At 43.0% G+C, this 288,358-nt stretch overlaps 1 protein-coding gene, 2 non-coding genes and 1 pseudogene across 3 annotated transcripts; 3 read left to right on the top strand and 1 right to left on the bottom strand.

Moving 5' to 3' along the window:
• The first annotated feature begins 20,879 nt into the window (after nt 1-20,879).
• On the top strand, nt 20,880-20,997 carry LOC126250139 (5S ribosomal RNA; annotated as a pseudogene).
• A 12,508-nt stretch (nt 20,998-33,505) lies between these two features.
• LOC126250454 (U6 spliceosomal RNA) lies at nt 33,506-33,612 on the bottom strand. Its single transcript, XR_007545690.1, has one exon. It is a non-coding gene; the product is annotated as a U6 spliceosomal RNA (small nuclear RNA).
• Nucleotides 33,613-122,537: 88,925 nt separating this feature from the next.
• On the top strand, nt 122,538-250,971 carry LOC126249396 (glutamate receptor ionotropic, NMDA 3A-like). Its single transcript, XM_049951048.1, has 6 exons — nt 122,538-122,623; nt 149,356-149,503; nt 158,895-159,039; nt 166,898-167,046; nt 221,950-222,069; nt 250,897-250,971. Exons 1-6 carry the CDS (start codon nt 122,538-122,540, stop codon nt 250,969-250,971), a joined length of 723 nt encoding a protein of 240 aa, XP_049807005.1.
• Nucleotides 243,610-243,684, top strand: Trnas-cga (transfer RNA serine (anticodon CGA)). Its single transcript has one exon. It is a non-coding gene; the product is annotated as a tRNA-Ser (tRNA).
• Nucleotides 250,972-288,358: the final 37,387 nt, after the last annotated feature.

The following is a 288,358-nucleotide window of genomic DNA, read 5'->3' as shown; positions in this document are numbered from 1 at the left end:
GTAACAACTACATCTTGACGCTGCTGCATATTGAGTGGTTCTCACGCTGTAGGAAGACGATAAAGTAAAAAGGTTAACTTTGTAAATAAATACTAGTAAGTCATAAAAATCAAATTGCGTTACTTACTTTACAAATTACGCACAGATAGAATTTGAAGTTTGTACTATTATGAGACGCAGTCAAGGCTTTCAGCCCGAATCCAACGTAGCCTAACAACTTTGAGAAATGGAAACACCCTAACATAATATTATAAATGACAAAATGTTCGTTTAAGTACGATTTCTTCAGAACACAAGTTGATCGTGACCTACGGTAGAACTAATAACGGTGGTGGAAAATAATTCATAATAACAGTCGATCATGTTGTCTCTTATTAATTTATGTGAGATTATGAAAACCGATGTTGTGAGAATTTCCTCATTATAATGATGAAATTTGAAATACCATCGATGTTAATGAGATTAATTAAAATGTTTATATATGCTACTTTCTGTCACATAAAGAATGATACGAGATACTGAAAACTTGATGGCGTACACTGGACTGAGACAAGGAGACGCCATTTCACCTATTTTATTTAACCTAGTCTTCGAGAAGATTGATGGAGAATTTACTGAAACTAACCCGCAAGGTATCCAACTGCAGGAGGTGAACGTTACTAGAACTGCTTACGAAGATGATGTAGCATTAATAACTAAAAGGGCTACTTTTTTTCCTAACATACGATAGGTCGCGAAATTGAAAACACATTGCAAATCCGGTGAAGCTTTGCGCAGATGAGTCGCGCAATGTCTCCAGTATGCCTGTCTATCGCATCACGCAATACTTTTCAGTTCTGAGAGCACAGTGAGCACATAAATATCCCTAGAAAATAGTGTCTCCCGCCAAGTGTGAAGTCCTTCTGAGGAGTTTCGACCGATTTCATGCAGCGCACATAACTTAACAGGGATACGTTTCCTTTTTCATGACATGACAAGTCCACCGGCAACTAAGACGCTCCTGCTGCGTTTTAGATAGGAAGTGTTTTATCATCCACCATACAGCCCTGACTTGACTCCAACTGATTTTCATCTCTTCGCTGATATGAGCCACTGGCTGTGAGGACAGCATTTTGGCCCAGAGAACAAGCTGCAGATCGGCGTAGGGAATCCGCAGAAATCACAGGCGCTTGCCTTCTGTGACAAGGGTATTGAAAAGTTGGTACCACACTACAATAAATGTGAATGTTGGAGTTTCGACTATTTAGAGAAGTAGCTGAAACCTGTAGACAAATGTTGCAAATAAACAATTTTTGACTTTCACTGTTTTTTCAAAAATGTTCAAATGTGTGTGAAATCTTCTGAGACTTAACTGCTAAGGTCATCAATCCCTAAGCTTGCACACTACTTAACCTAAATTATCCTAAGGACAAACACACACACACACCCATGCCCGAGGGAGGACTCGAATCTCCGCCGGGACCAGCCGCACAGTCCATGACTGCAGCGCCCAAGACCGCTCGGCTAATCCCGCGCGGCCACTGTTTTTTTTTTTTTTTTCCATTTCGCGACCGATCGGAAGTGGGAATAAAAATAGCACTCGTTGTTTCAAAACAGAATAAATCAGAATGATGCAAAAAGACAGAATTCCTGGTCATAAGAAAGAAAATTAGTAGTGATGCCCCTTTGGCTGTAGATGGATTCTCTTTCAAGACTGGTGACCGCGACATGTACAACAATAAAACCGATATACAGGGACGTCCTGAAAAGTAACGCCATCGACTCTTAAAGATTTTTAAATAAAATAAACGTTATTGACTTTCTACAACTTTATCCCTCATGTCTACGTATTTGCAGACCTCTTGCGCTAGAGCTCCGTACTGGTAGCGTGTAACATGGCGCCGTGTAATGTAACCACGCCGATGCATGAGAAACAGTGTGCTGTAATAGAGTTTCTAACTGCAGAAAACTTGGTTCACACATTGAGCACCCTCTCCTTCATCATGACAATGCCAGATCACTCACGAGAGCAGCGACCTCTGCAACGATCCGACGCCTTGGGTTCCCTATCGTCGATCATCCTCTATACAGTGCTGGCGTGGCCCTATCCGATTTTCATCTGTTTCCAAAACATAAATAACACGTTCGAGGGCATCACTTTGATAGCGATGAAGTGATGCAAACAGAGTTAAGGTTGTGGCTCTGTCAACAAAGTCAAACATCCTACAGTGACGGTATCAATGAATTGGTCTCTTGTTGGGAGAAATTTGTTCTTCACCAGCGTGACTATATTGAGAAGTAAATATGTAGACATGAAGAATTAAGGTGCAGACTGTTAATAACATCTGCTTTATTTAAACAGTTTTTAGAGTTTCCACGTAAAAAATTTGGAAGCGTTGCTTCTCAGCATGCCCTCCTAGAAGTCCGTGTAGTTACAGGGAGTAATATACAATTTAGTGTCATCAAAAATCTAGAGAAAAGATTACTTAGTACTAACTTCAAAATATGTTTGTCTCCATGGACTGTTATACCGGTAATATTATACGGAGATGAAACGTTAATATGTAGGTCGTGCGGTAGCGTTCTCGCTTCCCACGCCCGGGTTCCCGGGTTCGATTCCCGGCGGGGTCAGGGATTTTCTCTGCCTCGTGATGGCTGGGTGTTGTGTGCTGTCCTTAGGTTAGTTAGGTTTAAGTAGTTCTAAGTTCTAGGGGACTGATGACCATAGATGTTAAGTCCCATAGTGCTCAGAGCCATTTGAACCATTTGTAGGAAGAAACATGAACAAAAACTGTTATTATTCGTTATAAAAATACTCAGGAATATTTTTGGGCCCGTATATGATGAAAAAGCATGGAATTGAAGATAATGGAAAGTGAAGAATTAAGAGAACTGCACAAACATCGTAACATTATCGAAGCTTTAAAGAACAGAAGGTTGGACTGAGCAGGCAGTATAGCAAGAAAGATGGAGAATAGACTACCTGGAATAGCATTCTCCAAAACAATAGATAGAACGAAAGGAAGAAGGAGGGCCAGAATTAGGTGGCGAGATAACATCCGAGAGGACACAGCGAAGATGAATATCAACACCAAATGAAAAAACAGTGCTGCCGGCCGGAGTGGCCGAGCGGTTCTAGGCGCTTCAGTCTGGAACCGCGCGACCGCTACGGTCGCAGGTTCGAATCCTGCCTCGGGCATAGATGTGTGTGATGTCCTTAGGTTAGTTAGGTTTAGGTAGTTCTAAGTTCTAGGGGACTGATGACCTTAGCAGTTAAGTCCCATAGTTCTCAGAGCCATTTGAACCATTTTTTGAAACAGTGCCTTCGACAGAGGGAAAACGAAGAGGATCGTAGAGCAGCCCCTTGTCAGATGTAAAGTAAAAGCAAAGTAAAAATTGGCGTGAAATCAAATTCTGAGTAACTATTCTATTGTTATTACAGTAAATCAACAGGGTATGTGACAATATAATCACAGATTGCTTTCTTTCCGTACATTAATATCTTGGTTGCAAAATGTAAAGTTTTGGCATCATTTAGAATTAATGTACAATTCGTTTATGTGTACTTAACATTTCTTTTGTTCACACCGTTGACAGTAAAAACTCACGCCCAGTACTGCCCAGTATTTGTGAAAACGACTTGATAGGGAATCACGTATCTTAGGTTTAAAGATACTGTCTGGCAACCCTCCTGTACTTATACATTCATAAATATCATCGAAGCTCACACCCGTGTGACCGAATATAAACTTGAACCAAGCAGAATATACGGATTTACCATTATTTCTCGTTTGATCAAAGAACACTACAAACCTCACGCTGCGTTTTATATGTATCACCACGTTCACCGACGCCAGGTTGTTAACGCAGTGTGTTTCCTCAATTCTGTGTCATGTAGCTAATTCATGGTTACTTGTTAGCTGTTGCACGCTTGTCCCACTCCCTGTCTAATTTCAGGATTACCCAATGCGACTACTCAAATCTGTATGTAATGAAATTACATTCTGACATAAGTGGTTTCCACACTACTATTTGTAAACAACTGAATACCTCTAGGTAACAATCGATGAAGGTACGTCCATTACAGCAGCATGTTTGTAAGATTCATGTTATGGAGCAATAGAGAAAGGATGGGTTGTGCAATGCTAAGTGACCAGCAGTATTTTGCGTGAATATAATGTGATGGTAAATTCCCATTACTCATTTCACGTGCTTGCACTTTGGATCTAGTAGGTATCATTTTGAGCCTCATCTTGTATCTAGAAACGCACAGTTTAGTTCAAAAAATGGTTCAAATGGCTCTGAGCACTATGGGACTCAACTGCTGAGGTCATTAGTCCCCTAGAACTTAGAACTACTTAAACCTAACTAACCTAAGGACATCACAAACATCCATGCCCGAGGCAGGATTCGAACCTGCGACCGTAGCGGTCTTGCGGTTCCAGGCTGCAGCGCCTTTAACCGCACGGCCACTGCGGCCGGCGCACAGTTTAGTTTCTGCGGAAATACTGTACATCAGTGTTCCGCGTCGGCTACATAAAAGAGTGATACTGCTTTAATACAACCCTATTCAATATTAATAATTATATTTGCAACGAACTGACTAATCAGTAACAGTGGCCAATGATACGAGATGAACAATTCGTTTACTGTACACGTGTCACCTTGTGTATTCAGCGTATGTTTTCTCACAGATGATGTGCATACTACTTCACCATGACAGCAGTGCTTGTTATTGGGAATTGGTACCTAACCAGCTTGTTAGTTAGTTGAACATGTAATATCAGAGTCATAATCAAACGCTATCGCTCTCTCACTCAGAAAACGCAGACAAATAGATTTTTTTTCTTTTTACGATTTTGGAATGGATGTCTGAATTCTTTATCTATGTAATACCTTAAAAACACTTTAGTATTCTGTTCGGCGTCCAGTAGGCGATACCAGGCGAGGCCGTTCCCGCCAACCACCCGCATCCTTCCTCTGGCCTTGCAAGCAGCCGCTGCCTGGCGCTCTAAGAAATCTGCTCTGAAGACGGTTCTCGGCGCCTTCCGCTCGTTAGCCCCCCTTTCTTGCAGCCGACAACAACTGGAGCTCTCGCTCCTCCCCACAGTCGCTAACTGCGATCAGCTACCTCGTCCGTTAATTTCCTCGCCTATTGGCTGCATTAGGCCTACAGCTAAGCGTTTGACAAAGCCCAGATTATTAGTATGCTTTGCCATAATGCTCTCTAAAACCCACTGTGTCTGAAATCCACTCCGAAGTTGTACCGGCTGATTATAATTAAAGTGCAGGTACTCACGGAAGGCCGGCCGAAGTGGCCGTGCGGTTAAAGGCGCTGCAGTCTGGAACCGCGAGACCGCTACGGTCGCAGGTTCGAATCCTGCCTCGGGCATGGATGTTTGTGATGTCCGTAGGTTAGTTAGGTTTAACTAGTTCTAAGTTCTAGGGGACTAATGACCTCAGCAGTTGAGTCCCATAGTGCTCAGAGCCATTTTTTTTTTTTTTTTACTCACGGAGGTCCAATGCGGTCTGTAGTTATGTAATGGCAGCGAAACTTCGTAGATAGGCCTACGCTAATGTATTAACGCGGAACCGATGTACTCTGGAAACAAATTAGTTCCAAGTTTGGCCACCAGGTGCTAATCTCGTGGCGTCTCTAGTACTCGTACTGAAGGAATTGTGTAAGAGGCGGTTAATAATAAAATCAAAATTATTCCTTTCTCACTTTCTTGACCTTTCCTGTCCCATGTCCCGTTCCTGATCCAATAATATGGAAACATTTCTGTAATTGTCTCTCTGTAGGATTCATAGCGCAAGATTTTCACCTGGTGGCCAAAATTTTAACTATTTTTTCAGCGTAAATCGGTTCCACATTAACGCATTAGAATATCTACCAAGATTCGGTGTCATACGATGATCATAACCTACATTGACATCTGTGAGTAGCTACATATTAATTATAACTCCGGTACGAGGGTTAAATTACGACAGTGACCATCTGGGCTGGAGAATTCCCCGTCGCACAGAATTTTTATGACAATTTTTCTCCAAACTATTAACAGTGTCTACCCTCTGCCGACAGAGGTTACAGGTACAGGAGGTTACAGGTACAGGAGGCGCCCAAATATTCCGATGTTTAGTGGTCCACATAGAAGCACCTTCGATCCAAATTATCGAACCACTTAAATATGCATTTATTCCTGATTATTGCAAATCTAGCTTTTAATTTTAAATGTTGTATACTCGTTTCACAATTAGTTAATAACAGCAAACCGGCAACCAAGTAACATTTTTCTAGCTACTAAATCAGTGCTTTAAAGCATAAAGACTGCGCAGTTACACATGCGTTAACGATAGCAGGTAGAGTTTTTCCTCTCTGAATACTACAGAAAGCAGAAGCTAAGCATCTAAACATACTTTCGGATATACGAGTCAGTACAGTCAAGGAGCCATATTAGGATAAAATACGGGGCGCTTCAGAAAGACTGATCAGCTTTTACGTAAATATATCATCTGCATGAAGAAAAATAGAAACTTTAGGTAAGTTTTAATTTACACCCAGGAATAAAATGTTATCTGCAAAGTAACCATTCGGTTTAACAAATGTAGATCTTTTACATGCTTACATATATAAGAATGGACAAAGATATGGAAACATCAGAAACATAACGTTACCATGCTTAATACGATGTAGGAAATACATTGTCATTCAAAACACCTTCTTGGAATGGATAAATACAGGTCCTGTATGGTATTCGAGGGAATCTTATACCGTTAGTCCTGCAAGATAGTGCCAACTTCAGGAAACGGTGATTGAGATGGCTAGCGATTACGCATTTTTCTCTCCATAGTGATCTGGAGGCTGTGTTGGCCAGGGGAGATGCAACAATTCATCCTCTTGTTCACAAAAGTAGTCCTGGACGATACGCGCGCTATGAAAAGGGGCTCTGTCATCTTGGATCACAGCATCACTGGGGAACAAACATTGTACCATGGATGGACCTAATCAACCAAAATGGTCACATAGTCCCTGTGAGTAATACGACCTTGCAGAGTAACCATGGGGCGCATGGAATACCTCAATATGGCTGTCCAAATCATCATTGAACCTCCGTCATGTTTCGCTCTTGGGATATACAACCGCCAAAAGTTGCAAATACCGCTAAATAAGACTCATCACACCAAACGACTTTATTCTATTTTTCCACAGTCCAGGTTGTATGGCTTCGGCACCACATTTTCCTCTTACAGGCATTTGCATCACCTGTGAGTTGTTCGGGAATTCCAGCTCGCTCTACAATTCGCTGCTTATGGAGCTCTCTACGTTTCGTTTTGGCGCCGGCATGATTCTCGAGTACCACATTCAGTTCTGCAGTAACATTTGCAGCTGTGCAGCTGTTGTCCACAGATTTTTCGTCGTAATCTTTTTTCAATGACCGTCCGTCACTATCACTCAGCAAACACTTTCGTTCGACTTGTGACTTAGCGCATGCTATTTCTCCACCTTCCCTGTGTGCGGTATAAGTCTTCAATACGGTGCCTTTTGAAATGCCAACTACTAATGCGACCTTGGTTACAAAAGCACCCACCATAAGAATACCAATAATATGCCTACTTCCGAATTCACTGAGCTCCGACATCATTCACCCAGAACTACACAGAATACAGTTCTCACCACGATTGACGCCATCAACGTATTCAGTACATTGCACACTTGCTGTTCGTGGTCAAATACGACAGCGCAACCTGCAGCCTTGACTTTCATCTGCATTTATGTTCAAGCCTGCATATCTCACGGTGTTTTCATATTTTTGTCAAATCCCTATACGATCTTGTAGCTCGTTTTATAATTACGTTTAAGGTGTAAGTTTTCATTTACGTGAAACAAATACTCGATGTGCGCTCCACTAGACGCACGGCAACCAACCAGACAATAGTGAAACTCATCCCACAATTTTGAGAGCATTTTGGAGTTACTGTATTCGCTGCTGTTGCTATGCGGCGCCATAATTCACAGAGTTCTTCGAAAAGTAGCGTACTGTGAGACCAAACGTCCTCTGAGACAAATGGTACAGTACGAGGTGCATACTCCCCATATGGCCGATCCACCATAGACGCAACTCATTGTTGCACCATGCTCCCACATGCAGGTGTCCGAAAATATGTGCTCCATGTTTTTGAAAGATGAAACTGCCTGCAAGTTATCGCAATTCTGAAAAAACCTAGCTCACTAACATATCCTGGCACGTGACTCCTGCAACCGTATTTACCGAAAAAAAGACAGAGAGAATGGGCCATAAGCATTTTTTGCGAAGAACGGGGTAAAATATAAACTGAAGGGCCAAAGAAACTGGTACAGGCATGCATATTCAAATACAGAGATATGTAAACAGGCAGAACACGGCCTTGCGGTCGGCAATGGCTACAAAAGACAAAAAGTGTCTGGCGCAGTTCTTAAATCGATTACTGCTGCTACAATGACAGGTTATCAAGATTTAAGCGATTTTGAACGTGGTGTTATAACCGGCTCACGAGCGATGGGGCAGAGCAGCTCAGAGCTAGAGATTAAGTGGCGATTTTCCCGTACGACTATTTCACGAGTGTACCGTGAATAGCAGGAAACTGGCAAAATATCAAATCTCCGACACCGCTGAGGCGGAGAAAAGATCCTGCAAAAACAGGGCCAACGACGACTGAAGAGAATCGTTCAACGTCACAGAACTGCAACCCTTCCGCAAATTACTGCAGATTTCAATGCTGGGCCAACAACAACTGTCAGCGTGCGAACCATTCAACGGAATGTCATCGATATGAGCTTTGGAGCCGAAGGCCCACTCGTGTACAGTACGACACAAAGATTTAAGCCTCGCCTGGGCCCGTCAACACCGATATTTGACTGTTTATGACTGGACGGACGAATCTCGTTTAAAATTATATCGAGCGGATGGATGTGTACGTGTATGGCGACAACCTCACGAATCCATGGACCCTGCATGTCAACAGGGGACTGTTCAAGCTAGTGCTCTGTAATGGTGTGGGGCGTGTGAAGTTGGAATGATATGGGGCGCCTGCCTGATACGTCTAGGTACGACTCTGACAGGTGACACGTACGTAAGCATCCTGTCTGATCATCTGCATCAATTCATATCCATCGTGAATTCTTACGGACTTGGGCAATTCCAGCAGGACAATGCGACATCCCACACGTCCAGAATCACTACAGAGTGGCTCCAGGAACATTCTTCTGAGTTTAAAATCTTCTACTGGGCACCAAACTCTCCAGACATAAACACTGTTGAGCATTAAAGTTAAAATCTTCTGGATTTTTAGGGTGTGTCATATTTCCTCCTAAAATAATCGACGTTTAGACCCCTGTGCTGGGATCTTCTTCAGGATGTTTCGGTGTCCACTATTGCTAGATCCCAGCACAGGGGTCTAAACGTCGATTATTTTAGAATGAAATATAACAAGGCGTAGCAACCCAGAAGATTTTAACATGAATGACAAAGGCCTCGAAAGCTTGTAGACTTACATACTGTTGAGCATAATCTGGGTTCCATTCCAACGTGTTGTTCAGAAGAGATCTCCATCCCCTCATTCTCTTACGGATTTATGGATAGCCCTGCAGAATTCTTGATTCGGAGAGTCTCTCCTGCACTCGACTATGGTCTGTGGCTACTGTGTTCTCCAAATTCTTAGTTGTTGTGGTTCATTTTTCATCTAAAACAGAAAGTAGCCTCATAACGGAACACCGAACGTGAAAGAAATTTGCTGTCTTCCACCTCCACGCTCATAATGAACTGACAAAACTTTACACGTCGTGGTTTCTAAACATTATGAAGGTTTTGTGGCTACTGATTCGTGTAAGGTTTGAAGCAAACGTCGTCAGACAACACATGAGGAATGACTAACTGTCGGCTGCAATGGATTGTTGTGGAGTACGTGCAAGACTCCATTAAATGTGTTGTTCGTCTTCAACGAACATCTGTGGGTTTCCTGTTACGTCAACAACCGTTGTCTCGAAACCGCTGCCTCCATTGTCGAGTGTTTTGATCTGCAGCAGGTGCAGTGTTGCACTCTCGACATAAATCATGCCACTTACTTGTAAGTGGATTGCATTTGTTGAAGTAGAGATCCCTAACGACCATTGTTTCCATGATTACTGATGCTCTCTGGCTTCGCATGGATGGCACTAAGTATCTACTGCTGTTTCATTTGTTTTTATTGTAATTAATTATATACACAAACCTTCCTCGTGATCAGGCTATCTGTTACTAAAGACCGTATCAAAATCCCTACAGTAGTTCCTGAGATTAGTCTCCCCATACAGACCGAAAAACGCGGTGGGGGACTTTAATTTACAAGAGAGACAGAAATAATCGGCAGGGATTTTTATAGTATGTACATATACAGGGTGGTCCATTGATAGTGACCGGACCAAATATCTCACGAAATAAGCACCAAACGAAAAAACTACAAAGAGCAAAACACGTCTAGCTTGAAGGGGAAAACCAGATGGCCCTATGGTTGGCCCGCTAGATGGCGCTGCCATTGGTCAAACGGATGTGAACTGCGTTTTACTAAATAGGAACCCCCAATTTTTATTACATATTCGAGTAGTACGTAAAGAAATATGCATGTTTTAGTTGGACCACTTTTTTCGCTTTGTGATAGTTGGCGCTCTAATAGTGTCAAACGTATAAGTACGTGGTACCACGTAACATTTCGCCAGTGCGGACGGTATTTGCTTGGTGATACATTACCCATGTTAATATGGACCGTTTACCAATTGCGGAAAAGGTCGATATCGTGTTGATGTATGGCTATTGTGATCAAAATGCCCAATGGGCGTGTGCTATGTATGCTGCTCGGTATCCTGGATGACATCATCCAAGTGTCCGGACCTCTCGCCGGCTAGTTACTTTATTTAAGGAAACAGGAAGTGTTCAGCTACATGTGAAACGTCAACCACGACATGCAACAAATGATGACGCCCAAGTAGGTGTTTTAGCTGCTGTCGCGGCTGATCTGCACATCAGTAGCAGACGAATTGCGCGAGACTCGGGAATCTGAAAAACGTCGGTGTTGAGAATGCTACATCAACATCGATTGCACCCGCACTACATTTCTATCCACAGGAATTGCATGGCGACGACTTTGAACGTCGTGTACAGTTCTGCCACTGGGCACGAGAGAAATTACGGGACGATGACAGATTTTTTGCAAGCGTTCTATTTAGCGACGAAGCGTCATTCACCAACAGCGGTAGCGTAAAGCGGCATAATAGGCACTATTGGGCAACGGAAAATCCACGATGGCTGCAACAAGTGGAACATCAGCGACCTTGGCGGGTTAATGTATGGTGCGGTATTATGGGAGGAAGGATAATTGGCCCCCATTATATCGATGGCAATGTAAATCGTGCAATGTATGCTGATTTCCTATGTAATGTTCTACCTATGTTACTACAAGATGTTTCAGTGCATGACAGAATGGCGACGTACCTCCAACATGATGGATGTCCGGCACATAGCTCGCGTGCGGTTGAAGCGGTATTGAATTGCATATTTCATGACAGGTGGATTGGTCGTCGAAGCACCATACCATGGCCCGCACGTTCACCGGATCTGACGTCCCCGGATTTCTTTTGTGGGGAAGGTTCAAGGATATTTGCTATCGTAATCCACCGACAACGCCTGACAACATGCTTCAGCGCATTGTCAATGCATGTGCGAACATTACGGAAGGCGAACTAATTGTTGTTGAGAGGAATGTCGTTACACGTATTGCCAAATGCATTGAGGTTGACGGACATTATTTTGAACATTTATTGCATTAATGTGGTATTTACAGGTAATCACGCTGTAACAGCATGCGTTCTCAGAAATGATAAGTTCACAAGGGTACATGTATCACACTGGAACAAATGAAATAAAATTTTCAAACGTACCTATTTTAATTTAAAAAACCTACCTGTTACAAACTGTTCGTCTAAAATTGAGCCATATGTTTGTGACTATTACAGCGCCATCTATCACAAAGCGAAAATAGTGGTCCAACTAAAACATTCATATTTCTTTAGGTACTACACGAATATGTAATAAAAAATGGAGATTTCTAGTTAAAAAAACACAGTTCATATCCGTTTGACCTATGGCAGCGCCATCTAGCGGGCCAACCATAGCGCCATCTGGTTTCCTCAGTCAAGCTAGACAAGCTTCGTTCTTTGTAGTTTTTTCGCTTGACGCTTATTTCGTGAGATATTTGGCCCAGTCACGATCAATGGACTACCCTGTATACACAGATTATAGTGAAAGTTAACTGCTTCCTGGAATTGCGGGGACTGTTTGCTGATTACCCCGCGAGAGACCGCCTGCCCTGTAGTTGACCAGCTCGTAACGCTCGTCATTGCACGGGATGTCACTTTAAATGCCGGTTAAATATGGAATAGGCAACAATATCTGTATTACGGATTAGTATTGTAATTATAATTTATATACACAAACTCTCGACTCGTTGCACATTAGGTAATGAACGAGCGAGCTAGCTGCGCCAGTGGGGACACCTGGCAGTAAGCACATGAACTGTCATTCACCAAGCTAAACGTTTAGTTTTAGCTGAAATTTTTCTACCTTCTTTCATGTAAAGGACATAGCTTTGGGAAACTGTATGGAAAAGGTTTAGATTGTATAGCCACGTATTACACTCATTTCCATTCAAAATAATTAAAGCAAGGTCGAATTGAATAAACAGTTTTAAATGATAAGACCCAGCAGACCCATGCGAAACTTTGCATGTATATGGTTTTAAATAACACCCCCCCTTTTTTTCCTTTATTGAGATTCAATTTCTCCCCCCCCCCCCCCCCTTCCCGAAGGGGACGAGCTGGCAGTAGCTTAGTACGCCGCTCTTCAGCCTACAGAATTTTTTTTAAAAAAATGAAGATAATAGATAATAAAAGCAGGCGATAAAATCGTTGACTTAAATGGTAAAATGACGGAAAATTGTGGAACTTAAAACATAAAACAAAGGGTTGGCGATGCTAATAAAATGCACAGGAAGCAGACAGGTAAAATAACAGACAATTAAAAAACACGGCGACAGTCTGGTTGCTGTTCGCAAGAGATATAAAAATCACACCCAGCGACACCATGATTTCTGTTCGCTACACTTTGGAAAAGACGCAGAACACTGAACACTCACCTGAACACTGCACTAAATAGTTGGCACAAATATGACAGACCACAGCCGAGGGCAGATGGGGGAATCTGGACAGATGATGGGAAAGAAAAGTGGGACGGAGAGGTAAAACGAAGTAAGGGGGGGGGGGGGGGGAGGGGTGGAGGGGTTAAATAACGATAGCATTTGGAATAAGTGTAGCGTTGGGATAAAGGTAGTTGCTTGAATGAAGCGAAACATCTTATAAAATGAACCGAACTACGTGAAATAATAATCATGAATTTATATTAGGCCTTTTATATACATTTCCACGTGCATAAAAATGCGTTTTGAATCCGGAATATTTGTCCAGACTTGTACGATGGCCAGAGATAATGGACTACCGCAGTGGGCACGTTCATTATCTATAACACTGTTATATTCAAATTATCCTGTTAATTAGTACATTAAAAGAAATAAAATGATATTTGTAATGAGATAATATGAAAAGGGAGTGTCTTACTCATGATTAATAAGTAAGCTTCCTAAAATATGGGTATGAAGCTTGGCATCCATGATGCCCTTTTACCTATGACAGTTAAAAGTCTCTTCATGTTAAAATTTTCCACAAATAGTAAGCTTGGCGCAAAATCAGTACGCGATGTCAGAAGTCGGTTAAAAAGCCTTTCTAACTGTACTTCATTCAACTCCTTACGATTATTATGTACTGACAAAAAGGGATGTTAACTAGAGAAATAATATATATGATAACAGTCATATACTTTAGAGATCGTCTTGTTGTAAGGAAATCGGCAAAAAAATTGGACATTTGTTACCGGCAGAAGGAGAAAACTAATGAATGTTCTAAAAGGAAAGTGATAATTGTGGTGTCACCGCTAGACACCACACTTGCTAGGTGGTAACTTAAGTCGGCCGCGGTCCTGTAGTACATGTCGGACCCGCGTGTCGCCACTGTGGGATCGCAAACCTAGCGCCACCACAAGGCAGGTCTCGAGAGACTGAGGAGACCTCGTCCCCAGTTGTACGGACAACATAGCTAGCGATTGGACGTGCTAAGCCTTGCTCTCATTTGCCGAGAGATAGACAGTAGAATAGCCCTCTGCTAAGTCAAATGGCGACCACCTAGCAAGGCGCCATTTGTATCAGTGCCAATAGCTTACGAGTATGCAGGAGAGATGTATTCCAACAAGAGAATAAAGTTAAGTATTAAAAAGGCTACGTATTTTTCTTTAGTGCATTTATAAGTCTCATGTTCCAGACTTCACGCCCGTCTGCGTTAGCCTTGCGTGCCCTATCGGCTACAGCCTTGTCTGGGCTGTATGGTCTAGACACAACAATAATATTATTCACCGTTATGTCATCTTCAATTTCTGGCCGGAGGAGGAGTCAAAAATCTTAGAGAAATACCACTATATATTCGAGGCAATGAGTAAGTATACTACGATTACCAATGAATTCCCTCAGATTATAAATTACCTACTTTTCAAAGCAGTGAAATCAACAGTGATGGTCGGAGCAACCTACAGATACGAAGCGGAATCATTTTAACAGGTACATCACATGAACTTCCTACCTAGTTGAAGAAGAACCTGACACCACAGGAGGTGTACTCCCCGATCTATTTGAAATCCAATCAGACAGTTCGTTTCTAATGAACTGGTTATCAGCGATGTCAGAAACTATCTTTATGTGACGCACAAATGATTAACCGCTCTTCATTTTTTGGAGATTGTAAAGAGTGCCTGCAAAGAAAAATATAGAGAGAACTATAGGGTTTACCTCTGGAACGGACAATACCCACCAATTCTCTGGCTCTGCGCTTCAAAAAATGGCTCTGAGCACTATGGGACTCAACTGCTGTGGTTATCAGTCCCCTAGAACTTAGAACTACTTAAACCTAACTAACCTAAGGACATCACACACATCCATGCCCGAGGCAGGATTCGAACCTGCGACGGTAGCAGTCGCACGGCTCCGGACTGCGCGCCTAGAACCGCGAGACCACCGCGGCCGGCAGCTCTGCGTTTGTGTAGTGAAATGTTAACATTTAAGATAGCGCATACACTGATAATTCTTCGGACCGTTCTCCTTTCACGTTCTATTAAGAATGCAATTAATACATTTTTAACCATGCATTCCAGGTTTTCGACCTGTACAAGTAAACGCAGTTGAGGAATAACTGTCACTACCGGCCTGCAAATATGCTATCGCTCTTGTTGAATCTCTTAAGAAAGCTTCGGTATTATATACTTGCCTGAAAATGCTAGCCACATAATCGAGAAGGCATTTACTCTAATCAAAAATGGTTCAAATGGCTCTAAGCACTATGGAACTTAACATCTGAGGTCATCAGTCCCCTTGACTTAGAACTACTTAAACCTAACTAACCTAAGGACATCACACACATCCATGCCCGAGGCAGGATTCGAACCTGCGACCGTAGCAGTCACACGGTTCCGGACTGCGCGCCTAGAACCGCGAGACCACCGCGGCCGGCAGCTCTGCGTTTGTGTAGTGAAATGTTAACATTTAAGATAGCGCATACACTGATAATTCTTCGGACCGTTCTCCTTTCACGTTCTATTAAGAATGCAATTAATACATTTTTAACCATGCATTCCAGGTTTTCGACCTGTACAAGTAAACGCAGTTGAGGAATAACTGTCACTACCGGCCTGCAAATATGCTATCGCTCTTGTTGAATCTCTTAAGAAAGCTTCCGTATTATATACTTGCCTGAAAATGCTAGCCACATAATCGAGAAGACATTTACTCTAATCAAAAATGGTTCAAATGGCTCTAAGCACTATGGAACTTAACATCTGAGGTCATCAGTCCCCTTGACTTAAAACTACTTAAACCTAACTAACCTAAGGACATCACACACATCCATGCCCGAGGCAGGATTCGAAACTGCGACCGTAGCAGCAGCGCAGTTCCGGACTTAAGCGGCTAGAACCGCTCGGCCACAGCGGCCGGCCCTACTCTAATCATAATTCGTCCATCTTCGGTTGTGATTCCTTTGGTTTCTCCGGATATATGTCAGGATAGCTTATTGAAAAATGTTGTGCCTCGTTTGGTTCCACTCCTTAGCAGATTGGTGCAGTCTATAACTGCCTAGATGTCGACTGCGAAGAAACCATAAGAGGATAAAAGCATTGTGTAATTCACATAGTACCAACCTTCAATTTCATGTACCTATGCTAAATGTAATAATAAATCTATTCTGAATGTAATAATAAATCAACTGAAGATCTCTGATAGACGTCGACAATATATCGAATAATAATTATTTCAGTAAAAATATATTTTAATGTAATACGTTTATAAATCGACTAAAAAGTAAAAACAATTCCTTCTAGCCCGACACAGAATCATAAACACCTACAGATTGCCGTGAAAATTTGTGTTTGTGAATTTTTAATAGCTATGACAATACCTGTAAAATGTGTAATGAAAAACGTGAAGTGCATTCAATACATAATTATTGATGCACCAATAGTTAAGCTCCTAACTTTTATCTGTTGGATGTGCTCCATGTTTTTCGTTATAAATCTTACAAATATTATCATAGGTATTAAAAATTTCAAAACCAAATTTTCGGGACTACTTATATGGATGGGGGTCAGGAATCTGTATGGGATAGGGAAATTATTTTTTTCCATTTAAAAGGTGCTATATTAAAAATTTATTTCATTTAAACATATTTTTCTCCATTTAAATCATGTGCGTGTGAAATTTCTCAATGTATTATAAGCATTTTCATGATATTATATTTTTATTTAAATTACTATTTATTTACATATTAGCTTTTAACCTCCAGCTTCATCTGTGTACGAGTATATCACATATATGGCATCCATCTTCGGCCACCACTCGCTCTCCGTCCATCGTCACTTCCTCCCTCTCTCTGTTCAGCACTGTCCTTCCGCATGCATACCAAATGTAATACATTACAACACTACCTGCACAACACGCTAATCCTTCAGGGCATCCGATTCAGGCGTTCACAAACTTTTTCACCTCCATCCACACCCCTACCGAACAGACAGACAAGAAAGCAAGTTTATGTTGCATTGTCATCCAGTTCTGAGCTATGTTTAATATTCAAAGCCTCTAGCTCTTCGGGAAGAAAATCAATTAGAAAATTTGTACCGAACAGGTAGAACAGACAAGGAAGCAAACTAACAAAAACGTGTTAAAATTTGCAGAATCCTGGCTCAGCATTACACTGAATGTGTTTTCTGCCCACCTCCAAAATTAAGAGCCCTATTATGTATGGACGAAGATGACTTGGGGCTCCATAAACCGTGTGTCTACCGTATCCCATGTTAATGCTGCAAGTTGTACATTGGGCACACTATGCACGCTGTAGAAGAAAGGTGGCGGCAGCACACGAGACACACTGAACTCAACCAAGTCACAAAAAGGGGGCTGCAAAACACTGCTTAACTAAAAGGGACTGCATGAAATATGAACAATCCGAAGAGTTTGCACAAACCTCTTCGTTTTGGAACTGTGTACTAAAAGAAGCTGTTGAAATTCGAGTGGCAGGTGGTGTGATTGGCATACACAGTGGCTTAACTCTCAGTAATGTGTGAGACCCCGTGCTCAGCCAAGAATTCACAACGTCACGCGAGAGCGTCTTCCCCGCCTGACGGTATTGGTACAAACACTGGTGACCCGAGTTCATTACCCAGCATCCAGCAATTGCGGCCCCCATCAACATTCTCAACAGCCACAGCACGCAAGCAAGTAACGGGGAAGTGGTGGGGAGCAATAAGAGAACGAAGGAGCGAGACGTAGCTATAATGCTCATTCTGCAGGCATGTCATGTTTCTTCAGTGACTGCACCCGGCAGGTCACCCGAGAGCAGTACCAAACAGGTGATTCACTGGGAAAGCTTAAGATTACACGTAAGACACATCATAAACAAGCCTCTACACCCTTCGTAATAGTGTACCATCTCATCAAGATTTCAGTAGGGGATGTTGTTACAGAAACATTTAAGTGTAGTATGAGATACCCCCATTACAGCCATTACCTAGAAAATAGGTGGGTTTCCCTAAGCTGAGTAAAATTTGGCTCTTGGATAATTCTTTCATGCTCTCAGAGCACTTAAGCAAATGTTTCTTGGCTGGCCTAATTTGTCAGTGTTTTTCATAACTTTAGGGGGGAAGCTTTTCTGAGCATCTGTTGTGATTCAAGAGTCCTGCCCAAAGGCAGATCATAACAAAGAATTTCAAACAGCAACAGAGTGTGCAAATTCAAAGTGAAAGCATGAAGATTGGTATGAACAGTACATTGCTTCACTAGTCTTGGTAGTGATTCGACCTCTGAACTGACTTATGCTGCCAGTTATGATGGACGTACATTTTAAGTCGTACTCAGAACCATGGTGCAATTTAGCAATTTTCATATAAACAGACATGAAATACTTGATAAAAGAAGATAAAAACAATAGGAGTGACGGAAAATCGAACCCCAGATGTGTGGATCTGCAGTCTAGCGCTTAAACAGTAACCATCGAGCCATGCAGTAATGCAGTCAGTAAATACATCACAACAGTCTTATGGAGTTTATCTGGACTTGTGAAATTGGAGAGATTTCTAATGACTTCCGTCACTACAATAGTATGTTCTGTTCAGTCGGGATCGTCCCAGACAGATACCTAAACACTCCCAACCGCAGTAGTTTGGGCTGTCAATATTACAAAAATCGTAGTGTATTTCTCTCTACTAAATGATTACGCTGTAAATGTAAAATAGAAGCTTCTTTATATTCTTTAACGACATCTTAAAGTAGAAATTTCACTATTGTCTCTAACCCAACCTTTACATAAATCCACACACGCAGTATGCTCGTACATTGTCGTTTTCCCCTCTAGTGACTCATCACTTTCGTTATTCGAACTAGACTGACCGCAAAAAACAAACTCTGAAATCCTTTGTTGGTTCAGAAAGGTCAGGCCATCTTAGGCCACCCATTCATCTATTTATTTGTTTATTAATTAGTTGTTACTAAACAACGTTAATGTCACAGTTTAATATCAAATTGCTTTACGTACTTTGCAGTAACCATTACGACGAAGGATTTCATGTTTTAGGTTTCCTCCGTGCACAAAGATTTTTCGTTAATCTTGCGTTTCTCGATGTCCTCTCTTGCAGGAGAGAATATTACCCATTACAGGATGTGAGAATGACATTTAACATAAAGCTTGACTATGCTCCTATTCCGCAGTAGTTTCACAATATCTCTGCTATGTGTCAGAATATTCGTCGTCTCAGTGGCTCTACTCTGCGCTGCTGCAGGCAAAGCTTGTAACATTAATTAAATTACGTACAACCAGGACGAATAATGAAAATTAAACTCAGTGAAGTGAATTATATTAAGCCATGTGACAGCGTCTGTCACCAATTTTTCGTGGTCGCTCGTGGCATGTAAAGCGTACGTTGATGCTCTACGTGACATGGAACGGAGGAGACAGCTTTTTCAACAGTTGTGATGTACTTCAGGCAACACCAGATGCCCACAGCGATAAAAAATGCTATATCACATCACAGGTGGTGACCATATTAGGAGGCTGGCTTTGTTGGTTTGCTGATCTAATTACAAGTATTGAAAACATCTGAATTAAGAGTATAATTTATTTTTTATGAGGAAACCAGCGTAGCTTACGCTACCTTAACGATTTCTCGTACTTAAAAACAATAATTCCTAGACTCTTCCTCTCCGCAACTTCCGCGACTGTCACAGGAAATTAGGTGGAAGATTAAGTGGACAATTTTTCTAGATATATGTGTGGGGTCCAATGAGGGCATCTTGGAGACTGTCAGGTAAGCCAAGTTTGATAATGGTAGCCCTCTAACATAGAAAGTAATTATCGACCTAATGTGACGCTTCAAGGTGAGCTTGGTTACATATATCCACACAGTTTTCGGTGAAAATGTGTTGACTTATGTCCTCTAAGAAGTACATCCTTTTCCGGCTGTTTGATAATTACATCGCGCAGTGAAACTGCGTGCACAGCCTAAGATGAAGTTGCGTCGTGCACTCAATACGTAAGTTCATTCACGCGCATTCTTAGATGTCTATAACCAGGATCCAATACGCGATCCGAAGTGTCTCTACATAAATAAAATCACACAACTCTTCCTTATTCTCTAACGTGCGTCTCTCCTTCCCAACCGATGTCCCGACCTGTTCTTCCCTCTATTCCGTTCCTCTTCTTCCAAGAGCACCTCTTCCTCCACCAACGTCATAACACTTCAGCAAATGGGAACACGAGCAGCTCCCCATCAAGTTACACGCTTCGTACAACACTTTCATACGTTGTTGGAAAGGAATAATCACAGGCAACGATGGGTGACATGAAATAAAGTACATACGTAATAGAGATAGAGTAGTATATTTATAACGAAAAATGGTAGAGATTTCACCAGATGGGGAAGAAGAACCTACCTCAGCGGTCATGTGTGGGAAGGCACTATCGTCCATAAACAGAAATTCGGGAGCTACCGCACCCATAAACAGACAGACACAGTCCAGAATAATCTCTCTGCAATACTGTTGTGCTGCAACGGTATCTAACGAAAAGATATGCAACGGTGTTCGGCCAATGTGCATAATGCTTGCCAAACACCGTAACGCCTAGGCCATACCGGTGACTTTCATTAACATTCTGTGGTGTGACGTTTTCCCCCTCTCTCTCCACACTAACTGCCAACGGCCTTGCCGCGGTGGTAACACCGGTTCCCGTCAGATCACCGAAGTTAAGCGCTGTCGGGCTGGGCTAGCACTTGGATGGGTGACCATCCGGTCTACCGAGCGCTGTTGGCAAGCGGGATGCACTCAGCCCTCGTGAGGCAAACTGAGGAGCTACTTGAGAAGTAGCGGCTCCGGTCTCGGAAACCGACACATGGCCGGGAGAGCGGTGTGCTGACCATATGCCCCTCCATATCCACATCTAGTGACGCCTATGGGCTGAGGATGACAAGGCGGCCGGTCGGTACCGTTGGGCCTTCATGGCCTGTTCCGGAGGAGAGTTCGACACTAACTTGTGGCCAGAATTACTTTCCACACAGAAGTGGGATTCGTCGGAGAACACCAGTCTCTACCACTGTTGCTGATCCCAACCAACATGCTCCAAACATCAACGAACTCTTTCTCGACGACGGCGTGTTGAAGTGGGATGCAGTTAACTGGATTCAGAGCATACAAATCAGCCTGATTCAATCGCTGCGAAATGGTTCTGGCAGAGACACGTGTACTGGTAGCTGTCGCAAAGTTTGCAGCGATGTGTCTAGGAGAGAGATGTGTGTTTCCTTTCGCCACTAAGGTCACGTGTCGATCAACGTGTGGTGAGGTGGTCGGTGTACGACAACCGACATACTTTCGCATAACATTTCCACCTTCAGTGCCCCTTTTTAATAGCGAGATGAACCTTTTGAACCCTTTACTGTGTCCACTGTAGTGACACTTGGACAGGGTTTGAGCTGTCCAACTGCTTGTCCACGATCGTAATGAATCCGATGATATCTTGCGGACATGTTTCCATACCGTACGGAATGTCGCACTAATCGGTTCCAGAACAACCGTCGTCAAACACCGAACTGCATGAACTGTCGAATGCACACAAAGCGTTCGTGCATAGGCTTTGCCGCAGTTGACACGTCCCGTCCTCTACATTTCATCGTTCCTTCCGTTATTCAGTACGAAGTGTGACCTTTCTGACAGGAAATCACGTATGTATCCGCATAACCGAGACTGTACTCCGTCGGTACGCAATTTGAGTAAAAGTCGCTTTTGAGGAACGGTGCAAAAGCCTTCCAGAAGGCTAGAAATATGGTATCAATTTTAGATCCCTTGTCGATAGGACTCAGTACTTCGTGTGAATGAAGAGCTAGTTGTGTTTCATAAGAAAGAAATTTTCTGAATCCGTGTTGACTGTTTGTCAATAAATCTTTTCCTTCGAGATAAGTTATAACGTCTGAAAACAGTATATGTTCCAAAAATCCTACTGCAAATCGACGTTAGTAATATGATACTGTAATTCAGCGCATTACTTCAATTTCATTTCTTGAGTATTGGTGTGACCTACGTAACTTTCCAGTCACTAGGTACGGATCTTCTTTAGACGAGCGAGCGGTTGTGTACTATAGTTAAGTATGGAGCTATTGTATCAGCATACTCTAAAAGGAATCTAACTGGCATATGGTCAGGACCTGACCTAACAACCGTTGTCAAACACCGAACTGCATGAACTGTCGAATGCCCACAAAGCTTTCGTGCATAGGCCTTGCTGCAGTTAACACGTTCCGTCCTCTACATTTCCTCTTACTATCATTGGGCGGGTGTTCCGTAGCAATTGTCTGTTGTTCCGTAGCAAGTGACAGTTGTTCCTTAGCAAGTGTCAGTTGACCTTCAGTAATTGTCAAGCAGTGTGTACGGGGTGTTCAGAAATTCCTGTTAAAAGCTTCTAGGACTTCTAGAGGGGAGTTAGTAGATAATACATCAAATAGGAACCCATGTCTGGAAACGCACCATTTTCGTGCCACAACCATTTGAAAATATATTGGTATCGCGACCACTTTTACATGTAATTTATTAGGTGTGACCCAGTAATCATTTGTTTTACAGTTCCACTCATTAATAGCCAAAGACATTGCTGGTGTACTCGTCGCGGGTTCTCTTCAGCGTAATGCAGTACGGCCTGTTCCAGTCCGGGTGTGCGGCGTCTCCTTGGAACACCACAGTCACGCCTGCTAACGGTGAGGGTACCCTTTCACGAAGTCGTTGCGTAAGTGTGGCGAAAAGGCCATGTGGTGGAGTCGGACGTTGTGGAGAACGATCTCCAAAAGAGCGACGAGCAGCCCTTCCATCACCGTGAGCTTCGCCATTCAGAAGGATCATGTCGGTATAGTCTGCAGACCTGCATTGATCCATGTTGCTCTAACGCTCACAGACACATGAATGAATCTCGTACCAGGACAGAGAGGTAGAATAGACATCAAATGACATCAGCAGATCCGATGAAACCATCCCACCATGACTATCCTGTTGTATACCTACCTAGCTAACATGTTTCCTAACGTCTGCAGCTCGGAAAAGGTACGTTTCCGAACATAGGTTCCTATTCAAAATATTGTGTACTCACTTCACTCTACTAGTCCGAGAACTTTGTGACGGGGATCTACGAACATCCTGTATACGCAAATTGATCACCACTCCTATACTAATGATTGAATAACAAAAATTCTTGTACTTATTCCAATCGACACGTTATGTCGTGACGTGTCTGCTGACATCAGTTCTTATCATTTTTAATTACAAATTTTGTTTACATAGACATATTTATGTTTCTCATTTATATTATAATCAGCATTTGTCATAGATTAATAAATCGATTCACTTATAACTACTAACGGCTAAAGTTTATCAGCGTAAGTGTGGAGAACTATGTGGTTCGATAACCTTAGATATACAGGGTGTTACAAAAAGGTTCGGCCAATCTTTCAGGAAACATTCCTCACACACAAAGAAAGAAAATATGTTATGTGGACATGTGTCCGGAAACGCTTACTTTCCATGTTAGAGCTCATTTTATTACCTCTCATAAAAATCACATTAATAATGGAATGGAAACACACAGCAACAGAACGTACCAGCGTGACTTCAAACACTTTGTTACAGGAAATGTTCAAAATGTCCTCCGTTAGCGAGGATACATGCAGCCACCCTCCATCGCATGGAATCCCTGATGCGCTGATGCAGCCCTGGAGAATGGCGTATTCGATCACAGCCGTCCACAATACGAGCACGAAGAGTCTCTACATTTGGTACCGGGGTTGCGTAGACAAGAGCTTTCAAATGCCCCCATAAATGAAAGTCAAGAGGGTTGAGGTCAGGAGAGCGTGGAGGCCATGGAATTGGTCCGCCTCTACCAATCCATCGGTCACCGAATCTGTTGTTGAGAAGCGTACGAACACTTCGACTGAAATGTTCAGCCGGCCGCGGTGGTCTAGCGGTTCTGGCGCTGCAGTCCGGAACCGCGGGACTGCTACGGTCGCAGGTTCGAATCCTACCTCGGGCATGGGTGTGTGTGATGTCCTTAGGTTAGTTAGGTTTAAGTAGTTCTAAGTTCTAGGGGCCTTATGACCTAAGATGTTGAGTCCCATAGTGCTCAGAGCCACTTGAACCATTTTTTTGAAATGTGCAGGAGCTCCATCGTGCATGAACCACATGTTGTGTCGTACCTGTAAAGGCACATGTTCTAGCAGCACAGGTAGTGTGTCCCGTATGAATTCATGATAGCGTGTTCCATTGAGCGTAGGTGGAAGAACATGGGGCCCAATCAAGACAGCACCAACAATGCCTGCCCAAACGTTCACAGAAAATCTGTGTTGATGACGTGATTGCACAATTGCGTGCGGATTCTCGTCAGCCCACACATCTTGATTGTGAAAATTTACGATTTGATCACGTTGGAATGAAGCCTCATCCGTAAAGAGAACATTTGCACTGAAATGAGGATTGACACATTGTTCGATGAACCATTCGCAGAAGTGTACCCGTGGAGGCCAATCAGATGCTGACAGTGCCTGCACACGCTGTACATGGTACGGAAACAACAGGTTCTCCAGTAGCACTCTCCATGCAGTGACGTGGTCAACGTTACCTTGTGCAGCAGCAACTTCTCTGACGCTGACATTATGGTTATCGTCAACTGCACGAAGAATTGCCTCGTCCATTGCAAGTGTCCTCCTCGTTCTAGGTCTTCCCCAGTCCGTGCTCCCTAAGACGCCGATCAGTTGCTTCGAACGTCTTCCTGTCTGGACACCTTCGTCCTGGAAATATATCTCGATACAAACGTACCGCGCCAAGGCTATTGCCCCGTGCTAATCCATACATCAAATGGGCATCTGCCAACTCCGCATTTGTCAACATTGCACTGACTACAAAACCACGTTCGTGATGAACACTAACCTGTTGATGCTTGATGCTAGTATTGTAGAGCAATGAGTCGCATGTCAACACAAGCACCGAAGTCAATATTACCTTCCTTCAATTGGGCCAACTGGCAGTGAATCGAGGAAGTACAGTACATACTGACGAAACTAAAACAAGCTCTAACATGGAAATTCAGCGTTCCCGCACACATGTCCACTTAAAATCTTTTCTTTTTTGTGTGTGAGGAATGTTTCCTGAAAGTTTGGCCGTACCTTTTTGTAACACCCTGTATACACTACTGTCCATTAAAATTTCTACACCAAGAAAGAATCCAGATGATAAGCGGGTATTCATTAGACAAACATATTATACTAGAACTGACATGTGATTACATTTTCACGCAACTTGGGTGCGTAGATCCTGAAGAATCAGTATCCAGAACAACCACCTCTGGCCGTAATAACGGCCTTGATACGCCTGGGCATTGAGTCAAAACAGAGCTTAGATGGCGTGTTAAGGTACAGCTGCCCATACAGCTTCAACACGATACCACAGTTCATCAAGAGTAGTGACTGGCGTATTGTGACGAGCCAGTTGCTCGTCCACCATTGGCTCTGAGCACTATGGGACTTAACATCTCAGGTCATCAGCCCCATAGAACTTAGAACTACTTAAACCTAACTAACCTAAGGACATCACACACATCCATGCCCGAGGCAGGATTCGAACCTGCGACCGTAGCGGACCGCTCAGCCACGATTGACCAGACGTTTTCAGTTGGTGAGAGATCTGGAGAATGTGCTGGCCAATGCAGTAGTTGGACATTTTCTGTATCCAGAAAGGCCCGTACAGGACCTGCAACATGCGGTCGTGCATTATCCTGCTGAAATGTAGGGTTTTGCTGGGATCGAATGAAGGGTAGAGCCACGGGTCGTAACACATCTGAAATGTAGCGTCCACTGTTCAAATAGCCGTCAATGCGAACAAGAGGTGACCGAGACGAGTAAGCAATTGCATTGCTGGGATCGAATGAAGGGTAGAGCCACGGGTCGTAACACATCTGAAATGTAGCGTCCACTGTTCAAATAGCCGTCAATGCGAACAAGAGGTGACCGAGACGAGTAAGCAATTGCATCCCATACCATCACGCTGGGCGATACACCAGTATGGCGATGACGAATACGTGCTTCCAATGTGCGTTCACCGCGATGTCGCCGAACACGGATGCGACCATAATGATGCTGTAAACAGAACCTGGATTCATCCGAAAAAATGACGTTTTGCCATTCGTGAACCCAGGTTCGTCGTTGAGTACACCTTCGCAGGCACTCCTGTCTGTGATGCTGAGTCAAGGGTAACCGCAGCCATGGTCTCCGAGCTGATAGTCCATGCTGCTGCAAACGTTGGCGAACTGTTCGTGCAGAAGGTTGTTGTCTTGCAAACGTCCCCATCTGTTGACTCAGGGATCGAGATGTGGCTGCACGATCCGTTGCAACCATGTGAATAAGATGCCTATCATCTCGACTGCTAGTGATACGAGGCCGTTGGGATCCAGCACGGCGTTCCGTATTACCCTCCTGAACCCACCGATTCCATATTCTGCTAACAGTCATTGGATCTCGACCAACGCGAGCAGCAATGTCGCGATACGATAAACCGCAATCGCGATAGGCTACAATCCGACCTTTATCAAAGTCGGAACGTGATGGTACGCATTTCTCCTCCTTACACGAGGCATCACAACAACGTTTCATGAGGCAACGCCGGTCAACTGTTGTTTGTGTATGAGATATCGGTTGGAAACTTTCCTCATGTTAGCACGTTGTAGGTGTCGCCACAGGCGCCAACCTTGTGTGAATGCTCTGAAAAGCTAATCATTTGCATATCACAGCATCTACTTCCTGTCGGTTAAATTTCGCGTCTATAGCACGTCATCTTCGTGGTGTAACAATTTTAATGGCCGGTAGTGTATTATAGAATATTTAACAACAATGTAACATTAGTTGTTTGTCACTATGATGTCTACTGTGCAGTGCCATTAGCGGACACGCCTTTTATTCTGAGTCGTAAAATCAGTTGTCACTCACAAAGTCCAACATTTTAGGAATGAATGGTTTGATTGTAAATGAATTTATTATTGCAGTTGCTAATTTTCTGTACGATGTATTGCGTTCCTTTGATTGACTTAGCACTCTTGGATTTCCTGTACCAACCTTCCTCGCCTAAATTGGGGTTATTAAAGCGAGTGCTACGACTGTCGTTAGCCAGCAGTATACGTTACTTAGGCTGGAACTGCCTGCGGTTCGGCGCGGCTTACCTGCAGCCGCCTGTAAACTCCATACCGGCAAAGCCCGGCCGCTCGCTCGCGCTAATCCTGCCATTGTCCGTAGGCCCTCTCAGTCAGTACCTGCTCAGCGCAAACCATTTCCAACCTTCTAGCTTTTTATCCGTACTCTGACTCAAAACACGCTTAACAATTTGTTTACGCAGCAGCCCGGTAAGTCTCAAGACTGGTTAAGTTTGTCTTCTATTGTTAAGCGCTTCCTGGTGGCACTTACCGAATGGAAATTATATCTCGACTGCTCAAAAAATATTAGCTACTTGGTATATTCTGTTCCACCCAAGAGTTCCTTCCTACATTCGTTACGTTATAATCTGATGACTTTACAAGACGATAAATGACAGCATCATCTGCTAACAATCTGAGTGCTACCAGAATGATATTTTCACTCTGCAGCGGAGTGTGCGCTGATATGAAACTTCCTGGCAGATAAAAACTGTGTGCCCGACCGAGACTCGAACTCAGGACCTTTGCCTTTGGCAGGCAAGTGCTCTACCATATGAGCTACCGAAGCACGACTCACGCCCGGTCCTCACAGCTTTACTTCTGCCAGTATCTCGTCTCCTACCTTCCAAACTTTACAGAAGCTCTCCTGCGAACCTTGCAGAACTAGCACTCCTGAAAGAAAGGATACTGCGGAGACATGGCTTAGCCACAGCCTGGGGGATGTTTCCAGAATGAGATTTTCACTCTGCCACTGAGTGTGCGCTGATATGAAACTTCGTGGCAGAGCTTCGTTGTTGTAAGTGTTCGCAGTGAAGATCGCGCTAAATTTATATCTGCTGCCAAACTTTTCCAATTTTGGGGATTCTGCGTTTTTTTTTTAAATTTGAGATGGAGTTTTCGTTGCTTCTGCAACAGTGTTCTCAGCGGTTTTGTGTACCATGGGGGATCAGTAACATTTAATATTAATTTATGTGGTATATATCTCTCAATTTCCGTCGCTATTGTGTCTTTGAATCTAATCCACATCTTGTCTACGATAACATAGTCAGATTGGAAGGTTCAAATGGCTCTGAGCACTATGGGACTCAACTGCTGTGGTCATAAGTCCCCTAGAACTTAGAACTACTTAAACCTAACTAACCTAAGGACAGCACACAACACCCAGCCATCACGAGGCAGAGAAAATCCCTGACCCCGCCGGGAATCGAACCCGGGAACCCGGGCGTGGGAAGCGAGAACGCTACCGCACGACCAGAGATGCGGGCAGATTGGAAGGAGAGAAGACTGCCTCTTAGTAAGGAGTCAAGCGAATTTTTATCTGCTTTTTTAAACAGATATTTTTGCGGCTATTTTCGTGGGTTTGGATGTTAAGGTATTCAGTCTTCCTACAAGGACCCTGCATCCATCATGATGCTGCCTATATGTTCAGGGTTATTTGTAGCTAAGAGGTCAACTATCTTTTCGCAACCATTCACTCTTCGAGTGGACTCCGAAACTAATTATTCAAAATAATTTTCTGAGAAAGCAGTCAGTACGATTTCTGACGGCGTTTAATGCCTTCCACCGACTTTAAACACATATTTTCGCTGACATATCGAGTTTAGATTGAAGTCACCATTATACACTCCTGGAAATTGAAATAAGAACACCGTGAATTCATTGTCCCAGGAAGGGGAAACTTTATTGACACATTCCTGGGGTCAGATACATCACATGATCATACTGACAGAACCACAGGCACATAGACACAGGCAACAGAGCATGCACAATGTCGGCACTAGTACAGTGTATATCCACCTTTCGCAGCAATGCAGGCTGCTATTCTCCCATGGAGACGATCGTAGAGATGCTGGATGTAGTCCTGTGGAACGGCTTGCCATGCCATTTCCACCTGGCGCCTCAGTTGGACCAGCGTTCGTGCTGGACGTGCAGACCGCGTGAGACGACGCTTCATCCAGTCCCAAACATGCTCAATGGGGGACAGATCCGGAGATCTTGCTGGCCAGGGTAGTTGACTTACACCTTCTAGAGCACGTTGGGTGGCACGGGATACATGCGGACGTGCATTGTCCTGTTGGAACAGCAAGTTCCCTTGCCGGTCTAGGAACGGTAGAACGATGGGTTCGATGACGGTTTGGATGTACCGTGCACTATTCAGTGTCCCCTCGACGATCACCAGTGGTGTACGGCCAGTGTAGGAGATCGCTCCCCACACCATGATGCCGGGTGTTGGCCCTGTGTGCCTCGGTCGTATGCAGTCCTGATTGTGGCGCTCACCTGCACGGCGCCAAACACGCATACGACCATCATTGGCACCAAGGCAGAAGCGACTCTCATCGCTGAAGACGACACGTCTCCATTCGTCCCTCCATTCACGCCTGTCGCGACACCACTGGAGGCGGGCTGCACGATGTTGGGGCGTGAGCGGAGGACGGCCTAACGGTGTGCGGGATCGTAGCCCAGCTTCATGGAGACGGTTGCGAATGGTCCTCGCCGATACCCCAGGAGCAACAGTGTCCCTAATTTGCTGGGAAGTGGCGGTGCGGTCCCCTACGGCACTGCGTAGGATCCTACGGTCTTGGCGTGCATCCGTGCGTCGCTGCGGTCCGGTCCCAGGTCGACGGGCACGTGCACCTTCCGCCGACCACTGGCGACAACATCGATGTACTGTGGAGACCTCACGCCCCACGTGTTGAGCAATTCGGCGGTACGTCCACCCGGCCTCCCGCATGCCTACTATACGCCCTCGCTCAAAGTCCGTCAACTGCACATACGGTTCACGTCCACGCTGTCGCGGCATGCTACCAGTGTTAAAGACTGCGATGGAGCTCCGTATGCCACGGCAAACTGGCTGACACTGACGGCGGCGGTGCACAAATGCTGCGCAGCTAGCGCCATTCGACGGCCAACACCGCGGTTCCTGGTGTGTCCGCTGTGCCGTGCGTGTGATCATTGCTTGTACAGCCCTCTCCCAGTGTCCGGAGCAAGTATGGTGGGTCTGACACACCGGTGTCAATGTGTTCTTTTTTCCATTTCCAGGAGTGTATATAAGTTTGTGAGTGAAATACCCACTTGTAATTAGACTCAAGTTTTTCTTCTAACTGATTTAGCAAGTGTATCATCTGAGATGGGTGGGCAGAGGGGGGGGGGGGGGAAGGGTAAACTATTTCTGACAGCAACAGACTCTCCTCCACCAACTGCATTTAATGTATCCTTTCTAAACACGGTTAAGTCCCTTGTAAAAATTTCGGCCGGACTTACCTCCAGCTTTAGCCAGCTTTCCTTACCAATAACTATTTGAGCTTCAGTGCTTTCTATTTGTGTTTGAAGCTCTGGTTTTATCCCAACACAGATACGACAATTTACAGCTACTATACCGACTTTTGCTAGGTTTACCCTCGTTCTGTGTTCGCCCAGCATCCTTTTATACTGACCCCTTCTGGTAGTTTCCCGTGACGCTCTAACGTAAAACACCGCCCAGTCCAGTTTTTGGCTAGTAACAGTTTAAGGAAATAGTGTTTCTCACAGTTTATTCGTCGCTCCTACCGATCGCTCAGTGAAACGAAACTATTCCCGCTGGACAGAACACAGATTCCAGAGCTCTCTCTCTCTCTCTCTCTCTCTCTCTCTCTCTCTCTCTCTCTCTCCCTCTCCCTCTTCCCTCATCTCATCCTCTTTCTCCCTCCCCTTTGTATCATGGACTTGAACAGTCACGAGCTGATTTAACTCTCTCCACAGTGCATATATTCTTATTATATGTACAGTACCACCCTGGAAGATATTTCTTTCTTTCTTTCGTTATCTGTCATTTGGCCGTGAATGCACCCTCATCTTCTGTGCTGTGACGCACTGAGTTCCCCACAGTACGAGAATGCTATGTCTTTCTCTTTGTACTCTAAAAATATTACGTCTACATCTTTGCTCCTGCATGTCCAAAGGAACTTTGTGTAGTATTTCGGAATAACACAGGGACTGCAGTATCATATCTATCCGCTGACACCGGGCAAGCGACTTCAAGTGAAATGTTTCACCTGTTCCGTAATATATATACGAGGGGCGTTCAGAAAGTAAGCTCCGATCGGTCGCGAAATGGAAACGACTATGAAAATCCGATAAAGCTTTGCACAGATGTGTTGGGTAGTGTCTCTAGTATAACCCCAGTTAGCATCACGTCGCTCTTCTCATTTCTGAGCTCGCAGTGAGTGCGTAAAGATGTCTAGAAAATAGTGTCTGCCGCCAAGTACGAGGGCCTGGTGAGAAATTTCGCCTGAAGCTATGCAGCTAACATTACATAACTGTCGTGCTGTTTCTTCTTCAAGACAATTCTCAGCCGCATTCTGCAGGGGCAATGAAGATGCTCCTGCATCGTTTTCAAATGGAAATGTGAGATTACCCACAATACAGTCCGCAATTGTCTCCCCCTGAGTTTCATCTCTGGTCACATGAACCGCTGTCTTTGAAGACAACATTTTGACACAGACAACGAGGTGTAGGCCAGCGTGGAGAATTGGCGGAAAGCACTGGCGGCTGCCTTCTATGATGAGGCTATTGAAAAGTTGGTACAACGCTATGACAAAAGTCTAAGTCAGAACGGCGACTACGTAGAGAAGTAGCTGAAAGGTGTAGCTAATTGTTACAAGTAAAACATTTCTGATGTTCACTGTGGTTTCAATTTGGCAATCAATCGGAGCTTACTTTCTGAACAGGCCTCGTATAATGGACGTACGAGTACAGGTTGCAGACGCATGGTTGATGACATATGGAAGTTTGGGTCTGCTCGTGAGATGTGCACGGATGGCCTAATGGTAAGGCGACCGCTAGCGATAAGCGGTAAATCCTGGTTCGAGTCCCGGTCTGGAACAAATTTTCATTGTCGTCATTCCATTAAACAGCTGATGTTTGGCCATATTTGCAATTGCAAAAACTTTAATGTATACACTTGGAAACGGTGTAGTGGGAAGTCCCAAACCACCTGTTGGATTCTCCAAACATTTCTCCCTCAGACTACCACATTCTTCGGACAATGACGCACAGTGTGGCTGACCAGCACTTACTGTCACTGAATCGATTCATGGATCTTCTCAAATGACGCCCACTTCTATAGCTGAGAGATTCGAATGCTGCCCGAAAGATGGAAGAAGGCAGTGGTCAGAAATGGCCAAAACTTTAAATAAACTTCGAGAAAAAACGCCGGAAGAAAAGTTGTAGACCTAATGTAGTGGAAGTGTATATAACATTCGTCGAGTTCATTTATGCGAAGATTTACCTTTCTACCGAGCGCTTTAGGAATTGGAGCACTAATCTTCACTTATTTAGGTTGTCCCATGTATTCTGGCTTGCCAAGCGATCCTTAATTTCTGTATTGGATAATACAGGCTTCCACCGATACCCTGTAGTTTAAGACGCAACAACAGTCGTCTTTGCATCCTATGTATGTCCTCCATGGCTTTTGTTAGTGTCAGTTGACGCACCATGTGTTGACTCTATAACGTGACAATAGGTGAAACTGTTGCCTCGTTATACTCTGTAAGAGATTTTAATGGTAACCGGAAGTTCTTTAGACCGATGTCTACAATTTTGATCACGATTTTCTGTCGTGTTTTGATATTATGGTGCCTGCCGAAGTGGTCGTGCGGTTCTAGGCGCTGCAGTCTGGAACCGCGAGACCGCTACGGCCGCAGGTTCGAATCCTGCCTCGGGCATGGATGTGTGTGATGTCCTTAGGTTAGTTAGGTTTAACTAGTTCTAAGTTCTAGGGGACTAATGACCTCAGAAGTTGAGTCCCATAGTGCTCAGTGCCATTTGAACCATTTTTGATATTATGGTAGTGAAAATTTTGTCTGTTGTTCAGCGAAAAGGTTTGCTTTTATTACAGAGCGTAATTTCTGCTGGCTGCTCACCTCCTTTTTATTAGTTTAACTAATAATGAAATAATTTACCAGAATAAATACTAAAAATATTTTAATGAGAATGGGATATAAATTTCGACGCAGTTCGAAATAGCCCGAAAGCCTTCTTTAGTAGAACAATAGAAGAGTAATGACAACAGCAATACTGAATGAGATTTTCACTCTGCAGCGGAGTGTGCGCCGATATGAAACTTTTTTTTAATTAAATGTGGAACGTTTCACGATTTTGCGTGTCATCCTTGCGCAGGGGCCATGCTAATTTTCTCTGTATCGTTCCAATTTTAGTATATGTACCGCCGAAGCGAGTACGGACTGAGCTACCCAAGCACGATTCACACCCCGTCAACACAGCTTTATTTCTGCCAGTACCTCGTCTTCTACCTTCCAAACTTTACAGAATCTCTCCTGCGAACCTTGCAGAACTAGAACTCCTGAAAGAAAGGATATTGCGTGAGTCGTAGCTCAGTTGGTAGAGCACTTGCTCGCGATAGGCAAAGGTCCCGAGTTCGAGTCTCGGTCCAGCACACAATTTTAATCTGCCAGGAAGTTTCAACAGCAATACTACATTTTGAAGGACTTGCGGAGTTATGAATCAATTTTTCCAGTCTCGATTGAGAGTTGCACAGATAGAAGGATACAAATATAAGGTACAGTGCCGGCCGCGGTGGTCTAGCGGTTCTAGGCGCGCAGTCCGGAACCGCGCGACTGCTACGGTCGCAGGTTCGAATCCTGCCTCGGGCATGGTTGTGTGTGATGTCCTTAGGTTAGTTAGGTTTAAGTAGTTCTAAGTTCTAGGGGACTGATGACCACAGATGTTAAGTCCCATAGTGCTCAGAACCATTTGATTTGAAGGTACAGTAGAAAAATAAAGTTGTTGTCATTAATGACCATCGGGCACACATCACGGAATTTTATCGAGGTGTGAATAGGAGAGAGTGTTCTACAATGGGCACTTTTCAGACTTTCACCTTCAGCCAGCTCTGTAGTAAAAGTTCAACACTTTTTCTTATTCCATTTTTAGATAACGGCACTCACATTTTATGTGCTGTAGTCTTTTTCAGAAACTACAATATGTACTCCAAAAAACTAAGGTTTTTACAAATGTGAAAAAAATTCCAAGGAACAACATCGTCATGTACCAGGAACAAATATCAGACTGTAATTTAAAATCATTGCAGGCGAGAAACTTTTGTCTGTACTGTATTTAGTTGTCATTCTGTTACACTGGTACTCTACTACACATCAATAATCAGTTAATAAAATTAAATTAAGAAAAATTATTAAAATAAATCAGTTACAAGTTTAATATATTTTGAAATTGAAGCTGTTGGAAACTAACACCAATTTTCATTTTCAAGACTGATAAAATTGTTAAATCATTAATGAAATTAAGTTAAGTTGCTAATATCCCACCTTTCATGGCGAAAGAACTTAATCTAATTCAAGGTACAAGATGGTGCACGACCAACAAAGTATGTCTTTACCGTCTCACGTTATACATTTAGCTTTAAAAATATGTACAGTTTTACTCGTCATACAATTTTATGACTGAAAAATTAACGGTATCTTCCAAATATCTTTAACGTGCTATGCAGCACTTAAGTATGTAGGACTCGAAATATTTACGAATGCCGCACAAAACACAACCGCATGTCTAGCAACAACATAAGCTACAGAAAATGGTGGAGAATGCTTAATGTATATTGTAGTTCGAATTCATGTCAGTCACTAGACTATAATATGGACCAAAAAACGTTACGTGTTCCTGAGTATAATATCCTCTAGGTGCAGCTCTCTCCCCTAAATTACTACTGCACGCTCGTGGGCGTTGAGCTGAGGCGGTGCATTTCTTCATAACCCTTCTCATAGCGACTTGCGGCAAGTGGTCTTGGCACAACTTTCGACAATGACTTTTGAAGCGGTCAAGAACGTTGGTCACGTCAGTATACACTTAATACCTCCGTTTAGCTCCTGGGAAATACTCGTACTTCCAGGAGAACCAAATTTCAAAGCAAGGCGTTTCATGTAGGACGCCTTGAGTTCATGAGTGAAGCATGACTTAAATTTTTATTCCGGCTTCTGGTGTTGTTGGGTCATGCCTACAGTGAACGATCCCACATACTCCCGTAAGTCTAGCGGCCGCTCAGGAGTGAGAGTGGGGAAAAAAGCGGAGCGATCACCACAGCATACAGAACGCGATTACTTCTAAACATGTCTTTTCTAAATGGCTTATGCACTGCCATAAGCAAAATGTAGTTCAAGTCACTATGATTACTTCGCAATAAGAGTTCGTGTCCAAGCAATTTCTACCACAATACTTACACAGTTCTTTCTTTGTGATGCTTTTTCAGTTTCAGTTTCTATCACCATATTCCGAACAGCTTCTAGTTTGTCAGTACGTGTACTATTCTTTAGGCCACGATTTTTATTTTATTGCCGAAGCAGCACTTACTAAGGTCACAAACAATTGGATTAAATACATCTGCTTACTAGCATATAGTACCCCTCCTGTGATGGCGGCGCCGATTTTTGAAATGAACTTTCCCGGCTTGAAAAACGTTCGACAGCGATCATGAAATAAGACAGCTATGTCACACTGAGATTGGTCGGAGCGGAATCCAAAGCACACATGGTTTGCCCAACGGCATTCCAGATCTACCTTACAGGAAAGAAGAGAGCAGAAGACCAAAGCACGTCTTATCCACGCAGTGATGTTCAAAATTATTCTGACATAAAAAGTTTTCGATGGGGCTGTGCCACATTCATGCAATATTTTTTGAAAGAATAAACCACCACTTGACTGTATATTGCTGTAATTACCTTTTGCACTATCTAGATTTCTGGTTTTATGTCATTATCGAATACAGTGGTAAAAGTTATTACACTACTGACACGTCATATCTGGCAAAGTCAGTCCAAAGCAGTTAACAAGAGGTATGAAGAGATAGCCTATAGGGCGCTGCAGGCGAAGAAACGGATGTATATGGCGTAACAATGGCATTCTTAGTCATGTGCCGATGACAGACGTTGGAAGATGTAACGGCCACATCCCATGTACAGTATATTGACAACTCGAAATATATCTATCAGTCTGAACGGCGCTCTGTTCGCAACCAGGAGCCATCGCTTCAGAGGGATTGAGGTATATCGTACACTGCCTCTGGCGTCTACCAAAGAGTACTGCCACTCATCAATTAGTGAGACTTTTTCCATGCTTAGAGTTTCCAACAGCGGAGTTTATGTGCTCACTCCGTTATATGTCTCTTGTTAAGTGAGGTGATCAGAGGCTCAGTGTCTTTGTACTTCACAGAGAATACGTAGTATTTCGAGGTACGGCTGCTGAGCGGTTGCTCTTGTGTAGTATTGACATATCGAGTAATGTGCTGCCTGTGTGTCCCATCTCTTCCCTGGTACAATCTGCGATAGTCGACCAAGACCCAGATCGTCAGTACCATGTTACACACGGAAGTTTACCCAGAACAAATTATCGAAGGACAACGATGACACAGTTACACGTTGGAAGCCCAGTGCCTGGGCGACTCGGGTATTGAGTATCTTATGCGAAGGGCATCCACCGCCATGAAATCCGCTGATGTCGCACGTTATATCGCTTAAAATTAAAGGTTCAAATGGCTCTGAGCCCTATGGGACTTAACATCTGAGGTCATCAGTCCCATAGAACTTAGAACTACTTAAACCTAACTAACCTAAGGACATCACACACACCCATGCCCGAGGCAGGATTCGAACCTGCGACCGTAGTGGTCGCGCGGTTCCAGACTGAAGCGCCCACACCGGCCGGCGCTTAAAATTGATCTTGCACTATTCTCACGACATATTATTTTGGTGAAAATGTCTTCTTCAGCACTCTTTCGGCAACAAGAAATCGCTACATGCAGTTACCTGAGTCATGACAGTTCATTACGCGAGTTACTCCTTCATTCGTTAACGGCACGAGGAGACTACACTGTTCTGTCTGGAAGAGTTCTTTCAAGCTGAGATCATGTGCGCATTGTCACAAACTGGGGTACGGCACAGCGACGTCATTCTAACGTTCATCCGCAAACGTGAGATTGAAAAGAAAGATCTGCTTCGTACTGGTCGCCGTGGTCAATAATATCCGCTGACTTGCAGGTTATTCTGAGAGTTGGATAAGAACTGTTTTATCCTACTTGTTGGTGGTGCATGCCTTAGTAAATGATTTCCAGGCTGAAGTACACTCCTGGAAATGGAAAAAGGAACACATTGACACCGGTGTGTCAGACTCACCATACTTGCTCCGGACACTGCGAGAGGGCTGTACAAGCAATGATCACACGCACGTCACAGCGGACACACCAGGAACCGCGGTGTTGGCCGTCGAATGGCGCTAGCTGCGCAGCATTTGTGCACCGCCGCCGTCAGTGTCAGCCAGTTTGCCGTGGCATACGGAGCTCCATCGCAGTCTTTAACACTGGTAGCATGCCGCGACAGCGTGGACGTGAACCGTATGTGCAGTTGACGGACTTTGAGCGAGGGCGTATAGTGGGCATGCGGGAGGCCGGGTGGACGTACCGCCGAATTGCTCAACACGTGGGGCGTGAGGTCTCCACAGTACATCGATGTTGTCGCCAGTGGTCGGCGGAAGGTGCACGTGCCCGTCGACCTGGGACCGGACCGCAGCGACGCACGGATGCACGCCAAGACCGTAGGATCCTACGCAGTGCCGTAGGGGACCGCACCGCCACTTCCCAGCAAATTAGGGACACTGTTGCTCCTGGGGTATCGGCGAGGACCATTCGCAACCGTCTCCATGAAGCTGGGCTACGGTCCCGCACACCGTTAGGCCGTCTTCCGCTCACGCCCCAACATCGTGCAGCCCGCCTCCAGTGGTGTCGCGACAGGCGTGAATGGAGGGACGAGTGGAGACGTGTCGTCTTCAGCGATGAGAGTCGCTTCTGCCTTGGTGCCAATGATGGTCGTATGCGTGTTTGGCGCCGTGCAGGTGAGCGCCACAATCAGGACTGCATACGACCGAGGCACACAGGGCCAACACCCGGCATCATGGTGTGGGGAGCGATCTCCTACACTGGCCGTACACCACTGGTGATCGTCGAGGGGACACTGAATAGTGCACGGTACATCCAAACCGTCATCGAACCCATCGTTCTACCATTCCTAGACCGGCAAGGGAACTTGCTGTTCCAACAGGACAATGCACGTCCGCATGTATCCCGTGCCACCCAACGTGCTCTAGAAGGTGTAAGTCAACTACCCTGGCCAGCAAGATCTCCGGATCTGTCCCCCATTGAGCATGTTTGGGACTGGATGAAGCGTCGTCTCACGCGGTCTGCACGTCCAGCACGAACGCTGGTCCAACTGAGGCGCCAGGTGGAAATGGCATGGCAAGCCGTTCCACAGGACTACATCCAGCATCTCTACGATCGTCTCCATGGGAGAATAGCAGCCTGCATTGCTGCGAAAGGTGGATATACACTGTACTAGTGCCGACATTGTGCATGCTCTGTTGCCTGTGTCTATGTGCCTGTGGTTCTGTCAGTGTGATCATGTGATGTATCTGACCCCAGGAATGTGTCAATAAAGTTTCCCCTTCCTGGGACAATGAATTCACGGTGTTCTTATTTCAATTTCCAGGAGTGTATATAACGCTTTATTCACGGCACAAGTCCACAGACAAGTTAGTTACAGTAATAACTAGAAAGATCGTTCGTGAACACTTGAGAATAAAAGAAACAAAGTTCACTGGCGTAGAATGTATTCAGAAGGAAGCCCCATCCTGAGTGGCTCGTCGAGCTGGTCCGCAGCGGCCGCGCCGTGTGAAGCATCGTGGAGGAGTAAGAAGACGGTACGGTAGAGAACGGAGTGTCCTGGCTGGTCTCGGTGAGTTCCCATTGATGAGCTACGGAACTAACTGAGCTAGTCACCTCTACAGGCTGTTCCAGCAGCTGTAAATGATGGAGATTATGGTTCCCCGACTGCTGGTGGGCTGGACAACCTTGCCTCCAATACTGAAGTGAAAGTGAGTAACTTGTCGGGTGGGATTACGGACGGGTTTCCCCTCTGCTTGTGGCTGTTCTTCGACTTAAGTATCCAGCTGAAGGAAGTACGTCCTCGACCACGTGACGTGCGGACGGTACTTGCTTCCGGTTTCCCGGTATGCGCGCTGCTCGGAAGTGTGGCTGGTGCACCCTGGTGGAACGTGAACAAACTGTGAATCAACAGACTGTTTGTATACAGTATTCTGTTCATAGCATATGATAGCAGTGGAACGGGAATGAGACCCAAACCCAGTAGCTCTGGGTCCTCCTCACCAACGAGAATAGGATTTGTGTGAACATTTGATGGTCGTCGTAGAAGAGTGCGGGGGTCGTCCAGATCCAGTGTCAGTGTCTCAGGCAGGTAGACTCAGGAGTTCAGAAGAGAGGAGGGCCACTCGTGCTTTGGGACAGACTCATTTTTCGATGTCGTACAACTGTTACAGCAATCGAGGGTTATCTGTGTCCTGAGCAGTACAGGGACAGGATTTCTCCAACTTAATGTCCAGCATTTCAGTCATCATTTCGACAATGGGTTCACCTTCCAAGACGTTAAGTAGGAATCATCTGACTGGAATGGTGACTAGTATCTCCTCACATGAACCCGATTAAACACGCTTAGGGCAATCTTACAAATACAGCGTATCGTGGAAAGAAGTATCGTTGGACACTCAATGCCAACAGAAAGGTCATCGGCGAAGAATGGAACAATAGAGAGTAATGACATCTCAATCATCTTGCCGAAAGCACGCCAAACAAATCCCAGGATGTCATAATGCAAAGGCGCAATAATGTGGTAGAGAATGTTAACGAGCAGCAAATTTTAGTATCACAGATGAGCTAAAATATACTTTTTATTACCTGTTTTACACGTCACAGAGGACCGGAGTGCTCAAAACATCAGTACATAGGCCTCGCACCCTCTCCAACAATGATAGTGTCAACGAAGAACTTTAGTATTTGAGGGCAGTATTCCACAAGAATGGATAGACAGGGTAGCAAATTCTGACAGACCAACGACCAACATCGACAGTACAACCGGAAAAATAGAAGAAGAACCTCAGAAGGATGTGTCCACTCCGTTTATTCCATTTTGTGGTGCATTATCCGGAAAGATATGACGACGTCTGTAGAAACAGCAGGTGCAGACCGTTTTGCACCCATCGGCTAAAACAAGGGCTCTGTTTGGTAGCGCCAAGGTCTGTGAGTACGGAAGTCTGGGGTCTATCAGTTCCCCTGCCAATGTGGCATGATATACATAGGTCGGAAGGTGCGTACTGTCGAAAATCGCTGCCATGAACACCAACAGCACAGCAGACTGCGGCAGCCTAACAAGTCTGCAGTTGCTGAACAGTGCCTATCATGAAACTTCCTGGCAGATTAAAAATGTGTGCCCGACCGAGACTCGAACTCGGGACCTTTGCCTTTCGCGGGCAAGTGCTCTACCAACTGAGCTACCGAAGCACGACTCACGCCCGGTACTCACAGCTTTACTTCTGCCAGTACCTCGTCTCCTACCTTCCAAACTTTACAGAAGCTCTCCTGCGAAACTTGCAGAACTAGCACTCCTGAAAGAAAGGATATTGCGGAGACATGGCTTAGCCACAGCCTGGGGGATGTTTCCAGAATGAGATTTTCACTCTGCAGCGGAGTGTGCGCTGATATGAAACTTCCTGGCAGATTAAAACTGTGTGCCCGACCGAGTAAAGCTGTGAGTACCGGGCGTGAGTCGTGCTTCGGTAGCTCAGTTGGTAGAGCACTTGCCCGCGAAAGGCAAAGGTCCCGAGTTCGAGTCTCGGTCGGGCACACAGTTTTAATCTGCCAGGAAGTTTCATATCAGCGCACACTCCGCTGCAGAGTGAAAATCTCATTCTGGAAACATCCCCCAGGCTGTGGCTAAGCCATGTCTCCGCAATATCCTTTCTTTCAGGAGTGCTAGTTCTGCAAGTTTCGCAGGAGAGCTTCTGTAAAGTTTGGAAGGTAGGAGACGAGGTACTGGCAGAAGTAAAGCTGTGAGTACCGGGCGTGAGTCGTGCTTCGGTAGCTCAGTTGGTAGAGCACTTGCCCGCGAAAGGCAAAGGTCCCGAGTTCGAGTCTCGGTCGGGCACACAGTTTTAATCTGCCAGGAAGTTTCATATCAGCGCACACTCCGCTGCAGAGTGAAAATCTCATTCTGGAAACATCCCCCAGGCTGTGGCTAAGCCATGTCTCCGCAATATCCTTTCTTTCAGGAGTGCTAGTTCTGCAAGTTTCGCAGGAGAGCTTCTGTAAAGTTTGGAAGGTAGGAGACGAGGTATTGGCAGAAGTAAAGCTGTGAGTACCGGGCGTGAGTCGTGCTTCGGTAGCTCAGTTGGTAGAGCACTTGCCCGCGAAAGGCAAAGGTCCCGAGTTCGAGTCTCGGTCGGGCACACAGTTTTAATCTGCCAGGAAGTTTCATATCAGCGCACACTCCGCTGCAGAGTGAAAATCTCATTCTAGTGCCTATCATAATTACACTGAATGGATTACGACTGTACTAAGTTTCTGACAGGGACATCTAGCTTCTGGGACTCTTCCACTGAAGAATCTGTTGCCATCGAGTAATGGAACAGCTGGTCAATCGTGACAGTTGCTACATCCTTAGTAGGACTTTGTAATCCGCTCTTAGTCTGAAACTTCACTGTTGTCAGTTTCTAGATTCAGCAGAGTTTCGATGCCAATTGTTAAGTGAGAGCCGGCAGCGGTGGTCTAGCGGTTCTAGGCGCTCAGTCCGGAACCGCGCGACTGCTACGGTCGCAGGTTCGAATCCTACCTCGGACATGGATGTGTGTGATGTCCTTAGGTTAGTTAGGTTTAAGTAGTTCTAAGTTATAGGGGACTGATGACCACAGATGTTAAGTACCATAGTGCTCAGAACCATTTGATTTGAAGGTACAGTTGAAAATAAAGTTGTTGTCATTAATGACCATCGGGCACACATCACGGAATTTTATCGAGGTGTGAATAGGAGTGAGTGTTCTACAATGGGCACTTTTCAGACTTTCACCTTTAGCCAGCTCTATAGTAAAAGTTCAACACTTTTTCTTATTCCATTAAGTGAGATCTGCAGTTTCAAACTCTGTGCTTCCACTTGCGAATTCTTGTACTATTATTCTGTAATATGTTAATGATATCTCATGTTGATATCATTTCATATATTCTAATACGAGAATTTTGGTCACTTCTGAGCAAAATTTATCTAGAACACAGAGAGAAGTGCAATACAACATTAACATTAAATAACAATTAATAAGAATAAATCTTGTATGTATTCCAAACACAAGCAGCTCTTTTCGTAGTTGCCTCTACAATGTATTCCATTCCTGTACCGTACCAGAGTCTGCCGTCCACGTATTCCTCACGGCTCAATATCAGAGGTCGACGTTTAGTTCTAATAACAGTTTTATAGATAGTAAATACATTGAGCAAGCACGAGCGAGGCTGTTTGGTGGAACCAGCTATGGCAGTCGTCGAAGGAACCAAATATAACATCAGAACCTAAGCCTGTTTGCAATCTTTGCCTTCATTTGCCGTATTCCACATGTTTATTTAGTCTTCCGGTTTTGAGAACGCTGAGTTGTTTACTCTAAAACATTCAACTGAAATTTTATTTCATAGGGCAACCTCGCTCTAAGCTACCGCTGAAATGTTATCATTATTTCTGTTTATACAGCGTCAGCATTCGTATTTCCTCCCAGAGCTGCTACTACGAAAGTGAAGGATGAGTTCGGATGTAATATTCCTACTCCCTGTTATTAACACGTGTCGCTCTACTATATCAGCAGAGTCTCTTACGTTGGTGTGCTGGAGAGATGGCTGATATGAGTTGGCTGTCGTTTCATAACATCTTTCACCCTTCCCCACTTAATATTCAGTGCGGCAAGCACCACATCTGCGAAGAAATTGCAGACCTTCCGCAGTCTACTTTCAAAAAGCTGCAGTTTCTCACGAATATATCCTGTCCCCTTGAATTTTTGCGTGTAAATATAAATATCGTCGTTTCTGTCCACGGCACACATCTTGACCTCGAAGTTTCTATCTCATGAACAAAACTGGCCAGCACAGGAGAACAGTACATTCGTGTACTCAATCGGTTTTGGAATATAAGTTATCGATTAAAGTGTTTCATATTGATATATTCGTCCAGGCTGAGATTTTTTAAATAATGATTCCTACATCTGTATGAATTAAACAAACCAACTGTGATTGTAAGATACTTCCTTGTATCTTCAATGCGGTAGCGTTCTCGCTTCCCACGCCCGGGTTCCCGGGTTCGATTTCCGGCGGTGTCAGGGATTTTCTCTGCCTCGTGATGACTGGGTGTTGTGTGCTGTCCTTAGGTTAGTTAGGTTTAAGAAGTTCTAAGTTCTAAGGGACTGATGACCATAGCTGTTAAGTCCCATAGTGCTCAGAACCATTTGAACCATTTGTATCTTCAAGGTTTCATTCATAAATGACGCTTACAAATAAACATTCCAAAACACGCACGACATAAGATGCAGAACAGAAATGTGTGCCACTTTTAACTATGAATAAATAACAGAGGCACGTTACACCCACAGAAATTTTGCATACTACGTTATTTGATAATTTTCAATTCTTCTCGTCATGGGTTTCAAATGTTGCTGCATGTTTCCTGTAATTATTACTCGTTCAAACCACTGTTTGTGACGTCATTGTGGAACAACAGGTATCGTACCTATTTTTTAAATAAAAAACTTTCAGATTCGCAAGTAACTTTTAATTTTAATTCTGGTAACCGGCTTCAGTCTGTAAGACCTTGCTCAGATCAAAACTCTACATTTTACAACGTTTATAATGGGTCATGTGATTAGTGACAGTTACAAAGTCAAGAAACCCGACAACGACAGGGAGAGCGGTGAGCTGACCACGTGCTCCACCACATTGCATCCAGTGACGCCATTGGCAGAGGATGACATGGCGGTCGGTGGGCCTCTATTGGCCCATCTATGACCAGAACACACAACTTAACTTTATAATGAGCCATGTATTGCAAAACTTATCCACCTTATAAAACTAACATAAGAGTAATATAGTTGTCGTATAAAGTGTTGTGTGTGTTAGCCCGCATCTCGTGGTCGTGCGGTAGCGTTCTCGCTTCCCACGCCCGGGTTCCCGGGTTCGATTCCCGGCGGGGTCAGGGATTTTCTCTGCCTCGTGATGGCTGGGTGTTGTGTGCTGTCCTTAGGTTAGTTAGGTTTAAGTAGTTCTAAGTTCTAGGGGACTTATGACCACAGCAGTTGAGTCCCATAGTGCTCAGAGCCATTTGAACCATTTGAAAGTGTTGTGTTACCCAAATGACGCGAAAAAACTGTGCACAGAACCGCTGTCTAGTACCAACTTATACCTGTCACTAACTACTGTCTAGCTAGCAAAGACTAGGCTCTGACCACAGTTCCTCATGTCATCCGAAACAAAAATCGCCTAGGCTCTACAAACAGCGCCGGCCAGAGTGGCCGTGTGGTTCTAGGCGCTACAGTCTGGAGCCGAGCGACCACTACGATCGCAGGTTCGAATCCTGCCTCGGGCATGGATGTGTGTGATGTCCTTAGGTTAGTTAGATTTAATTAGTTTTAAGTTCTAGGCGACTGATGACCTTAGAAGTTAAGTCGCATAGTGCTTAGAGCCATTTCTACAAACAGCCTGTGTATAAAAAGGAAAACATCATATTGCGCATGAAAACGTAATATAACATTGCTTAAGAGCCGCTAATACATTTAAAAAGTTTCAAAGGTCGTTAGTATCAAATGGCTCTGAGCACTATGGGACTCAACATCTTAGGTCATAAGTCCCCTAGAACTTAGAACTACTTAAACCTAACTAACCTAAGGACATCACACACATCCATGCCCGAGGCAGGATTCGAACCTGCGACCGTAGCAGTCCCGCGGTTCCGGACTGCAGCGCCAGAACCGCTAGACCACCACGGCCGGCTCGTTAGTAACAACCTGAATATAAATTGTGCCCTCTGTTATATACTTGAACGTGCTATTAGGTTCTGAATACGTTGCCACAGGAACTGACTCATAAAATCCCTTCAGCAAAGCAAAGATGACGTTACGCAGGACAACAACGGTCGCCACGGAGACGGAAATCAGCTTGTACTGCCATCCCAGTTGTAATTTCTCCAATGCGGTTTCCAGTCACAACGTTTCCACTTGCCTACATAGACAGTCTGCTTACTAAAATTATAAAAAACAGTCTAAAACATATTACAATAAAACTTAAAAACGGCTCCAACAAAATATTACCTAATGTGATGTGGTTACCGAACTATCAAGGGATAGCAGTATGCATATGTACAGATGGCGGTAGTATCAGATACAAGGTATAAAAGGGATGTGCATTGGCGGAGCTATCATTTGTACTCAGGTGATTCAAGTGAAAAGGTTTCCGACGTGATTATGGTCGCACGGTGGGAACTAAGAGACTTTGAATGCGGGATGGTAGTTGGTGCTAGAAGCATGGGACATTCCATTTCTGAAATCGTTAGTGAATTCAATATTTCGAGATCTACAGTGTCAAGAGTGTGCCGAGAATGCCAAATTTCAGGCATTACCTCTCATCACCGACAGTGCAGTGGCTGACGGCTTTCACTTAACGACCGAGAACAACGACGTTTGCCTAGAGCTGTCAGTGTTAACAGACGGAAATCAATGTGGGACGTACGACGAACGTATCCGTTAGGACAGTGAGTCGAAATCTGGCGTTAATAAGCTGTGGCAGCAGCGACCGGGCCCAGTGCCTTTGATAACAGGACGACATTGCCTGCAGCGCCTCTCCTGGGCTCGTGACCCTATCGGTTGGACCTTAGACGACTGGAAAACCGTTGTCTGATCAGATGAGTCTCGATTTCATTTGGTACGAGCTGATTGTGTAGTTAGAGTGTGGGTCACCCCACGAAGCCATGGATTCAAGTTGTCAACGAGGCACCGTGGAAACTGGTGGTCGCTCCATATGGTGTGGACTGTGTTTACATGGAATGGATTGGGTCCTCTGGTCCAACTGAACCAATCGGTGCCTGGAAATGGTTATATTCGGCTGCCAGGAGACCATTTGCAGCCATTCATGGACTTCATGTTCTCAAACAACGATGGATTTTTTATGAATGACAATGCGCCATGTTACCGGGCCACAGCTGTTCACTATTGGTTTGCAAAACTTTCTGGACTGTTCAAGGGAATAATTCGGCCACCCAGATCTCTGGACATGAATCCTATCGAACATTTATGGGACATAAACGAGAGGTCACTTCGTGCACAAAATCCTGTACCGGCAATACTTTAGCAATTACGGATGGCAGTAGAGGCACCATCGCTCAACATTCCTGCCAGATACTGCCAACGATTTGTTGAGTCCGTGCCACGTCGAGTTGCTGCACAACTCGTGGCAAAAGGATGCCCGACACGATATTAGGAAGTATCCCATGACCTTTGTCACTTCATTGTATTAGGCTGTGTTTAGGTTGTCACGGCAACTGGGACTAAAAGTCCTTTGTGAGAGTAACGGACATGTTGAGCAGGTCACAAACTGTTCATGACGGGTATCAGTCGATAATAAACAGTGTCTCTTTGCTCCAGCTCCTTATGTCATCTGGGTAACATACCCATTTATATAAAACCTATGTTGCTTTTATGTTAGCTTTTAAGATGGGTAAGTTTTTCATATGTGACCCATTATAAACGTTAAACAGACTTATCCAGAAGTCCACCGAGAAGCTTTCAGAGATTGTTTGCGAATACTTTCTGAATATGAAGATCCCAGTGTCTGCGGCGGCTCGTTATAGAGTTATTGCATTGCATTTGGTTTCTTCACTAAATTATCTTTGTGTTTGTATTGTACTGAAAACAGTGACAATGTCATCGTGGATCGTTCAAACCAAAATACTCAGAAGATATCCTTGAAGAACCTATGAAAGTTGGTAGGTGGAGTTCTGTTTCACCCTGCATATTTCAGATCCTTGGTCTGAGGGTGGTGTTACACACTGAAACTGGTTACCATAATTAAAAATAAACGTTATTTGTAATCTGGACTGTGTTTTATTAAAACATTCCTTAGTCTCTGCCTTGACAAAATTGTACTTTTCTCATTCTTATTTCCTTAGTTTCTCTCTAATACCTTACATGAGAGGGCTAAAAGGATTGTGAATGTGTTTTATAATTAGTTGGCTGCTAAAAGTAGTTCCACCTACTCTGTGAGCTACTGACGATATGGTGTACTGGTTATCACGTTGAACTCTCATTCGGGGGACTGCGATTCTGTCCTTGTCCGGCAGTCTAGACGTAGGCATTCCGTGCTTCCCCTAAATTGTTTAAGGTACACTCCGTGGTGGTTCCTTTCAAAACTAGAAGACACATTTCCTTCTTTGTCCTTCCCCAAATGTAGGCTTGCGATCAGTGTCTAATGACTTCGTCGTGAACGGGATGTTAAACACTGTTCTTCTTTCGTACGTTCCTATGCGTGCACCTTGTTTTCTGAGTCTTTGATGTAATAGAATCAAGAGATGAAATGTCCCATAGCTTTCTCCAAAAACATAGGAATTGTTTGAAAACTCCCAAAATACTCAGGTACACCATGCACGTGTACATCTAAATGTAGGTAACTGGCTTTAGCCATGCTCCTAGTCCCATCAAAAACCGAAGATCACTCTACACAGTCGACTATATACAACACATACCACTACACTGTTCAAACGCCAGTTACCTGTAGCTTAAAAGTTGTTATTTTATAATTCGTCACTCTCCTTGTGCCTGACATGCAGAGTGCCACATGACTGTTAACGATTAGTTAACTTTCGTCCTCCAGTACTGCTTCTCACCATTCAGGTATCTCAATATCGTAGCTTTTGACGAATTCTATTCCTTTCATGTTGATCACGTCACTAAGGTAAGTCAATTTTCTTTTTATCACTCACCGATTGCAGTCGTACAATGCAGTCCTCTCCCGTTTTTGATTTGGCTTTCTTTCCACTTTTGTCAAAATACTCAGCTCCCGCTTTAGGTGCACTTACATGATGACTGTTTTAACTTTGTCTGGCTTGCTGACAGCAGTGACTTACTGTTATCGTAAATCGTGATTCTGTTCTCCACGTGGAGGCCATCCCTGCAGCTAACTAAATTGCTATTAATATCAACTGAATTTTCTGTCAGTGCTTGCCAGAAGATGACAATACTGATTAGAAACACTTCCTGATGTTTCGCAAAATGACATATCTACATTTACATCTACATTTACATAGATATTCCGCAGACCACCGTACGGCACGTGGTGGAGATTATACCACCACCAGTCATTTCCTTTCCTGTTCCTCTCACAAACAGAGCGAGAGAAAAACGAGTGCCAGTATGCCTCCTTATCAGTCCTAATTTCTCGTACCTTATCTTCGTGATCCGCAATGTACACTCCTGGAAATGGAAAAAAGAACACATTGACACCGGTGTGTCGGACCCACCATACTTGCTCCGGACACTGCGAGAGGGCTGTACAAGCAATGATCACACGCACGGCACAGCGGACACACCAGGAACCGCGGTGTTGGCCGTCGAATGGCGCTAGCTGCGCAGCATTTGTGCACCGCCGCCGTCAGTGTCAGCCAGTTTGCCGTGGCATACGGAGCTCCATCGCAGTCTTTAACACTGGTAGCATGCCGCGACAGCGTGGACGTGAACCGTATGTGCAGTTGACGGACTTTGAGCGAGGGCGTATAGTGGGCATGCGGGAGGCCGGGTGGACGTACCGCCGAATTGCTCAACACGTGGGGCGTGAGGTCTCCACAGTACATCGATGTTGTCGCCAGTGGTCGGCGGAAGGTGCACGTGCCCGTTGACCTGGGACCGGACCGCAGCGACGCACGGATGCACGCCAAGACCGTAGGATCCTACGCAGTGCCGTAGGGGACCGCACCGCCACTTCCCAGCAAATTAGGGACACTGTTGCTCCTGGGGTATCGGCGAGGACCATTCGCAACCGTCTCCATGAAGCTGGGCTACGGTCCCGCACACCGTTAGGCCGTCTTCCGCTCACGCCCCAACATCGTGCAGCCCGCCTCCAGTGGTGTCGCGACAGGCGTGAATGGAGGGACGAATGGAGACGTGTCGTCTTCAGCGATGAGAGTCGCTTCTGCCTTGGTGCCAATGATGGTCGTATGCGTGTTTGGCGCCGTGCAGGTGAGCGCCACAATCAGGACTGCATACGACCGAGGCACACAGGGCCAACACCTGGCATCATGGTGTGGGGAGCGATCTCCTACACTGGCCGTACACCACTGGTGATCGTCGAGGGGACACTGAATAGTGCACGCACGGTACATCCAAACCGTCATCGAACCCATCGTTCTACCGTTCCTAGACCGGCAAGGGAACTTGCTGTTCCAACAGGACAATGCACGTCCGCATGTATCCCGTGCCACCCAACGTGCTCTAGAAGGTGTAAGTCAACTACCCTGGCCAGCAAGATCTCCGGATCTGTCCCCCATTGAGCATGTTTGGGACTGGATGAAGCGTCGTCTCACGCGGTCTGCACGTCCAGCACGAACGCTGGTCCAACTGAGGCGCCAGGTGGAAATGGCATGGCAAGCCGTTCCACAGGACTACATCCAGCATCTCTACGATCGTCTCCATGGGAGAATAGCAGCCTGCATTGCTGCGAAAGGTGGATATACACTGTACTAGTGCCGACATTGTGCATGCTCTGTTGCCTGTGTCTATGTGCCTGTGGTACTGTCAGTGTGATCATGTGATGTATCTGACCCCAGGAATGTATCAATAAAGTTTCCCCTTCCTGGGACAATGAATTCACGGTGTTCTTATTTCAATTTCCAGGAGTGTATGTTGGAGGCAGTAGAATCTTTCTGCAGTCAGCTTCAAATGCCGGTTCTCTAAATTTTCTCAGTAGTGTTCCTCGAAAAGAACGTCGCCTCCCTTCCTGGATTAGTATTTGAGTCCCTGAAGCATGTCCGTAACACTTGAGTGTTGTTAGAACCTACCAGTAACAAATCTAGCAGCTCACCTCTGAATTGCGTCGATGTCTTCCTTTAATCCGATCTGGTACGGATCCCAAACACCTGAGCAGTAGTCAAGAAAACGTCGCATTGGCGTCCTATATGCCGTCTCCTTTACAGATGAACCACACTTCTTCCAATAAAACGAAGTTGACCATTCGTTTTCCCTACCACAATCTTCATACATTCGTTCCATTCCGTATCACTTTGCAAAGTTACGCCCAGATATTTATACTGTGCAACTGTGTCAAGCAGCACACTGCTAATGCTGTATCCGGACGTTACGGGTTTGTTTTTTCTACTGATCCGCATTACCTTACGTTTTTCTACATTTAGCGCTAACTGCTGTTCATTACACGAACTAGAAATTTTCTGTAAGTCATCTTGTATCGTCATCCTGTCACCCAACTTTAACACCATGCAGTACACCACAGCATCATCAGCAAACAACCGCAGATTGCTGCCCACCCTGTCAGCCTAATCGTTTATGTATATAGAGAGTAACAGCGGTCCTGTCACACTTCCCTGGAGCCCACCTGACGAGAACTTCGTCTCTGATGAATACTCATCGTCGAGGACAAACTACTCAGTTCTATAACTTAGAAAGTCTACGAGTCAATTGTGAACTATTCCATTTGATCGTACCTTCTTTAAGAGCCTGCAACTGTGTCAAACGTTTTCCAAAAACCTGTAAATATAGAATCTGCCTGTTGCCCTTCATCCATAGTTCGCAGTGTATCACCCGAGGATAGGACAAGCTGAGTTTCACGTGAGCGATGATTTCCAAAACCATGCTGATTCGTGGACATAAGATCCTCGATCTCAAGAAAATTTATTATATTCTAAATGAGAACGCGTTCAAGGTTTCTGCAGCAAACCCATCTTGGGTACATTAGTCTTATTTTTTGGGTCCGTTCTTTTGCCCTTCTTATACACCGCAGTTCCCTGCGCTTCTTTCCAGTCGCTTGGGACTTTGCGCCGAGCGATATATTCACTAAAATGCAAGCTAGGTATGGGGCGAATGCTGTAGAGTACTTTTTGAAAAAACAAATTGGGATTCCATCCGGACCTGGTGACTAATTTGTTTTCAGCTCCTCCAGTTATTTCTCTACACCACCGATGCTTATTACTGTGTCGTCCATACAGGAGTCTGTCCGATGGTTAAACAACGGTATGTTTGTACGATTCTCCTACGTGAACGATATCTTAAAATGAAAATTTAAATCTTCGGCTTTCGTTTTGCTATCTTCAACTGTCACACCAGATTGGTCAACAAGAAACTAGCTCTTACACCCACTTACCGATTTTCGATACATACATGCCTTTTTATAATATACATAGATCTCACCGTCAGTCAGTTACATTAATCCCTACTGGAATCTTTCTTTTATCCGAGATATATTCCAGGGAAACATCTTTTCACACAGTATCTCATGCAAAGTTTGTTTTTCTCTCTGAAAAATGAATTTTTTGTTTTACTGTAAGAAGTAGGGTATGCAGAGCGGATGCAAAAGTCCTCCCATCACCTGCGGAGTCCGCAGCTCGTGGTCTAGTGGCTAGCGTTGCTACCTCTGGAACGCGGGGTCCCGGGTTCGATTCCCGGCGGGGATGGGGATTTTCTTGCCCGGGCACTGGGTGTTTGTGTTGTCCTCATCATTTCATCATCATTATTCGTGAAAGTAGCTAGAGTGGACTGTGTAAACAAATGGGCTGTGTAAAAATTGGGACTTTGTACGGGCGCTGATGACCGCACAGTTGAGCGCCCCACAAACCAAACATCGTCATCATCATCACTTACGTACTAATCGATTTCACGAAACTGTCAATAATGACAGATTTTCTGCCAATATTGTGATTCCAAAAAAAAATCCTCTCAGGCAGACCCAATGAACCATATGGTTTATTTTAGCATCATGCATAACTTCTGATGCGACCAATTTCTGAGACTCTCTTATTGGGACTCTCAATGTTTCATCAGTTTATTTTGTTCTACTTCTTGAACATAAACACTAATCACATTAGAAATAACAGAACGTTCTTCGCTGTGCAAGTTTCTTTCCATCACATAATGACTATATCCTTGCGATATGCGAGGCTTATTCATCAGTCGCCCGATTTTACGAGAATAGTGCAATTACTGATTACCTAACCAATTAACTCACCAAGTGAATGACTCAACAAATGTCTAAATATAAAAACTGGGACTAGTAATTAATTTTAACAAATTAAATTAAAGCACAAAATAAGACTTAACGTATGCTACCACACAGTGTACTACACGCTCAGAGAAAAAATAAATTCTTAGTGTGACTGGGAGGCAGTTGAGGCGTTCTTCCAAGAAATAATTCATGAAAATTACAAGCCAATGAGTTGCCTAAAAAAGAAAATAAAACACCTATCGTTGTGCAGAGTGGTCGCGATGACATGATAATGGGCAGAAGTATTCTGTGATATGAACCGAATTAGAAAACCAATAGTACACCAACAATCCCATTGGAAAGCCGTTCAAGGAACGATAGTACTTCGTGCTTTCAATCAGTAGACCCGTACGAATAGCAAGGATGAGTGGCTGGACATGAAAGGCAGCAAGCTGTGGTTGACGGTACCAGTATGTGACGCTACTCATCCCCAACAAAGAGATAAGGCTGAATGGTACTGACCCGTGTCTGTATAGGGCTTTGTCTGCTGACCCGTGGCTTTCTATTCCAGGGATAAGATCCATATCTTTGTCACGTATTCGGTGCACGTATTTCACTAGCTCACGCATTAATGTACTGTGTTTTATATTCATACTTGAATGTGTAAGTCAATTTAAATGAGGATCTGACTTCTATTGTAGTTGGACCGAGACTAATGATTAACACAATTTAAAATGTTAAATATTGTCTCAAATCTAGTTTAAATCTCAGAAATTTTAATACATTAGCAGAGAGAATTGCTCATACATTTCTAGTCGGTGAACTGCCAGTCATATTCATTTCCTGTAGTATTTTAATATTGCCTTATAGGTTAAAGACAATATTTTTGAAAGGCACAAGGATGCCAGTGAATATGAGATAGGAGATATGACCTTACGGGAGAAATATTGCAGAGCATTGAAAGACCAAAATAAAAACAGAGCACCTGGAGTTTATGAATCCCACAAGATTTATTATGATTATTGGAAGAACTAGCCGTGACAAGCATTTCACCTGATACGCAAGATATATGAGACATGCGAAATATCCTCAGACTTCAATAAGAATGTAATAATTCTAATGACAGGTATATATATTACCGAACTATCACTTTAATGAGACATGGTTGCAAACGACTGGCACGAATTATCTATAGAAGGGCAACATCGGGCAACATCAGGGTGGGTTCCAAAGAAGTGTAGGAACACGTAGGGGCTCTGTGACATATTTTTAGAAGGTCCTGAAGAATGACAGTTCTCTGTACATAGCATTTGCAGATTTAGATAAAGGTTGTTGACAATGTTGACTCTTTGACATTCTGAATACAGCAGGCATAAAATATAGGAGGTGAAATTTACTTACAACTTTTACAGAAAGCAGACCGCAGTTTCAAGATTCTAACGAGAGGCAAGGGAAGCAGTAGTTGTGAAGGGAACCTGACAGAATTACTGCCAGCCTCAGATGATATTCGGTGTGTATAATGGCAGGCAGTAAAGGGAACCAAGCAGAAGTTTGGAAAGCGAATTTAAGTTCGTGATTAAGAAATAAAACTTTTAAGATTTTCCGATGACATAATAATGCTATCACAGACAGCAATGGGCTTAGAAGAGAAATCGAGCAGAACTGATATTGTCCCGAACAGAGGCTATACACCGACAAAAGCAAAACCTAGTTTATAGAACACATCTTGAGGCATGATGGAATTATCAACTTGGTAAAGGACAGAAGTGTAGCAGGTAAATATTCTAGAGGGAGACGCTGGAACGAGGATACTTGCACAGGATAGACTAGCATGTAAAGATGCATTAAACCAGTTTCAAATCTAGAACAACAACAACAACAAAAGTTTATAATTGTCCCAAGCTGTATTACTATGGAAGTTATGGGCGAAGACGAACGTCCACGACTATTGTTTATAGTCGTCATCGATATAGATTTGCTTTATTTGATTGTCCAGTCTTGTTCTCAGTTTACGTGAATGACAGAGTTTATATTACAGTCGAAAACCTGAATAATGGCCGTGTCCTCATGTTTCATGTTACTGAGAGCAATGCATCCCACATCAACAGAACCCTCTGTTTTCACATTGTTATACGTAAATGAATGAGGAATTGCTAGAATGACAACGGTGTTTTGAACAAGGCGTCAATAAATGATTTTTCACTATCAACAAATTCTTTAAGAAATAATATCTTTGGAATATAAACTTTATCTGGGTAGGATGTGAAATTTTGACAATCAAAACCTGTGAATCACACACTGAGAAATGCAGCACTGGTAATTCAGAATATCGTAACCAAGCACATAACTGTCCTGGATGGTGAGTGCTCATCAGAGACAAGGTATCGTCACTAATTCCGAATGGAAGTGTAGCGGAACCGCTCTTGTTCCCTGTATACATGAACGATCTGATGGCTAGTGTGAGCAACAACCTGCAACTGCTTATTGATGACGCTATAGTGTACGACAAAGTGTCGTCATTGAATGACTGTAGAAGATAGACGATGACTAAGGCAGAATTTCCGTTCGGTGCAATGAATGACAGCTTGCTCCAAATGTAGAGAAATGTAAGTTAATGCTTGTATGTTGGAAAACCAAACCGTGATATTCGAAAACAGAATTAGTAATGTGCTGCTTGACATTGTCACGTTGATTAAATATCTAGGTGTAACGCTCCAGAACGATATGAAATGGAACGAGCACGAAAGGTCGGTAATAGGGAAGGCGAAGGATCGACTTCGATTTATTGCGAGTTTTAGGAAAGTGTAGCGCATCTATAAAGGAGACAGCGTATAGATCACTTGTGCAACCCATTCTTGAATACTGCCAGAGTGTTTGGGATCCTCACCAAGACGGATTAAAGAAAGATATCGAAGCAATTCAGAGGCGTGCTGGTAGATTTGTTAGCGTTAAGTTCGATCACCAGGTGGTTATTGTGGATATGCTCCATGAGTTCCAATGGGAACTCTTGGAGGGAGATCGACGTTGTTCTTCAGAAACACTGTTGTTAATATTTAGAGAACCGGCATTTTAAGCTGACTGCCGAACGATTCTAGTGACGCCAGGGTACATTTCGCGCAAGGCTCGTGAAAACAAGATGAATTATGGCTCGTTCGGAAGCATGTGAACAATCGTTTCCTCACTGCACCATTTGCGAGTGCGACAGGAAAGGAATGACTATTGGTGGTATCCTCTGCCATGCACTATGTGGAGGCTTGCAGCGTATGCATGTAGCTGTAGATGTACACTACTGGCCATTAAAATTGCTACACCAAGAAGAAATCCAGATGATAAACTGGTATTCATTGAACAAATATATTATACTAGAACTGACATTTGATTACATTTTCACGCAATTTGGGTGCATAGATCCTGAGAAATCAGTACCCAGAACAACCACCTCTGGCCGTAATAACGGCCTCGATACGCCTGGGCATTGAGTCAAACAGAGCTTGGGTGGGGTGTACAGGTACAGCTGCCCATGCAGCTTCAACACGATACCACAGTTCATCAAGAGTAATGACTGGCGTATTGTGACGAGCCAGTTGCTCGGTCACCATTGACCAGACGTTTTCAATTGGTGAGAGATCTGGAGAATGTGCTGGCCAGGGCAGCAGTCGAACATTTTCTGTATCCAGAAAGGCCCGTACAGGACCTGCTACATGTGGTCGTACATTATCCCGCTGAAATGTAGGGTTTCGCTGGGATCGAATGAAGGGTAGAGTCACGGGTCGTAACACGTCTGAAATGTAACGTCCATTGTTCAAAGTGCCGTCAAAGCGAACAAGAGGTGACCGAGACGTGTAACCAGTGGCACCCCATACCATCACGCCGGGTGATACGCCAGTATGGCGGTGACGAATACACGCTTCCAATGTGCGTTCACCGCGATGTCGCCAAACACGGATGCGACCATCATGATGTTGTAAACAGAACCTGGATTCATCCGAACAAATGACGTTTTGATATTCGTGCACCCAGGTTCGTCGTTGAGTACACCATCGCAGGCGCTTCTGTCTGTGATGCAGCTTCAAGGATAACCACAGCCATGGTCTCCGAGCTGATAGTCCATGCTGCTGCAAACGTCGTCGAACTCTTCGTGCAGATGGTTGTGGTCTTGCAAACGTCCCCATCTGTTGACTCGGGAATCGAGACGTGGCTGCACGATCCGTTACAGCCATGAGGACATGATGCCTGTCATCTCGACTGATAGTGATACGAGACCGTTGGGATCCAGCACGGCGTTCCGTATTACCCTCCTGACCCCACCGATTCCGTATTCTGCTAACAGTCATTGGATCTCGACCAACGCGAGCAGCAATGTCGCGATACGATAAACCGCAATCGCGATAGGCTACAATCCGACCTTTATCAAAGTCAGAAACGTTATGGAACGCATTTCTCCTCCTCACACGAAGCATCACAATAACGTTTCACCAGGCAACGCCGGTCAACTGCTGTCTGTTTTGTGTATGAGAAATCGGTTGGAAACTTTCTTCATGTCAGGACGTTGTAGGTGTCGCCACCGGCGCCAACCTTGTGTGAATGCTCTGAAAAGCTAATCATTTGCATATCACAGCATCTTCTTCCTGTCGGTTAAATTTCGCTTCTGTAGCACGTCTTCTTCGTGGTGTAGCAATTTTAATGGCCAGTAGTGTAGATATAGATACGTGTACGTGCATATGAGATACTAGAAGGACCTTTCTCATCTGTGTTTCTAATAAATGAAATTTGTTAACAACTAGCCTTTTCCCTGTGACTTGGCCAGCTCTTGCATTCGACACATATACTGAACACACCTCCTCCTCCTCATCCTCCTCCTCCTTCTCCTCCTCTCTGTCTCCGCCTCCGCCTCCTCCTCCTTCTGTCTACCCATCTCATCATACCACCTCTAACCGTCTATCTCCTCCTTTCCACTCTCTCATCATCTTCTTCTGCTCTCTCTCTCTCTCTCTCTCTCTCAATCTCTCTCTCTCTCTCTCTCTCTCTCTCTCTCTCTCTCTCTCTCTCTTTGTCCATTACCACCACCCCGTTTCTCTGATCGTATCTTCCTTACCCATCCCTCTGACCATATTCTCCTTCCCTCTCCCTTTGATTCTCTGCCTCATCCTCTTTCTTTTCGACCTGCCCACCACCCCTCTACATCTTCTGACTGCCTCATGTATCTGCCCTTTCTCCACTCTCTCTGTCCATTTCCTCTTCCCCCTCGCTCTGTCCCTACCCTCCTCTGTCCATTACAACCTCACCCCAGATATAGTAACTAGCACATGTTGGTTTGAGATACAGTTCAATAAAGCAGGACGATACTACTCCCGCAACACACCTGCCACACTGGGCAGGCTACACATGAGTGAACTGAAATTCATTTATTTGCTCTTGAGGTACAGGTCTCCACTCCAATGCAACATCTCTGTTATTCAGCACAGCCTACGTCTCAGGGTATAGACAACCACCTCTTGCCTCTGACATGTAGGCCACCATGCAAAGTAGTTAGATTTGGCAGTCTGATACTGTTCCCACACAACATACTCTTTGTGTAGGGTAGCCTATACACCAGGGGCTGGTAAAAACATGTTTTTGTATGTAGGCAATTATAAACACTACAGTGCTGATCCCTATGAGGCCTGCTGTTTCTGTGGCAAATTTGGTTCAAACCGATCCAGGGGCTTAGGAGCAGATCCAGGACATACACAATACACACATAAGCTCTGCCTTATACGTGTAACAGACCATTGAAGTACCCACGACTTCACCTGCATATTTTTTCACCAAGTATCAGCCTACTACCCCTTTCTGATACACAGTATTTGCACAGTATGATTAGGCCACCTGCAGAGCTTATGCAGATCAATATGCATTTGATCAGAATGTCATCTTACATATACAGGGTGAGTCACCTAAAGTTACCGCTGGATATATTTCGTAAACCACATCAAATACTGACGAACCGATTCCACAGACCGAACGTGAGGAGAGGGGCTAGTGTAATTGTTTAATACAAACCATACAAAAATGCACCGAAGTATGTTTTTTAACACAAACCTACGTTTTTTTTTAAATGGAACCCCGTTAGTTTTGTTAGCACATCTGAACATATAAACAAATACATAATCAGTGCCGTTTGTTGCTTTGTAAAATGTTAATTACATCCGGAGATATTGTAACCTAGCCGGCCGTGGTGGCCAAGCGGTTAAAGGCGCTACAGTCTGGATCCGCGCGACCGCTACGGTCGCAGGTTCGAGTCCTGCCTCGTGCATGGATGTGTGTGATGTCCTTAGGTTAGTTAGGTTTAAGTAGTTCTAAGTTGTAGGGGACTGATGACCTTAGCAGTTAAGTCCCATAGTGCTCAGAGCCATTTGAACCATTTTATTGTAACCTAAAGTTGACGCTTGAAACCTCCGACGTTCAGTTGCGTGTTTTAACAAACACGGGCCACGGTCGGCGAGCAGCATCTGCAGGGACATGTTTACGATGACGACCGTGCTTACGAGTGTGGCTGTAGTGCACTGTTGTGGTTTGGTCTGGCTGTCGCAGTGTCCGCATGAAGCGCTTGCTGCTATTGTTATTCTGCATTCGTCTCCGCACGCACACCAACTGTAGTACACCGTGTTACCAGACGTCTGTGATAGTGTAGTGTTGTAGGAGCTGTGACCATGGTGTATTCGAACTCTGAAAAGGCGGAGATGATACTCATCTATGGCGAGTGTCGACGAAATGCAGCTGAAGCCTGCAGGGTGTATGCAGAACGGTACCCGGACAGAGAGCATCCAACGTGCCGCACATTGCAAAATATCTACCGCCAACTGTATGCAACAGGTATGGTCGTAGCACGCAAACGGGTCCGTAACAGGCCCGTCACAGGAGAAGCGGGTGCAGTTGGTGTGTTAGCTGCCGTTGCCATGAACACACACATGAGTACACGGGACATTGCGAGAGCCGGTGGACTGAGTCAAAGTAGTGTCATGCGCATACTGCATCGTCACCGCTTTCACCCGTTTCATGTGTCGCTACATCAGCAATTACATGGTGATGACTTTAATCATCGAGTGCAATTCTGTCAATGGGCATTAACAGAGAATGCGTTGCAGTTCTACCTGTTTACCGATGAAGCGGGTTTCACAAACCACGGGGCAGAGAATCTAAGGAACATGCATTACTGGTCCGTGGGCAATCCCCGCTGGCTCAGACAGGTAGAGCGACAGCGACCGTGGACTGTAAATGTATGGTGCGGAATCATTGGCGACCACCTCATTGGTCCTCACTTCATTGCAGGGGCCCAAACAGCTGCAGTATACATCGCGTTTCTACAGAATGATCTGCCAACGTTGCTCGAAAATGCCCCACTGGAAACGCGTCGACGTATGTGGTATCAGCATGATGGTGCACGTGCACATTCCGCAATTAACACTAGGCTGTCCCTTGACAGGATGTTCGACGGGTGTTTCATAGGACGTGGAGGACGCATAAATTGGCCAGCCCGTTCTCCTGATCTTACACCTCTGGACTTCTTTCTGTGGGGTACGTTAAAGGAGAATGTGTACCGTGATGTGCCTACAACCCCAGAGGATATGAAACAACGTATTGTGGCAACCTGCGGCGACATTACGGCGTGTACGACATTCATTACGCCAGAGATTGCAATTGTGTGCAGCAAATGATGGCCACCACATTGAACATCTATTGGCCTGACATGTCGGGACACACTCTATTCCACTCCGTAATTGAAAACGGAAACCACGTGTGTACGTGTACCTCACCCCTCATGGTAATGTACATGTACGTCAGTGAAAAAGACCAATAAAATGGTGTTAGCATGTGGACGTAATGTGCTGTTCCAGTCTCTTCTGTACCTAAGGTCAATCACCGTTCCCTTTGGATCCCTACGTAATTCGGTGCTCTCCGATACACACGATCGAACAGCGGAGGAGTGGTACTCAAGCGTCAACTTTAGGTTACAATATCTCCGGATGTAATTAACATTTTACAATGCAACAAACGGCACTGATTACGTATTTTTTTATATGTTCAGATGTGCTAACAAAACTAACGGGGTTCCATTTAAAAAAAACGTAGGTTTGTGTTAAAAAACATACTTCCGTGCATTTTTTTATGGTTTGTATTAACCAATTACACTAGCCCCTCTCCTCACGTTCGGTCTGTGGAATCGATTCGTCAATATTTGATGTGGTTTACGAAATATATCCAGCGGTAATGTTAGGTGACTCACCCTCTATTCTCTGTGTCACAGCCACTGGACTGTAGAATGCAGTGAAGGCATTAGGAATTAATGAAAGATTTAATCGCCATAGAAGTAGGATACATGTAGGTACATCTTCAAAACTTTGGGCAATAAAATGCAGTACAAAAGATTGTAATGATTTTTTTATTTATTTATTTTTTATTTTTATTTATTTATTTATTTATTTATTTATTTATTTATTTTTACAGTAGGACTTACTCATACAGTGCAGTGGGCTCATCCTGGAGCATGTAGTGTACGTAGAACTGTCCATGTGAGATGACAAATGAACCCCACAGTAACGAATCGTTCTCGATTTTTGCATATATGTCAACCATGAACTGATGGAACAGTTACCGACGGTTTAGTATGTACTTGTGCTTCTGCTTGTTCTCTTGTACCATTGTGTGGTGCACATAAAACTCCATAGCTGATACTTTTTCACTTTTTGTCTGATCAGTTGATGGTACAACCTGTGTAATATTAAAGCGGCATCTGTCCACACTAGGAGGGAACATCACTGTATATTTTAAAATGCTGTACCATCTATGAGTTCCAGAAATGCGACATTGAGTATTTCAAAGGCACTTTAGAACGATTTCACGGCGGTTAGTGCTGTTAGTTGCGATTGTCACCGCCAAATAAATTCTTGTGGTACACTGAAAAATGGCTCAAATGGCTCTAAGCACTATGGGACTTAAAATCTGAGGTCATCAGTCCCCTACACTTAGAACTACTTAAACCTAATTAACCTAAGGACATCACACACATCCATGCCCGAGGCACGATTCGAACCTGCGACCGTAGCAGTAGCGCGGTTTCGGACTGAAGCGCCTAGATCCGTTCGGCCACAGCGGCCGGCGCGGTGCACTGAAGCTCCATTTGTGTTCACGTGTTGGCTGTCAGCCTGCACATATGACAACATTGTAATCGTAGCTCGTCGTTGCCCATGAACTATAACTGCAAGTATTTTTTGGCGTATATGCTTGGTGGTCATTTGGTGGCAGCAGTAAACCCACTTTGTGGTAAAGCTGCACCTGTACAGTAAATGTTGTTGGCAAATTAAAGTTCTCACAAACTGATGTTGCGCTGAAAGATGTCACCTGAAAGCAAGTGTTGTACTCTCTAATGTTGTGCAGGAAATTTGTCGACTCTAATGTAATACTTGATGTGTAGATAAGAAGCTCTGTAGCAACCGACCAAGTTTTATTTTCTGATTCCTGGTTTTGCTGGAAATATATTTGTCCCACAAACTGCATGTAGTTCCACAAATTTTAGTGAATTCGTGCTCTGAGTAATTTTTACGAGGATCGTAATGGATGGCTTCCATTGATAAGGTGTGATGTAAATTGCGTGCTTGTGTGACTGCATCCATCATGGCGTGCATCCGCATTTCACGTTATTGTGCAGTATTAGCGGCCTTAGGCTCCAGTTCTGGAAGCTGTAGTATTCATTAAAGCCAGTCATAATTCTCTTTCTTGGATGTCTCCTGTCTGTGGGTGCCTTTACGCCACATGGCATTCAGGCTTAATTGCTCGATTGCCATCCATTTTCCTTTCCGCATTTTCTTACTTGCAAGAGACGTGAAGTTATGAAATAAAGCATGTGGCTTTACCTTCTGGGTATATCTATTGTAGTGGTGCCATGTTTAGATGCTGAGTAGGAGTTGTGGTTGTCCCTCTTGAAGTAAGTGATGCAGTGTCATGCTCGCCTGTGGCGGATAACACAATGGTATTGCATGTATTGAACAGCGTTGGCGTGCGTAATAATTGTAAAGAACTCAATATTTCTTACGTTTCTTGCAACACAGAGGCATTGGATTACTGTGGAGTGAATAGTACTGCACAACCATACACAATGTATGATGCCAGATGTGGCGGTGTACCGAATGTATTAATGGATGCCCCTCGTTGTTGATGGAACTTATCCGCCTTATTGGACAAGCTGTAATGCAGGGGCTGGAAACGTCACACCTTTACCCATATCATTGCGGTCGATAGACAGTTGGGGATGGCTTTGTCCATGGACACATTCGACCTGTGTATTACACACACCTCCTATACTCCCTTTCTCAGTTCATCTACTTCTCCCAACGCCCTCATTGTACAGCACCGTTTCCCCCTCTCTCTGAGACCGGTTCCCCAGCCTCTGTCTATCCCCCTTTTTCCCCATTACCAACCACATCATTCTCTCCCTTCTCCCAGTCCATCTCCTTCTCCCCCTTTCGCAGCTAGCCGGCCGGTGTGGCCGTGCGGTTCTAGGCGCTTCAGTCTGGAACCGCGTGACCGCTACGGTCACAGGTTCGAATACTGCCTCGGGCATGGATGTGTGTGCTGTCCTTAGGTTAAGTAGTTCTAAGTTCTAGGGGACTGATTACCACAGATGTTAAGTCCCATAGTGCTCAGAGCCATTTGAACCATCTTTCGCAGCTCCTTCACTCTCTCTGTCCAGTCTATATAGAATGAGCTGAAAAAGTATTGTGTAGCTCTAATGTGTGGGCCACACTGCAAAGTAGGGTGGTAAACAGGCCACTACTGTTGCCACACAATCTGTCTGTTGTGCAGGGCAACCTATACACCAGGGGCTAGAATAAAACACGTTTTTGGCCGTAACTCCACTCCTATTGGAACGTGGAAGTTGCTGATACTAGTGAGACCTGCTGTTTCTGTGCTAAATTTGGTTGAAACCGATCCAGGGGTTTGGGAGGAGATCCAAGACAAACATACATACACTCTGCTTTACAATGTGCATTCAAGTTCTAAGGCCTCCGATTTTTTTTTCTAATGAACTACTCACCCAAAATCGATGAAACTGACATTACTTATCGACGTAATCGCCCTGCAGACGTACACATTTTTCACAACGCTGACGCCATGACACCATGGCAGCGGCGAAGTCTTCTTTAGGAGTCTGTTTTGACCACTGGAAAATCGCTGAGGCAATAGCAGCACGGCTGGTGAATGTGCGGCCACGGAGAGTGTCTTTCATTGTTGGAAAAAGCCAAAAGTCACTAGGAGCCAGGTCAGGTGAGTAGGGAGCATGAGGAATCACTTCAAAGTTGTTATCACGAAGAAACTGTTGCGTAACGTTAGCTCGATGTGCGGGTGCGTTGTCTTGGTGAAACAGCACACGCGCAGCCCTTCCCGGACGTTTTTGTTGCAGTGCAGGAAGGAATTTGTTCTTCAAAACATTTTCGAAGGATGCACCTGTTACTGTAGTGCCCTTTGGAACGCAATGGGTAAGGATTACCCCCTCGCTGTCCCAGAACATGGACACCATCATTTTTTCAGCACTCGCGGTTACCCGAAATTTTTTTGGTGGCGGTGAATCTGTGTGCTGGCATTGAGCTGACTGGCGCTTTGTTTCTGGATTGAAAAATGGCATCCACGTCTCATCCATTGTCACAACCGACGAAAAGAAAGTCCCATTCATGCTGTCGTTGCGCGTCAACATTGCTTGGCAACATGCCACACGGGCAGCCATGTGGTCGTCCGTCAGCATTCGTGGCACCCACCTGGATGACACTTTTCGCATTTTCAGGTCGTCATGCAGGATTGTGTGCACAGAACCCACAGAAATGCCAACTCTGGAGGCGATCTATTCAACAGTCATTCGGCGATCCCCCAAAACAATTCTCTCCACTTTCTCGATCATGACGTCAGACCGGCTTGTGCGAGCCTGAGGTTGTTTCAGTTTGTTGTCACACGATGTTCTACCTTCATTAAACTGTCGCACCCACGACCGCACTTTCGACACATCCTTAACTCCATCACCACATGTCTCCTTCAACTATCGATGAATTTCAATTGGTTTCACACCACGCAAATTCAGAAAAGTATTTAAAACAGTTCTCATTCTCGCCGCTGGCGATAAAATTCCATCTGCCGTACGGTGCTGCCATCTCTGGGACGTATTGACAATGAACGCGGCCTCATCTTAAAACAATGCGCATGTTTCTCTCTCTTTCCAGTGCGGAGAAAAAAAATCGGAGGCCTTAGAACTTGAATGCACCTCGTATATATATAAAAGATTAAATGTCGAGTAAGACTACGAACATTGTGTAAGGTGCTCCATGTAATGGACATGCGTATTCAGGTATCTCACAAAAGGCTATTGTTCACATCGCCACATAAACCTGTACATCTTGACTGGGCCAAAAACAAAGAAACTGGGTAGTACTTTACTTGAGACACGTAATGTGATCTGCCAGTTCACAGTTTTACCTCTTTTCAAATGACTCCAGCTGCTGAGTGAAGCAATGGTCTAAAGAGGCGTTTGTGGAGGGTGCTAATTCAGGCCATCTTCCAAGATGTCAACAGCCATATTCACAGGTCGACATGCATACACTCATGCTTTGATGAAGACTGAGATACACTATAGCACCTCGACTGGCACTCTGAATCACATGATTTTAATGTAACAGAAAGTATTTGTGATTATTTGGTATAGGGATGAAGACTAGGTGTCAGTATCCTCACTATTTGGTAGCTCTATGGGATCTAATGATTAGTGAGTGCATTCACTTAGATGTGGGATACCAGTAGTCCTATGTACTCTCTTTCTCGCGAGACTGAGCCCATTATCAAACCCTGAGTCGGTATTAGACGTCATTAGTGTGATATCTGTTGGAGGCGGGAGTAATTTCTGGTTTGGTATATGTATGAAAAGGGTGTTTAACTGTTAACTTCCTTTTCTTAACTTACGTTGCGTCAAGACATATACCGTGGTTGTTTTACAGCTCAGCCATTTTATGACATTTTCTCAGACGGGAGGTACGTAACATTAGATAACTGCTCATGTTCTTTGAAGTAAGCGACCAGTTTTACACGCGTACGTCTGCTTTAACAGTATTAATAATTAAAACTGACAGATGAGCCTTTTCGGCAGCGGTGATAAAGGCTCTTATTAATGGGGTGCTTTTACACAGCTTTAGCAACGCTGTAACGACCCGCGTGTCGACTCAGCGCCGTGGTAGCGGAGCAGGCATCATTTTAAGCCGTTAGCTGCGCACGCTCGCGGCTGTACAATAGAACAAGAGAGTGCGCACAGCAAGGCGCCAACGCAACATAACCGCTGCCTATTCATGCACCGCTTCGAGGAACCGTGTTGTAAGTGCACGTCTCAACCACATATTTCAGTGTCACAAAATATCTGTAGCTTTTGTTTGCTTTTTTAAAGACCCGACGCGCAGTTTTTATATGCAGAATTTTTGTTGTTCCGTCAGCTGGCTCCCTGTGCGCCGTTCGCCGAATGAACATCCAGGCACACTGCGTGTGACACAGGCCACGTGTCTATATTAATGTGATGCCGTTCAAAATAATAACGTACGACGCGGTATATATAAGTGGCGATATAGATTTGACTTCTGCCACGGATTTGTGTTCTGCGTACTCAGTAGATGGACGTTAAAAACATTGGTACGAGACAGAGGATGTTCTTATTGATCGACCTATTTCGGATAAAAATCTAGTTGCCGAAAAAAAAGGAAATAATTTTTTTTGTCGAAATCTTGTTCGTAACAATTAGCTATAGTGTACGATTTCATAAGCCTCTGCTTAATTTTTTGAAGATAACACTGGCGCGAAGAGCAGCCAGATATGATTCTTTTTATTATTCGATAAGTTACATTTGAGACTCTGCAGAACTGTCGTATTGTGGCTGTCTTTGTGAACAATCTGACGATCCTGGCTAGAGTTATGGTGCTATTAAATACGGTTGGCTTCGCAGAAAATCTACCGATATTCTTAAGTTTTCACCAGGTATAGATTATTGGTATTTTAATTACTTAACTGGCGTAGAATCCGGACGGCACTGTGAAACCCATGTGAGAACAACAATGTTTGACCAACATGGAGACACTGAATTAAAAATTTGCATGATTTACCCATACGTACCAGAAAAGCTGAGCCAAAACGTAATTGGCCGAAAGTGTTTTCAGTATTATAATCTAAAAAATGAATAGAAATAGCAATGTTATTGACTTTTTTAGGACGGTGGAGCAATAGCACTCACCGGAGGTGCAATGATGACACTATTCCACGGCTTGTTCTGGATGAAGAAAACAGTCAGGAAGAGCTACTAAATCTCTTAACGTTCAGGATCTCTCTTCCTGTAGTCAAGCTGAAAATTCATGCGTGGTGCTACAGAAAAAGTATTAAAACGCTATTGCTGCCATCTTTCAAGAAGAGCTTATACTAGTGTCTCATCGTGTGATAAATCGAACACAGTGCTGCATCGACGTCAGCAGCGGTAAATTACATTATCTTATGTAAACAGCAATTTTCCTGTTCATTAACTGGGGTAACGTATTTCCTATCAGGCCTATAAACATTTATCAGGCGAGTTTTGTTTTTACCGCTCTGTGGATTGCGCATCAATACTAGGATGATCGAGATCAACACATGACACTTTGCCACATCCTGATTTTGATACAGAATGTCATTATCCCTTGCTGAAGTACACTACAGAACTATACAATAAAAGGTATACTTTATGATAGTTAAATACACTGGTTTGCAAAGCTTAAAGACGAAAGTAATTTTCACATGATGGTCACTGCCAGGTAACGTACCTCCATGAAACTTGGGTTATACATACAAAGAACTGCTATAGTATAGTAGATAAGGTGACTGAAAGAAAAACTCAATGAGGCGAACAGAAATGACACTTTGAATAAAAGGCAATAATTACGCTAAAGTCACCGCGGATTCATGATGGTCCCCTGGGTATTACAAACGGCGGAACGTTGTTCTTAATATACCGAGCGAGGTGGCGCAGTGGTTAGCACACTGGACTCGCATTCGGGAGGACGACGGTTCAATCCCGTCTCCGGCCATCCTGATTTAGGTTTTCCGTGATTTCCCTAAATCGTTTCAGGCAAATGCCGGGATGGTTCCTTTGAAAGGGCACGGCCGATTTCCTTCCCAATCCTTCCCTAACCCGAGCTTGCGCTCCGTCTCTAATGACCTCGTTGTCGACGGGACGATAAACACTAACCACCACCACCGTTGTTCTTAATAGGGTTTGTTATCATCACGGACGGCAGTGCATGCTCTGAAATGTGCTCCCATGCTTACCACAAAGTTGGTAAGAGTATAATGTGACAATAGCGTTGGCCGCCCTACACAAGGATTCTGTACCAACCTTGTGCTCAGCATGGGAGCACGTTGAGGAGCATGCGCTGCCGTCCCTGGTAACCACACACGCTGTTTAGAACCAAGTTCCGCCTTCTGTACTGTCCAGGGGACCAACATGAATCGCAGTTACTGCAGAGAAGTTACTGTCTTTGGATAAAAGTGCCATTTCTGTTCGTTTCATTGCGAATTTCCTTTAGTTATTTTCTGTACTATACTGTACCAGTTCTTTCTATGTATGGTCCAAGGTTCATCTAGATATGTTACCTGGCTGTTAGACATCATGTGGAAGTTGCTTTCCGTCCTTAATTTTGGCGCACGAGTGTAACTGAATATGGTTTCATAGCGATCAGTAAGACTGTTGCTCTATCAAAGATTTGGTAGAGATGTTCCAAGAATGATGATGATGTTCTGTTGTTACTTTATCATTCCTGTATTCAACAACAATGAATCGGATGGCGCGTTCTGTAGGTGAGCAACGTGCTATGAGAAGTTGACCAGACATTAAAGACGAGGACGAGTCGCATGTCACCGTTGGCTGAGAGATCTCGGTAGGGTGTAGATTGAGCTTCCTTAACGGAAAGGGTTTCCTTCCTCGGCGCCCTTTCCTCGTGTCGAGTGAGATTCTTTTTACGTGTCTATACGGCCATCTCAACAGTGGAATGTCAGTTATGATGATACTAACCTAAAGACATCACAACACCCATTCCCTGGGCGGGGAAAATCTCGCACCCTTCCAAGAATCGAACTCGTGTGGCTGTATCTTACATTATCTGTTGAGTAGGTACGTAAAGCTGATGTGTGTGTAGTATGGCGTAATGTTTGTGTTCTTAAGTCCAAGCTATTTGTTTGCAAAATTTCCTCACAGAATTTCTCCATATGTACCGTCATGTTGCTGAAAAGGAAGTCGTCCGAAAATGAACGTCGTTCCTGAGGGGAAGCAATGTACTATTGTGAGAAAAGAGTTGTTTTGACATAAGTTAATATATTTTTTTTAATTTTGATATCGAAAATTGAACGGCGTCTTCCAAAAAATGTTCTCTTCTTCGTCTTGGCCCTGCTTCCAAAAGCTAAGTATTTGTCTCCTGGATGAATAAGAAAGTATCATCTTACAAAGATGAAAAAGAAAATTTTTTTTAAATCTAATGACTGTTGTCGCGTCCCGATAATTGGCTTCTGAACAGATTGAGCGATAGATGTTCTTGCTAAAGGGTATTCTGTCAGTAGGCCGAGGTGAGAGGGAGACTTAATTGACTGACTTAAATTCCCTGAGGCGGATATATTGGACGGAAGGATGATGAGGAGAATAATCAACTCAAGAGATACAATAAACTTAAAAGTTTTTTTCTGATCATAATTGTAGAAATTACCTCTGTAGCTGAGGTGCCTCCACATTAGTAGCCAAGTCCCTACACAGAGACAGTGCCTGTTTATCATCATTCTGTTTAGTTAATGAAACACTCGCATAAAATCAAAGACCACCAGAGCCTTGCAGATAACTAACGTATTCCCAGCGGTGCCAGCATGTAACTCTGACTGCGTCTGTCCGTGACTGTTTCTCGTTAATTCACGGTTATTGTCTAAAGACCTTGCTTCATTAATTCTGTGACAACACGTGCAGCTTTACTTCCTAAGGACATTGCCTTATTGACTCTGTCACCTTATTCATCCTTTATCGTCTAAGGACCTTCCCTCATTAATTCTGTCACATAGCTAATATCACAGGTCCCCTTGTCAGACGCCCGGCCCGACCGTATGGCGCACGCTGGCGGCGGCTGCTGCTGATGCTGCTGCTGCCATGGCCAACTGTGTCTTTACTATAGTGAACTTTCATTATTGTTTCAAGGAATTAGCTTTTCATCCTGAACACGACACAATTCTTGTAAACTAAATGAAATGTATTTTTCCAGAGAACGAAATTGTTTTCCAAACATTAAGACTACTTCTTCAGACAGCTAAGATTTGTTTTCCATAAATGTAGAACTCTTCTCTCAACGACACATGGAAGCTATTCTTCTAGATTAGAAAACTTCTCGTCCCAGTGTCTGAAAAATCTTTTTTACAAACTAAAGTACTATATGAAAATAATGTGATGTAATTAAATAATGATAATCACTCCTGTCTCACTTGTACATAATCGTATACCTTAAACAGAAATCAGGCAGAGCTTAGCACTCGCAGCCAGTATGATGGCAGATAGGATTGGAAGTGCGTCGTCTACAAAATAAATGTTATTGAGGTAGAGATCGCTGAAGCTCAAGACATGTCTTGACTGCATCTGAATGCCCTTCGCTAGTTACCTGATAGTCTCCATATCTACTACCTGATTTCTCCGTGTTGAGGACTGTTCGAAGATATTAATGGTGCCAGGACAACTATCTTTGTCAAAATACCTTGTAAAATTTTACACATTTCAGGTATGTTTGTTAAACACGTGTTTGGATGTTTATCTTTGTGACACACCACCAATGCAAATCGTTAGTATTGTTACATTGTTCGTCTTTTTTTGCTTTAGATTACCCAAACCCATTGTTTAATATTTAGCATACGTGTCAGTCAACAGTAAGCTTAGAAAGCCCTTTGTTAAACTTGTATCTGTTTATTCTCATCTTATCTCATCACTTTGTTTTGTAGCGTACCTCAAATATTTACGTGTTATCTTGCCAAATAAATAAAAGAGTTAATGAGTAACCACTGTCAATAAGATCATTTTTTCGTCTCATTGCGTCAGTCACAGCAAAATTCAGTGTAATGGTCTTTGTTACTCGATTTCTCGCAGTGCAAAATTTATCTTTCCAAGCAATGTGATATTACTATCTACCAGCTGGACTAAAATTCATCTGGTGCCATCGTCTTGATTTGTGTTTCTATAGTTTCTCTAAATAACTTCATTGTTGAATGGATTCTTCAACGGCTAATGGAGATCCTTTCAATTTCCTTCGAGCATTCGAGCCAGAGCTATACTCGTAGATACTTCAGCGAGTATGGTACATTAAATGTCGATAAATAGAAAAGCTAATGTACTAATTTTATAGCTCGGTTCGATTCATAGAAGCCTGTGTATAATACCAATTTTATAGCTCTGTCACGTGATTAACTCCTCTGACAGCGCTTAAAAATTTCTCAAGAGTTATTTTACGCGAGATCGCCCACAAAAACTATTACACGCCGGAGGCAGTGATTGCGGCGGCGCAACCACGCGAGGTATGTGCCGCAGCGCAAAAATTGCAGTCACTCGGCTGATCGATGAAAGGGGCTTCCACTGTAATTGAACCGCACTCTGGTGCGCCCTCGCCAGGTGATGAGACATCATCGGCGCTGTATAACTGCATTGTAACGCTTCATCTCCCGTGATTATCTGCGGCCTAAATCGAAGGGATGGAGACAGGAGCAGAGGAGCGTTATTCAGAATTCAGATGCTGCTGAAGCGAAGCTAAAATGCGGCTCGTGGTGGGAGCCGTGCGTTGAACAGCCAGTCCAGAGAGTGCGCCGTCACTGTGACGAGAAGGTAATCCCTAACCCCGCCGTTTTTGAGCAATCTTGGGCTCCCCAACTCTGCGCTTAGGTTTTATGAATGACAAGTTTACATTGGTGGTCAATGCATTGTTCTGGAGCAAAATAACAGAAAAATATTAATTTTAAAAGTTTGTGTGATTCACGAACATTATACGACAGCTTCAAAGTGAATAATATTATATGTTCGAAGATAACTGACATAAAACTCACTGTTAAACACCTAAAATAATGCAACAGGAATGTGAAAGTACACTGCTGGCCACCGTAAATGCAACACCAAGAAAGACAAGAGGTAGCACAACAAAATTTATTTTGTAGATAACATGTTGACCAAGTATCAAATGATTACGTTTACAGACGTCTGTGACATGTGGTTCCTGCCAGAATCAGTAGCCAGAGTAGCCGCCATTGTTGGAGATCACCGCTGCCACACGACTCGGCATTGAGTCTAAGAGACGTTGGATGTGTTCCTGGGGTACAGCAGCCCAAGCAGCTTCGACACGTTGCCAAAGATCATCTGGTGTGGCAGCTGGGGATGTAATCTGGGTCACTCGTTGAGCAACCATGGACCACATGTTTTCTATCGGCGAAAGATCCGGAGAGCGAGCCGGCCAGGGAAGCACTTCAATCTGGTTATTCACGAAGAACCTTTGGACAATGCGTGCCACGTGTGGTCGCGCATTATCCTGTTGAAATATGGCTGTGGCCGAGCCCTGAAGGTAAGGAAGGACAACTGGCTCCAGCACCTCGGATATGTAGCGCCGGCTATTTAAAGTACCGGCAATGCGTACTGGAGGCGTGCGAGAGTAATATCCAATACCGCCCCATACCATAATACCCGGTGCAAGACCAGTGTGGCGGTGCATAATGCAGCTGTCCAGCATCCTCTCTCCACGGTGTCTCTACACTCGAATCCGACCATCGTGGTGCTGCAGACAGAAGCGTGCCTCGTCAGTAAAGACAACGTCATTCCATTCTGCCGTCCACATCCGTCTGACATAACACCATTGGCGACGGAGACATCTGTGGTTCTGCGTCAGTGGTAGACGAAGCAATGGACGTCTTGCGGACAGACCACTCTGCAGTAAACGGCGTCGAATGGTACGCGCAGACACTGGATGATGCGTTAAGACGCAATGTGCTGTGCTATGGTTCGGGATGTCACTGAACGATCCGTCACTGCCATGCGCACAATTTGCCTATCAGCACGTGCAGTGGTGCACCGAGGTGAATGCGATCGACCACGTCGGTCCGTCGTACCCTCCTGCATCCAACGGTCACATATCCGCATTACAGTTGTTTGGTTTCGTCCAACACGACTAGCAATTTCTCTGTATGATAATCCACAATCTCGGTAAGCCACTATCCTTCCTCTGTCGAACTCGGATACTTGATCAAACGATGTTCGCTGTTGTCTACGAGGCATAACTGATCGTCTTGTGAAACAACCACAAGGTAAACACACGTGCCGAACGTACACTCGTCGAAATCGCCAAGCCTTAAATGCCGCTATGAGGTGGCGCCACAGGCGCGCGTGATGTGCGTCTGCGCTAAAATTCTAATCAGTTGCATATCTCATCGCTGCAAACCCATGGTGTAAATTTCACTTGATTCGGATGCTTCCTTCAGGGTGTTGCATTTACGGTGGCCAGCAGTGTATATGTCATTGCAGAATGTAGACCCAATGCTAAACCGGAAAAAACATATCGCTATATTGCTGTCAAGAAATAAACAATGACTTACCCGACAGCGAAGGGTATATTGGCATGTTACAGCACATTATAAACACACTGTGGCACAAAATTAATAAAAAAATGGACATACGCTAATTTTATTGGTGAAGAAATGCTAACAACACGATAAAAAGTTTTCTTGAACTGGATGCCGCCACCTACGAAGCGAAACTAAATCAAGCGATGTACAAAAAGCACATGGTGTAAATTATTCACACCCCGGCAAGAAAATTGACACAAATTGAAGAACGGCCATTTTCAGTATATTCAACGAAAAATACCTCTGAAGTGCCCCAGCGTGCACGAAAAATATAATGAAATTTACTTCCAGCAATACTCAACTAAAATTTAAAGGAAGCTCATACTATTTCACTGTAAGTTTTGTAAAATTAATTCCCTAAGTCGAGTTTTCTCAAGCATTTTTTAGTTGTGTCGCTGTTCTTGCAGGAGTGCGATATGCTACAGTCAGTCGCAGCGAGTTTATTTGACTCCATAAGCTATGAAAATATAAACGTTAGATGTAGCGTATATGCTACATAAGGACTGAGGAGGTTAAATGGGAGCAGCTACCAGTGATGATGCTCAATCTGTAAGTTTCAACGTCTACGTACAGTAACGGCATTGGAATTAGAGCTAGAAGACACTCTCTTTCAATTTCAACTGTCTGAGTCTAACCTCCATATCTAGGTGCGAAAACAATGTCAAGAAGATGCTTCACCGTCCTGTCGCTTCATTTTATGACAAGTAAATGATACAAAAACCACGAATTAATCTATGTCTTCAATAGAATCATATCCCATCTTCTATTTTAGGACATAACTCCTTTTGCTGCAGCCTCTTAAGACCAGTTCATGGTTTCTGCAGTATCACGATGTCACTTCTACTTTTCTAACTGAAACTATGTTGTTCCCGGGACGTTTTCAACATCATCTTAGTGTGCGCCTCCGGAAGTTCAGGATCGATATTAATCGCATTGTCAACAGCTTTAGATTCAGATTGTTGTCAGCAGGACTTTAAACACTGATGTCCTCCTCCTCCTCCTTCTCCTTCTCCTTAGATTCAAGTTGAATGGTGTCCCGATCTTTGCGAAGATATTTTATGTCATTTAATAAGCTCCTAATGTTTCTTACCTGAACATCAGTGATAGTACAAGGCGAACCATATAAATCTGAACTACTTCAATAGGTCATAATTTCCCTCCGAATACTCGTAGAGACGGACAAATTGTTTTAATGATCTCTGTAGCTCTAGGAGAACCAGAAGTAGTGTCTGTTGTTGACAAGTTGATTGTTGTTCCTGCAGGTGAGGTCCTTCGTCTGGTACAACGCTGCGCTTTCTCGACTCAGATTAGTTGGTTCGTAGCCTCGTCGGTAACGGTTTCTGAAGTCTGTGAGAGTGTAGTACGGGCCACGTATCAATAGCGAGCGAATTATTGATTCGTTCGCAGTCTTTAGGTGGAAGAAACATGCAGTACATACTTCGAGAGCGGCTTTTTGTTGTGAAACTGTATTGGAAAACAGATTCATTGGTTACAACTCAATGAGCATTCCGGAGAGAATTCAATGTGCGTGATGTTGCAGCAAAGGCTACAGTTTTATCGACTGTTTCGAAGCTGGAGAAAACTGGTGTACTAAACAGTGACACTGGTAAACATAGACTATTATTGAGTTCAGAGGTGACTGATAATGTTCGAAGACGATTGGAAAAGTCTCCAAGGAAATCGTTCCCCCGATTGGGCAAGGAGACAGGCTTTTCATGTGGCACATGTCAGAGAGCTGCCAAGAAATCGGCATTGCGGCCATACAGCGTGGACATGATGCAAGCACTGCAAGGAACACATCACTAGAGAAGAATGCGTTACAGTCGATGGTTTCAGGGTTTCTTATTCAACGTCAACATACTCTTTCCATAACTTGGGATACAGATGAAGCATGGTTTAATCTGTCAGGTTATCTAAGCACACAAAACAGTAGATACTCGGGTGGCGTTAACCCCAATAACATCCGTGGGACACCACGGCTTGATGAAACGATGGGAGTGTGGTAAGTGGTGTCATCTTCCATGATAGTTGACACCATTTTCTTTGATACGACCGTAGGCAATACAGATTGTATGGGCATCTTCAGAACATTTGTGGAGCAGCTGGATGAACGTACAGAACGATATTTCCAACAAGATGGAACAACGTGCTACCTGTCTAACATTTCTATGCAGCTTGTAAACAATGTCTTTGGAGAAAGAATAATCTAAAAAGATCCCCCCCCCCCCTTCCCAGATCAGACCTAACGCTCCGCCGGATTTTTCTCGTAGGGGTATCTTAGAAGCTGAGTGTACAAGAATAGACCACGGATAACTGCAGAGCTCCCTGAAGCCATTACACACGAAATAGGCAACATTGGCGAGGATACGCTTCATAAAACGTCGCGGAACATTGGGAAACAAGTGTAGTTGTGCGTCGATGCTGGTGGAGGGTACTTCCAAAATTTTATGTGAGGACTTTGAATGTATGTATGTAATCACCCAGCTGTGTATTACCATCTCCCAAAAGTGCAAATTTGTCCCATTAGTGGTCGAAATGTTACGACTTACCAAAGCAGTTCATATTTCTATGGATCACGCTGTAATTCGGACTTGTAGTAATTTGCTTTTGTAGTCACTTGGTATCAATAATTTTAGCCAGACTGATGTCATGACTAAACACTTGAAAGATCTCACACATCTCAAACATCACAGTCACAGAACGTGTTTCAGATGACAAACTTTTTACTTACTGAGAGTTCCAAAAGCAATTACAAAGTTGACCACGTGAACTGTAAGTGGTTTTACAGCATCAACATGAGCACTCCCATGGGTGTCAGACATAGAATATAAAGAATTTCCAGCACACTGTCTCAGAATTTGCCATCGTTGTTCACTGCAACTGAATAGGGGTTGAATGATTCCCAAAAAAATTATCATAACAACTCTCAGCTTCCATGTACTCCACATAATTTAGGACTATGTCAAGCACAAGGAGAAAAATTTGCAAGAGAATTTCACTGAAGAAAATGTGTCTGTGCTCCTTCATAAGCCCCACTCACTTTATTTCCACTATTATAACCATCTCTGCGACACTCACTGATAGGAACTGAGTGTTTCACAAGTGTGGATCGTCTTAAATGTGCAGTAGAAACTCCTGTTTTCTGATTACAATCTACGAATTTCAAAACCCGTTCATTTATTTCATATTTAGCAATTTCCTTATCTACGTAAATGTAACGCTGAATGAATGTTGTCTTCCCATCATGATCTTAATCAGGAGTTGCATAAAAAAAATGTTCAAATGTGTGTGGATTCCTAAGGGACCAAACTGCTGAGGTCATCGGTCCCTAGACTTACACATTACTTAAACTAACTTATGTAAGGACAACACACACACCCGTGCCCGAGGGCGGACTCGAACCTCCGGCGGGAGGAGCCACGCAATCCGTGACATGGCGCCTGAGACCTCGCGGATACTCCTCACGACAGCTGCATCAACAATAGATAAATAATACTTCACACTTTCTCTCTGTTCCAAGATGGCGCTCGTTACAGGATGGGCACAACTACAAATAAATTCATTATGGACATCACTAGACAGATAGTGCACTTGTGAACGCTGCCCTGTTTTATGTCCGTCTCTGACCTTGCCAGTGTGTTTTGCAAGAACTAGATCACAATGACACACACTCTCTATAATTCCGAGGAAATTTCCATTATTTGCCTTTCCAATTTTGTGAGAGGACTCTCTGAAGGCGAAACTTCTTTGACCAAGAAATAATTCCACATCAGGTAAAAGTATTAATGTCTGTTTCCAGACATAGACTTCATTTTCAATCGGTTCCTCGATTCCTTGGAATATAGTACCAGAACGTTTTAAGTGAATCTCAAAATTTCGCCATTTCAAGTAATATTCTCTATTTAGATTGCTATATTGATGTTCTGCGGTCCTGTCATATACTTTCTCCACTTAATTTAATGTAGATATCCTGATTTTGAAGAGATGTATGGACGAACTGTCTCAGCCTGACTAGAAAGAAGATGACAAGGAAAATAAAATAATGCTGGTTGACTTTCACTTCAAATAACGAGTCATAGGGCACATTTTCATTGTTCAGAAGTTCACGCTGAAGTAGAGATGTAGGAAATGTACGAGAATTGACATCTACTGGAAGATGTTTCAGATGGTTAGGTGGACCACATTTTACTACCTCTTGTATTTCCTTAGTTGCAGCATTTAAAGTGCCCCAAGTTCCGACATCAAAACCGTTATGAGGACTCTTATAATTAGAGACCCGATGATGATATTGTAAAAGAATTTAAAAATATACTTAAAATGATAGAAATGACTTTAATAAATTACCTAAATCTTAAGAAAATCCATTACAAAAGGTAGAAAATTATCTTATATTAAAATTCTTGAAAATTACATCATACATTAATATCTTAAGAATAAACTTAAAATGGAGACAATAAGGGTCTTACAAGTAATGATTTTAATTCACCTTTGATCTGCAGTGTCATTCTTAGTTTGCCTAACGTGAAAGATACTCGGGTATTAGCCAACAAAACTTTGTACATCGAAAAACTGTTTTCAGCTTATATCTGAGCAGACTTGAGGTGGGAAAGATCGTTTGACTCCTACTTATTCCTATCCATGGAGTAGTTTTTACCTCAGATTATGCGACCTGACACAAAAATGTTGTTATATGAACAAGTGATTTCTTTCCTATCGGACATGTCTGAGAGAACAAACACCATGCATTCATATAATTGATTCTCTTCGATGGGTGATGAATCCACAACCTTCAGAGCAGATCCACAAGAACGTTCAACTTTCGGCGAGAATCTAAAATTACAGAGCATTGAGGACATGGACGCGGATTGCGTACAGGTGATGCCAGGTGGGAGAGTGAGTCGGCCGGGGAGCGTGCTGACAAGGGAACCTCCCCATCGCACCCCCCTGTGATTTAGTTATAAGTTGGCACAGTGGATAGGCCTTGAAAAACTTAACACCGATCAATCGAGAAAACAGGAAGAAGTTGTGTGGAACTATGAAAAAAATAAGCAAAATATACAAACCGAGTAGTCCATGCGCAAGATATGCAACATCAAGGATAGTGCAAGATCTGGAGCGCCGTGGTTTCGTGGTTAGCATGAGCAGCTGCGGAGCGAGAGGTCCTTGGTTCAAGTCTTCCCTCTAGTGAAAAGTTTATTTTTTTATTTTCAGACAATTTTTATCTGTCCGTCCGATGCGAGGTAACTGCGCCGTTATATGGGGACGCTACACCTAAACAAACATCGAAACACACGACGTCAGTCGACTACAGCGCACGGAAGAGAGAGTATTCCTGCTAACGAGGCTCCCTAGTTGGCAGTTGACTGTTCGCTACTTTGGACGAGAGTGCATTAAATACGTGAGATGTATTCCGTGGGCAATATGAATCCAGCAAATATAGCTCGCGACTTCAATAACAAGGTCAATGAATATTTTCCGAACTGTAAGGAATCGCACTGTTTTGCGGTGCGGTCACAAAACACAGACACTAAACATATTAAAACGAACGAACAGACAGATCATAACTTTGCGAAAATAAAGAAGGTAAACTTTTCACTAGAGGGAAGACTTGAACCAAGGACCTCTCGTTCCGGAGCTGCTCACGCTAACCACGGGACCACGGCACTGCTGATGTCTCATCCTCCTTGATGTTGCCTATCTTGCGCATGGACTACTCAGTTTGTATATTTTGCTTATTTTTTTCATAGTTCCACACAACTTCTTCCTGTTTTCTCAACTGATCTGTGTTCAGTTTTTCAAGGCCTATCCACTGTGCCAACTTATAATTAAATCTGAGGGGGGTGCGATGGGGAGGTTCCCTTGTGAGATAGTCCGCGCATCTCCGATAAACACTGTGTCCGGATGGCGCAGCAGTTAACTCAATTGCCTTGTAAACAAGTTGACCGTCACCGACAGAGCGGCGAGGACGCGTGCTTAGCGTCCCACCGGTCTAGTGGCGTACGCGAATTTGTTTACTTTGTCCGAGCGCGAGTCGCTCACAAGTTCATTGAAGTAACAAGGCGAACTCCTATAGGAAGAACAGTATACGTTCCAAGCCGAATATCCGCGACCTCGAGCATATTAAGGGGTCGAAGAGATATAGTCGTAACATACTTTTTTTCCGAAATTGAGTTTTTCATGCAACTACATTGTTAACGATGCCCTCTTCAAATTTAGTTGAAGTTCCGTCTTTTTTTATCAGATGGCAGTATATGACGAAGTTCCGTTCTATATTTTGCCATCTGATGATATTTTTAAAAGATACATAGTTACAAGCGACAGCAAAATTGCAGTTAGCTCAGGAGCGTGTGAAACTTCTTCGCTTATTCAACGAATATTAGTGACAGTACTGGAAATGAAAACTCTGATTATTTTGACACTGACAGTGATGAATCTTAGGATCCATCGAGCAACAGTTCCAGCTCAGGAAAGACGGTTTTCCAGTAAATATATAAAAGCTTTCATTTCTGGTAACTATTGCTTAGTGGCTTGTGACTTCTTCCCTCTTAACCTTGCTCACACATTTTATCTCCGGCTTTTGTGTTAATGGGAGAAATCTGAAGGCATATGCCACTGACGGCTTAACGCTGTTTCGGCGGTATAGAATTCTTTGTGTGGTTTATGACTATATCTCACTCGAGTTCGCGACTATTTTGCTCTTCATATTACAGCTGTAAATAAGTAGAATAGCTGAAGAATCGCCACAGAAGCCAAAATCTCAAAAAAATAAAGATAAATACTGACAAGTGGAAAAAAATGAAGACGTAACGTCGACGTAATGCTGCTCAGCAGTACGTGTCTTCCAAACCCAACAAGACTGTTCAGTTAGGTACCGTATGTGGAATGGTAGTCTTAAGACATTTTTCTAAGGGTTCATGACTTACAGAAACATGCGAGAAGAGTGAGGAATTTACAACAGGAAATGAAGCTGCGTTTTCCTGTTACAAAACGATGACGAAGGAGCTTTGTGTGTAACGCTGTGCTGAAAGTCTCCATTTTGCTCCAGATACAATGTTGTTGAAATATTTGTGTTAGAAACAAAAATATACATTGATGTGCCCAGTCCTTTCATGAAAACGTGGAATTTATCCACATAAATGTCAATATGGGGCTGTATAAGGCGTCAGAGGTTTTTTTCAGCGCCATACAGGAGAAACAGTAGGCAAGAAGACCCCAACAGAGGGTATTTGGAATCCAGTCTCACAGTTGTATCCTTATTTTGAGATAAATAGTCGGGTGCTGCAAACAAGAGCACGATGATACTGTAGCTGTAACTAAATTCAGATAAATTTCTAATTCCAATTTCAAATAGGCTTTTGACTGCCAAAACATAATAGCTGTTCAAAATGTGATGCGTTTCTAATGGCGATACATAATCAAAAATTATATGCAGTATAAGTTACAGGAAAGAAATAACAGTATCAGCTGTATCTCATAAAGGCTGAAAGTGGGCGAAATATGACTGTGTCATTAACTGCTCTGGCTGATGAGAATCCGAAAGAGCACCATACAGTAGCAAGGGATGTGCAACACATGTTTGTCACATCTAAACTTACAGTTAGTCCACCATTTTGCAATAGGAAATTATGGACAGATAACCACAGTACGCACGACTGTGGATCATATAAGGGATATATGTTTCATGGAGTGAGAAAGAGAGAGGAGGGGTTTCAGATGAAGTTGGAAGCTGCTAGCTAAGGTACTTGGAGATAACTAACCCTCAAACAAAATATTTCGCATAATCACAGACAGCTGAAGGGACAGGCAGAGAATTGTGCTTCTATTGCTTTGCTAAGATCCATTGTTGCTACCAGGAGATTTGAGTGTATCCAGAATTGTTTCCCTTTGGTCGATCATATTAGACTTCCTTTCTATGGTGAGTTTGGTTGCAATAATTGTATGCAAGAATCATACATTCAACAGTATACAGACAAGACGAATGACCGGAAATAGTGAAATCTGTGAGTCCAAAATATTTCATTGCGACCAGTAAGGAAAGAGATGACTTCAGAAATTTGGATAACCTTAACACATTAATTTCGGAGTCAGCCTTATTCACATCAAGAGATCCGATTCGTTACAGTGAAGGTACTCAGTTTCAATCTGAGTATGAAGATCACTTCGTCCGCAGCTCGTGGTCGTGCGGTAGCGTTCTCGCTTCCCGCGCCCGGGTTCCCGGGTTCGATTCACGGCGGGGTCAGGGATTTTCTCTGCCTAGTGATGACTGGGTGTTGTGTGATGTCCTTAGGTTAGTTAGGTTTAAGTAGTTCTAAGTTCTAGGGGACTGATGACCATAGATGTTAAGTCCCATAGTGCTCAGAGCCATGAAGATCACTTCAGACTAAATGTGAAGCACTGCTTTTCAGACATAGGAGCCCTCACATCAGAAGATATTCACATCATGAGGAAAGGAAGGCATATTGAACCTGCTCCATTTCAGCAGCCAGTAAAGTGTAGAAAGTCACTTTCAATTAACTAGAAGAAAACTGATGATGTGCTATCTCTCATGGCGTACATACCTGCAGCAGATGAACACTTCGTTCTGTGCTGAGAATAATGTGAAAAATGATGAGACAGAGGAACTTTCTCGAAGTATCTATCTAAGTGTGAACTAATTTATTGGACTGAGTGATATGTTACGTATACATAAACGTATAAAAATTGTAAATAACTAATCACTTTTTAGGTGTAGTTCAAAAGAAATCCTTACAAATTAATATATTGTGTTCTCGATTGTTTTTCGGGAGATACAATCATAATACGGACGACGTCTGTTAGAATGACGTTAAATTAATATTGCATGCCATAAAAAGAGCTCAATAGTCTACTACACGCTTTGCAATGTGTTGAATTATCATTTAAGGTACAAAGAAGGCACCTACTTTGTATAAAATATTTTTAGAGTTCCATGAAACTTTAAAGTTGCTGTATCTCAAAATCATCTACAGGTGACTTATGACTGTATCTCTCTGACACCTTCAAATGAAGTAGAAAGCATCTTGCGTGATTAACTACATATAGACCCACAGGACATCATTGGTATTCACTTTTCAATCAGGGCCAGTGTCATCAACGTTAAGATGATTATCGAAGAACTGTGCACGAAGGTGGTTACCAGTGCTGCCGGCAAACTCCAGTTTAGGCATTCAGATGGATATATTGGTGCTGTTACCGTTGAACATACAAGCCTGTGCATGAAGACCCTACGGGTTTTCGAGCTACCTTTTGAGGTACCCGCCGATTCCGTTATCTCCACTTTCAAGCCGTACGGTACTGTCACTAACGAGAAGTGGTAGACTTTTCCAATGTATCCCGTACTCAGTGGATAAGACAGGTCAAAATCGAGCTCACGAAGCATGTTGCTTCAGACCTAAACATTGCCGGCTGTCGTGCAGTTATCATGTACAATGGACAATCGTGCACATCCTCAGGATGTGGACGGGAGGGCCATGTTAGCTCTGATTCACTGCAGTGGCGGGTCACCCACATTCAATCGGACGATGAGGTACAACATGTTCCTTTTTGGATTCTACCAATTGCTTATGCGCAAGTTATGTCACCTAAGACGTGCGGCGGTGGGGATCGGGACAGGTTACCACTCCAGACAGACCGACACGTTATTGACAAACCGCCCACTCGCTGAAGAGGGGTCGCCAGATAACCTCGAACAGCAATTGCCAACGCACAACGAGCAGATGAATGTTGATCCACAAGTCGCGCCAACTCAGGCTTTCCTCTCGGAAGGCGCACAGGAGTCGGATCTACAGTCAAATTCTGACACGGAGACGCACTTCCGGAAGCAGCGTTCGCCTCGCAAGGACAAGGAACGACTGTCTCTTGCGGACAGATATACACGATAGTACTGATTTCAACCTTGTTGTGGACGCACCTGCTACAGAGGCGTCGACCGACACTGCTCCCCCTTTAGAAACTGAGACGATAGATTCTCCTTCTCCTGGAAACCCGTTCGGAGATGAAGGGAGCGACGAAACACAGTCGCATCTGCGAGGAACCAAGGACTCGTTGGTAGCTGCTGTAACATATCGGCAGCCTCTCTCCAGTGACTCGTTGGCGTACGACGTGGAAGACGGCTATTTGACGGGCATTTCATTTACACAATTCTGGCCATTAAAATTGCTACACCAAGAAGAAATGCAGATGATAAACGGGTGTTCAGTGGACAAATATATTATACTATAACTGACATTTGATTACATTTTCACGCAATTTGGGTGCATAGATCCTGAGAAATCAGTACCCAGAACAACCACCTCTGGCCGTAATAACGGTCTTGATACGCCTGGGCATTGAGACAAAAAGAGCTTGTATGGCGTGTACAGGTACAGCTGCCCATGCAGCTTCAACACGATACCACAGTTCATCAAGAGTAGTGACTGGCGTATTGTGACGAGCCAGTTGCTCGGCCACCATTGACCGGACGTTTTCAATTGGTGAGAGATCTGGAGAATGTGCTGGCCAGGGAAGCAGTCGAACATTTTCTGTATCCAGAAAGAGCCGTACAGGACCTGCAACATGCGGTCGTGCATTATCCTGTTGAAATGTAGGGTTTCACAGGGATCGAATGAAGGGTAGAGTCACGGGTCGTAACACGTCTGAAATGTAACGTCCACTGTTCAAAGTGCCGTCAATGCGAACAAGAGGTGATCGAGACGTGTAACCAATGGCACCCCATACCATCACGCCGGGTGATACGCCAGTATGGCGATGACGAATACACGCTTCCAGTGTGCGTTCACCGCGATGTCGCCAAACACGGATGCGACCATCATGATGCTGTAAACAGAACCTGGATTCAACCGAAAAAATGACGTTTTTCCATTCGTGCACCAAGGTTCGTCGTTGAGTTCACCATCTCAGGCACTCCTGTCTGTGATGCAAGGGTAATCGCAGCCATGATCTCCGAGCTGATGGCCATGCTGCTGCGAACATCGTCGAACTTTTCGTGCAGATGGTTGTTGTCTTGCAAACGTCCCCATCTGTTGACTCAGGGATCGAGACGTGGCTGCACGATCCGCTACAGCCATGCGGATAAGATGCCTGTCATATCGACTGATAGTGATACGAGGCCGTTGGGATCCAGTACGGCGTTCCGTATTACTCTCCTGAACACACCGATTCCATATTCTGCTAACTGTCATTGTATCTCGACCAACGCGAGCAGCAATGTCGCGATACGATAAACAGCAATCGCGATAGGCTACAATCCGACCTTTATCAAAGTCGGAACGTGATGGTACGCATTTCTCCTCCTTACACGAAGCATCACAACAACGTCTCACCAGGCAACGCCGGTCAACTGCTGTCTGTGTATGAGAAATCGGTTGGAAACTTTCCTCATGTCAGGACGTTGTAGGTGTCGACACCGGCGCCAACCATGTGTGAATGCTCTGAAAAGCTAATCACTTGCATATCACAGCATCTTCTTCCTGTCGGTTAAATTTCGCTTCTGTAGCGCGTCATCTTCGTGGTGTAGCAATTTTAATGGCCAGTAGTGTACATTATAGCGCACGAGACTGCTCAGCATGACAGTTGAGACCACTGGGTGGCGTTGGGGTGACTAAACTCGTCGGCACTGCTTCCACTAATGAATACCATTGCCTTAGAGGGCCAACAACAGTCATATCGATTCACGACTATCACCATCAGTGCCATGTGGCCGCCCGCGATGCTGTCGTTGCTACGCGGCCATCTTCATGGGGCCGACGTACACGTGGCCTTTTCTGGAAGAGTTAAACGTTCTTGGCTTTCTGGAAATCTTAGGATATATGACACACATATCACAGGCGTCGTATACGGCAGTGGCGTCGCAACATTTCTCAAAGAAGGCTTGTTGCCACCGACTTTTGTTATCCACCGAATGTCATGGGCATGGCGCGTGAAGTCCAACGGATACACCTCGTCAATGTTTATGCACCGTCCGTTGACAGGAAGAGGCGTGAACGTTCGCTATTCTTTATGGAGGAATTGACGCAATTATACCACGGCAGGATAGACGATGTGGTGATCGGAGGTGATTTTAATTGTACAGAACCTCCCAAGGACCAAATTCCTCACCATTCACCGTGCCCACCACTCGACGCTGTCATTTGCAAGCTCGGATTGGGAGACGCCTGGGACATTATCTATGCCCGCATCACGTGGTCGTGCGGTAGCGTTCTCGCTTCCCACGCCCGGGTTCCCGGGTTCGATTCCCGGCGGGGTCAGAGATTTTCTCTGCCTCGTGATGGGTGGGTGTTGTGTGCTGTCCTAAGGTTAGTTAGGTTTAAGTAGTTCTAAGTTCTAGGGGACTTATGACCACAGCAGTTGAGTCCCATAGTGCTCAGAGCCATTTGAACCATTTTTTGAACATTATCTATACTGATACACCGGGTTTCACGCACTTCACGGAATATTCGTCCAGCAGAATTGACAGGACATAAACCTTCAGCTCTCTCAGGAATGCAGTCACGGCCAGTGTGACTAGACTGCTTACGTCTGTACCATCACGCTTAGACGCCAACGGTTGTGGCGCAACCGCAGCCTGTGGAAATTTAATATCGCTCACCTGACCTTGCCGGAATGTCAAGCGGCGGTGGGAGACACATGGAGACTGTGCCTATGACGACGAGGACCGTATACGTCTGATTTACAGTGGTGGCTGTAAATCCGAGCCTTCGACGCACCCTGAAGACGTTTAGTAGGGAAGCGGCTGCTTGGAGGCGCAGCACTAGAGCGTTCACTACGCCATCCTCAGGGAGTGTTCCGTTATGACCCCATCACCGGGTCACCAGATGACTGTGAACCGAGTAAAAGCGAAGATTGTGACTTTGACGAGTCAAAACTTGAAAGGGACCATCGTTGATACGCTTCAACAATCGGAATCGTCAGCGAACAGCCCTCCATGTACGATATAGTCACGGAACGAAAGCGCAGACACAGGATTTTGATCCATGAGGTGACGATGAAAGATGGCGATCGTCACATCACGCAAACAGACACAAGCAATGAACACTTTACCCGTTATTATGATCTATACGAGGAGAAGACATCTGATCCAGAGATCGTTGCTGCTTTCGCTGGTTTGAAGCATGGCTCGGTTACTCTGGAACTCCATCAGGAACTGCTAGAACCGGTAACTCAATAATAAGTGTTGGATGACATAGGAAAAGAGGCATCCAATAAGACACCAGGACCCCATGGGTTACCCCTAGAGTTTTATAGGACGTTACAGAGTCTTTTGGAACCCTATAGGACAATTGTATTTTAAGAGGTCATGATGTGAGACGTGCAACTTCCGTCTGCCTTTGTGGAAGGTGTCATCATCCCATTCCGTAAATCGCGGACGATCACGTATTACTCCCTAGCGACTATTAACTCCGTTGAACAGTGATACGGAAATCTTGACACGCCTACCGGCAGCTGGAATTCGGCGTACAACATCTCGTGTCTTATCAGTGGATCAGGCATGGGTGGGTATGAGGCTTCAGAGATCTGATTGCCCTCACTAAGGTGCATCGTGTACTTGGAGCGCTGGCTGCAACAGACTTTAGTCAAAAATTTGATCGCGTCAGTCATATGTACGTAACTGCTGTTCTTCAGAATATACATTACCTGGGCGCTTTCGTCGAGGTTGTGCTCCTCCGTCTACTACGCGGTGCAACTTCGAAAGTGCTTGTCAACGGTAGACTGTCGAACACCTTGCGGATTCGCTACTTTGTTGTACAGAGATGCACCTTATGGACGAGAGTCTACGCTTTAGCATTAGAACCTTTGTTGTGCGGTCTGCGACACCGCCTCACAGGATTGCTTTTTGGTGGCAAGGTTTTTAGGTTCACTGCATACGAAGATGATCTGATGTTAACTCTTCGTGACAAACATGATGTCCGCAGAGCCGTGGATTGGTTAGCCACTTACGTTAAAGCTTCGGGAAGCCATGTAAACGTACATATATCGGTGGCCTTGAAATCGGCAATGGGATGACACCTGCAAGCGTCGTCCCATTCAGACTGAGCGATAAAATCCACAGTCTTGGTATCGACTTCACAGAAGACATCTCACGCACGACGACGATCATCGGAGCATCTTGCACTATATCCATGCTGGACAAGTGAATTACCGTCTTCGAGCTCTGTAACTTTGAAAGGTGGCTACACTGAGCCACAGCGCCAGAGATCGCGCTAGAGAGTATTGTTCCGCCGCCTCCACTGGCAGTGATTATTGAGATGTCGTAGTGGGCAGTGCTTGGGGAGAGCTCGTGGTAGTCAGTGCTTGTTAAGAACTCGTAGCAGAGAGTGTTTGTTGAGATGTGCTAGTAGGGAGTGCTTGCTGAGATGTGATACTGAAAAGTTCTTGTTGAGATGTGGTAATAGCGAGTCGGTGTGGAGATATATTGTAATGATTAGAGTGATTTGGTCAATATATGAAGATAACGAAACTTGATTTATTTTTCATTATTTAATGTCGTAAATAATGCTCCATTACAGGTTCAGTCAACAAAGCACCTGGCTTGTGTTCTGGTTTTCTTGAGTAATTATGGTATTTCTATTTCCTTTAATTAATTCAGTATAAATGATATTTAAAATTTCTTGTGTTGTTGAAGAAGAACCGTGCCAGATGCGTACGTTGAGTCATACTCCCACACACAGAACAGTTACACTTGTGCTTTGGTTTCGTAGGTTTTATAGTTGCTGGGGACTTAATTAATTAATTGTGTTAATGAAAATTTCCATTGCATTCTTTGTTGTTGTTCTATGCAGTCAGATTGCGTAATAATACTAGTCAGGGCCAACCGTTTACGAGACATAGCGTAATCGGACATACAGCTACCAAAAATTAAAATTATTTGCATTTCATAATAATTAAGCCCCCATGCAACTTCTTTAATGTCTATCAGTCATCACGAATTCCGCACGTAGAGCAAACGCTACCGATGTCGAAACACATACAGGGGATAGGCAAAATAATGTGAACAGTGGTAGTAATGGGATGGTTGTGTTTGACGGTCAATAACGCAGGTAAGACACGTGTCATGCTGGACAGTGCGTGTTCAGTACGGACTAGACATCAGTCCAGGTTGTTTAAGAATAGTGCACACTTCGTATTTGCATTCAGAGGATGAGGCCTTCAAGAGCAACTGTTCCAACACTCATGGCAGCCTACAGAAAACATGGAAAGCGATCATCGCGTAAACTTAATGGTGGGCGGGAATCAAAACTAATGACAGCGGTCGTCGTACGCTAACACAAATTGTGTCAAAACAACACAAAACTACGACAGCTAAAGTGACTGCAGAGCTCAATCGCCATCTTCGACATCCCGTATCTACACACACTGTCCGCCAAGAATTCCATAAAGCGAATGTTCTTGGGCGAGTTGCTATACCGAAACTATTAGTGACGACAACCAATGCAAAGAAGCGCAAAACATGGTGTCGAAGCATGAATCCGGGACGGCTGATCAGTGGAAACACGTCGTATGGTCCGATGAGTCAATGTTTTCGTTATATCCAACACTGAGCCGAGTTTACGTCTGCAAAACGTCAAAAGATGGTTCAAATGGCTCTGAGTACTATGGGACTTAACAGCTGAGGTCATCAGTCCCCTAGAACTTAGAACTACTTAAACCTAACTAACCTAAGGACATCACACTCATACATGCCCGAGGCAGGATTCGAACCTGCGACCGTAGCGGTCGCACGGTTCCAGACTGAAGCGCCTAGAACCGCTCGGCCACAACGTCCGACAGAGAACCTCAAAAGAAGCCTACAATCCTGATTGTTTGATTCCAATGGTTGAGCATGAAGTCTGATGGTTTGGGCAGCCATATCTTGGTATTCTGCTGATCCCATCATTACTCTCAAAGGCCGTGTTACAGCCAACGATTATGTGAACATTTTAGGTGATCAGGTGCACCCCATGATTCAAATTTGTTCCTCAGCAATGACGCCATATTTCAGGATGATTATGCACTCATCCACACAGCGTCTGCCCTGGCCATCACAGTCCCTGGACTCGAATATTATCGAACCCTTGCGGGCGGTATTGCAGCGCAGAGTCCGGAGCAGATTTCGGCCTCCCTCGTCACTACAGGAGTCAGAAGATGTTCAGATCGAAGAGTGGCATAACATTCCACTGGAGACTATACAGTCATTATATGCCAGTATTCCAAGAACAATCGCAGCTGTATTACGCGCAAATGGTGGTCCAACCCTTTATTAATAAACCGTTCCCAAGTAGATACAGGTGTTCACATTATTTTTCCTATCCCCTGTAGTTCATAGCCTCTTGGAGGTATTCGGTTCATTTGTCATCGCTGGAATGATAATTAAGGTTTGCTACGACTCCCCCACTCTTGCTAAAGAACCTGGCGGACTTGGACTTGTCAATGTTCACGATTGAGCAGTGTCTCTATACGTTGGCATGCACCTCAAGCTTTGGCGGTGATGTCCGACCAGCCTCTCGAGCTTACTGATGGAGGCCCTGGCACCTTGACCCTCTGGTGGCGTTTACTGACGTACCGTTGCCATTTTCGGACTTTGGGAGGTTTTATCTGGAGTACAGTTACCTACAGGACGTTCTTCCTGTGTCTCGCTTACCAATGGCCAGTGACATTTATTGCACCGTACACTTCCGCCGGTCCCCTAAAGTCGACGAACTGACATATCCGACCGAGCACTGGAAGGTAATATGGTGCAATGTCAACGCGGTAACGCTAGATTCAGACGTACGTTCGACCTGTTACGTGACTGAACAAAAAGGAGATTCCTCTAGAGGGACTCCATCAGATTCATATTGCCGATTCGCCTTTATGGGTGAATTGCTACATTCAGGATATGGAAGAATGCCGACTACATTGTGGGCTGGCGGAAGAGCTGTGGTATTTTGTGCGTCAAATTTTGGCTCTCTTTTTGAGAATGTTGCCCACTTACGAGTCCCGCACTCCCTCTGCCCGGACGCTGTTTATTATCCGAGGGCGAAACACAACGCTGGCATATGGATCGGAGATCACGCGATTCATTAATTGTTTGGAGATGGTGTCATAGGACTCATGGATTTGATCGCCATTGCGCTATTGTGAAGAACCCTAAGTACAGCCAATACTTTTCGAACTTCTTGCGGAGCATCTTCGACAGTCCGCCCCGTAGCTGGCTCATTCGTGGCAGGAGGTAAATTTGATACATCCACATGCAGGAGATTGAACCTACACATGTCATAACGGTACCTACACATGTCATGAAGATGGTTCGGTGGCTTCCGTGGATTATCGACGTTGCATGTCCGTGTTCCAGAAGTGTTACTTTCCATTTGTTTCCTTTTTTACACGCAAGTCGTAGGTATACCTTCTTCTTTACAAATCTTGGTGACCGGGACAACTCGTGGGAAAGACGGATTTATTTTTTGTCAATAAATAAATGAATATTCTCCTTTGGCATTTACCCCTTTCGTATGTTCCTCTTTGGCGACGGAAACATCGTGGCGAAGCCTCATAAAATGACCCCTGCCCACTTTGCTCCCGGGACCATAACCTTTTCCTTTTTTCTTAAAAGAAAAGAAAAAATCAACAGGAGACCTGGAAAAAAAGTAAACAGGGGACCCTAGGTTCAAGTCCCAGTTGCCCGCATCTCGTGGTCGTGCGGTAGCGTTCTCGCTTCCCATGCCCGGGTTCCCGGGTTCGATTCCCGGCGGGGTCAGGGATTTTCTCTGCCTCGTGATGGCTGGGTGTTGTGTGCTGTCCTTAGGTTAGTTAGGTTTAAGTAGTTCTAAGTTCTAGGGGACTGATGACCATAGGTGTTAAGTCCCATAGTGCTCAGAGCCATTTGAACCTTTTTTTTTTTTTTTTTTTTTTTTTTTTTTTTTTTTTTTTTTTTTTTTTTTGAAGTCCCAGTTCGGCACACATTTTCACTCGACACTGCTGCTTCTGCATAAAGTTCCGATGCAGCTGATATTATTAGTTCCTTCCCTTCCCTTCCCTTCCCTTCCCTTCCCTTCCCTTCCCTTCCCTTCCCTTCCCTTCCCTTCCCTTTCTCTCCTCTCCACACCAGTTTCCGCAAAATGTTCTACTGGTATTTTTGTCCTGAACCTTTTTTTCAGTTTAGATGCAATAACTGTAGCAATTTCACCACTGCTGCCAGTCAATACTGTCTCACACTATCTGGCACGGCAGTAGCCACTATTCAGTGAACTGTTTATGATTGACCTTGAGCTCTGGCTTTAATTTAATTTTATTTCATATTCAGTACTACAACCAATTGTAACATGTGAACATGAACGTCACTGTTTTGCGCATTCCGTGCGTCGTTTCCGTCAAAGTCATCAAAATGTAGCACGAGCTGAAAATGTTATCAGCAGAGTGAGATCTTCCCTCGCAACTTTCCACTCCTAGCGGTGCTAATGGTGCTTACTTCTTTCTTCCCTACCTAGCACATTGCTGTTCCTTAACAAAAAGTAAACAAACCATACAGTCTGCCCACGACGCCGGCTGCGCTATAAGGGACGGTGCGGGCAGGCAGTGCTGTGTAGTACTGGCAAATTCACGTGTCATACAGATAAATCAGGATGACAGAAATGAGGCGTGGAAGTAACAGTGTTTCGGGAAAGTGCATTATAGCTCTTCACTCATGGTCATTCACCGCCAATCACAGTATAATCAATCAATACACTGCTAATAACACAGCGCCACCCACTAGTTAGTTTGCATACGCTGGCAGTCGCCGGCCGGTGTGGCCGTGCGGTTCTCGGCCCTTCAGTCTGGAACCGCGTGACCGCTACGGTAGCCGGTTCGAATCCTGCCTCGGGCATGGATGTGTGTGATGTCCTTAGGTTAGTTAGGTTTAATTAGTTCTAAGTTCTAGGCGACTGATGACCTCAGAAGTTAAGTCGCATAGTGCTCAGAGCCATTTGAACCATTTGAACGCTGGCAGTTGTTTCAACGACAACAGCTTCCGGTACCTACCTATAAATACTGGATCAGAGGCAGGGGCTAATTGTGACTGCCAGACACTGAAAAGCAATTTATCCCAACCGTTTTTCAGTTGTTCAACTTCAGCACAATTCTCATTAAATTTAAGGGAAACTTGAACATCAGTTAGTTGAATTGCTTCTGTTTCCTGCATTGCCACTGGACAACGCGAAGATATCATGCTGTATACTTGTCTGGCCATAAACGGAAGTTATATACAACGGTGCACTCGATGAAATAAATTTATACTTACTGACAAATTAATAAATAGTAGTTATATGTTCTTCCGCCGCTTCTTGCTAGAAGCACTCCATATTCCATATTTAATTTTGAATAACAATTTTACTGGTTTTGTTCCACTGATTTTTGTTTATTTCTAACTGAGATGAAACTTCCTGGCAGATTAAAACTGTGTGTCGGACCGATACTCGAGCTTGGGACCTTTGCCTTTCTATTTCTAACCAGTGTTCGGCTTATTGGGCGATCTTCAGGAAGAAAAAATTCCGAAGATGGCCCAATAAGCCGAAAACTATTTAAAAATAAACGAAAAGCAGTAGAACAAAGACAGTTTACTTGTTATTCACCCCTACCTAATAAATAGTAATTATTCTACAGTTACATAAGAGATTTATTTGTTCCGTTTTTCACTGCTGCAGTTAGAGCATCAGGTGACTAGATTTGTCGTTTTCTTTATCATTGTAAATTGAGGATGAAACATATCCCAGGTTGAAAAACCTGTCTGACTACTTTCTCTTCCTCCTCTTTCTCTTTTTTCTTTTCTCTTTCTTGTCGCACACGCATCTGACAGTTAACAGGTCTGCGAAAGGAGGGTGATCTTCAGGAACAGTAAGGAGAATCCCAGAGACGGTATAGTTACAGTAATTCTTTACTTTGGCATTGGCGGATGCTATCTGCCGTTGTCGCGAAGACAACGGAGGAATAGGAATAGGCTAAAAATTGCAGTTACTAAATAAAAAGTTTTATTGCAAAATTTTCCATTGGTTTCAGAAACTGGATTGTTGAAAGCAAAGTAAACCAAGCAGTGCTCGTTTAATGTCGATCTTGAGCAACTGTCACTTGACACTAGAAGCGATACAGCACTGCAGAGCTAATAACGTTATCGCCTAGTGGTGTCCATGTGCATTACTTTGACTGGCCTGTTAGATGGGGCTCTAGTGGTGTCCATGTGCATTACTTTGACTGGCCTGTTAGATGGGGCTCTAGTGGTGTCCATGTGCATTACTTTGACTGGCCTGTTAGATGGGGCTCTAATGGTGTCCATGTGCATTACTTTGACTGGCCTGTTAGATGGAGCTCTGTGGACGAATTCATTTATGCGTACATAGAACAGCCAATTTAAGAGTGCGCTGCCATATGCCATCTTTTGTTGCTAGAGGTGTAACTATAATATTTGTGACTTGGCAACAATGACCTTCATTGTGTAGTGATAATTGATGAATGTTGCCATCTTTGGACATGTTCTAAAACCCAGCGTGTTACAAAATTTGTTTTCCAATAGCAGTCTGATATTTTCCATCCGAGCAATCTGAGAGACCCAAGTCCTAGAGAGACTTGGGACCACCATGAGACTTGCGACCCCGGGTATTTTGCCCCCTGCCCCCCCTCTCTCCGAATCTACGAGCGTGGCTTAGTGGTTACTCTATCTACCTAGTGAGCAGGAGGACCGGGTTAGAATCTCGGCTTTGGAAGAAATTTTTATTCGTCGCTTCTGTCTGCATATATACTTCCGTTTATGTCTCTTGACTTGTTTTCTTTTTTTCTTTACTGTAGTATAAAGCAATGGTTCCAAAGCAGGTGGTAATTACATACTGAGAGTTGAAATGAAATTTTCTGGGGGGGTTAAAATTAAACGACACGATTCTGTTTCACTCACGAAAGTAAATTATTTTCAAAAGATCGTTACTATTATCACAATCTTGTTATACTGTAATACTTATTATATAAGTTGTCAATGATTACTTTTCTCACGTAGCAGCATTAATAAGATGCAGGTTACAGGTTCTGCACATAGTCTACCCACTACACACATATGTTGTGCTTTGTCCCGTGCATCGCTAATGACGAAAGTGAAAAGTATACGTAACAAACGCTAAATATCTCAAGACAGTGTCTTCTCCATGTTGTAGATAGTAACTGCAGAAAGTCCAGAAATTGCTTCATTACTCGCTTAGAGACAAATAAATGAATTAACTGACAGCACGACACAGCAGTAACTACATAAGGGCTACTATAGTACTGTTCACAGTGTTATTATTATTATTATTATTATTATTATTAGAGTGGTCAGACACAAAGCACTAACAGCCTGAAGTCGTTCAATTTCTGTTATTTCAGAGGTAAGGAGTGCAGTAATCAAGTGGTTTACACTTAGTAAGTATGGTGCAAATATCTGAATCTGAGTTTAAATGGGGTTACAGTGTACAGGTCAAGCAAGCCGCAATGGAGAGGAGTAATGCATGGGAAGTATGCTTCGTAACAAGTGTCTACCCTCACTTAGCCTTGATGACAGCTTCCACTCTCGCAGGCATACGTCCAATTAGGTGCTGGTAGGTTTCTTGGGAAATAGCAGCCCATTCTTCACGGACTGCTGCATTGAGGAGAGGTATCGATGTCGGTCAGTGAGGCCTGGTACGAAGTCGGCGTTCCAAAACATCCCAAAGGTGGTCTATAGGATTCAGGTCAGGACTCTGTGCAGAAAAGTGCATTACAGAGATGTTATTGTCGTGTAACCTGTCCGTCACAGGCCGTGCTTTATGAACAGGTGCTCGATCGAGTTGAAATATGCAATCGCCATCCCCGAATTGCTCTTCAACAGTGAGAAGCAAGAATGTGCTTATAACATCAATTTACGTCTGTGCCGTGATAGCGCCACGCAAAACAACAAGGAGTGCAAGTCCCCTCCATGAAAAACACGACCACACCACAACACCACCGCCCCGTAATTTTACTGTTGACACTACTCAGATGCCGTCCACCGGGTATTCGCCATACCCACACCCTGCCATCGGATCGCCATATTGTGTACCGTGATTCGTCATTTCAGACAACTTTTTTCCACTGTTCAATCGTCCAATGTTTACGCTCCTTACACCAAGCGAGGCGTCGTTTGGCATTTACCGGCGCGATGTATGACTTACGAGCAACAGCTCGACCATTAAATCCAAATTTTCTCACCTCCCGCCTAACTGTCATAGTACTTGCAGTGGATCCTGATGCAGTTTGTAATTCCTGTGTGATGATCTGGATAGATGTCTGCCTAATACACATTACGACCCTCCTCAACTGTTGGCGGTCTCTGTCAGTTAACAAACGAGGTCAGCCTATACGCCTTTATGGTGTACTCGTCCTTTCACATTTGCACTTCACTATTATATCGGAAACAGTGGACCTGTGGATGTTTAGAAGTGTAGAAATCTCGTGTACAGACGTATGGCAGAAGCGACGCCCAATCATCTGACCACGTTCGAAGTCCGTGAGTTCTGCAGAGCGCCCCATTCTGCTCTCTGACGATCTCTAATGACTACTGAGGTCGCTGATATGGAGTACCTGACAGTAGGTGGCAGCTCAATACACCTAATATGAAAAACGTATGTTTTTGGAGGTGTCCGGATACTTTTGATCACATAGTGTATAGTAAAAATAATGACAAGTGGCCAGTAATCATTTTTAACAATGATCCTCGTCCTGAAACAACGGAAGCACCTGATACATACTTAATCAGATTTTTTTCATAATAGACTATGGGCCGACCTGTGTGGCCGAGCGGTTCTAGGCGCTTCAGCCTGGAACCGCGCGACTGCTACGGTCGCAGGTTCGAATCCTGCCTCGGGCATGGAAGTGTGTGATGTCCTTAGGTTTGTTAGGTTTAAGTAGTTCTAAGTTCTAGGGGACTGATAACCTCAGATGTTAGGTCCCATAGTGCTCAGAGCCAATAGACTATGGAAACTATCAGGAACCTAAACAACTAATTCCAATGTTCCGGAAATAGTTTTTACAGTGTTACTCTAAACAGACTACATCATTTAACAAAGAAGTGAAGCACCCAGAAGACATGTTTGGTTGTCGTTGTCACTTCCTACATCTATCCGCCATCGATGGATATGTAAATGATTCGAGTTGTGATTCTCTGTAGAACTGACAACATAGTGGAGTAGTGTTGTTCGTGTTTAGTGCTGTTACCCGGGCTTGTGGGGTTTATAACGGGCGTTAACAGCGTGAGATGTTGAGTGTTCACTGTGAAGGACATGGAGATGCAGCGTTCTCGTATGAGTTAGAAATGGGCCTCGTTGTGGGTATCCGTGTTGCTGACTGGTCGAATCTTGCAGTATCCAGATTTGTGCGGCATTTAGATTTGATAGTGTCCCGATATGAGACAGTGTGGGAATGTGAAGACAGGCATACTCATCATACAGATTACGGTCGACCACGTCTCACCAACACTAGGGAGGAACGCAGTATTGGGCACCAATACACAGTAACCCCTTCATATATGCGCCTACCATCCGAGGGCATGTAAGAGTCTCTCTGCATCACTTTTTTGTTATTCCGTACCATTTGTCGGAGACTAGCAGCAGCCAGACTAGGAAATTACCATCCCATTCATCGGCTGTCGTTAACACTACAACACAAACTGGTGCATTTGGAGCGGTGCCAACTTTAAGTCACAGCTGGTAATGATTGAGGGAAATCTGACGGCACACAAAAATACTGCGTCCTTGTGTGTTATCTCTAATTTGATAGTATCGTGGTACCATTTTTCAGTAGAACAATACATGTCAACTAATGGCACGTGTCTCTATGAACTGTCTACGTGATGTTTATGTGCTCCTATAGCCAGCAAGTTCTCCAAATCAGTTCCCTATAGAACATGTGTGGGACCAGCTAGGACGTTTATACATTCCCAGTTTCAGCGTCTAGGGTATCAGGGACCAGTTACAACAATTATGAGCCAGTCTGACTCAGAAGAGGGTATTACAGCTGTATGACACACTTCCCCACAGAAGTGGGATACAGCGCGTGCAGCCTGGTCAGAGGAGATGCATCATCATATAAGTGATTCATACTGCTACGTTCTTTATACATTATGTGATCGACAGTATCCGCACACCCCCAAAAACACACGTTTTTCATATTAGGTGCATTGTGCTGTCACCTACTACCAGGTACTCCATATCAGCGACCTCAGTAGTCATTAGGCATCGTCACAATGCAGAATGGGGCGCTCTGCAGAACTCACGAACTTCGAACGTGGTCAGGTGATTGAGTGTTGCTTGTGTCCTACGTCTCTACGTGAGATTTCCACACTCCTAAACATCCATAGGTCCATTGTTTCCGATGTGATAGTGAAGCAGAAACGTGAAGTGACGCGTACAGCGCAAAAGCGTACAGGCCGACCTAGTCTGACAGAGACAGCCGACAGTTGAAGAGGGTCGTAATGTGTAATAGGCAGACATCTATCCAGATCATCACACAGGAATTACAAACTGCATCAGGATCCACTGCAAGTACTATGACAGTTAGGCGGGAGGTGAGAAAATTTGGATTTAATGGTCGAGCTGTTGCTCGTAAGTCATACATGGCGCCGGTAAATGCCAGACGACGCCTCGCTTGGTGTAAGGAGAGTAAAGATTGGACGACTGAACAGTGGAAAAACGATGTCTGGAATGACGAATCACGGTACACAATGTCGCGATCCGATGGCAGGGTGTGGGTATGGCGAATACCCGGTGGACGTCATCTGTGTAGCGCCAACAGTAAAATTAGGGGACGGTCGTGTTATGGTGTGGTCGCGTTTTTCATGGAGGGGGCTTGCACTCCTTGTTGTTTTGCGTGGCGCTATCACGGCACAGGCTTAAATTGATGTTATAAGTACATTCTTGCTTCTCACTGTTGAAGAGCAATTCTGGGATGGCGATTGCATCTTTCAACACGATCGAGCAGCCGTTCAAATGCACGGCCTGTGGCGAAGGGGTTACACGACAATAACATCCCTGTAATGGACTGGTCTGAGCAGAGCCCTGACCTGATTCCTAAAGAACACCTTTGGGGTGTTTTTTAACGCCGACTTCGTGCCACGCCTCTCCGACCGACATCGATACCTCTCCTCAGTGCTGAACTCCGTGAAGAATGGGCTGCCATTCCCCAAGAAACCTTCGAGCACTTGATTGAATGTATTCCTGTGAGAGCGGAAGCTCTCATCAAGGCTAAGTGTGGACCATCACCATATTGAATTCCAACATTACCACGAACTTGTAAGTCATTTTCAGCAAGGTGTCCGGATACTTTTTATCACATAGTGTATTTCTGCCTCGATTTTGTACTCACTGGCATAACATCACTTACCCTATCAAACCATGAAAGGGCAATTAATATCTTCCTCCAAATCTGGGTGCTTCATTTTTTTGTCAGGCAGTGAATTAGTGTAATCTTTATGAGTGTTTCGTAGTACGTTAGTATCAGGAAAGATTAATAGCAATGCTAAAAATTTCGTGTATAAGTGCAAGTGGTGAAAAGTAATGCCTCCGAATTTTGTATTCTGTTCTCAATACAGATTGAGATATTACGTGCCGTGGATATTACTCGGTCGACTTTCCCCTTCACTGACGCAAGATGCAACCGTCTACCCCTACAAGGCTCCAAATTGCAGCGTGTAACATGGCGATATGTAACGTAACTATATCGGTTTGTGAGAAACTGCGTACTGTAACCGACTTTCAAACTGTAGAGAACGTGCCTCGAATTTAAATCCACAGGAGAATGACAGCTGTGAACGGTGATGACAGTAGCGACTCCACTAATGAGCTACGATGGGTTGTCTCGTAATGAAGGAAACGGTGGTGCTAACCTCAACGGGTGTGAGCGAGCTCGGGGCGGACGACCACGCACGGCAACCGACGAGACTCATAGGAATCGGATTGATGAACTCATCAAAGAAAATCGTCTCGGATAACACAGACACAGCTCTCAGGTGTGTCATACCACGAAAGCATGTACAGGCCATCACTGCAGAAAGGCGGTACAGAAAACTGCGACCACGGTGGGTGCTTCAAATGCTCGCTCCTGACATGAAATAGAGGATATTGGACATCTGTCCACAGTTTCTTTTGTCTTTTAAGTGTGAGGGGGAGCGGTTCCTTAACAACTTTGTGACAAGTAACGAAAGCTGGGTTCACCATTTTGACCAAGAAAACAAAAGAGCATCAATTTAGATCTGCCGCAAAGGAACACCAACGCCACAAAAGTTCAAGGCCACGCCATCAGCTGGCAAAGTCATGTTCAGAGAGGTATGGAATGGTCAAGCTGTGCTGTATTTGGAATTCATGGCTGAAGGCACCACCGTAATTTCTGCAAGATTCTACGAAATCCTGAGAAAATTGAAAACACGAATTCGAGGAGTTGGTCCACACATGGAGCACCCTCTCTTTGTGCATGACAATGCCAGACCACACACGAGCCCAGTCCGTCTCCTAGGTTTCACTGTCATCTATCGTGTTCCGTACAATCCCGACTTGGCGCCATCCGATTTTCGTCTGTTTCTTAAACGTAAAGAAAACCTCTGAGGACTTAGCTTTGATAGTGATTGAGCGGTGCAAGCAGATGTGGCTCCGTTAACGTTGTCAAGCGTTATACAGTGATGGCATCAACCAACTGGTCTCGCCTTTGGAGAAATGTGTTCGTCACCAGGGTGACTATTTTGAGAAATAAATATGTAAATATGGAGGATAAAGATGTAGAATGTTGATAAAGTTTGTTTCATTTCAAAATCTTTAAGAACTCTCATATAAAAATTCGGAAACATTACTTTTCAGCACGCTCTGGTACATGACCTCATCAGCCTCTCACTGTTAATGAAAGTGAGCATTTTGTCTGGCGCAGAAATTCTAATAGGGTCACTGGATAAATACAGCAGCAGTTAAAAAGTGGTCCGTTGGCAGTTCATTCAGGTGAACAGTAAAGTAGCGAAACACATTCCATTCATTTATGCAGAATGCAGCGATTATTTACAGTGCCTGTATTGTCCATGAACAATTCAATAAAATGTTCAAATGTGTCTGAATTCCTAAGGGACCAAACTGCAGAAATCATCGGTCCCTAGACTTACATAGTATTTAATCTAACTTACGCTAAGAACAACACACACACCCATGCCCGAGGGAGGATTCGAACTTCCGGCGGGAAGGGGCCGCGCCTTCCGTGATAGGGCGCGTCAGACCACTCTGCGTGGCCGCGAACAACTTATCGCAGTCACGCGGTTCCGTCAAAGTGTAAGATATTAATTGTGTTCATTGAGTGCCACGCTGTATAATATGTTGTCTTAAGTGTACAAAAAGACTCTATTTCCTTTTAATAGAGTGAAATGCCACATGAACAAGGAAGTAATCATAGGTTGAAAATAGGCCTGATAGGAGAAGTAACAGCATATATCTTGTGATGTTTACTAAACCTGATATTCGTGTCATACCCTTCTTGCCTACACAAAAGGTTGTGTGTGGTTTATATAATGTGATTTTTGAGAAGTCTAATAATATTCGGAGAGTAGAGCGTGACGTATTCGTATGAAATCGACAGTTGGTGTTTATACTTGTGAGTTCCATAAACTTTGACTATGTTATTTAGCCCGTGTAATATTTTTCCTGTTGATTGTTGTATTTTTATATCATTTCCGTTATATGTCCATGTTCTAACGTTGTATTTTCAGGCAATAACTGTAGAAGAATAGATTCGTAATCTGTATGTCCACTACAAAATAAGTTTGGTTGGTGACAACTGTTGGTTTCCCTAAAATGTGTCTTATTTGACCAGTGGAGGCCGGCCGCGGTGGCCGAGCGGTTCTAGGTGCTTCAGTCCGGAACCGCGCGACTGCTACGGTCGCAGGTTCGAATCCTGCCTCGGGCATGGATGTGTGTGCTGTCTTTAGGTTAGTTAGGTTTAATAAGTTCTAAGTTCTAGGGGACTGATGACCTCAGATGTTAAGTCCCATAGTGCTCAGAGCCATTTTTTTTTTTTTGACCAGTGGATATCATTGTATGTGATGTTTTAAATTTTATTTTCACTTGCAGTTGTTGTAGACTGCAAAATTTGTTTACCAGTATTCCCATGTGAATTACTTATCTGGTATAACATATGAATTTAGGTTCATTTATTTAAATTAATAAGGAGTTACATTTTAGAATGCTGTTTCCTAAAATTTATCCACAGTTGAAAAGCATCTAGACTATTGTAGAGCAACTGGGAGCTATCTGTTGTTATGTTGGGTGAACTACAAAGAGAAAAGTACTTTAGATACCCAACGTATTCGATTGCTGTCCACCATTACACATGTCGTTCCTGATGACTCATCACGTCGTTGAGAGGTGAAGACTAGATTAAAGGTAGACTGAAAATTTTTGTGATCCGACCTGGATTCGATCCTCTGACCTCTCTGTTTGCAGGCACGCCCTCTGCTGCTACATCTTTTGGCCCGACATAAACTACCGGTCAAGCTACGACAGATATCTCCTGTTGGAAAGACATCAACAACTCGTTCCACGTCAAAGCACGTGCTTAAGGGTAAAATTCTGCCGCGCGTCAGCAGTTCGAGTGTACAGCGTATAAAGGCACCCAGTACCGAAACTGTGACAAGGGAAGAGAATGATCCACGTGCACTCAGAATAAAGATCTGTGGAACACATTCAGTACATTCAGTTCTGGCTGCAAATGTATGTACGGGTTGCACCCAGTTTCAGACTATAGCCCATGTTAAAAGAAACTATGAGTTTCATCTGGGCTCTGAGGACATATTCATTTCATTCTTGTGACTCAGAGAAGGTAAAAAAAAATTGCCGTGTACTTAGTGTTTAATAATCAGTAGCATTGATCATAGCAATGATTGTGTCATGTCCACAGCATTATAGCTATAAAACAAAACATAAATTCATATACAGTCAGATGTTAGCGTACTTTTGCTAAAGTGCAACTATTTCCGAGGACTGTTAAGACACTTTAGAGAATTGCCCACGAACAACAGTTACCTGATGTACAAAACTGACCTCACTATTTGTCGATGATAGTCGCATTACTTTTGAACGTTGCCGTTTGCTAACACTGTTGCCAGTGGAGATGACGACTGTATAGACTTCACATAAGATCACCCAGAGATCTGAGAGATCTCGTACTTACCTGTCCTCTGTATTTGTAATTATTTTACCTCGAACTCAAATGTTTTTGCGGTTCTTCAGATTTCACCAACCAGACGGTAAGGTGCAGTGGGTTCTGTACGAGCCCCTTAGGGAAGCCAACAGAGACGTGAACCTCCACAATGTTGCTTAACGCCGGTCTCCACGCTCACTGATCTAAATGAGGGGCTACGTTCTATTTAATTTAATCATATGGCTAGGGTCCCGCGTCGGACAGACCGTTCGCCGGGTGCCGATCTTTCAATTTGACGCCACCTCGGCAACCTGCAGTCGATGAGGATGATAGGATGATGATGATGAGGACAGCACAACACCCAGTCCCTGTCTCGTAACATTCTCCACCCACGCACACAACCTAAAATCTATCAGAGTCAAAACTTTTAACAAATACTAGGCAGCACACGGTTTTTCAATTTGTTATGCAGTTATAAATAACTCACTTTAATCAATGTACACTGAAGAGCCAAAGAAACTGGTACAACTGCCTAATAACGTGTAGAGAATCCGCGAGCACGCAGAAGAGCGTGAGATGAAATGAATGAAATTTTCACTCTACAGCGGAGTGTGCGCTGATATGAAACTTCCTGGCAGAACTCGGGACCTTTGCCTTTCACGCGCAAGTGCTCTAGAAACATCCCCCAGACTGTGGCTAAGCCATGTCTCCGCAATATCCTTTCTTCCAGGAGTGCTAGTTCTGCAAGGTTCGCAGGAGAGCTTCTGTGAAGTTGGGAAGGTAGGAGACGAGGTACTGGCAGAATTACAGCTGTGAAGACGGGGCGTGAGTCGTGCTTGGGTAGCTCAGTCGGTAGAGCACTTGCTCGCGAAAGGCAAAGGTCCCGAGCTCGAGTCTCGGTCAGCACACAGTTTTAATCTGCCAGGAAGTTTCATATCAGCGCACACTCCGCTGTAGAGTGAAAATTTCATTCTATCGCAGATATGTTCATTGTTCTTCATGTCTTTGGAGTTTGATGACCAGGGGAAGTGTTTCAACTCTGAAGAGTGTTCCTGGAGCCACTATGTAGATATTGAGACGTGTGTGGTGTCACATTGTCCTGCTGGAATTTCCCAAGTCCGTCGGAATGCACAGTCGGCATGAATGGATGCAGGAGATCAGACGGGATGTTTACGTACGTGTCACCTGTCAGAGTCGCATCTAGACATATCAGGGGTCCCATATCACTCTAACTGCACACGCCCCACACCATTAAGGCAAGGCGTAAAGCTTTGTGTCGTGCACTCATCAAGGGTACACGATTAGGCCTTTTGCTCCATAAGCCCATATCGATGATGTTTCGTTGAATGGTTCGCACGTTGACACTTGTTGATGGCCCATCACTGAAATCTGCAGCAATTTACGGAAGGGCTGCACTCCTGTCACGTTGAACGATTCTCTTCAGTCGTCGTTGGTCTCGTTCCTGCAGGATCTTTTCCTGGCCGCAGCGATGTCGGAGATTTGAGTTTTTATCAGATTCCTGATACTCACGGTACACTCATGAAACGGTCGTACGGAAAAATCCTCACTTCATTGCTACCTAGGAGATGCCGTGTCCCATCGCTAGTGCGCCGACTATAACACTATGTTCAGATTCACTGAAATCTTGATAACCTGCCATTGTAACAGCAATAACCGATCTAACAACTGTGCAAGATACTTATTGTCTTAAATAGGCGTTGTCGACCGCAGCGCCGAATTCTGCCTGTTTACATATCGCTGTATCTGAATACGTATGTCTATACAAGTTTCTTTGTCACTTCAATGTACGATTAGTAGCTACCGATTGGGCATGTTGCTTTCTACTATTTTCTTGATGAGTCTAATTAAATACGTTCTCCTGACTCATCCAGAATTAAGAGCAAGGCTTTGCGATGCTGGCAGTGTGTCTACTTTCTTTGTTTCTTCCTTTGATAACAGGTGCCACTTCTAAAACCACGGGGTTTTGCCATGTATTTGCAGTCATAGAATTAAGTGAATGAACTCTTACACTAGTAACGACGAACAACACAGTGCTGCAAGTAGAAATGTGTTCCATGTATTATTCGCAGAACACAATTTCGAAATGAGGCTGCAACCTCTGAAGCAACGGTTCACTTTGCCAGAACCGATGAGAGTAACGAGTTTTGGCTGGTAACCAAGTAATACATCTGGCGGGAAGACAGCACAGAACAGGAAGCAGCATTAGCTGCAGTCTAGCGGGAAACTGGAGCGCGCCGAATTGATATACGGTTTGTCGCCTCCGCCTTCGGGACAGCGCGAAAATTACAGGCGCCCTCCGCGACTTTCCCATCCGGGCAAACCACGCCTCCGACCTAACTCAATCCGGAATTTGAGCTTCTGGTCAGATGAAAGTATGGGCCGACTTAATGGGAGCCAGCCGTGTTAGAAAAACTGAATGACACAGTTTTAATGTCCTCCAGTAGGAAAGAAATATTTCCAGTGAAGCGGACAGGTTGCCCTAGTATTCTGGAAGCACGTAATTTTATCAGCTCGTGCTTTGAAAAAGGAGGAAAAGAAAATTGATGTTTAACATGCTGTCGACTTTGAGGCTATTGGACAGGGAGCACAAGCCGAAAGAGCATAATGATATGGCAGGAAATAGTCTATGAATTTTCTAAAGGACCCATCGTGAATTCGCATTAGCTACTTGACGCATGCTGATCTGAGAATGATTACACCATTTCATTTTCAAGAGCATAGAGTATTTTGAGTCATTCAGCGGGTACGAGTTAATGAGCCACAAACTTATTTTTTTCAGTACCAGATCCATATAAGCATGTGCATTGATTCGACTACACCAAACCAGAATGAACTCCTGTTTAATACTAACAAGAATCCACTAAGTATAGTCATAGAACTCGCAGGCTACTTTAGCGAAATGCATAAATTATAGATTGGATTGTCCTGATGGTTAATATCTCTAATGTTTAATCGGATACTGATCAAGACATAAAACTTACGAAACTGGAAAAACAGTAGTGGCCCGATTCAGTTACCTTTCTGAAAGACGACTTTTTGTCACTCCTTAATCACTCATTCAAACGTACTTGTGTTCGCCCATCCCTCTAAACACACACGAATCAATGTAAATATCGATTATAAAATCTAAGTTTTAAGCTCAGTGTGGTATCTGTCAGGTATAGCTTAAAATTTGACTGGCAGTTTAAATGTTTGAAGTTCTGTGAAAGCGAACAGTCCACTTCCGCTCCATAGATATATCAGTTACGAATACGTTTGCACAATTTGATTTCCGACGTGGAGTAGTGTAATAAACGGAGCTTTTCTTCTATAAGGCTCTATCAAAACGTTTCCGTCTGAGGTTCGTTTGCAACTGTGTGGTTATTTGTGTTTCGTCCTAAGGAAACAGTTCCACTCACGTTGCAATGATATATTTTTATGCTGTCCGGTTCACACGCCAAAAGCTGTCGTAGAACCAGTGGTATTATACGAATCCAACGGGTGCAAAAAGTATTTTCAGTATGAGGTTAACTGAAAGAGTAATTGAAAAATAGATTGCTAGTAAAATCTACAATACATTGTGACTCATTTGATTCAAAACACCACCAAGCCCGTGCTAATCCTAAGTTGCAGTTTCGTCATTCACATGCAATCACACTCACTCTTAATAACCAGCATACGGTAACTAACTAAACCCGTTAGCAAAGGGATTAACAAACGGATTGATTGTAACTGAATGGTCGCTCAAATATTATACAATTTGACCGCAACGAATGTTGCACCTTGTGTAACACACCCTTTGGATTTTTGGCACTCAAAAGTCACAGTTTGCATATTAAAAGCCGGAGTCTCACGTGTTGGTTTTTCTCACACTTTCACATCCACTTTGCAGTACTCCACGGTAAAATTTTAATCATAACTCTGCAAAACTATCACACAGTTTCATGCTACTTGTATCCGAATCTCAACATGATGACGGCAGAGTTCCGAATTGCACTTAGGGTTCATAGACCAATTCTCTCAGACGACAAAATACGCGCGAACGTACTGTCCTCTGATTAGCTGATATACATCGTAACCGTTCCAATAATAATATTAAACTGCGCAATCCCGCTCTTTCACTTTTGACCAATCATAATATCATTACTTTTATGTTAATTTATTAAAAGAACAATTTTATAAAGTCCACAAACATCAAAATAACTCCTTCTTTAAATAATAAAATTACCGAAAAAATATCTTGTTTTCCCAGTCTCACAAACTGGATGGTTGCACTTTGCAATTTCCCCTGAGTATGATTGACTCTCTCACTACACAGTTCTCACGCTAACGTATATTCAGTCAGTACACTTAACAATATACATTTATTTAATACCTCGCATTCACACCATCATTGACACTAAAGAGCCGGCCGGTGTGGCCGTGTGGTTCTCGGTGCTTCAGTCTGGAACCGCGTGACCGCTACGGTCGCAGGTTCGAATCCTGCCTCGGGCATGGATGTATGTGATTCCCTTCGGTTAGTTCGGGTTAAGTAGTTCTAAGTTCTAGGGGACTGATGACCACAGATGTTAAGTCCCATAGTGCTCACAGCCATTTGAACCATTTGACACTAATAACTAAACAAATTAGGAATAATTAATGAAAGCCGCAATAATTTTATCCATATTTTGCAGCTGCGTACGCCACTATATTCAATACACTGGAAGTATCAATTAAAAAATGCCTCCAGTCACAAATTTTCGTGTTTTATCAAATAGGCGATGCATTCCGGACCCTGTGGGTCCATCGTCAGATGTAACTACTTTTAATACGTGATTTATTTTTGTTATTTAATGAGGTAAAATGCATATTCCTGTCCGAAATGCATCGTGTATTTAATAGAAAATTTGTGACTTAAAGCGTTTCCAATTCATACTTCCAGTGCAATAAGTAGTTTTGTTTCCGAAATATACAGTTCTAATTACCTGATAATTTCATAGTCCATGAGATGCTGACACCTTTGGGCCACCGCCGAAGCTTCTTGCAGTTAGCTACTGGATCGAAGCGCACTCATGTATGAAGCTGTCTGCCTGCCACTCTCTCTTACTTACATAGGCGCGATGTAAGGCGCTACCCCTCACACTGCTGCACGACCCCGATGCGGGTATATAGGATGCCTCTCCTGTGGGTCGTCAGGTGGATTTTCTCTGGTGCAGATATTTGCAATTTCGCTTTTGCAGCGTGTAACTGAAGTCAGTCCAAACAAATCCTACCTATCATGTCTTTCATATGACGCCCATTGTCGATGGGAAGCGTCGGTTTGTTTCCCATTACAAACAAAATTATTTTTAAATCGCAATCTTATATGCAACAGGGTGATCCAAAATTAGTTCATCACGTTATATGTTTTATCGATTTGTATTAACAGGAACAGGAAGATGTGAAGAATAATCAGTACTACAGCAGCGATTAAGCAGCGTTTCAGCATGGCGGTAACAGTCAGTGCGGGCTAGGGCGATGTTGACCTTGCTGGAGTACTGGGTATTCATCCCGTTTTACTGTTCCTGTTAATCTACATCGCTAAAATGACTCTCACACCAGACTAATCTGAGGCCACTCTCTCGAATGAGCATGTAAAATCCCATTTTTAAATTATTTTTTTTTTTTTTTAACGAGACACAAATCGCCACTTCCCATCGACGCTGGGCTCTTCATGAAAGACGTGACGGGCAATATTTGTTTGGGATGACTCCAGCTACACGTAGCAAAAATAAGATTGCAAGTATCTGCAGAAACACTAGAGAAAATGCGTCTGGCGACTCTCAGGAGAAGCATTCTGTACAATCACCGACATTTAGGCTGAGGATTAGTGTGGCATTCGTGACTTCCCTATGTGCGTGCAGTAAATGCGGGAACATGAACTATGGTGACGTTATTGCCAAATGGGTGCAAACATGACCTACGTATGGTTATTCTTTTCTTGTCTGCCGAAGGTCAAACACCAATAGACGTCCATCTGAGAATGTGTATGGGGCAGCATGTCTACTGAAAACCACCGCTGTGGAATGCTGCGCCAAGAAGTGCTGCTGTTTCATGAAACGCAGAAGTTACGCCAATTAAAGTGGGAGGTACCCACGTACCCGCCCTATACGCCCCATATCTCAACCTGCGATTATCACGCCTTCGATCACTTAAAAAAGGCCTTGAAAGGTCGACGATTCCTGTTGGACGAGGATGTACAGCAGGAAGTTACTGACTTCTTCACGCAGCAGGACACGATGTTTCACCAGTCGCTTGTCTTCAACCTATTGAGTCGGTGGCATGATTGCCTCACTGCTCACGGTGAAATTGCCTGACTGGCGTACCGATTTTGGAATGTGCAGCCTTCTAACGCGAACTACTTGATCGCCCCTCATAATATTTTTCTGTGTACTACACCGCTCTGCTAATAGAGGAAGTAGCATAACATATTAACAACTCAGTGTAAATGGTTCAGAAAGCGGAAGTATGTTGTAAGAGGTCTCCCAGTTGTTCACAGAAAGCAAGACGTTACGTGGCTTGAGGTCAGCGTGACAATATGGCCAGGAGACACCATTTGGATGACTTCACACGGCAAACTGGAAGAAGGATGAAGTGCTGTAAGTGTAGCCCAGGAGTTTGGTATTGCTTGCAGCAGCGTTTTACGTGCATTAAACCACAGTCATTGCTGCCCGAAGGAAAGGAGGTGATCGACCATGGTCAACCGAAGCAACAGATAACAGCTAGATCAGGGCTTAACAACTGGCCGGTTTTGAGCGCGAGTACTCGCGTCTGCTCAGGCACGTGCTCGCGAGCAGCTGCAAGGTCGTGGAGTACGGTGGGAGGGGAGGGAGGGGAAATGCGCGCGCACGTTTGAATAGGGCCGCACCGTGCCTATTGAATTCGCGCCGACTGTGTAACGTTTAAAGTACTACGATCAGCTCTTAACAGTCACTTCGCTGGTTAAGAATCATGTGAAGTCGCCGTTGTGTAACCCCAACCATGCTTTCGCAGTTCAACCCTCATTGGGAGGAATTGTATCTGTTTACTGAAAAAGATGGTGTTGCAAAATGTTTAGTATGTCACAAAACGCTGAATTCTTTTACGAAATTTAATTTGCAGCGATATTATATGTCGTACCACGCGAAAGACTACGGACGTGGAAAATGTGATTGACCTGATCGTGCACGGGAAGTTATTAAACATAAAAGTAAGCTATCCGAAGAAGATCTGGACGACGAAGAAAAATCAACTGAGGCAGCTTTCAGAGTGGGTTACAAAATTGCTTTGTTTTAGCAAAATCCCTGCGCCCCTTAACTGATGGCGATTTAATAAAAGAATGTTTGGTAGTTGCAGCGGAACATTTGTGTCCATCTCAAGTTGAACAGTTTCGGATTGTGCCATTATCTAACATGACCATTATGCGTCGCATACAGGACATGGCAGACGACGTCCAGAGCCAGCTTGCAAATATCTGTTAAGATTTTATGGCGTATTCTCTAGCTCTGGACGAAAGTGTTGATATCACTGGAACAGCGCAGCTTGCCATATTTATTAGAGGTGTTAACAGAGATCTTCAGGTGAGGGAGGAACTCCTCGATGTAGTAGCCATGAAGAACACTACAACCGGATGTGATATTTTAAGTAGTGTTGAAGAAAGTGTTGAAAATATAGGATTGTCGTGGAATTCTTTAGTTTCAGTGTCTACAGATGGTAGAGGCATACACTAAGCTAATAAAATTATGTGGCACGTGTACATTCTCCTTTATTTGTTTCATTTGTCGCAGTAATAATTCGTGAGTGATATCCCTGCAGGTGGTCGTGGATTCACATTGACTGGCGGCAGCTGTTGTGTGCCCCACGTGACTTTCCCCACTCTCCGCTCTGGTCCGGTAGTGGGGGGTAGCGTGCTCGCGCCTTGCTGCTCACAGCTTGCTCCGCGAGCACGTATGTTGTGAAGCCCTGAGCTAGATTGTGCAACAAGCAAGAAGAGAACCACGGGAAACAATGAGTGCGATTGTAGTGGGACGGCGACTGCAAGTGGGTTACCTCTTTCCCCGACGACCATTAAGTTCTATTCCTTAGGTACCCACACATCGGCGGCACCGTTTGCTATGGCTCCAAGTACATAGTGACTTGACCAACAAGGCGTGAGGTGGGTGCTCTTCCCAGACGACTGTGGATTCAGTCTTAGTAGTGATTCTGAGCGTACCCTCATATAATGAGAGGTAGGAACACGTCATGCATCCATGAACGAGCTCGAAAATTATCATTCTGCCAGTCCAGAAAAAGATAGTTTTGCCAGTCCAGATATGGTGTGGGGAGGCATAGTGTTGTATGGGCATACTGACCTCCATATCTTAGAACACGGTACACTCACCGGTCAATATTATTGTGACACTGTACCCCTTCCCCATGTGCAGATTTTCATGGGTACATTCGGACTTAACTCCATTTTTATGGATGACAATATCCGACAGCACCGAACAGTGCAGTTGAAGGAGATCTTGGTACGAGGGTTTATTCGGCAAAAGGGCTGGTCTGCCCGTTTTCCCGACTTACCGACTTAGATCTTATCGAGCTCGTTTGGGATGCGTTGAGGGGACGTATTGCAGGACTTCCACATACACCAACCGCCATCCAGCAGTTGTCAATCGCGCTGGTGGAGGAATGGAAAGCCCTACCACAAGAATTCCTTACCAACCTTGCGTCCAGAATGGGAGAACGTTGCAACGCATGCTTATCCAACCGTGCTGATCACATACCCTATTAAGGATTAAATCCCCACTTTTTTACTGTAAAGGGAAACATCATAAATCGCAATGACTTCAGTGTAATTATGGTCTTCTATAAAAGTGTCGTTTCTGTTCGACTCATTGTCTATTTCTTTCAGTTACGTTCTGTACTGTACTATACTATATTTTAGCAGTTCTTTCTATGTAAGGCCCGAGTTTCATCGAGCTGTACTACTTGGCAGTGACACAGCATGGGATAGCTACTTTTGTCCTCTATCCTTGCACGCCAGTGTATGAAAGAATGCTTGTGGTATTTGCAAGACCCTTATGTAGCAGCAACATCCTCTAATCAGTCAGCGACATCGCCACTTCCGCAAGTCTCAGGTGCAGCACCATTGCACGCAAATGTAGCAAAACTACAGATATCTCCTGTTGCTTACTGGTGAGTTCTAGCGTAAACAAAATGGTTCAAATTGGTTTATGTATCACGATTGCAACTTCGACATTTTGTCATTATCAGGTTGTCTGGAAGTAATCAAATGGTTCAAATGGCTCTAAGCACTATGGGACTCAACGTCTGAGGTCATTAGTCCCCTAGAACTTAGAACTAGTTAAACCTAACTAACCTAAGGACATCATACACATCCATGCCCGAGGCAGGATTCGAACCTGCGACCGTAGCGGTCTTCCCGTTCCAGACTGCAGCGCCTAGAACCGCACGGCCACTTCGGCCGGCACTCTTTCTGGGTACATGAGATAAATAACAACATGAGATGGAATAGCTTGCTAGTATGCACACTGGGGAAAAGTTTAACGAACTAAGTGATTCAAAATTGACATTTATTCACAAAATAGAGCGTACTATTCAACTTCAGTAAACATTTAACACGTATACAATCCTAAAACTATTGTTCAATAAGAGGAAACTATTTCGTCATTATGCTGATCATGATTATTCAGTTAACTGAAGAACACCGCATGGACGTTCATGTGGTTATAGATGAAGATTCAGACATTCGCAGAATAACGGAAGGCAAGATTCACCATTTTCTAGTGACGACTGATGCGTCGAAACTGGCTTGTGGCTCACAGCGAAAAGAAGCTCGAAACTTAATCAGTTTTACGATGCCTGAGGTGAATCGTGGCCGGATAGAGAACAGAATCGGCCCTGTCTGAATCTAGTTAAACGATAGCTAAGTTACCACTCGCGATACCCGATAATACTTGTCATAAATGATTTTAAAAAGCTGCAGCAAGTTCTTATCACAAAAAAGCGCACTAATTCCCTTCTTGAGTAACATAATTTTGAGTATTTGGCCGCGTTATTGTAAAACAGTAAAGCAACTGAATTGCTCACGTTTCGATCGACTTTGTAGCCGTTCTCCTCAGGGTGGTTAACTACTGATTCCTAAGGGGGATCACTGCAAAATCGCTCTAAACGTCGGCGGTTCAGTTTCTTTAGTGTTTAATAGTGACGCAGCCTAATACCCATAATTGTTCTGTTCAAAAAGACGCCGGCCGCGGAAACCGACGAACCTATGAACTAACTCCCATTCAACATCGTCTTCCAAGAGCGCACAGAAGCGGCTCTTCATACTATCCCATATCCCTGAACAGCGATTGACTAACCTTGCACAAAGTCCAACCTGGCTATCCTCCGTGGAGACGAATTTTTCAGTGGTACCAGGCATCTCCTCCAATTAGGAGATAGGAGAAACAACGACTGGTTCCTCTACTCAAAATTTTCGGTAGGTTCAGCGTCTAAAATTTGAGCAAGCACTTACCTTGTGAGTGAGCCTGAGGAAACCAATCACGATCACAAGATCGTGTGTTAAGAAAGCCCAGGCAGGCAGACGCCCCGCCAAACTGGCGCCCCAAGCCAGCATCGAAAAATCCGAGTGAGAGTCAATTCTCAGTCCCTGCTATAAAGCTGAGACAAGAAATCCACCTAAATACACCAATGTTCATGCGTTTGCAATTACACCCACAGTCATACATCCCAGCGATCATCTACGTTTGGGAAAGGCGGTTAAACGCACGTGGGGTGCTGAATATCAGACATAATAAAATGAAATTAAAAATCAATGAATTCCGTTCCCAACGTGGTCTTTCCCCCTCTCTTCCTCTCTCCTGGCATGATAACGTTTGAGAGAAATGAACTGCAGAACTTGAAGGTGGGTTGACTGCCGCATTTCAAAGCCTCTGAGATAACGAAAACGTTAAAATTTATAGGTACCATAAACTCCGTGGTAAAACCAACCGATATGAAAGCGTATGCCAGTACCATGCTCAATAGCCAGCCCATAGCTACATCGGCTCTGCGTCCAAGTACAAAGGTAGCTGAACGTTGAGACAATTGACATACGTTCGTAAGACTTTCCAATCACCTCAGTGAAGACGGTACGCGTTGTTCTCAGGATATACTCGGTATAAACTGATCAGACAAAACGCTGTGATCACCTGGTAGCGTTGCAGTCGCGTGACATATAAGCAAAGAAAATAACTGGAGCAGATGGCAATGGGGAATCATTCTAGCGACGATACGGTCCGCAAATAGGGAAATCCACTGACATAACCGACTTTAAAAAAGGGCAGATTATAAGGCCCAGCACCTAGACAAAATCATCTACGGAAAATGTAAAATGTTTGGTCGGCCGCTGTGGCCGAGTGCTTCTAGGCACTTAAGTGCGGAACCGCGCTGCTGCTACGGTCGCATGTTCGAATCCTGCCTCGGGCAGGATCTGTGTGATGTCCTTAGGTTAGTTAGGTTTAAGTAGTTCTATGTCTAGGGGACTGATGACCTCACATGTCAATCCCATAGTCCTTATAGACATTTGAACCATCTGAAAATGCTTGAAGAACCGTAAAACCACGAGAAGGCAACAAGGTGTTAGATATCCACACCTCATCACGCTACGTAGATATCAGAGGCTTGACCGCTCTGTGGAGTAAGATAGGTGGCGATCTGTAGCAGACATGACGACCCTGTGCCGTACTGGTGCAGGCACAAGTGTTTCAGAGCACACCGTTCAGAGCTCATTGTTCAACATTGGGCTTCACAGCCGACGACCCTTGCTTGTTCCTATGATCAGCCAACGACATCTTTATGTTGGTGCAGTGGGCTTCGGATCTTCGACAATGGACAATGAATACATGGAAAGGTGTCGTCAGGTCGATGGTCATGTCCGGATATGTCGTCATCCAGGCGATTACCTGTGACAATAATCGAAGGCACCATGACATCTATGAACTAAGTGAACATTATTGCGGACCAGCTGCATTCCACTAGGCTTGTAGTCTTCCTCGTCAGCAGTGGTATCTTCCAGCAAGACAACTGTGCATTTCACAAGGCCAGAATAGTGTCACAGTGGCTCGAGGAGCATGACAGTGAACTCATGTGGATGTCTTAACTACCAAATTCTCCGGATCTGGGTCGAATGGAAAACATCTGCGACGCTAACGGGTCCCATAATTTATCGGAATTACGTGACCTGGGTGTAGACACATGGTACACGTACATCCGAAAACCTACCAAGGACTCGTCGAAGCCATGCCACGCACAATCGCTCTTGTATTGCGTACCAAAACTCGATACACGCACACTATTAAGGAGGTGGTTCTAATGTTTTCGTTCATCAGCTGGACTCCCATGAGATCTGTGGTAGTAATCGAAGGCACCACAACATTATGGGAGTTAATCTCTCTCTCTCTCTGTCTCTCTCTCTCTTTCTCTTTCTCTCCCTCTCTCCCTCTCCCTCTCTTTCCATCTCACCCCTCCCCCCTTTCCCTCTTCACCCAACAGGGAAAGGTTGATGTGCAGTATGTCAATACCAACTAGAGTGGAGCGCATCTTTCTCCGATAAGTCTCGAATGACTTCAGCTCAGGCAGATATTCGTTACCGAATGCAGAGACGAAGGAACTCCAAGGCACGACGTTTTCTGTTTCATTTTATTTCATAATTTCTACAAAATATTCCATCTTTACTTGACCTATGGACGACCTTAAGAGGCTCCCATACCTGAAGAGCAATAATTAATGATCAAGTGAACAAAATGTTCAATATACTTAACAGAATATAGGAAAACCTGCCACCGTGATCTTTTTAGGTACTGATCTAGCAAATAGTGCGACTGAGACAGCGTGAGCGTGAGATACGGAAACTGTGGTTTGCGTGGAGAACTCATATCCTCCAACTTTAAGAATTCACATCCTCGGAAATACTCAAACGTGGGTAACCGATGCAGAATAGAGCTACTGCTATCTCATCTGTTGTCAAATGGTCTGCGATGTTCACTCAATGCAGAGGTTCATACACCTATTAACATTAAATCTGTGTTACATTTATGCTAACAATAATTACAGAATATGTACGAGTTTAGACCATCTAAATTTAAATTATCATTACAAGTGTAGGAAATTAAATAATTTTCTACTAATATAAAACACTTTATACTCTGGGCAACCACAGCTGTGAAAAAACAACTTGAGAAGTGAAGAACCGCAGCATCTGTTAAGTGATCCTTAAAAAAACGACCGGTTTCTCAGATTATAGCTGCAACCTCAGATATAAATAATCGGTTTATATAGAATCCAGACCGAGATTAAATGGACGACCCAACAAATCAAAATAAAATCTTCTGACTGCAGCTGCTTCGAAGGACGTTTTATTTTGATTTGACTGAGAATGTTGGGTCTGGATTTTTTGTGAATTGGTTACTTATACCTGAGGCTGAAGCTATAAGCTGCGAAATCGATCGTTTTAATAAGGGATCATTTAACGGCTGTTGTGATCTTCATTCAACAAGGTCTGTCACTATAGAGGCTATTAAAAACAGCTCTGTAATAGCATAACAAGCTCTAGATCTTTAGAGCCTACAGCAGCTTAGAAATTGAAAGAACCTGCTGGTCAGCTGTAAGATTCGATGTATGCTCCTAAGTCACAACCGCCAGCGAGCTGCCATGAGACACTATACCCATATATCAGCCTATTTCCTGTTCCTTCTTATCTCCCGCTGTCCTTTAATTAAATTAAGAATACATTTGTTACCAGAATTTGAAACATAGATATTATCTCCATAAGAAAGTAATATCAACACATACACAAAAGCAGATTGCCTTCAAATGATCTACACTACTGGCCCTTAAAATTGCTACACCACGAAGATGACGTGCTACAGACGCGAAATTTAATCGACAGGAAGAATATGCTATGATATGCAAATGATTAGCTTTTCAGAGCATTCACAACACGTTGGGGCCCGTGGCGACACCTACAGCGTGTTGACACGAGGAGAGATTCCAACCGATTTCTCATATAGAAACAGCAGTTGACCGCCTTTGCCTGGTGAAACGTTGTTATGATGCCTCTTGTAAGGAGGAGAAATGCGTACCATCACGTTGCCGACTTTGATAAAGGTCGGATTGTAGCCTATCGCGATTGCGGATTATCGTATCGCGACATTGCTGCTCGCGTTGGTCGAGATCCAATGACTGTTAGCAGACTATGGAATCGGCGGGTTCAGGAGGGTAATACGGAACGCCGTGCTGGAGCCCAACGGCCTCGTATCATTAGCAGTCTAGATGACAGGCATCATATCCTCATGGCTGTAACGGATCGTGCAGCCACGTCTCGATCCCCGAGTCAACAGATGGGGACGTTTGCAAGACAACAACAATCTGCACGAACAGTTCGACGACGTTTGCAGCAGCATGCACTATCAGCTCGGAGACCATGGCTGCGGTTACCCTTGACGCTGCATCACCGACAGGAGCGCCTGCGATGGTGAACTCAACGACGAACCTGGTTGCACGAATGGCAAAACGTCATTTTTTCGGATGAATCCAGGTTCTGTTTACAGCATCATGATGGACGCATCCGTGTTTGGCGGTATCGCGGTGAACGCATATTGGAAGCGTGTATTCGTCATTGTCATACTGGCATATCACCCGACGTGATGGTATGGGGTGTCATTGGTTACACGTCTCGGTCACCTCTTGTTCGCATTGACGGCACTTTGAACAGTGGACATTACATTTCAGATGCGTTACGACCCGTGGCTCTACCCTTCATTCGGTCCTTGCGAAACCCTACATTTCAGCAGGATAATGCAAGACCGCATGTTGCAGGTCCTGTACGGGCCTTTCTGGATACAGAAAATGTTCTACTGCTGCCCTGGCCAACACATTCTCCACATCTCTCACCAACTGAAAACGTCTGTTCAATGGTGGCCGAACAACTGGCTCGTCACAATACGCCAGTCACTACTATCGATTAACTGTGGTACCGTGCTGAAGCTGCATGGGCAGCTGTACCTGTACACACCATCCAAGCTCTGTTTGACTCAATGCCCAGGCGTATCAAGGCCGTTATTACGGCCAGAGGTGGTTATTCTGGGTACTGATTTCTCAGGATCTATGCACCCAAATTGCGTGAAAATGTAATCACATGTGAGTTCTAGTATAATATATTTGTCCAATTAATACCCGTTTATCATCTGCATTTCTTCTTCGTGTAGCAATTTTAATGTCCAGTAGTGTATATATTTCATACTACAATGCATTCATTTGTAACACATAAACAGCGCTGTAATGACTCACACATTGTATACAGACAACACTGTATATTACAAATTATTGTTTCAGATTTGTCTCTTATTAAGGGCACTTATGGTCCACTGTAATATCTGGATAAATCGTAAAGTTCTTACGGCAATAAAGAAACGTCGAATAACAAGCGGACTGTTGCCAGAGCACTTCGTAGTGCAGGCACACCGCTGAGTCTCGTGTTGTTTAGTGGATCTCGAATATCCCTTATTATTTGAGACACATTACAAAAACCAAAATAATTGTACGGTGTCTACACGCCGCTTGCTCAGCGGCAACTGTTTCACTGCGGAGCACAGCTTCACTGCTAACAATAAGTATAACGCACAAGCCGGCAGACTGACAGCTCACAAAGAGCGGCCCTTTTACTCTTGATTAAGAGCCTGCTCGCACAACTCTGACAATGAAGCATTTTTTTCGCCTCCTAAATTATGAGGGCCATCAGCCAAGTTATCAGTCACGCAGCGTGGAGTCCCTTTCTACGGAGCTAACGCGTGCAGCCTATTCCACTAGCTAGCCTTTACAGCTCCCTTATCCGATTTAATTAACCGGTGAGTGTTTCCGTTTTGAGCCTTCATAACAGGACGGAAAAATCAATGATAACCTAATTAACGTACAAGCTGACGGCGAACTATCAACAACTGCTAAACATGAGAGAAGGCAAAGATGAGGCCAGGTTTACTTTGAGTTTTGAATAAAATGTTAGGTGATAATGGTCTTTAATATCTTTGTCGAAACATGGTGTTACAAGCTTTACTCAAACTGAATCTTAACAGTGATGATGAAAGTTACGTAGTTCTCCGTTAAAGAAATACATATCTACCACAGGTTAGTTAATAGAGAATATCGTATTTTTATTTTAGGACAATTCACGTAGAAAAGAAAGATTCACTAATGTCAACAATTTAAGCTATTTATATCCAGCTTACAAACTTCAAACACATGAACTATGTCTTAAAAAAGTATTTCATCTATTTAGAGTTACCCATGAAGCTTTTGTGGCTTGCAGTATGTAACTAGACTAAACATAAAACTTTTGACAGTGCTGTAATAGTGTTAGCAAATGTTTTCACACAAAGCAAGACAGTAACTCAAGTATGTGTGTCTATAGAGAGCTAGAACCATGCAATGCATTTATGCAAACGTATATCGAGAGGACAGTTATGTTTGAGACACTGTTGTGTGAGGTATTTTTATGTTCTCTAACTCCTGCACTGATGCAATGGCAATACCTCAATCAACATGTTCCGAGTCATAATGGTTAGAAACATTGCGTAATGTTTTAAATTCTTTTTAAACATGTTACGTACGTGGACCATAGAATGACCATGCTTTTATAGCGCAAAAGCGTTTCACACAAAGGCTTAGATGACTTAAGGGTCGTATAACTGAGAAAGGGATTTGCCCAGTAGCTTTGTTGATCACATGATACGTGTAACATTATCTTTCTGTTTACAAAAATGAATAATTTTGTGTCTCATATGACACGTTAACTTGACTCACTTTGATTTGACGCCTCCTTAAACAATCCAGAAAGTCTACCATATAGGAGTGAAGCTATTATCAAAGTATGGCCGCATTTAAATACTTCACTATTTTCGCTGTAAAATTCGCTCATACTCTAATATTATATGTAGTATACTATATTTTAAAGAAAGTCAACAGAAAAGCAGGATACTGTCAAGCTTCACACGACTTAGGACGACGCAAAAAACTATAATATTCCATAAATTATAACCGAGATGTTCACATATCCTAATGTAACGAGATGAAGTCTTGCAGTGTGTTTTATACATGCTACAATCATGTTTAAACAAGTTTCATAGGCAGACTCAGAAATTTAAAGGATGTCACACACGACCTTAACGAAGGTAATAGACTTTCAGTTCGCAGTTCACAGTCCTCATTAAATACCCTAAGATACAAAATACTAAACTGAGACACAATTTCTTAAAAAATTACAGCCTATATGCTCAAAAAATCTCAAAGTAGGACATCAGATTTCACGATTTTGGCAGGTGCATCAACATATCTCAGCCGAATAAAAAAAACGTACATAGTAGTGCAAGGTGGATCCATGTATCTTTTACGATTTTTTTTTTGCTTACATGGAGAAAATTTCATTTTCTCCTTTAACTATGTTACCACATAATATATTTTCATTAAGGTGTCGTAAAAATTTGGCAGTAATTGAAATAAGTAATCATGTCGCTATTCTGCACCTCTCTAGACATATACATGCTAATACAAGGTGTCTTCAGTTTTAGAGTGTGCAACAGGACTTAAGAACACCACAAATTATAACATTTTACTATTTGACTAGAATTGCAGCCTGTAACTGAACTTCTGCTTTTATAAGCTAGCCCAGAGGACCAGCGGAACTCCAGTTACGTCAAGAGAGAATACTCCTCCTTAATATAGTGACACGTTTTGATTATATTCTCTATGGAATTTCATCTACTAAAGCCACATAGCCTTATACAGCATTGTGAATTCTCCCAAAAATGTAGGCTATTTCTCTAAAATCTTCTTCTGGTACAATTCTTCCAAAAATAAAATGGCTCAGTTTCATGTTAGTGCCTTCCAAACTTATGGCCCGCATCTAAGTATCTCGACGTTATAAATTAATATTCATTTGCGTGCTGATACGGGTTTTACTACAAAAGATGAAACAAGTGAATGTGTTAGGTATTTTTTGCAATTTATGCTAATTTTCAATGCTGCTTGGTGAAAACAAAGATGTTCCTTTTACAGTAAAATATCGGAAACATGAACGTTCTGGATTTTGGCGCTGTGTAATGTACAGAAGTGAATATTACAGAGATTCCCTAGTATGCTGTGGAGCAAATGTACAATACATGTTCCTGGGAATTATGAAGAAAGTAGTTTAAATTATTTTAAAGATATTCAGAAATTTGACTAAGGAATTCCCTAACACATAACGACAGAAAACAAACATTAAAATTTCGTAAGACTTTATTATGTGACTCAAAATATTGGTAAGTTATAAATACATCTCCATGATCTTGTAACAGCATAAATAACACCATATCTTTGCATTGAATGTAATCTTAAGTTGAAAAATGCAGAATTTCTTCGAATTAGTCTCTAAAACGTGCCATATAATATAAGCTTTGGGAAAATACAGCGATTGTAAATACGACAGCCATACATCCATTCAGATTCATGACATAATCGTTAGGCAGACTAACTATAAACTTGTAAACAATATAATGGAAGTATAACATTATTTTTTACTCAAATTGAAATTCATTCCATTTCGATAAAACGTGTGTAATTCTGTAATTACATGGATAACTGCAACAGAGATGAGAAATCTCTATTAGAGCCTCAAAATGAGTTTTACACTAATGAGTGTATCAGTGATGTGATATGCATAAAACGTTTGACCAGCCAGTAAATATCTTTCAGAATTTAGAACAATATTATCTTCGAATCCCAGAAACAGCTGCATTGGGTTTAGGAGATGAGGATTTCAAAGAAACTGACTTTCATGAAAAATGATATCTTACTCCTCATGATTAAATTGAAGTGGAACATTCGAAATTCTACTCACTGACTTTACTTACTGTATGAGTCCGACATAATCGTGATGATTGAGAAGTGAATTATATGACGTGAATCAGTAAATATTTTCAAATAATTATGTGAAGACGAACGATAAGTAGATGAAGGGATGCCATTCACACAACATATCAAATTATCTGTTCTATAATGAAGTTAGTTACCCGTAAGACAGTGGAAGATGTCAGTACATATTTTATGAAGCTTACCAGTGAACTGACTATCCAGATATGACTTTATAATTTGTAGACATGTAGCATGTTGTTATTGTGATCCTCAGTCAGAAGACTGATTTGAAGCAGTTCGCCTTTATGGTGATATTGGAAGATGACTCACACCACTGATACAGTCTTACTAATGCACTGACTGTCCAGATATTGCTTTATAATTTTTGGACATTTAGTCTGTTGATGTTATAATTGTTGCTATTGTGGTCATCAGTCAGAAAACCAGTTTGATGCAGTTCGCCCACATAATGATACTGAAAGGTGATTCAAACCACTGATACATTCTCGATATTCATTTAATTGATAACACGTTGCACATAAAGAAACCTATTATGAAAACAGTTATACCTCATAATTTGAACCAAAATTTATAATAATGTTTTGCAAAGAGGCAACGTATCTTTACTCACAACAGGAATTATATCGAAGCTGTGAAACAAAGGTGGTGGATATCAATAGAATACTCAGGTTTAATGAACTGCACATGTTAATAAAACTCATAAATTTCCGTTCACGATGTAAATTAGTGTCTTCAAATATTTTAAACTTAATTTCTATAAACTCATCAACAGCTCTGTCTTCGTGTGGACTATGAGGAAAAATAGAAACGGATTTGCTATACAAGACAGCAGGCTACAATGATATGCAGTGAAACGTAGAGCTGCAGAGCCGGCCTGGGAGGGTTGGCAAGGAGGTGGGCATCTGGAAAGTTTTTTTTTTCCATTGAAAGAGTTAGTTAAAAATTAAAAAACTCTATATATTATTCAAAATACTGGATGCAAATCGGCATGCCTAGGTTGTTCTGTGTGGCCATCAGCCACGGATGGCTGTTATACGAAGTCGTTCATTCGAGTGTCAGAACAAAGTACGAGAAAAGGTGTAGGAAACGGTTCCTGTCACCGACAGCTAGAAGCCGATGCCAGAGAGAGCTTCGAACCCGAAACAGACGGTCTAGACGGTGGCCATCAGTTAACATGTAATTTCTCTCCCACGATCCTTACTCTCTATCCCCATTGGGTGCATTGTGGGCATGTCGTCAGAGCGATCACGTTGCACAGGAACACCTGCTGCAGAAGAAAAGATTCTACAAGGAATCAAACCTGAATTTAATAACAGGTAACAAAATGAGAAATTTGAAAAAAAAAATAAAAAATTAAATCCCAGTCGGACTGGCTGTGCAGTAAGAACAGAAAATATGTCTTATTACAAACATGAGGAATCCAAGATAAAATTTGAGGAACCAATTTACGTAACGAGTAGTATCTTACTTGTATCTAAAGAATTAATTTATGACATCCACTACAAGGAAATGAAGAAAGGTTGGGCTTAAACATCAAAGCGATTAGATATGTCCCATAAATATGGATATGACAAGAATGAGGCTACGAACTGTCATTTTCAGAGGATCCGTCCTGGAATTTGCTTCAGTTCACACAGAGAAACTACACAGACACTAAATCTGGATGGGCACACAAGGATTTGAATCTCACAACTCCCTGATTTATATACCGTTACATTTATAAGACAGAGGTACAGAAATAATGTCAAGTAGTTGTATTAAGGTACAGATAACTATTTACGCAAAAAGAAGGTTAGATACATTTTGTAAATAATATGAAAATTTTCTTAACGTGTTGCCATTGCTAAATAGGCTTCAGACCCATTTTAATTCGATCTAGCAATCTCTAATTCATGTTACACATATATCCTCTCCATTGCACTACTTATCCTTCAGTTACGCCACACCAATACACTCACTAATGGCATTACAATTAATGTCTGTTATATACAGGGTTTTAAAAAAGTATTCAGTAATTTTTAGAGGTGGCCGTATGCACCAAAACAAGGAAAAAGTCCTGTAAACATGGGCCCTAAAACGAATAACTTAAGATCTACAAGCACTTGTTCATCTTCACTGCCACTTCTTCTTCTGCGTGCTGTTTGCTATTACTAACGAGTTATAGAATTCAGTAAACAAATGTGGACATATTTTTCTGTAACTCTCCATGGCTACAACATGCAGTAAACGTCTGTTAGTATTGCTATTGTAAACCGTATTCGTAGTTCTGGGGAAGTATAGTAAATACATTATTTCTAATGAAACCAGTTTGTTTTGAAGAGTTTGTGAAATACTTTCACATTGTAGTTTCATCCTTTTACTTACTAGCATAATGGAAGCCTATTACTACTCACGGAACATGGAAAACATGGTCTTATTTTATGGTTTGACAAATGGAAGCCACTGTTGATCCTATGTCCTGTATGCCGAAAAATATCCAGAACACAGGGTACCATCTGCTCATCATCCTGATAAGTGCAAAGATATGACTACGATGTAAAGTCATTTCAGAGACTTATTACAACACAGACTCGTTCCATTACAACAGATGTATACGCTGCACTTACCCAGAACTGTGAATAAGGATTACAGTAACAACACTAACAGATGTTTACTGCTTGCTGTATCAGTAGCCAATAACAGAGGAATGTGTCCGCATTTGTTTCTTGCAATCTGCACGACGTACGTAATAGCAAAGAGTTTGCCGTAGAAGAGATGGTAGTGCAGATGAACGAGTGCTGATAGCTCTTAAGGCGTGCATTTTTGAGCCCAAGTTTACTGGATATTTTTGTCTTGTTTTGATCCTTACTACCACCTCTCATGTGGATTAGTATTATGTAATTCCCAGTATAAACTGACACTGTTGGTAACGTCCTTATAGTTATAGTTATTTGCACTTGCCTAATGTCTTCTACTACGAAATCTTCGTACATGTCAGTTCTGAGATTTCTTTCATGCCTGACTTAGAGGTGCTATGTTACTAAGTTTATCACCTACGTTTTCTTAGCCCTATAATCAAAGGGTCGCCTATAGACTACATGCAAATAGCACCACTTGGAATCCACCGTCGGTGGAAGAGCGCGGATTACATTGACACAGGTAACATATTATACAATACGGGGTGATTCAGGTGCCACTACTGATGTCGTTTTATGCAGCCCACTATTGTGTATCTGACCTCAAAAACCAAGCGCGAAATTTTCATAGTGTCTCGCTTGCTACGTGCGTACTATTGGTCCTATAGAAAAAATGAATAGCACCTTTTTCTAGGAAACTGTATTTAAATTTTGAACTGGGATACATTTTTGCTAGAGGCCATAGTTTTCGAGTTGTTCAAGAAAAACGCACAAAAGTTACTTTCAAACACACCTCCTCGGTAACCACTCAGAATTTCTATTATGTTCATGACCCTCCTACCAGTATAAAAAAAATTCTGACTACACGAACTATTCCCGATATTCGGCCAATTTTGGTGTCTGGTGATTGGGCCATTACGCCACCAGCGTAGTCTGCTACTCCGTTAACATTATTAATTTAAACGTGCCGGTGATACTATGAAAGAAAAATTATTTTCGGAAACTTGACGCTAAAATTAATGACATGCACGATTCTATGCAAATTTAACCCTTAAAAGCACAGTAGTTTTGTAGTCAGAAGGCCTGACGAATACAACGATGTAATCTTTTGTTTTGCGCTGTTATAAATCACAAAACTGTGTGGTAAAATCTACACAAGCGGTAGTTTTACGATTTGTAAGTGCTCACTAAGCCGATAACGTTATAAGGCCAATCAATGAAGACCGAAAAGGTCGAATGTGGTAAGCTATTCTTGTAGTCGCCAAGTTTTGTACAGCTGTAGGAGGAAGTGCCATGAACAACATACTGGAAAGTTAAAATGTTCAATTGTGTGTGAAATCATATGGGACTTAACTGCTAAGGTCATCAGTCCCTAAGCGTACACACTACGTAACCCAAATTATCCCAAGGACAAGCACACACACCCATGCCCGAGGGAGGACTCGAACCTCCGCCGGGACCAGCCGCACAGTCCATGACTGCAGCGCCCCAGACATACAGGAAAGCCTTACCGGCTGGTCTGAGTGTGAGAGTTGGGTGCGTTTGATGGTCATTTTCATACGTTTTTCTTCGATAACTACAGTCTCTAGCGAAACGTGTCCCTGTGCAAAATTTAACCACATCAAATCATTTACTAAAAGGTCTGTAGGACTAACAGTTTGCACGTAGCGAACGAAAGAATACGAAAATTTCGCGCGTGGTTTTGGAGAGCAGATGTAGCACTGCATTTCGCATAAAATGATATTGGTAGAAGAGGCAGATGACTCAACCTGTATATGTATACATACAGAGTGGTCAGAAACAGTCTGAAAAGCTTGTAAGTGTCTTGCAGGGAAGGTTGTACTGAAAAATAGTTGTAGGAAAAAAATTAGATACTTCGCACCATTTCCTAAATGATTAGCTTTGAAGTTAGCCAGTCAGGCCGTTGCACGCTCAAATTCAAACGGCGCGCCAGATACAATTAGTGTTAGTTACTCGCATATCATACACTACTAGCCATTAAAATTGCTACACCAACAGGAAATGCAGATGGTAAACGGGTATTCATTGGACAAATATATTATACTAGAACTCACATGTGATTACATTTTCACGCAATTTGGGTGCATAGATCCTGAGAAATCAGTACCAAGAACAACCACCTCTGGCCGTAATAACGGCCTTGATACGCCTCAGCATTGACTCAAACAGAGCTTGGATAGCGTGTAGAGGTACAGCTGCCCATGCAGCTTCAACACGATACCACAGTTCATCAAGAGTAGTGACTGGCGTATTGTGACGAGCCAGTAGCTCGGCCACCATTGACCAGACGTTTTCAATTGGTGGGAGATCTGGAGTATGTGTTGGCCAGGGCAGCAGTCGAACATTTTCTGTATCCAGAAAGACCCGTACAGGACCTGCAACATGCGGTCGTGCATTATCCTGCTGTAATGTAGGGTTTCAGGGATCGAATGAAGGGTAGAGCCACGGGTCGTAACACATCTGAAATGTAACGTCCACTGTTCAAAGTGTCGTCAATGCGAACGAGAGGTGACCGAGATTTGTAACCAATGGCACCCCATACCATCACGCCGGGTGATACGCCAGTATGGTGATGACGAATACACGCTTCTAATGTAGTTTCTTCTCGATGTCGCCAAACACGGATGCGACCATCATGATGCTGTAAACAGAACCTGGATTCATCCGAAAAATGACTTTTTGCCATTCGTGCACCCAGGATCGTCGTTGAGTACACCATCGCTGGCGCTCCAGTCTGTGATGCAGCGTCAAGGGAACCGCAGCCGTGGTCTCCAAGCTGATAGTCCATGCTGCTGCAAACGTCGTATAACTGTTCGTGCAAATGTTTGTTGTCTTGCAAACGTCCCCACCTGTTGACTCAGGGATCGAGACGTGACTGCACGATCCGTTACAGCCATGCGGATAAGATGCCTGTCATCTCGACTGCTAGTGATACGAGGCCGTTGGGATCCAGCACGGCGCTTCATATTACCATTCTGAACCCACCGCTTCCATATTCTGCTAACAGTCATTGGATCTCGACCAACGCGAGCAGCAATGTCGCGATACGATAAACCGCAATCGCGACAGGCTACAATCCGACCTTTTCAAAGTCGGGAACGTGGTGGTACGCATTTCTACTCTTTACACAAGGCATCACAACAACGGTTCACCAGGCAACGCTGGTCAACTACTGTTTGTGTATGAGAAATCGGTTCAAAACTTTCCTCATGTCCGCACGTTGTAGGTGTCACCACCGGCGCCAACCTTGTGTGAATGCTCTGAAAAGCTAATCATTTGCATATCACAGCATCTTCTTCCTGTCGGTTAAATTTCGCGTGTGTAGCACGTCATCTTCGTGGTGTAGCAATTTCAATGGCCAGTAGTGTACATTATAGCGCACGAGACTGCTCAGCCTTTGGCTTCGGTTAGAGGTTCGATCCTTACTAGCGTTCCATATCTCATGTTCGTGTTTAGGAAACAAAAGAAACTACGCTTTTGGCGACACTGTCTCTGGCGGGACACTTGAATCTGCGCACGTACCAGTCTTACTAGGAAACTTTAATTGTAACTGGGAACTGGGGCAAAGTACACCCTTACAAGCTTTTTAGATTGTTTCTGACCACCCAGTATATACACTTAAAAGACGACGCACCATGAAGGAATTATCCGAGTGGAACGAAAATCATTAAACATAATGTACTGGTGCAAACAGACAAACAAGCAAATGTTTACAGTTTCAGAGAAATGTATGATTTATTTAAGAGAAAGAACTTCACAAACTGAACATGCCAGTAAAGCGTTGGTCCACATCTGGCTCTAAGTCCAGCAGTTATTCGGCATGAAATTTATTGATAGAGGTGTCCTATTGGCAGGTTAGATCGTCAAAATCCCGAACTAGTAGGAGGGTCCTGCCCATAATGCTCCAAATGTTCACAGTTGGGAAGAGCTCCTCCGAGCATTCTCGCCAAGGCAGTGTTAGCTAGCACGAAAAACAATAGAAACTTTCGCCGTGTGCGGGCGGGCATTATCTTCCTCTCGTCATGTGCGGAAGGGCATTATCTTGCCGAAATGTAAGTCCAGGATGCCTTACATGGAGTGTAACAAAATTGGGCGTAGAATATCTTCATATTGCCATTGTGATTTAAGGGTGCCGTGGACGACAACCATTGGGGGACCTGTTATGAGAAGAAATGGCACCTCAGTTCATCACTCCTGTTTGTCGTGCTGCATGGCGGGCAACAGTCAGGTTGATATCCCACCAATGTCCGGGGTGTCTCCAGAAATGCCTTCGGCCTTCAGTCTCATTGACTGGAGTAGAACTGTCTTCAGTGATGAGTCTCGCTTCGAACTGAGCCACGATGACCAGCGAAGACGTGTCTGGAGACATGCCGAACATTATAATCATTTGTTTGTCTGTACGTGTACATCACATCTACCTGTTTTCGTTCCGTTCCGATAGTTCCTTCATGGTACGTCTTTTTTCTTTTTTTTTTTTTTGTCTTTAGATGTATATTAAACGAGTGTAATGCAATGAAATGAATGGTTCTGCAGGGATAAATCAATGAAGATATAATAACCTGAACTGACATCAGAAGCAAACCGATGAGATGCTGAGCATGCAGTGAAATACATACAGGGTGGCGCACGAAATGTGGTACCATTTTCTTTTTGAATATAAACTTTATTTTCAATACAATCTGAAAGTAACATATACTACAATGAAGAGCCCTCCATGGAGATATGTTCTAACTCAGTACATGCTCAATATGTCCACCATTTCGTTTCCTAACTTCCTTCAAATGAACACGGAAATTAGTGATTACCCTACGGCACATTTATTCCGCAATTTCACTGCAAGCGTGAAGAATAAGTCTTCTGAGCTCCATTAAATCACGTGGACGTTTCAGGAAAATTTTTTCGTTTAGGTACTCCCATAGAAAAAAATCACATAGATTGAGGTCTCGACTATTGGGGAGGGGGGGGGGGCAATTTTGTCCGTCATTGAAGCGACCTGGAAACCTGAGTGAAAAGATCCGCATGTCGAAATGCTCGTGTAAAAACTCCAACACAGTGCTTGCAGTATGTGGCCTTGCTCCATCTTGCATGAACCACTGCGTGATGAAGGGCAAGGCAGTAGCAAGAAGCTGTGGAATGAAGCTATTGCGAAGCATTCTCAAATAACGCTCGCTGTTCACAGTTTCTTCAAAGAAAAAGGGTCCAGTAAGTCCGTGATTGGAAATTGCTGCCCACGCTGTAATCATCGGAGCATAATGTTGTCGTTCGTAAAGCACTTGTGGGTTTTCAGTGGCCCAAAATCCTACATTTTGTTTGTTAACCACACCGTCTAAATGAAAATGCGCCTCGTCTGAAAACCAAACGTTGTTGAGAGTTTCTTCCCTATCCTCCGCCCACTGAGCCAACAGTAGTCTCTGCTGCTTGTGTTCTTCACAGTGAGCTTCTGTGCACAGGTCATCTTGTATGTATGGGTACATATGGAGGTCGCTTTTAAGAATGCGTTGAACGGAGCGTCTGGATATTCCCAGTTGCACTGCTGCGTTTCTACACGATTTTCCGGGAGTTCTCTGTACAGCAACTCGTACCACTTCAATATTCTCCATTGAACAAACAGGCTTAGGCCGAGGTCTTTTCGCTTCCAATACTGTTCCTTCCTGTACAAATTCATCGTACAACCTGTGGATGGTCTTCTTGCAAGGACCCATCGTGTGTTAAACTGTTGTCGAAAACGCCTCTGAGTCACAACAAGGCTTTTCGTTTCATGAAAAAGTAACACAATTGCCGATCGTTGCTGTGTCGTCATTCTTCCATTGTAGCCATTGCTGCTTACTAGACTCCTAGCGGCAGTATCGTGAATTACACGTCATTTCGTAACTCTTTTGTTTTTCCAAGCTCTGCTGGTACTGCTGTAGAGATCTTAGCGGGATATCTAACGTGCGTCGTAAATTGTGAAAGAAACAATTGGTAACACATTTCGTGCGCCACCCTGTATGTAGCGACTGGGGGTGTGTTCAGATAGCCTAATAACTAACGTAACTGCTAGCTATAAGCAAGGCTTTCAAGACAAAATATTTTGGAATGCTGTCCAATGCGGGTGCTTTTGCTTATCAAAAATGCCCCAGTTCATTCTGAATAGTACCAGCCACATATGCTGCTTCTTTGAACCATAAAATTTTTTCTGTCACCCGCGTTCTATCGACAAGGCATCTAACGACTTCTTCCTGTTCGCTCATGTGCCGTAATCACTACATGGCAGAATGAAGAAGAGGTCATTAAAATATGTCAAAAGACGATTACGCTATACTTTCAAATTACGTTACTCATATGTCATGTTTTCGATTCCCAGATACATTTTCACTATTTCAGGTGGTTTCTTCAATTTTCAACCGTTGCACAAGTGTCTCACTAGTCTGTCCCTCACTTTTCCGTGCCAACTTCTCTACCCCCAACTCCAACTTCCAGTTTGCAAGAATGATTTCTGAGCTCACATAATTTGACCCCATGCAACAGCAGTTCTTGGTTACTTCTCTTTCGTAATTTACTGTATCACTTTAATTAAAGCAACATTAAAAACTGCAGAGAAAATTTTCCACGTACAGCAGCACTAATGCATAATTTCTTAAAAATATCATATGTCAAGAAGTGAAGAACGATGACAGCTTCATGTATCATCGACGAAGAACTGGTTAAAGATGGAGCCACAATACAGACTGAGAAAGGTAGGAGAAGGATATGTACTGTATTCTTTTCAAAGGCGCCATTCTGTAGTTCGCTTCAGTCAAAGTATGGCTATCATAAAAGATGTAAATAGAAATTGTCAGCCCGGTATGATAACTTGACCTCTCCTAAGTCCGAGTCCATTGTGTGAACCGCTGTGTCACATGTTCATGGACATATATTGTTTTTATCTTATACCACATACACAGCATATTAAAATCACACCAAGGCTTATCGACCATCATTCTTCCCATGGGCTGTTCACTAGGGGAACAGGGAATGGGCGATCAGAAGCAGTATGCTGTAGATATATATTCTGGCCACTCAGGCTACTAAATCACCCAAGTGTTGTAGTAATTACGTCACAGACATATAACTCGACTACGTTTTTGGCAAACGGTAAAGAGTTCCATGGTGCTTTGGCTAGTTATTTAGTGCACAATATTTTGAAAGATTACCTTGACAAACTGAACGCAGGTCAACTATAAGTGCTGCTGGAGGGATGAAATTTGTCTGGAATGACGATAAGGCCAGTGCAGTGCTATTATTATAAATAAAATATTACTTTGTGGTAAATAGCGTCTTTCTGAGCCTCACGTTCCTTCTGTATAGTTTTAAGGTTTTCTCATGCTTATATTATTTCTTATCTGAGATGAATATGTTTGAGGGCACTATATTTTAAGTATATATCAGTTCCTTTTTTTTTTCCTTTTTCCTTCTCACTCTACTACCCCAAACAAGCACACTAAAGCAAATCGATGTGAATCCACATCACGTTTCATGTTGCTAACTCCTGTGATATGAAACACCTTTGCAATGTATGTGTTCTCATCTACATCTACATCTACGTGATTACTCTGCTATTCACAATAAAGTGCCTGGCAGAGGGTTCAATGAACCACCTTCAAGCTGTCTCTCTACCGTTGCGTGGCACACGGGAAAAACGAGTACTTAAATTTTTCTGTGCAAGCCCTGATTTCGTTCTTGAACTGTTTCTAGACATAGAAGTCGACGTTAGTATTTTATTACTCTATCAAATACTTGATTATTGTATTCAACAATAAGCAGTGATTTCATTGTCTTCTGGCAACAAATTTAAATCTGCAGAATCACTGTATATGTTCCAAGAAAAAAAAATAGAGGCTTAACATGATCACTTAGCTATTCCCACAGAAACAACGTAGGTTAATTGGGACTCCAAAACACACTTTCCGTTTCCTCTAACCGCAGAGAGCAAATTAAATAGTCGGATCATAGTAGTAAGAACCATAATTCATAGACTGCATTGCGGGAGACGTCAAAAATTTCTTAAGGCGGTCAGTAACAAAACATTTTTTTAATGACTATTCTGTATCATTCGTCCGGAAAGTAGATCATGCTATGAAAGATGTATCTATTTATGAAACATTCGATAATTGCTTAACACAAAAATTTTCAATTTTGACCTTTAAATCTATTAATTAGAAAATGATGCTTCTCAACGTCGTTGTTTATCTCATTTTGCCTTCACACGGCAAACAATATGTCATTAATCTGCAAGACTACTTCAGCATTCCTCCTCTGCACATTCCACTACTTCAGTGACACACTTTAAAACTATCCTTACATCGATGGAGAAACAACTTCCTAGGAACTTCTTGGTGAATGCAAGAGATGGAGCCGCCCACAGATCAACATGCACAGCGATGAGATCCTCTGTCCACCCCGGCACTGCAAGCCTGGAGGCAAATACCAGCCGTTTAATCTGCAGAAATCCCGTTTTACGAATGCCGCCAAAGAAATGTCACAGACATCGTCTGGTTTCGCTCTCTAACGAAATGACGTCCCAGCCTTCGATTACTGCTGAGAACAATGACCCGTGTAACTGCTTCAAAATAAAATTAACTTAAAGGAAACCAGAACTTTACTATTAATGTACTATTTGGTTTCACTGTCGCTAATTCGCGTTGAACATAAGTGAGCTACATATATCGTATTATTACGTGTCTGCATACATTAGGTGTTTATATCCATTATTATGAGCCACTGTTTTAAATATATTGATTTCATTTTCTTGATTTGGTACTTTTTTAATTCGCTGTACCATGGCTCTGAAATATGCCACTCTTTGTTGGCGGGGGTGGCAAGATGAGTTGTCAATTCTGACATCTGTGGTGGTAGGTTTTCTGTAAATACTAAATTAATGTTTATGGTTGCTATTGCAAATCTTCAGGTCAAGAAAGTTAATATTTTATTACTTTCATGTTCAACTCCGAATTTAATATTCTTGTGCATTTTGCTTAGAACTGCTGCTAATGTATCAATTTCATCGTTTGTACCATCACAAAGTGAGATTTTATCATCAACATGTCTTCTATAGTAGATTATTTTGTTTGAGATATGCTGGTTGGTTGAGAAGAATTTTTGTTCTATATGGTTGATGTAAATTTCAGCCAATATCCAAGCTAAGCTACTTCCCATTGCCAAACCATCATGTTGTTGGTACAGCTTGTAGTTGACGCTAAAGTAATTAGGCTCTAGAATAAGTGAAAGTATTTCTGTGAGTTCATAGATCTCTGCAATACTAATTTTCGTATATTCAAGCAGATTAATTCTTATAATGTTAATAGTCTCTTTGACAGGGATGTTCGTGTATAGGTTGACTATGTTTAGTGATGCTAATTTAGCTGTTGGTGGGATGTGGATGTCTTTAATTAAGGTTATGAGTTCATGTGTGTTATATATGATGTAGTTATTTTCAAATGTATAGTATTTGGTAACTAAGTTCTAGGGGACTGATGACCATAGATGTTAAGTCCCATAGTGCTCAGAGCCATTTGAACCATTTTTTGAGATCTTTTAGTTTACGGCTTATGAAGTATGCAAGTCTGTTAAGAAACAGTTAACAATTGGTCGAATGTAACAATTTTCTTTATGACCTTTGTCTGTGCACGCTGTTTTGGTACTGAGGGATTCATTGTTGTACTGTTACGTATTTCATATTTGTTCAGTAAAAAGTTATAGTTTTGTGGTAGCTTACGGTGTTTAGTTTGGAATTTTATTGTAGGATCTGACTTTATTTCAGTAATATTGTTACTATGGAAAAATTGCAAGGTTTTCTCTATGTATTCTCTTTCATGCATTACGATTAAAGAATTTCCTTTGTCAGCCTTTAGTATGAGTGCTTTACTTTCAGATAGTTTGCTGTTAATGCTTTTCAAATCTTTAAGCTCAGTGTTTTTGCGGGTATTATTTGTTTGTAGTCGTTTCATTATCAGTTTATTTGTCTCGTATGCAAGTGCATTTTTCTCACATGTGTCTAGTATTGCTGTGTTAAGTGCAAGTTTCGTGCAGGCTATGAGATTTTTAACAATGTGGTTATTGAGATTTGCTAGAAGATTATGTGCCAGAGCTTTATTTAATAAAGTAAGTTCACTATTGCTGAATTGGATGTAAGTTGTATTAATAACTCTGTCAAAAAATCTGTGGTGGCTTAACTGTTTGTTTTTATCCCACTCGGAATTGTTCATAAATTTTAACGTTTCTATTTTGTTTTTGTGTTTGGATAAGATAATCTTTTGTTCTTTATCTACTTTACCGTCTATGTCCGGTAGGATGTGTGAGAATTGTAAGGGTGAGAGGCAGTGTCCTAGCTACAGATCCAAGTTGTACATGACATTGTTTAAATTTTCTTTTTTATCTACGTTTTAGCCGTATATTTTCACATTTTCGCTTAGCAGACCTGGCATCTTTAGTTTTGCAGTTAACTTTGACTTTGACATATTTCGGAGCTATTTTTAAGTGACATATACTCTTTGTTGAATTTAATGTTAAGAGGCGTTTTCATCGGGTTAATTTTATGTTTCTTGAAAGCATGTATATTTCTCATTACGTGGCGAGGTAAGTTTCATGCAGTTTTGTCATATGATGACATAGTTGGCTACTGTGGCTGTTATTTGAAGACAAATGTTGATGGTGTTGAGACAGCAACTAGCCACGAATTTATTTTCAGTCCCGTTATTCAAAAGGTACCGTTACCGGTTCCGAATCATTATGGTTCATCTTCAGACGGTTTTCATGCTTTCATTAGAACATGTGGCGCGTTTTTTATAGATTAATTGTCCTAAAATATAAATAATACATAATTATAAGCACGCCACACAGATGGTTGCCTTACAGATTTGCATTGGATGTGACTTACGTGAAATGTCGGTTTGGAGTATTTATTTCATAGTTTTCGTCCAACATATGTGAATGCATTCCCACTGCATTCTTATCGTTGCAGACGTAAAATTTTCTCGCTGAATACTTTAGATTTGTCACAGAACAGATTTCTAACATGCACCACATGTTTTGATATATACAAAGTGCTTACAAACATATGAGTGTCAAAGATGCTATGATACATCGCAACATCATAAAGATGTCCCATATTTGGAAAGTGATCGTATATTCACTTACGGAACTGAAACGCCTTTTAGACTAGTACAGAGAGACATTGATTTTGTGAGTTTTAGAGCGAATGCTGTTACATTAATCATAAAGATGTTCCACGTGAAAGATAGAGTTTTTGTGAGTACTGTATAGGTAAGACATTATTTATTTACATTTAGCATCATGAGAATTGTAGTAAGATATAAATTCCCTTTTGAATAAAGGAACTGAAAATAAATTTGATGCTGGTTGCTGTCTCAACACCATCAAATTTGTCAACTACCATCTGTTTACACTATGACAAACGGCTTTCACTACTCCGAATACACACACGCATTTTAACTTTACTTACATTAGGCGCATACATTCGTTTTTCCTTCCTCTGTCACTTGTGTGAATAGTGCGAGTATGGAAGGGTGTGGATGCCATTCTTACAAATGACCATCACGGTGCATCAGACCGACTTTCATTTCTGATAAAGGGTGTACCATATAGTCTCATGACCGAAAGCTTACTTGGTACATCTGATGTGGAGTAGTGTCAACTCACCCAGCAGCTGCTCTTTGCAGTCAATCGTGACCGCCATTAAGGCTGCAAAGTGTACACTCTTTACCTGGCTTTGCGTGGCAAGCGAATCCATACGGTACACGTTCATATTTTATATGAAGCCCACAAACTTCACAGTCTGCAACCTATTTGCCTCGTCTTTCATTAGGCCGATAACTTTATTGTTTGCAGGCAATGTTATGCCATAAGGATTATCAGCCGCATATCCAGACGTGTCGAATCAGTCGGCGTGGCACCTTATTATTTCGTAAGGATTGGAACCTCTCATCGAATAGATAGAATTACCCGTAGCGATTTAAGTAACTTTGGCTCTGTGAAATTGGTTTTCACAAACTCATAATGAAACTGGCACATTTGACGTTTGGATATGTCCAATATACACATACCGACATAGGTCTTGTGAACACTACCGAAACCTTAGTCATCGTCACAGTGAAACATTTTTCATTGAACATAGTGCCCTGTTTAAAATGTGGCTTCGTAATATAACACCTTGCGTCATAATACCACTTCCAGCTGTACATTATGTAAATTTGTCCGTTGTTTCTCAAATTACTCAGAGGCTTACCGAAAACTGCATTGTTTATTGGTTTTAAAAATTGTGTTTCAAAGTCATACATCGAAGAAACTCTCATTTCGGTGTTAAATACCAGTATACTCCCTCAAATGGTCGACGGAGTGTATTATAGTCCGGGAAAACAACTAGAAGCAACTGAACATTTAAACTTTGTATGCCATGAAACTGTGTGTGTATGTTTTAGCGTCCTTTATAGAGGGTAGTTTATAACGTTTATCACACACTTGTAAGTGGTGCAAAGCGGATTTAGTATCTAAGGTTGTGAGAAGCAAACCATATCCGGATCGTATCGTTTGAATGTAAAATAGGTTTGAAGGTGGGATCACTTTAAAATATCCCTATGCACGGTAAGCTCACATGGACAGAGACAATAAGCTCTGACCTGTGCGCTCTACAGGAGCCCATGGTATGGGCAATGTTTCGAGTACTCCTCGTCAGGTTCTCTTGTAGGGATGAAGGACGTCCTCTTCAAAGTCGAGTGCTCGGTGCGTCCATGGAGCACCGAAGTCTGCCCTCCTAGTTGAGAACCTACCAGTTTCTCGCAGTTGATTCTGTAGGCGAACGAAAGTGGTTATGTCATGTCACTTAGTACAATAACTGTCGACGGCGTCCTCTTCTCAGTTTGTGTTCGTACTGTGAAGCTGGAGACTTGAAAGCGATTCCATCTTCCAACTTATTTTATATAGAAACTGAACATTTCCGAACATGGGTTCCTTATCGAAACTTTATCTACTTAGTCTCCTCTACAATCCCTAGAAGCCCGTAACAGGGACTGCGAAAGAGTGTATGAGACGCTATAGGCTGGCATGTTGTAAATTTTATGCTGTGTTAAGATATGTCACTACTGGCGACGCGGCTAGAAGGTACACAGTAAAAGTGACAGCCAATGACAGGTTAGGTAGCTGAGGTGGCGAAGGAGCACGCAGTATGAAGGAACCGGGGGAGGGTGCTTGTTTAGGCACGAAAATTGACGCTACGTTCTGGGGTGGAGTAAAGCTGGACATATCGTGCAGGGAGATGGTTGAGTGAAGAGATCATGAGAGGATGGCACAGACAAGTTTATTTTCTGAGTTCTGTGCGGTATACAGAGGCGTATTCGAAATAATTTTCTGAAAGAAGTCATTGTGGGTCTTAGGTGTTTTCGCAGAGCATTTTATGTTAAGAACTCTAACGACCTCGCCAGGTGACGTGATAAAAGAAGTAATAAGTATAGGAAAAGACTTTTGGTTTTCATTTAGTCGGATGATAGTAAAGTACTGTGCGCATTGGCTGTAAAAAATGGTTCAAATGGCTCTGAGCACTATGGGACTTAACTTCTGAGGTCATCAGTTCCCTAGAACTTAGAACTACTTAAACCTAACTAACCTAAGGACATCACACACATCCTTGCCCGAGGCAGGACTCGAACCTGCGACCGAAGCGGTCGCGGGGTTCCAGACTGTAGCGCTTAGAACCGCTCGGACACCCCGGCCAGCATTGGCTGTTAGCTGGCGTTGCTATCTCAACAGTTTATAATCGCATAAAGAGGTGTTTCTTTAATAAACGTTTTGATTTGAAACTATAATATACACTGTCGTCAAGTTTATTCAATCATTTTGACTCCACCTACGTAATTCATTTTATGCTGCAGTTAACAAACCCTGCAAATAAACGTTGATTCAAAGAAGGAAGGTTCTGAGTGCTTTGCGATTGCCACCTAAGCAGTTATTTTTCGAGCCATAGACTTTATGTCAAATCTGCCCGTGAGCTCAAATTCCGCACCCAGAATGTCAGATCAATTTTTGAGTTGTTTGCTTATCAGAGGGTGCTTAAAGGGTCACAAATTTCAGGCCGAAATTCAGGTTCAGTAAGACTGCGTCATTGTACATCTGCGATTTCATTATAGTTGTTAAAACATTTCCTTTAAGGCAGTGGAGGAAACGGGAATAATCATTAATTAACTACTTTGGAATAACCGTGAGCTCTACAGTATAAAACATGCTATACGCACAACAGCTACAGATACTTTCAATTATAGCTGTATCTAAACACTGTCACGAACCAATGCTGATATTTTTACCCTTTCTTCCTGACGTACTGAAGCTCATTTTTCGCAAAAAAGAGTTCCAATCTCATATTCTGAAAACTCCTTTCTTGCTTCATTTTTTGCCTTTATACAGGGACTGAAGTCAAAGAAAAACTGAAATTTAAAGTACCTCCGACTTCGATGTCAGTTGAAACGTATCTGTAACTCAGCAGGACAAGAGAAGAAGAGGGGGCACCCAGATTGCACCAGAAATTTCTGAGGCTGCCCAGGGATGTTTTTTGAGTATTTCACTAAAAGTGATTAGTGGCATCCAGTCGCACTTTACGAGATAAATACATTTCCAAAAAAAAAAAAAAATGGTTCAAATGGCTCTGAGCACTATGGGACTTAACATCTATGGTCATCAGTCTCCTATAACTTAGAACTACTTCAACCGAACTAACCTAAGGATAGCACACAACACCCAGTCATCACGAGGCAGAGAAAATCCATGACCCCTCCGGGAACCGAACCCGGGAACCCGGGCGTGGGAAGCGAGAACGCTACCACACGACCACGAGCTGCGGACAATACATTTCATTTGGTATCATTCTCCCATTTATATTTGTGTCTCTGTTGCACTGATAACGCAGTGTCTGGTAAAAAAAAAAGTAAAGTATCCAGTAGACATCAATGGATGTTAATGTAACCAAGTGGCCGGCCGAGGTGGCCGAGCGGTTGTAGGCGCAACAGTCTAGAACCGCGCGACCACTACGGTCGCCGGTTCGAATCCTGCCTTGGGCATGGATGTGTGTGATGTCCTTAGGTTAGTTAGGTTTAATTAGTTCTAAGTTCTAGGGGACTGATGACCTCAGAAGTTGAGTCCCATAGTGCTTAGAGCCATTTGAACCATTTTGTAACCAAGTACTCATACACAAGATCGCCGAGAGGGTAAATGATTGAACTAACAATTCTCTGTGACAGCTGAAATGGCCACCAGAGTGCATTAATGTTGTTTGTATTTGGTATTATAACAAGGATTGGTAGGATATACTGTATATGGGGCGTGAACAGTGTCAAACACGATAATAATGACTGACTAGTGTGAGACAGCATTATCAGCAAGACAGCGTTATCAGCACCTGACGAAGTTCGAAAGGGGCCTCATTATGTGTCTCCATTTGGCCGGCTGGTAGAAAAAAAAGGTACAAATGGCTCTGAGCACTATGGGACTGCACACTGGACTCGCATTCGGGAGGACGACGGTTCAATCCCGTCTCCGGCCATCCTGATTTAGGTTTTCCGTGATTTCCCTAAATCGCTTCAGGCAAATGCCGGGATGGTTCCTTTGAAAGGGCACGGCCAATTTCCTTCCCCATCCTTGCCTCACCCGAGCTTGCGCTCCGTCTCTAATGACCTCGTTGTCGACGGGACGTTAAACACTAATCTCCTCCTCCACTATGGGACTTAACTGCTGTGGTCATCAGCCCCCTAGAACTTAGAACTACTTAAACCTAACTAACCTAAGGACATCACACACATCCATGCCCGAGGCAAGATTCGAACCTGCGACCGTAGCGGTCTCGCGGTTCCAGACTGTAGCGCCTAGAGGCGCTCGGCTACAACGGCCGACCCGGCTGGTAGAATCGTACAATAAGTATATTTGTGCCAGTACACCGTTGTTGAATGCATGGGAACGTGAGACCAGGCATACTCGTCATCAAGGTTCCAGTTGACCACATCTGACCACCACAAGGGAAGCTCGCCGCATTGTTTACGCATCGTAACCTCTTGCACCAGACACCAAGTAAGGGACTCCGAACAACATCCTGTGTCAGCTAGCACAGTTGGTTGAAGAGTATCAACCTAGGGAATTACCGTCCCTACATAAGCTGCTGTTAACAACACACAGCAAATAGCAGCGTCGTGGAGTAGTGCTGTGGCCACGAAGCACATTGTTGATGAATGACGTCACATTATTTTCAGCCATGAATTATTGTCCTGCACTACCCAGATAACCATCTTTCGGGAGTATGGCGACGACCTGGGAGAGATCTCATTCTTCCATTGCTTTGGAGAGGCATAACGGTGTTACTTCTGGCGTCATATTGAGGGGAGCCATCGGGTATGACTTCTGGTGACGGCAGTTACCGATGATGGGGAGGGGGGGGGGGGGGCTAGGCGTCTGTATGAACTGTATGCGTGGCGTTGAGGTACTCCTGTAGCCAGCGAGATCCCCAGATCTGTCCCCGATAGTACATGTGTGGAACCAGCTCAGACACTAACTCTGTCCGAGTGCCAGAATCCAGTGGATGCATCCAGGCCAATGGGGTTGCAGTGTCATACTGCCAGGCATGTGAATTTGACCCGATCTTGTAATCAGTGAAACAAAATCACATAACCTCTCAACCCATGAATTTTCAAATGGCTCTAAGCACTATGGGACTTAACATCTGAGGTCATCAGTCCCCTAGACTTAGAACTACTTAAACCTAACTAACCTAAGGACATCACACACATCCATACCCGAGGCAGGATTCGAAACTGCGACCGTAGCAGCAGTGTGGTTCCGGACTGAAGCGCCTACAACCGCTCGGTCACAGCGGCCGGCCATGAATTTTCATTCCTTATCCGCCTCCCTCTCTGTGTTTTACTTTTTTGTCAGGCAGTGTATCTGCACAACAATATAAATGTAGATGGATTGCGTTGTATATCTTGTTTGTTCCATTCACTCACGGTAGTTGCTGTTAAGTAACAGTAACATCCACTTCACTCTTCGCCTTCAAGCTTGCATTCAGTGCTACTCGGTTCTTCCTCAGGTTTGTTTTTCTGGCAGTATTAGTTGTACGTTGATAGTGATACACAGATGTATGGACATTTTATTGATCAAGGATTGACCTATGTGTACCTGGTTCGCGTGTGCCATGCTGAGATGTTTCCATACTGACTGCAACCACATCACAGTATCTTTGCATCTGCACATATCGAGAATCGGAATCGTTCCGTGTTAGAATGTTACGCATTAAAGGCTTTTTCGTCCCTGTGAAGATACTTTTACAGGAACAAAGGTAACTGGCGTAGCATGCGAGTAAATCACAATTACATTAACACATCTGTAACGAGTCACTGGAGATCACGAGACGCAGATACTAAAATATTCAAAAAACGTCGGTGAACAATGCCCAAAATTTTGTCGGTGCAGTTCAGGATCAATTTGTGCAAGGAACTACCTGGGAATTTGTCTGACGACAACTATAGAAACCTAATTTAGCAAGCGAGAGAGCGTCCTATTAAGTATATTAGAATATTATGGTGTCTCTTGCAGTGCTTCAAAGTGGTTCGAGTCTTACCCAACTAAAGGAAACAAAGGGTGTCGTTGCGAAATACTTGTGGAATAAGTAATCAGTCTTCATCTCAATGGAAGTGAATTACATATGGTGCTCCTCAAACTTCCATCTTGTGTCCGTTGCTTTTCCTTGTGCACATTAATGACATTTCGTATGTTAGACTGCTAGACACAAAGTTTGTTTTGTTTCCAGATGATACAAACATTGCAATAAATAGGAAGTCATGTACTTATTTAGAAATGGCTGCTAATCAAATTTTCAATGACATTAATAAACGATTTAAAGATAATTCACTACTATTAAACTTTGAAAAGACCCACTATATGCATTTCATAACCTGCAAGAGAGTTCTTTCCAGCATGCGTGTAACATATGAAGGCTTGCGTATAGAAGAGGCAGACGTTGTTAAATTTCTGGAATTAAAACACGATAGTAAATTCAGTTGGGAAGAGCATACCACAGAATTTATGAAGCGCCTAAACAAATCTGAATTTGCAATGCAAATCATGTCCGATGTAGGAGATATAAATGAAAAATTACCGGCTTTACATACTTTCATTTTTTTATGTCATATGGGATCATATTCTAGTGTAGCTCGTAAACCGGGCAAAGGTTTTTGAGGTGCAAAAGCATGTAATAAGACTCATTTTTGGTGAAATTCAAGAACATCATGTACAAACCTGTTCAAGGAACTGGGTATTCTAACCACTGTTTCTCAGTATATTTATTTCTTAACGAAATTTCTTACAAATAATATGTCTCTATTTCCTACCATAGTTCAATACGTACTATCTCTATAAAGACCTAAAATTACTTTCTTCGGTCCAAAAAGAGGTCCAATATTCAGGAACACACATTATCAATAATCTGCCAGCAGTTATTGTGGTTCAAATGGCTCTGAGCACTATGGGACTTAACTTCTGAGGTCATCAGTCCTCTAGAACTTAGAACTACTTAAACCTAACTAACCTAAGGACATGACACACATCCATGCCCGAGGCAGGATTCGAGCCTGCGATCGTAGCGGTCGCGCGGTTCCAGACAGCAGTCATTAAAAACATGGTTTAAGATAAAGCAGAGTTTAAACGGAGCTTTAAAGACTTTTTGGTAGGCAGCTCCTGCTCTATAGATGCATTTCTTAACAGGTACAGTTAGACCAGCTTAAGTAAAAAGTCTGTTAGAATTCACTTTTGAGAGCACTTAGTCACAACATTCAAGTTCATGTATTTCGTGTACGATAAATTTATTAAAAGTGCATAACTATGTTTCATTCTGACGGTCTATTAATTCCGTAAATATCAGCAGTTCCAGTTTAGTGCAATGCATTCACAGTCAATGACAATATCCTGAGAGATGATCAGGGAAGTGAGTATTATATTCAAATGTTCTATGTTTTTTGTTTCATACTTTCTGACACGTTCCACACCGATGAGAATCATCTCATTTTTGGGTCTGTGGAACGAAAACTGAATCTAATCTAATCTAATCCCGGGGAGGGACACTGAGCTGTACGGTACGCTCGTGATGAAGGGGGCGTTGTCGGCACGCTAATCGCTAACCCTCCAGTAACTTGGCATGGAAAGAAGTTGCGATGAGGAAATCTAACTGCTCATTGGTCTGAGGAGAGCGTCCAGGCCGATGGAGGCAGAGAAGAAGCAAATGAGCCGAGGCAGGCCCACAATGCGTGGCTGCCTGACAGCGTAGTGCAACTTCGTTATAGCAACGTCACCGCTAATGCGCCGCCTCGGTATTGTATCCAGAAGAGTAGCTAGGTTCTGAATGTAAACTTGGTCACTGATGTTTGAGGTCAGTGTTTTAAAACTAGAAGACCTGTTCGAGTACAGTGACTTACCCCTTAAAACAGATTGACCTTCTGTCCTGATGAAACATTCTAACACTAAGAACTGCTAGAAAAATTACCAGATGTATTAGTAAAAGCTATAAAACTGCTAAAGACGTTTTGCGCTGCGCTCCACTGAGCATCCATTTGGATAGGAACTGTAACTATAGCGCTGCACTGTGTCTGCTCATTGCTGAAGTGCTTGATATTACATGTATTTTGTTTTATAGTTGGTACATGGATGAATGATTATGAATGGCGCGTAACTGTGGTGATAGGACTGTGTCAGAAATTGAGTTCTGTTTCATTATTGCTGCAATAGGCTATTTTCTAAGCTAAAAATATGGTTCGGATAGTTGCTATTCTGACTGATTATAACATTCAAACAGCATTTACGGTCAACATTTTCACAAAATACATGTTATTCCTATGTAATTAAAGCTTAAAAATAGTTAAATACCAAGATCTGGTCACGTTTTACGCTCTGGTGACGTCACAGACTAGGAGCAAAACGAAGCTATACGTGCGTTATAAGAGGTTTTTACGCACTTTTTCTGCAAACAGTTTACCTATTTAGTGACGCAAAACGCAATTAGAACTTTTAAATAACAATAACAAGGAATTTTGTGAACGCTGATAGTGGAAATCTTGCGAAACTTGATGCGTTAATGCTCCTCCATTTAGAGCGGCGATATGTGCAACGACGGACGTTCTTTTCCCTGCTCCGAGCGACATCAGCAAACTCGCTCAAAACTAAGGAATTGTAAAACTTTTGCAAATGAGTCCGTATATTATAACTATACTGTCGACTATCAGTCATGAGCTTCAACCCAAAGCACAATAAAGCTATTCTTGACAAAACTTAGTGCTGATTTTGTCTCCAGAACACACTCAGCAGAAAGTCGTCATCCGGAGGCGTTAGGTGGCGTAACGGATAGCGCATCCAACTGCAAAGGAAAAGATCGCTTGTTCGAATCCTGGAAGGGTAATATGTTCTAAAACTTTTACACGAAAATAGTGTTGGCAAGAACTGAGTGTAGCAGTTGTTTCTACTATGGGTTGTATTATTTATAGCTTCAAATTAGTCTTTTTCTGAGAAATGAACAGCAGAGAATAAATGTATTTACTTTGCGAACAAACAGTTCACTTTTTGGAAAGCATTGCTAGTAGTGAAGATACACGATACGTTCACAGTGCAACGAGGTGAAGGACGATGAGGTAATGAGGAGAGATTCAGAGCATGTACAATATGCAGGTGACACAAACGTTAAGGGCTGCAATGTTTGTGAGTGTAAACTAACGTTGGCGTCTGAAGCAGACTTACATCATCTTTATGTAAGATGATGAAACTGCAAAAGTTTAAACCGTAAGGATCCCATCTTGGCAGTACGAATATAAAAATATTGTTTCCAATAAAGTAAAAAATGAGTGGTCACATTAAATAGAAATATCTTTTTGAATGTGACGTGTCTGAACAGTGACTGAAAACGTAAGCGCATGTAAACAGCAAGGAAAACACAATAATATTCTATTTCTGATGGGATTGGTGAAATTTTGTAATTGTGATTTGGTTTTTTGATATGAGAGTACTGTCGAGTCGTCTTACAAATAAGACAAAATAATCTGTCTGGGTAGATTCGAACCAGCAATCTTCGGACATTATATAGTGAAATTCAACGCTCTTCCGCCCTAACAACTGAACTACCGAATAATTTAAGCGTCGTTGGGTAAAACGACAATTTTGACTTGGAGTTTACTTTCCTTTGAATGACGCTATCCTTCGTTGTTACAGCAGGAAAGCATATTTCGGAGAGAAATTAATTTCAACTTCACAGTGCAACACATTTTTAATTAAGTTAGTGAACTTGAGCGCAAACGTGGTGGCAATTTGCCGGTACAGTGGAACAACGTTTTATTCATCTTCTCATTCTCTGGACCACTCTAAAACAACTTTTCAGTAACAAACTTGTTTGCGTGGTCATCCTCCGCAACAAACACAGAAACACTTGTTTCAGTATTTTTTATAGATTTAATTGTACAGTATGGCACAACACACCACTTGTAACCCATTTTCTGAAACGTAAATTCCAAAACAAGACATCACTGTGAATTAGCATTGTGAGAGTAGGAGCAGCGAGCTAGTCAGTGACGTCACAGGCATCACATGATTCGAATGGAGCGTTTTAGCGGGCTTTCAAGTTATTCAAATTTCATTTCCGTCTTTATAGAGGGATACTGAAATTCAAGTGGAAAAAAGCATGTTAGGATCATAAAATGACATAAATAATTATTTAAGACAATTTCCAGAAAACAGTCAAATGCCTAATTTTATTTCTTGTAACTGGTCGGCGTGAGTTCAACAGTGTTCCCTGGATATGTGAGACCGTGGGCAGAGTTGGCCTCGTAAATTAAGTGTATTGTGCAGCCTTGCCCATGACAGTATTAATCGTGCTGTACCAAGCTATTTGGTATTATTTTTCTGAGATGTCAGTTTAAATACACTCCTGGAAATGGAAAAAGGAACACATTGACACCGGTGTGTCAGACCCACCATACTTGCTCCGGACACTGCGAGAGGGCTGTACAAGCAATGATCACACGCACGGCACAGCGGACACACCAGGAACCGCGGTGTTGGCCGTCGAATGGCGCTAGCTGCGCAGCATTTGTGCACCGCCGCCGTCAGTGTCAGCCAATTTGCCGTGGCATACGGAGCTCCATCGCAGTCTTTAACAATGGAAGCATGCCGCGACAGCGTGGACGTGAACCGTATGTGCAGTTGACGGACTTTGAGCGAGGGCGTATAGTGGGCATGCGGGAGGCCGGGTGGACGTACCGCCGAATTGCTCAACACGTGGGGCGTGAGGTCTCCACAGTACATCGATGTTGTCGCCAGTGGTCGGCGGAAGGTGCACGTGCCCGTCGACCTGGGACCGGACCGCAGCGACGCACGGATGCACGCCAAGACCGTAGGATCCTACGCAGTGCCGTAGGGGACCGCACCGCCACTTCCCAGCAAATTAGGGACACTGTTGCTCCTGGGGTATCGGCGAGGACCATTCGCAACCGTCTCCATGAAGCTGGGCTACGGTCCCGCACACCGTTAGGCCGTCTTCCGCTCACGCCCCAACATCGTGCAGCCCGCCTCCAGTGGTGTCGCGACAGGCGTGAATGGAGGGACGAATGGAGACGTGTCGTCTTCAGCGATGAGAGTCGCTTCTGCCTTGGTGCCAATGATGGTCGTATGCGTGTTTGGCGCCGTGCAGGTGAGCGCCACAATCAGGACTGCATACGACCGAGGCACACAGGGCCAACACCCGGCATCATGGTGTGGGGAGCGATCTCCTACACTGGCCGTACACCACTGGTGATCGTCGAGGGGACACTGAATAGTGCACGGTACATCCAAACCGTCATGGAACCCATCGTTCTACCATTCCTAGACCGGCAAGGGAACTTGCTGTTCCAACAGGACAATGCACGTCCGCATGTATCCCGTGCCACCCAACGTGCTCTAGAAGGTGTAAGTCAACTACCCTGGCCAGCAAGATCTCCGGATCTGTCCCCCATTGAGCATGTTTGGGACTGGATGAAGCGTCGTCTCACGCGGTCTGCACGTCCAGCACGAACGCTGGTCCAACTGAGGCGCTAGGTGGAAATGGCATGGCAAGCCGTTCCACAGGACTACATCCAGCATCTCTACGATCGTCTCCATGGGAGAATAGCAGCCTGCATTGCTGCGAAAGGTGGATATACACTGTACTAGTGCCGACATTGTGCATGCTCTGTTGCCTGTGTCTATTTGCCTGTGGTACTGTCAGTGTGATCATGTGATGTATCTGACCCCAGGAATGTGTCAATAAAGTTTCCCCTTCCTGGGACAATGAATTCACGGTGTTCTTATTTCAATTTCCAGGAGTGTATATATGTAGTCTTCGTTGCGTCATACTACCCGTAGCTTGTTTAGTTAACCCTACCAGCGATCAGTGCAGTTGCTTATTATCAGAAACTGTCGGCATTTTGCATGGAGGATTCACATTAAATTGCGTCACGGTTCAGAAGAAATATGTTATTTTGACATACAAAACGTAACTAAAGTTTCCCAAAGGCCTATTACAATTCTATTTTGAGGAATAATTCCTCAATGAACTTTTCTGTTACGTGGACTATGCGTAAGCCATTGTTGGTAAGGCACTAACAGTACCTCAGAGTGATGGGGCTTGAAAAAGAAAGCAAAATAATCACAAAAAATCTCTATATTCAATATATATTTACTTCATAATTTCTTGTCGGATCTAAAAATGACGGATAATTGAATATGTCTCATCTAGATTGCTATTCTGACGGAAAGAAATAGTCATAATTCGTTTAGGAAAACAAATTTGATGTCTGTATCACGGTATTTAATGAAGTTGCAGGGACGCATTGCTCTTTGTTTCATGAGCACCTGATCACTGTACCTCTAAGTGGAAACAGATTACAAATGTCTGTGAGAGATGAAAATTATAGTCAATTCCCCAAGAATGTGTACTCCATATTTTTAAATGTACCGTCCGCAGCGACATCTTTGGTAGTGGTCTCGAATCTGTTATCAGTGCCGTTTGCACAGTATATAATGTGAGAGTTGAGTGTTTTGTTTTGTCGATTGCAGTTTAAAATGATTGCAAAATATCTGAAGCGTCACGAGGGAGTGTTCCTTATAAATCATCCAAAGGGACCAAAACTTCCATGTGAAGCTGCTGCTAAAATTCTTAGTAAGTCAACGACTTTCATTGCGAAGTGGGTCAAAAGATATTTAGAGGTTGGAAACGTGGGTGATTTACCGGAGAGTGGGCCAAGATGTCAAGCTATAATCGGTAACGACGGTGATTAGGTAATTGTGCAATTAGTAATAACATGCATTTTCACGAAAATATATATTTATAATAGCGTATTTTATTTCATGCAGATAACGGCGTCACTTTATTGTGGAACTGACTGTAATTTGAGATGAAAATATTAGGCACCTCATCTTGTATATTCCTCAATAGCCGCCGTGACAAGGGACTTAACCACTGCACCACCTTGCGCGGTAAAAGTAAAACATATGCATTAGCTTTATAAGAGTATGCAGATTCCATCTATTTGTGAAATATCAACTGCAGGACACAGTGAAATCTGTATGGACTGAACATGCTTTTGCGAAGAGTTATATTTCAACAGTCGCTCAGCCGACAGCATATCGGTATCCCACGATTTCAAAAAGTCACTTGAGAAAGGTGCTACGAACGTATTTCTTCTCCGTCTTGAATACACCATAAAAGTTGCTTGACCAGCAGAATCTTAAATAGAAAAAAACTTGGGGTACCCTGACATACTATGTTAACAAGTAGGTAGCGAGAAAAGAATGCTAAGAACCTTGTCAGTTTGTATGAGTACACTTAAAGCGCCGAATAGACTGTTTTTTACTATTTTCCTTATTGGTTCGATTGTGCAGCATATCCAGTCTGGAACAAACTTTTCAAATGAATGGAAACATTCACAAGATAGTGGCAGATGCACGTGGCTTACTAGAAGATGAAAATCCTTGAGAAACACGTGTTGCATGCAATCATAGAATCATACAATTATAGAATTATCTCGAGCTTACGCATACACAGTCTTAACTCTTTTAATGTGACTTTCTTTAGGTGAATTGTTTTGCAGATGTTCATCGCTCTGTTTTAATTACATAATAAATCTAAGGACATGCTTAGTTTAATAAATCAATAGTAATATTAGAGAGGAAAACAAATGTTCTGCCAAGCACCGATGGAAAATTCAGTAAATGTTAATCAACAGCAAGATTCAAATATATTCTCAATACATTGCACTATAGACCTACGAGTATAGGATGTTGTTTTAGTAGATACAGTATGTTTTTAGCGATTATGTGAAGGACCTTCCTGTACGCTTTCTGTTTGTTTGCAGAAATGGCTCTCTGGATATCCTGATAGCGGACACACCTATCCTCGACTACTATCGCGCCACGGACCATGGATGCAAACTCCAGAAGATCGGCGACGCCATTAATGAAGATACGTATGCTGTTGGCATGACCAAGGGTTTCCCTCTGAAGGTGATCACTGTTTAATAATTCACTACTCTATGTGTCCAAAAGAAAGATTCAGAGTCTCAGCGAACTCGTTAATGAGATAAAGAAGGACTCTATAGCAAACATCCCAATCTGCTTTATAAAACATATTGTGGAGTTCCGCCTCTATAAGGCGCAATCACTGTTACATTTATTGTATGCCTCAAACACATTTCAGCGCAGTCTATCAATCTCAGTAGATGGTATTTGCTTAACAATAAGACATGGAATAAGTCTGAGGCACTATAATGTGATCGTCTTTTTTTTTTTTTTTTTTTTTTTTAAGATGGAGTTACATTCATTTTTTTGAAATGTTTCTTTTGGGTGGAGGGGGGGAATCACTTCCGGTCATAATTGTTTGGGTGACTATCTTCAATTACTAAATTACTGACAGTTAAACGGCTTTCTAGGTCCTATCTTTGGTATTTATTTTTAAGTGTGTGTATTTTATCATTGGTCATTTCTGTTCTGACACTGCAAAACTCAACAAATGTTTCCTAACATTTTGACACACACCTGGGTGGTTAAACTGCTCTTTATACAAAAAACAGTTTCAGTAACATTTTTGTTCTGAAAGCGAAGCATTTGAGTGTCGACTAGTCACCCGTTAAGGGTTTTCTCTTTGATGTAAGTATGAGGCAGCTAAACATATCCAAAACGAGTAAATGTATCAAGGTGCAGCTTTTGGTAAACTATAGCGCACAGGCAGGTGCACAAGTAATTTTTAAAGTTTGTAGCTGTCGATATATGACACCGACTTTTTTTTTTTGTTGACTGAACTATATACCTCCATCTGAGGAATCGCAAAGAGCCTTGGAAGAGTACTTCAACGACATATCATGTGTAGAACATGATCAAATAGCGAAAAGATAAAAACACCGCCAACCATTGCCCGATCATCAGGAGTAGTCTCGCAAACGTCTATCCTGCTTTGTCAACCGTTGGCAAACAAGTACGCTTGGGGTGTTTACCGATTCGTTTGAAGCCTATCAGTCTGTGTTCTGCTGTTGTATCTGTCTAAAAAATTGTTCGATGAACGCTCTGCCAGACACTTAGTTGCGAACTGAGGAGTAATCACGTAGATTTAGAAGCTATTCAAATTTTCACAATGTCAACGAAGTCGAAAAAGTGAATAAGTATTCTTTTATCGCAAATGTAAGCAAATTATCGATCAGCAGTGTGTATGTATGCTGAGAGGTATCCTGATCGCTAAAATCCCACGCTCTGTCCTTGCTAACAGTACAAAAAAGTTTTTCAAGTACCTCAAAATAAGAAGAATAAAATACGCCAACGGAAAGTAACAGCAACTAATGTGAGAAATGAAAATAAAATTTCATCAGTGCTAACACACAATACACATATCGCTATAAGACAGCTGGAATGAGTGATTGGAACCAGCCAAAGGAGTGAGCTGAAAATAATACATTCCTCAGCATTTCATCCTTTCAAATTTCTCTCCATGGCGATAACTTTCAATATAGATTACATTTCTCCGACTGGTGCGTACGAAAAGTGCAATGTGATGCTGTGTCCCTATGCAAGATTTTGTATACTGATGAAGAATCATTTAAAAGCATGGGCAAATCAGTCTTCGCAGTACGCACCGCTGGTCAGTTGAATACTGACAGATATGAGTAAAAAACAATCTTGGTCTGTAGACGTGTGATGCGATCTTATCAAGAATCACATCATTGGTCCTTATTTATTAATAGAACTCCAAAGAAGAGCAAGAATCTATAGCTCCTACAAATATGCTGCCACAGTTATTGAATCATATCTCATTGATTGTACAGCAGTCATGCGGCACGAACTTGGCAGATGTCCCACACATTCAGCACGGACAATTACAGACCTTATTAACAGAACGTCTGTAGACTGTACGATTGCTCTTTGAAGGAACACAAAATGGTTTGTGTAATAACCAGTTTTAACGTCTCTGGAATTTTATTTGTGCGGAAAGTAAAACAAGAGCTCTACAAGAAATTACTGACGGCTCCTGAAAACATGAAATGCCGTAAAATAAGAACCTGCGCTGCGACAAGAGCAGATGAAATTCAGTGTGCAGTATTGTTGTCCGGAATCGCTTTGTAGCACGTATGTGTTCAAGCTCTACATGTGGATCACGTAATGTGACACAATAATAAACACGCTAAATATACCTGAGTTACCTGATTGCCAACATTTGGTAAAATGGGGTACACGTTTGTGGGAACTTTTTTCCTGACGCTCGGACAATAGTTTGCGACATTTATCTAGTTTCTATTTGATAAAGATTCACACATATTATGTCGTTCAAGTCATCTTCGGAGGTTCCTTCCAGTGCCACAGAAAATGTATGTAGCTCTACTTTAAAAAATTCAGTGTCATAATGTGACAGACATAAAAATTAAAAATTACTAGCGTACTTCAGAAAATTCGCTGCATCGTCTGCCACATGCTAGCGAAAACCACACATCGCCGTATTTACTCGTTCTGTATATATTTTAAGTGCCCTGTCTCAGCTGATGTTATGCATCTCATCCCTCGGTAATTGTCTTTTTTCATACCTCCGCTTGTTGTTGTTGCTGCTATTGTTCTTGTTGTGGTCTGCAGTACGAAAACTGATTTGATGCAGCTCTGCAGCCTGTTCTGTCATGTGCAAGCCTCTTCATCTGCGAATAACCTCTGCAACCCAAGTCCTTCTGAATCTGCTTACTGTATTCATCTCTTGATCTCCGTCTACAATTTTTACCCCCAACACTTCCTCCAATACTAAATTTGTGATCCCCTGTGTCTCAGAATGTATCCTGGCAACCGATACCTTCTTTTAGTCAAGTTGTACCTCAAATTTCGTTTCTCGGCAATTTTGTTCAGTACCTCCTCGTTAGTTACGCGTCGTACCCATCTGATCTTTCGCATTCTTCTGTAGTACCACATTCCAAAAGCTTCTGTCCTTTTCTTGTCCAAACTTTTTTATAGTTCATGTTTTACTTCTATACATGGCAACACTCTATACAAATACCTTTCGCTTAAGTACCTCAAATTCTTGCGAGTGGAAAAACATGATTCGGGCGGCATAAAATACTAAGCTCACATACATTAATGCTATCACTTCCTCTTGGAAACATTATATAGCCTTTGAGTACGAATATTTTTGTATGTTATAGAAATGTAGATAGCTACTGAATACGACTCTTTCTTCACACCATTATGTGTCAAGAACGATTTTGTTTCTACCATAAATATAAAAAAAGAACTGTCCTGTGAAGCTCTTTCATAGAAGTATAATTGTTTATAAGCTAAAAATTTGCTGATGCAGGTCATATCAGGGTATCAGGGTGCGAAATTTATTACACAGAACTGCCACCTTTGGCAGCAACAATGACCTCCATTCCGGACGGGCATCTTGCTGGACTACGTTTGGATGCGGATATAGGTTCGTCATTCCATGCTGCTTCAATTGTATGCCAGAGTTCCTCAATCGTAGTGGCTGGCGAGTGGTAGCGTGCCAGTCTCTTAGCAGCCCATGACCAGATACTTACAATAGGTGAGAAATCAGGAGAAAGTGCCTGAAGTACAACAGGCGAACACATTTTGTATTGAGATAGGCCAGGACAGCACAGGCAACATGCAGTATTGGGCAATATTTTTGAAAGCTACCGACCTTTACACATCAGAAATATGCTGTCCACGTTGTTGCCTATGCGAACCAGAAGTGGTCCTGTTATATATTCAGTTGCACCCCACACAATCATGACAACTTCTGGTCGCGTATGACGATGACGAATTCAGTCAGCGTTAGTTCAACTCGAAGCGTCCACTTGAGGATACGTCGATCGTGATGCTGTACTCCAGCCTCTTATGAAAAGACAGCCTGGTGCCACTTCAGTGCCCGTTGTTGTCTCTGGGCGCCGTACTCTGGACGCGCCTCTCCCTGCTGCCGTTTTAAGGGAAGACACGATGGTAACCATACCGACAGTCCGTGGTACTCCAAGCGTCGTACTGTCCGCCTGGATACCAGTCATTATGCAAACAAACCTATTTCCTTACTCAAACGACATGACGTGACTATGCTATCCTACATCTACATACATATTCCGCAGTTCACCGTACGGTGAGTGGCGGAGGGTACTCTGTACCACTACTAGTCATTTCCTTTCATGTTCCACTCGCAAACAGAGCGAGGGAAAAATCGACTGTTTATATGGCCCCAGTAGGAGTCCTAATTTCCCTTATCTTACCTCCGTGGTCCTTCCGGCAAATGTGCGTTGGTGGCAGTAGAGACGTTCTACCGTCCGCTTGAAACGGCACTTCTCTAAATTCCCTCAATAATGTTCCGCGAATAGAACGTCGGCTTCCATTCAGGGATTCCCACATGAGTTCATTAAGCATCTCCGTGATACTCGTGTGTTGATCAAACCTACCGTACCAAATCCAGCAGGCCGCCTCTGAATTTCTTCGATGGCTTCTACATGCCCGAATGAATAATATACTTTATCTGTTCTCTCGAGCGCTAGTTAATTGCTACCGTTGAAATCATGCATGGCGTTGAGCATTGCCCTCCTGAAGCCATCGATAATACACTCCTGGAAATGGAAAAAAGAACACATTGACACCGGTGTGTCAGACCCACCATACTTGCTCCGGACACTGCGAGAGGGCTGTACAAGCAATGATCACACGCACGGCACAGCGGACACACCAGGAACCGCGGTGTTGGCCGTCGAATGGCGCTAGCTGCGCAGCATTTGTGCACCGCCGCCGTCAGTGTCAGCCAGTTTGCCGTGGCATACGGAGCTCCATCGCAGTCTTTAACACTGGTAGCATGCCGCGACAGCGTGGACGTGAACCGTATGTGCAGTTGACGGACTTTGAGCGAGGGCGTACAGTGGGCATGCGGGAGGCCGGGTGGACGTACCGCCGAATTGCTCAACACGTGGGGCGTGAGGTCTCCACAGTACATCGATGGTGTCGCCAGTGGTCGGCGGAAGGTGCACGTGCCCGTCGACCTGGGACCGGACCGCAGCGACGCACGGATGCACGCCAAGACCGTAGGATCCTACGCAGTGCCGTAGGGGACCGCACCGCCACTTCCCAGCAAATTAGGGACACTGTTGCTCCTGGGGTATCGGCGAGGACCATTCGCAACCGTCTCCATGAAGCTGGGCTACGGTCCCGCACACCGTTAGGCCGTCTTCCGCTCACGCCCCAACATCGTGCAGCCCGCCTCCAGTGGTGTCGCGACAGGCGTGAATGGAGGGACGAATGGAGACGTGTCGTCTTCAGCGATGAGAGTCGCTTCTGCCTTGGTGCCAATGATGGTCGTATGCGTGTTTGGCGCCGTGCAGGTGAGCGCCACAATCAGGACTGCATACGACCGAGGCACACAGGGCCAACACCCGGCATCATGGTGTGGGGAGCGATCTCCTACACTGGCCGTACACCACTGGTGATCGTCGAGGGGACACTGAATAGTGCACGGTACATCCAAACCGTCATCGAACCCATCGTTCTACCATTCCTAGACCGGCAAGGGAACTTGCTGTTCCAACAGGACAATGCACGTCCGCATGTATCCCGTGCCACCCAACGTGCTCTAGAAGGTGTAAGTCAACTACCCTGGCCAGCAAGATCTCCGGATCTGTCCCCCATTGAGCATGTTTGGGACTGGATGAAGCGTCGTCTCACGCGGTCTGCACGTCCAGCACGAACGCTGGTCCAACTTAGGCGCCAGGTGGAAATGGCATGGCAAGCCGTTCCACAGGACTACATCCAGCATCTCTACGATCGTCTCCATGGGAGACTAGCAGCCTGCATTGCTGCGAAAGGTGGATATACACTGTACTAGTGCCGACATTGTGCATGCTCTGTTGCCTGTGTCTATGTGCCTGTGGTACTGTCAGTGTGATCATGTGATGTATCTGACCCCAGGAATGTGTCAATAAAGTTTCCCCTTCCTGGGACAATGAATTCACGGTGTTCTTATTTCAATTTCCAGGAGTGTATATCCGCATGACATTCATGGTGTCCCAGACAACGCGAGAAGCAGTGATAAACCATATACTCGAAAGGACATAATCCGGCTACTGTCGAAAGCCGACCTGAGCCGGTAGACGTTTAACTTCCTTCCACTAACATCTCTCATAAACAACGTTGAAATTCAATGCCTGAATGACAAAACCACTGTGCTATATTTCCTTGTATACAGACTGTAGGTGGCGTGCACTACCATCTACTTTGCGCGGTTGCACTAAGATTTTAAAATTTGCAGGTTCAAGTATGTAACACACCTTACGCCATCATGACAAATTTGCACGGTGCCTTCGTGGTGCTGCAGTTTTAATGATCAGATGAGTATTTCCAAGGTTCCCGAAAACTTACAGGAGGATGCTACACCAAATAATCCCTCTGCTTAAAACAATATTCATCGTTCTGACGAAAGATTAGTATGTATAATACATGTTCAAGTGAGCAAATCAACTTTGTAACACACACCAATAAGGTTTCGGAAGCATGATTTCACCACAAGTGGCATTGCTAAAGTAAATGACGACATTCAACTGATTATGGATTGACAGTAGGCTACAATATTGGTACTAACCTATTTAATCGAAGAATTCAACCCGGTCGATTGCAAAAATGAGAAAACAAAGTTCTGTGCCACAGCACAGATATTGTTCTAATTATATATCATAATCCACCTAGTCGAAAGATACCATGGAGAGGCATGACATCAGGTTTCGTTCATGAATCAAAGTTAGGAATACTGTTACAATATACACGACATACCTTCTGTACTCTCACACTGTAACTATCATTTGTATATTTTCAATAGGTTATAATTTTAGCAATAACACGAGTGATAATGATGATGATCATTATAATAAAAATAATAATTTTCTAATACCATACCAGGATACAAACGAGTCGTAAATATTTGTAATACAACGTCCAGTCACATTAATGTGACCACTTGTCAAAAGCATGAATAACCGCCTTTTGCAGCAAGACGTGCAGGAGTACAGTCAATTAGGTTCTGAAAGGTATCGACAGGGATGTCATCCCACGCCGATCCAGTGCCTTGGGCAGCTGCGCTAGGTTTCTTCGTTGAGGATCCATGACGCGAAAAACCCGATGAAGATGGTCCCTCAGATTCTCCATTATTCGTAAATCCGGCAAGTTTGGTGGCCAAGGCAGTGTGGTAGAATAATCCCCGTGCACTTTGAACCACGCAGGTACACTGCGAGCTATGTGACAACTTACATTGTTTTGCTGGTAAATGCCGTCACGCAGAGGAAAAACAAGCTGCATATAGTGGTCTAAATAGTCCCCAAGGAAAGATGCATACTTGTGTTGATGCATTGTACCTTCCATAATGATATCACAGAGGGAATGCTACAAAAATATTCCCTAGACCATAACACTTCCTCCTCCGTTCTCGACAGTTCCGACTTTTGTTTCAAGGTATTTGCTTTCAGACGTTTCGTACCGATGGAGTATAAAAGATGATTCATCTGGAAAGGCCACCTGCCGCCACTCAGTGGACGTCCAGTTGCGGTTTATTGTCAGCATGGGTGCACGGGCAAGGCGCCTGCTGCGGAGGCTCATACGCAGTAACGTTCGTTGAACGGTCGTTGAGGAGACACTGTTGGTAGCCCTTGGTTCATTTGGGCGGTCAGTTGCTCAACAGTTGCCGTCTTTTCCTCTGTTATGTACGACACGTGGTTCACCGCAGCTGCCTCGGTGCCGGCTTAGGATAGCGCCATTTTGCCATGCATGGTATACTCCAACCATGTTGCCACGCGAGCAATTTACAAACCTAGAGGTTTCAGACACGCTTCCACGTTTGGCCCGAAAGCCAATGATCATACCCTTTTGAACATCTACATCTACATCCATACTCCGCAAGCCACCTGACGGTGTGTGGCGGAGGGTACCCTGAGTACCTCTATCGGTTCTCCCTTCTATTCCAGTCTCGTATTGTTCGTGGAAAGAAGGATTGTCGGTATGCCTCTGTGTGGGCTCTAATCTCTCTGATTTTATCCTCTTGGTCTCTTCGCGAGATATACGTAGGAGGGAGCAATATACTGCTTGACTCTTCGGTGAAGGTATGTTCTCGAAACTTCAACAAAAGCCCGTACCGAGCTACTGAGCGTCTCTCCTGCAGAGTCTTCCACTGGAGTTTATCTATCATCTCCGTAACGCTTTCGCGATTACTAAATGATCCTGTAACGAAGCGCGCTGCTCTCCGTTGGATCTTCTCTATCTCTTCTATCAACCCTATCTGGTACGGATCCCACACTGCTGAGCAGTATTCAAGCAGTGGGCGAACAAGCGTACTGTAACCTACTTCCTTTGTTTTCGGAATGCATTTCTTTAGGATTCTTCCAATGAATGTCAGTCTGGCATCTGCTTTACCGACGATCAACTTTATATGATCATTCCATTTTAAATCACTCCTAATGCGTACTCCCAGATAATTTATGGAATTAACTGCTTCCAGTTGCTGACCTGCTATTTTGTAGCTAAATGATAAGGGATCTATCTTTCTATGCATTCGCAGCACATTAAACTTGTCTACATTGAGATTCAATTGCCATTCCCTGCACCATGCGTCAATTCGCTGCAGATCCTCCTGCATTTCAGTACAATTTTCCATTGTTACAACCTCTCGATACACCACAGCATCATCTGCAAAAAGCCTCAGTGAACTTCCGATGTCATCCACAAGGTCATTTATGTATATTGTGAATAGCAACGGTCCTATGACACTCCCCTGCGGCACACCTGAAATCACTCTTACTTCGGAAGACTTCTCTCCATTGAGAATGACATGCTGCGTTCTGTTATCTAGGAACTCTTCAATCCAATCACACAATTGGTCTGATCGTCCATATGCTCTTACTTTGTTCATCAAACGACTGTAGGAAACTGTATCGAACGCCTTGTGGAAGTCAAGAAACACGGCATCTACCTGGGAACCCGTGTCTATGGCCCTCTGAGTCTCGTGGACGAATGGCGCGAGCTGGGTTTCACACGACCGTCTTTTTCGAAACCCATGCTGATTCCTACAGAGTAGATTTCTAGTCTCCAGAAAAGTCATTATACTCGAACATAATACGTGTTCCAAAATTCTACAACTGATCGACGTTAGAGATATAGGTCTATAGTCAGATAAATCACTCCGTTTCCGCACTAAAACAACTAACCATCCATACGTTTTATACCTTCTTCACTGCTGATGGTGTCACCTTCCCTCTGTTGGTGGTTATTGCACTTTGACATCGAACATAGACTGCGTTCATATTAATTTGATTGGACCGTGTATATGGATTTCAGGCTTTTACACTCTTAAAGTCAGAACGTCGTGGTGGGCAGACTTATGTTTTATTCACAGGACAGCATATCGGCGGTGATCTCCAAGTATTCAAACAACGGCTACATGGACATCCTGCAGGAGAAGTGGTACGGAGCATTGCCCTGTTTCAAGCTAGCTACCGATATGGCGCAGCCTCGGCCGCTGGGCGTCGCTGCCGTCGCAGGTGCGTCGCCATGGCAACCAGCATAAGTATACTTAACACTGACTTCCATGTTTACATGTTTTTAATTAAGTATAACTGCTTAATATTGCATACTCAAACTTCTTTTTAGTGTTACTAAAGGTAACCTATTATCTACCAGACTGCGTCGTAGTACCAGACGTCGCAATATTTAACACAAAAAAATGCGAGAAATCAGAAGGAATCGGAAAATCTCGTGAAATAATTTCGATACAGGACAAACAAAAGGCACTGCAAATCTGCCGAACTTTCCCACATGATTCCTCAAACGCCCCGCTTCAAAGATCGGACCATTTCTGAAAACTAGGATATTACGTTAATACATATAGTTGGTTTGTTATGGGAACAATCAAATCAGTTACTTCTGAGTGCAGCTGGCTTTTGCGTTGGTTGAACAGTGTATTTGAAATAGAGATAGCCAATACCTTTAGTTAGTAAAATGATGTCAAGAAATTGATTTGTTCCTGGAAAATTCTACCATATTTCTAACCAGTAACAGAACAGCTACCATTTAATCTAGATAAAGAATGTTGTTTAAAACGTAATATTGATTCACATATATGGTTATGGCCGTGGGCTCACATTCTGGAGGCGTTGCGGTTCACGTGTCCATTCGGACATCCAGATTCAGATTTACCGTCGTCTCTTTCAATCTATTAAGGTGAATGCCACGAAACTAGGACACTGCTTATTCTCTTCCCTTCCATTACCCGATCAAAGACTTTACTCCATCTTTATTGAAACAGTCGTCGACGAAGTGTTAAGCCCTTATTTCCCTACGAAAGTTCTTTCAAATAAGGAATATTTTAATGTAAAGTCACGATTAAAAACGGCAAATTTGATCCTCATCGTTTTCGCTACATGTAATTCTTGATTTTTCTTTTCATTCTGTTTGATATGATAACTGCGGAAATTTTTGTGCAGTTTAGGAAGTCTATCTCTGTGGTTCCGAATATAAAATACGAACTAAAAAAAATGAATATCAGGCTCAAGAATGGACATCAGGAAAAATAGGTGAGAAATGCTGACTGGCATGAACACAGTGTGACATAACCCTAACATGAACTAGATTCTATGAAATCCCTCTAACACGTGAAATTCTGGTGATTTATTCCAGACTGCTCATTTGAAGAAAACATGTATGACAGTGATAAAATATGTCCACTTTTCGTAAATAGAAGTGTAGATGGTGTTTTTGACAATTTTATCTCAAATTATATTGACTCCCGTTGGAAATGCATTATAATTATCGATTCCATAGCGTGTATGAAGGCGAAACTGGAAAAGGAGAGGGTACCTTCCGAAACATCGTGGAAACATTGTGGATTCACCCAGAAAGAAACCAAAGAAGGTATTATTTCATTAATACGGTGTGAAAACCTTCATTTTCACATAAGTTGTGTAGTCATTTATCTTGATTATTTCATGAGAACTCCGAGTAACGTAAAAACAGACGAACGGTAACACAGCTGACTTCTGTACTAGACCACAACATGGTTTCAACTCTGAAACACTCTTCTTCATTTTTTTCTCAGCACAGATTAAGATCTACAGGCAACTGAGACCCCTCCACCGCTTTCACGTTAGACTACTTCCTATCATTTTGCAAGCGATGTTTGCCTTCTTCTGAGGACATCGTTGAACTTGAAATAAGAGATTACTGCGGGTGTAGTGAGACGAGAAAATCTTAGGTTACCGAAGGACATACTGAAAATATTGCTTGTAATATCTCTATACTCGTACAACAGTGCATTCCCGGTGTGAATAAAGCATAAAATAAAATTCCTCACCAGCTACACTCCTGGAAATTGAAATAAGAACACCGTGAATTCATCGTCCCAGGAAGGGGAAACTTTATTGACACATTCCTGGGGTCAGATACATCACATGATCACAATGACACAACCACAGGCACATAGACACAGGCAACAGAGCATGCACAATGTCGGCACTAGTACAGTGTATATCCACCTTTCGCAGCAATGCAGGCTGCTATTCTCCCAAGGAGACGATCGTAGAGATGCTGGATGTAGTCCTGGGGAACGGCTTGCCATGCCATTTCCACCTGGCGCCTCAGTTGGACCAGCGTTCGTGCTGGACGTGCAGACCGCGTGAGACGACGCTTCATCCAGTCCCAAACATGCTCAATGGGGGACAGATCCGGAGATCTTGCTGGCCAGGGTAGTTGACTTACACCTTCTAGAGCACGTTGGGTGGCACGGGATACATGCGGACGTGCATTGTCCTGTTGGAACAGCAAGTTCCCTTGCCGGTCTAGGAATGGTAGAACGATGGGTTCGATGACGGTTTGGATGTACCGTGCACTATTCAGTGTCCCCTCGACGATCACCAGTGGTGTACGGCCAGTGTAGGAGATCGCTCCCCACACCATGATGCCGGGTGTTGGCCCTGTGTGCCTCGGTCGTATGCAGTCCTGATTGTGGCGCTCACCTGCACGGCGCCAAACACGCATACGACCATCATTGGCACCAAGGCAGAAGCGACTCTCATCGCTGAAGACGACACGTCTCCATTCGTCCTTCCATTCACGCCTGTCGCGACACCACTGGAGGCGGGCTGCACGATGTTGGGGCGTGAGCGGAAGACGGCCTAACGGTGTGCGGGACCGTAGCCCAGCTTCATGGAGACGGTTGCGAATGGTCCTCGCCGATACCCCAGGAGCAACAGTGTCCCTAATTTGCTGGGAAGTGGCGGTGCGGTCCCCTACGGCACTGCGTAGGATCCTACGGTCTTGGCGTGCATCCGTGCGTCGCTGCGGTCCGGTCCCAGGTCGACGGGCACGTGCACCTTCCGCCGACCACTGGCGACAACATCGATGTACTGTGGAGACCTCACGCCCCACGTGTTGAGCAATTCGGCGGTACGTCCACCCGGCCTCCCGCATGCCCACTGTACGCCCTCGCTCAAAGTCCGTCAACTGCACATACGGTTCACGTCCACGCTGTCGCGGCATGCTACCAGTGTTAAAGACTGCGATGGAGCTCCGTATGCCACGGCAAACTGGCTGACACTGACGGCGGCGGTGCACAAATGCTGCGCAGCTAGCGCCATTCGACGGCCAACACCGCGGTTCCTGGTGTGTCCGCTGTGCCGTGCGTGTGATCATTGCTTGTACAGCCCTCTCGCAGTGTCCGGAGCAAGTATGGTGGGTCTGACACACCGGTGTCAATGTGTTCTTTTTTCCATTTCCAGGAGTGTAGCTACAAAATATTCGCAGTACCGATTCCAAGTATTCGATTCGGAGATTTCTTCCTATCGCCATAAGCAGCGAGCTAGCTGAAATGTCTCGTCTGGCTTTCTCCGATAGAGTTTGGGAGACTAGTTACATACCGAAGATATTTTTTGTTTGTAAACATACCCTTTTGTAACCTGTAGGTTGAGTTATGGACATGAGCGAAGCGCATTGGTGATGGTACGCAAGTTTCAGTAGCAAATTCGTAGTTGGTTGTTGATGTTATACGAAGCCTACAGTGTACATCTCCAGTTGACATTTTTCTAATCTACATAGACGTAAATATTCCACAAACCGCTGTACAGTACATTGCGGTAGGTAATTTGTATCATTTCTAGTCATTCTCTTCGCTGTTCCACTCGTAAATGGACCGATTACCTGTATGCCTCCGTTTGAGCTTTATTCTACAGCATGATTCCTTAATTGTCTGGATTAACTGATGCGATTAAGCATTACAGCGAGACGAACGGTAACGGTAGAGATGTTTGTCTTATCTTCGAATATCGATTTGCTAGGAAGAGGCATACACAGCATAGTGACTTTCGAGAAACGGGGAATTTTTTCCTAATGCTTGTTGACAGTGAAAGACAATTGGTTCTAAAGACTTTATTTACAGATCAGTTAAATGAAGATGATATTCATTTAATCAACTGCACATATTACACGAAGATTTTGAGGTATTTTCAGTTATTCATAAATCCATTCATTCATTCTTTCCACACTCTTGGAATATGGATTACAAAGCTATCTGCAGCTGGTCGCCTGAAATATAAGGGGCGTTCAAAAAGAAACGAACGGCAGGAATAATTACAGAAACCAGTACCTGTACGTTAGAAGTATTGACCCTAGCTGTTGAGACACTTGTCCCACTGTGACACAACGCGATGAATGGCTGTCTCATAAAATTCCCGGGGCTGTGGTGTTAGCCAGTTCCGCACGTAAAGCTGGATGTCGTCGTCCGAGGTGAATCGTTTGCCCCTCAGAGCCTTTTAAGGGGACCAAAAATGGCGTAGTCACAGGGAGAGAGGTCCGGACTCTATGGAGGGTGGCCTAGAACCTTACATTTGAATTTCTGCAGGAGGGCCGCGACTACGTTGGCCGTATGAGACTTTGCATCGTCGTGGAGCAGAATGACCCCACGGGTGAGATTGCCTGGTCGTTTTGATTTGATCGCTTGGTGAAGGTTCGTCACTGTTTGCGAGTAACGCTGGGAATTCACTTTTGTCCCGTGCTGCAGAATGTGAATCAGAAGGGGGCTATCATGGTCAAAGAAGAACGTCAGCATAACCTTTCCTGTCATCGTGTGGACGACGACATCCAGCTTTACCTGTGGAACTGGTTAACATCGCAGCCCCGCAAATTTTATGAGTCAGCCATTCACCGCCTTGCGTCACAGTGTGACAAGTGTCTCAACAGCCAGGATCAATACTTCTAACATACAGGTACTGGTTTCTGTAATTATGTCTCCGGCTCGTTCCTTTTTGAGTGCCCCTTATATTAGGGACAGCTATGTCCCATCAATAACCACTTTTACCGTGGACGACTTTATTTGCTTCATCGCTGTCTGAACATTAGGGAGACTGGTCAGTTTCGCCATTGTCCCATAGCTTCAGAATTACTTCCATCACGAAACTCACTTATCTCACTTTCACAGTTGAGTTGTTCTACTAGAACATCCCGCATAACATCTTCCGTTGGTAAAATGTCATTCCTACGTGCCATTTTGACATAAATGAACTTCACAGTCAGCGGTAGAATAGTTACGAGGGCTATTCGGAAAGTAAGGTCCGATCGGTCGCGAAATGGAAACGACTATGAAAATCCGATAAAGCTTTGCACAGATGTGTTGGGTAGTGTCTCTAGTATAACCCCAGTTAGCATCACGTCGCTCTTCTCATTTCTGAGCTCGCAGTGAGTGCGTAAAGATGTCTAGAAAACAGTGTCTGCCGCCAAGTACGAGGGCCTGGTGAGAAATTTCGCCTGAAGCTATGCAGCTAACATTACATAACTGTCGTGCTGTTTCTTCTTCAAGACAATTCTCAGCCTCATTCTGCAGGGGCAATGAAGATGCTCCTGCATCGTTTCAATTGGAAATGTTTGGTTACCCACAATACAGCCCGTAATTGTCTCCCTCTGAGTTTCATCTCTGCTCACACGAACCGCTGGCTATGAAGACAAGATTTTGGCACAAGACAACGAGCCGTAGGCCAGCGTAGAGAATTGGCGGAAAGCACTGGCGGCTGCCTTCTATAGCGAGGGTATTGGAAAGTTGGTACAACGCTACGATACACGTCTAAGTCGGATCGGCGACTATGGAGATAAGTAGCTGCAAGGTGTATCTAACTGTTGCAAATAAAACATTTTTGATTTTTACCGTGGTTTCCATTTCGCAACCTATCGGACCTTACTTTCCGAATAGCCCTCGTACATAATTGGTACTCCTGGGTCAAAGTGACTCTTGACAAAATATTTCTGTTAAATTAATTAAACAACATTGTCTCACAACTTCGCACATTCGTCCTGAACTAAACCTCAGTGTTGAATCCACATTGGTTGTAGCGGGCTGTGTATGTGCAGTGACGCATGCACAGTAACAAACTGAAAACTCCAGGGTCAGATATCCCTGGTGTACACTAGGCTTAATGATCTGCATTCCGTTCTTATTGTTTTTGTAATTCATCTCGAGGTGGCCCTTATGGTAGATATGGTAGTGGTTGGACAACGCCTTAGAAATGAACGTAGATAGATAATTTCCAGAGTGGCAGTCATGCTTATCGCGAGAGAAAATTTGAGTTTCCTACAAGCGAGTCGATGTATTAGGTAATTTTCTAAAGAGAGAGGCATAATAACTTTGACTTTTTTACTGACGGTAGAGAGATTAGTCTGGCTTGGCGTGTATGTAATTTGCTCATTCTCAGTTTACGGCTGTGAATTTTCCCGTGACAGAGAGTTATGACGAGTTGGGGAAAAGAACGTCGGATCTGAGTTTAGCGTCCCATCATAATGAAATTACTAGTCCTAGAACACGCTCACAATGGACAAGAAATGGGCAAAATATGAACACCGAATTTTTGGAGGAAATTTTTCATCACTACCTTGAACTGATTTAGGGACACTATTAAGAACATAATATGGGTAACTGAAAAGGGATGTGTAACCTACCAGCCCTGAATGCAGGACCATTGCCTTAACCACTGTCGGTGTTGTAAGAATTATACAAGTTGTGAATATCGGCAAAGAGTTAGAAATTCCAACGCAAGAGGGCGTTCACCGTCAAATGTGTGAACCTATTCCAGTTAATAAAAAAATTGAAGAAATAAGGTTCTGAGCTTCAGGATCATCGCTGAAGTTACAGGGCTTAGCACACAAAGTGAGCGTTTTGCAGAGCATGTTAATGTAAACTGTGATGAAATCTTTTAAATAAGATGACGGTCTCTTCACAGATTTTCAGTATATATTAAACACAAATCCGTTTATAGCTGTAATTGATTCTCATATTTCCGTGAACCTTCTGGAAGACGGTAACACCATATTTTGGTTAAGTGTCTTCGAAAGGAATAAAGCAAATGACATTACCGTCATCTTTCATGCAATTATATCTGAATTGTTTTTTCCTAGAGTCTCTTCTAACAGAATGAGGACCTGGTCATTAACGATACAAGTGAAAAACAAACCCATACAACTGTGGCATTCCATACTCCAAATCGAATAAAATCAGACAGAAAATCACATAAATTAAGCTCTAACACCAGAGTCACTACAACCATCACATTGCAGATCTGCTATGAGAGTACTTCTACGCTAGGTTTAAAAAATGCTAATTCGGGAGATGTTTATGCATACTGTGACTTCAAACTTTACTATAGTCATCTCTCATCATCCAGCAACACATCCTTTCCTTGCATCCACTGCTATCCTCTCAACCTGCACCTGTCATACTGACGCATATCTCAAAGTTTCAAGCAAATTGGGGAGTTGAAAACCACATTGCACATCGATGAGTATGAGTTCTGAGAGACTTGCAAACTCTGTGTTCTGATACCAATAACATTTATGAAAGATATATACAGTAAAATATAGTGTAGTGGATTTGATAACTCTTACGCATCCAAATTTTTTGTTTTCATAATTTTGCCCTCGTTGTAATGTATTTTCCGTACATTGGTGTGGGTAAAAATTTCTGTAATATTTTCAGTGACGCTCTTGGCTTATTCATTGACTCAGTCACCAGTGGTGTAAATAATCTATTCGTTATTGTCAGTCATCATGGTTTTCAGGCACTCCTACAGAGCTAGTAACTGTCCTGGCGCTCTTTTTGCCAGTGAAATATGTCATAGAGAAGATATTCCTCGTAAGGGCTCGATTACTGAATCAACAACTGGAGCTCACTTTCCCTGAAGTCATACACATACATTCAACAAATGAGCACCATTAATGGTGCTGTTTCATGAAGCTGAAGTAAGAGGTGTTTCGCAGAGGAGAGGTAAAGGTATTGGTGACAATTCTACAGATGGTGTGTAACGGAGTGATGAGTTGCAGGAAGTGGAAGTTAGTGCAGTAGATGACGTTCAGTTGGTGTGTGCGCAGGTGTGTTCATCCTGCTGGGCGTGGGCATGGCGCTGGGGCTGGTGATCCTGCTGGTGGAGCACCTGTTCTACCGCTACACGCTGCCGATCCTCCGACACAAGCCCAAGGGCACCATCTGGCGCAGCCGCAACATCATGTTCTTCAGCCAGGTCAGCTACACACCAATGCTTATCACCGTCTGGCCTAGACCACAACTGCAAACCAGGTCAACACGACGATTTATATTGAATCATCTTTCAGTTTATGTGACTCAGTTATTCCCAGCAGTACTTAAAACGACAATTTGTTTCTCAAAATTACGAAAGTGTTATCAAAGTGTCTCTATCAACATTCCATTTAACATATGCATATTTCCATTGGACTTAATAATGCACCGAACGTACTGTTTTAGAAGAACAACATGAGTGTTAAGATAGCTGCATCACGGCTTTATATGTTTCTTTTAACGACGGCAAAATAATTGGCAACAGATGCATGAGTCACATTATGGCCGAAGTGGTGCAGTCACTACATCATGGAACGTTACCTTAAACGTCTGAAAATACCATCATATACGGACGATATTTGGCACTTCTGGCTAACTCGAATAGTAACATATGGGTTGCAGAACAGCAGATTATTCGATAATCAAGTCTGGACCAAAGCTGAGCACTCAGACTGTTCTACAGACTCCATCCAATACTTCCTACCGAAGCTGCCGCCCTGGATGAATATATAAGGTAACTGCAAACCGCCAAATAGCACAGATATTAGCAAGGAAAGGGCGGGGATTGTTAGGATAACGGTTCTTGTGTATTCGATGTATATAATTTAGTCAGCTGAACTGAAGTCGCGGAATGAATTGGTACATGTTGATGGCAATGGACCAGCCTTGTGCAGCTGACGCCAGCTGTTGTATCCTCGTACTGGAAATGAATTTGATGAAAGAGGGATCCCCCGCATATCTGATACGTAACTTCGTTCCACTCAGGAAAATGGGACACATACCAGCTAGCAGATCATGTGAACTTAACAGTTTCATTCTGAACAACAGTTTATCAACAATGCAATAACAACACCCCGTCGCTGCCAAATTGATTTCGAATGTTCCGATGAACAGTCTACGGACATAAGTCTGATAGCTTTATTTCCAGATCACTATCTTGACTCCTGTTGGGCACAGTTCCAATTTTGGGATGTAACACGTGCGGAGCTTTGTTCCACTTTCGACAATTCCTTATGAGTTGAGACGGGTTACTGAGCGGCAGTAGAATGACTTTTACCGTCTTGTATACCACAAACTACAGCGAATCAGCGCTGTCTGCCTCTAATTGAATTGCTCATTAGTTTACAACCAGTATTGGAACGAACGGGAAAAATCTGGAAAATATAGGTGCTATATAAATTTCAGTGAAGGATGAACTGTTTATCACAGAAACGACGCTACTATAGAAGATACACTGGCTACGCTTGTCGTAACATAGATCGACTTTTATAGCTACTATGTAATTCAAACAGAATCGATAATACGATGCATTGAGTTTTCGTGACAACGGGCCAGACTTGGAGAGATAACTGAGTAGGAAATAAGTAGTAAAGTTATATTGGAAATCTCGGTTCACATATGCCTGAGTCAGATGAAACAATCTTAATTAATTGACGACGGCTGGCAGGAATATCTTTTCTCAATGCTTAGAAAATCAGAATGTTTTAATGTGATTATTGTAAAGTTATACTAAACGTCAATACCATTGAACTTCAAGAAAGCGTGGGTTGATCAGGAGTTTTATTCATAAGGTCCACGTGAAGGTTCCCTCAAGGAAAACACGACAGACAACCAACATGGGTACTGACACACAGCGTGACGATCTAGAAGGCGATGGAGAAGTTTGTATATACAATCATCAAATAACGGAATTCTTAGCCACCATCGGAGCTGAAGCCAGACGCTTTCTAGACATGTGGCCTGATTATCATAGGTACAGAAGGATGCCGACATCCGTTCGTCTGCCATATGAGACGAGTGCATCATCACAGTACCGACGAAAAGGTGAATTAAAACTTTTGGCAGGAATGTATTGTGCAGACACAAGAGCACAAATACAAAATACGACCTACAGATGAAGAAAGAAAGGAAGATTAAGGCTTAAAGCGTTGTCAACGACGAGGTCTCTAGAACCGGGAGAGGATAATGGGAATGCACGTTCCGTACAACGTCATATCTTTGTGAAAGTGTTGGAGAAACTTATTAAAGAGATACTGAACGACTAAGAAAGGAAAAACATCGGCGGACGGATGTCAGCTATCTTTGGTGCAACTAGATGCACTATTCTTCAGGACACAATTAACGTACAGACATACCACAAAATATCAAGGGAAACTCTGAAGCTATGAGGACAACTACAGCCCAGTCACTTTTGAAGAAAATATAGAACTAGTGTATGAAGTTGAAGCAAACTGTCCCTGATGTGGCAGCGTTATATGAGTGTACGTATTAAAATTATACTGGTGCACCTCTGAATTACTGTGATTTATGAATGGAGTGTTAGCTCACTAGTATTAAAAACTACCTATGGCTGAAGAAAGATGATTTAAAATCCTTTGTCATCTAGTTCCACATTACTGTTTTTCATCGTAATTCACGCAATTTCAGTGAAACCCTGCCAATGAGCTGAACGAATTTTTCGTTTCATTGGTAGTGTAATGGTGAATATTTCCATTCTACGTGCAATTATGAGAGAGAATTGTGTGTCGAGACTGCCTGTGTATACGATACACCGAATTTTACCAGTGTCTATATGAGTCATTATGGGACCACGATGTGACTAATTACGATGGCTTTTATGAAGAGTATTTATACTGAGCATTCTACGATACTAAAATTAAGCCGTAACTACATAGGCGAAATCGCACTGAACATATGGGCTGAACACGAAGATCCAGTAAGCCGAATTACATTTCAGATGTTCACTAACAAACTAACGAAATAAGTCAAGTAACAGTAAGTGCAGAACAAATAACCTTTAACATCTAGTGTAGATGTACGCTGACGACAATGTGCTGTTATCCGGTAAGTGTGAAGGTACAAGCCGTGAGCTCTGCATAATTGGAAAATTTCTTGAGAACAGTAAAAGATAACCAAATTCACTATGGTACATTCTGTCGACCGCAGACCACAGTCTGTTTGGCACGGATTTCTACTAGCAAGGTGCACTTGTGATCATGCTTCAAAGGCTAGTAATGTCTTCAAGAAATTTCTACACAACCTACACACTATTGCTGGTAAGGACCACCTGTTCAGAACACCCACTCATCTGAAGAGAGTATCTGAAGACCATGCCCCACTACAAAAAATCCGTGAAGCATTGCAGAAGAAATAGAAAGTGAACGTTCCAGTTTAAGAGAGAGTGTGGTAAAGGTAGGCTTCCGTTTACATTTCTGGAGTCTGTCTTCCAAATTCGGTCAAATCATATGCAAACACATAGTGAAAGTTATCTCTTATTCAGCAAGGATAATTCGATGCTTCAGGAGAAAGGTGTGTGTAAGATCGAGGGTGGATATGAATTTTCATATGTTGAATAAACGATACTAACCGTTCAAGAACGATGTGTGGAGTATCGACATCTCACTCACCTGCTGGAAACCAACAACTCAGCTGGACGCGGACCCTACAACGAGACGGGTCATTCTATGGGCTATTAAAATGCCAAAAGTCTTGTATGCATATCATTCTTCTTAGATTCCATTATCAAGAAAGCTAACAACCTCCTTACATAGGATTTACTGAGACGTGATAGTGCCTTTAATTTGACTACAACAGGAGGGAGAAAAGCAGATTAGCTGAGATTTTACAGAAAGTGTAAGGGGAGGTGAGCACAAGTACACAAGGCAAAATCCCTGCTATTACTGGAATCAGTCCCACAATTTTTTAGATTCGAATCAAGTTATAGTCAGACAGTCTTGAAAGAAATTATAACGTAGCGGGGACTTAATAGATGTCACTGATTCTAGAAAAATAAGGTTAGTTTGCTTCATCAGAGAATAAGGGTACTGGAAAACAAAATAGATCTATATGTCGTATTTCTAGAAGATGTGGAAAATTCTGAATTAATAGATGTCCTGTGCCTCTCTGAAAACAATGGAAATACAAGAATAGAGACATTAGATATCAGTGATTAGAGACTAGTTTCATTTTCGTGTACAGTTAAGAAGAAAAAAGGAGGAATTGAAACGTATGTAACATATGGACACAAGTCAGAAATATCGAAGCAAGCGAGCTTTGTGTGGATCAGAACCCAGAAGCACTTACTTATGAATTGTTACTGCAGAATACTTCTCTTGTAATCGTAACAGTCTGCAACTGTCTCTAGGAAAGTTTCTGCTATTTATGAGAAATTTATATTAATTATGGAAATACCTGCCATATATGAAAATCAGTAGTTTGTCTACATTTGAAAACAGATTTCTTAAAAGATTCCTCCAGGAAAAATGAGCAGAAATCATTACATGTGCTAGTATGATTTCAGAAGTGAATTCTCCAAGTCGTGGGGATCAAGATAGCAGGAACCTGATTTATAACATTTCATAGACTGTGTGTGTGCTCTGAAATAATTTTTACGTACGCTAATGTAAATCTACTACCTGATCCTGATATATAATTAATGGAGAAGGAATTTAGCACTGTAGCACCGAAGGATGTTCATAGAAATCAGTGAGACTTAACAATGATACCAAGGCACCATGTTTTAAGAGTAAGTTAAAGGATTAAGTATGTGATGTGGTATTTATGGAAAGATGTACCAATACAAAGTCCTATACATTCCTTTGTACAATTGAGTCATTGTTTCAAAGTATCTTCCCTAAAAAGTTATCCGTAAAGTCCATTAAAAAATCAAGTAAACAATGGAAAACTAAAGGGATTAACATATCTAAGAAAAAAAGAGGAATTTAAATAAAGGACAGAAAAAGTCAAGATCCAACGTTACTTGCATTCTACAAAACATATTGCAATATTTTAAGGCAAGTCATTAAAATTTTTAGAAATATGCACATCATGACATTAATTAATAATGCAGATAAGCACAAAAGTACACGGGATTTTGTGAAACAGGAGACTGGACAACCAGTTAGTGCTCAAGATACTGTTACAGTTAATCTGAATGACTATAATGTGACCGATAATTCACAACCTGTGCGTACTTTCAGCAACTATTTTCTAAATCTAGTAGCAAAAAAAAAAAATGTTAAGTGGTTCAGTTAAAGAAGCAAGAGTTTATATTAAAAAGTCACTTCACAAAATTTTAAGCAACTAGAAGTAGCACCAGCATCCTTTACTAAAATCAGTAGAATTATAAAAGTTGTCAAAATCAGAATCTCCTACACTGTCGACGAACTTCCCAACAGATTTCCGGAAAGTTCTTCCAGTTTAAGAAGTAAATGTCCTAAGCGATATATGTAACGCATCACTGGCTCAAGGATTTTTTTCAGACAGATTAAAATATGTTGTTGACCATTAGAAAGCATAGTCTCACATTTAATTAGAAGAAATTTTCGTAGCAAATCACAATTTCTATTGCAGAAGGATTCCTCGAACGACAATGTTATTTACACATCCTGTCGTGTACTATTACAAGCCTTAAACATTAATGTATCGACAGTTGGTATGTTTGTGATTTTTCCAAGGGGTTTAATTGTGTAAAAATTTTATCATCTTAGATAAACTTAAGTTTTACGGAATTAATGATTTTACGAGTAAATGGTTTGCAACACACTTAAGAAACTGAACTGAAAAAGATTTATTGAATAATTCAAACACTGTTGGAATAGAAAATTTTAGTGACTGGAGATAAAACACAAAGAGAATCCCACAAGGTTAAATTAAGGATACGCTCCTATTACTTATATACGTAAATTACTTTCCATTTAACACTAATCAAGCTGAATCAGCACTTTTGGCAGACAATATAAGTGTTGTAATGAATGTCCTTAGACAGAAAGCAACAGTAGAGATTGCTAATGATATTTTAGAAACATCTATTAAAATGGAGTCTCCCAAAATTTTGAGAAAACACACTGTATTGAGTTCTGTACAACAAGTAACCATACCAACAACTGTAATGGAGCACAGCCAGTTCCAGCGCACTCTGCATTGTTGCCAGACATGCACTAAGGTCAAGGTGAACCTCTTGCTCCCACTCTCCCTTCCCCACCCTCCTCCAGGTCAGTTAGATGGCTTAAAAGTTAGTAAATCAAAGGTTCATTATCCTACTGGTTGGGGATGCATGTTCAGTTTCGATGGTTGTCAGATTTATCCAAACTTAGTCCAGTTTACATAACAAGATGGTTAGATAGTGCCCAAGTTCCAAGGTCAATAGTTGTTGGCTAGGTTGGTTTGAAAGCACAGTAGAAGTTGTAGTAACATTTTCTGAGTGTTATCGAAATAGGGGAGACTTTCTACACTGTAGCTCACATACATGGTTTAACAAGCATTTCTCAGGACAACTAGAGTCCTTATTACATGATACACGTTTACACTTTACCATTTACCCTGTGGGGTATGATTAGAAAGAAAGGGCGCTCTTACAAAAGTCGTCTTTACTTATAAAACAACAGCCATAAGATCGCACGCCCACCAGCCACCAGAGCATGTGTACCCTGCAGCTGCCAGCCGTCGGTGACTGACTGAGCCACAGTGTGCGTCCAGTGTTCCCCTTGCACCTGCCCCAACTTCCACGCAAAACAGGAAAACTTCTGTACACTTCATACCCCTCATATTAGCGCGACCTCGTGCCATTCCCTATGGCAGGGGCCGTCTCGCTTCACCAGTACCCGCTGCCCTCCAGTACATATTGTGGAAATGTCACAACAAGAGGTAAATTTACATAAATTTACTGTCCAGGGACCATGTACCATGTCACTATAACTGATCACGAATTTATGACTTGACAGAGTTCTCAATTTATGAAGTTATACTTCATCACTCTGACGGTTACATGTTTTCACTTCAATGATTTTCCAAGAGGTGAGCTAGATACATTACCAACATAATTTACCGCCCCTTCCCATATGGTCAAAGGGTCATCGATCAAGCTCTAACTTGTCTGCCACCCCGTCAACCTAGTATACAGTATCACCATAATTTATTATAGGTTCCATTATTTTTCACTTTAATGACTTTTTAAAGACGTTTGCTATGTACATTATCAGTGTCATTTAGAATTGTTTCCCTAAAGTCAAAGAAGGATTAAACCAGGCACTGTGTGTGGGTGTGCACCACCATAAGACACCACTAAACTACACTGATGGATTGTTGGGGTTCATTTAGTACACTCTAGCTACCTATAAATACTTTTGTGGAAGTGGGGAATTCATTTTTAACCAAAATTTCAATGTATTCTAATTACAATGAAATATCGCTAGACTGTTGAATTTATTTATTTAAACAACTAGACATGCCTTATTTAACTTTCGACCAACTGCACACTCCAAAATGCTGCTATCACGTTTCCCTCAATCGTTCTTACACGCCGTCTGGTAGAGGACTACCAGCTTCACTCAGGTCCGCCACATGCCCGCCGCCACCGCCGTCTCTGCCAGAATTGAAACATCTGTTAGATCAACACGCGTTTGCATGCATGAACTGCGATTGAAGGGGACACACGTAATGTTAGCGGGCACGATGCAAGTTCTTAATTATTTCCAGTGTATACTGCTTTTGTAAGTGCATCTATAAAGCATTGTAATAATACACGAAAAACGCACTTGGAAGTCTGATTCATTTCCCGAAACACGTCAGACAGACCTGGGTATTAGCACAATATCCACCATATCTCATCACTTACCACGCCGTTCCAAGAGTCATCAAGCACATTTTCCCTGCTGTCGTTCTTGCAATGTGCGACTGGAGTAGATCGAAACTAATACGTCTTTAATGTGATTTCCAGTGTCGACAGAAAGCGCTGGTTTTCTCCCCGTTACGAATTTTAAGTGTCTATACGACAGAAAAGTTTCAAATCGATTCCTATTAACAGGGACATTAAAACCTCGTGTTTAGATCCCCTGATACTACATGGAATACAAATTCTAAGATCTGCTCCAGTGCGTGTTGATCCATATACTGCACACAATACAGTACACATTCTGCATGACGCAAACCATTGGTGGGTTTCAAGAGTCATGTGAATCCAAGTGCTCTTCGAAATTCCTGTAAATTCCAGACATACAGCTGGCGTCCTATAGCGTCACAGATATCTTCATATCATGCCTCAACTACCAGTCTCAATGTCACCCGTCTGCCCAATTTCTACTAGTTTTCAAGATCACCATCCGAGGGCCAATATACACTGCGAAGCGTAATTGAAGAATCACTCTTTCGGAACCCCGAAGTTCACATCCATTGCGACACTGAAGTTGGAAATTTGGTTCTAAGGTGCATACAAACTTCCTTTGTAATGGTACAAAATGGTGGCGCACTGCGACGCCACCCTCGGACTCGGCAACGCTTGAAACATCAACACGTCGACACATGCGGAAAGAAGGCCACAGCTCAGAAGTGTAAGGTGGGTAAATGATGTCACACTGGCACCAGATTTCACCACAATTCTGCCCACTGCCACCGTGGACGTGTCACATAATGGGAACATCGTCACAGGCCCTCTTACTCACATTTCATCTCTTCTTTTGAAGCCTCTGCCATGAGGATCAGAACCGCGACATCCAGCGTAGACATCAAGCGGTTTTCTTATGACTGGCCGAGGAAAACATTCCAGACATAACACCGCTTACAGTCGGTAAGTAAAAGACCGCAGAGGGTGGCACAAAGGTCGTCAATGAAACTACGCCTTTCACCGGTGAGTCGATTCCGTCGCATTTCGCTGTCGAGAACGACAGTTCCAGTGCGTTGAGCGAGAGGAAGACGTTCTTCACGACGTTTGATACTGCTGACACCTTCGGGTGTATCAATCCTTCTCTAAGTACATCCCCATCGAACGTGATTGCACCCATTCGAAGCGCAGCGCGACAGCAATTTTTTGCTCTTGTGCACAGGATGGAACCACTAGGGACCGTTGAAAATCATTCGACGAAATATGAACGTGCTTCGAAGCATCAAAGTGTACTAATGCTTTTTCAGTGATATTATTTTGTGTCCTCCTGTGGCGTGATCATATGGCATGCTACATCGACACATGCATGAATGAAACGGCAAAGGGTCCCTCTAAGAACGTCAGATCGGCAAAAGCCTTGGTAGTACCCGCCCACATTTATTGGCAATTTTAAAAATGTACCTGCACAGACAGAACATGTGACCAAGTCCGGGGCTTGCAGACCGGCAACCCCTTCGACACTCTCCGACTACGGATAGCCTATTATCAGACGCAAGAGCAGAGAAAAAGCAGAAGCTTAGCCTGCCTGCAGGCGCCTGCGACTCTCGTCACAGGTCCTGTCTGTACAGGTACATTTTTAATGTGCTCAACAAAGGCGTGTGAATGGTATTGAGGGTTTTACTGAATTCGGGGGATTTTAGAAGGACCCATTTTCGTTTTATTCACTCATGTGTCGATGCTGCACCTGCCGTCGTAACGACTCAGAAGGAGGCGAAGTAGGAGGGACGAAAAAGCATAAGCACAGTTTGATGCTTTGGAGCACGTTCAGACTTGCTTGCATAGTTTTGAAAGGTCCCTCGTGATTCCAACCTGTACCCGAGAGCAAAAACTGCGGTCGCGCTGCACTCGAAAAGAGTCAGATCGCGATTAATGGGAATTCTGCCCTAGTAGTATTCGTAGAGAAGGGTCGAATCGGCCAAAGGTGTTATCAGTGTCAAAGGTTGTCAATAACGTATTCTTGTTGCGCATCGCACTGCGAACTATCGTTTATCGACCTCGAAATAAGTGGGAATCAACGCCCCAGAGAAAGGAGTCATTTCATTGACGTCCTTTCTGCAATACCCTGAGACCTTTTCGTGCCGATTGTGAGCGAAGGTGTGTCTGGAATGTTTTGCTCGTCCATTCATAAGAAAGCACAAAAAGCACTCGGTCTTCAGGCGACAAGTGGCCCATCGGGACCATCCGACCGCCGTGTCATCCTTAGGTGAGGATGCGGTTAGGAGGGGCGTGTGGTCAGCACACAGCTCTCCCGGTCGTTAAGATGGTTTTCTTTGTCCAGAGCCGCTACTATTCGGTGGAGTAGCTCCTCAATTGGCATCACGAGGCTGAGTGCACCCCGAAAAATGGCAACAGCGCATGGCGGCCTGGATGGTCACCCATCCAAGTGCCGGCCACGCCCGACAGCGCTTAACTTCGGTGATCTCACGGGAGCCGGTGTATCCACTGCGGCAAGGCCGTTGCTCCATTCATAAGAAAGCCGCTTTATTTCAATGCCGTGCATTTTCGTTTTAACCTCCATCGCAAAGGCATTGGAAGAAGGGGCTGTGATGACCTTCCCATCGTGTCACATGCCCACTGTGGCACTGGACAGAATTGTGGTGAATTTTGGTGCCAGTGTGATATCATAAACCCTCATTACACGTCTCATGAGCTTCTAAGTCGTGGCCGAGGATTACGTCGCTGGGCGCCACGCTTTTGCACCATTACAGGGGAATGTTGAGCCAAATTTCCAATTTAAACGTCGCAATAAGTGGGAACTACAGGGTTTCGAAAAAGTGATCCTTTAACTCTGTTCCGCAGTGTAGACTGAATCAGCGGTAGCGTCATTCAACATGCATATGTCTTGTAGGAACTTCCATGTGATTTCATGTGAGAAAGAAAGGAAAGTTTTTGTATAACCAAACCCATTATTTATGAATGGTGGGCTCCATGTGGTTCCCATTACAGATCCATAAACCTACATTTTTATGTAACATTAACACAAGCACCAACATGCAACTGACCAATAAAATGATGCTCTGAAACTTTTAAGAGCTTTTTCTCGAGTAGGGTCTAAGTGTAACGTAGTATTCTCTGCCTATAAAATTCACATTACTGTTCCCGTCTAGGAGAATTAGTTTTGCTTGATACCATTCCTCGCAAAGAAGAACTCAGAGAAGTTACCACGTAGATGATTGTCAAATAAAATTTTAGAAAGTATGCTGTGATTAGAGCACAGCGATCGGTATAAGATGCTAAAAATCAGATAACAACAGTCTCGATCGCATTTTAAGATTTTTTTTATTTGTTAGCAACTGGTTTTGGTCCTTATCTCAGGCCATCTTCGGGCATTTTCACCGCCGTTCTGGCAGCTGGTGGCGGCAGACGGAGAGAGATCCGTAGAAGTAGGGTTTTCACTGCGGGGCCGAAAACGGTTGCTAACAAATAAAAAATCTGAAAACGCAAACGAGACTGTTTTTGCGTGATTTTTAGATTGTTAAATACTTGGAGATGAAAGATGGAAACATGAAGGCGGGAAAAAAGTAATTAAACTGTTCATTGTTTCTAAAGTAACCGCCATGACTATTGATAAATGAGTCCTACTGTGAGACAAGAGGATCATTGCCTTCATGAAAAAATGTTCGCTGTTGCCTTCGGAACTATAAGTGTTCTCAGGTATACAACTGAAGCAAATCAACAGCTAAGAGTGCCTTTCTTCAGAGCTCATAAATAAGGAAATCACATGATGGGAGAGATCAGGACAGGGTGGAGGATGTATAAGGGTTACCCAGCAAAACGTCTGCAGCGTACTCGAAATGTCCTTGGCAACATGGAGGCATTGACCATCTTGTATCACAAGGGGATACGTGTTTTAACGTTTATGCCAATTACTTTTGAAAAAACGTACAGCTTGCTTTATTTGTTTCCATCTGTCTCATTTTCATTTGACTGTCCCTTATCGATGCATAACACACGCAGACCGCCTTAATGTTTGTGGTGGAGGGTACATAAACCCATTTGCAGGGAAACCTCCGTATTAGCACTAATTTCTCATCGCTGTTATTTTGCGAGATATTTGTGGGAGGATAAAAAATCTATCCGGAACGTAGTTTCTAAGATTTGTTAACAGTAAACGTCTTCACTGTGTACTGCACCTCCCTTGTAGCAATGCTTTCCATTCACTTACCTTTTGTGCTGTATATTCATTGCACTGTAGATGGCACGGGACGATTGTTTCCAGTTATTTTTACGGTTATTGCTCTGTCCAGCGACAGTGTGTTTGTTTGGTAGCGGATCTCTTCTCCTATGTATACACAATATGTTACATTTACTTGAGACTAACTCCCTCTGCACCAGTCATAAATCCTCTGTAATTCGCTACAGTCTTCTGGCGTTATTACCTTCTCACAGAAAACTCCACCATCTGCAACCAGCCTTTGCATTTTACGATAAGCAGTCTGCGTACTTTTTTGTGCACATACCTTTATTCTTCACCTCATTACGCCTAAATGTGTATGAAATTGAGAGGTCTATTTGTATTAAAGTGACACTTCTTGTGTACCCTGACAGCAGCCTTACAAAACCCCAATCTATTGGCAAAGTTTTTCATGATTGTTATCCCACATAAGAAACATTGGTTGGCGGGTGAAATATTGCCGCTATAAAATGCGTACTGTTTGGAGATCTGGACCACAGGTCAAAGTTCTATGTAACACATTAAAAAAGACGTACAGTAGAACATCTTTCCTGACGACAATCGAAATAAGTCACACCTGCTTTATTAGTATTGTTATTTTCAGAGTACGTGCTTCCGAAAACGGTTCATGACCTACATTCAGGTCTAATTTTAGAGTATGACTTTTTTTCTGAGACGGGAACATCGTCCAGAAAATTCAAAACAGTAACGCTCCCCTTAACTCCATCCAATTTGTACACCCTCGACCGACTGCTTTCAACTCATGGAATCCCATCCCATCATCCTATACCTACAGGACTGAGCAAGCCCGAACTTAACATCCCTGGAGCAACTTGTTTCGACGTCCTAGCCTTCTTCGCCACTACAGGTTGTCGTGGACTATTATGAGTGGTAAAAAGAAACTGATGTGAGGATTGGCCGTGTGTATATAAACCCACTGATCCGTCGAAGTGATGATATTGTTCGAAATTATATATTATTTGACTGCTTATGGATCGAAACACATCAGTATTAGAATACCACCAGACCTCGAGACTGCCGCCGTAATTCATCTAGTAGGAATAGAAATATTGAGCTCAGTCAAATGGAGTGGATACGCTTATGTGGAAAATAATCATACATCAGAAGTCAACTCACCACAGAATACAGCCCAAACGAGGACATCAACGTGTTCTTCAGCAGAGACGTTAACATCAGCAGCAGCAGCGGTCGTGTTACCACCTCAGTGGTAACTATGTAGAGTGGTACAGCACTAAACCTATGGTATCGTGAGACGACGTATAGTACATGATTACAAAAGCAATGTGTTTAAAAAAAACGCGAAGTGTATATGATGCTGTGTGTTTTGCCAGAGAGTGAATATGCCAGTTAACTGTTAATGTAAAAAAAGGGTACAGTAACGTGGTAGAATGTATAACGCGACGTGAAGTCGGGTGGTGAACCGGATGACTGCATGTGGTCATGATCGTATAAATGCAGAATTTATCGTGTACAAAAGACAATTATTTGCTAAATATTAGCTTGTGGCGAACGGTTCTGATGAAAGATAATAACCATGTATTAATTAGTTTGTATAAATGAGAGAAATAAAATTAATATTGTTTTTTTAAAAAGTTGAAACATGTGTTTAATTTCCAATGTTGCATGTTACTACAGGGGATTGGACCAAAATATGGAAACATTGCGAGAAATGCATGCTTGAACATAAATGTAGACGCTAGCCAATTGTGTACGGTGCGCTGTTATATTTCACCATGAGCGGCTCTTGCGCAGTGTCCTCAGTATCTTGCAACTGTCAGTCGTGTTTAGAACAGTGTTCTGTGGAGCTGACAGTCGGAGCTGTTATTGTTAGTATTTTGGGTGCTTCCGTAACCAGCGGAACTGAGGTGCTAGGTGTTCCAACAGGCACCATATCGAAAATTTATAACGCATACAGGGGAAGCGATGAAACTTAAGCTGCAAAGTGACAACGCGACCCATATTGTGACTTATGTGATCGTTATGGGTGATCATTAAAGAGGTTTGTGAGGAAAAATAACAGGACGAAAGTTGCAAAAGTCACTGTAGAAGTGAATATGGCACTTTCGAGCCCTGTCAGTATCCAAACAGCACGAAAGGAGCTCCATATACAAGGAGTTTTAGGGTGAGCTTGAATTCCAAAACCACTTATCAGTGATGAAAATGCCCATAAAAGGAAAACGTGGTGTGGAAACCTTAAAACCTGACGTACGGAGAAATTGAAGAATGTCATTTAGTCGGATGCGTTTAGTTTCACACTGTTTCCAAGAGTTGAACATGGTACGAGTTGAGTGACTATTTGGGCGGACATGTAGTGATATTCCATGGCTCACATGGTTCCTCGGCAAGGTCGCAATAATGCCAAGGGTTATATGACCAGTTTGACTGATCAATTCCATTCAATGGTACGATATTTGTTCCCCAATGGTGATACTGTGTTCCAAGATGACAGGGTCCGTTTTCTCGCAGCTCTCACTGTCCAGGACTGGTGTTTTGAGCACAAGAATGAAGTCTCGCACCTCCCGTGGCCATGACATCCACCAGATTTCGATATTATCGTTACGTGCACTTGCCACTAAGTTGCAGGAAGAGTGGTAGAAAGTTCCCTCGAGAACCATACAGAACTTAGATTTAGGCATTACGAGATGACTGGAAGCTTTTTTGTATGTCAGCGGGGTTCCCACGTCCTATTATGCATGGTAATGTGTTGTGTTTTTGGTGTTTCCATATTTTTGTCCACCTCCTGTACATTTCCTTGGATTATTGTTTTAAAGGGATATAACTATACATAGTTATACTTTTAATTGGTTTGGCCTACCGAGAATCCCATTAAATAACTTGTTTCTTCTTTATTTTTTTCTTTCTCATTCCAGTAGGTTTTCATATTTTCCCTATGTTTTTCTCTTCTTTCGTATACCTATATTGCACCTCCTTTTCTTTTTTTTTCCCAGGAAACCCTTGAAACTGTTTACTTTTGCTCTGAATATTTATTTCTCCCGTATTTTCATGGCCCTCGGGTCTGTTTCAGCATCTATTGCCCACGTCATTGGTGTGTGTGGGTTTTTGTGGGAAAACGTAAGAATCGTTTTTTTATTTTTTCATCTAGCCCTTTTATGTTGCCGTAGAGTACAAACATTTTCTTCCTCATTTTGTCTAATATTCATTGTATTCCTTCATAAACTTCTTCATTACTTCTTAATTTCAATTTCACGTTGTCGTGTTTTGGTCCCAAAACTTTCCTGATTACTTTCCTTCTTTTCTATTTCGCCTAATTGTTGGCTGTCTACAACGAAAGGCATTCTGAAGTATAAAGGCATACTGGTCGAATGTTAGCGCCGAAGTTCTGGAATTATGGAAATTAAAAAAAAATTTAAAATCCCCTTCCCTTTTCCTTGCTCTGGCTAAATTAGTTTCATTGTCCATATCATTTAGTTGTATTTTTTCACCCAAATATTTATATTTTGTAGCCTTTTTTATTCTTCCACGACCAGTTTACATGTACTTCAGTGCCTGCTTCGCGTTTGGGATATTCTCTCTCTCTCTCTCTCTCTCTCTTTAAAAAAAAATACATAGGCTTGTTTTTCAAGCTGTCTCTTATAGAACATTTATCTACATTGTCGCATCTTCTATAGCTTCGTCTACTATAGATTCATGTTAGATGGTAAGATCATCTGCACCAAAGCCAGACAATCGGTTTTCAGATTGTCCCACTTTCTCCAAATCATTATTTTTTAAAATTGTTCTTCTTTTGTTATTTTCCTTCATTCCCTGTTTACCTACTCTAGTACACAACTGAGAAACAGTGCGGACAATCCTTCTCCTCTTGTTACATCAGTTTTGATCCAGAAGTTTCGTTGTTAGCTCCAAACTTTTTAATGTGGTTAACACTGTTTCCCTGTTAATAGGATCATATGCTTTTTTTGAAGTCTGTAAATGTAATATAAATGCTTTTGTCTGTCATTCTTCTATACGTGATTATTAATTTCAGATTTAAAATTTGTTCCACACGGGATCGTCCTTTCCTAAATCCCCTTGCTACTCTCCTAATCACTGATCCAGTTGGCTTTCCAGCCTGTTTTTTAATGCTTTGAAAGAAAATTGAAAGTCAATGGAAGGAGGGAAATTCCTCTAAAGCTGTTGGGGTCAACTTTATCTACTTTTTTGTGGATTGAATGCCTTTATGCTCATTTCCAATCTTATACTACAGCTTCTGTTTCCCAGCCTTTTTTGTGTTTCCCAGGCTTTTGCGAAGACTCCAAGTAGCTTCCCAAGTATTCAAGCACCTGCAGTATTTTACATTTCAGCAGTTATTGAATCTTCCACGGGGCCTTACCGTTCTTCAGATTTTTTTAATGACATTTCGGATTTCAGCCATGCTGAAGGTTCTGAGTTTGCGTAAGTGTATCCCAGATTTTGATTTAAATATTTTGCTCATGGCTCCTCTCAAGTAACAACTTATTGTAGTAGCTTGCTAATATTAACATCTATTTTGGTTGTTTAGAGCTAATTTTACAACTACATTTTTGAAGCACAAGTGAGTTGGCTTGTGAGTTTCGAGGCTTTGCTTAAAATTCTTATACAAGTTCCTGATTTCTCATTTAGGAAGTCTTCTTCATTAGTGATAGCTACTTCTTGTTATACTTCCTTTCGACTGCCCTTACCGTTTTTTATGTTCGACACCTTTGTTGCTTAAAATCGATAAAGTCTTCACTTCTTTCTGTGGAATATCATTTCTGCAAGGCCTGTTTTCTAGGCAGTAGTGCTTTTTCACATTTCCACCATGTGCACTTTTTGTGTCTTTTTAGTTGTTCCATTTCAAGGACTATTTTGATTAATTTTGTTTTAATCTCATGCTCTGTATTTAGCCGTTTCTGAAATTCTTGTCTCTTGGTTTTCAGAGAGTCAGCACACATTTTATGAATCCTATGCCCTTGTTTTAGGATCCTTGTCTGTGGAATAAATTTCAATTTTATTCTTTTTACATAGTGGTCTGTTTTTACACTACCTCTCTTTCTGACTATTATATCCATGAATACTTGTAACTGTTAAAAGATACTGCTACATCGTAGACCTGAAATTCTCCTAGGTTTGTGATAGATATTTTCCAAGTCTTCTGTTTCATCGACAGTTACTTAAAATTGGTGGACATTATTTTGACGTTGAAGCCTCTGTGTATTCCGAACAATTTTTCCCCGGTTGCACTTGTTATTTTTTGTGCTCGATACTCTCCAACATTTTTCCTGAACTTTCTGTTTCTTCCAGTCAGCAAATTGAAGTACGTTAACAAAATTTTAACATTGTTCAATGGAACCTTCAATAGTTCATGTTCCACTGAATCCCAGAGGCTTTCAACTTTCCCTGGATTCCTTTTATTGTCCTCATTTATTGGAAAACTATGGTTTGTTAAGGTGTAAGACTTATTTGCATGCCGCGCGGCATTAGCCGAGCGGTCTTAGGCGCTGCAATCATGGGCTGTGCGGCTGGTCCCGGTGGAGGTTCGAGTCCTTCCTCGGGCATGGGTGTGTGTGTTTGTCCGTAGGATGATTTAGGTTAAGTAGTGTGTAATCTTAGGGCTTGATGACCTTAGCAGTTAAGTCCCATAAGATTTCACACACATTTGAACACAACTTATTTGCAGCTCGCAGAGTAATAACTGAGAGCCTCTCACTTGGAGAATAAGAGTCTATGATCGAATTTACTTATGCCCTGTTTACAATTAGCTCTCTTCCTAGATGTGAAAATCCCATATTCATCTGAATCTATAATGTCCTCATCAGTGTATCTAGTTTCTTGGAGAGTCAAGAGGTGTATTAGTAGTCATCTAATACTTATATTAGTTCTTTTAATTTACCTGTCTTCGAAAGTGAATTTATATTTAGTGTGCCAAAGAAGTATTTCCTTTTTGTTAATTTACGTGTAGGACTTCGAGAACATTGTGAGTCCTTCACTTTGATCCCTAGAATTTAATGGCACGATTGCGCCAGTTTCGGCGATTGAGAATTTCCGTTTGAAATTACCTAATGAGGTATTTCCAATTCGAGAAATTTTCATCAAGGATTTGCCATTTGATGTTGTTGTTTTGATATTGCTATGCTCCAGTTCACATTTAATCTGAGATTCTAAGTCCGAGAGGGTTATTTCAGCTGCCCCGCACGTGGGACCAGACGCTGATGAAACGTCACTCGATACGAGAACAGAGAATTTTTATTTTTATTTCTAGATTTTATATTATCCCTAAAAGTTTCCTCTTCCTCTGTACCAATGATGTTCATCTCTGTCTTGAGTGACATTGAGGTCTTCACTGTTACCCTGGTAAGGGACCCTCATGAGGTACTACCTCCTGCGCCATGTGAAGCAAGGAATTTTAAAGAGGTATTACTTCTCCGCTGCCTCCTTTCTCAACGGTGCATGGGACCGGCTACGGCAGGGTTCCATATTACTACTACTACTACTACTACTACTATTATCATTATTGTAATTATTATTATTGTAATTATTATTATTATTATTATTATTATTATTAAAGCGTGGGAGATGCAAGAATGGTTGTGAGAATGGCTGTATTCAGTGGTAATAGCAATGCATTTTACAGATATCAAAGTAAGCTTTCGGAAAGTGATGCTTAGCCTGCAAGTTATACCAGTTGCGGCAGGATGTGAGCCATGTGTAATCTTTTAATACTACAGAACAATGGAAACACAACAGTTCGAGCTCCGTACACATTGTTTACTGGCTAATGGCCAGTGATCCATGGATGTTACCCTCGCTTGTATGTTCTACATTCAGGGTGAGCTAACCCAGTGCCTTGCACATCATACAGTTAATTTCGCAATGGCTTTGGTTCAGGAGATAAATCCAGATGTATTTCCGTTATGTACTGCCTACAAGTATCGTACAAAAGGCAGTTTGAAGTTTAACATTTGACTTATCGCAGACCTAACTTCACAGGTTTACCTCCCCACACCACTGACACCCACTATGTTAGAGAGACCTGCTTTCAGAGCCCTTACATACTCAAAAGATCCAAAATGACATCACTTCTGGTTATGGCCTGTACATCTACCTGATTGGTTTCCTTAGCATCGCAGTGCCAAAAAACAATTAATGTAGGATAATGAAATTTCGGGATTCCTTTTGTCATGGTGACATATTAACTTATTAACATAGTAGGATTAGATACTCATCGAAGCACCAGATAAGCCATTTAAAACAGGAAATTCTGGTACATAAATAACTTGTGTAACCGCCACAATGTTGAACGTAAATGGTTCAAATGGCTCTGAGCACTATGGGACTTAACATCTATGGTCATCAGTCCCCTAGAACTTAGAACTACTTAAACCTAACTAACCTAAGGACATCACACAACACCCAGTCATCACGAGGCAGAGAAAATCCCTGACCCCGCCGGGAATCGAACCTTGAACGTAAGCATGCGTTGTGTCGTACTGGTGACGGATGTCAGTTTGTGGAATGGAGTTCCATGACTATTGCCCTTGGTCGGTCAATACACAGATACTTAATGCTGTTTGTGGATGAGGCTGGAGTTTTCTTCTGATGATGTCCCATATGTACTCGATCTAAGAGAGATCTGGTGATCTAGGAGGCAAATTCAACAGGTCGACACTCTGTAGAGCATTTTGGGTTACGACAGCGGTATTTGGGTGAGCGTTATCCCGTTGGAAAACATCTCTCCGAATGCTGTTTATGAATGGCAGCTCAAGAGGCCTAATAACAAAATTAACGTACAAATTTGCATTGTGCAGGCACCTACTGCTAGGTAAACCATATCAGCGACCTCAGTAGTCATTAGACATCGTGAGACAGCAGAATGGGGCGCTCCGCGGAACTCACGGACTTCGAACGTCGTCAGGTGATGGGGTGTCACATGTGTCGTATGTCTGTACACGAGATTTCCGCAATCCTAAACATCTTTAGGTCCACTGTTTCCGATGTGATAGTGAAGTGGAAACGTGACGGTACACGCGCAGCACAAAAGCGTACTGGCCGACCTAGTAGGTGGACCGACAGAAACCGCCGACAGTTGAAGAGGGTCGCACGGTGTTATAGGCAGACATCTATTCAGACCATCACACAGGAATTTCAAACTGCATCAGAATCCACTGCAAGTACTATGACAGTTAGGCGGAAGGTGAGAAAACTTGGATATCATGGTCGAGTGGCTGCTCATAAACCACACATCACGCCAGTAAATGCCGAACGACGCCTCGCTTGGTGTAAGGAGCATAAACATTGGACGATTGAACAGTGGAAAAACGTCGTGTGGAGTGACGAATCACGATACACAATGTGGCGATCCGATAGCAGAGTCTGGGTATGCCGAGTGCCCGGTGAAAGTCATCTGCCAGCTTGTGCATTGCCAACAGCAAAATTCGGAGGCGGTAGTGTTATTGTGTGATCGTGTTTTTCATGGAGATGGCTCGTAGCCCTTGTTGTTTTGCGTGGCACTATCACAGCACAGTCATACATTGATGTTTTAAGCACCTTCTTGCTTCCCACTGTTGAAGAGCAATTCGGAGATGTGCGACTGCATCTTTCAACATGATCGAGCACCTGTTTATAATGCACGGCCTGTGGGAGAGTGGTTACACTACAGTAACATCCCTGTAATTGACAGACCTGCACAGAGCTGAATCCTATAGAGCACCTTTGGGATGTTTTGGAACGCCGACATCGTGCCAGACTTCATCGACGGTCATCGATACCTCTCCTCAGTGTAGCACTCCGTGAAGAACGGGCTCCCATTCCCCAAGAAACCTTCCAGCACCTGATTGAACATATGCCTGCGAGAGTATCAGCTGTCATCAAGGCTAAGGGTGGGCCAAGACAATATTGAATACCAGTATTACCGATGGAGGGCGTCACTAACTTGTAAGTCATTTTCAGCCAGGTGTCCGCATACTTTTGATCCTGTAGTGTAGCTTGGCCAGTCGAGTGTATGATTGTGACGAGACTACTGTTTTTGTATAACTTTCTGCCATTACTGACTGATTGACTGCACATCTTTATAAACTTTTAAGTCACTTTAGAAGAAAAAATCAGAGGATTGTGTTATGAGTATGCGAAAGGACACTGGCAGTGGAATAGAGCGAAGTATAAAAAACTGAAACTCGAGTGTATGGTTGAAACAATTGCCGTGAAGAAATAATATAAACTGCTACTGGAAGAAGAGCAAGACATTTCAGATGTTCAAGAAGAATTTACGAATTACTTTATACACAGTGCATAGAGAAATTTCATTTCAGCACGAATAGTCAAAACATTATCATTTACTGTAATTAACAATGGATTGTGGTAATAGTGGAGTTTCCTCCTCATGCAGATGTTTTGATGTATATATTAGTACTATGGGTTTAAAAAACACATACAAGTTTCTTGTCATAATTGATAACTATGGACAAAGATCTCTGATAAAAATCTTAAAAGTTCAATATTGCTCTCAAATTAAAAATTTTTTGTATTATTTATCGAAAATATGTAAAATTTCTGGTATAAAACACACATGCAGACCCACTGCTGTTACTTAATTTTTTATAGCATTAAATAATACACATGGCTCACATGGTAACACTATTGGTGTAACTTGCTGATTAAGCATCACTTGTCAGAAAGATTAGTTTGATCTTTGTACCATGCAATGCCATTAATAATGAATACAGTTTGAGGTAAGAACACTTTTATGCATGTTTCATGCTATAATAGTAACAATAATGTACACAAATTATAAAAATGGATGGATGTGTGTGTGGATAAATGTATTTCTACATCTCCTCCTAAACCACAGGACCGATTTGAACCATACTTGGTACACAATTTATTGCCTGGAAAGAGTCACTTTTGGAGTAAGAACCGCCCACCTATCAAAGTTGAGTGAGGGAGGGGAGGGGGGGGGGAGCGGTGTAGCCTATGGCGCAAAAATATCCATAGTTCAGTTCAGTCATCTAGTATTTGAGGATGAGTGCACTTTGAGACTTGCAACAAACTTTGCACATAATTTTAAACCTTTACCCCAAACTTTTTCTCGCTAGTAAACCCCACATAATGATGGAGGGAAACAAGTTTATCGCATTCTACAATTTCGTTGTTCATACAGTAAAACTGCCACATGAAGCATGACGTGTTAATTTATCACTTCTTTGCCACTAACTCTGTACGCCACACATTTCGGAGACAGTGTCCACATATGCCCAGAATGTACCTACAAAAATGAATCATTGTGTGACACATAGCTCAGGATATATGACGTCAAATACTGAGATGCATTGAATAACTACCGCATCGTGCATGACGTTTTAATTTCTTACTTCTTTAATACTAACCCTGTTCACAATACATTTCGCAGTCACTAGGCACGTACACTGAGGTGACAAAAGTCATTGGATAGTGATATGCGTGGCCGAGTGATTCTAGGCGGTTCAGTCCTGAACCGCGCTACTACTACGGTCCCAGGTTCGTATCCTGCCTCGGGCAAGTCCCATAGTGTTTAGAGCCATTTGAACCATTTGATAGTGATATGCACATACACAGACGGCGGTATTATCGGGTATACAAGCTATAAAATGGCAGTGCATTGGCGGAACTGTCATTTGTACTCAGGTGATTCACGTGAAAAGGTTTCCGACGTGATTATGGCCGCACGATGGGAATTATCAGACTTTGAAGGCGGAATGATTGTTGGATCTAGACGCATGGGATAATCCAGTTAAGAAATCGTCAGCGAATTTAGTATTTCGAGACCCGCTATGTCAAGAGTGTGCCGGGAATACCAGATTTCAAGCTTTATCTCTCACCTAGGACAACGTAGTCGCCGACGGCCATCAGTTAACAACCAAGAGCAACAGCGTACGCTTAGAGTTTCCAGTGTTAACAGACAAGCAACACGTAGTGATATGACCGCAGGTATCGTTGCGGGACGTACGACGAAAGTAGATAGTGCGGCGAAATTTGGCGTTAACGGGCTATGGTAGCAGATGACCAACACGAGAGCCTTTGCTGTCAGCACGACATCGTCTGCAGCGCCTCACCTGGGCTCATGACCATATAGGTTGGACTCTAGACGACTGGGTTCTCTGGGCCACCGAAGGAAATGGTTATGTTCGGCTACTTGGAGACCGTATGCATCCATCTATGGGCTTCATGTTCTCTAACAACGATGGTATATTGTATGGATGACAATTGTTCGCGATTGGTTTGAAGAACATCCTAGGGAATTTGAGACTGTCCACATAAATCCCATTTATGGGACACAATCGAGAGGTCAGTTCCTGCATAAAATCCTGCACCAGCAACACTTTCACAGTTATGGACGCCTATAGAGGCAGCATGGTTCAATATTTCTGGAGGGGACTTCCAACAACTTGTTGCGTCCATACCATATCAAGTTGCTGCACGACGCCAGACAAAATTGGTTCGACACGATGCTAGGAATGCGAAAATATTTTGTTGACACCCACCTACGCAGGGAGAAATGATCATCATAATAAAATAAGAGAAATCAGAGCTCGAACGGAAAGATTTAGGTGTTCCTTTTTCCCACGCGCCATTGGAGAGTGGAATGGTAGAGAAGTAGTACGAAAATGGTTCGATGAATCCTTTGCCAGGCACTTAAGCGTGAATTGCAGAGTAACAATGTAGATGTAGATCCCATGACGTTTGTCACCTCAGAGTATACCAACCGATGCACCTGCCAGTCAGGTCATTGAACAGCACATAGTTCAGGAGATGCAATGTCAAACATTGAGCTGCGTGAAAATGAAAGTGCAGGGCGAAATTCGCTACACGTACGGGTGAATTAATGTCCAAATACGTGTGAAATACGTTAAAAATATGTAAAGTATATTTGACATGTGCGCATGTGGGCAACGTCACGGGTTAAAAGCTCATTCTAACCACATGGAACGATTTCAGTCAAATTTGTTGCACATATTAGTTATAAAGAAAGAAATACTATGGGGTTAAAAACCGCCAGCCTCCTAATGGGGTCAGTGTAATAACGTGAAGAGAGAAGGGAGGACGAGGAGATAGACATACAGCGAGGAGGGGAGGAGATAGGCACAGACAGGAGGAAGAGGAGATGGACAGAGATAGGGGAGGGGGATATGGATAGAGAGTGGCGCGAGGAGGAGATATACAGAGAAAGGAACGAGAAGACAGAGAAACGAAAGAGGGGGACACGGACAGAGACAGGAGAAGGAGATGATAGCCAGAGAGCTGAGGGTGGAAGAGATGAAAAGACAGATGGGGAGGAGGAAACGGACAGAGAAAGGTAAGAGGAGAAGATGGACAGAGAGGGGAGAGAGAAGGTAATGGACATAGAAAGGAAAGGGGAGGAGATGAATAGGGAGAGGGGGGGGGGAAGATGGACAGAGAGAAGGGGAAGAAGGAGATGGACAGAGAGAGGGGAGGAGGAGATTGGCAATGAGAAGGGGAGGATGAGATAGAATTAGAGGGGAAAAGAGGAGATGAACGGAAGGGAAAGGAGGAGACGGATAAAGGAGGGAGCAGCAGATTTATAGAGAAACCAGGAGGAGGAGATGGACAGAGAGTGGTGAGTAGGCGATAAGAACAAAAAGGTGGGGTGGTACACATGGACAGACAGCGAGGAAATGAAAAAATGGACTAATAGAAGACTGGAATAAATATGTACCAGGACAACGTTGAGTACTGAGCTACTAAATATAGTGATGTGGAGATATGTCTCATATATAAAAGTAATGTTGGAAATCTAGTAATACTAGCAACCTGGCCCCGCTTTGGACGGGTAGCATTAAGTATCTATGACCAGACAACTTGTTTACGAGACACTGTGTAGAGTTATCAATGAAATTCAGAGAACAGTGTTAAATAAATGAATGCCATTGGTTTCATATAACTATTGCGATGTAACAACTGCACGTCGTGTTCCATATTGAACTGGTGTTTGGAGCTGCATCTCATGACAATGATTTGAGCGCATTGTGATGTAAGTAATACATTCACAACCAACATAAATACTCTATGGGAATCATTGGTGTATGTGTGTGTAAGTGATTCAGAATGTATCAGAGGTTAGCTGAGGTGGTGCAAAAGAAGAAAAAAGAAGTAAAAACTTCCATGATCTACATATTTAGTTCGGGTTACAGCACTCTTCTTGTCAAGGTTACGCGCACTGTGATGCATTGTTGAGACTCATTGCCTCATTTCTTTGTCATGGCATCTACACTATGTGATCAAAGGTATCCGGACACCCCAAAAACATACGTTTTTCATATTAGGTGCATTGTGCTGCCACCTACTGTCAGGTACTCCATATACGCGAGACTTCCACACTCCTGAACATCCCTAGGTCCACTGTTTCCGATGTGATAGTGAAGTGGAAACGTGAAGGTACACGCACAGCACAAAAGCGTACAGGCAGACCTCGCCTGTTGACTGACAGAGACCGCTGACAGTTGAAGAGGCAATGAGAAGCACGTAGTTCCCAAGACATCTATCCAGACCATCACACAGGAATTACAAACTGCATCAGGATCCACTGCAAGTACTATGACAGTTAGGCGGGAGGTGAGAAAACTTGGATTCCTTGGTCGAGCGCCTGCTCATAACCCACACATCACGCCAGTAAATGTCAAACGACGCCTCGTTTGGTGTAAGGAGCGTAAGCATTGGATGATTGAACAGTGGAAATGCATTGTGTGGAGTGACTAATCACGGTACACAATGTGGTGATCCGATGGCAGTGTGGGTATGGCGAATGCCCGGTGGAAGTCATCTGCCAGGGTGTGTATTGCCAACAGTAAAATTCGGAGGTGATGGTGTTATCGTGTGGTTGTATTTTTCATGGAGGGGGCTTGCACCCCTTGTTGTTTTGCGTGGCACTATCACAGTACAGGCCTACGTTGATGTTTTAAACACCTTCTTGCTTCCCATAGTTGAAGAGCAATTCGGGGATTGCGATTGCATATTTCAACACGATAGAGCACCTGTTCATAATGCACGGTCTGTGGCGGAGTGCTTACACGACATTAACATCCACGCATGGACTGACCTGCACAGAGTCCTGACCTGAATCTTATAGAACACCTTTGGGATGTTTTGGAACGCCTACTTCGCCTCACCAACCGACATCGATGCCTCTCCTCACTGCAGCACTCCGTGAAAAATGGGCTGCCATTCCCCAAGAAACTTTCCAGCACCTGATTGTCCTGATTGTACGTATGCCTGCGAGAACTGAAGTTGTCTTCAAGGCTAAGGATGGGACAGCACCATATTGAATTCCAGCATTACCGATCGAAGGCGCCACGAACTTGTAAGTCATTTTCAGCCAGATGTTCGGATACTTTTGATCACATAGTATGTATGTCAGACGCAAAGAATCGTGTCCATATCTCAGATTCACTCAAGGAAAGCAGAAAGTTGAAAGCCGAGTCGTCTGCTGCGGTACTGGAAGAACGTAGTGTATAAAAACGAAGCAAATCTGCTGAAGTACCTTTTCAGAAAACACTTTACGTGTAGCATAAAAAATGAAACACTACATATTGTCGACTTGCATATTTTTTCGCTGTGCAGTTGATCTCGAACGATTGCAGGAAAACTATGGAAAAAAAATTTGATTATTTCAAATTGTAAGTCTCACATCACTGCCTGATCATGATGTGGTTATCTTTTCGTTGTTGGTCACATTTATTATGATATTTAAATGTTGAATATCTCACTGTCCATTGTTCGAAGAATCTGCAGTGAATTAAGAGTGAAAATTCCGATTGCTAATCTGAGGGAGGCAGTAAATGGCAGTCTGAAATGGCAGTCAAATTTCTAAATGCATCCCTCAACCATACAGAGAAGTATTTTGAAATATTTCCAATTCATCCGCAAGGAATTTATAGATCCCATACAGGAAGATCGAGCTATGTTTTTATGATCTTTAAAAGACCTAAATCTCTTTTTCTCCGGTGGGGATTCGTTTACCAGTCTTCTACATAATTTAAAAGTGTCTAAACAATAATAGTATGTTTCACACAGCCACGCAAAGAATCGTGGCTCAAGGGAAACAGGAAGCTGAAAGCTGAGTCATCTGCTATGCTGCTGCAAAACTTTCTTTGTATAAACGAAGCAAAGCTGCATCGCAGGCTGAAGTACATTTTCGGAAAACGTTTAAGTTATGCAGAAAAAGTTGAAAATCAGAAGTTTCCGACTCGCATGGTTTTTCGCTGTGCAGTTTTTCTAAAGCACTTTCAGTTGGTTGGAGGTCACTTAGGCGTCGTTCATGTGCTTAATCAGTTACCCAAGCAGGGAAAGAGGAGCTAAGTGTTACTTGTAATCCGAGGCACGTTTAGTTACTGGCGAATCTTCACATCAAAGAAAGGTAAACGCTAGTTTGAAAGCCAGAGTAAAAAAGTGACAAGATCGGAATTCGATCCTACAACCTTTCAGTTTATGTTATGTACTAAGACGTTCCTCATGATTCAGTGTATCTATCAGTGAATACCGGATGAAACTTACTACAGCACTTCCTGAGATTAGTTTGCACATGCAGAAGGATGCAAAAGGTCGGCTTCAGTTTATTCATGTTTTTCTTCCATCTGAACCATTCCCCATGTGACAATATTTAGCAAATAAATGTCTTTTGTGCACATTAAATTCTGCGTTCATGTGATCATGTTCACATGAGACTATGCAGTAAACCAACTTAACACCCATAGGAAATTTATGCCGCATTATCCATTCCACCAAGTTTTTGTGCCCTTTTTTCACACTAACGATTCATTGGCATGTTAGTTCTCTGGAAAAGCGTCGTGTACACATCGTTTATATGATACGCATTTTTTTAAAATTATGGATTATGTGTAGTCTCACTGTTTCGTAGTTTTAGTGCTGTACCACTCTACACTGTTACTACTGAGGTGGTAACACGACTGCTGCGGCTCCTGCTGCTGCCTGCTGCTGCCGGTGTTAATGTCTCTGCTGGAGAACATGTTGACGTCCACCTCGTTTGGGCTGTATTCTGCGGTGAGTTGACTTCTGATGTTTGTCCGATTTTCAGATAAACACCTCCATTCCATCTGATTGAGCTCAATATTTCCACGTTGTTGTACACCCTCTAGATCAATTAAGGCCGCTATATTCAGGTCCTGTGCCAACTTTGATGAGTTTCGATCAGTAAACAGTCAAGTAAAACATAAGTGTAAACAGCAACATCACTTCGTCGACTAGGAGAATCGATGGGTTTGTATACACATTGCCCATTACCACATCAGTTGCTGTCTACCATTCTAGACAGCCGATATGATCCTGGAGTGGTGAAGAGGGCTAGCACGTCGAAACCAGTTACTCCACGGTTCGGGCTTGCTCAATACTGTCGGTATAGGATGATGGGAGGGTGGTGCATGACTTAAAAGCAGTAAGTCGAGAATGGAAAACTTAGATGGAGCTGTGGGAAGCGCTACAGTTTCGAATTTCCTACATGATGGTCGTGTCTCAGGAAAAAAATCGTAGCCTAAAAATAGAACTGAATGTAGGTCACGAACTGTTTTTGTAAGCATGAAAACAGTGGGAGGTGGCAATGCTCTGAAAACAGTAATAAATCAGGTGTGACTTACTTCGATATCGTAAGGAAAGTCTGTTCCAGTGTACGTCTTTTTTTAATGTGTTACGTAGTCCGAACATGGATCTGTGGTCTAGATGTCCACATATCACGCATTTTGCAACGGGGATATTTCACCAGTTAACGTATGATACTTGTATGGGAACACCATAATGAAAAACTTTGGAAATAGATTGGGGTTTGCAGTATGTATCGCTTAACTGTGCAAGGCTGCTGTAAAGCTAAACATGAAGTGTCACTTTAGAGCACACACACCTCTACGTTTCATCCACATGGAGATGTTCTGATGTGAATAATAAAGATATGAGTACAAAATGCATGCAGACTGCTTATCATAACATGAAAAGGGTGGTCGCAGATGGTGGAGTTGTCTATGCGAAAGTAGTTACGCCTGAAGACTGTAGGGAACTTAGGAGTATTTATGATTGGTGCTGATGGCGGTGGACTCGAGTAAACGTAACATACTGTGTATACATAGAAGAAGAAATCGACTACTAAACAATTACACTATCACTGGAGACAGCAACAATCATAAAAATACCTGGAAGCAGCCATCTGGAGCAAGCCAAAAGTGCAATGACTGTAAAAAAAACAAAGTGTACAGAAAGCGTTGCTACAAGACAGGAGTTGTGCATTGGGAAGACATTTAATGTTGAAAGTTGGAGATATTACTTTCCATGCAAGATGTTACATCCTTCCACAAACGTCTGACTAAATTAACGTGACAATAACTTAAACATAATACGTAGGTTGGTAAAGGAAATGTGAAGTTTTATTAAGAATTATCTACGTGCTAAATTTTTCGAGTTCATCTCAGTGAGAGAGGGTATCAACGTGAAACTGCTATTTCTCATACACTGGAACAATAACGTTACAGCGATAGGTACAGTATATCACACTGCACTTACTCGAAACTAAGATCTTAAAATGCACAGAATACCATTGCCTTGATCAGTTGCATGTTGGTGTGGTTGTAAAAGACAGGTAAATATTATAGATTTGTGTATCACTGGTAATGGGTTTGTTTACGAAATAATATTTTTTTTATTCTTCCATCAAATCACACTGAAATTATGTAATAATCTATATTGATTTTTAAATGGGTTTGTTTACGAAATAATATTTTTTTTATTCTTCCATCAAATCACACTGAAATTATGTAATAATCTATATTGATTTTTAAATGGTAACCGATAAGTAACTGAAACTTGGTAGGTGAGCCAATGAATATTCTGTTTCTTAACCATGAAATTCATATGATCTGAACATATCTGTGAGGCTACCGGAAGTCAGCTTTGCGTTCACAATTATTTATAGAAATTTTGTAAACCTTTGAATGAACGTATTTTCTTAAGCCTACCACAGGTTTGCGTCATACAGAATGAGCACTGGATTGTCTGCAGCATGTGGGTCAATAGACCATTAAGCAGATCTTCTACATTGTTTCCCTCGTAGTGTCAGTGGATCTAAATACGTTGCTTTAATGTGCATATTAATAAATATCGGTTAACCGAATATGGCATTAGACTAATTCGGAATCTGCTCTATCGAATAGACGCTTTCTGCTTCAAAAATCGTAATGGAATCAAACTGACAATGTTGCGTAAAAGAGGTGAAGAACAAGTACACTTGGCAGAAACGAAACTGCAAACACCTGGCAACACAGCAGGGAAAATGTACTTGACGACACTTGGAACAGCTTCGCAAGTCGTGAGAGACAATGGACATAGTGCAAATATTAAGATCTCCATTACGTGTTTTGGGAAATGATTCCAGTTTACAAGTGCATTTTTCATGTATTCTTCGTTATGTTTTCAAAGTGGTAGGCGCAGCCTACACCTCTATGTCAGAGTTCTTTAATAATATTACAATGACTTATGATTTACAGATGCACTTAGATAATTAGTACATCATGGAAATAATCATAATTTGCAACTAGAGAGATAACAGTAGATAGCAGAACTTCAGTAGCAGTTCACACAAACACACACTTTGCTATATCTCCGTTGTCTCCTATTTGGTGGTGGTGTCACCGGGCTTGTGGCGGAACTGAGTGAAGCTGGCAGTGTTTCATGAGGTAGCCTACAAGAGGGATCAAGCGAGGTGTGATAGCAGCATATTCGAAGAAAGTTAGATAAAACACCTCTAATTGTTTAAATAAATAAATCTGGATTTCCCATCCCTACATTAGTGTAATAGGTTAGAATACAGTGAAATTTCAGTTAAAAATGAATCCCAAACTTACACTGTTGTATTCATACATAGCAACTGTGTACCAAGTTAACCGCAATAACATCCGAGTGTAATTTAGCGATGCCTTATGATGGTACACACCTGCGCAGAGCCCTTTCACTATAGGAAAGTCGTAATAAATTATGTTGAAAATGTACTTAGCAGATATCTAGGAGAATGATTAAAGTGAATAATTGAATAACCTTTAGTACATTATGGTGACATTGTGTACTAAGCTGATGCGGTGACATACAAGTCGGAGATTGCTGAGTGACTCTTTGACCTTGGGTGGGTAAATTATGTTTACAATGTCCATTACCAACTTATTGGAAAATCATTAATGTGAAAACATGTAACTATCACAGTGATTTATTATAATTTGATTACTCTGTTTATAGATAACTGCGTGATCAGTTATATTGACATGGTACACTATCTCCGCATAGTAAATTTCTTTGAATTCAGCTGTCAGTATCACATTCTCACGATATATTCACATTAAGGCAAAAAAAAAGACACACCACAAAGGAGTTACCTGAGTGGGACGAAAATCGATAGATGTACGTACATCTACAGCCAAACAATTTCCAAATGTTGGATTCTTTATTCAACAGAAAGAGCTTCACATATTGACCAAATCAGTACGCAATGGCCCATCTCTGGCCCTTATGCAAGCAGTTATTTGGCTTCGCATTGACTGACATAGTTACTGGATGTCCTCCTGAGGGATATCGCACCAAATTCTGTGCAATTGTAGCATTAGACCGTCAAAATTCCGAGTTGGTTTCAGGGCCCTGCCCATAGTGCTCCAAACGTTCTTAATTTGGGAAATACCCGGCGACCTTGGTAGTGAAGGTAGGGTTTGAAAAGTATGAAAACAAGCAGTAGAAACTCTCGCTGTGTGCGACTGGGCGTTATCTTGCTGAAATGTAGGCCCAGGATGGCTTACCAAGAAGGGCAACAAAATGGGATGTAGAGAATTGTCGACCTACCGCTGTGCTGTAAGACTGCTGCGAATGACAACCAAAGGGGTCCTGCTGTGAAATGATCTGGCTCCCCAAACTATCACTCCTGGTTGCCGGGCTATATGGCACATAACATTCATGTTGATATCCACTGCTGTCTGGTGTGTCTCAGAACAAATCTTCCCTGGTTGTCAGCACCTGGAGCCCCAATGACTGGACTAGAATTCTCTTCAGTGAGGAGCCCCACTTCCAACTGAGCATCAACGACCAGCGGATACTGGATACCAAACTTTCACCTGTCATTTGGCCTGACAGCCAATAGTGATAGTCTAGGGTACCACTTCATTTCATAGCAAGACCCATTTCGTTATCACCTGCGGCACCCTTACAGTGCAGCGTTATGTCAACGGTATTCTGCGCCCTGTTTTGTTACTCGTAATCATGGCAAGCAATTCTGGGCTTACATTTCAGCAAGATAATGCCTGCTTACATATGCGTGTGTTTCTACTGTTTGTCTTTGTGCTTTCCAAACCCTACCTTGGCCAGTAAGGTTACCTGATCCCGCCAAATTGAGAATGTTTACAACGTTATGGGCAGGGTCCTCCAACCGTCATGGAATTTTGACGATCTTAAGCGGCAATTCAGCACAATTTGTCACGCTATCCCTCATGAGGACGTCCAACCACTCTATCAACGAATGCCTGCACAAGGTCCATAGGTGGACCAATGCGATATTGACTTGCTCAATTTATGAAATTCTTTTCCTGTCGAGCCAAGTTGAGGGATGTGAGCCGCTGACCAGTTTCTTTTATTTTTATTTATTTATTTAATTGCCTCGTATAATGAAGACTTCTATAAATTCACCTTTATTTCCCAATCACATCCATTCAATATAACAGCTAAAGTGAAACACCATGTTTAATATGTATCATATAATCAAGGCTTTGCAATTGTCTCAAGAGATGCTTGTTAAACATTTTAGTTGCCAAAATGAGGCATAATGTAAAAAAAGGTCTCCCCTATTGTAATAATATAGAGAGTCAGTGTAACTCCCAGTGCAGTTCTGCTTTTAAATCATACTAAATAGGGGTGCTGAACTTGGGCACTGTCTAACCACCAATGTTTTGGAGTAGATCTAGATAAGTCTTGCAATCATGCAGGCTGCACATTAATCACCAACCAATAGTATAATGCACCTTTGCCTTTCCAGCATTGTTTGTTACCAAATTGGGCCAGACCAGTGAGGGAGGGCACAAAAGGATGTGGTGACTTTCAGGTTGACCTTGTCAGAGATCTGGCAACAGTGCAGAATGTGCTGGAACCAGCTTTTCCCCATTATTATTAACTGGTGTGGTACATTAAAAGGAGTCATTAAACAGAGTAGAATGCTCAAAATTTTTATGTGTACACGTAGGTGAATACTTAAACAATTAAAATCAGATACTGCTACTTTTTGTACACACACTTCTATCAAAAACATCCTGATCACTAGACGTCACGGAAAGTGGACCCACCAGTATAAATGGAGGTGGGGAGTATTGTGTTGTCAATAGCGTAATAGTAACAGCAGAATGAGCTAGTCAGGAGAATCCATTATTTCTATGTGGACTGGTCATTTAATATCACCTGCGAAACAAATCCATCGGAGACATTTCAACCCTGCTAAAGCTGCCCAAGACGACTGTTGATGATGTGACTGTGAAGTGGAAACGTGATGAAACAACCAAAGCTAAACCAAAACCTGGCAGACCTTATGTACTGACAGACGGTGATGTTTGTGCATTGAGAGGATGGTTGTAAAAAGTCACATGAAATAAGTGGAATAAATCACTCACGTGTTCCAATGTGCTACCACCAGTCCAGATAACACAATGAATCTGTGTTGGGAATTAAAAAGATTGGGGTACAACGGTATAATGATCGAGTATATCGTCAAAAGCCGCACATTCATGAAGTCAGCGTTCATAAATGCTAGATGTGGCGTAAAGGGCGACGTCTCTGGACAGTGGATGTGTGGAAACGAGTGATTTGATGTTAAGAATCACACTATATCCTCTAGCAATCCGGAGGAAGAGTTTGGGATTGGGGAATGCCTGGAGAACGTTACCTGTCATCAGGTCTACTGGCAGCAATTAAGTGTGGAGAAAATGGTGTTACGGTGTGGGGCTGTAGGTCGTAATTTGGGTGTGTCACCGTATTGCGCTTATGAAAACTCTAAATTCTGAAGTATATGAACACACTTTACAGCATTGTGTAGTTCATGCAGTAGAGGAAAACTTCAATGTGTGTGAGTATCAGCATGGCAAGGCACCCTGTCATAAATCAATATCTATGAAGCAGTGGTTTGTGGACGATAACGTCCATGAAATGTACTGGACTGCCAAGAGTCGATACCTGAACCCTCCGATGAGTCTGAACGGCGACTTCACTCTAACATCCAATATCACTGCTGTCTCTGGTTTCGGCTGTTGAAGAAGAATTGGCTGCCATTCCTTCACAGACATTCAGACACCTCATTGAAAGTGTCGCTAGCAGAGTTCAAACCGTCATAAAGGCGAAGTGTTAACACACCCAGTGTTAATCTCCACTAATACGTGTATGGATACTTTTGATCAGAAGGTGTAATTGCTAGTGCTGGAAATAAGCGGATCACCCTCCTAACAGATTTTTCCTATTTCCACTCAATCACGTCTTATAGAATAATTTTCTGAGGTAACTCATAATTTTAGGAAGAAAGTTTTGTCTGCACAAAAACGAGGAGTAAGAATAATACGTAGAGTTCTCCTGTAGACATCTTTTAGGTACTTCTTGAAGTAGATAGGCATTTTAAGTTAGTCTTCACGACATATATAGGACCCGCCACCCAACAGCCGTTACGCTCATTTTCTCTGATGTTTCTTTATGTATCTGAAATTACGTTTTTTCAAAGTACAGCTGGAGTCATCCCAAACAAATACTGCTCATCAAGTCTTTCAGTACCGACGGAAAATGTCAGTTTGTTTCCTATTGCGACCAAAATCATTTTTAAAGCCGAATTTTACGTGCCCATTCCAGAACTTTTTCCGTCGACATTGGGTGTCGCTTAAGTATTATTTGCTGGTGTTCCTCTAGCTACACATTGTAAAACGGAAACTACGCATACATGCCGAAATATCAGACAAAATGTGCGTGAAGACTCATAGAAGGGACATTAGATATATATTTGACAGTGAAATCAGACACAATTAGATAAGAATTGTAAAATTCATACTTACAACACTAGAAGAAAAAATGAGCTTTATTATCCATTATCAAAACTGTAAGTAGCTGACAAAGGAATTTGGTAATCTACCTAATTACGTAAAGTATTTCACAGCTAGCAAAGCAAATTTTAAACCTAACCTAAAATCATTTCTTATGGAAAACTCTTTCTGTTCCATAGACGAATTTTTATTTGAAATCCGGTAGCATGTAAAAATGTACTCATAGTTACATGAGTATATATGTGTTCATTAATATCAAAACTAAACATAAATACGTATCCTCCGAATTGACTTGTTCCACGTAACTTGGACAAAAAAGTCGTTCATATAATCTGTCGAACATTTGACTGACTGACTAACTAACTAACTAGAGTATGGAATCCTGTAATTTAGATTATCAGTTCTCCAATACGACATCAAGTTTTCCTTGTGACCTAAACACATCTCGAATGATGAGCGTTACAGATTATGTGCAGATTTCAGTGTAGCTACTTTTACGAAGTTGCGTAATTGTTCTACTTATGTTTTGGCTACTCAGACTTCGAGCTCATTGTTAACTTATTGAAACACATTGTAAAACGGAAACTACGCATACATGCCGAAATATCAGACAAAATGTGCGTGAAGACTCATAGTCTCTGTCCCTTAACATAGACAAATGTAATGTGTTGCGAATACATAGAAAGAAGGATCCTTTATTGTGTGTTTATATGATAGCGGAACAAACACTGGTAGCAGTTACTTCTGTAAAATATCTGGGAGTATGCGTGCGGAACGATTTGAAGTGGAATGATCATATAAAATTAATTGTTGGTAAGGCGGGTACCAGGTTGAGATTCATTGGGAGAGTGCTTAGAAAATGTAGTCCATCAACAAAGGAGGTGGCTTACAAAACACTCGTTCGACCTATACTTGAGTATTGCTCATCAGTGTGGGATCCGTACCAGATCGGGTTGACGGAGGAGATAGAGAAGATCCAAAGAAGAGCGGCGCGTTTCATCACAGGGTTATTTGGTAACCGTGATAGCGTTACGGAGATGTTTAATAAACTCAAGTGGCAGACTCTGCAAGAGAGGCGCTCTGCATCGCGGTGTAGCTTGCTCGCCAGGTTTCGAGAGGGTGCGTTTCTGGATGAGGTATCGAATATATTGCTTCCCCCTACTTATACCTCCCGAGGAGATCACGAATGTAAAATTAGAGAGATTAGAGCGCGCACGGAGGCTTTCAGACAGTCGTTCTTCCCGCGAACCATACGCGACTGGAACAGGAAAGGGAGGTAATGACAGTGTCACGTAAAGTGCCCTCCGCCACACACCGTTGGGTGGCTTGCGGAGTATAAATGTAGATGTAGATGTAGAAACATTTACTATTTCGTATAAATGTATCAGAGTAAGTTAAAAATAATTTTGCCACTCTATTAGATGTCTTGATGTCATTTTGACTTCGGATGGTAAGCTCCTTTGGACACTTCCCACCGTCCTGTGTAGAAAGCCACGTTCTTACAAAACAGTACACCAATGTAGTACGCTCTGTTTGTATTAACTAAGGGATGAGCAGCTAGGGAAAGCCCTGCATTGTGTCTTGCGCTGGTAAATGGGATTAATGCACAATGTCTCGGTCGTACGTACTCACGCGATTTAAATTATATGACCCAACTTTTAGACAGCTGTCAGATGAAAGACTTCATCAGTTGCACGTGGCGAAGATGAGTCGGAAATCGAAAAATTGTAACTTGGCCAATCCATATCGTCACTTATTGGTAGTGATTGGATTCATTCAACGGCTCAAACGACTGTCGGAAAATGTAATGAAAAATTGTTAGACTACAATCCAAAAGATAATAAGAAACATCACTCATAAAGTTGGACATGTATATCGGAAGAAATTAGAGGTAACCTTGAAGAAGTAATCCCAAATTTTTCTTCAAGTGTGTCTAGAAAATAACGGTAAATGTAAATGAGGTTGACAAAACGGGTTTCTACCTCGCTCCTGCCGAAAACGTGGTGAGTGTTTTGAACGATGCACCACCACTCGTTCAATACAGATGAACACTTACATGTTGTCATGAGAAATGTTGCCACTATGAAACGTGAAAGACCCAGTGGTGGAAAGAGAGTGCTTGTGAGAGGACTGCAGTGCTGTGCAACTGCCACTGCCACCAGCCAGTGGCCTTCCTAGACAGGGAGCGACTGTATAAATTTCATTCACTAGCACACTGGTAGATATTACCAGAAAGAGATTCATATGTTTAGAACCCGAAGAATGACAGATCTCGAGCTTGAGAGTCACGCAGATATTGCTGAAAGACTTAATTAGATATTCTACAGAGAAATCATCGCACATTAATATCATAAGGATTGAGAAAGTGTCCTCAGCGACTAAAGCTCCCACAAGCAAGCATTTAGGTGCGTTCTAATCAATACAAGTAGTATAGGAAGGCCAGTACTGGGCTGTTGGATAGGCAACCAGCACTAGTTATTGATCAGAAGTGATCCTCACCCTGATAATGATCTGAGTCAAGGTCACTCTCCATATCCCTAGGACAATAATAGAATAGTAATAGTAGGTTACAGTACACTTTTTCACCCACTGCTTGAATATTGCTCACCAGTGTGGGATCCGTACCAGATAGGGTTGATAGAAGAGATAGAGAAGATCCAACGGAAAGCAGCGCGCTTCGTTACAGGATCATTTAGTAATCGCGAAAGCGTTACGGAGACGATAGATAATCTCCAGTGGACGACTCTGCAGGAGAGACGCTCAGTAGCTCGGTACGGGCTTTTGTTGAAGTTTCGAGAACATATTTTCACCGAGGTGTCAAGCAGTATATTGCTCACCCCTACGTATATCTCGCGAAGAGACCATGAGGATAAAATCAGAGAGATTAGACCCCACACAGAGGCATACCGACAATCTTTCTTTACACGAACAAAACGAGACTGGAATAGAAGGGAGAACCAATAGAGGTACTCAAGGTACCCTCAGCCACACACCGTCAGGTGGCTTGCGGAGTATGGATGTAGATGTAGATGTAGATGTAGACAATTTCATGGTGAAGTCACTATGTAATCTGATACATATCACATGTCAAGATAACTCCCATCAGCTGCCCATACCTGAAGACCATTTGTATTATATAAAAATGGCATGGAAAGGAGGTCACCCATCCACTGTACCTGTATGGGAAACAAAAATCAAGATCAACCTCCCACCCACCACTCATCTAAGCAAACAGGGTGATTAAGTAATAGTACATAAATAAAGTGTGCCCATCCTCCAGCACCTCCTGTCCCACTTCTCTCTCTCAGCCACTTCTGTGTGACTAGTCATTACTGCCGTGTACGTATTCACGCGATTTAAATTATGACCTAACTTCTATATATCTGCCAGGTGAGAGACTTTATCAGTTGCACATAGTAAAGATTAGTCGGAAATCGAAATGTTGTAACTTAGCCAGTCCATATAGTAAAAGGATCAATATGAATCACCAGCAACAGGAAAGAGATGCTTAAAAATGTAGGGAAATATAACAATAATTTACGATGTAGGACACTTTGACATTACAGTGTCTCAAAGGAAAATTCGATGGATCTGACCCAATTATTATAATTCAATGACTTCATAGTGTTGCTGCAAGCAATCCAATTTATTACCACCTCCAATTTGCAGGCTTTCAATAATAAATGAAATGTTGAGTGTGGTGGCCCTCAACTACGTACCCTCTGACTCAGTGATGAAATATTAAAAGTTTTGGCTTATTTCGTTGTCTAGTGGCTGGGATACGTAGTTGCCGCATTACAAGCCAAATACTGTTGAGTCTACAGTATACAATATTAATATATACATGAATCGAATGGTAGAAGCTTCCTATCACTCGGCAATTGCGAATTTTATAAATGAAAGATTGCAGTTCAATAAAATCTTCAGATGCTATCTTAACGACTTTAAATGATGAGTATGATAGTAGAAGTACTTTTGAGAATGTGGTAGATTTCTGAAAACACTTATTGGTGTCGATGGCCCAGCAATTAAATAAAATATAAGTTGAATAACAGGAAAACAATAAATTCCTACTGCACGTAATTAGTTATAAACGACAACACAGCTCGCGAGATATTCGCTTCCAAACGCATACTATGTCTTCACTGTAGAAACCACGGAAATCTCACAAGCTCACAAGTCGGCACTCCGAAGTATTTCTATCTCTTGCGACCACGCGCAAACCTTTCCACACTCTCCAAGTCTCTGCCGCGACCGTACGTCCGTCGCGCCGTCGCGTCCAGCACTTCCCGTGTCCTGTGCCGTACTATCCACCGCCGCCCTGTTCGGCACTCCCTTGTCCTCTCCGGAAACGATGCTCCTGCCCACTTCCATACAGTCTCTCTACGTGTCCTTTTTGGAACGATCGCTGTGATTGGCTAGAGCGCTCCTGCCCTGTCTTCAAGCCAACGCACACTCACAAACATAATGAAACACCAGAATGAGATTTTCAGTCTGCAGCGGAGTGTGCGCTGATATGAAACTTCCTGGCAGATTAAAACTGTGTGCCCGACCGAGGTCCCGAGTTCGAGTCTCGGTCGGGCACACAGTTTTAATCTGCCAGGAAATTTCATATCAGCGCACACTCCGCTGCAGAGTGAAAATCTCATTCTGGAAACATCTCATAGGCTGTGGCTAAGCCATGTCTCCGCAATATCCTTTCTTTCAGGAGTGCTAGTTCTGCAAGGTTCGCAGGAGAGCTTCTGTAAAGTTTGGAAGGTAGGAGACGAGGTGCTGGCAAAAGTAAAGCTGTGGGTACTGGGCGTGAGTCGTGCTTCGGTAGCTCAGTTGGTAGAGCACTTGCCCGCGAAAGGCAAAGGTCCCGAGTTCGAGTCTCGGTCGGGCACACAGTTTTAATCTGCCAGGAAGTTTCATAATGAAACACATTCGAAATACTCGATTTACATTTAAATAACTTGAAATTAAATAAATATTCCTACGGCTGGACCATAAACACGCCCTAACACACATTATTAAATACATAAACAAATTAAGTAAACATATATCAATGGAAAAGAACAAAATATAGGCCAGTAGCCCACTGTCTCGGTGCTTTATAAAACACAGCAAATATTTAACCAATTTCTTCATGAATAGTATATATCGGATATAAACGAGGACATAGATGAATAAATATATTTATAAGCATGCTGCTACCGTTTTTTCGTGTAACTGTGAAATACTTATGGCCTGACGCGATCGATAGTAATCGACCTCTTTGACCTCCAATAACTCATGTACTATTCAAGTTACATGCCTGTAATTTATACCAATTTAGGTTTACGCTAATAGCTTTCTAAAGACACGCGGAGCGACAAAATCGGATGAACCGTTTAGATTTTGGAAATTCGTTGCTCGGTGTTACTTGTATAATTTATCGTCAGATACTAAACTTTTAACTAATAAAGATATTGAAAATCTGATTACACCATCAGAATTTCCGTGCAAATGATGGTAATTTACATGTTTCTTTTTGAGGTATCATGATTCCCCTGGCTATTATTAATTTCTATACGAACTGCGAAATGTCTGCCATTATGGTCTCACTAAGTCCACCATCTTTGGCACTACCGGCATACAAATCTCCTTCATCGATACAAAGCACACTCCTTGTCACAGCGTCGACATGGAATACCGAGCCACGCACTCCCTGAACCCCAGCTAACGTTCGGCACCACGTGGCTGCCGACGAGCCGTGGCCATCCGAGAGGTCCCAGCACAGCCACGCAAACTCTGAACATAGAATATTCCCAGGGCGCCACAACTCGCCCGTTACCTCTCACATTGCTATTTACAACTTTACGGTAATTTTGGGATGATTTTCAGCAAGTTCCCACTATAAGGATGCACACACATATGAGACTGAACAATTACTACAGTGAGACCTTAACTTTTCCCGGCGAATTGAATGTTCAGATAACTTACGGGTTTGGTGCCGGGTGACGTGGTCGACTACCGCGGTGGTCGACGATGTCACCCGGCAGCAAACCCGTAAGTTATTTGAACAATTACTACAGTGCATTACTGAAACAAGCCGACTGCCGAATATCCCATCGTTCAGCAATTACTGCAGTGCATTATTTAAACAAACGAATACACTCTTGATACACACCAAGTCTACAAGAAATTCGTCCATGTGTGGGGTAACTAAAATGCTGCATTACAGGTGTATGATGCTATGAGATTACAGTAAATTTGTAAATAACTATAGACATCAACAAAGTGGGATCGTTTCTACAGAGAAATATGCACACATCACCAAATTGCATTGTAAACAATTAGCCAAACACACCTACCCCCAACCACCACTGCCGCCACCACCAGCACCAATACAGGCATTGGCTACAGATGGCAGAGAAATGTACTTTATTTAAAAAAAGCAAAAGCATCTTTCATGATCCACTTGCTGTTGTTCCTGGTAATGCTGTTTGTCAGTAATTACATTTTATCTGAGGAATCGCCTAGTAAAATAAAACTGAACTGAACACTAGAACATTTATATGCCTGTAATGTGATCACGTTCTCGCTACATCATTTTGGTTAAGGGGATCTGGACGTCAGGAGGGCTTAGAAAATTTGATTTTTTATGTAATAAAATTCTGTGATTCGATTCTAAAAACATTTGTACTTTATTTGCAGTACCTCATCTTTATCGTGTTCAAATCGCTTTCTAAAGCAGATGTGGGGAGCGAATGCCCAGCTGTAACGCTACTCTCAAACACAAAACCTTGAGTACAGTTACTCATTTAGTTTGGTGTCGCTGTTTCCATTGAAACTCGCTTGTGTAAAATCCTTGAAGAATATATCATTTTTACTATGAGAAGGGTTTATAGCAGGCGATCTTTCTATCGATACAAATAGATTACTTGCGTTTACTTGTGTTTTTCGCGTACGTTATTGTTGTAAACTTGTGTTGTTACTGCGAATCTCAGCCATTCTGCATGATAAAATGCCAAAAACGAGGAATTTTAACTGAAGTCGTAAATTTTATGGTAACCAACTCGAGTGTGTTGTTGGAAATTGTAAAAATGAAGAAACTGTTACGTAGCAGCAAAGCAAGTTCGCCAGGCAGTGCTTCAAAACCCAAGTTGAAACATCTTACCGAAAATGAACAAGATACTGGTGCTCTAAATAGTGAAAATAACGGTTACATTTTAATTAGTAAGTGAAAGCATTCGGAACTCCTTTCGTCTGTTGCTAAGTGTCGATACTGTAATAGTTTATTGAGGTCATAAGTGAGACATTTTAGTGGAATGTCAAGTTTGTAAAGTAACGAAATGTACAGTGCCATCTCCTATAACATGCACAAAATATATTGAAGTGAATATTTTCCTTACTTATGCCGTGAGGTATATTGGAAAGGGAAGAAAAACAGCCAGGGTATTCGGTGGTGTAATTGATCTCCCCTGCCACCTGTCAATTTAGAGAGGTTTGCATGATTCCCCAACAGCAGTTAGTGCAGCATTTATGCAGAGGAAAACGAAAGAAACTGTAGACATTTGTTAATCTACTGATATTGTTGCTGCATAGAACGGTTCCTGGCAGGAGAGAGGACATACATCGCTGAATGAAATTGTCACAGTTGCCTCTGTAGATACGGGTGAGGTCTGACCAAATACTGCTAAGGTTGTGCCAGTAGGGTAAATGACCACAAATGTGACAAAAACTTTGACCGTTTCAATGGTAGTCTGGAAAGCAAGGGTGCAGTTGCTATTTTTAGTAGGCCACTACCTTGTTGTTAGTGACTCGAAAGCCTTCAATAATGTTGTGACTGTTAAACCATGCGGTGAAACTGAAATTTAAGAAATGTAATGTATGAGAGGTGTGCAGAAGAGATAGGAGCAAATTTTAGGAAATGCTGCTAGGAAATGACAGGAAAAATCTCTCTGACGGCAAAGCAATTGGTAAACAAAGCAGACTCACCAAATCAGAAATAGATAACCTCAAAGAATATTATGGTCTACCCATAAGAAGAAACAGCAAAAACGTTAGTGAGATGAAGAAAGCAATCTGAAATTTTTGGAAATTTGTGGTAAGGTCTTATGGGATCAAACTGCGGAGGTCATCGGTCCGTAAGCTTACGCACTGCTTAAGCTAACTTAAACTAACTTACACTAAGGACAACACACGCACCCATGCCCGAGGGAGGACTCGAATCTCCGACGGGGGCAGCAGCGCGGACCGTAACAAGGAGCCCCAGACCACGCGGCTAACCCGCGCGGCAAAAGCAATCTGAGAAAATCTAATTCGCAAAATATCCATTGATGAGCATCCACAGAATGGCTTCTGCCTAAAAGGAAACACCTCATGGTGCAAGTATAATAGGTGTGAAGCAAATGGACAAAAACGTTCGAATGTGTAACCCATGCCATAAACAGTTGTGGTAGAAATAACCCGAATACATAGAGATTTTTCAGATTCTAAATTACTGCAAAAATATTTACATGGCCAAACACAGAATCCGAATGAAAGCTTAAAGAGTTTCATTAGAGGACGCTTGCCAAAAACTGTTTTTATTGGCATTTCAGCTTTTCAGATTAGCTTGATGGACGCCACAATTGTTTTAATGATGGAGTAACTAGCAGATTAAAAACCATGAGCAGGCTAGGAATCAAAACTGGAGACAACATGAAAAGTTGGCCAGTATCAGTGGACTGGCAATGTGTTGCTGAAGCTAGAAAATCTGCAGTAAGCATAACAAAAGAGGCTAGAAAAGCAAAGAAAGGAAAGAAAACTAAATAAGATGAAAACGACACAGAATCAACAAGATGATGGAGCTGGATGTTTTGACGTGTTATCATTCAGGAGAAAATCACATGCAAGCCTTTAGTTTCAGTTTCCCATAATCATCGTTTTCGCATACTTAGTTATTATTATCTCATAAAATATTGAAGCTACAAAAACAAAATTTTGTATGAATGATGATATAGTGCTTGTCTGTACAGTGAACCACATTATTCAGGAAAGTATGAAATATTTTAAGCTGGAGTATGTCATACGTCATTAAATTATTAAGAGAAAACATTTACTTCTATAAAACAGTTTTCTTAAAGTGCATAAAACAACAGAATGGCTAAATATTTCTCGTTTACAGTTTCAACAAATTAATAATAAAAAGAATAAAATTTGTTTATACCTTGAATTTTGAACAGTGTGGAAGTTCATTATACCTAAAATAAAAATTATACTTAATTCACCGAGCAACGTGTCGGAGTGTTTAGCACACTGGATTTGCATTCGGGAGGATGAGGGTTAAAACCCGGGTCCGGTCATCCTGATTTAGGTTTTCCGTGATTTTCCTTAATCACTGCAGACAAATGCCGGGATGGTTCCTTTGAAAGGGCGTGGCTGACTTCCTTCGCTGTCCTTCCCTAGTCGGATGGGACCGATGACCTCGTTGTTTAGTACACTCCCCCAAATCAAACAACCAACCAACTTAATACTGTACATAAGATAAAAGTCAATATTCATTTCACTATGCATCCAACAGTCTTTTATTTTTTTCACGTTGAGGTCACAATACACTAATTGTTTGGTTAAACCATTCCAATATCTGTTAAAGTTTTTGAGTTAGTCTCTTAAATGTATAACACATATTGACCATACTGATAAAATTAGGTTACGTGATTGTTTAGTTCAAGATGTTCTCGATGTGTCTTAGGTGCTGCTGCCCTCTCCAATATGGCAGAATCCTTACTGCTCTAACGCTTTCCACATAACAGTAGATGTGGAAATGTGCTGCAGTCCCACTATGCCGATGGCAAAAAGCCGCAGAAAACGGTAGCAGCCTTAAAATACCTGGGCTTACCTGTCCACACGGAAAAATTAGAATTATTTATCACCTGCATTCCATGGCACAGGAAATGACTCCTACCTTCAAGTGTGTTTTTGTGTATTATCCGCAGTGTGTTACACAAAAATACAGTAGGTTACGAGAAATTAGGTGCACACGAAATGATTGGAAAATGATACTGCGAAACTGGTGCTGTATCCAGAATGAGATTTTCACTCTGCAGCGGAGTGTGCACTGATATGAAACCTCCTGACAGGTTAAAACTGTGTGCCGGACCGAGACTCGAACTCGGGACCCGTCAGGAAGTTTGATGCTGTATGCTTACCACTGCTTACAAATATAGTTGTGCATCAGATTTTCATGGTTATTAGTGGTTCTTTGCTACCATGCAGAACACATACGAACTTAGCAATCTAGTTTTTTTGGAATTACTTTTACGATCATAACCAACGAACTGTTCCATGATTCTCAAATTGTTTTATAATTATTTTCTTACGCATCTCAGATTGCTAGATTCGTTTTCTTGTTCGCTAAAATGAATTATCGCAGTGCAAAAATTACGTTCAGAGATAAATTGATTTCGTAACTCATAAATCAGCTCTGTACACTAGAATGTGGACAATATGACGAACTATTTTTATTCGTACAGTCGATGTAAGAAAAAATGCCCACTGTACAAGAGAACTTTGCTGGTATGTGGAATGTTAATAACGGCTCTTTACTGGAAATGTTCTCAGGGGTTTAGAGAGACATGAATTAAAAGTAGGTTACATCATCTTAAGTCAGGCTGCATGATGTGTCCTGAAGTTGCAGTTCTTATCGTAGCTGGTACCGTGTTGTCCAACATGGGCGGCAGCATGTGAACACCGTGGCCCTGCGCATTTCACCCTGCTGGGTGCCATATATCATGTGTGTAAGTGATTTTTGACAGTCGGTGGCTAGCGCAAAAAAAGAGCACCCAAAAAGGCATCTCACTTGCTTTCTCCAGTAGAGCTATCTATCAGGTGTGTGGCTGCTTGGCTGTTGGCCATCTCAGATGCGAGCAGCTGTGGTCATGGCAAGAACCTACAGAAGGCAGTAGCAGAAATGGTCTGACTTTGGACTGTGGTGGGGAGAGGCGGTGCATTACAGTGTGGGAGGGCACTGCTCCTGGTGGAAAACTTTTTGCTTGTTTCAAATAAAGTTCATTCCTGTACCATTCCTATCCTATGCCTGCTGCTATGGTGGTGGGATGAGATAAACTTTTACATTCCAATTTTGCAATGTTGTGTGCATTTGTCTCCACAGAAACAGTCCTGCTTGGATTTTTCCATTGTTATTTACAAGTCTACTATAATCTCATAGCACCATACTCCTCTATGGCAACCTTAGAGTGACATCACAACGGGGCAACTTCCATGTAAACTTCATATGTATCGAGAATGTGCCCGTTCATTTAAATAACGCTCTACAGTAATTGTTAAACTGTGGGATACCAGTGTGTTTGTTTTAATAACGTACTGTGATAGTTGTTCAGTCTCATATTTTCGTGCAGCTGTAGAGTGGATATTTGGAAAAATCCTCCAAAAATTACTATAAAATTGGAAATGGGAATAGAAAAGTCATCCACTGGAGTGCTTGCAGAATATGCTATGACATCAATAAATTACAGTAACTCAGCTGCATCCCTTCGAATTTCCCATTGACACACTTTAATGTCAAAGTGCTTCATGGCATAAACTACGCTCGTATTTCCCACAATTATTAAGTAGAATTGCTCCACCGCTGGCACTTTATGCTGATACTTTCGCTATGGTACACACAGCGCTAATGATGAGACATACACAATTGACCTAGAGAGAAGAGGGATGGCAGAGTCCGTTTTTATAGGGGAGCCTCGATTTTCGCGCCATTTTTAAGTCATCTTATTGAAATTATTTCCTGTACAGCGACACTGAATGGGTGAGCTTAGTTTCTCTGCCTTTTATATGCCATACATTTGGCCTACAGGTGCTGGTGATGGAACTAGGGGTTAATTTGACACGTGATAGGTGTCAGGGTCCATAGTCACCTAGAATTTACCTCATGCAATTGATTTAGATGTATGGGCGGTTGCATATTCAGCTGCCCCTGGCCGAGAACCTACCATGCTCTATTACTGATACATACCATATTTCATGGTCTTTGACGAGGCTGTGACTGGTTGTCTTCGTGATCTTTCTGCATCAAAGTAATTCAGAACTTCGTATATGGCCGCTGCCATGGTAGGATGGCATGCGTGCCTCAACGAAACAAGTAGTCTTACAGCTGGTGTAACCGTAATGGAGGAGTGTCTGTTGAGAGGCCAGACAAACGTGTCATTCCTGAAGAGGGGCAGCAGCCTTTTCAATAGCTGCAAGAGCAACTGCCTTGTTGAGTGAGTGATCTGGCCTCGTAACATAAATCAACATGGCCTTGCGCTGGTACTGCAAACGGCTGAAAGCAAGGGGAAATTACAGCCGTTATTTTTCCCGACGGCATTCAGCTCTACTATGTGGCTAAAGGATGATGGCATTATCTTGGGTAAAATATACCGGAGACATAATAGCTCCTCATTTGGATCTCCAGGGCGGAAACACACTGAAGGACATCGTCATCAGGAAAAGCAAAACCGGCAATCTACAGGTCGGAGGGTGGAAAGTTACATTCCTCAATCGCGCAGGTAGCTTAGAAAAATTAAGAAGAGAAATGATCAGGGTGAAGATAGATATAGTGGGAATTAGTGAAATTCGTTGCCAGAATGAACAGGATGTCTGGTCAGGTGAGTAGAGGATTGTAAATACAAAATCAAATGGGGATATTTTGGGGGTAGGTCCAATAATGAATAAGAAAATAGGAATGCGGGGAAGCTAGCATGAGCAGCACAGTGGCTGCATTTTCGTTGCAAAGATAGACACGAAGCCAACAACCACCATAGTAGTACCAGTTTATATGCCAACGAGCTCGGCAGATGATGAAGAGAAATACTGTGGGATAGGGTAAAATAAGTTATTCAGATCCTTATGGGACACACAAATTTAACTGTTATGGGGGAGTGGAGCTCGATTGTACAGAAAGGAAGAGGAGGAAAAATAGGTCAATATGGAAAAGGGAAAGTAATGGAAAAGGAATCGGCCTCGTAGAATTTTGCACGGAGTAAAATTTAATCATACTTAACACTTGTTTAAAAATCGTGAGAGAAGTTTATATGCGTGAAAGGGACCTCGAGACACTGGAAGGTTTAAGTTTGATTATATGATGGTAAGCGAAAGATTTCCCAACTATATTTTGAAATGTAAGACGTTCCCAGGGGCAATGTGGATTCTTACCACAATCTATTGTTTATGAACTGAGATTGAAACCGAAGAAGTTTCAAAATGGTAGGACATTAAGGAGAAGGGACCTGGATATATTGATAGAACCAGAGGCTGCTGAGAGTTTAGGAACGAGTGTCAGGCAACGGTTGACTGGAACAGGGGAAAGGAATACTGTAGAAGACGAATGGGTAGTTCTGAGAGATGAAATACTGAACCCAGCAGAAGATCAAAAACGTAAAAAGATAAGACGTAGAAGAAATCCTTCGATATCACATGACATTTTCAGTTTAACTCATGGAAGGATAAAATATAAAACTGCAGCTAATGAAGCAGGTGAAAGGGAATACAAACTTCCAAAACAAATTAGAATGACACTCTATGCGAAACGGCTAATCAAGAGTGGCTAGAGGAGAAATGTAAGCATACAGGGTGAGGCAGGTAAGACAGGCCACTCTAAATACATCCAGAATGAATAAATATGTCGTGGTGCGGTTTTCGCCGAGTTGTAGCGGACATTATGGCGAATTTCCTGACGTTCGCAAGTATCTTTTGTTGTTTATAGTCTCCGAATTACGACACCGACTTCGTTTTCTTATAACTGAATTATATGTTTTTTCCTGGGGAATTTGAAAGTAGCTTCTAAGACAGTTTCAGCAACATAACATGTCTGTAGCTTCATCAAATACACTGGTGTCCAAAATTAATGCAACAAACTGCTATTCCCCGTCCTGTGCCTGATTCACGGTATGATCATACAAACTGTCAACAGATGTCGTTACAATCGTGTTCTCCACGGAAGATGGCATTCCGATAAAAGGGCAACCACGCCGACAATGACGTCAGGGCAACTAGCAAATTGGATATTGTTTGCAGGGTAGTACCATATCCACAATCGCTGTGTACACAGTCACAGACGGTGCAGTGTGGCACAGAGAAGATACCTACAGACTCTCTGCTATGGAGGGCCACAGGAAGAATGGAAGCAGGACAGTCGCAAAATTATGTGGCCCGATTGCTTAATGTGAATCGTTCTGTTGTTTCTCGGATGAGGCGACAGTTTATAGAGACCGAAACTGTATCCCGGAGACCAGGACAGGGCCGACCACTTGTGACATCAGAAAGAGTGGACTGTTATTTGACCGTAAGGGCACGTCGGTACCGCCTTAGTACTGCACTGAAATTGGCATCTGACCTCGCGACATCCCCAGGACATCTTGCATCGAGGCAAACGGTATGCAGGAGGCTTCAGCAAAGTGGCCTTTATTGTTGGACACCTGCTGTCTGTTTACCTCTGGCATGTCTCCGCAGAAGGGAGCGTCTGGAGTGGAGACGTCAACATGCCACTTGGAAGGTCGAACAGTAGGCCAATGATCTTTTGACAGATGAGTCCAGATTTGGCATGGAGAGTGATTCTCGCTGGATTCGCATCTGGAGGGCATGTGGAACACGATTTCGATACGCAAACATTGTGGAAAGAGGCCAATATCGAGAAGGTTCCATAATGATGTGGGCAGGGATTATATTGACCACTCGAACACCTATTCATGAAGTTGTACGGGTGGATCAGCAAGATTTAACTGCTGTCGGGTACCGTGCAGAGATCTTGGGATCTCATGCACGGTTGTTGCGAGGTGTTGTGGGCCCAGACTTCGTACTGATGGACTATACTGCTCGACTTCATAGACCACCTGTGGTTGATGTTTTCTTCGAAACGGAAGATATTGCACGCATGGCGTGGCCTGCTCGCCCTCCCGATTTGAATCCCGTAGAGCATATCTGGGGTGCACTAGGGAGCCGGGTTGGATTACGTCAGCATCCACCAACAATTCTCCAAGACTTGTGAGCAGCTCTGCAGGAAGAATGGGCGTTATTGCCTCAACATGAGATTTGTGACAACAATCGCAGCATGTCCCGTTGCTGTCAGACATGTATTGGTGCCAGAGGTGATCACACCCAATTCTGAGCACATTAACCAACTGTCAGAATGTGTGTGCAAATCCGTTAAGTTGGAAAAAAAACGAAGAACACTTTTGTCTACCGTTATGCTTGTTGCAGTTGATTACATTCTGTATTCTTTACATTGTTTCTGCTTTATCTGTTTATATTGTTTTGGGGCAAAATAAACGCAACCTCGCAAAATTTCCGTTTGTCGCTTTAATTTTGGTCACTAGCGTAATATCAAGGTAATAATGCAACAAACGACTGTCCCATTGTCAGGAGGAAAGGTTTCACAAACGTCTGCCCTATTATACCAAACGTAAGCAAACACTTATCTCAGGTATAGTTCCTTTGTTTACCTGTGCCCTTGAAAACTATCAGTCTGTGTTCTGCTGTTGCAGCAATCAGAAAATTGCATGTAATTTTATTGAGACATTCACAGTTTCCACGACAGTTTTAAGAGTGAATATCGTTTATGATTAATGTTGCCGAACTATTAAGGCGGCAGTGCTGTTGTATGCTGAAGAGCATCCAGATAGTGCCAAGCGCTCATGATCTGTCTTTACAGAATTACTGAAAAAATTCTAGAAACTGTAAGTATGGAGAATAAAATGCACCAAGGAAAATGAAAGAAACTAGGGATGGGACCTATGTCGATGGAGGATGTATAGGACACTTGCTTGACTCATGCCACTTCCTCGTGCGATTACGAAGGAGCTAACGTGCGGTTCAACTGCAACAGCGTTAAGAACATTAACTTCCCCTTCTTCGTCACTTCTTTCCTCCTGCTATGTTGTCTAGGTGTACCACTTTCACGTAGCTGTTGAAGAGGTTGATAAATAATTGCCGAGATGGTTGACGTCTATTGGGGTATACTGCCATATACACCGTAAAAGAACGAAGGCATTCTGCCTACTCTCTCCATGCATCTTGAGCGCGTCGGCTTTTTCTGCATGGATAAATCCCATCGCCCTTTCACGACCTACTGCTTGGACTGTCACACGCTGACGGGATACCAATTCGACTCTACACAGAGTACGCGAAAGAACTTTCCCCCCTTCTAACAGCCGTGTACCGCAAGTCTCCAGAGGAAAGGAAGGTTCCAAATGATAGGAAAAGAGCACAAGTAGTTCCAGTTTTCAAGAAGGGTCGTCGAGCAGATGCGCAAAGCTATAGGCCTATATCTCTGAGATCGATCTGTTGTAGAATTTTAGAACATGTCTTTTGCTCGCATATCATGTCATTTCTGGAAACCCAGAATCTACTCTGTAGGAATCAACATGGGTTCCGGAAACAGCGATCGTGTGAGACCCAACTCGCTTTATTTGTTCATGAGACCCAGAAAATATTAGATACAGACTCCCAGGTAGATGCCATTTTCCTTGACTTCTGGAAGGCGTTCGATACAGTTCCGCACTGTCGCCTGATAAACAAAGTAAGAGCCTACGGAATATCAGACCAGCTGAGTGGCTGGATTGAAGAGTTTTTATCAAACAGAACACAGCATTTTGTTCTCAATGGAGAGACGTTTACAGACGTTAAAGTAATCTCTGGCGTGTCACAGGGGAGTGTTATGGGACCATTGCTTTTCACAATATATATAAATGACCTAGTAGATAGTGTCGGAAGTTCCATGCGGCTTTTAGCGGTTGATGCTATAGTATACAGAGAAGTTGCAGCATTAGAAAATTGCAGCGAAATGCAGGAAGATCTGCAGCGAATAGGCACTTGGTGCAGGGAGTGGCAACTGACCCTTAACATAGACAAATGTAATGTATTGCGAATACATAGAAAGAAGGATCCTTTATTGTATGATTATATGATATCGGAACAAACACTGGTAGCAGTTACTTCTGTAAAATATCTGGGAGTATGTGTACGGAACGATTTGAAGTGGAATGATCATATAAAATTAGTTGTTGGTAAGGCGGGTGCCAGGCTGAGATTCATTGGGAGAGTCCTTAGAAAATGTAGTCCATCAACAAAGGAGATGGCTTACAAAACACTCGTTCGACCTATGCTTGAGTATTGCTCATCAGGGTGGGATCCGTACCAGGTCGGGTTGACAGAGGAGATAGAGAAGATTCATAGAAGAGCGGCGCGTTTCGTCACAGGGTTATTTGGTAACCGTGATAGCGTTGCGGATTTTAGCAAACTCAAGTGGCAGACTCTGCAAGAGAGGCGCTCTGTATCGCGGTGTAGCTTGCTGTCCAGGTTTCGAGAGGGTGCGTTTCTGGATGAGGTATCGACTATATTGCTTCCCCGTACTTATACCTCCCGAGGAGATCACGAATGTAAAATTAGAGAGATTCGAGCGCGCACGGAGGCTTTCCGGCAGTCATTCTTTCCGCGAACCATACGCGACTGCAACAGGAAAAGGAGGTAATGACAGTGGCACGTAAAGTGCCCTTCACCACACACCGTTGGGTGGCTTGCGAAGTATAAATGTAGATGTAGAAAGTCGCAGTGCACTCAAGGAACACACAAGCACACTGTAAGTAAATATCTTACTTAGCAACTTATAAGGTTGAATGGCACAAACAAGTGTCGGTGAGGAAACTTTTCAAAATACGGTATCCCGTAAACAACTCGGACTATACGCCTGCGACAAACACCACTGACATTCTAATGTACCCTACTTTTAGTTTGTTAATGTCAATGGGCATTATTACGTTTAAAAAGTGTACTTTTGCACAAAAGTACACTTTCTAAATATTACTGCCATCTTTTTATGTTCTAACAATACGAGCCTCTGACTACAAATACATTCTGTGAGACCAGCACATTAGTAGCACTTCACATTTCCGTAATTTATGCGATGCAAATTTTGGGTGCATCACCCTCTATATTTACAGGTAGTAAAGAGTATTTTTCTTGTTGTTTAACAGAATGAAAATAAAAGCCCATTCATAATGCTGTTAACTTCAGCGAAACACCTCTGTGTAAATGAAGAAAAGATTTTTCTTTGCTCAAGGCAGATCCTACTCAAAAAAACATTTATCTGTAAGCAAACCCGGACACAACTGATTTAGCTTCGGGAAGGATATTATTAATATTGTTCACCGTAGCTCTTAAACAAGCACGTGACTAACTTCAGTACGTCTAAATGTTCTAGGTACTGTTTAAATTCGTTGCCAGGTGTTGAAAATATATTGTTATCAGATTTAAATAGGTAAACAAATAAATAATAAATATCTAATAAAAATAAATAAAAACGAATTAATTCCGTAACGGCAACGTTTGTAAATATTTACATACGTTTTCTCCAATGAATCATTCGAAATGATTTATATATCTATTTGAAAATTTTTTGCTTAAAATGACTATTTCTTTCGCCACGATGGATAACGAAATTTCCTGCCTGTATAATTTTTTCGATACGTTCACGATTTCTTTTATACAGAAATATTAATATCCAGCAGGGTAACATCCATATATGGCTTTGCGTCGTGTCTTGGCGATGCATACTTCCGTTGAGGTTGGCATAAACTTGCAAGTGGACCTTCGTTCAATCCGCCGAAATGTTATTCTGCAGTAAATCATCGCATAATTCCACTCTAAATCGAAGTTCTTACTTTTCTCTTGTTGGTAAATAGATGTAGTGTAACTTTATCATCTTTTTTTATTCTTCTTGGAGAAAACAATTTACTAATGACTAAGGTATCCAAAAATATTTCTAGATGAAAACGTTAGGAACTTCAGATTGTAAGTATTGTACTGTGAGTACATTGAGCATCCGATACACGAAGAATGTACAAATGAAATGAAGTCGCTTAATCTAACGTCTGGAAGATATTTCGTACGTTTTGGTATGAACTGCATGGATAGGACTACATTAAAATGTATTCAAGCACGAATGTAGTTCTTGGTGTAGATTCATATTGTGGTCCGCCATATTCCCAGATATTGCATTTTGCATCTCCTCGCACGTTATTACGCATATAACAGATTTATAGTCAGACAGGTTCTTCTCGACACAGCTTCTGCCGAATTTATCGAGGATATTACAAGCGCGTGACATTTTTCCTACGGAGAAATATTTTCTGGGCGTTTCCAGATCGGAGGGAGATTTGCAACGTATATATCTTTTCCTGGACTTTAGTATCAAATATTGCACTGAATTCCGTGAAGTACCTTCTATAAAACAATATAAATAAGTAACTATTTTCGAAGAAACTTTCTGGAACACTGACAGTTGTGACCGGTTCTTCTATGACGAAGGCTGAATAGTGCTTCGGTATTTTCCTATTGTAGATTTCAACCTCTTTGATTTTTTGTGTCCATTGTATGTGCGTGCGTGCGTGCGTGCGTGTGTGTGTGTGTGTGTGTGTGTGTGTGTGTGTGTGTGTGTGTGTGTGTGTGTGTGTGTGTGTTTTTGTGACGTGACATTATTGTAATTTTCAGAGATAAAAAACTCACAAAGGGTTAATGCACGCTGCCATAGATTACGGGAGTAATTACACCGAAAAAGTAACTGTTTAAATAAGACTTCTGGAAATTCGCCTTGATGGCAACATGTTTAAATAGAAACAAATATACATATTAGTATTGCATAATTACTAGTTAAAACTTCACAGAAACAAACCTTTGCTGCACTCTGTACACCGCTCTTTCCACAGACTATATGATATTCTCGAGGAATTTCAAACATGTACTTCTAACGTAAATTATTTTAGCATTCTTGTAATTGTTCCTTTGGTTCTGGAATGCAATGTGAAGCATTAATTTATAAGTAAATAAGCTTTACACCATTTTTCGGCTATTCATTTTATACATTTTGAATACAAATGACATATTTTCGAGTTTGGATACAGTAACCTGTAAATAGCTGAAGTGATCTGTTAATGCAGTATGGCATTTTGCTTCCTACAGAAGCTGTACCGGTTCATCAACTGCGTGGAACTAGTGTCTCCCCATCATGCGGCCCGCGAGTTGGTACACACGCTGCGACAAGGACAGATCACCAGCCTCTTCCAGAAGAGCGTTAAAAGGGTTCGTATTGCTTTCTAGCTGCACGTTTGCTCAAAATGTGATGCGCTTATGGGCAGTATCAGCTACATAAATACGTTGCTAGTGACTAGTGACAATCTATTCAGTGCTTTTCTTGTGCTATACTGTAGTTGCTTCCGTAGCGTGATATACTCTTTGGGTGTAGTAGGTTTGTGTGTTGCAGAGAGTCCAAACATAAAGCGCGGGTCTCAGGACGGCCTTCTAGTATCATTGTTAGTTTAATAAAGCTGTACCTTGGCTTACTAAGAGCTGGGACTGTTTCGTGGTTATACATGAAGTACCGTGGGACGGTCTGCTGTTTTTTCCTCTCTAGTTCACAGGCTACTTCGCTTATAATATCTGGTGGTGCTATAGCCGCAAGTGGGTAAATTTTGTAGACACATGTAGGCTTCAGACAATCGGCGACAGTTCTGACAGTCTTATTTAAAGTGACGTCTATTTGAAGTGACATGATGCCTCCCGTACTGGCACCACATATTCTCTGGCTGCAAAACAAAAGTCCCATTATTGATGATCGAAGAACTTCAGGCTGCACTCCCCTTGTTGATCCAGCCAGTTTGCGTTTCATACTGTTCCTGCCACATCTTTTTTTCTCCCAGTTCACTGCAGTGTTTTTTAAATGACGATGTGCTGTTTAGGCTGACTCCCAAGTCTTTTGGGTTGCAGCTATGTTGTTGTCTAACCTTTCTACATTCTGTTTAAAGAGGGTAAATCTGGGCGAGATAGCGCACATTTTCAAAATCGTATATGTAAAGTACCATGGTGCACTTTTAGTAACTGTTTTTTGTATACCTGAACACAAAAGTTGTCTGCGATATACAATTTTTCTGGCTTTTTCAATGTAACATTCAAACATAATATTTGACCATGAAAACATCTTTACATTGCAGCGTCTATCCCTTTTGCTGTGGGTGATATTCGACGTGCTAAAAACCGCAAGATTACGCTGTTTTTCAAGTTGAAACCCGTGAAACTGTGAGGATGGATCGTGAGTCGTGCTTGGGTAGCTCAGATGGTAGGGCAATTGCCCGCGAAAGTCAAAGATACCGAGTTCGAGTCTCGGTCCCACACACAGTTTTAATCTGCCAAGAAGTCTCATATCAGCGCACACTCCGCTGCAGAGTGAAAATCTCATACTTAGTTCATTTTATTCTATTTGTATGTTCTCGGCCACAATCGACACAAAATATGTCATAAATAGTGCAGTCTCTATGTAACAAAAACTTAATAGTTGTGCAACCAACCTTTTTTTTTTTTTTGCTGTTTTCAGGTATAATCCTCCTACTCCTTACACATATCTCCAGTTACTTTCTTTTTATTCTTTTGTGTTGTCATGTGGATCGGCGGGATCTGAAATTTTATGCGTTTAAAGTCATCTGAACGAAAATGCAAACAAAACAGAAATGTTTTCGCTTATTTAAAACTGTTATTTGATTTATTCGGAAGTATTCGTAACGAAAAAGTGTGCGGCATGTGTACCAGATAGTGTTGCGGCATATATCTGTAGGGGAGGGACACCGCACCTTATAAATTCATGACCTTGACAGCCAAGATGGGTGCACGAGAATCAAAACACGCCCAATAGATCTTACTGTTAACACAACCACTCAGACACTTGGAAACATTTGGCTGTTTAGTATACAGTACGAACTAATCGTGACACTGAAAAATGTTTTGCAAGAATATTTTAGACTTAACTCAGTTATTCCCCCAGAACTTATCTAAAACTTACTCGATCGAAAAGTAAATACTTTTGTTATGCTCTGGCTTCCACTGAGAAACTGCAGTGTCGATACGCCCACAATGTGATGGTGTCTGCCGAAACTATCAGGTTGCGCATTCTATACCGCATGCGGCGCCTCTCCCGGATTTACCCTCAAGTATGTGCCGGACCGTGAAAATACCTACTTACGAATCAGTTTTCAGATAACTTGTTCTTCCATCCATCTTTGTTGCCATATATGCTAGTCTTTCATATCATCTTTGGAGTTGGGAAATGTGTAAAGAAGATCGGTAGTAAGACTTTGTCGTCCCGTCTACATCGCAATTATTAGAAATGAAAATATTAAAGAGGTCGAATACAGAGATGAAATATGTGTGCTGGTAAAGCGGAGATCTGAGGTTCACTGTCACTTTTGCACACAGTCGAAAAGGTTCACCATATGGATCCCATAATGATTACATGACTGTACTCCTTTTCGGGGAAGGGACGCAGATCATCACCAGTCATTTCAGTATTGGTTTTCCAATGAGTCCGACTTCATTTGAGGAGAATGTTGGCGTGGTCACTTTCAATAAACCATGACCGATTCTTGCCCCACCTTTGCCCCACTATAAAAGTGTAACCTTCATTCTGAAGGGAGATTTCATTCAACACACACTCCACTCACAAGTGTGTAAGAGATTTTAATTGGGAAACTCGTGTATGTAAGTTCTCATGAGTCACGAGTACATGACGAAAATTTTTCTTCCATTCTGTGTTAAAATGGATACAACAAGTTAAATGAATTGGAATGACAAAACATTCACAAATTAGACTTGAGCAACAAGGGAAACTGATGTACCTCGGAAGGGAGTAACATTCTCTGAATGCAAAAGATGTTTTCCAATGATTAAAAAATTCGGTATTATGCTTCTACTAAATGTTAACTTTGTATACAAAATGGAATTGAAGTACTTTTATGAATAGTTAGCCACTGGAGTAGAGCTCAGTATTGTTAATATTGTAACAATGGCATTGTGCACGGCACTTGAATTTGAGCTGCTGAGGCAATGTATTCCACTGGATAAATTCATGTAAGAGTAAATCGAAACCCTCACGTTATTATTTCTGTTCCAACTAAGATCTTTTTTGTAACATAAAGAAAGCTTTCAGTGTTAATAACTAAGAAATGCTCTGAACACCAAACATTAAGATCCAGCGTAGTGCGGTTTATACATGAAGAATTTTAATAGGTCAATATATATCACCATGATAAAAAACTTTGAAATGTGTATGTATTATTGTTATAATCTTCAGTCCGAAGACTGATTTCATGAAGCTTCTCCCGCCGCTTCTGCACCGAAGGCAATGCAGAGAAGGATGCAGATGCTGCGCTTACGAAAGTTACCACTGTGTTGAAGTTTCTTTGCAGCCAAAATTTCTTGTACAGAGTCACTGCAGCCGGGAGAAAAATGTTGGCGAAGAAGGAAAAGCTGCAGAATATAGTTACACTGGTCGAAGAACTAGCGCAACTCGAGAGTTCAGACTAGCAACGTGCGGAATAAGAAACTCGAACTGTAAGATTTTGTCGCTCACCAGAAGATTCACATTGTGTTGCTATCTGAGAATCATTTGAAACCTACGGAAGTCTTTAAACTTCGGAATGTGGTGGACTACCGCTACGGCCAACCTTAGGGACATGGGGATGGCACGGCCGTCTGCCTCCATCGCATCCTTCGTCACTGAGAAGTCGATCTCCCACTACTGCAGGACCTAGAGGCGAACGCCATTGCAGTCTGTTCTGAACTAGGAGAGGAGACGGTTGTTGCGGCATATCTTCGCCCCAACGCTCAGATCATTGATCATGATTTACGCACTGTCCTCGCCCCTGTTCGAAAGACATTTATCGACAGCGACTGAAGTGCGAAACATTCAACCTGGCACTTCTGTACCACCAACCCCCAAGGCCTTGAACTAAGTTGGCTGGAACAGAAATGGATCTGGAAGTCTGGGGTCGCATATTGCCAACCCATATTCCGCACCCCAGATGCCAACTCTCGGATGTACTCGTTATTGCCATCACCCGAGGGATTGGGTGGACCCTCGGTTAAAGCCAGTCAGCAAATTATCATCGGAGCATAGCCTTGTCATGTCTAACTGTCACGAACTAGATGTCAGTATGGGCGTGTTTACCTGGAAAATAACTGGCCTCAATTCCAGTGTTATTTGAACCATAATGTTGTCCTGCTTTGGAGGTTCAGATACCGGCCCAAATCGATTACGCTGTGGACTGTTTCACACGCAAAATTCGGGAGGCTTATCAGATATCCTCCTTCATTATAGTGGAGGACAGCTGACCCCAAAAGTGTATTAATCAAGTGATTCCCTGCATCTCTTCATGTTACACTTTCAAATAAGAATCGTCTTCGAAGATGGAACGTTGTCCTATGTCGTGCCAACAAAAGAAATAAAAAATTTAAAAAAACAATCGGCAGTTCGGTCTCAGCTATCGAACCAGTTATTCCTCGAGTTCCCTAGCCAAGGTGCTAGTTTTATCAGCAGCCCATTAATAAGAGCTCTCGCTAGGTAATCATCGTTAGATAGTCGCCGTGCTATGTTTATCTTCTAATCGCTACCGATCACAGGGCAGTGATTTTGTTTCTTCAGAGTATGGTAATATTACTAACTTCAGAACATTCCAAGCGAACTTCGACTTGAACATCTTCGTTACTGACTTTGGCCTGTCTCCACTTAATCATTACTTGTATTCCGTGTTGGAACTGAAAGGACCAACCGAACTATCATTTATAAATAACTTGCTCCAAGAAGGTACTTAATTTATGTCTTTATTACTAAACTTGATCCTCATTGTTCACCTAGGCAGTATTCTCATTATGCCTCCATTGGCTCAAAATACATCACGTACTACCTCATGTAATATAACATGACACTCAAACTACTTTTCTTGATTGATAATTTGGACTTATTTCCAGATAACCTTGTCAGTTAGTGACTAACACGGTGATGTGCAGTCTTTCCCGACTACTGCTCATCTTTACAAAAAACATTCGCGAGGCAAATTGTTATAGAAAATTAAGAACGAAATGCTTTGAAGTACGATTCTTCTCTTTTTTTTTACTCTTATGTGACTCATTACTTTGATCCCGTTGCGTACTGACTATTTGCTATTTGCATTTGGAACTGTTGTTAGAGCGTGTAACTTTCAAAAATGGTTCAAATGGCTCTGATCGGTATGGGACTTAGCATCTGAGGTCATCAGTCCAGTAGAACTTAGAACTACTTAAACCTAACTAACCTAAGGACACCACACACATCCATGCCCAAGGCAGGATTCGAACCTGCGACTGTAGAGGTCACGCGGTTCCAGACTGAAGCGCCTAGAACCGCTCGGCCACACCGGCCGGCCGTGTAACTTTGCCAGATATGTGTAATACATATTCTGCGGCAGATATTTACAAAGAATTTATTATATGGCAACTGAGGCCGAGATTCGGGTTACCTACGTCTTAAGTGAGTCAATTTCCTATACCAGGATTCGCAGAAATCTTTCATAGCATTCCTGCCCCAATTGCTTACATTCTGGCCATAGTGAATTCAAGCCGTGAAGTCTTCTTTTGATCTGACCGGTATCTTTTGGTAGATTTTTGTATAAAACTATTAAAAGTGATCTGGTCTGTATTCTAATTCAGATCCCATCTTTCGGCATCACCCGCTAACGCATTAATCACCAAAAATGGTTCAAATGGCTCTGAGCACTATGGGACTTAACTGCCGAGGTCATTAGTCCCCTAGAACTTAGAACTAGTTAAACCTAACTAACCTAAGGACATCACAAACATCCATGCCCGAGGCAGGATTCGAACCTGCGACCGTAGCGGTCTTGCGGTTCCAGACTGCAGCGCCTTTAACCGCACGGCTACTTCGGCCGGCTCATTAATCACCGTTTTTATGTTTTCCTGACCTGTTAAGTCTTCAGGAAAAATCATTTCGCAGTTTTTCAGTAACCAATGTGTCTTTTGGCTGGATCCTAGCGTTCCTCGCCACGTAATAGTGTGTTATCAGTTACTCTATCGGTAATATAATTTGATTTGTCTCTAATTCTTTTCAAGGTCGCAAATTTTGCCTTGAATTTTAGAAGTGTTTGCCGCAATTTGTTACTTGTATATCTAATTACTTTTCAGAATCGAACACTGTTTTCCACAGCAATCTTAACTGATGATACCGTTGGGTTAACACGGGAACACACAGAGGTCGTCTGCTGCGAAGCCCTATGTTCAACAATGTCCACTGAAATGTGTGCTCCGAAATACGAGCATTATACTTGTCGCCGTATCTGCCACAGGTCGCTACTAATGCAGCATTACACTGTGATCAAGGCTCCTACGTCTATGGCATATGAAGAGGCATGGACCTCCAACATCTTTTCGGCTATTCCTGGTTTATCCGCCCTTCAATCATTTTCCACAGATGCTTAAGACAGTTGCACGCGAACAACTGATCAGCTTTGCTGTTTCCGAGAGGTTCGTTCCCGGGCGCCGGGCCGTAATTGTCTGCCCTTTCTCAGAGTCGTTATGTCTGTGTTTATTCCCACTTGTGACAGCTGTCTTCATTGAAATGGTTCTCCATTCGTTTCCTCTCCGATTACACACTTACCTTACTGCATCACGTATGTATCTGTAACGCAACGAGGCGATATAATACTGGACATAATACTGTGGCTCGTCAATGCGTAAGATTTGTAATATACCGACCATGATAAAAACAGGTACACTTTAATTGTATGCAAGCATTGAATCTGGCACCCAGTCGATCGTACAGATGGCGAATACTGTCCTGGGATGCGTTATGTCAGGCCTGCTCGAACTGTTCACGTAGTTCTGTCAGAGTTGTCGATTGAGACGAGTCGCATGAATCACTGCTCGTCCCATTATATATCATACGTGCTCAATTGGACACGAGTCCTTAAATATGCTGGCCAGAGAAGTTGCTGCACGTCTTGCAGAACACGTTGAGTTTCATGGTCAGAGTGTGGGCGAGCACTGTCCTGTTGAAACAACACACCACCTTCCTGTTGCAAGGACGGTAAAGGAACGGGTCTAACAACATTCTGCGCGTACCGAGCACTAGTTAGCGTCCTCTCTAGAAACACCAAACGTGAACGAGGGTTACAGCTTACCGCATACCATACCAGTGTGCGTTGGACGAATGCACTCCACGAAACAGCGCTCACAAGGTCTACACTGTACGCGCAAGCGACCATCACTTGCATGCAGGCACAAGCTGCTTTCATCGCTGAAGACCACGGCGCGCCATTCCAAGTGATCCTCTGGCGGCACCAGTAGAGCCGTGCACGTCGATTCTGAGGCTTTAGTGGAAGACGAGCAACAGGCGAGCGTGCCCGTAGTCCCATTGCTAATAACCGGTTCACAAAAGTTCGTGTTGACACGTCTTGGCTCACAAGCTCTCTTATCCGTGCTGTAATAGTTGTACGATCTGCCACTGCTTCACGTTCAATAAAACGATCCTGGCGGGCGTCTGTGCTGTGAACGTCCAGAGCATTGTCTACGGGTGTCAGAAGGTTCATGAGACCATTGATACTCTACAGAATTGGCCCCTTACCTAGCTTGCATTGATCGCGACTCTCTCGCCCATGGCAAAGTCCCAAGCGACTGGAAAAAAACCGCAGGTGACGCTAGTATACGAGGAAGGTAAAGGAATCTACCCTCAAAATTACAGACCAATATCCCGAACATATTTTTGCTGCAAAATCTTTGAACGTATTCTCAGTTCGAATACGCTACTGGCCATTAAAATTGCTACACCAAGAAGAAATGCAGATGATAAACGGGAATTCATTGGACAAATATATTACACTAGAACTGACACGTGATTACATTTTCACGCAATTTGGGTGCATAGATCGTGAGAAATCAGTACCCAGAACAACCACCTCTGGCCATAATAACGGCCTTGATATGCCTGGGCATTGAGTAAAATAGACCTTGGATGGCGTGTAGAGGTACAGCTGCCCGTACAGCTTCAACACGATACCGCAGTTAATCAAAAGTAGTGACTTGCGTATTGTGACGAGCCACTTGCTCGGCCACCATTGACCAGACGTTTTCAATTTGTGAGAGATCTGGAGAATGTGCTGGCCTGGGCAGCAGTCGAACATTTTTTGTATCCAGAAAGGCCCGTACGGGACCTGAAACATGCGGTCGTGCATTATCATGCAGAAATGTAGGCCGCAGGGATCCAGCACGGCGTTCCGTATTACCCTCCTGAACCCACCCATTCTATATTCTGTTAACAGTTATTGGATCTCGACCAACGCGAGCAGCAATGTCGCGATACGATAAATCGCAATCGCGATAGGCTACAATCCGACCTTTGATAAAGTCGGAAACGTGATGGTACGCATTTCTCCTCCTTACACGAGGCATCACAACAACGTTTCAAAAAATGGTTCAAATGGTTCTGAGCAGTATGGGACTTAACATCTGTGGTCATCAGTCCCCTAGAACTTAGAACTACTTAAACCTAACTAACCTAAGGACATCACACACATCCATGCCCGAGGCAGGATTCGAACCTGCGACCGTAGCAGTCGCGCGGTTCCGGACAGCGCGCCTAGAACCGCTAGACCACCGCGGCCGGCAACAACGTTTCACAAGGCAATGTCGGTCAATTGCTTTTTGTGTATGAGAAATCGGTTGGAAACTTTCCTCATGTCAGAACGTTGTAGGTGTCGCCACCGGCGCCAATCTTGTGTGAATGCTCTGAAAAGCTAATCATTTGCATATCACAGCATCTTCTTCCTGTCGGTTAAATTTCGCGTCTGTAGCACGTCATCTTCGTGGTGTAGCGATTTTAATGGCCAGTAGGGTATAATAAACTTTCTTGAGACTGAGACGCTCATGTGCACGAATCAGCATGGTTTTCGAAAGCATCGCTCGTGCGAAACTCGGCTTTCCCTTTTCTCACGAGATATACTGAGATGAAGGTTAACAGGCAAATTCCATATTTGTAATTTCCGGAAAACATTTGACACTGTCCCCAACCGCAGGCTGTTGACGAACGTACGAGCATATGGAATAAGTTCACAGATATATGAGTGCCTCGAAGACTTCTTAACTAACAGAACCCAGCATGTTGTCCTCGAGGGCGAGTGTGCATCAGAGACGAGGGTATAGTCGAGTGGCGCATGGAAGTGTGATAGGAGCAATATCGTTCTCTAAATACATGAATGATTTGGCGGACTGGGTGGGGCAGCAGTCTGCGGCTGTCTGCAGATGATGCCGTGGTGTACGGTAGGGTGTCGAAGTTGAGTGACTGTAGGAAGGTACAAGACGACTTAGATAAAATTTTCAGTTGGTGTGATGAATGGCAGTAGGAAAATAAAACCTGTAATGTTCGGATACAGTATTACTAGTACCTGCTTGACACAGTCAAGTCTTCCCTTCGTGAAATCTTCTCGGGTGATCAGCCGAGTAAAGGCGTCGTCTTCTCGCAACGTTTCGAAGGGTTTCGTACCCATCCTCTTCAAGCTTCGCTTGAAGATGATGGGTACGAAACCCTTCGAAACGTTGCGAGAAGACGACGCCTTTACTCGGCTGATCACCCGAGAAGATTTCACGAATGGAATACGCCGAGAAAGTCTCAAATCACATTTAACAGTCAAGTCTTTTAAATATTTGGCATAACGCTGCAATGCGATATGAGGTGGACGAGCATGTGAGAAATGTAGTAGGGACGGAAAATGGTCGACTTCGTTTCATTGGGGGAATTTTAGGAAAGAGTGGTTCACCTGTAAAGGAGACCGCATATAGGACGCTATTGCGACCTATTCTTGAGTACTGTTCGAGTATTTGGGATCCGTACCAGGTCGGATTGAAAGAAGCCATCGAAGCAATTCAGAGGCGGACTGCTAGATTTATTACCGGTAAGTGTGAAGAACACGTAAGTGTTACGTAGATGCTTCGGGAACTCAAATGGGAATCCCTGGAAGGCAGGCGATGTTCTTTCCGAGAAAAACTATTGAGAAAATTTAGAGAGCCCGCATTTGAAGTTGACTGCCAAACGATTCTACTGCTGCCAACATACATTGCGCGTAAGGTCCACGAAGATAAGATACGAGACATTAGGATTCATACGGAGCCTTATAGACAGTCATTTTTCCATCGTTCTATTTGCGAGTGAAACAGGAGGGGAAATGACAAGTAGTGGTACAGGGCACCCTCCGCCACGCACCGTACGGTGGCTAGCGGAGTATCTGTGTAGATGTAGATCTAGATACCAGCATCGTTGTAAGACCGACGCCGTACGTCTGTCTTGGGTGGCTGTTCTCCGAAAGAACCAACGTGCCACTCGGAAGAACACCATTCGACCACTCTCAGACTTGCTGTAGGAAGCACGAATGTGTCTCCGTGGCATGTCTGCCTGCTTGTTTTACAGGTTTGCACCCTCTGAGCCCTCTGGTTGTGAGCATTCCCTATCAGGGGGCAGACACAGATGGCGCTCTGATAGCTATGTCATTACGCTACGTGTTGGCGGACGACGTTGAAACCATTATCAGTACCCGCTGTCCCCCAGGTGACATATGCCGTGATCGGATCAAAAACAACGTCGTGATAACTGTAAGAAACCAAAGACAGTATTTGGATCTCCTAAATGTAGAAAGCACTGTGAACTCAACACTGGAAAGAAACCCCTGCAGTGACAATAACAGATCTGAGGGCAACTAGTGGACGGCTGTTGCTTTTCGTACGTCTGCAGTTCTGCTGCAGAGAGTAAATACACTGAAGCGCCAAAGAAACTGGTATAGACATGCGTGTTCAAATACAGAGAGATGTAAACAGGCAAAATACGTGGCTGCGGTCGGCAACGCCTATATAAGACAACAAGTGTCTGGCACAATTGTTTGAAGTGGGAATTTTCCCGTACGATCATTTACAAGTGTACCGTGACTGTCAGGACTCTGGTAAAACATCAAATCTCCAATATCGCTGCGGCCGGAAAAAGATCCTGCAAGAACGGGACCAACGACGACTGAAGAGAATCGTTCAACGTGACACATGTGTTACCCTTCCGCAAATCGCTGCAGATTTCAGTGCTGGGCAATCAACACGTGTCAGCGTGCGAACCATTCAACGAAGCATCATCGATATGGGCTTATGGGGCATAACTCCAACTCGTGTATCCTTGATGACTGCCTGACACAACGCTTCACGCCCCACCTGAGTCCGTCAACACCGACATTGAACTGTTGATGACTGGAAAAATATTGCCTGGTCGGACGAGTCTCGTTTCAAATTGTATTGAGCGGATGGACGTGTACTGTAAGGAGACAACCAAATGAATTCATCGACCCTGAATGTCAGCAGGGGCCGGCCGAAGTGGCCGTGCGGTTAAAGGCGCTGCAGTCTGGAACCGCAAGACCGCTACGGTCGCAGGTTCGAATCCTGCCTCGGGCATGGATGTTTGTGATGTCCTTAGGTTAGTTAGGTTTAACTAGTTCTAAGTTCTAGGGGACTAATGACCTGAGCAGTTGAGTCCCATAGTGCTCAGAGCCATTTTTTTTTTTAAATGTCAGCAGGGGACTGTTCAAGCTTGTGGAGACTGTGTTAAGGTGTGGGGTGCGTGCAGTTGGAGTGATATAGGATCCCTGATACATCTAGATACGATCCTGACAGTTGGCACGTAGTTAGGCATCCTGTATGATCACGTGCATCCATTCATGTCCTTGTGCATTCCAACGGACTTGGAAAATTTTAACAGGACAATACGACAACCCACATGTCCAGAATTGCTACAGAGTGGCTCCAGGAACACTCTTCTGAGTTTAAACACTTCCGTTGGCCACCATACTCCCCAGACATGAACATTATTGAGCATATGTGAGGTCTCTTGCAACGTGCTGTTCAGAAGAGATCTCCACCCCCTCGTACTCTTACTGATTTATGGACAGCCCTGCAAGTTTCATGGTGTCAATTCCCTCCTGTACTACTTCAGACATTAGTCGAGTCCATACCACGTCGTATTACGGCACTTATTCCTGCTCGCGGGGGCCCTACACGATATTATGCAAGTCTACCAGTTTCTTTGGCTCTTCAGTGTAGCACAGGTAACAGCACTAAAACTAACCGGCGGAAATCACAGCCACATTTGAAGTCTTGTTCGGCATTAACGTGTGTGGAATATGGCATGTCAGACTACGTTGGAAGCGTTGCTTCGATGTAACAAGATAATTACTGTTCCCAAAAACGTTTAGTTAAAAGTTGATTCTACTGTATCAGTCAAGGGCCCTACATCTGTCTGCATTCAGTTCCAACTGTGTTTTGTCACAACACGACATCCTGAAATGTTGTGGTGTCTGTGTTCTCAGACACTAAATGCTTGCACCATTCCACCGAAGATAGTTTCAGCTCTGAAAAAAATCTAACTAATTACCTGTTATATCACATTCGGCAAGCCTAATTTTTTCACAGATATCGCAAGGCCACCGTTTGTCTGCGATTCCATGCCACATGAAAAGCGCATGGACGTCATGGAACAATCACAGAAGAATACATACCTTATACTAGCAAAATCGGTGAGATGTTCAAAGACTGACAGCTGATGAGAACACGGTTGGGGAAATGTTTATGAACATAATTGCTTTTATTGGCATACCAGAATGTGAAATCAATTGCGATCGCTCTTAAGCATGATATCAAAGACTGCACATTTTGTTTACAGCAGCTTCCTTGCCATTTGTGTTTTCGAACATAAAGCATTGCGCTAGAGAGCTTCGCTAAAAACTGCAGCAGCCTATGATGACAACTTGTGTCAATTGGTTGGACTTACTTTTTAAGCACCGAAGTTCGCTGTAAGGTTATCGAACGGCTCAGACGTAGCCACAACGGCGATGGGCAATGGCTGTAGCTGTGTGTGTGTATGTGTGTGTGTGTGTGTGTGTGTGTGTGTGTGAGAGAGAGAGAGAGAGAGAGATCTTATAGGCGGAGGTAAAAGGGACGTTATGAGAAAAATAGCACGAACCCCCATCAAGGGAACATATTAAAGCTGTAACGTAAGAGAATCTCTTAAAATAAGATTCGAGTCATGCATGACAACGTGAAGTCGCATTCCAAACTTTCAACAACGCACTACGTAAACAAAACATTCGCTGGAATAGTAAACCTACAGATAAGTATGGTCATTGTTCCACCTTTAAATCCACCGTACCACATCACATGCGTTTAAAGTGCCAGTAACATTACGATATTTACGGCGCGGGTTACGTTGCCTCTTTTGAGAGGATACAGCCTTCCCTGAGTTTCAACAAGACACAGTCACACTCACAACTGCGATTTCCTTTTAGTTTTTTCAGTAGTATTGTACATTCTTTAAAATGACAGCCGCCCATGTAGCACTATGTGTAGCTCAAATTTTTTTTCGTACAGACAAGGGTACATATTTCGCAGTCTCTCTTAATAAACAGGACCGGTTTGGTCCTAGATATATCCTTCAGAGTCTAACTAAATCATGGTAATACTGTCACTCCACATGAAATGTCAGATTCGGAGCTAACATACACTGCTCAGTCTATGGAGCATGATCAATTCATTTGCCTGATTATGAGCACCCCTAGGTTACGTAGAGGACAGATGTCACACGCTGTCCCACAGATTTAGTGCATGATACGAAGGATAACAGCTCGGAAGGAACCCACGTCAACATTCGAGTTCGTTAACGCACGGTTCTACTGTGGTGTTAGAGCAACACAGACTCAAAGGAAGGCCTCGGCGCTTGTTCGTGACGTCACGTCAGCTAGGCACGGCGAACGCCAGGTTTGTTGCGGGCGTACTGATAATGGTAGTGTCTCCCTCTCTGACACAGGAAAATGTGAAACTATTGGCGGTAGCTGACCAACACACATTGTTCTGAGAGATTTCTGCAATCAATTAATTGTGCAATTCATTACACTTCTTAACAGATAGTGTACTCCTGAACTTAAATTTCCACCTGTTTTAAGGATTGACCCAAAAAAAAAACACAACTTCATGGTCCAGCAGCAACAGAATTCGTGCTTCTTTACCTTATTTGTAAATCTGAGGAAGTTACGTTTGTACTGGGTTGCTTTTACAAGAAACTGTGAACATATTGGTGCTCTTCTTTAGGTATCTTGGTTGACTATGGGGTGAGGAGCACTGAATGTTAATGAAATATCTTGCGATTGTACATGTTGGGGAGGGGGTGGGGGGACAGAAGAAGAGGCAAAAGAGAGATATTCGTTTTATCAAATAAAATTTTTTTATCTTATAAAGTTTCTCCTTTCAGTTGCAAGAGGGAATATTTATCTTTTCTAATATGCAAGTTTAAAAAAGTTTGAGCTCAGCAGTATTTTCGATGTATGAAGCTATTTTGTTTCCTGTTTAGAATTCCTTTGGTTGAAAACGACTGTAATCTAATGACTGGCAACAGTTGGACATTTACACATGTAAATTAGTTCACATTGCCAGTGACGATGTAAAACGAAAATAAATAAATAAATAAAAGAAACGAGTTCATTGTAGGGGGTTGGGGTAAGTTTCGATAGCAAAATGGATCAAGTAAATATAGTTACTTGAATGTAAAATTTCCGAAGCTTGCAATGGGGCAAAGCATCTTCCCATATTGATCTACGTTTGTTTCGACAGGATTCAGTAATACAAAACTATGATCTTCATTTGTAGCTTTACGACAGTAAGAAAATCTTTCATCTAAATAAAACTGCAGATTCCAAAACAATACCAAACATTTTGTCCAAAAATAAGAGATTTATAGTGATAAGCACGCCCAGGCGTTTCTGCTTGCAACAGACCTGGCGTTCGCCGCGCCTAGCTGACGTGACGTCACGAACAAGCGCCGAGGCCTTCCTTTGAGTCGATGTTGGTTAGAGTCGGGTATGGCCAATTCAAATTCGAGTGACGAAAGTAATTTTCAGAGCCAGTATCTGGACAGCAAGGAAAGGAGAGGTTTCGGCGTAAAATTCATTATCACCCATCTTCGTGGCCACGCACGGGGCGTGATTCCAAGCCTTTCTGCAGTGCATCATAGAATTACAAATGGCTCTGAGCACTATGGGACTTAACATCTATAGTCATCAGTCCCCTAGAACTTAGAACTACTTAAACCTAACCAACCTAAGGACATCACACAACACCCAGTCATCACGAGGCCATAGAATTACAGCATGTGACACTGCTGACAGCGATGCGTCTGACAAAGAGGAAATCAAACTAAGCGATATCTTTAATGCTATTCGAGGAGAGAATGCTGTGTGATGGCACCGTAGTTTACGCTCTCGCTTTTCATTCATCATCCTCATCAGTTACAGCTCGAACACGACACTATAGTCCAACACACGCAGTCTTCACAGCCTTACACCAAAACACTTAAGAAATGACACGCTTCGAAAAGCAAGGTACCCAGTGGATACGGATAAATTAACCCTTTCCGATTTAGGCGGCTGAACTTAAACGTTTAATACATACAGGTTGGTCCATTGATAGTGACCGGGCCATATATCTCACGAAATAAGCGTCAAACGAAAAAACTACAAAGAACGAAACTTCTCTAGCTTGGGGGGAAACCAGATGGCGCTATGGTTGGCCCGCTAGATGGCGCTGCATAGGTCACACGGATATAAACTGCATTTTTTAAAATAGAAACCCCCACTTTTTATTACATATTCGTGTAGTACGTAAACAAATATGAATGTTTTAGTTGGACCACTTTTTTCGCTTTGTGATAGATGGTGCTGTAATAGTCACAAACGTATAAGTACGTGGATCCCGTAACGTTCCCCTATTCTCCCCGTTTATTAGTCCTCTCCCTCCTTGGTTCCCCCCCCCCTTTTCGTTTTTTTCCCCCTCCTGCAGCCCCCCCCCCCCCCCATCTGCCTTTGGCTCGGAAGTGTCATCTTTGTGCTGCCACTTTCGTGCAGTGTTCTCCAGTGAGTGTGCTACAGTGCGTGTTTTGCAGTGAGTGTTCCGTGTTTTTTGGGACTTGTTGCGAACGGCCATCATACTGTCGCTGGGTGTGCCTTTTATCTCTTGCGAACAGAAACCAGACTGTCGCCGTGTTTTTTAATTGTGTGTCTACTATGTTACTTGTCTGATTCCTGTGTATTTTATCTACATTGCCAACCCCTTTTGCTTTCTGTTTTAACTTTCCGCATTTTTACGCCATTTTACACTTTAAATCGCCATTTTATCGCCTGTTTTACCTTGTTTCTTTCTTCTTCCTTTATTTAAAAAAAGTCTGTAGGCTGTAGAGCAGCGTAGTAAGCTACTGCCAGCCCGCCCCCTTCGGGGGGAATTGAAAATCAATAGAGGAAAAAAAAAAAAAAACGTTCCCCCAGTGCGGACGGTATTTGCTTCTTGATACATTACCCGTGTTGAAATAGACCGTTTACCAATTGCGGAAAAGGTCGATATCGTGTTGATGAATGGCTATTGTGATCAAAATGTCCCACGGGCGTGTGCTATGTATGCTGCTCGGTATCCTGGACGACATCATCCAAGTGTCCGGACCGTTCGCCGGATAGTTAAGTTATTTAAGGAAACAGGTGTTCAGCCGCATGTGAAACGTCAACCACGACCTGCAACAAATGATGATGCCCAAGTAGGTGTTTTAGCTGCTGTCGCGGCTCATCCGCACATCAGTAGCAGACAAATTGCGCGAGAATCGGGAATCTCAAAAACATCGGTGTTCAGAATGCTACATCAACATCGATTGCACCCGAACCATATTTCTATGCACCAGGAATTGCATGGCGACGACTTTGAACGTCGTGTACAGTTCAGTCACTGAGCACAAGAGAAATTACGGGACGATGACAGATTTTTTTAACGCGTTCTATTTAGCGACGAAGCGTCATTCACCAACATCGGTAACGTAAACCGGCTTAATATCCACTATTGGGCAACGGAAAATCCACGATGGCTGCGACAAGTGGAACATCAGCGACCTTGGCGGGTTAATGTATGGTGCGGTATTATGGGAGGAAGGATAATTGGCCCCCATTTTATCGATGGCAATCTAAATGGTGCAATGTATACTGATTTCCTACGTAATGTTCTACCGTTGCTACTACAAGATGTTTCACTGCATGACAGAATGGCGATGTACTTCCAACATGATGTATGTCCTGCACATAGCTCGCGCGCGGTTGAAGCGGTATTGAATAGTATATTTCATGACAGGTGGATTGGTCGTCGAAGCACCATACCATGGCCCGCACGTTCACCGGATCTGACGTCCCTGGATATCTTTCTGTGGGGAAAGTTAAAGGATATTTGCTATCGTGATCCACCGACAACGCCTGACAACATGCGTCAGCGCACTGTCAATGCATGTGCGAATATCACGGAAAGCGAACTACTTGCTGTTGATAGGAATGTCGTTACACGTATTGCCAAATGCATTGAGGTTGGTGGACATCATTTTGAGCGTTTATTGCATTAATGTGGTATTTACAGGTAATCACGCTGTAACAGCATGCGTTCTCAGGAATGATAAGTTCACAAAGGTACATGTATCACATTGGAACAACCGAAATAAAATGTTCAAACGTACCTACGTTCTGTATTTTAATTTAAAAAACCTACCTGTTACCAACTGTTTGCCTAAAATTGTGAGCTATTACAGTGCCATCTATCACAAAGCGAGAAAAGTGCTCCAACTAAAACATTCATATTTCCTTGCATACTACACGAATATGTAATAAAAATGGGGGTTCCTGTTTTTTTTTAAAAAAATGCAGTTGATATCCGTTTGATCTATAGCAGCGCCATCCAGCGGGTCAACCATAGCGCCATCTGGTCTCCCCCTACAAGCTGGCCAAGTTTCGTTCTTTTTAGTTTTTTCGTTTGACGCTTATTTCGTGAGATATTTGGCCCGGTCACTATCAATGGACCACCCCGTATACACGCTGGTGCGTAAAACTTAAAGACGAAAGTAACTTTCGCATGATGTGCCACTGCCAACGTAACTCGATGAAGCTTCGACCACACATAGAAAGAACTGCTATAGTAAAGAAGGTAACTCAACGTAATACGCAATGAGACCTACAAGAATGACACATTTTTGAAAGACAATAATTATACTGAAGTCACCACGATTCATGATGGTCCACTGGACATTACGGAAGATAGCACATGGTTCTTAGTACTGTGTATGATTACCACGGACGGCAGTACACACTCTGCAACGCGCTCCCATGCTGGCCATAAGGTTCTTGTCGTAGGGCGTTCCAGTCCTCTACCATCGCGATTGACATCTGCTGGATGGTCGTTTGTGCATGAGGATGTGTTGCAGTGCGTATCCCTAAAGCAGCCCACAAGTGCTCGATGTGACTTAAGTAGGGAGAACGGGCAGTCCAGTCCATTCGCCAAATTTCCTCCAGTTCGATTAGCATTACATGCGCTGTTCGATGCGGTCGAGCGTTGTCATAAAAAAGAAAATAAATGAACAGAGGGCTGAATGCACCCCTGCCTGAAAAGACGCGCGTGCGGTAGAAGCACTGTGTCACAGTAACTGTGGCCATTAAGTGTACTGTGTTCAAAGATTTGGAGATCAGTACGTCCATGAAACATGACGCCTCCCTACACCCTAATACCTGGACCACCAGCACGATAATATTCGACAATGGAACACTGTCTTCGAGTTTCTGTTCCTCTCATTATGTATTTCTTTCAGTTACCTTCTGTGCTGTACTGTAGCAGTTATTTCTGTATATAGTCTAATTCGTTGCAAATGTAGCTGTCATCCTGCAGTCAAATATTCTATGCACTGGCTAGAGTTGCAAGTCAATAAAATACACAGAAATGTAAAAGATAAACGAATAATTTAATAAAAACTGTTCTCTTCGAACGTCTGTTATTGATAAAGACGACAGAGCGTTATTTTGAATGATGGTTATTGAAGAAAGGATATCTCAAATAAACGGGATGTGGTCCTACACTATTCAGTTAAAATACAGACGGAAAATGCCCTACATCTACATCTACATGGATGCTCTGCAAATCACATTTAAGTGCCTAGCAGAGGGTTCATCGAACCACCTTCACAATTCTCTATTATTCCAATCTCGTATAGCGCGCGGAAAGAACGAACACCTATATCTTTCCGCACGAGCTCTGATTTCCCTTATTTTATCGTGGTGATCGTTTCTCTCTTATCGAATGAAGTAAGGTTATGTACTTTGAGGGTGTTACGAGAATGGTATAAAAATTCCCAAACTAAAAGGTCATGAAAGACTCGCGAAAATTAAGTCCATTTTATGATCATAATAAACAAAAGATTCACAAGCTCAAAACAGTTCAGAGCTCAACATGATGATTCACAAATTAACACCCGCGATACGAAGAATAGTATCTCATACTGTGTCTGTTCTCAGTTCCTTAAACCAAGGGGCAACAGTCAGAGTCCACTCTGGAGCACATTCAACCCTCCCTTCAGAAGTTAAAGTATCGTACCAGCAGTTCATCGCCCAGAATCAATCACCTCCACATTGAATGCCACTCGTTACCACAGGCAGGTCTGACTCCTGTGTCCAGAATCGCTCCCTTGAGCTCTTCACTCGAGAAGCTCCAGCTTCCACTTCACTCCTGTACTGTTACGCTACTGTCTGCTGTTCCATCCACACCAAAATACATCGTTCCTACGTGCTACAGACGTGATTTGATTCACCACGACCCCTTCTCAGACTAAACTTATGTGTTACAACAATATTTAAATAAAGAAAGTTATAAACATCCTGTCAACTCTGATAATTTACAACTCGTAAATGTTTGTCCATGAATAAATAAGCCAGTATTCTTGTGCAGGTGCGCTCACGTTAAATGACAACAGACTGGCATTGTATTTTATTTAAACAATTATATATGCTCTCTTTTTGGTTCTCTTTTCAGTTGCGGTGTCTGCTATACATGCGATTTACCACTTTTAAATTACACGGTTTTTAAAAAGTACTTGTAATCAACATTTAAATGAAGTTACTGGCTAAATAATAAACTGCTCATTAAATAACTAAACAAGTATGACAAAATATGAGGTACTGATGCTGTGGTCATTTGCTGTGTAAACGTGGCGGACACAATGTTCTGGCAAACATTTGCCTACTGAAACAGATATAAAAGACACCGTAAATCAATAAATAAAATAGATACAGATACTTAGTTGTCAGGGATGGTAGCTTTAGTGCAATGCTATCATCTGAGGTATCGTTTATGGAAATCGCTAGAAACGATTAAAAGTTGTTAATGCAGTGGTTCATTGTGCAAATGTTTATTCACTGCGTAATATTAACTTAGTGGTTTTAAAGATACTGAAATTACTCTTATGTCATTGGATGCGCCTCATTTTTCTGAGATTTGCATTAATATGTAACTGTGATTTATCGTCGAAGTTCAAAGAGCTGTAACTTAACCATCTTTAAGATTGTCTGACACTCCGCCATTTGCTGTAGCATTATCTGTCTTCCTTAGCGTCCGCAGCTAATGGTCGTGAGGTAGCGTTCTCGCTTCCCGCGCCCGGGTTCCCGGGTTCGATTCCCAACGGAGTCACGGTTTTTCTCTGCCTCGTGATGTCTGGGTGTCGTGTGATGTCCTTAGGTTAGTTAGGTAAGTTCTAAGTTCTAGGGGACTGATGACCATAGATGTTAAGTCCCATAGTGCTCAGAGCCATCTGTCTTCCTTAGCGATGGTCCGTCGCCAAAATTTCCAAAACTGGGATTAACTCACATCCGGTCCTTTGCTTACGCCCTTGCACCTGGCTCGCCTCGAGCGTGTGCCGCGGTCTGGCCCGAGCCCCGGGCCCGCTAGCCTTCAGCCGTATATCAAATAACCCTACCTCACAGCATTTCTAGATCGCGGATTAGGTTGCCTACTTACGCGTAATGTTATAACCTGTTGTGGAACTACTGAAGCTCTTTTCTACACTATGTTCGTAATTAATTGCAATGACCTGAAACTTTTATTAAAATAGCTATAACAAGGTTCCTATCGCTATTTACACAGTCATGGCTGAGAAGTGCGGTCTTTCACTAAATGTAGCGACGTAGTGCTACAACTGAACTTATCTCCAAACAAATTTATTTTATCGAGGAACTTGGACTTAGTAATAAATGATCCAACACCACTTTAAAAAATAAAAGAAAAAAAGAAGAAATAAGTTGAGACTTCCTGGCAGATTAAAACTGTGTGCCGGGCCGAGACTCGAACTCGGGACTTTTGCCTTTCGTTGGCAAGTGCTCTACCAACTGAGCTGCCCAAGCACGACTCACACTCCGTCCTCACAGCTCTACTTCTGCCAGTACCTCGTCTCCTACCTTCCAAACTTTACAGAAGCTTTCCTCCGAACCTTGCAGAACTAGCACTCCTGAAAGAAAGGATATTGCGGAGACATGGATTTACCACAGCCTGGGGGACGTTTCCAGAATGAGATTCTCACTCTGCAGCGGAGTGTACGCTGATATGAAACTTCCTGGCACTTCCTGGTACTTGCCCGCGAAAGGCAAAGGTCCCGAGTTCGAATCTCGGTCGGGCACACAGTTTTAATCTGCCAGGAAGTTTCATATCAGCGCACACTCCGCTGCAGAGTGAAAATCTCATTCTGGAAACGTCCCCCAGGCTGTGGCTAAGCCATGTCTCCGCAATATCCTTTCATTCAGGAGTGCTAGTTCTGCGAGGTTCGCAGGAGAGCTTCTGTAAAGTTTGGAAGGTAGAAGACGAGGTACTGGCAGTAGTAAAGCTGTGAGGAGGGGGTGTGAGTCGTGCTTGGGTAGCTCAGTTGGTAGAGCACTTGCCCGCGAAAGGCAAAGGTCCCGAGTTCGAGTCTCGGCCCGGCAAACAGTTTTAATCTGCCAGGAAGTTTCATATCAGCGCACTCTCCGCTGCAGAGTGGAAATCCCATTCAAGAAATAAGTTTTCCTAGTGCAGTTTTATACAGAAATGGAAAGGAAATAACTGCAAGTAATATAGATTTCTCTACAGAACCCAATGTATTTGTTTCCTATTAACTTTCACAATAATTAACACAATTCGGATGTACTTTGCTGTTAACTAAATTGAAGTACGGTAAGTAGCGTGTTCACATATACGCACACAGTTGCTTGTTGTTATTAAAATCCCTGCCCAAAGATTGTGTTCATTCTTCTCAATTGAGATGTAATTACTGTGGCAGAAGACAGTCGATGGCTCTGTGGCGCAGCCGATGTTTCACTTACCAAAGTATATTGTTAATATGGCAATATCTGTCCGATTCAGGCGTTTAAAGTTATAAAGAAAATATTCTCCTGCAAACAGTTGCTTCAGAAACAATTTGATGAAATAATAGTATTAAATAACTTCTGAAGTAGAGATCTGGAGATTAGCTAGATTATTTTATAAGCACAACCCGTTTCCTAATTTCAGCAAGGGACGCTCATGCTATAGCTGATTTACATCGCATGGCATCAGTTTGTTAGACTAACGTAGAAACAAAACCAGTGCTTGGACCTCACACTATATCCCCTGAAAACTACGCTATTCCAAGATCTCCTTCCCTCTCGTACAAAAACGCGGCGTAACTGTCACTTCTAGTTATACAGTCCACTCCTCTGTTGCAGTCCACTGTCTCTCCTCTTCTCTCCGTCAATCTACTCCATGTACAACCATTGCTATTGGTCCGGACACTCAAACTCCCTTGACGAAAACCAGCATGAGTCTTGTTCTTTTGATGTCTTTATTTCTTCGTCTTTACGATCTTCCGCATCAACTCTCTCGAAAAATCTTCTGCATAGGTAAATGTTAGTTCTTCCGTCTTCTCTCCCCCACCTTATCCCTTGCCAGGCCATCTCCTCTATCTAAACTTAAAAAGATCGACGCTTTATCACAATATTCAATGAATCATTGTAACATAGACGCCAACATTATCACAAAAGAAACAACTTCCATTCCACGAAATACACTCATTTCTCCACTAGCAATCTGCCAAGTCCTTTCTGTCAATCTTTCCACTTACTGTTCAGACAGTCAATTTTGTTGTTCCTCTTTGACAAAATTACAAAGATTAATTTTAACCCGCTGGACCATAGCACTTTTTACGGAGAGTCAGTATTACACAGACTTTACATTTGAGCGTACATAAAATCCAACAAACGTACATTTACATACAAGACTGGTCTCTTGAATATTTCTATTTGTGCTGAAATTTATGATTAGTTTATAAAAATATTTAAAAACATACTACATTTGAAATTTTATTAAAACGTTAAATCATGACAGAAGATACTACACTAAATCACAATGGAGAAAATCTCAATCACTGAAACACTAGGCTAACATTCCCAAATAACATTCGTTTTTTCTCGGAAAGAATAAAGAAAGCAATTTCGCAGGCTCTCTCCACACCCAGTAAATGATCATTGGCGACATTGTACGATCTACACTGGGTTTGGGCAGGAGAGCAATCTGGCCACAGCAAGATTCATTTTAAGGAAAGGAAGCAATACCGAAACCAAGATTTTCGAATGAAGATTTGAAATGAGATCGTCTTTAATACAATTTCAATGCCTTACCCATTATACCATCCCATTTCGTGAAACCACTCAGTTGACTTCTTGTGCGGAAAGTGGTTAAGGCTTTTGATTTAAACAATAGTGATGAAAAAGAGATTGTGTTGAGACAGTTCCTGAGGACGAGTATCTGGGAGAGACGCTTGTTGTTTCTGTGTTATTGAAGGAATGTCGATAAACTACAACGACATTTCTGATGCTGTAACGGAAAAAAATCCGAGCTCCAACAAAAATTTAATGTAGAGTACTTAAGTTAAGGGAATATACTTTTCTAGGTAACACATTTAAGTGATGAACGTTGCAAGTTCACAGCTTAATGTAAGCGCAAGGAAAGTCATTGAAAATTGGAACAGTGGTACATTAATGGCCAGCGTAGCCACCAGAATGTTTCATGCAGGTACTGAAAACGTGCATGCATTTGTCGCACAGGTTCCGGATGTTAATATGTGGGATGGAGCTCCACGCCTGTTGCACTTGGTCGGTCAATACAGGGTTGGCAAATGCTGGTTGTAGATGACGCTGGAATTGCTGTTCGATGATGTCCCATACGTGCTCGATTTGAGACAGATATGGTGTTCGAGCAGGCCAAGGTATCATGTCGACACACTGTACAGCATGTTGGGTTACAACAGCGGTATGTGGGTGAGCGTCATCCTATTGGAAAACACTTCCAGGCATGCTGTTCATGAAAGGCAGCACAAGCGGTCGAATCACCAGACTGACGTAGGAATTCGCAGTCAGCGTGAGTGGGATAACGACGAGAGCGCTCCTGCTGACATACGAAACTGCACCTCAGACCATAGACCCATGTGTAGATCCATTGTGTCTAGGACACAGACAGGTTGGCTGCAGTTGCTCATCCGGACTTATCCTAACCAATACGCGATCATCACTGGCACCGAGGCGGAACTTGCTTTTATCAGAAAACATAACAGACCTCCACTCCACCCTCCAATGAGCTCTTGCTTGACATCAAATGGCTCTGAGCGCTATGGGACTCGACATCTGAGGTCATCAGTCCCCTAGAACTTAGAACTACTTAAACCTAACTAACCTAAGGACATCACACACATCCATGCCCGAGGCAGGATTCGAACCTGCGACCGTAGCGGTCGCGCGGTTCCAGACTGTAGCGCCTAGGACCGCTCGGCCACCACGACCGGCGCTTGACATCACTGAAATCGCAAGCGATGGTGGTTTTGGGGTCAGCGGAATGCACACTACTGGCTCTGAGCTGTCCTTGTAGTAACCGATTTGTAACAATTCGTTGTGTCACTGTGATGCAGACACAATACGATGCGCCACATCCATACGCCAAACACGACTATCTACTCTTTCCGTAGTGCCCCGGAGCCCTCAAGCCCGATCTTCTTCCGACCGTGTCTTCCTGTGACCACCGCTGTCACCAGTCCTGTACAGAGGCTACATTCACGTCCAGACTTTTTGCAATATCGCAGAAGGAACATCCATCTTCTCGACGCACTATTTTGCAACTTCGTTCAAACTCAATGAGCTGTTGATAATGGTGTCTTCGTCGTCTCGAAGGCATTATTGACTGATATCAACTCACTACGTCCAATATCAGAGATAACTAATGCTCACGACCGTAATAGTACGTATTTGCAGCAAACCTGATCTACATCTACGGCTACATCCATACTCCGCAAGCCACCTGACGGTGTGTGGCGGAGGGTACTTGAGTACCTCTATCGGTTCTCCCTTCTATTCCAGTCTCGTATTGTTCGTGGAAAGAAAGATTGTCGGTATGCCTCTGTGTGGGCTCTAATCTCTCTGATTTTATCCTCATGGTCTCTTCGCGATATATACGTGGGAGGGAGCAATATACTGCTTGACTCCTCGATGAAGGTATGTTCTCGAAACTTCAACAAAAGCCCGTACCGAGCTACTGAGCGTCTCTCCTGCAGAGTCTTCCACTGGAGTTTATCTATCATCTCCGTAACGCTTTCGCGATTACTAAATGGTCCTGTAACGAAGCGCGCTGCTCTCCGTTGGATCTTCTCTATCTCTTCTATCAACCCTATCTGGTACGGATCCCACACTGGTGAGCAATACTCAAGCAGTGGGCGAACAAGTGTACTGTAACCTATTTCTTTTGTTTTCGGATTGAATGTCCTTAGGTTTCTTCCAAGGAATCTCAGTCTGGCATCTGCTTTACCGACGATCAACTTTATATGATCATTCCATTTTAAATCACTCCTAATGCCTACTACCAGATAATTTATGGAATTAACTAAAAATGGCTCTAAGCACTATGGGACTCAACTGCTGTGGTCATAAGTCCCCTAGAACTTAGAACTACTTAAACCTAACTAACCTAAGGACAGCACACAACACCCAGCCATCACGAGGCAGAGAAAATCCCTGACCCCGCCGGGAATCGAACCCGGGCGTGGGAAGCGAGAACGCTACCGCACGACCACGAGATGCGGGCTATGGAATTAACTGCTTCCAGTTGCTGACCTGCTATATTGTAGCTAAATGATAAGGGATCTATCTTTCTATGTATTCGCAGTACATTACACTCATTTGTTCCCTCGTAGTGGCGTTACTAGCGTTACACGATGCGATTATCGCGAAATTTGAATATGTGTCTTCTTTCGTATGTAGAAACAGACCTATCAACTTTCGTTTATCTCGCACCAGTATTTCTTGGTGTTGATTTTTTTTTGTCAATGTATACGGAAATGCACTTGACGTCCGTACTCCTTATGGCGCGTGAACGTCGTCGGCTTGCTCGTTATGCAGAGCAAAATACCCATGGCGCAATCAGCGGGAAAGTATAATCATATGGTGGATGTAGCTTAGTGATCATCCCCAGAGGACTGCGCGATGCCAACCGGCCTCCGTGTCATCCTGTACCATATCCGGTCGTGCAGATGAGGTATGGAGGAGTATGGAGTGAGCCCACCGCTCTCCTGGTCATAGAGGCTTTCCAGATCTCGCAGCCGCTACTTCTCATTCAAGTAACTCCTCAGTTTTCATCATGAGGCTAAGCGCTCTTCGTTCCAGTCCCCCCTGCAAGGAAAAAAAAATACCTGGCAGTACCAGCTACTGATCCCAGGTCCTCCGCCTGGCAGTCATCAACACTGACCACTCAGTTATGCTGGCGAACACTATGATATGGAGAACACAAATTATGTGGAGCTCATTGTTCGTAGTGCTCTGTTACAAATTGATTTGTGGATCATAAGCGTGCACATTGACTAAACGAAGTTTTGATGTAGACACTGGAAAAGCTTGCTTGCGCCAAGGTAGAAATCCAAGCCTTACCTGGTCTGATGCTATTTCCAGTTACATTCTGACGATGGTCCCCTTCTGGTAACATGAATTACTGACTCATAACGGCAATAAATGCGGCACAAAAGAGTCGTAAGAAGTCCCCTTGACGACAGTGTTTGTTACAGAAGGCGTTCTGAAAGCTGTGGACGCTTCACCATTGTCGTTTACCATTTGAAACCTGATGTTCTCCGTATTAGACAAGATGTTTTTTAGCAGCAAGTACCAGGTGTACACTCCAAATAACAAATGATACTACAGTTGTTTAGATTCTCCGGATAGCAATATCTGCCGCGTCACTTTCGTTGTTTGTATGAAGCTATAACAAATTTTGGCCGTAACGAATGACCAGCGCTAAATGCTGTAAACGAAGACGTGCTAATTCATTTATAAATTATATCCCTGATTTTATTTACTTGTATACTGTGGCCGAAGTTCAAAACTGCTGATCTCAGGTTTGCCAAAAAATATGTCCCATAGGACTCCATAATTGTGACAGCGCACGACTCTATAATTGTGACAGTGTACGGTAGGACTTCAGACGAATAAAAAGTATCTTAGAATTTCCCGGGATCGTATCTAAATTTTGTCAGTCTGGTGATAAAATAACAACAGACTGACATACCATATCTCTTCTACAGAAAGGAAAAAACATTTTAAATACAGCAAAAAGTTCACGAGACTATCGTTTTCAGTTAATTTGATCTAAATAGTTCCCCTTTAATACATTGTAGTGCGGCTGTATTTCTGGAGAAAGAAGTTGAACGTTACAAGACATATTTAATATTATTGAAACGAAATTGTTGATGTTGTTTCGGCCTCGAAATCCATGTCTAAATTAACTACACTACTGTTCAATGTTAAGTCTTAAGTATAAAACTGTCTCTTTTTAGTGTTTAAAGCAATGTTAACCGCTTTGTTTCGAAACGGCTTTACTGTTCTATAATCGGACTCAGTAATATTAAAATTACAGTCTGTAATATCTCTTCTTGAATATTCAGTCCTATTGTCTTCATTCTGAAAGGCTGTCTTCATCTGTCCTCTATGCCCCAAGCGATGGTTTCCGGAGCTTGTCAATAATGTACTCGGTTCTACCTGTATCATGGTGACAAAGCCTGGTTGAGACGTCATGGTTACGCCACTGCAAATCTTTGAGAAGATATTCGTAGGCAGGCAGGTGATTATCTTGAATCGGAAGCCCACAAGTGTATTCATTTTGAGTTGTGAATTGCTGATAGTAATTTAGATTCTCGACAACAACTGCTGCTGATGAATAGAGCTAGTACCAATTGCATCATCTTTTTTCAATCACGTTGAGACACTTAGTCGGGCACTGAAATGAATCCAGTACTATTCTTACTATTCACTAGTGATACGTCTTTCTTGCACCCTTAAAATGATTTCTTTTACGTTTGTTAAATTTCGTCAATTGCGTATGCACACTCCCGACGGCGACGACACGCCATTCCTTCTTCCGCCCCTCTACCACCGTCGCCACCTTCCCATCTCTCCAGACTGCGACCTTCGGGACTGCCACGCTGGTGTTCTTTGGCCTGGTTTCTACACCTGTGTGTCATGCGTTGATTACGTGAACACCACGCTACGGTTCGCAGTAGTAAAACATACGTTTCTCACGCGATAGTCTGAGTGACACGGTTTTTGCTTGAACTGTTCCATTTCTTACGGCACTTTTCTGACCAAAAAATGAAAACAAAGGGCACTGATTCCAGGGACAAGTTCAGGTATTAACTTACATACTGCATTAAAAATTAAAAATTTGTATGTTAATAAAAATATGAGATGACGTTTTAGGTGTCCAGTGATATGCTCAACTTAAAATGTGTTACTAATGGACAGGTTTACTTTTATGCATGACTTCCACAACGAAATTCCAAATGCCCATTTTGTCGTTTATGAACGAGCTTCAAAGCTCACTTGAAAGAATACTGCTCGTAATAATAAGCCAAAGGCCGAAGTTTGATCTGCCTCCGAGATCGGCTAAGTAAAATTGATTGCAGTGTGCTTATTTGCTACGTATATGTTGCAATATTGTTTTTGACATGAGAAATCAGCCCTGAGTAAGAAGGGCGCTACCCTAGGCATGTACGGCTTCGTTGCTCGTAGAATAGCTGTAGTGGGTTGTGTCGTAGTGCAGCAGCGCTTTAGCCGCAGACCTGGTGACGGGTATCAGAGCGTTGCCTTGTTTCAGAAGGAACACGAGCAACGCCGACGCCGAAAGAGCAAAGCCCAGTTCTTCGAGATGATCCAGGAGATACGCAGGTAAGCGTCTGCATTTGGTTCCACATTCGTTACACGTACGCTTTTACTAAGCTGGAGAGCGAATGCTTTATGTACTAACGCTTGGGCGCAATAGTTGTACTTTCGACTGCTTCCTAAGAGTAACACGCTATGTTAAACATGACTCTAGTTGAAAATCTTACTTTTCTCTTCAGTGTTAACCACTAGCGTCACAAGCTAAGTTTCCATTTAATTCCTATATTTTATGGCTTTGGTAACAGTGCTATTCGTGTACAATAGCTCTGCTCACCATTATCACTAACTAAAGACCAGCTTTTCAACTCTGTCGGCTGATCAGTTATACGAAATGTTAATTTTAAACCTAAGATGAATATTTTATCTTGTGTAATTCATAGTAGATTTCTGTTGCATGAATCTTATTGTGAGTAGCTGCTTTATAAAATATAAAGATTTCTGAAGTTAACCTGTTTTGTTCATTTGAGAATCTTCCAGACACATATTATAACATTTTCTTCACCGTCTATGTTGTGTATGTGACACAGCCACTTCAAATACCTCTTACGTTTCGTTTACGAAGGGAGACCTCTGAGTCTTATGCACGAGTTTGTGTAACTGGAAATGCTTCAATTTCGAATAGCACAGTAATAATCTTGGTATGTTTTCTGACCCGCAACAGCACTTGTGCTACTTTCCTCAAAAGTCCACTTTTCGCATTTAAATTTTATTGTGTCACATTTACAACAATAAAAACATTTGTACCTTAAATGCCATGAACCACCATTTACTACAGTACATTGACACAGGATGAAGCTATCTGCATTGTGCAATATAAATAAGGTATCGGTCTCAACGGATATTAGGTAATCATTCGTTGCGTTTATTTACAGCATGAAAAGAGGTAATTTGGTTCAACTTCCGAAATTCATGTCCGTAACTGTCTATCACATACATCTCCAAAGAATTGTACTACTAGTTTCAAGGCTCTTTAACAATGACGCAGTCGACAGAAAAATATGAGTATGTTTTTATTTCTTGATTTTCCATTTTATCAAGAAACATTCGTGCAAGCGAGAGAGAGAGGTAGAGGGGGAGGGGGGGGGGGGACTGGAGGAGACAGGGTGCAAACTTCTTCATTTGCATTGCTAATTAGTACAATACATCAACATGAATAACATACCTCTAGAATGGCTGACACTTTGGTCCAATGCTTTTTCCGCAACATTTGCTTCTGGATGGTAAAAAAACGATAACTATCGCGCTATGTTAAATTTGACACTTATCTACAACTGTTTACAGTTCTTTTTCGAAATCTTACGTATGTAGTGACCTAATGGTGAGTTGTACACACATACAGCGTGTTCCACAATTCCCATTACAGGCTTCTAGGAGCTGTAGAGGGTACTTAGTAGATAAAACTTTGATAAGGAACCCACGTCCGGAAATGTACCCTTTAGATATAAAATAGATTTCAAAATCGTTTCACCTTCATGTCGACCACCTCAGGGTACGGTACGTCATGGTAGAGCTGCGCAAGGCATATATCAAGAACGTTTTTCGGTTCGCTTCAGTTCATATCATTTCCGTCTGATCACAACAGAAAAACTGGTGCGTTCCGTACAAGGAGGTTTGACTGTGTTTCTCTATGGACACGCACTAGGATTTGTGGACCGTTTATATTGAAGCATGCGTTGCAGATACACCTTCTGCAACGAACAGGAGAGTCACTATGTGGAGCAGCTCTTTTACAGCACAGAGGTGAGAGCTCATTGACTTCGGCCGGCCGAAGTGGCCGTGCGGTTAAAGGCGCTCCAGTCTGGAGCCGCAAGACCGCTACGGTTGCAGGTTCGAATCCTGCCTCGGGCATGGATGTTTGTGATGTCCTTAGGTTAGTTACGTTTAACTAGTTCTAAGTTCTAGGGGACTAATGACCTCAGCAGTTGAGTCCCATAGTGCTCAGAGCCAGCTCATTGACTTCGCTGTGTGCGTGCTGTGAAGCGGAAGATTTGAAACTGATCCAACGTTCAAACTTATTTTACATTTAAAAAATAATTTTTTGGACACGAGTTATTTATCAGAATCTTACATACTTAATCCCCCTCTACAAACGCTATAAAACTGTAGTAGGAATTGTGGAACACGCTGTGTATGAAGGGTGGTCAGAAGCAGTCTGAAGGGCTTGTAAGGGTGCTGTAGAGTAGGGTGTACTGAGAAATAACTGTTAAGAAAAAAAATTCGATGCGTTCCGCCGTTTCCGAGTTAATTGACATTGAAGTTAGCCAATCAGCCCGATGCGCGCACAAATTAAAGCAGCCTGCCGGATACAGTTGGTGCACTTGTTCTCATAGCGTAGATGATAGCGCACAAGACCGGTTAGCATTTGGCTCGGGGTTCATCTACATCTACATCCATACTCCGCAAGCCACCTGACGGTGTGTGGCGAAGGGTACCTTGAGTACCTCTATCGGTTCTCCCTTCTATTCCAGTCTCGTATTTTTCGTGGAAACAAGGATTGTCGGTATGCTTCTGTGTGGGCTCTAATCTCTCTGATTTTATCCTCATGGTCTCTTCGCGAGATATACGTAGGAGGAAGCAATATACTGCTTGACTCTTCGGTGAAGGTATGTTCTCGAAACTTCAACAAAAGCCCGTACCGAGCTACTGAGCGTCTCTCCTGCAGAGTCTTCCACTGGAGTTTATCTATCATCTCCGTAACGCTTTCGCGATTACTAAATGATCCTATAACGAAGCGCGCTGCTCTCCGTTGGGTCTTCTCTATCTCTTCTATCAACCGTATCTGGTACGGATCCCACACTGCAGAGCAGTATTCAAGCAGTGGGCGAACAAGCGTACTGTAACCTACTTCCTTTGTTTTCGGATTGCATGTCCTTAGGATTCTTCCAATGATTCTCAGTCTGGCATCTGCTTTACAACGATCAACTTTATATGATCATTCCATTTTAAATCACTCCTAATGCGTACTCCCAGATAATTTATGGAATTAACTGCTTCCAGTTGCTGACCCGCTATTTCGTAGCTAAATGATAAGGGATCTATCTTTCTATGTATTCGCAGCACATTACACTTGTCTACATTGAGATTCAATTGCCATTCCCTGCACCATGCGTCAATTCGCTGCAGATCCTCCTGCATTTCAATACAAGTTTCCATTGTTACAACCTCTCGATACACCACAGCATCATCTGCAAAAAGCCTCAGTGAACTTTCGATGTCATCCACAAGGTCATTTATGTATATTGTGAATAGCAACGGTCCTATGACACTCCCCTGCGGCACACTTGAAATCACTCTTACTTCGGAATACTTCTCTCCATTGAAGGAACTTGCCCCCCTTCTTGCAGCGGTGTACCGTAGGTCTCTAGAAGAGCGTAGCGTTCCAAGGGATTGGAAAAGGGCACACGTCATACCTTACCACCGTCCCATGTCCAATTTTTTAATCACACACTTATCGGTTTCAGGAAACTAAACGAAGCACATGTTTTGTGACAGCTTCTCTGGCAGGCCGCTAGAATTTGCGAGCCCAATGGCCTCATTGGCTAACTTAAATGCTAATTAACTCGCAAACGGCGCAACGTATAGAAGTTTTTCCTTAACAATTACTTATCAGCACAAACTACCCTGAAACACTCTTAATAGCTTTTCAGACTGTTTCTGTCCACCCTATATGTACGTATCCAGCTGCTTAACACTGCAAGGTTCATATACCGTAGCGCTCATAAGTATTTTATAGAAAGCATTAACTATAATTACATAAATATAAGCGTGTAACAGAAAAGCTGTCAGTGCATAACTGAAAAGCATGTAATTAAAATCCATTTAGTTCAAATGGCTCTGATCACTATGGGACTCAACATCTTAGGTCATAAGTCCCCTAGAACTTAGAACTACTTAAACCTAACTAACCTAAGGACATCACACACACCCATGCCCGAGGCAGGATTCGAACCTGCGACCGTAGCAGTCCCGCGGTTCCGGACTGCAGCGCCAGAACCGCTAGACCACCGCGGCCGGCAAAATCCATTTAGTTCAAAACTTCAGTTAGTGGAAACAAAGCTATCTTACATCAAAACGGAAACAATTCTTCTGGCTCAAAAGTAATTTGTGGGTCTGAGTATGTAAGATTAAAACAAAACTATTTTGGAATCTGAAGAACAAATCAGTTTGTCGTTGCATACTCATGGACTTTGATCTCAGCTGCACATCTATTTGGCACATAATCCACAAGCTTTTGTAATAGGTCAAGTCAGAGTTTTGACCTTTCGTCCAATAAGGCAGCAGCAAATTGATCCTTGTTTGAGTAGCTTCTACGACGAACACGTCGATCCAGTGCACCCCAGAGGTATTTAATTGGATTTCGATCAGGGTCCTGGCTTGGACATTGCAAATTTTTGACTTTTTTAACCGAAGATAATTTTTTAATGGTCGAAGATGAGTTTGAATCGTTGTCCTGGCAAAGTATCAAATTATCTGGCATATTCTTTCTCCTGTGTGGAACCATACTCTTTTCTGAAATGTTACTGTGCAGGAAACGATTTACTTTGCCTTCTGTTTGGACCAGATAACCAGACCACAGTCTAGAATAATATCCCCACACCACGAACGTGCTTAATGGTCCGTACCCGGTATTCTTCGTTTTCTTCGTTTTCTCTTTGGTCTTCTCAGAAGAAAACACATTAATTTTACTTTAATCACTCCATAAAACCTTCGATCAATATGTAGCGTTCCAATTCGGATGTTTCTTTGCAAACTCTGTCATGGTCTACCTACTTTTTTTTAACTTTATGAGTGGTTTTCATGATGGTTGCCAACTATTTAATTCACTTGCTAATAGGCAGCGTTTTACAGTAGAGAAACGTAGGTTCAGTGCATGATGCTGCTCCAGATCATCCCTAATTTGTCAGAGCCGATTTTCTTGGATCAGCAGCCGACTGCTTACAAAACATGCTGTCCTCCCTTATTGTTCTGTTTCAAGGACGACCTGACCTTGGGTTATTGGCTATTGTTCCTTCCTGTTTTTGCCGGAAACTCCACTCACTTATTGGTTGTTGTGGTATGCCATAGTCTCCAGCAACGCCAGACTGCAACTTCTTCTTGCTGAAAGCATACAAAACAACTTGTCTCACATCAGCCTAGTGTTCTTTGCGGTTTGGCAGATTTAAGTTGAAGAATAGAAATGGTTCAAATGGCTCTGAGCAAACTTAGAACTACTTAAACTTAACTAACCGAAGAACATCACACACATCCATGCCCGGGGCAGGATTCGAACCTGCGACCGTAGCAGACTGTAGCGCCTAGAACCCCTCGGCCACTCCGGCCGGCAGATTTAAGTTGAATCTAGATACTAACGAGCAGTGTCTGAATGCCTAGGCTAACAATAGTTAATGAACACCGTATCACAAAAGCTAATTAAAAATACTTTTGAACTAATGGATTATATACTTTCTTTGTTATTGTATACCTTGCTTATTTGTTAGATATGTAACCACAGCAATGTGAAGCGCTTGATGGACTGGCACGGTTAGGCCCGTTTCCCACTGGGACACTGGTGACGGTCACCGACAGAGATACATTGGTGTGAACTGAAGCATTCACACCGGGAGACTACACCGCATCACCGGGCCACTGTAACGCAGCAGTGACTCACCCTCGCCCCATGTGACGGACAGGGTCACTCACAGCAGTCACCGCCGCACTTGCATTAGTTTGAATTGGAGTTTTCGCACTGAGACACAGATCACAGACACAGCGCTGCAGGTTTGCCAATAGAAGGCAGTCATTTTTGAGACAGTGACGCGAAACATTCGTTGTAAATTATACTGTAAACATTGTAGCCATGAGTTTAGATTTGATTAACACGGAAGACTTTATAAGTGAAGTAGAAAGTCGTCCTGCTATATGGGATGTCAAAAGCGATGACTATAGCAACAAAGTGGTGAAAACGAATGCTTGGCAAGAAATTATAACGAAGTTTGTGCCTGATTTCAATGAGAAGAGCATGGAGGATTAAAACAAAATTGGTAAGTTGTACATTGTTTTTCAATTTTAATACCTTATTTTTCGGCCGGCCTGTGTGGCCGAGCGGTTCTAGGCGCTTCAGTCTGGAACCGCGCGACCGCTACGGTCGCAGGTTCGAATCCTGTCTCGGGCATGGATATGTGTGATGTCCTTAGGTTAGTTAGGTTTAAGTAGTTCTAAGTCTAGGGGACTGATGACCTCAGAAGTTAAGTGCCATAGTGCTCAGAGCCATTTTGAACCTTATTTTTCGGACCATAAAAGAGTAGTGAAATTTAGTTCAAAAATGGTTCAAATGGCTCTGAGCACTATGGGACTTAACTTCTGAGGTCATCAGTCCCCTAGAACTTAGAACTACTTAAACCTATCTAACCTAAGGACAACACACACACCCATGCCCGAGGCAGGATTCGAACCTGCGACCGTAGCGGTCGCGCGGTTCCAGATTGTAGCGCCTAGAACCGCTCGGGAAATTTAGTTGCTATGCCTGAAAAGGCTAGGAGGATAGTAACCTTCAAGCACGTTTGCATCCCTCACCCCTTTTCTTCTGCATTTACCAGTATTACGTGTATCTTTAGGCGTTCTTAATGCGATAAGAAGGCACAAAATGGATGAGCGTGGAAAGCATGAAATCACAACTATAGGCGAATGATGAAGAAATCTAAAAAAAGTATACTTATACTTCAAAATTTTCATAACAAAATTAAGTGTGCGTCTTATCGTCGTCTTAAGGCGCTCCGTCTTATGGTCCGAAAAATACAATTAAAATATTATTATTGTCCTTTCCTGTGATTTCTTCTTTCATTTGTCCTAGCAGTTCACCATATGAGGTTTTCGACGTTCGAAAATACTGAAAAAACTTCTTCTCATCTTGTCTCAAGTCGACACAAAGAGTATAAAACAATATTTTCTCCAGCCGACCTCGTAGCAGTGGATGTAAGTGTAATGATCGTTTTGTCTTCATTCTCCTTCTCCTCTTGCCTAGAAGTACTAGCAAGAGTTCCTCCTCACTCGAGTCCATTTCACTAACTAATCAGTTGGCAATACCTGCAGTGTCGGACACCGGTGATCCAGGAGTGTTCATCACAATTACTGGTGACCGTCACCAGTGTCCCAGTGTGAAACAGGCCTTATATGCGTTGCTCTGTTGTGACTGCATGCAAACAGTACTGACAAAATAACACTACAACTACAAAATACTTTAGAGCGCTACTGTAGATTAGATTAATTAACTGATCACACTGGCACAGTGGCTAACACACTGGACTCGCATTCGGAAAGACGACGGTTCAAACCCGCGTCCGGCCATCCTGATTTAGGTTTTCCGTGATTTCCCTAAATCTCTTCAGGCAAATTCCGGGATGGTTCTTTTGAAATGGCACGTCCGACATCCTTCCCCATTCTTACCTAACCCGATGGGACCGACGACCTCACTGTTTCGTCCCCTCCCCCTAATGAACCAACCAATTAATTGATCGCTTGATAGCGATTAGTGCCATATGAGAACAGTTATCGTATATTAAGGTTTGTGTAACAGTTACGCCAAAGAAGGATACATGTGACGGAAAAGAACTTTATACCACAGATTAGGTACGTGACAATGCGCAAATGATAGAAGAACTGTAACGAGACATGGTCGATGGGGAGTAACTGACTCGAAAATGGAGGTTGGAGACCAGTCGTAGCGTTCGTTCTTCGAATAAATCTTTAATATTCTTCGAATCTTATTGATTGGCGTTTCGAGTACAGAGGTGTCTTAAGGAGGAACAATACCTCTAAAACCATGATATAGCGACTGATGCTCAGATTCCCTTCAGTGAGCAGGACTGGACACCACACGATGTATCTAAAAGCATCCCATGATTCTCTGCTATTCTGGTCAACAATCTTGACTTAACACCGATCGGGTTAAAGTTGCTATGATAGCATCTAACAGGTATTCAGCCGTCACTATACGACGGGCTGAACTGCAACTGTTTCGAAAGCATACATATTGCCATTTACGACGCGTTCATGCGCTAATTGCAGGCTGAGGTGTTTGTGGTTGCCGTAAAATCGAAGGCAACGTAATTGCATGCGTACCACCAGCCCAAACCGCAGCAAATGGTGTCGAAACGTCGACACAGGTTATTCCATACCAGCAGAAGCAGCAGCAGCGCACTTACATTGTACTACACTGGGCGGAGATATACCGTCCATTAAGATCATGCCGACTAGATGATGACCATGCTCTCCTGTTACTGCACTGCAGAGACAAGTATCAGTTCTTCGCTGGAATGCCTCTATTCTATCTGCAGGATCCATACACACAATAACACACACAGACATACACACAGACACATACACACTGCACTATAATAACAGCATGTACCATCGTAGCCACCACAGAGTCACAAACCTGTTTTTCTCCGAGATCAAATACTCAGCCCCATTCGAACTGCCATTCTGACGTTGTCCCGTTTGACGCCAGCTAGGTCTGTGACAGCTGTTTTCGTATTCTTTCTTCGCATGGTGTCACTTCCCAGCCTCAGCATGACGTTAGACTGACATATCTGGTCACACAAGAGTAATCGCTGCCAGGTCTAGGTACACCCCATCCTTCTCAAGTCCGGAAAGCATTTCGGAGGTACAATATTCTTCACATTTTCCGTGTTTAGATCCCTGTGGGATATTCTTACTGAAAGATGAGATTTTTACCAACATTAGTGTAGTGGTGGAACGGGAAGCTATCAATGTGAGAAGGAGCTTAGACCGTGTTATGTGAGACATGGTTACTCAAGGATTCATGTGTTGCTTAACAGTGGCCATTATTACCTTGGTAATGTAATAAATACCACAGTCACGGTAGATTATTATCAAATGTCCACCTATTAGACGCAGAGTATTAGAATACATTACACTTCTGTTACTGTAGCTTGGAAATCACTGGAACCCTGACAGGAGTCGCTACTGGAATCATTATCTTTCCGACACCCTGTATCCGTTTTAGGAGGTTGTAAAGCGAATTTAACATCACTCCGTTTAACCTATGCATATAGCATTCAACGTCCCTCTACCCTTAATTTTATCAAGTATTATTCCATGGCTTTCGAATATAAAGCAAATATATCTCAATGACTAGTGGTATATTTATATTCCCTTTCTTCATCTTAAGATATTTTTTACGTGTTGCTTAATGTGATATGTGTGACTCTTGATGGTTGAGAAAACACAAGATCACTGAAATGTCGCCGGCCGCGGTGGTCTCGCGGTTCTAGGCGCGCAGTCCGGAACCGTGCGACTGCTACGGTCGCAGGTTCGAATCCTGCCTCGGGCATGGATGTGTATGATGTCCTTAGGTTAGTTAGGTTTAAGTAGTTCTAAGTTCTAGGGGACTTATGACCACAGCAGTTGAGTCCCATAGTGCTCAGAGCCATTTGAACCACTGAAATGTCATTACAGTTACTTGTCGAAAGATGATGTGTACAGCACAGTTAGAAATACGTCTCGGCAGCATGATAAAGGAGATTTACCAACATCTGTGATCCAACTCTCAGTTACCTATTCTGCTGTTTCATGCGGGAAAGAAAACGTTTATCTTCATATACAAACCAAATTACGGCTGTATTTCGTAGTAACTTCTAGAAAAAATGCATTCCATCGATGTTAATAGCTTCCTTCTTCATATGGTTTACGTCAACATTGTATGGAATCATCAAACAACTGTACGTTGATTTACTCGCACTAATATAATCCACACAAGAAGCAACATTATGTTTAGCACGTATTAAAACCTGAAACAAGTACAACACTATAAATCGTTGACTTGATGTGATTATGGCATCTTGATGTATTTATCTCATTTATATAGTTTCGGAACACATTTTATATGGAGAAGAACTGGTAGGAAAGGTCCTAGAGGCTGCAAGAGACATTGTAATTGGAAGACAAAGGATAAAGACTATAAAATACTTGGATGATCAAGCAGTGCTGCAGTAATCATAAAAGCAGCTACACAAGATGTTTAAGAGTGTTGCAGGAAAAGGCAAGGTGTATGTAATGAACAATAATACAGGAAAGACAAAAGTGACGAGAATAAGCGATAAGGAAGTTCCAATCAACATATTCCTAGATTGAAACAAGTGCAATCCTATCTGTAACTCGGAAGTTTAATGATTTTGAATGGAGACTATACAGAAGAAATGAGGAGGAAAGACTGCATTTGATAAGGAGAAGCAGATACTAGACGATAGAAGAATGCTAATGGAGCTGAGGAAAAGATTTGCTGCAGGTTACGTTTGGAGTGTAGTTTTACACAGCATTGAATCATGGACAGTTAAGACGAAAGAAGAAAGATATTTAGAAAATTTTGAAAGATGAAGTTATCATGGATAAAATATGACAGTAGCAGTTCGATCTCTTCAATTGTATTTGCGTCTCGTGTTGGCTAACTGTATGTAAAATAACTTTCTATATTTCCTTGAAGGATGCTCATCCTCTGAGAAAGCGTAATTCGCAAATTCTAAGAATTAATAAAATCCACTCATTTACTTTACTTGACATAAAACTCTATTTTTGGTCGGCTGACATGGCTTCGTATTGCTACCCGAAATTCGATCAGAAACGACAATGCTTGTTTTCACTTGTCTCTGACCCTCAGAATAACTTTCTCTCTCCTTTTTTTAGACGTTGCAGCTTTTAGTGACGAAGCCTTCTACGGTTTAGGATTGCCAGTATTTGTGTTTAGCGCGTTTTGGTGATTAACTAAAGAAGCTGGTCAGACAAATAATAAAACGGAATAAACAGCTTCTGTTCTCTGTAGTAAGGAACCTGCGCAAGGGTCCGGGAGTTATTGGTTAATATAATACAACATTGGTCTACACTGTGAACACCATGTTCGATGAATCCATAGCGTGATGCTGTTGACAGGCGCTCGCCCGTTCCATCGTCAGAGCTAAAAGCAACCGCCTCAGGTGACCGCCTATTGGGTCACCGGCACGGTAGCTCAGCGTGTTCGGTCAGAGAGCCGGTTGGCCTCTGTAATAAAAAACTGAGAGGAAGGTTCAACAAAAGAACTTGAACGAATGTCATGTGACGCCCGCAATGACCAAACACAACGATCAACAGCAAACAAACTGGGAAAAAAAATTGGGTTGCTCGCGGCAGTGGCGTAAATGTTGCGTCCGATACGTCGGAGCAGTTATCTTTCTTTTAAGTAACAGTCCACAACTTACGCTCTGAAAAGACTGAGCGACCTGTTAATTATATGTTGTTTTATTTATCACCGCGTACTGAATCTTAAATTCAAAATCCACAAACAATTTGGCGAACACGTTCCCTAAACAAGACGACATTGCTTGTGCTTATGCTTTCGTAGTTCACGTACACGGACTTGTGGTACTTTATTTTAAAATTTCTTCAGATAAGAAACAACCACAAATATTTGAAATCGTGAATATTAAGTGTCAAGTTTGTATATACATCAGTGTTTTCTGATGAAAGCGTCATTCAGTTTCGTTCGCGGATAAGCTGGGATCTCTATGGATTACGTGGTAGCGTTTGATTCAATTGACGTCTTCTAAAGAAGACGGGTACCTACTGCAAATCAAAACTGATTTGCCAGTGACACTGTACAGAGTGTTATCAGGGTGGCGAGTCTTGTGCAAACAAAGAAATAATGTCTGGTGAGTATAAAAAGGTCATTATTCTCCACTTTATGGTCAATGACTTATCGGGTAGTATCGATTTCAATCTCAGGATTTTCGTAGATGGTAAACTTACTAGTGAGGAAAATTTTTAGGGCAAAAATTGTGGTAATAATCAGTCAGATCTTGAAAAAGCGTCATCATGTTGCGAAGATTGGCAGCAAGGTCTCATTACATGTAGAGAAAAGCAATGTTATCAGTTGAAGAAATGTATCAGTGGTTTCCTTTGTCTAATGGATTGAGACGACAAGAGTCAGACGCACAGTAGAATCATTTAGGGTGAACAGTGGCTAGACATAACACGTGGAACAACCACATAACCATAGCAAGTGACGGGCTATGACTCATCAGTAGGATGCTTGCGAACTATAGTGTGTCTAGTCAAGAGATTGGATACAAAACGTTTTTATGGCTCACACTTGAACACAACTCCAGCGTACAGAAATGAAGTGTTATTTCGTAGGCATTAACTGCCTGAATCAATATCCGTGAACTACTTCTCGGTTGTCGACCATATCATGTAGTAAAATATACAGTCTATGGTCCACTTTTATGGAAAATGGAAAGTGAAATGTTGCTACTTCAACTTACAAGGTAGACCTTTCATTAGTTGAATCCTCACGGGAGAATCTGTATCAGATTGCTATCTAATTTCAATGGTCGACCTGTTTCCGTAAGACACCGTAAAACTATAAAGGGAGACGGACTACTCCCGTGAAGAATTTCTTTAAACGACATTATTTTCGATGGCCACAGAATATACTGCCTGTTATATTTTCATGATAACTTAAATGAGTGGGCCAAATTCCGCTACGAGAAACACCACAAAATATCACAGAACCGCTTCCGGCCTGAACGACACACACACACACACACACACACACACACACGCGCGGTATAAAAGGGGAGTGCACAGGTGAGGCTGTCATTTAGTTAGTAGTCAGTGTTTCCAGGAACAGTTGCCAGTCACAAGTGTGTTCCGACTGCCCTCTCGAGAACTGGATGTCGGAGCGGGGGAATGCGTTGTTTACATGCGGGGCCAAAGCAGTTGCCCCTATCGCGCAGGAGTTGACCGATCGCCGTCCGGCGGGATTTTCTACGTCGGCGGCCCCATCGGTCGCTCCACCAACGACGAAACGGCAAATACCACCGGACTACGAAAGGATTATTGGTTCGTAATCCGGTGAAAAATAGAACATGAATGTCGAACATCTTGCGAACAACTCAAAGAGAAAGAGAGAAGCCACCACAGCGAGTGATGTTCACCAAGATACCGGCGCTGGCGAAGAGGGATTAATCTTGCCGACGAAGAAAAGGCAAACGCAGAGTGATAAGGCGAAAGCGGCATCTACGTTGCCTGTAATGTCGATTCCAAACTCTTTCGCAGGACAGCGAGATACTGATTCTGCAATACAGGACCAACAGCAACATCAACAGCAGCAACAAAAACAGCCGTAGAAACAGAAGCAAAAATTCTTCCTATCGTGCAGCATTACAACGAGGAGAACTATAAGCTGTTAAATAACTAGCTGAAGGAGAACCTTGCTGGACCTTTATCGGTAAGAAACCTGGCGGCGACAAGCTGAAGTTCACGCTCCAGAATAATGCCCGTTATGTCAAGGTTATGGAGTATGTAGGCGTCTAGGGTATTCTTAGCTATACATTTCGGTCGGTGAAAACGAAATGGGTGAAGGCTGTTATTAACGGCATTTCTCGGAGTGTGTCTCACGAAGACGTTACAGCAGTACTACATGAAATGGGATTCACCGCCACGAAGGTTGACTGGCTCATGATGCCGGGTACGGGAAAATATCATATGGTTCAAATGGCTCTAAGCACTATGGGACTTAAAATCTGAGGTCATCAGTCCCCTAGACTTAGAACTACTTGAACCTAATTAACCTAAGGACATCACACACATCCATGCCCGAGGCAGGGATCGAACCTGCGACCGTTGCAGCAGCGCAGTTCCGAACTGAACGGCCGAGAACCGCTCGGCCACAGCGGCCGGCGGAAAGGTATCCCCGAAGAGGGTCATCACACTATCAGATACTGACAAGGGAACCTCCCCATCGCACCCCCTTCAGATTTAGTTATAAGTTGGCACAGTGGATAGGCCTTGAAAAACTAAACACAGATCAATCGAGAAAACAGGAAGAAGTTGTGTGGAACTATGAAAAAATAAGCTAAATATGCAAACTGAGTAATCCATGTGCAAGATAGGCAACATCAAGGAGACTCTGCGCTCAGGAGCGCCGTGGTCTCGTGGTTAGCGTGAGCAGCTGCGGAATGAGAGGTCCTTGGTTCAAGTCTCCCCTTGGGTGAAATGTTTGCTTTATTTATTTTCGCAAAGTTATGATCTGTCCGTTCGTTCATTGACGTCTCTGTTCACTGTAATAAGTTTAGTGTCTGTGTTTTGCGACCGTACCGCAAAACCGTGCGTTTAGGAGACGAAAGGTCGTGCCTCTCCAATGGGAACCGAAAACATTTGACCGCAAGGTCATAGGTCAACCGCTTCCTCCACAGGAAAACACGTCTGATATATTCTATACGACACTGGTGACGGCATGTGCGTCACATGACAGGAATATGTTGTCTACCCACCTAACTTGTACACTTGGCGAATGGGTAAAAAGATTCTTCTACCTTGCCCGATTTAGGTTTTCTTGTGGATGTGATAATCACTCCCAAAAATTGATGAAAATATAAGCGTTTGTTACATAAACTGAAAATAAGAAGTTAAACTTTTCACCCGGGGGTAGGCTTGAACCAAGGACCTCTCGTTCCGCAGTTGCTCACGCTAACCACGGGACCACGGCACTCCTTGGCTCACGTTAGCCTAGATATTGCGTATCATTTGCATGGACTACTCAGTTGGTATATTTTGCTTATTTTGTCATAGTTCCACACAACTTCTTCCTGTTTTCTCGATTGATCTGTGTTCAGTTTTTCAAGGCCTATCCACTGTGCCAACTTATAACTAAATCTGAGGGGGGTGCGATGGGGAGGTTCCCTTGTGAGAAGCACCGAGAAATATTCCAAATGGAGCGCCTCTATGACCTTGTGGTCACTGTTGAGAAACTACACTCCAGGAAAGGTCCTATACAGTGTTACAACTGTCAGAGAATGTATCACATGGCACGTATCTGCACAGGGACGCCTCGATGTGTTAAACGCTGCCAAGGACATAAAAGGGGCAAGTGCCCTTGTAGCGAGAGTCACTGGCGGTCTGCTGCCTCTGTCGAGGAAACCGTCCAGCCAACTACAGGGACTGCGTTCTTCACAAGAATGCTCGACGACGGCAAACTGGACTCGCGCCCGTTCGCACCTAGGAAGCCGGCCACAAGATGTCATCGACATCCATCCACCAGCCAAAGCTTGTTTTCGCCTCCAAACACCAGAAAAACGAAGGAATACAGCCGCGACCCTTATTAATGGAGCGACGATCTGCTAAAATAAGACAGAACATGACAGCAGCAGAAGTAGTCCGTAGGATTTCTCCAGCCCAGCAGACGAATCTCCAGACCATGAATGTCCCCTCCAGCAGTTACGGCCCCCAGGAAGTACTCAGGCCTGCCAACGACACTGCAGATCTTGCTGTGTTGATTCGTGAGCTTGGGCAGACTGTCACTGAACTTAAGGAAACGCTGGTTGCTGTATTAGCAAAATGGTTCAAATGGCCCTGAGCACTATGGGACTCAACATCTTAGGTCATAAGTCCCCTAGAACTTAGAACTACTTAAACCTGACTAACCTAAGGACATCACACACACCCATGCCCGAGGCAGGATTCGAACCTGCGACCGTAGCAGTCCCGCGGTTCCGGACAGCAGCGCCAGAACCGCTACACCACCGCGGCCGGCGCTGTATTAGCACTCATTATCTCGGTTCTTCAAGAAGCCATCAGAGGACTCTTCTGTATTACCAGCGGCGCCACACAGATCACTTTTGCAACTTGGAATGCTGCAAGCATCTTCTACAAATTGAAAGAGTTTGAACTTTTCCTGCACGCCAAGAATGTTGACATTTGTTTGGTCAGTGACACTCATTTGAAAGCGGGATTAAGTGCCAGTATTGCGAACTATACGTGTTAGCGCACAGATTGCCTTACCGCGGGCGCTGGGGCGATTGTCTATGTACGGAATTCGCTCCGCCACTTTGCAGCTCCCCACTCCCAGCTCCGCACTGTGGACTGCACCTCTGTGGCGGAAGAAACCAGCCACAGCGTCGTGACGTTTACGGCAGTCTACTCACAGCCCAAAGGACACCTCCAAGAAGATGACTCTGTTGATCGCATCCGACACGGGGAAAAGCATATTATTGCTGGTTACCTAAATGCCAAACACGTGAGTTGGAATTCCTGTAAGATAAATCGTACTGGTAGCTGACCACATCCGACCCCGGGTCTACACTCCTAACGACCCACGAGCTATCCCAAGAATGGTAACCAGTCGGACGTTCTGGACCTCTACATAGTGAAGGGCATCCCGGCGGTCGTTACTTCTGAAGCCGTCCATGTGCTCTCCTCAGACCACAACGTTTTCTCTGCCATGGGGCAGCTTATACCCATCAGCCGCTTTAACACTGCCAGTCCTAATTGGGGCGCCTATCGTCGCAGACTACATCATACTTTTACAGCACATCAGTTACCAGCCGACGCTGACGTTGACGAGGACGCTACCTACATCACAACGGGCGTCACAGAAGTCATCTCTCTATCCACTGCTCAGCCGCCCACGGTCAATACAGCCCGCAGCTCTGGAGAACTGCCACAGGAGATCCTCCTTCTAATATGTGAAAAGAACCGTTTGACTGAAGAGTGACGTATCACGTAACAACGTAAAGTTAAGATGCGGGTCAATCTTCTCCAGCGGCTCATTAAGGAAGCCTTCATCGAATACCGTAATAAACAGTGGGCAGTGATGTTGACCCATGAGATCTAGCCCGAACTTTCACGAAGGGGCGTTCCAAAATATCTCCACTAGCGATTCCCAGCAGGCATGCCTACACACCATTTCACAAAGCTAATGCTATCGCCGATGTATTCGAGCAAAATTTCACGCCTGTAGAGGAGCCCATAAATCAGGCCAATATCCACATGGTTGAAGACAGACTTCAGGTCTATCTCGCGACAGACTCTGAGGGGGAAGAAGTCCAAAATCGAGAAGCTATCAGTGAAGAAGGAATCTGGCGGACATTTCAATGTTCCTCATCGCTGAACGGCGTCCAGACTCGACCCCATCACTGCTCCAGTGCTCCGAGAATTACCACCGACGACCACTTTGCACGTCACCCACTTCTTCAGTGCTATACTGACCCAGAAAAAATATCCTGAGATTTCGAAAATAGCAGTCATCGTTGGGGTGACCAAACTGGGAAAGAATCGTGCAGAACCAACCAGCTACAGACCTATCGGTCTTCTCTCATATCTCAGTAATTTATTTAAGAGAGTTCTGCTGTCCTGACTAACCGCACACCTCACTACTGAAGCATTACCGCCAGGTGAAGAATCTGGAGTTCTTGAAGGCTATTTCGACCCTTTTCCAGCCCTCGGGAGAGGTTGAGAAGGTCATCCAGGCTTACAACAATATGGAAATCTGCGCCATGATTCTTCTAGATGTCTTACGAGCTTTTGGCAGCTTGTCGCACCGCGGACTGCTTCAGAAACTTTCCACATATGGCTTTTCGAGCCACTTGTTGCATCTACCTGCTAGTTATATGGACGGTAAGACGTTCGTTGTGCGAGCTGGTGATGCCACCTCCGCGAGTTGCCATGTCCTTGCTTAAGTCCCGCAGGACACGGTGTTGGTCCCTGTGTTGCACAGTGTTTACACTGCGTACGTACCTACCTCACCTCGAGTTGGAAAACGTATCTTCGCTGACGACACTGCCCTGATCTGTCGCGACCGACGTCCAGTGGCAACTCAATGCCGTCTGCAGGCCGCCTGGCATGACATCGAGGAATGAGCTTGTAACTGGAGGATTCAGTTTAATGCTGCTAAAATCCATGAATTACTACTTACGAGAAGACGGCGTGTAGTAGTGGACAACATCATGTTATGCGACACCCCAGTTCCCTGGACACGAAAGCTGAATGCCTAGGAGTCACCCTTGACCGGCAGTTGACCTGGAAGCATTATGTCGATGATACCAGGAAGAAGGCGTCAGCTGCGCTTGGAGCTCTTTATTCCCTGCTGAATGAACGGTCCACATTGTCGGTGCATTGTGGCCTTGGAATATACAGAGCGTCCATCTGGACTATCATAGACTATGCCTGCCCAGTGTAAGAGACAGCCGTAAACACATATATAGCTCCTCCAGAATAAAGCTCTTCGGCGCATTTTCCACGTAACACATAATTTCCCACCGTAATATGTGCAGGAGGTAGCGAAGAAACCAACTGCACCCGCGCGATTTCACGAACACGCAGCGAAGCTGCACCACAATATACAATCGTCACCAATCGCCCTCATACGAGGATAAGGACGGCGTAACTAAGCAGCTGGCCGCTTTTAAAAGGCCCGTGGCCCTATTTGATAGGCAATAGGCCCTTGTCAGTTTCTTAATACTGTTGATATCTCTTTAAGGCACTCGTGAAGAAAACCGACATTCCTAGAACCCAATACTACTTACCAGCATAGACCAGATACGTCAGGCAATACCTTCGGGTAATATACTACACTCAAACGGCCAATAGAAGCAACCTATTCAGAAGAAGCCTTCGAGCGTGCTCTCATTTGTACTCAGGTGATTCATGTGAGAAGATTTCTTACGTTATTATGGCCGCACGACGGTGATTAACAGACTTTGAACGTTCAGTAGTGGTTGAGGTAGACGCATGGGATATTCCGTTTCGGATATCGTTGAGTAAATTAATATTCTGAAATCCACAGAGTGAAGAGAGCGCCGATAGTACCACATTTCAGGCATTACCTCTCACCACGGACCACAAAGTGGTCGACAGCATTCACTTAACGACCAAGAGCAGCGGCGTATGCATCGAGTTGTCAGTGCTTACAGACAAGCAACACTGAGTGGAATAGCCACAGAAATCAGTGTGGGACGTACGGCGAACGTTTCCGTTAGGACAGTGCTGCGAAATTTGGCGTTAATGGGTTATGGCGGCCTATGACCGACACGAGTGACTTTGCTAATATCACGACATTGCCTGCAGCGCCTTTCCTAGGCTCGTAACCATATCGATTGGACACTAGACGACTGGAAAACGGTAGCCTGGTCATATGAGTCCAAATTTCATTCGGAAATATCTGATGATAATGTTCGAGTGTGGCTCAGACTCTACGAAGCAATCGACAAAAGTTGTCAACAAGGCAGTGTCCAAACCGATGGTGGCCCCATAATGGTGTGGGATGTATTTATATGGAATGGACTGGGTTCTCTGGTCCAACTGAACCAACTGAGACCATTTGCTACCATACATGGACATCAGGTTCCCAATTAACGATGGAATTTTTACGGATAGCAACGCTCCATTTCATCGGGCCATAATGGTTCGCAGTTGATTTGAATAACATTCTGGACAGTTCGAGCGAATGGTTTGGCCACTCAGATCGCCTGCCATGAATCCGATCGAACATTTATGGGACATAACAGAGATGTCATTTCGTACACAAAACCCTGCACTGGCAACACTTTCGCGGATAAAGAGGCTCAGTATTTCTGCAGGGGATTTCCAACCGCTTGTGAGTCCATGCCACGTCGAGTTGCTACACCACGCCTGGCGAAACGAGGTACTAAATGATATTAGGAGGTATGCCGCGACTTTTGCCGCCACAGTGTCTCTCGTGGCCCGTCGATGTGATCGACGCCATAGTCTACATCATTTTGAAAGAGACGACGATCGTGGCTCGTCGGACCGCGCTAGTATGCTACTGTCCAATTTCTCTATTTTACCACTGAGGACGTGCAGCTCTGCAGATGTTCGACAAAAAAATGGGAACACAGCGAACATAAATGCAAATTCTAATGAAACCTGCAGGTTGTGCTCTTGTATTTGACCACAAACGGCACCTGTGCAATGTCCTCAAAACTTTGGAAGTGTTAGTCGTGGTCAGAACAGTATTCTGCGTATTTGAGAGTGTATTACGATGATGTTCGGTTTGTGGAACGCTCAACTGCGTGGTCATCTATCTGCACCCGTACAAAGTCCCAATTCCTACTCAGTCCAATCTAGTCACTGTTACGAATGATGATGATGAAATGATGAGAACAACACAGACACCTAGTCCCCGGGCAGAGAAAATCCTCAGCCTGGCCGGGAATCGAACCTCGGATCCCGTGATCTAGAGGCAGCAACTCTAGCGACTAGACCACGAGCTGCAGGCGGGAGCGTATTATAGGCGAGCTAAGTGAATTCGAAATTGGGCAAATTATTCTTGCTCTAATGGCGGCTGCTGCCGTGATCAACATAGCCGAAGTTTTTGGTGCTTCAAGAGGCACCAATCGAAGATTTATACCGTATACAGAGAAAGCAGCAGATCTCTATCCAGTAAGGCACAACGCAGACGGAAGTGTGTGTCACGTGATCGATCGAAGAGGATTCTGACTAAGACTAAGGTGATGGAAGCTGCAAAATTCACAGAACTGAATGTGGCGGTCGCGAATACTGTCAGCGCCAAAAAAACACAAAGCGGTCTGCATATGCAGGGAATTGCAGAGCGAGCTGGAATTACAGAACCACTCATCAGTGATGAAATCCCCGTAGATGGAAAACGCAATGCCGAAGCCATAAAACCTGAACTATGGAGCAGTGGAACAATGTCATTTAGTCAGATGACTCTCTTTTCACACCTTTAGCAACTTCTAACCGAGTATACGTCCGAAGAGTGAACCATGGCGTGTTATCCCATGAGCTCCATGCTTACTCTGTAAAGTCGCATTACTGCCATGAATGATGTGCCCATTTTGTCTCAATTGGTCCATCCGATGGTACAATGTTTCGTCCCCTAACGTGACCTGTGTTCCAGGACGTCAGGGTCACTGTTCACACAGCTCGCATCTTCGCGGACTGGTTTTATGAACATGAGGATGAATTGTCGCATCTCCCCTGGTCACCACAGTCATGAGACCTCAGTATTATTGAGTCTTTGTTGTCTTCCTTGGAGAGAAGGGCGCGTCACTGTTATCCACCACCATGGTCTCTACCTGGACTTGCCACTATTTTGCAGGGAGAATAGTGTAAGACTCCCTTGAAAACCACACAGTACCTATATTTATCCATTACAAGACGACTGGAAGAAATTTTTAATCCCAATCCTACACGTATTAGACATGGCAATGTGTTCTGTTTCTGGTGTTTGCCATATTTTTCTCTACCCCCTGTACCCTTACGTGCCGCTGTGAGCATTGTTCTTTTGCGATGTATCCGACTCCAACTGTCTATTCCTATTGCATGTAGTTCTTTTCACAGTATTAGTTCGGAAACTGACTGAAATGGCCATGCGTTCACTGACAGCAGCCGTGTTTAAAACCGATTGTCTCTGTTCCCTGACGGTTTCAGTCTTTTTACAGCCGCCGTTCTTACGCCGTGTTACATGGGTGCGAGTGGTGCATCATTCCTGTGAGACACGTTAGGCAGCAAACAAACAAATCGGGTAGCTTCATTCATGATGTAGTCATGAACAAGTCCACACATAATAGCTCCTTTCTGCCATTATGTCACATCTCACGTCTTACTCCCGTGTTCCATATACCGGACTGGCATACACGCCACTTCGCTGCCACAACTTACGTCAGCGATGGAGGGCCGCATGAGCAAGTAGTACGAGTTTTACACCATCTGCCGCACTCCAAAGGAACCAGTGTGCTCCTGTAAGGAGCTGAGTAAATACTTTGTCCAGAGAGCTTGCATTCCGGTGGCGATGCGTGGACCACATGGAGAGTAAGAAAAACATATTTCACTTTGTAACAGTTGGGCGTCACCCCCTACGATTAAGATCTCTGTGCACTCTTCACTAAGGGAAAGTCTATAGTCCTCTGGAGGTTCCAACTGTAGTCCGAATCTGCAATAAACGCAAACATTAATTGTACGACTTTAAATCGCCCCTAAAAACGTTATCTTCCACTCCGGCCACACCCCACATGCGCGGTACTGTACAAGTGTTGCCAGTGCTAACAACGCAGAGGCAAGATACGAAAACGCATACGGGTCGGAAATCGAGCGCCATAGATCAGCCACAACGCTGACGGCGAGGTAACTTTTATAGGCTGGGGTCTCTCTTCTCTTTCCTCCCCTGAGGTGGGGACAGGCGGCCAATCCCTCTTGACGGATTTTATCTGCATCTACATTCAAACTCCATGAACTTTTTACCTCTAAAAGTAACTTCCTTTCCTGTTCCAATCACAAATGGAGCGAGATAAAAACCTTCGTTTTATGCCTCCGTACGAGACCTAATTTCACTTATCCTCGTTCTCATTTCATCATCATCTTCACTTCAAGCATGAAGCCATTTTTTCTTTTCGCCTGTTACGGTACCCATCGCTTCCTCGGGCTTCCTTGACTGCATCTCCCAACTAGCTTAAAATATCTTATCTGGAGAGGTAATCTTTCTCCATTCATTCTTTCGAGGTGTTCATTCCAGTTTCTTGTATTTTCTTGTATTTTGTTAGGATGTTAAATATGTTCAGCTCCTCCCTAATTTCCGAATTTCGAAATATGTCGGCTCTTGTGCATCCCTTTATTGATCTTGGAACCCTCATGCATGCAACTTTCTTAACGTTTACTTATAACCCATGTCTGATTTCTGTTAACAAGGATTGAAATTTCCACTGTCTTATGAAATTTCAGTCTCAATGCTTTCCTAGTTTTATTTTTTAGACATCTGTTTATTGTTCTACATATAATCTCAAAAGAATGGTTCAAATGGTTCAAATGGCTCTGAGCACTATGGGACTCAACTGCTGCGGTCATCAGTCCCCTAGAACTTAGAACTACTTAAACCTAACTAACCTAAGGACAGCACACAACACCCAGCCATCACGAGGCAGAGAAAATCCCTGACCCCGCCGGGAATCGAACCCGGGAACCCGGGCGTGGGAAGCGAGAACGCTACCGCACGACCACGAGATGCGGGCTCAAAAGAATGGTTCAAATGGCTCTGAGCACTATGGGACTCAACTTCTGAGGTCATCAGTCCCCTAGAACTTAGAACTACTTAAACCTAACTAACTTAAGGACATCACACACATCCATGCCCGAGGCAGGATTCGAACCTGCGACCGTAGCGGTCTCGCGGTTCCAGACTGTAGCGCCTAGAACCGCACGGCCACTTCGACCGGCGAGCGCACAGGATAATTTAGGTTACGTAATGTGTAAGCTTAGGGACTGATGACCTTAGGAGTTAAGTCCCATAAGATTTCACACACATTTGAACATTTTGAACCCAGTAGTACGTCCTCTTGCATTGATGCATGCCTGTATTCGTCGTGGCATACTATCCACAAGCTCATCAAGGCACTGTTGGTCCAGATTGTCCCACTCCTCAACGGCGATTCGGCGTTGCTCCCTCAGAGTGGTTGGTGGGTCACGTCGTCCATAAACAGCCCTTTTCAATCTATCCCAGGCATGTTCAACAGGGTTCATGTCTGGAGAACATGCAGGCCACTCTAGTCGAGCGATGTCGTTATGCTGAAGGAAGTCATTCACAAGATGTGCACGATTGGGGGCGTCCATGAAGACGAATGCCTCGTCAATATGCTGCCGATATGGTTGCATTATCGGTCGGAGGATGGCATTCACGTATCGTACAAACCTTTTTGATGGATGTATTATTGACCCTATTTGTTCACTGTCAGGAATGGAATTACCCCGGCACGTATGGAAAACCCTCAGTAGAATAACAACGTCACATGGCATTTGTCATGACTCATTCTACAAATGGGGAATAAACGAATCACCTACCTGCGACTGCGGAGTTCCTCGTCTGACTGTTCACCACGTGCTTACCGAAATCCCCCTTGGAGCATATCCAGGAGGAAAACGTGATTCCTTCGGACCTTCAAATTCTGTACTGGACTGGATTAATGTGTCTCAGGTTTAAAGTTTAAATTTATATATACGCTGTTTCTATGATCTGTTTTATCCTTGTGATTATATTGTGAAATTTTTAATGTTTGTTTTATATATATATTATTTTTTAATATTATATCAAATTAGTGTAAGTTACACACTAAATGAATAAATAAATAAGGTTTCTTGATGTCTCAGGTCGCGTCCTATCGAACGACCCCCACTTTTAGTCAATTTCTGAAGTGAGCTTATTTTCTTCCGAGATCGATTCTTCTCTTCCTCATTATCCGTGATGCCTGCCTATTCTCCAGCATTCTTTTGAAACCATACATTTTAGAAGCTTTTTCTTCTTATCTGAACTGTGTACGTTCCACGTTTCATTTCCGACCAAGGTTACACTCAGGACAAATACGTTCCATAAAGACTTTCCGGCACAAAAATTTATATTGGATGTAGAACAGTTTCTCTTTTTCAGAAATGCTTTTCTTGCTATTGCAACCTCCTCTCTATTTTGACCATCTTTACTTGTTTTGCTGCGTAAATAACAAAACTTAACTACTACTTTTAGTGTCCCAGTTCCTAATCTAATTCCCTCAGCTTCGCCTCGTTTAATTCTACTACATTTCATTATACTTGTTCGAGTGTCGTTGATATTTGTCATATCACCTCTTTTCATGGCGCTATCCATTCCGTTTAACTGCTCTCCGAAATATTTTACTGTTACAGACAGAATTACAATGTCATCTTCGAAGCACTTTTTTTTTTATTTCTTTTCTGAGCTTCGAGTTTCTTTTAAAATTTCTCCTTGGTATCCTTTCCGTTTGCTCAATGTACACATTGAATAACATCGGGCACAGAAAACAGCTCTCTCTCGATGCTTCTCAACAACTATTACCTTTCATGACCGTCGACGACAGCCTGGATTTTATACAAATTGTTAACAACATTTCGCTTCTTGTATTTTATCCCTACAACATTCAGAATTTCAGTGTGTTTTCTCGTCACTTCGTTAAATGTTTCCTCAAAATCGATGAACACTGGAAACGTAAGTTTGCCATCCTACAAGCTATTTTCAAAGAGCTATCCAGTATTACCACGCGTGTTCCTACATTTCTCCGAAATCCAAACTAATCTTCCCAGCCCAGCTTTTAATAATTTTTCGATACTTCCCCAAATAATTCATGTCGGTATTTTGCAACCATGCGTTATTAGACCGATAGTTCGGTCATGTTCCCAGCTGTGAGCAACTGCCAACTTTGGAATTGGACATATTACGTTCTTCTTGAAGTCTGAGGGTGTTTCTCGTATGGCATATTTCTTGCATACCAGACGGAACAGTTTTGTCATAGTATTTTCTCCCGAGCATCTCAATAATTTTGAGAGAATGAAATCTACTCCAAATGCCATGTTTTGACTTATTGAAATCAGCTGAGAGAAAACTGAACCACGTATCTCATGTGTTATCCAAGGATTCCGTTTACCTATGACTGAAGTTGCTGTGTGTCTTAATCCTTGTAACAAAAATTCTTAACCAAACGGATTTAGTTGCAACAGAAATATACGTTCAGATAAACGAACTATATACATATATCCAAAATATGGGTGGCCTGATGGAGTTATGAGCTCTATTCTTCCTGGATATGAGGCCATGATAAAGAAATATTTATTTTTTCTGAACAGGACCTGTAAAAAGCACGAATGTACAAATGAAGGGAAACATTTTTCAAAAAGTAAATTTCTTTAGTTTTTAAATACACTGATTCACAAGGATATGTTCAAATTCTAAAGCAGTGGAAGGAGAGAATCAATTGTGCGTTCCTAAGTGCCACTTGTAGTCTAGCTGGTACAATGATTGTTTGTATGAAGTTAAAAAGAATGTGGCACAATGTTCAAGCAGCTCCTCATATGCCACCCATTTGTAAAACATTTCGTATGCTAAGTGACCCATGAGGCGCTGTAAAGACTGACACGACTGCACAGTGGATGACTGGGAACGAGTGACTTGATTGAAGAACCACGCCACACCCTGTGACAATCAGATGGAAGGTTTTGAGTTTGCCGATACTTTTTACAGCACTGTAGAGTGGGTACTGTAGACGGAGTACCTCCTCTGGTTTTGGTTGTTGAGGAAGAACGGGTCACTCCTCCACAGACATTCAGACATCTCGTTCAGCGTGTCCCCAGAAGAGCCGAAGCTGGCATAAAGGCGAAGGATGAACACACCGCGTGTTAATTTCCACAAATAGGTGTCCAGATACTTTCGATCAGACAGTGTACTTCAACACTATATTTCCACTTCCCAATGAAAGTGCTATGTCAGCTGAATGAGCTATGTCACTACTGTCGCCTACGAATAAGAGTTTTGATAAAACTAGTTCTATACGATTAATTTGTTTCCAGCGAGGCTTTCATCGCTAATGAGCTCGGGAACTAATTCCTCTTTCATACTGTGATTCCGTAATAAAGCTTACTATCACTCGAATCTAGGAAGATTGACTAATTCCGAAGCGTCGCTTTGATTTAGGGAAGATATAATGTGGGAACATAGGCCGTGAACATTATGAAGTGGCGCCGGAAGTGGCAGTAAATGCCGCTCCGGAATCGCCGCTTTACGAGCCATTCGGAAGGCCAGCAGGCGGCGGAGATAGCGGCAGTGGCTGCGCGGTCATTCCGGCTTTATCCTGAGAGGCGCTCATCGTAAACAGCCCGAGAGGTCACCGGGGACGGACCAGTTGCTGCCAGCTGCCACTGTCCTACTGTACTCACCTTTCTGCGAGAATTTTATACACCGCAGAGGCGACAGCGCCCAACAACATCACATTTATAGTTTTTATGACGTCTGTCTAGTACGAGAACGGAATACAATTTTCTTATTTATTTAACCTGACCACCTTATTGACTTCAGCTCACACATCGGACCAAGTTTTTACATAGACAATGCTTATTTCATCACAGTTACTTAAATAATGATGATTTGAATATGACAAATAGCAGTAACATGATAGTAATAGAATTAAAACTGGTTTGGAAGAGGATTTCAATTTATCTCATGTACGGACTAAGAACTAATAGCAGTAACACTAGATTGGTTCAAAAGGCTCTGAGCACTATGGGACTTAACATCTGAGGTCATCAGTCCCCTAGAACTTAGAACTACTTAAACCTAACTACCCTAAAGCCATCACACACATACATGCCCGAGGCAGGATTCGAACGTCCGACCGTAGCAGTCACGCGGTTCCAGACTGAAGCGCCTAGAACCGCTCGGCCACTTTGGCTGGCAGTAACACTAGATATCGAGCTGCTGTTGATGGTGATGATGTAATGATGCTGTTGCTGATGATGATGATGATGGTGATGATGTAATGATGCTGTTGCTGCTGGTGATGATGGTGATGGTGATGATGTAATGATGCTGCTGCTGATGATGGTGATGATTTAATGGTGCTGCTAATGGTACTGCTGCTGATGATGATGGAGATGGCAGTGATGGTGATGGTGGTGATGGTGACAATAGCAGGAGATACCAAATTGATTTATGAGTGTACAAAAGCGACATTTTATTTCAGATATACTGGAACAGTTAGGGGCTTTGTGAAATAAGGGTAGGCTGGTGGGTACCTAGTTGCTGGGTAAGATGTGTGTACAGAACAAAGGCAGACACTGCTGTTGTCTAGTAGACACTCGTATGTCATTTGCTGTCTTCCAAAGCTGGAGATGTTATTCAGTTATGTGACATGGTGATGGAGCTCAACTACAATGAAGGAATCTGACTGATAGCATTTTATTCTGACGCCAACATGTCTTTCTTTAGTGCTGTGTAGAAAAGAGTGTTAAGGTCCAGCTAGGGAGGACATAAGCGAATTTATACGTTGGTAAGACGGTGAAGGAAACACATTGTGTGAAAATCTCTTCACTTGTCTACACGTAGCCACAATATATGCATATAAGCTGGTGAAATAAGATTAAAAAGTCCAACGTCAGAGATATATAGTACGCAGAATAATCAACAATTGTAAATACAAGAGTTTGTAGAAGTTTCATTTTCAGGTGAAAAAGAAGAGATTTTTATATTTTAGTAAATCACGGAGAGATATTAATGGTTTCTTGTAGATCGCAGTTATGTGCTCTGTACAGTTTAGGCTTTAACCTACTATCATTTCTATACTCTTCGCTAAGGCAGATAAATATATTGGTCCCCATGGAAGGAACACAGAAATTTGGTGCTAATTTAAAGCAGACTGCACTAGGAACCACATTTCGTGCATCTGCTATTACATCACAGTCACATTAAACCTGATGTGGTCTCTCATCCAGTACGTCCACTGTCGAGACGGTGGACCGTCGTAGGTGCCTTCTCATAGCTGGTTCCTGGCAGACTGCAATACCTCTAACTCAAAACGAGGAATATTAGGATGGGATTGACCCGTCCTTGTTTTGCTACGGTACTGGCTTCTTCCACACAGGTATCAGAGTGGCAGCTCCCCTTTTGTACTGTGTCGATACTTTTTCGGCTCTGGTCATACTGTTTGGCGACGGAATGATGTAGCCCCCATGGCGTCACAGCCGTAGTACTCGCTGCATTAGCAGGCAGTCGTGGCCTAACTTGTTCGGCCAACCCGTCTTGACCCGTTTGGCACTCGCAGTAGCCGAGGAAGCTGTGTCTATTTGCCTCAGTCACGCCAAGTGAATTATTTGTTGCGCGACGTTCAATCATTACGATTCCCTTTTCCAGTATTATTTCAGCACTGTACTTCATTTCTTGGCTTTATTGTCGGTTACCAACTGCGATACTACGTGACAATCAGTTTAATACAGTGCTTAGTGCTTCGTGGACAACAATTTCCTACCAGAATAAATTCACAACTAACAACGAATGATTTATTTTAGTATCGAACACATAACTGTGTAGGTATTAGTAATATGTTACAATGAACGTAAACATTCTATCATATGCCTGGAATGCGTTTATTGTGGTATTTTGTTCACGTCACGAGCGTATTTGCCTTATTCAATGCGTAAGTGTTACTATAATGTGTAGCATGCCACGTATCATTAGCTGGCTGAGCGGATGATGTTCGAAGGCCACAAACTGAAAAAAATTGAAATAATATCCTTGCCTAGTTCGATTCTTCCGTATTTTTTCCGTTTGCATAAGCACATGTTTGTGGCAAATATTACATCAACATATGTAGTCCGCTTATTCACAAACTCATATTTCTGAAATTTTTTCCGTTGTGGCCATAATGTTGACTAATTGAACCAGTGATAAAACACAATCCGCATGTTTGAGTTCCTCTATCTCTTATGTTAGACCAACTTTGTAAGAGTCAGAAGTCTCTACCATTTCTCAAGAATTCGTCTAAAAAGGGATTAATAAGCAATTCATTTCGTGTGTGAATTAAATTTACTTACGGTTCTAACAATAAAATCTTGTCGGGAATCTGCCTTTACCACGGATAGATTTGTTAGGCCGTTCTACTTTCAGTCAATCCTTAGGAACAACTGCTTAAAACTCACCGGCTATGATTGAGTCAAATCATTGATCCCCGATTGACTTTTCAACCTATAACTGATCTTTTTTTGTATTTTCACTTGTTAAATTACGTGTACAGTATAAATACATAATTTTATCAATGTTATTGGGGAATGTCTTTGGCATGTACTAAGAAATCAATACCTACGGGAAGTTAAATTATCAGAAAAAATAGCTGTCACATTAAATAACGCAAAACACAACACAAGAGACAAAAAGATACTTCGAATGACATTGAATCTTCTATAATGCAGATGCCACTGATGATGAGTATGTGAGTCCTGTATTAGCCTGGCGGTAATGTAAATGAAGATAATATTTATTGGGCAGCTCATTTTTTTTTTACTTATTTCGTAACACTTCTTAATTCTATTAATATCTTACAATACTTTGTGTTACTACAAACGGCGCCTTATTGTACCAGAGATCGAATGCAGTGTATTTATCAGTGAAGCTCTGTGCTCTGCACACGTGCTGCCACTGATGACTCTTTCAAAAGTTCTATGAACACATTTGTTGCACGGGATTTAGAGACTACATTTCATGCATATTTTTGTACCTCCCGTTTCTTTTTTAATGTCACCGAACATAGATTAGTGCTTCATGGGCTAAAAGCTCATAACGACTCGCTTCCACACTCAACACAAACTGTAATTAACTCACACGAGCGCGTGCCTAGTTCATGCGGCATCCCGAGGCCCACGAGAAAGACAGGCCGGAGCGCATACGTGACGGCACGCGACACTGCAGGTCTTACGAGTGGCAGCAGCCGCCTCCGGCGGGGAGCGAGTAGCTACTTCAGACGAGTTTAAAGCATGCAAGCTCTATAGCACACAACTTTTAGTAGGTACCTTTTCATTGATGGGCACTGCACGGAGCCGTGTATTCTCCAAATATGGCGCACAAGGCGACTGCTGTGACTTCACGAGATCTTTGTGAGGTGCTTATTTGTCGTGTGCCCCAGCTCACACGCAGCAGAGCGTGAGTGTGTCGGGGAGCCCTTAGCTCACCGGAGGTCAGGTATAGGATGAACCCAGGAGCCAACTGCGAACCGAGGACCCATTGGTGGCACCCAGGAATAGGTTGACGGCAGCCTCCTGGAGGCCTGAGCTGCATTGAGCCAGTTCAGGCTCTGGCAACATCAGATCTAGATGCAGCCAGTAAACCAGAGAATAGTGGAGGCAGCAGCTAGATGCAGACGAGACCGGATGACCCAAATAGGATCAATGGCTGGCGTCGAGTAGTTCGCTGTGTAGGCAGCAGTGGACAACAGATCTTGCTAGGTCTGAGTGGCGAGTATTTATGCCAAATTTTACCAGCTTTGTTTGGACTGTGGCGCGCCTCCTGTTACGTAGGAAGGCCCAGGCAACGGACGTCACGACCTGGCATGTGCTAACCCTACTCGCTTCTACATCATGATGGCTCAGCAGTATTCTTATAAGTGACATACTTTCGTAGTTGAGAAATGAAGGTGCATTACAAGAGGTGCTGGAAGTGACCTCACCCACCTTCATACATAATTCAACACAGCTCTGCGTGTCTGCGAATGTTGCTGCAGAAGTCTACGAAGAACTCGCCACTGCGTTATTACTGTATTAAAAACATTGATGTCACTATAAGATTGTCATAGAGAAGTATAGCACCGTAGTATTATAGTAGACCTGAAAATAATGACAGAAAATGTCCACTCATATCACTCTGTTTAATTAACACCACAGAACAATTACAGCCACCAGCATACGACGGTAATAGGACAGACAAACTAAAAAAGTCTAAGGTGGAGTTCTGCATTTAATTGTCTCTGCACAAGTCGCCAAGTGTCTCACAGCTCATTAGCACCACGCTTGCAGCTGCCACATGCCTCTAACTGGCTCACCACAAGATCGGAGACGTACTGCCAAAGATGCAGGCTGTATCCCACGCAGATATTTGCTAGCAAGAAGACCCAATGTCCTTAACCACTTCTTCGCTACTATAAAACATCTCTTCCACTGAAGAAGGGCTCATAGCTATTAAGGTGTCCATGTTAGATCTCACGCTCACTGGGCGTTTTTGCTTTGAATGGTTGTTCCTGTCATATCCCCGAATACTGACTATTTCTCCTGGAGCACCCTGTGTGCATATCATACAGGCTGAAACGGGTATAAGAGCAGATATTTCTACTAGTGTCTGAGGATGGTGTACTGAACAACATTACATCAGTTTTCACATCATCTGTAGGCTAATAACGACAGCAATTACAAGTCGTATGTTTAGGTTTTGGCAATACCTCTAATTACATGTGGCAAAATCAAGCCATTAATGCTTGTTTTGCCCTAATTACCAGGTCAGATATTGAAGTGCGGATATGTGGATGCAAACCGTTTATTCTATACTGACAGATGTAGTCTACTTAGTGGTGCATTGCAGTCATGCAGAAAACATCAGGTTGTAAGGTTTGTGATGTGTTTTTGGGAAGACTGTCCAATGCAGAGAAAATATAACCAACACACTGATGTGTGTACATATTAAGCTACCACATATAAATAATTTGCACTTATACCCATTAAACCACGTGCGTGCGTGTGTGTGTGTGTGTGTGTGTGTGTGTGTGTGTGTGTGTGTGTGTGTGTGTGTGTGTGTGTGTGTGCGTACACAGTCTAATCACATTAATGTGACCACAGCCTATGATCCACGTCAACATGCAATAACCAATCTCAGAAGGCAGGTGGCAGCACTAGAAGTGGAGGCTATATAAAGCGTGTTTAGGGAACACTGAAAACACATCATCCCCTGTTGTAGTACGGAAACGGGCGATTTATCTCACGTTCAAAAGGATATAATAATTGTCTTTCAGACCTAGGGTGGAAGCATTGTCGAAACGGCAAAGTTTGTAAACTGTTCGTCTGCTGCCGTTATTAAAGTATACTGTGCTTTCCATAATGGTGCCATCCAAAACCTGCACCGAGACAAAGACAGTGCACGACGGGCCGTAAATGAAAGCAGTGAACGACGGCTGTGGCGATGGGTACAGGTGAACAGACATGTAACTATTGAGCAACTGACCACCAACATGAATCCTGGGGCTACCAACAGTGTCACCGCAATGACCGTTTAGAAAACATTACTGTATATGGTCCTCTGCAGTACACGTCTGGTTCACGTGCCGATTCTGACAGCTGTTCATCGGCAATGAAGGCTAAAATTATGGCGACATTACTGCGGCTAGAGGTCCAATGGATGGTGACAGCTGACCTTTCCAAATTAATCACATGTTATCCTTAATCGGCGTGAAACGTGTGAAGGCAAACGCCTTGCCTCAGAAGGGACCAGGCCAGAGTAGACAGAATTACGGTCTGGGAAATGTTTTCGTGGAATTTCCTGCGAGATCTCGTCATTCTGGAAAGCACAGTGGACCAAGACAAGAATACAGCATCCTTGAGGACCATGTCTAACCCCTAAACGCAGTTTGTTTTTCCTCAGCACGATGGCATCTACTAGCATGACAATGCAACGTGTCACACAGATCGCAGTGTACGGGCATGGTGCGGAGACCACCAGGATGACTTTACAGTACTCCCCAGACCACCAGACTCCCAAGATTTAAACTCAATCGAGAATCTGTCGTATCATCTCGATAAGATCAGTTAAAAATCGTAATATGTAATCAGTCACTGGTGTCTCAAGATGAAGTTTGTAAATATACACTGAAGAGCCAAAGAAACCACTGTAGCTGCCTAATATCGTGAAGGGTCCGCGCGAGCATGCAGAAGTGCCACAACACGACGTGGTATGGACTCGACTAATGTCTGAAGTAGTGCTGGAGGGAATTGGCGCCACGATTTCTGCAGGGATGTCCATAAATCCGTAAGAGTACGAGGGGATGAAGATCTCTTCTGAACAGCACGTTACAAGGCATCCCAGATATGCTCAGCAGTGTCCATATCTGGGGAGTTTGAGGGCCAGCGGAAGTATTTAAACTCAGAAGAGTGTTCCTGGAGCCACTCTGTAGCAATTCTGGAGGTGTGGAGTGTCACCTTGTCCTGCTGAAATTGCCCAAGTCCCTCCGAATTCAGAATGAACATGAATGGATGCACGTGATCATACAGGATGCTTAACTACGTGCTGCCTGTCAGGGTCGTATCTAGATGTATCAGGAGTCCCATATCACTCAAACTGCACGCACCCCACACCTTAACACAGTCTCCACAAGCTGAACAGTCCCCTGCTGACATTTATGGTCCATGGACTCATGAGGTTCTTCTCCATACCCGTACACGTCCATCCGCTCGATACAATTTGAAACGAGACTCGTCCGACAAGGCAATATTTTTCCAGTCATCAACAGTTCAATGTCGGTGTCGACGGGACCAGGCGAGGCGTAAAGCTTTGTCTAGTGCAGTCATCAATGGTACATTAGTGGGCCATCGGTTCCGAAAGCCCATACCGATGATTTTTCGTTGAATGTTTCGCACGCTGACGCTTGTTGATGGCCCAGCGTTGAAATCTACAGCAGTTCCCGGAAGGGTTGCACTTCTGTCACGTTGAACGATTCTCTTCAGTCGTCGATGGTTCCGTTCTTGCAGGATCTTTTTTCCGGCTGCAGCGATATCGGATATTTGATGTGTTACCGGAGTGACGATATTCACGGTACACTCGTGAAACGGTTCTCCGGGAAAACCCCACTTCTTCGCTACCTAGAATATACTGTGTCCCATCACCCGTGCGCCGACTGTAACACCACGTCCAAACTCACTTAAATCTTGGTAACTTGCCGTTGTAACATTAGTAACCGATGTAACAACTACGCCAGACACTTGTCGTCTTGCCCGCATCTCGTGGTCGTGCGGTAGCGTTCTCGCTTCCCACGCCCGGGTTCCCGGGTTCGATTCCCGGCGGGGTCAGGGATTTTCTCTGCCTCGTGATGGCTGGGTGTTGTGTGCTGTCCTTAGGTTAGTTAGGTTTAAGTAGTTCTAAGTTCTAGGGGAGTGATGACCTCAGAAGTTAGGTCCCATAGTGCTCAGTGCCATCTGAACCATTTGTCATGTAGAGGGAAATGCATGACAGGTAAGTGATGTGGGGTTACTTGAAACCAGGAGAAACCTCGTAACGGGCTCCCGTACTTGGCGGGAGAGACTATTGTCCTAGGCATATTTACGTGTTCACTGTGTGCTTATAACTTAAGACAGTGACGTGACGTAATCGACTAGAGACACTGCCCAACACACCTTTGCCAAGCTTCATCGGATCTTCACCGTCGTTTTCATTCTCATCCTATCGGAACTTACTTTACGGATGATCGTCGCATAATTCGTTGCGTAGACCCATATGTAAGAATAAGTTTACAATTGCAGCTTTCGTAACACCGCACGAATTTATAGATAACTAGGAAAAGTAGTATCTGCTGGAAGTGATCGGAAGCTGTGAAGCTTTGTAATGTAAACAGTACACACAGGAGGTGGGTGACAAGCATTTCAACCTTTAAGGTTAGTGTCACTCTGTTCACCACAAAAATGTAGTTCAGACTTAGAAAATGAAATGTCGTGTGGCTAGGGCCTCCCGTTGGGTATACCCGTCGCCTAGTGCAAGTCTTTTTAGTCGACGTCACTTCGGCGACTTCCGCGTCGATGGAGGTGATGAGATGATGATGAAGACAACACAACACTCAGTCCCTGAGCGGAGAAAATCTCCGACCCAGCCGGGAATCGGACCCGGACACCTAGGCACGCTGACCACATTTCTTATCTCAGTTTTTGTTCTATATTGTTCGTTCAATTTGTTCGGGGCGGACGTCCGATGACATCCGTTTAAGTTCTTCGTTGATCCACTCACTCAGTTTTTTGTTACAGAGGGTAGCTAACCCTCTGACCGAACCCGCTGAGCTATCGTGCCGGCGTCATTCAGCTTTCGAGGCGGACACTTTGCAAATGACCACTACCATTTCTTGTTAATAACGCCCTATTATTAACTTTACTGACTTTTCCTCTTATAATTAGAACATTAATATCACCGCATCACCCATCACCCTCAGCCACATCACTTAATGATATTATTAGTTTCATCGTGTTTTCCCGTGCTTTCTTTCCAGTCTACATTAATTTTCCATTTTATATTTATTGGTGTTCCACGTGCCCACCCCAGACAAGTCACTCTCTAAAGACGCACGTGTACTCAAATGAACCGCTGCTAATTGATAACACTGCGTTTGCCAGCGACCGACTGCCAGATTACTAAAGAACCTGGCCTTGGTAGGTACGATGCACTCACTAGCCAGATACCTTGTCCTGGGAGTCCGTCCGTTTTCCCTCTTCTAGCCTGCAATAAATATTAAAAGCAGCATATGCGTTATTAGAGGGAAGAGAAACCGTGTCATCTCGTCCAAGGGTCGCTCTTCACCAGAGTGATCTTCTGCCTGATTACCCAAGAGTACCTCGTTTAAAAGTAATGTGGTGTCGACGTTCCTTTAAGAAGATTACCTCACTGTGTATGCTGTTAAGATTCTAGGCAGCGCTTGTTTCCGTACGACTCAGAAAAGTGGTTTCTTTCAAACCTGTAGATTTTTGTGTTTCTCACTTCAGTAGAAATACTTAGCCGTTCAGGAACAAAGCCTACCTACCAGGCATCTTGACAACATATACCGTTTCTTCAATACGTTAATGGAACACCTTTCAGTGTACAGAACAGGAGCTGAAAGATTCACTTTGAGCATAGTAGAGGCATTTATAAACATCTGAAATGAATTTATTGAAGGAACCGCAACAGAATTTTTAACCTGATGTTCAAAATGACAAACTTTGTAAGCACGACTGAACACCGTCAAAATCCCGAGAAATCATCTTGCACTGACCGTCCTCTCTCACATGCGATACAAATGCAAACCAAACGAGCTATGGCATCTTTTTGATATTCGTAATCCATGAAAAACTTGACATGGGAAAAAAAATTCAATCAAAAACCAATTTCAAATGAGACATAAAGGCCGACACTTTTACTGCTGTGACGTTGAAACAATGAGTTAAGAGTAGTACTGTCTAATGAATTGGATTAAGATATACTGGTAAACAGGACTCTGGACGAAGTTTCCACTTTACAGAACTTGTCTCAGGAAAGTGGAATGGAACTGTTGCTAGTCAAAAAATGGTTTAAATGGCTCTGAGCACTATGCGACTTAACTTCTGAGGTCATCAGTCCCCTAGAACTTAGAACTAAGTAAACCTAACTAACCTAAGGACATCACACACATCCATGCCCGAGGCAGAATTCGAACCTGCGACCGTAGCGGTCGCTCGGTTCCAGACTGTAGCGCCTAGAACTGCACGGCCACTCCGGCCGGCTGTTGCTAGTCATTTTGTTGCATATAGTAACTTGATGTTAGTAACTTCTGGGACCATTCGTTGACGATATGATTGTACACTAGGAGGCTGTCTCGTTACAATCAAGGCTTAGTGCAAAGGCCGGCAGGTGAGGCTTCACATTAGAAATCAAGATGTTATGCTATCATGCCCGTGTGAAGACCTGATACGGTTTACACTATCGTTAATAACTCGTTGTGGTAAACCCACAGCAGCCAAGAAATCTATGGATATTCCAACGCAACCGTGAGATGTAGTCTGGGGTTATTAATCTAACCTGTGTACATGGCAAATGTCAGATTCGCATTCCTCAGAAGGAACCGAAGGAGAGCTTAACTTATCCACAAAGAAGTCACAGAGCGTCTTACAAATGTTAATCACTGTAGAGTACTAATCGGTGAATTGCGCTTTGCCTTGTTGGAGAACTGGAAACTTCGAGTTCTTAATTTCTGAAAATACATACCGATTAAACGAATATCGAATACACTAATTCGGGGCTATTGGATCGAATGAGTACGTAAAATTTTGCTGTAAAATCTTTTCTCCTTAAAAGCATTTTGTTCGTAGCAGGGAAACACTCGACGGTTTCCGTCGACACTTAGTGTAGCATTTAGGACATGATTAGATGTATCCGCTTAGATAGATTGTTTGGCTACTAATTCCAGAAAAGGGAACTGCAAGAAATACCGAAACACCTGAGAAAATACATTTGAAGGCTCTTACGAGTGACACATTGTATCTCTCAGCGCTAAGATATTGACAGGTGTCCGGAAACTTTTGTTCGATTAGTCTTTGGCGCTCTA

Source organism: Schistocerca nitens, chromosome 3 (genome assembly GCF_023898315.1).
Source record: "Schistocerca nitens isolate TAMUIC-IGC-003100 chromosome 3, iqSchNite1.1, whole genome shotgun sequence".
Taxonomy (NCBI): Eukaryota; Metazoa; Arthropoda; class Insecta; order Orthoptera; family Acrididae; genus Schistocerca; species Schistocerca nitens.
The sequence above is the reverse complement of the archived record's forward strand: the minus strand, read 5'-3'. Positions and strand labels throughout refer to the sequence as shown.

What these genes read in the sequence shown, in the direction of transcription:
- LOC126249396 (XM_049951048.1), top strand. Translation starts at nt 122,538, where the DNA reads ATGTCGTCAGAGCGATCACGTTGCACAGGAACACCTGCTGCAGAAGAA. An exon ending in ACATCATGTTCTTCAGCCAG is followed by an intron (nt 167,047 to 221,949) that starts GTCAGCTACACA and finishes TGCTTCCTACAG; the next exon opens with AAGCTGTACCGGTTCATCAA. An exon ending in TCCAGAAGAGCGTTAAAAGG is followed by an intron (nt 222,070 to 250,896) that starts GTTCGTATTGCT and finishes GCCTTGTTTCAG; the next exon opens with AAGGAACACGAGCAACGCCG.